General features: G+C 41.1%; 8 protein-coding genes across 26 annotated transcripts; 4 read left to right on the top strand and 4 right to left on the bottom strand.

Moving 5' to 3' along the window:
* Positions 1–28,557: 28,557 nt before the first annotated feature.
* Positions 28,558–32,058, bottom strand: hbegfa (heparin-binding EGF-like growth factor a). 2 transcript variants are annotated; one of them, XM_046406789.1, is made up of 6 exons: positions 31,788–32,057; positions 30,847–31,092; positions 30,562–30,760; positions 30,302–30,457; positions 30,072–30,150; positions 28,558–29,941 (listed from the first exon to the last, which is right to left on the bottom strand). In XM_046406789.1, exons 1-5 carry the CDS (start codon positions 31,828–31,830, stop codon positions 30,078–30,080), a joined length of 717 nt encoding a protein of 238 aa, XP_046262745.1. In that variant the 5' UTR covers positions 31,831–32,057; the 3' UTR covers positions 28,558–29,941; positions 30,072–30,077. The 2 variants fall into 2 exon arrangements, with proteins under 2 accessions (XP_046262745.1, XP_046262746.1); XM_046406790.1 differs by lacking the exon at positions 30,072–30,150 and having other exon boundaries at positions 31,788–32,058.
* A 1,150-nt stretch (positions 32,059–33,208) lies between these two features.
* rufy1 (RUN and FYVE domain containing 1) lies at positions 33,209–38,252 on the top strand. The gene is made up of 17 exons (XM_046406281.1): positions 33,209–33,570; positions 33,904–34,083; positions 34,164–34,281; positions 34,377–34,478; positions 34,636–34,759; positions 34,873–34,934; positions 35,060–35,195; positions 35,299–35,400; positions 35,482–35,598; positions 35,863–36,030; positions 36,126–36,223; positions 36,305–36,424; positions 36,760–36,889; positions 37,101–37,195; positions 37,282–37,330; positions 37,429–37,506; positions 37,594–38,252. Exons 1-17 carry the CDS (start codon positions 33,258–33,260, stop codon positions 37,735–37,737), a joined length of 2,136 nt encoding a protein of 711 aa, XP_046262237.1. The 5' UTR covers positions 33,209–33,257; the 3' UTR covers positions 37,738–38,252.
* An 82-nt stretch (positions 38,253–38,334) lies between these two features.
* Positions 38,335–44,180, bottom strand: hnrnph1 (heterogeneous nuclear ribonucleoprotein H1). 2 transcript variants are annotated; one of them, XM_046406282.1, is made up of 11 exons: positions 43,938–44,180; positions 42,690–42,786; positions 42,446–42,601; positions 42,212–42,355; positions 41,174–41,312; positions 40,246–40,424; positions 39,964–40,076; positions 39,729–39,864; positions 39,559–39,642; positions 39,270–39,362; positions 38,335–39,065 (listed from the first exon to the last, which is right to left on the bottom strand). In XM_046406282.1, exons 2-11 carry the CDS (start codon positions 42,769–42,771, stop codon positions 38,968–38,970), a joined length of 1,224 nt encoding a protein of 407 aa, XP_046262238.1. In that variant the 5' UTR covers positions 42,772–42,786; positions 43,938–44,180; the 3' UTR covers positions 38,335–38,967. The 2 variants fall into 2 exon arrangements, with proteins under 2 accessions (XP_046262238.1, XP_046262239.1); XM_046406283.1 differs by having other exon boundaries at positions 38,935–39,069; positions 43,938–44,179.
* A 2,075-nt stretch (positions 44,181–46,255) lies between these two features.
* ankhd1 (ankyrin repeat and KH domain containing 1) lies at positions 46,256–74,530 on the top strand. 5 transcript variants are annotated; one of them, XM_046405609.1, is made up of 40 exons: positions 46,256–46,719; positions 50,494–50,647; positions 57,567–57,723; positions 57,958–58,120; positions 58,502–58,649; positions 58,738–58,971; positions 59,103–59,197; positions 59,426–59,587; positions 60,186–60,267; positions 60,464–60,655; positions 60,771–60,880; positions 61,147–61,234; positions 61,682–61,809; positions 61,924–62,067; positions 62,196–62,298; positions 62,438–62,700; positions 62,863–63,150; positions 63,242–63,668; positions 63,790–63,929; positions 64,039–64,150; positions 64,238–64,383; positions 64,486–64,628; positions 65,270–65,483; positions 65,575–65,750; positions 66,047–66,209; positions 66,316–66,411; positions 66,523–66,639; positions 66,751–66,919; positions 67,047–67,246; positions 67,345–67,387; positions 67,577–67,706; positions 67,869–68,021; positions 68,221–68,370; positions 69,220–70,786; positions 71,008–71,197; positions 72,123–72,248; positions 72,371–72,622; positions 73,341–73,525; positions 73,611–73,778; positions 73,912–74,530. In XM_046405609.1, the coding sequence occupies exons 1-40, from the start codon at positions 46,441–46,443 to the stop codon at positions 73,969–73,971; spliced, it is 7,917 nt and encodes a 2,638-aa protein (XP_046261565.1). In that variant the 5' UTR covers positions 46,256–46,440; the 3' UTR covers positions 73,972–74,530. The 5 variants fall into 5 exon arrangements, with proteins under 5 accessions (XP_046261565.1, XP_046261564.1, XP_046261563.1 ...); XM_046405608.1 differs by having other exon boundaries at positions 57,973–58,120; positions 59,432–59,587; positions 67,345–67,706; XM_046405607.1 differs by having other exon boundaries at positions 57,973–58,120; positions 67,345–67,706.
* Positions 74,531–76,327: 1,797 nt separating this feature from the next.
* higd2a (HIG1 hypoxia inducible domain family, member 2A) lies at positions 76,328–78,575 on the top strand. The gene is made up of 2 exons (XM_046406315.1): positions 76,328–76,581; positions 78,054–78,575. Exons 1-2 carry the CDS (start codon positions 76,395–76,397, stop codon positions 78,218–78,220), a joined length of 354 nt encoding a protein of 117 aa, XP_046262271.1. The 5' UTR covers positions 76,328–76,394; the 3' UTR covers positions 78,221–78,575.
* A 573-nt stretch (positions 78,576–79,148) lies between these two features.
* cltb (clathrin, light chain B) lies at positions 79,149–83,588 on the bottom strand. Of its 5 annotated transcripts, none has more exons than XM_046406310.1 (7): positions 83,129–83,588; positions 82,398–82,444; positions 82,053–82,170; positions 81,695–81,806; positions 81,247–81,267; positions 80,694–80,747; positions 79,149–80,353 (listed from the first exon to the last, which is right to left on the bottom strand). In XM_046406310.1, exons 1-7 carry the CDS (start codon positions 83,289–83,291, stop codon positions 80,182–80,184), a joined length of 687 nt encoding a protein of 228 aa, XP_046262266.1. In that variant the 5' UTR covers positions 83,292–83,588; the 3' UTR covers positions 79,149–80,181. The 5 variants fall into 5 exon arrangements, with proteins under 5 accessions (XP_046262266.1, XP_046262270.1, XP_046262269.1 ...); XM_046406314.1 differs by lacking the exon at positions 83,129–83,588 and adding an exon at positions 82,896–83,092; XM_046406313.1 differs by lacking the exon at positions 83,129–83,588 and adding an exon at positions 82,622–82,878.
* Positions 83,589–85,678: 2,090 nt separating this feature from the next.
* pdlim7 (PDZ and LIM domain 7) lies at positions 85,679–116,274 on the top strand. 6 transcript variants are annotated; one of them, XM_046406814.1, is made up of 14 exons: positions 85,684–85,869; positions 88,203–88,301; positions 95,505–95,656; positions 100,598–100,625; positions 104,064–104,080; positions 104,581–104,622; positions 105,222–105,376; positions 105,797–105,833; positions 110,367–110,419; positions 110,690–110,933; positions 112,686–112,866; positions 113,016–113,136; positions 114,677–114,792; positions 115,151–116,274. In XM_046406814.1, exons 1-14 carry the CDS (start codon positions 85,843–85,845, stop codon positions 115,235–115,237), a joined length of 1,359 nt encoding a protein of 452 aa, XP_046262770.1. In that variant the 5' UTR covers positions 85,684–85,842; the 3' UTR covers positions 115,238–116,274. The 6 variants fall into 6 exon arrangements, with proteins under 6 accessions (XP_046262767.1, XP_046262773.1, XP_046262770.1 ...); XM_046406811.1 differs by lacking the exons at positions 104,064–104,080; positions 104,581–104,622 and adding an exon at positions 101,503–101,696 and having other exon boundaries at positions 85,679–85,869; XM_046406812.1 differs by lacking the exons at positions 85,684–85,869; positions 104,064–104,080; positions 104,581–104,622 and adding exons at positions 87,223–87,383; positions 101,503–101,696.
* A 1,130-nt stretch (positions 116,275–117,404) lies between these two features.
* Positions 117,405–240,063, bottom strand: unc5a (unc-5 netrin receptor A). 4 transcript variants are annotated; one of them, XM_046406807.1, is made up of 16 exons: positions 239,413–240,063; positions 179,354–179,569; positions 158,831–158,974; positions 157,118–157,221; positions 155,735–155,915; positions 152,424–152,591; positions 145,666–145,830; positions 139,701–139,931; positions 138,669–138,968; positions 135,915–136,002; positions 135,290–135,458; positions 132,908–133,141; positions 125,597–125,746; positions 123,724–123,888; positions 123,394–123,572; positions 117,405–121,338 (listed from the first exon to the last, which is right to left on the bottom strand). In XM_046406807.1, the coding sequence occupies exons 1-16, from the start codon at positions 239,501–239,503 to the stop codon at positions 121,173–121,175; spliced, it is 2,751 nt and encodes a 916-aa protein (XP_046262763.1). In that variant the 5' UTR covers positions 239,504–240,063; the 3' UTR covers positions 117,405–121,172. The 4 variants fall into 4 exon arrangements, with proteins under 4 accessions (XP_046262763.1, XP_046262764.1, XP_046262765.1 ...); XM_046406808.1 differs by having other exon boundaries at positions 139,743–139,931; positions 239,413–240,062; XM_046406809.1 differs by lacking the exon at positions 152,424–152,591 and having other exon boundaries at positions 239,413–240,062.
* Between the last annotated feature and the right edge of the window lie 10,678 nt (positions 240,064–250,741).

The raw sequence follows: 250,741 nt of genomic DNA, 5'->3' as shown, positions 1-250,741 counted from the left end.
TTTTCAAATATTTTTACTCCTCTACACTTATTTGTCAACTTAAGTGGCTAGTTTCTTTGTTGATCTATTTTAATAATAATAATAATAATAATGGTAAAAGATTAGAGATTAGAGGTATTAGAGATTGTTAAACTTTAAGATGATGAACATATTAATACTTCAGTGATCATAACCCCATAATATAACATACATTATTCTGAAATATCCCATCTGACGTAATGACTTCTTTTATTTTTGGTATTTTAATTATACTTTCATGCTAATACTTTTGTACTTTCACTTAATTCGGAATTAAATGCATGGCTTTTACTTGTAACAGAGTTTTTTTACAATATGGTAATGCTGCTTTTACTAAAGTATAGGTTTTGAGTACTTCAAGAGAGACTACAGTCAAGGAGTGAAAGTCACAAATGAGGGATGCTCATGACATCGTAACAGCATTGTTTTAACTTACTTGTGCTTTAAGTGTTTTTGTTTGAAATCAGCACAATACGAAATTACCATAATAATATAGGTTCTTCTTTACAATTATTTAATGTTAATAAACATTTTCCAGACATATCCTCCCCATCATGTGAGAATTCCAGTTTTATATACACATAAAACAAACACCATGACATCATTAGGAGGGTTTTAAGGTCTTTCCAATGAGTCTGTTATTGTTATGGCTCTGTGGCCGCTTTTCTACCCCACACTGTGAGGAACACACACATACACATTGTAGGAGTTCCATCATCCATGCCACACCCGGGAACAAGTGGGTGAGTTTGACTCCAAAGTCACATTTGATATGGACCCACTTGGGGGTTGATTGGTCATTGGAAAAGTCACCCCCTACATTGTCTTTATGTTATCAGGAATGTAGAAAAAGAGTAGGTGGCATGGGCCGGGCACCTAGATAAGAGGCAGAGTTTTAAGTGATGATAAGTAAGTTTTTTGGAATAAAATGTTCAGTGGTCTTCCTCACTTTTTCCTGACTAATTGTGGTGCCACATATTAGATGTCAATATTTTTTGAGTGAAATTCTAAATAACGATGACTGGACTGCAGACTCAGAGAGAAGTAAATCAGTACTTTTTGTGTCAGTCAGACCGTTTGTGACTATCTCTGTGTGTGTGATGTTTCAATCAAAGTGAGGAAACCAGATAATGAGGTGGATGCCTGGTCCATGTCAGATATAAGTAACCTCTGCTTGGCAGTCCAAAGTGCATTACACAATAAAAAGCAATAAAAAAAAAACCAGACACACACACACACACACCCTACCACCAAACACACACACATCCACACACACTATGGCTGTAGTTATGTTATAAACAACAAAGGGCTCAATTAAACAGCATCTGAGGAAAGAGAAACTGAGGAAACACAATCCTAACACAGAGTAGGGAAACAGCTGAGGTAATTTAATTTTAAAAATTTAGAATGCTGAATAAAGCATGAATAATTAAAAAATAAAATAAAAGAGACTAACAAGCAAAAACAAATATATACGTTACAAATAAATAAATTACATTGTATTGTATTGTTTGTTGCTTGTTTACCGCATCACTTTGGAATAAATAAAATACAAATATGGTCAAATAAATACAAGTCATTAAAATTTAAGGGTCCAGTACAGGGTCCAAAGTATGCTCAAGATTATGTGTAGGCCAAGCAACAAGTTGATTTAGACCAAATAAATTTGTTATATTTAGAAACTCCGTGGCAAAATATCATATTAAATGATAATATTATATATTAAAATCACCTGAAAATAATTGTATCACACACAAGAACAATGGATGACGAGAACTCCAGTAAAAACTCTCATATAGATCTTGGAGGATGATGGATGAGGGTTGCACACTTGATTTTAAAAATGAGTACCTCAAAGCTACTTTGGACAGCTGCCAGATGTGTAAGTCATATGTTAGGTTAGCAGACAGTTGTGCCAGTTTTATTTTAAATGGAGCTCGTTTGCCCAGAAAAGATGCCTCCTCTCCCAGAACACATCAAAACTGTCTAAACTCAAACTCTGGGATTTTCAGGCTGAGGTCAACCAGGTGTACTGTCTGAGCAGAGGATGCAACGCCCCATTCCTCTTGCCACAGGTGGGGGTTGGGCTGGAGATAACTATCTACACCAGGATTGCTTTACAGAGTTAAAAAGAGACAGAAAACTCATGTTTAAGAACCTCAGACTTTTTATTGCCTGCTATTGGCATATGTCATCCAAGACACACTTTGTTGATTGTGACAGGCCATAAAGTATGAAATCAAGAAATTAAGAAATTCCTTTTGACAATGAAGAGCAAACACGCTTCAAAATTTTATCACAAGGGGTGCCTCACCTGCAAGTCCAGGTTAATGACCATAAAAGGCTTTCCTCCAGGCGGAAGTTGGCTATGGTAATGAATGTACATGCCGAGGTGTGTGCTCATTGAGACTGCTGAACACCTGAAGACCTGCCTTCTTACGTTCACTTTATTGCCTAGCGACCACACACCATAACAATGACTCCATGTTGCAAACCCTTGGCTTGTGTGTGTCATACAGACCTCCCTCCCTCCACTAGGTGGTGTCCCTACCTGTCCGACTGTGCAGATTGCATGTCATCTCCTGTGATTGCTTCATCACAAACTCCTGTAATATTATTCATGGTTATCAAGCTTTGCCCAACTCACTGTAAAATAACTACAATGTTTGCTTTTTCAGAACTTTTTAGGACTTAAATCTAGCGCTGTAATATGAGCTACAACAACTATATTATTGTAGACTGAAAGAGGCTTTAAGAGGAAATGTTTTCATTTATATTGGAAATCATTAGTTTAGTCTAATTCCTTTAGCGTCCCAGGACCCCTCATGTCTAGGGAGGAAATTGTTACTAATACTATGAGTCTATCCATGTCTCTAAGACTGGGAGACACACACACACACACATACACAAATGTACCATATGCAAAAAAACACTTGAATTATCCATTGTTGAGGATGAGGTCGCCAAAAAAATGATGTCATAGCCTAATCACTTTACCCGTTCTCCTCCTCCTCCTCCTCCTAGGACCTGGATGACAGATCAATGAGAAATGGAGGGAATGAGCAAGTAGCAATTTTCATAGAGTTCTCCCTGATCTGGATTCGTTTGTATGTAAGTCTACATTTCTGTTTTATTTTAATTTACTTTTTGCTTATCTGAATACTTATATTTCTATTCTATGTTTCTTGCTGTTTTTACACACTTTCACACTTTCTTTGGCAACATGAGCTTCATATTTTCGGGCCAATAAAGCCCCTGGAACTGAGATGAGTTATTGACAGGAAGAAGCTCTTTGCAGCTTCCTTCCTGAATCACTCAGAGCTGATGATATGTCTGAACTATTATTGATACCATGCCATGTCAGCTATTGGCTAGACTGTTTCTTAAAACTGTACCTATTGAGTTGGACAGTGATGTTAACCCACTGTAGAATGTCTGGTACATATTAGCATGAGGGAATCTTCTGGGAATCAGCCTTTGGTCTCATTCAGTAATAAGATCAGGTTATGAAGTGGTGTGTATGGGTCACAAGATTCCTCAGGCATGAGGTAAAAGTAATGAGTCATACAAGGGTGGCCCCCTGCCTCTCAGACCAAAGCCATCAGACATTTAATAATAGAATTATCAGACATTAGAGCAGAGACCTATAACAGTAATGGATCAGTCTTCTAATTTTCTGAGGAAACAGTAATGTTTATGTGTCCCTCCTCTTACTTAAAAATCTCCATCACTGGCTATAGCACCAAGCTGAGTGTGTGGAATCTCAGACATGGTCAGGACAATGTATGCTTCAGAGGACTTAAGACCCTGCCACACTTCAATAAACAGTGAACTATTTGGGGTCACCAGGTCAACACCAGGGAGGTGCCAAACAGCTGACAGAGAGACTGGTGCAAGGAGCACAGATAGAAAGTGACAAATCACCAGACAAGGAAAGACAGAGTGGTGAACGTCATGCTTGTACTTTGTATCATTCACTTGAATATTCATTGATTAAGTGGGTCAAAGTTAACACCAGTACGTCATGAATCTCATTTTGTAGTATAAACAGACACACACTAGTAGCATATATATGATCTCCAGATCCAAAAGAATCAGTATACCACAGTAATGGATTGATGGAGCTTCTATGGAGACATTTTGGGAAGAATGAAACCCTGTTCTGAAACAACTACGAATTTTAGACATATATGGGGTACTCAGTTAAGGGTACATGCAATAGTAGAGCTTGCTTTCTTTATGATCTTATTGAGAATGTCTTCTTTTTCCTTACTATTTGGTTTGCATTACAGCAAATTATGATTTTTGGCCACATTTTAAGTAGCTTGCTTCCGCTGAAAACACATCAAGCAAATTCAGAGCAACATTAGCATTCATTTTCAGTGTCTGTGTCTACCTGAACAGCAGTAACTTTTGTTATGTATTCAGTAAGAGTAGGTATGAGAACAGTGAGACTGAACCAAAACAGAAAAGTTGCAGGTGCCGAAAATCAAAACAATGAGCTGAACGACGCACCACACAGCTGAGGGGAACTGCAGAGTTGGATGATGATTCTCAGCGGATTCTTCTCTTCAGGCAAACCCTCTCGTAGTAATTTGATCCATTGTTAATACAAAGATGTTGATTATATCAGCTTTTAAGGGTAAAAAAAAAAAAATCCTAAATCTGAATTCTCCCAATAAATCAGTTAACTTCATGGAATATCCCTGACGCAATGTATGATGCCATTATCTTACACCCCTTTCATCGTAAAACGTATAAATTGCTGGAGTCATCCCTGTAGATTGGGCCTAATAATCAGTCTGAATCCTGTGATCTGAGTTACCATGGAATTAACAAACAAACATTAAGAGTAAAAACACCAAACCTAATAGTTTTGTTGACTTCGTAATTTGTCATGCGGGTCTTCGCCTCCGGTTGTTTGTGGTATGTTACAGACAGCTGTTATGTTTGAAGTTTTTCCATTGAAGAGACATGGTGATGTTTTTTCAGACAGTATAAAGAAAATACAAAACATAGTTTGTTAATGTGCTTTACAACTGTTTTTATTTTATTTTATTTTCAAGCAATTACATTTGAGATTAAGACGAATTACCTCAAAAATCATACCAAAGAGAATGTGAAACTTTGCATATCAGTGTTCGAAGTCAGACTCATTTCAAGTCTGTTATTGTGTTGATAGGTGGAGGCACAGCGTGATAACAGATTCATGAGCTCTCTGTCATACCTTCCCTTCAGCGCTATGTTTTTTTTGTTTTGTTTGTTTTTTTTGTTTTTTTTTGATGTAAGAGAGACAGGACATCCAGTACCACCTAAGGAAAGATAAACAACATCAGCAGTCAAAAGGTATGTTTTGGAAGAGAATACGTAGGTTGGTATGTACTCAGTATGGGACAAAACACATGATAATGATGATGATTGTCTGCATGACATCCAAGAGGCCCTGCTTGCAAAACAAATTTCACATATCAAAGGAGGAGAAACATAGGTGTACATAATGAAAAGAAGGACGACTGAATTTTACTTAGAATATCAGAGTTTTTCGGTAGAGCTCAAGGATACATACAATGCTTTTTTGTTATTAATACAAACATAAACAAACTTTTGGTATAGTTTCAAGAAAACCACACACGGCCCATGTAAGATGCCAGTTTTCGTGTGTGTAACGCTCAAAGCACAGCTACTGCAAGCATCAGTACAAACTAATAAGTGTAATGACACAGGGAATAATAGTGGCCAGGTGAGATCAGGTGTATATGAATACGAATAATGTTTAGAAAACAGGTGTCTTTTTAGTTTTAGAAAACACTGACCTGTCTGTATGTTCTCATGCATTTGTCCTCGTAGGTGATGATTTAGGATTTAAGGTCAAAAACAGCAGTGGAGGGGGAAAACCGGAGGCATGTTTGGGTGATTCTAAGGCTGCAAGTCAGCAGGCCGAGAGCAGGCGGAGAAGGCCTTCTATTGTTATGAAAAGAATGGAAACTCTCACACAGCCAGATTCCATCCTACCAGTGCGGTCATGGTGGCACTCTGATAAGCTTCTTATGAACCATTCTCAGAGAAAGAGTCTGTTGTCCTGTTCTGTCAGATCAAAATTATTTCCCCCTTTTGAATACCTCTGTGGCCTATTTTCAGACAACAGCTCACAGATTTGGTGTGTTCTGCACAGTGTTCTGAGCCTGTGAAGGCGTACATTGATGTCTGTTTGATCTGATAGAGCGTGCATATTGACAGGTCGCCATTGTTTCTCTGTCCGTATCCACTTTATGAATCAGGTGTGGTGGTTCGTTATTGTTCAGCACAGTCTCACCTGAATGACCTCTTGAGTGGCGCATTAACATTATATCCTCTCTGCTTGCGTCATTTGCTGCGGTCACAACTGGCTGGCTGTCTCCATTTCTCCACCCACAGTATCAGTGCATTTGAACACTAACTCAGAGTTTGGATGGAAACCATAGCAATGACTTGCCACCGCAGCCACCACAGCGCTGGGCAAAGCTTCTGTAGACATTTGCAGAGCCACAATGTTTTCCTCCACTTGTCTCTAACAAATGTATCACTATGTGGTTTCTGAGGCTTTTGATTCTGCAGTGTTTCATCCATGGTTTTTGCATCACTACAGATGAGTTTCTAACTCTTTTTCTGTGTACGATTTATGCTGTAGCCTGTCTAAACAACAGTTGAGAATTGAATCTGGAAGTATTTATTTTGGATATATATTTAGCTTATGACCGCCAGCCTGGATCATGCCAACCATGCTAACTAGCTGGGGCAGAGCTATATTTACAGAGGGCTGGGCATCCATCATCACAGCGCAAAAGCACAGACCAGCAGAGAGCGAGGAAGGGAAAGTGTGGCCCATCAGTCACCACTGTCCAATCCTAGGGCTCGACTATTTAAAACACCTCACAATTTCACCACAACAGTGCCACAGGTCACGCTGTACTACAGCGCAGCATGAAATATCTGCACACATTGCAAGTTTTTTTTGCATGCACATGTGCATGCATCCCCAGAAAATCCAGACTGGAAGGTGCCTGATGGCAGAAGAAAGGGTTGGAGTGCAAAAAAAAAAAAAAAAAACCTGATGGTGACACCTGGGTTCTCTGCCCTGGCACACTGCACCTGAATGACATCACTCAGACATACAGACAAAATAACACGTCAACTGCCAAATACAAATGGGATACACTGTCTGATACTGCAAATAGATGGCCAGACAGATAAGTAAGCACCCACCCTGCAATGACAGATAGTGTTAAGCAGACAGACAGACGGACAGGCACAAGGTCAGAGAATGACAGATAGACATCCAGACATGCTGTATCACTGCATGACAGAGGGGTACTGAGACTGGGTTTCCTGCATTATGTGTTTGACCCAAAGGATATGGGGTGGAATTCCAAGGATGCGTAATGAATGATATGAATGTATGTTGTACATACTTTGCCTTAGTACTTTTACATTTTTATTTGAATACATTTTGCACAAAGTACGGAGCAAAATGGTTGAATGAGAATGTGAAGTAATGACAAGTAACAAAGATCAATAACAACAAAATAACAGGTCAAATTAGTAAAAAAATGTAAAAACATTAAACACTATTCAACAACGCTCAACTGTATTTACTGTGCATACATTTTTTGCTTGTGTGATCGATTTTTCCTGTATTTAGCCAGGGAAATCTCACTGTCCATACATGCTCTGTGTTTAAGGTCAGTCCTGGGAGCTGCCCAGTAAAACCACAGCCTTCTGCAGTTGACCACTGAACAGTCCCAGCGGGGCAGTTGGGGCTTAAGTGCCTTGTTTACCACACTGACCATTGTAGATGGAGGTAGATGACAGTGGTTATCATCCATCCAACACAGATTTTTCCAGGCTGTTGGGGGATTTTTAATCACATTCAAACCTGTGACCCTCCAGTCACAAGTTTGCTTTATATACAGCACCAGTTTGCATCAAATTTCTGCATGTGCGCCAGCTCAGGCAGCAGATCGTATAGGTTGCACCAATTCCCTGCAGCATGGGGTCTGATGGGTTGGCATTTTCAGCATGGGGCCAAGTCGTTAGCACATTGGAGTGGAGAATAAACTTGCCATGTAGGGACATTTGTTTGTGAGCTCAGAAACACGCTGAAACCCAAGAAGCCTCTCAAATCCCAACTGACTGCCTCTGGGGTATTAATAACACACACAAATATACACACTCCTGTCCATCTACTGATTAATAATGAGCCAAATCCAAGTTTTATTCTGATGCTGAGAAAAGGTGTCATTGCATGCTAAATCTTTTTTGTAAAAATTAGAAGAGCACCTTTTCGTGCACACTGTACTTGTAGGGGAAAACAAACAGTGCATGGGGTTTATGGTAATGTTGGGGTCAAGTTGGGGCTGTGATAAGGGTGTGAATGTGTCCACTTTAATGACATCATGTAAATTAACACCCCTGCTACCCGCCGTCCCCTGACCATGTGAATGCACGAACCTCCTGGATGGTGAGGTCATGATGGTCTGACGATCTTTGTCGTGCTGCTAAATCCAGAGTGAGGGTGGGGGGAATGCTGGTTATGCACATCAAGATACTATATACTATGTTTGGTTCCCCCACCATCACCTTTTTACTCTGTGTGTCTGCTAACAGCGCATTCTGTCTGTGCACTACTGTCAAGCCTTTGGTTGCTAAACGGCACTGCATGTTGTGTATTCCTTTTAGATGCATTAGGGTAAAAAATATGAGTGTAATATAAAAAGCCAAGATTGTCTTGGCAATAAACCTGAGCCACAGCTGCTCTCTAGATGGTGAACACTGTGTTTTATGACCTTTAAACAACAAACAAGAAACAAAACTGGAGAGAAAAACACAAGAGGCAAGCAGTAATAGTGCAAGTAGTTTTTACCGAGTACAGCGTTGGGTAAAAAAATTTTTTAAAAAATGTCATTTTTATTTAAGCTGTTATGTTGCCTCTTGTATTGCTTTGGAAAAGTACCAGTGACAGAGACTCTTGGAAGACGGGGAAAGCCTGCGCCGCATTCCTGAGTAGTGAGACAGGTAATCACTCAGCGTGATGTCATGACAGGTTGATAGGTTGTGAGTACATGTGCATGTCCAGGCAGAGTACCGATGTCAACAGCCCACCGCACACCTTCAGGAGACAGAATTTTTATTTCCTCTACACTCCATACGTGGTCAAAGGAACATTGTTTCTCAAGCTACTTTACAGCAACAGGCGTGATTAATGAAGACACACTGACAGAGAGGTGGAACTATACATCAGTGACACTTTCTGACTTCTGATCTTACATAATTCCATTTGATTTGATTTATTTTGAAGCCACATTAGTGTTGTGGCTTTGGACCAAACTGAACTATCTAAAAACTATTGGGTGGATTGCCTTGAAATGCTGAACAGACACCCAGGTGATGGATACTAATGGCTTCAGCTGATATCTCCTGTAGCAACACAATGAGGTTTGTAGTTTTGAGTGAGATATTTCAAAAACTATTAGATGATATGGCATGAGGTTTGGTACATATACTCCTCTAGCACCTTCAGAGCAAACTAAATATCTGAAATATAATGGATTATTACCAAATACGGTACATGAAAAACTAAAGAGATTCCCAATCACTAAACACCACATATGTGAGAAATATACCAGTGTCATAAGCTGTTAGTAGGGCTAGAGACTGTTATGGGCTGTCCACACCCATAATTATAACAATAACTATATATATATATATATATATATATATATATATATATATATATATATATATATATAACTCAAATGGAGTTGACATTACAAGTGTAATGACAGTGACAGGGGTGAAATATTGTTGGGATCACTTTCAGAGTGATTTGATGAACAACAGAAACAGTCAATCAAAATCCATCTGTGTAGAGCTTATACTATTGGCTTCTAGCTGCAGCCAATCTTATTTATGTACCTAAAATTTCATTTCTCATTGTCTCTCTGGTTGTAATTCTTAGTGGGGACGCCCCTTTAATTTTGCTAAGACTATAGGTGCATGTCCATCTACCTGGTTTCATGTGCATTTTCAGTATGCAGTGAAAAATTGACATTGGAATACTCCAAAAGAGTTTTTACACCTTCCCTGAAACCAAGTTGGTGATTGGTTGATAAACATTATACAAAACACTTTGTAACCGGTGCTAATGAGCAAAGAGGTAATCATGCTAGCATTGTCATTGTCAGACTGTTAACATGCTGACATGAGCATTTAGATCAGGACTCAGTTCACAACTTCAAAATGGCCTCACAAAGCTGCTAACATGATTGTCATGGTGGGAGTGACAAATACAAGCGCTCATATCTTCTGACCCGGGTGAACTCGCTTTCCTTTCTTCATCACAGTGGTCACCTCCTGTGTGTCAGCTAAGTCATCAGACCGTCTGTCTGCTCAGATTTGTTTTATTTCCAGTATCGTTCACGTCAAACAGAATATGTCTGTCTCCCACACATCCTCTGCATGTTTTACATAATCCATGAGGCGCAGCTGAGACCGCCAGTATATTCCCTCCCTGCAGGATGTGAGTGTGGTCCATGATAGAAAAATAAACCAGTCTTTTCATAATGGGAGGCATCACTCAGTCAGTGAATCCTGGGCAGACAAACTTGTCTTGCTTGTGACAAATGGTTTTTCTGTCCCTTTTATTCCCCTCCAAATCAACACACTTCTGTTCCATATATCTATTTTATGCTGGCTTGTGAAAGGGTAACAGAAACCACATTGTCCAAAAAAAGTGTCTCCAGAGCCGAGAGAGCTCGCTTATGTTGGCAAAATCCACTATTTAATTGCTGGGCTTGTAAGAAAACAAAAAAAACCCAAAAAAACACCATTTGTCTCAGGGATTCCCCCTCTCATACCACACACACAGAGACACATACACATAACTGCCTGACTTGTGTGCAGAGACATTTAGTCTTTGAAAAGCAGCATTGTGTGAAGGTCAGGAGAGTCTGTGGAATGGAGATCTATCGTTGTGACATTCTCCATTCTGTGAGAAAGGCTGGACTGCTGGCTCCTGTTACATAGGCACCAGAGATGAGCCGGATAAAAGGCAAGGAGTGTATTAGCGTCGTAGCATGTGTATGTGCGCTTGGTGTGCGTGTGTACGTGCCAAAGCCCAAGAGCATTAGAGAGGCAGTGACTACTGAGATTCTGATCTTATTATGACTGTCGGCCTTTCAGACAGATCAGTGATGAGTAAGACACAGAGGTATCAGATATTCACATTCTCCATAACAAACTTTTTCATTCAGATACTGGTTTTATTAAAGATTAACTCAAGGTGGAGTAGGTCCCTCAATGTTTCCCAGGTCACTGTTTAAGATCTGTTTGGTGCTAATTCACTTATTTCTCAATAAGCGGACTTATTAACGGCAGAAAGTTCAACAAACGACATTTCATCATCATTTCCAGTGAAATTACACCACAGGGAGGGCAGAGACCTACAAATATGTCACAACAAAAGACAAAAACAACCACAACGTCCCATTTTCACTTCTATTCCCTCTCCTTTTTTTGTTTATTTGCCCCTGCGGTCCTTTCCAGTGTTTCAGGTCCATCATTACGCTGTCGCAAATGAAACGTTCAGGTTGGCAGCAGGTCAGCTGTAAATATTTGCAGAGAACTGTGTCAGGCACAAGTTACAGGAATGGCATGAGAAACAGAAAGCTGACAAGCCAGCAGTATCGATCTTTGTCGCTTAGCTGCTCTCAGCTACAGCTACACTTTCTTTCTTTTTGTTGTGCGAGATCTGATTTTCCCATTGCCACACCGCTGCATATCTCCACTTCTTCACTTGGCCAGGAAAAAAAGGCTGTTTTTTGTCGTACCACAGCTCTTTCTGGTTGATTGACCTGATTTTCAATATCCAATTTGAAACACGTGTAACAGCAGATGTCCCGGTGACAAAGAAATGGCCAGTGGTGCTTCCTGTAGGTGTGTCTGATTCAATTCAAACTACCTGAATCACTGGGTCATCCTGCTCCGCTGAACCCAACCCTTAACTGTAGACTTTGACGGAGCGTGGTGTGAAATATGGGTTTGTCTACTTTGTTACCAACCGTTAGAGCCCAGATTAGTGTAGCCGTCATCAGAAAGAATATTTACCAGCATTCACAGCTTTGACCAGAGGCATGATTTAGTTAGAAGTTGTACATTTTCATTTGATCTCCACTCCTGATAAAATATGCAAGGATTTTACAATGTTTTTATATTCCCTATGGTTTTATGGTTAAAGTTTGTCTATTTTTCTGCCTAGGCAATATTAAGTGACTGGTAGTTGGACTGCATGAAACTCCCAGCAGATGAGGAAATGAATTACACAATATCTACTTGTTTTGGTAAAAACCACCATTGCAAAATGTAAGATGAGAATTCAGAGTGTTGCACAGATTTCTTCTTTTGCAGAACCATCCAACCATGAAGCTTGAAATCACTGAGGGGGAGCAATAGAGTGGGTCTTAAAAAATGACTTAAAAACTTATTTATAAGTCTAAATCAGTTACTACGGGCCAATTATAGATTAATACTGCACCACGTGTCGCCTGGAATTTAGAGATATTTTTCATAATAACCTGATGAAACAAAGTGGAAATATTTGAGACATAAGGTCACAGCATAAGGACATTGTATTATTAAATTATTCAGGAGACTTTTAGGTTTCTATGTTGACGAAGATTCAAAGTACAGTAAAAACATTTTTACAGTTAAACAGGTTGATTGGTAGCATCATTACTGAGTATGAAAGGGGCATCCTCAAAATGCTCAGTCGATCTAATGCAAGAATGGTTCACCACAACTGTATAACTTATTATTAACATATCGTTAACATTTTAGCTACTCCGTGACACAACTTTTTGGAATCAGGGTTGTACAGGGGAGTGAAAATATGCATACAATAAAATGCATTTCTTTTTTAAATTTTCTCTGCCATACTACATACCCATATTGCATCAGATCGTTCTCCTGATATGATGCAATGACGCTGAGTCACTGGCTGAACCAGGAACCCTGGTACAAGTTCATCAGGTAGTTTCAATGATCTGCTTTTTGAAACTGTCGAACATACCTGGCGTGCATTTACTAGGACTCAGACACATGTTATGGAAACAATTCAGATAATTCACGGATTGCTCTGCTAAATATTTAGAGGAATGCTATAATCTTCAAAAATATTCTATCCTCAGTCATCAGTGCATTGCCCTTTGTCACAGTAACTGAACGTGCTCGTCTTGTTCATGCCACACTACTGTTCTTTTGCATTCACCAGGTGCTCTGGTGTGAGATCAAACTTCAATAAAGGCCTACATGACCACAACAAATTTTTCACCTGGTCTTTGCCACCCTGGAGAAGTAGAACACACAAAGATGTGTCAACGCTTATCAAAGGATTCACTGCTGGTTCTCTTACAGATCAAACAAAAGCGATTATACATGACCACTGACTGAAAGCTGGGGCAGTGGAACATTCCAAGAGAGAAACATAATATATTTGCTACAAAGGGAGCTTTGAAGCTACCTGAGTGCTGCTGCCTTGTCATACGTGCACTCGTGGTTACTACAGCTGGCTCTGTTACAGCCCAGAGACAACAAGACAATAAGCAAGCAGCTATGTAAAACAGCATTACCTCTGTGAGTCAGTCTGTCTTGTGTAAATTATGTTTCCTTCAGGTCTTGCCTGTACAGAAGTAAAAGCAGGTGTCTCCAGGCTACACTTAACACACTTCCAATGCTGTCCCTCCTTCCATTGTCACTCACGCCTCCTGCCTCACTTATCACATTCCGGTATTTTCCTGTCACAACCTGCGTTTGAACTGAAACACTGTGTGTCAGAGTGCATGTCTGTGCGGAGGCCAAACTTCAAGGAAAACTGCTGCTTATTTCAACTTATTATTGGTGCTTGAGCTATCACTTCGGTCAATGAAGATAATTCTGTAATTAATAACTTAACTGCTGAGATGTCAGTAAGTCAGACAGGGCGAGAAACACAAGCATTCAGATGACCAGGTAGGTAAACGTAAAACAAAGGCAAACTGTGAAAATTATTACCTTTAAATCTAATCTTTACTCTAAAATGAATAGACTACACGACAGCCTACTCATTTTAATTGTAGCAAGTGAACTGAAATGTATTTTTCTTAAAGTCAAAGACATGAATTACAGAAAGTCTGGTCAGCAAAATACAGGTATGCTGAAAGTCATATCTGCACTTACACCAAGTTTAAAAGCTGTAAGCTGTCAAAATAAAGCGATAAACTAAAGTCCCAGAACACATAGCAAAATCAGTTCCATACTGGCACTGCTTAATAGCCTCCATTAAACTTTTTCTGATGCTCAGACTTTGAAATGATGTTGTCTTAGAGTCTGAATGCCCACAACACTCTCACCATTACTGCATAATATATCCAGGTTTAAAAGCCTTGGTGCCCAGCCGTCTCCTAACAATGTTTCATAGTAATGCTGCTTAGTAATGCTTGGCATGCCAGCAGTGGCTGAGTTAGGAGCATACTTTAGAATATAGCAAAGCCTTCGTGGGAGTTTACACACATTCCATAGAAACAAAGCAAAAGCCCATAAAAAAGCGAACTCTCCTTAACGGGAAGTTCAGCTCTTAAACCTTCACAAACAAGACGACTTTTTTTTGGGAGACTAAGAATGCTAAAAACAACCGGGAAGTGGACTCCTACTGTATGTGTAAAAATACTGACGTAAAACTGAAATAGCAGTTTCCCACTGGCTGTGCCCATACCCAAGTGGATTATGGAAAAGTGCTAGCACCATGCCAATGGCTCCCCATTGTGGCATTGTGTGTATGTCTGTGTGTATTGTGACTGCCTCCAAATGCTCAGGCTGTTCTTATTTTTTTCCATTTATTCACTTCAAGGTCAAGAGTTCTGCAGTAAAACACACAAAGATATGGTGGATAAGGCCAGCAGACAAAAAGCTGGTTGAGGCCTTCCCCCTCCTTTTCCCCTTTTATCCTCCTCACAACAATCACATTTCCTCACTTCAAACGCTTTGTTATTTCAGCTTCTTTGTGTTTATGAAGGGTAGACTGAAGATCCACTGCTGTATGGTGAGCTAGTGAAACCATACCTTTAAAACTGAACACTCTACTTTTAGTTCAGGCGATCTATAAACATCAGTCATGTTATGTTTTTATATTTTCAGCTCAAAATTATCATGCAGCGCCTGCGTTGAGGCCACCAGCCTTTCCATGGCATCACAGCAGCTGTGATCTCTCATGGGCCACCCTCACTTGACGTCTCTGTGTTTGTTTCAGACCTCCTCTCTGTTCTCTGTTCTCAGCACCCATTTGAGTCAGGAACTGGTCAGGGAGGAATGTGGTGGCAGAGCAGCTTGATGACACAGGCAATGCACCCACACGTACACAACAGAATTCAAAGGAGGAGGGGTGACAGGACATATGTGTCAATGTGGTGTTGGTACTTTCTGACTAACGCATTCAGATGTATTAAAGAGAAAACCACATTTGCTGTGGGTGTCGTCATTGTATGAAGGAAGTAAAGACACTAGAGTAACCACAATGCCTAATATACAGCAAAGAAGTGGTTGGTATGCGGCCTCCTTCATTTCCAGCTGACATTTTACTGAAGAATAAAGAGTCAGTGACACATTGAATCAGTGAACTATGAAGGCCTTTCGGGTGTTTTTGCAATCTGCATGCAGGTGTGTTTGCACTGTTGTTTTTTTGGCTGTACAGTGACTCAAGTTCCCACTTATGGTTTGAAAATGGACAATTTTTTATTTTAGTTCATGAAATTAATCTCCTGGTTGTTTCCATTATGTTCAAACTAGTATATGCAGGAGTCACGATGCCACCTGAATGTGAGATACAGAAACTGTCAACAACTGGACCAACAACCACTTTCACTTTGTCTCATCACACTAGAATGTAAAATCACTGCATGTCTGATTATTTACAAAATGGACTTTGGTCACATTGTGATCTCATGATCCTGAGGGGAAACAGAACGACAAAGGTTTTGCACTTTCTGTTACTCATTATTACGACCATTTGTAGCGCCTGATTAACCAGCAACTAGCACAATGAGGTTGTCCCTATGTCCTCTGACTACACTACGGCCAAGCCTATCTTATGTAATGCCTTTTTGTGGCAGCTGCTCCATGTTTCAAAAAGGTAAGGAATGCTTTTCATTCAGGGGCAGCATCAAACATTCTGCACGTTAAGAGTCAGAATACTCCCTGTGAAAACCCGCCACCTCCTCTGCAGCTGTGTGCACGCAATCTGGAACAAATATTGTGTACAAATCATGCTCTCATCTGTGTGGGAGTTGCCACCGATCTCTGTCACTGTAGCGGTTGCTGTGGGCACGTCTAAAGTAAGCACTCAAGGTAAGGCTGTGGAGAAAAATAAAATTTTTATAGTAGCTGCCCACTTGCCTCAATAAAAATGGGTTAACTTATAGCTGATGTGTTCAGAGAGGAGGTGGAAATGGAAGGGGTTTCATTGGACAACATCCAGTCATAATTGTCGAGGTTTCACATGCATGCAACATGTCTTATTCAGTTTGTTTGAAGTATGTCTATTACTGCAGATCAATCATGTGTGTGTTCAACTAAGGATGGGTCAAATGCAGAAGACGAATTCAGTGTGTGTATGTAAAAATATATATACTGTCAATAAAGCTGATTCTTCTTCTTCTTCTTCAAGTGGCCCAGCAACACCATTAGCTGGAGTCCTGCACTGGAAAAGAGAACTGGAGATGCTGGATGGAGGCTATCAGCAAGAACAGATGTTGTTTTCACCAACCAGTTAGCCTTTTCATAAACTAGCAAACAACCACTAGGTTGTGTAAAGGATTTAGTCAGGATTTACTATACTGTGTGTCTGATTGTGTGTGTGTGTGTTTTTGTTCATATAAAGGCAGATGACAGCTGTGTCACCGAGCATAAACACAAACTAAATGTTCAGACATTAGTTTCTCTTCCTCAAAATCCTCTTCTTCCCCCCCACTTCCTTCTTTTGTTTATTTTTAGGTCTTTTATTCTTTTGTATTTTTAGCATACTCACAGTTAACTTAGCATCCAAACACCCATTGCTAAAGAAAGCCTCTTGAAAAGCAGTACCAACAGACAGACGGAATAAAGTGCAGCCATGCTGGTAAGGAACAGAGCACTGGAAAAAAAGGAAACAAAGAACAATCTTTGTGTTTATGCAAGACAGGCTTTTTCTTGGGTGTGTAAGGTCAGCAGTGTGGCGTCAGTGTGTGTGTGTGTGTGTGTGTGTGTGTGTGTGTGTGTGTGCATGTTGTTGGATGCTTGTCTGTCTGTGTTTCCGTTTTTGGTGCTTATGACAGTGCAGTAATCAGCCAAGAGGAAGAGCCTGTCCAAATGCAGACAGCATATCTCCCCTGGCCTGAGGATCCACCCGTTATCTCACACAACAAATACACACACGCATGTGTAGCCCCATTCAACGGACCATAAAAAGTGATGTGTAGGGTTTAGATTTCAAAGACATTAAAAAAAAATAAAAATACAAGGAAGAAGCAAATGAAAACTTTCACCAAATGGAAAGGAATGGCCAAGTGAGACAAGAGTGCTTTGTTTACTATAGTATAAATAGACACAATGGTCTTGACAGGCAGGTTATTTTTACTAGCTGTAAAGCCAACTTGGTATCAAGATAAGAGAGTGGAAAACTGTGTCAGAGAGAACAAAATGGAGAAATGCACAGGGCAGAGGAGGGGTGGGAGGGGTGAGATAAATGTCAGTAAAACAAAACACAAAAGTAATATTCTGGTTAGGCTTTAATGTCAAGTTCTACCAGGGTTTGTTTGTTGAAAACATTTCTTAGGGTGTTTAAAGTAAACTTGAATTTAACCTGTTTTTCGATAGCAGTTTTGCTTTTGATTGATTTATAAACATGACTGATTTTAACAAATCCGGCATCAAACAATCAGAGAAAAGAGAAATAAAAGAGAAAGAAGGTTCCAACTTTATATTTTGATTTTTTGGGAGCTATCCTTTTTGGATTCTTTAGCTTGTAAATATTGCCTTTAGAACTTCATGTTTTTAGTTTTTGGACCTCTTCTATCAGAACTTCAAAATAAGTGAAAAATCACGTGCACATTAACACTTTTTGGCCTCGAAAAGTTATGTGTTAGCATTAAACTGCTTACACATCCAAAAGACATGGAGCAACCTCAGCATTCATTTTGATTTGTGCTTTTCCAGCTCTTGGGTGAAATATCTCTATGTCTCTTTTTCCACTAAATACTCCACTGTGTTTGCCAGCTAGCTGCTAACTGTGTCTGTCTTCTGTTTGCTATTTGGTGCTGAACCACAAAATCTTTCATTCACTCATACATAATGCAAAAAATTATAAGAGACCAACACTATTAGAAATAGTGTGATGACTTACTTATAAACCTTCACCAAGAAATATCTAATTTAATCCTAACTGTCTGCTTTAAGTCTACTGTGTCCCATGAGCACACAAAACATTTCTTTCAGTCTCACAAAGAGAGAAACATCTGCAATCAATTACTCCCATCCACCCAGCTATAGAATCCAATGATGACTGTGAAACGTTACAGCAATTTTCTTTTATGATGTTGTTTTCCCTGCTTGGCATTGCTTTTAGTTACTATAGAGATGGATGGCACAGGCTGGATGACACAAATACTCTGGAGAATGGCGTTTGAATGGTCAGATAAAGCAGAAATAAAACTTCCTCCATTGCTAAGCTCACCAAACACCTACCACTCTTTTACCCCGGCTCTTTTTCTATATAAGGTGCTATAATGAGATCCTACACATACATTCACACAGGAGTGACAGGAATGTCAGTACTGGACAGTAGCCACATACCTACTCACTCTGCAACCACCACTCCTCAGACCTGCTACAACCCAGCAGGGAATGAAGTGAGTCCACAGTGAACAGTGCTGTCACTTCCTGGCAGGCTGTAACTCTGTTTGATGTGGGCTCTCTGTTGGTGGATGAGGGGGCGAGGCGATGTACCCCACTGGGGTGGACGTGAGTCGGAAGAGCAGAATAACAACTGCAATGAGCACAGAAGCAATGGGATGTTTGAGGTCAGTCACTGTGTGGCTGCTTGGTTTACCAAACCCATTTCCTTGTCAGGCCTCTGCAGTGCTGACATATAATCGCTCAGCAGCTTCTGGCCTGAATGTTAGGCCAAAAAAAAAAAAAAAAAAGAAAAAGAAAAAGAAAGAAGAACCAGTGATATAGAAGGAGTGTATGAGGAGGGACAGGAATTCAACGACAATAAAGATGTCAGTGCGGAGTCTATAATTAGTGTGAAGGAACTCCCAGTGACAAACACACCTGCAAACCCGAACAATCACACCACTGTCTCAGAAGAGAAGTAAGGTCTTGTTGGAGGGAGGCTTGTGTGAGTGTGTGTGTGCATGAAAGAGGGTTAAAACATTCCTTTAAGTTTGATACAAAACTAGCATCAAATAACAATCTGTGTGATTTCATGAGAAACTTGAAAGTCCTGATCTCAAGCAGTCCTGTAGGCATCAATTGTTTTCACTGCCTTTGTAAAAAAAAAAAAGTATTCAGTGCAAATCAAAGATCCAAAACTGTGCTTCACCGACATGTTAACCTCATCTTAGTCTACAATGAGATTTCAAGGGTAAAATTTCACTTGGAGCCCTGACACACAAGCCAAGATCAAAGAACCAATGCAACAGAGACTAAACTTAAACTTACAGAGGAAATAGTAAGTCAATAGTCTGTATTTTGGAAATTAAAAGACAACTGAAAAATAAATAAAATGGGAATATGCCTAAAAAAAGCTTGACAGAGCCAAAAACACAAGACTACCTCTGGCACATTTTGCTTGCCGCTGTGAGTGCATCTCACTTAATGAGTGCATTTAAGTAAGTGCTGCATAAATACGCATCCAACCTGTAATTTGTGTTTAGTGTTAATAACAAAATGTTAACACATGATAAACATTGTACATGCTAAACAGTAGTATATTAAAGTAGTCATGAGCCTGTTAGCATGCTTATGTTAGCATGTTAGCATTTATCTGCAGCTTCTGTTGTTGTCCATCTGACATGCTCAATCAGTCTGTAATAAATGTGGCAACTGTGTCAGCCATGGACATTTAACTCCATCCAAACATCACTTCATAGTCCATTGTTGCTTGATGCACATCAAGGTCTCTTAGATTTGTGAAGCCAGTGTCAAAGGTACTGCTCAGTGATGCTATAGTCAACTTTCCAAAACCTCTTTTACACAGCCTGTTCAAGGTGGAAATTTGTGCCGTCATTCCACCTCACCAAAGACGGAAGTGGGGATCGTCGTTGTTCCGTGACATTGACATCTGAGTAAAAAGAGTGATACAGTGAGCTGGCAGGATAGAGGTGTGTTGCGCTGATAAGGGCTTATGTGTGAGGTCCATCACCAGGGGATTTAAAAAGCAGCTAACAACAGTAGGTAGCTAAGTCAAAGTAAAACAACCTAAAAGGTCTGCAAACTAGGGACACAACAAATGAGCTCGTTACCCTCCGAGCAAACGAAGAGATCAACCACCATCTAAAAGGGATGGCAAATGATTGTTATTGTTATGTTATGCCATTGTTATTGTTTATAAGGCGATGCCTAATACCTATGTGAAACGTCACACTAGATGCTGGTGGTGTTCTGTCTCGTCACACCGCATTTGCTTTATCTGCTGGTATGCTATCTAAAATCACACACTGGGTTGGCGTTATGCCACCATCAGTTGGTTCACAGTAAACAAGAAAAAAACAAAGCCAGCGTAATAAAGGCTTTTGGTTTTTTTTGTGTGGCAGTATTGCTCAATCTCTGTGTAAAAATGGCTTAAGTTATCATTCTCTGAGGCTGACAATTTGGGATGGGTTGTAAGAGTGACTCCAACTAATCCAGCTCAATGGGAGAGGATCAGAGGACATATAAAAACAACTGCTCCCACAGGGATGTGTCACATTCAGATGGGGGCCCTATTGTCCCCCGACAAAGCTTTGGTGCTATGTCACATTCCCGAAATCCACGCTGGGGAAGGGGGTTCAATGAAGGCGTGATATTTTTCACACGAAGGCACAAAGCCACAGAGCGTCGGTCTCCATGAGTCACACGTGGGGAGGAAAAGGGGCTGAGTAATCACAATAATCAACCACCATTATCCTGTCGACTCGACAGCTGCTACTAACTGGGACTCCTCGCCCAATCAGAGTAGTAATGCAGAAACAGATCACTGCTCAAGAAGAGGCAATACTGCTGTTGAATCAGCTGTGTCAGTGAGTATGTGTCTGTTGATCATGCTAATTGTAATGATCACTTCCATCTCTCAGCTAGTGATGAGGTAGATTTTAGAAGGGCTTTTCACTTGGATGAGGCCACTAAAGTGGCCCTCTGGGGCTGTCTTGTGCAAAGCTGGCGAACATATGTGGTGTTTTGATAAAGACAGAGCAATCTGGACCGGGAGATTAACTATAGTGTAATGGGCAGAGATGAAAACTAGATGTCATCGCTGCTAGCCAAGTGCTTCCACAGGCTCAGCCTTTTCTCTCCCTCTGCGTGTGTGTGTGTGTGTGCGCACTGGCAGAGGGAGGTCAGGGGCGCGTCTGCCACGAGCTCAGATCTCGCTCTGAGAGAAGCCATCATCCATGACCTCATCCAAGGAAAAAATCCCCTTCTCTTGCCCTCCTCCTCTCCTCCCTTTTCTCTCCTCCAGCAGCTGAGCTCAGAGCGCTCCCTCTGCATTCTTGCTCTCTGAACAGCTCCCACACTGTCTCGAGGCTGCAGCAGGAGAGAAGGAACACACAGAGAAACAGTGGGCGGATGGGGAGACGGAGAGCAGCAGAGGGGAAAGTCTTGCTGAGGTCACAGACCCCACTAATAGTCTGTGGGCTACTTGGGAGGCCTCACGGGGTGGGAAGCAAATTTGTTGAGGAGTCAGAGAGATGAAAGCAGATGAATGAAGAAATTCAAAAGAGGGAAAATAATTCCTTGCTTTAAATTTTCCTGTCTTGGTTGGGTATTCCATCATACTTTGACCAGAAGGCAGGGAACCGCCCTGGACACGATGTCAGTCTATCAAAGGGCTATACATATAGACAGTCCAACACATTCAAATGCTAGCAGCTTGGCTAGGTCAGTCATTCGGTCAGTTCACCACTTTGGTCTTGACTTAAATATCTTGACAACCGAATGGATTTGCATACATTTTGGTAGACAGTCTTGTTCCAAAACCATGTGCCCTAATGAATGATTCTCCCTGAACTTTCACATACACAACAAGCAGGTTGATATTTTTTTTGTGTGAAATGTCCCATGAACTTGAGGATGATTGATTAATCACCCAATTTTTTTCCTGCCAGTCCAGGGGGGAATCTGCAACCCTCCAATCAGAAGCCGCTTCTCCAACCTCTAGGCAACGACTGCCTCCAAATCAAGTACATTAATGATATCTTTGGTCACATATCTGACGTTTGCCTCAGATTAACTCAGCACACTGACTGAGTCATGCTGACTGTCAAGTGTCCATGTAAGTGTATGTGTGCAATTTTGCCTGTGCATATTCTTTCACCATAGGAGGGCTCAGTGACCACAAAGTGTCCGCCACTACAGCAGCAAATCAGGAGGAAGGGATAGAGGGCACTGAAAGGCTCCTGCTCAGCAGCCCATGCTGTGTGGAAACAGTATTTTATTTATTAAAAAAATAAAAACACTCGAAAGTGGCCCTTTCTCTCTAAGAGGCCACTTGGCAGATGCCCCCCCTGAAGTCTATGTGCATTCATAAACTGAAATGTGCATCCGTACGAGTCAAATAAACATAACTTAGGCACAAAGAGGTATTTCTTCACAAGGAAAATCCCTCCACTCTTTCCTAAGAATCCATACAGGATCAAACTGAAACAATTAAGATTGCTAAATGTGTTTGTCTTGGAGGTGAGGGGTGGTGGTGGGGAGAGTGAGGTGTTCTTTAAGTTTTCAACAGCAGCCAACCACAAATGGAAAACAGTGAAGAAGAATGCCTGGAACCCACTCCTTGTGGTAACCAGAGCCTGCTGCCGTCTGCTCTGACATCCGTCTGCCTCGTCTTTGTCATAAGCTGTGGTGTCCGCCAGCTCAGTTGGCCAGCACGCGTTGCACTGATCCTCTAAAACTACCATTAGGTGGCTGTTTAAACACACACACACACACATACAGGCGGATATGGGAGGAGTCTTTTTTCAGAGGACTGCAGGGTATACTGTAAGGGGTAGAGAAAACAGATGAGTCAAGCATGCAGTCATCCAGTCTTCCTGTCTGTGTTTTGTTTGTTTGAGTTTTCTTTTTTTTTTTTGCTTGTATGTGTGTGTGTGGTAGTGGTGATGGTGATTAGGAGAATGGTCAATTACATCCAGTTTCTTTCCTTGCTTCCTTGCTAACCTAACCCCAGTCACTCTCTCTCTCCCTCTGTCTCTCCCTCTGTCTTCTCCTCTTACCCAGTAAGTAATGCGATACCATCATCAGCCTCCTTGGGGCCTAAATAGACCTCAGTGAGAATTTAATAGTGTGACCATGATATATAACAAGTGTCTGTCCAGCAGGGTGACATCAGCAGTGGAGAATCTGCTGGTCTCCCTGCCCAACTGCTGCTGGCATCATGAGCAAGTGGACTAAGCTGAGCTGCTTTTTCAACACTATAAGCACTTAAAAGAAGCAGTGTGGAGCAGAGGCAGATTTTACTTCATTTGGGGGTGAACATCATTTTGAATTAAATCTTGCCATGGATTTATAATCCTTATTGACTGTATGAAACAACATTTGTGATATGGCTTTTTCAGCTACAGGCATCCTGCTGCTTGGTTTGTTTACTGCACAGGGTTCAGATTGCTCATCCACACAGAAGCAAATTACAATGAATAATACATGCACATGCAGGACAGGATGTGATAGACAACATTAAATCTGACTGCTGGCTGTCCTTAAATTATTCTCGGAAGGAAAATGTATTATTAAAACTCTACGAAACCGCTAGCCTGTTCAACAGTTATCCAAATAAAATGTAGTACGTAAATTGGTGTGCTTTAGAGGGGCTTAAGTTTATTTTTAAACTAGGCTAGCTAACCAACTTATCTAAAGATCTGAGATTCATTCATCATTCAGCAAAATGCCCATTGTAGCTAGACTCTTTATGCTACACAAGAAAAAGTGTTTTAGAGTGGAGTTCCGCCAGCCTGAGGGAAGAAGCTGGTGATAACGTATCCATGGCAGAGGGTACACCTGTATCTCTTGCCAGACAGCAACAGGGTGAACAGGCTGTTGTTAAGGTGGGTCTTTCAATATCCTTTGGACTCTCATCTCACCTCACTAATATCACTGACGCTTGATAGATGAATACCAATGACAGCTTTAAGGGCTGGAGACTGCGCCCTGTTGTTGGTGCACAAACATAGTGAGTAGTTTCGATCTTCCTATCTATTTGTCGGGAACAAGCTCATCAGCTCATTTCCCAAAATGTCAAGCTGTTACTCTAATAGTGTACCTAAGCACTTGTGGTATAAAACTGACTGACAGGAACACCACAGTTGATCTTCTCTGACTGAGAGAAATATGCTGCAATGAAGTGTACTACTTGTGCAGTGTGGTGTTGATGCCATCCCTCTGAGGCAGTGGTGATTTTCTTGGCAGTAACATTTTATTATATTGCTATAGTAACTGTTGGTGCACTGGTATTAAAAAAAACCCAAAATGTTTGAGGTTAAGAAAAGTAACTGAGCTTGATGAAGTAGTGGAGGGAATGGGCATGACTCAAGAATGACCAGTCTTTTAATCTAACAAATGAGGGGTGTTGGTCAGTAAGTAAATATCCTTAATGAAACATAAGCTTTCATTACTTAACATTTTGCCCTTTATAAGCTGCAAGGACATGGCTACCTTAGCCTTAATGGTAGGACTGCCTCTGTTTTATGGGTAAAAAGAAGAGGAAGAAAACGGAGACAGGAAAAGGATGAGGAAATGGAGGAGGGGATATGGATGTAAAGAGGACAGGAATAAAGAATAAAGAGGTTAGTTCACAGGAACTGAGGGGTAAATCAAAGTTAAGGACTAGAAAAGAAAGAATGAGAGCTATAATAAGCAATAATGGGCAGTAATCTCTTTTATCCACATGCCCGCAAAGACAAGTCAGCACCCTCCAAGAAGAAGTTCTCACCTTGACCCATTCTCCATCGTCCTCTCTCTCCCTGTCTCATGTTACCGTGTCAACTTTATCTTCATCCTGTCATCCTCCCTGTCCTCCTCTTCTGTGGCTGTCCTCACCATATTATTGGACGATACAACTGTGTACATACAACAATCCATCACGGCCTCTTTTTGTCATGTGACAATGGCTGTGTTGCTGTTAACACCTCATCTATCAGGCCAGCGTGTGACACTGAGGTTGTTCAGCTGCTTCATTTTGACTTGGCAGGAATCAAACATTTGATTCTAGTATTTTACATGTTTTACCAGCTAAAGCAGATTGTGACAGACACACACGCTCAATAACATCAGGTAATAACATGTTCCTGTTGATGATATTCGATCAGAGAATGATTATATTTCCAACTGCTGGTGTGCGCACTTCCATATCAGAGTGGAAACTACCTATTGTTGCTTCTCAACAGGGCAGGAAGCACCTTTCACAACAAAGTCACCCTCCGCATTCTGCTTTAATCTACTTAACCACTATAGCTTCTGATTACTCAAGTTGATTTGGCAATGTATCAAGACAAGACACAGTGGTTTACTTTGCTAATGGATGTAGATCTTTTCATAAAAGCTTTACAAAGAAATGTTGCTTGTAGGCAGCTACAAATAAGCAATATGATGAGGAAATCCACATGCCGCTCTGATACAGGATCTGTAATCATAAAAGTAGATGAGTCTACCACATAGTCTTTAAGTTGGTGGTCTGTATAAGGCACGCAACCTCCAACATACTTAGTGCACATTTTATTTCTTTAAATTAGATCCTTAAAACTTAATCACCATAAATTAACATTGCTCATTGCTACAACCTATAACACGTATCATAAGTTGGCATCTAAAATGGATGTAGGTGAGCACACCCTGATGTAAACTATGCTAAAAATGTAGTAGAAACAATGGCGCTCTTGGTACACGGACAATTCCCATATGTCATGGGACACATAATGAGTTCTGCCACTTCCAGTGAATTTTGGTCAGTATCAAAGGAAATGCCTTCTGAGATGTGGCAACATCCTCTTTCAGTTTCACTCAGAAGGGAAGTACAAGCAACATGCAGAGATTCAGTGGAGCTGTTGCTGGGACCCTACAAGGAAAGTTCGGGAGTGGTGCAGCGTTGATGCCTGATGGTGGGCCACCATACTGAGATTATTTTCTGGCTGGAGTCCACCAGGCCAGTGAAGAGCAAAACACAGTGAACACCCTTCTCTCTCAGCATTTTGGCTCTTTGGTGGCCATCAGCCCCGGGAATAGCAGTTATGTGAGCATGACTGCAGGGCACTATTTCTGTGTGCTCTGCTACTTGACATTGAGAGGCCGGGATTAGGTGGCTCCACTACTGTAAATGACTAGCCTGTGTCACACATACAAATACATGTACACATGTTTGTGCTTTTGCAAACACACATTCATACGTAATGCCTGCAAAGTTCTGTGACACAGAACGGGAAATAAGTTACGTTTATTTGGAATTGTGAAACCATGGTTGTCGGCATATTGCTACTGTCCCCTGAAGACCAGATATCTTCAAATGATCAGTTTCTTCTAATAAAAACAGGTCTGGTCTCAGAGTTCAGAGTAAGAACCAAAAGATTTGAACACTTAATGTGCTGTTTCTCAGTCTTATAAAAAGTTTCTCATCATCCATGCTGAATTCAGGGAGGATGGAAACGTCAAGGAAGCCAAAGCAGAGTTTGACCCCTTAAAACAGGCTGGAGGTGAAGCAAATTGTCATTACTGAGGGACAGCATTTTTTTAACCTTTAACCTATTTTAACCTTCAGTCCTTCACTACTGTTTTTTTGTATTGTTTTTTGTTTTGTTTTTTTTTTTTTTTGCATGTGGACTCATTATGTGTGTTTTGTGTTTGTACGTTGCCTCAGATTGCCCCCTTGATGGGTAAATAAAGGACTTTGACTTTAATTGAACATGAGGTAAGTTCATCTGCTAAAATCGCAAACAAGGCAGATACAAATATGCACAATGTGCACATATTGCTTTTTCCAGTCAAAGTTAATTTCTGAACTTCTGTTTTTCAGTTGCTAAACAATTGGTGTGAGGAGTTCTTGAATCAGGTACCACACCCTTATGGTTCAGCTGAACATCTGTCTTTAACTACCATCCCCCAGCATGAATGAACATGTGAGTCCGACAGGATCTTTCTTATTCAGTATCAAACCCACAAACAGTGTTAAACATGATTCCATAGCAAACATGTAAACACTCATGTTTTGCTGTGGATTTTTGCTTGTAATGGCTCGGTTAACCTGTGTAACCCACACAGAGGCAGCATTAACGCATTACTCCACCAAACCCCCCCTCACTCACACACACACAGTGTTGGTGTAACAACATCCGTGTAGGAGGTGACTTCAAGGGATGACTAACATTTGGCTTGGTCTCAGCCTGCCTTTGAGTCCAGCTGGGTCTTTTGACTTGCCTTAACTCATTAAACCTGCTTGTGGTGCACATACATGACAGCATTGTTGCATCCTGCGAGTATTTGCTCCATGTGGTCTCTCTGAACTCTGTGGCATTCAGGGCTGGTTGAGGTCTCAGATGTTATACTTGTGCAGTGTGTCTTTGAACATAACATCTGTTGGCTGTGTGAGTAATGATGTGTGGTGCTGTGGCATGGTGAGCTGCGGCTGAACATCAGGTGTGCTCTGGCCTACACGTCGCACATCTGTTCCCCGTGGCTCCATACACATACACACAGCAGTGACTCAAGACTACATCCATTATCATTGAGTTGTCAGTGAGACTGATGATACTGTTGTCATCCTTGTTTTTTTTTTTTTTGTTTGTTTTTACACATTTGGGCCAAAGAGAGTAGCCTTAAGAAAAATGTTGCATGACCTACCCAGACAATCTGACATAAACATAACAAACTAAAAAGTCTTTCTTACTCCATATCTACACAAGAATGACTAAAAATATTTACCTTCTGAGCATAATAGCACTAATGGCCAGGATACAGGTGCTGTGGTTAAAAGTGGTTGCTCACACGTCAAAGACAGGGGAAATACAAATATTGTGTTTACCATAATTACATCTCTTGAATGGGCCAAAAGAACACACTGGTGTTATCATTATCGACAGCAGCCGTTCTAAAATATCACATTAATATGTTTCCAGACTCGGGATGTGGCCCGGCGAGTGAAAATAAACTTGACCTTACTTAACTGATCTGTGAGGACAACACTGAGGCTCCTATTAATGCTGAGAACACGATGCTTTGATTTGTTCAGTTACATATAGTGAAGTGAGAAGAGTCAAATTTCTCCTAATCTTTTTTTTTTTATTATTATTATTTTTGCTCTGAAAAAACAAAGCACAAACAAACACACAAATAACAGTCACTTCAAAAATCTGCAGGACATTATTTGAAATGGCGAAACACTTTCATTCACATTCTTTTTTTCTTTTTTTTTTTTCCTTTTTTGCTTGACAGCTGAACATGGATCTCAGGGAGTTTCTCCTAACATGATGCTAAGACAACATGACAATGACAACATATTCATAACAAAGTTTTGCTACAGTGCATTGGATATTTGACTCCCTCAGAAAGCTGAACAATACAGATGCTGAGTGCGCAGTTTTTGTCGCCTTCTGTGAGGCAGGACACTAAGTCTAATGTGGCCTTTAAGACCTCTAAATTTGCAGGATGCATTTGAGTGGGGAAAGTGAAAGAGCAGCGCTTTCCCCTACCTCAATACCACCACTGATGTGCCTTTAAGCAAGGCCCTGAACCAATCCACCCTCTCCTCGAGACTTTCACAGTGGAGCTGCTCAGTGGCTGACAGATCCAACTGGTTGTACTGGGCAGCTTCCAGGTGTGCATGTATGGAACTGTTTTGAGTGTGAGCTGGGTGTGTTCGTAAAAAGCTTTGCTCTCAGTGAAACTAGACGGAAGAATTAAGAAAGCGATCGCGTCCAACCAACGATCCATTTATTAATCACAGTGCTATTGAGCGCCAAAAAATGAAAGCCATAAATCAGATATTTATGGGTCAACTTGTTTCATGAAACACATAATATCTCAAAAAGCTTCTGCATTGTTTGCTTTCTGTTTCATAAATAAATACTATATTGTCCAAAAAGGAATATAAAAACAACTGCAACATAATTATTTTAAAAAACTGTTGAAGATGGTTAAAATCTCTATAAATAGAGTTAGCTTAAATAAATAAATTAAAATTATAAATATTCTGATGGAAAAGATGAAGAAGTGCAGAAAAATACAAAATGCTGACTGATGAGAGAAAAAAAATTCCAGGTTGAGCTCTCGTTAGAAATCTTATCTTGCTCAGTTCTGTCTGAAACAACCTCTTTTCACACAGTCAAGAAGCAGCGCTGAGTCTACTCTAGACATGTTTCTTCTTTGTCTCATTCCATCGTGGTCATCGACTTTTGCTCATCACATCTGCAGTCCACCCTCTCTGGGCTGATAGTACTCCAGGTCCAGGTGGTCTGTCTTCTTCTGATGCCTTCAGGAATATGTTCGACTGCCAGTTCATGTTTCATCTGAACATCTAGCAGAATCCGTGCCGACAGCAACCCCTGTTCCCTTCTTCATGTACGAGCCTTTCTTCCTCCAGGACCCCCTCTTTTGCGGTTCACTTCTCTTTTTCTATTTTGAGGTAGAATTACCGCATCTGTGTCTGACATGGACAAAAAAAAAAAGCAAGAAGCAATGAGCCAAACCTTATTTCATCCAGTCAACAAAGAAGAAAGAAAGAAAGAAATGCAATGTCAGTGTATGTGTTTGTAGCCCTGACCCTCACTACTCACCTCTTTTCAGTGGTTGGACGCTAACCCTAGTTTGACCTTCTCTTCATTCTCTACATCATACGCTCCCCGTTTGTGAAACCTGCAATAAAGACAAAAAAGGAGCTCATTTAGACTACTTTCTGTGTCTAATTTATGACAAGTATCAGCTAAGCCTCTGGTAAAGCCCTCTATCTCTGTGTGTATGGTTGTTGGCATGTGCTTGTCAGTGAATCTATGAGTCTTTTCCTTACCTGAGCAATAATAAAAGGCCTATGATGATGAGGCATATGGACGACAGCACCACGGCCACCACGGCCAGAGCTGTGGTCCGGTTGTAGCCCTCCTGCGGCTTCTCCACTGGCAGTGTGAAAAACTGACACCTTTCTCCAGAGTAACTCTGATGGCACCTGCAGACAGCAAAGAGAGGGAGTCGGTTACTAACAGGTCAGTTATTCTGTGGCTCCGGAGTGGTGGACAACAGCATGCAAACAGATGCCCAGCTCGTACTTACACACAGGATGGGGCACGGACGTCCCTCAGGTACTGGCAGGTGCCGTGAATGCAGAAATCCTTATACTTCTTCAGGCAAGGATTCCTCTTCTTTCCTTTGCCTTTCCCCCTCTTTTTCCCCTTTCCTCTCCTCCTCTTTCCTTCATTGTTTTCAGCCTCCAGGATGGCAGACGGATCTTTGGGTTTGCTCGACATGGCGACTAAAACCAAAAAATATATATACATTTAATTGTCTATGTTAAGGAAGTAACTGAAACTGAATCACGCTGGGAGAAAAATGCCTTACCTTGTGGCACTTCCACTTCGTAGTCTCCAGACATGCCATCTTCATATTCATCTTCATAATAGTCATCGTCGTACTCCTCCTCCTCCTCGGCTTCCTGAGCATACTCCACTGTGGTCGCGCCCACGCTTCCGCTCTCCTCCTCTGCTCTTTCTTTGGTTGTGTCCAAAAATTTGAAAACAGCTCTGTGCCGCTGCCTGTCGCTCTCATACCTGTCAACTGCAGCACTGCTGGCCATTCGGGACACCACTGGAGGGGAGAATAAGAGTGTTTAAAATGACAAATTCCATCTAAGTTTGGCTTCACACAGACTGGACTGTCAGAAGACCTTTGAGAGTCTCCCTCTAGGGGAAAAGCCTACACACAATCCCAAGGTGGGCAGGACTTTTGAAGGCAAGTTGAAACATGTTGAGCATATGGAGGCTCTGCGTTTTGGGCTTTAAGTGGAATAATACGGAACTGCTAGGAAATGCACAAGCTCTGGTCCTAAAGGGTTGGCTGGCATTCACTGCCTTGCTCCGGGGCACTTACACACAGTAGGGTGGCTGGTGGTGGTTTGGTTGGAGGGGCAAATACAAGTTGGCATATACTTTCTCTGTCTCACACACACACACACAAAATGCATGGACAGACAGTTAGCTAATGTCAGGCAAGAATATGAGTTAAAAATAAATGTATCCAGTTACATAAAGCATGCTCTAAAATAGAGAGATGACCCCATTAGCTCCTGAATAGCCTGGCATCATGAAAACGGTTGCCTTAAAGGTTATGAAGTTTACAAGACACGTTATTAGCTCGGCCATGCTCGAGTGGTTTCCACTAACGGCCGCGAGGAAGACAAGAGTCGCACAGGTAGACTCAGAAATGGCCAACACACCAAACAGACTTCAACACGGAGAGAGAAGCGCGTTTAGTTATCCAAGAAGAGCGCACATGAAACTCACCCAAGGCGTGAAACAGGAGGAGCACAACACCGAAAATCCTCATGATGTCAAAAAAAATTCCACTGACTTAAAAGAAAAACGAATAATAAAAATAATATATATGGTTACAAACAAGCTGTATTCCTTCCACTTGTTCCGGTTTTAAGTATTCCTTCGTTTCTTTTCTTTTTTTTTCTCGATGTGTTTCTGTGAATTAATTCCGCTTGTTTGTCACTTCGGAGGGCTGCAGCGTGTCGGATGTTACGGCGTGAGAGGAGCGCAGTGAGCCGGGCGCTGCGCCTTTTATAGGGCAGTCAGTACACGCCCCTCTCGGGTATATCCAGCTCGGGACAGAGTCGCTCACTGTGTTGTAACGATAACCTCTGATTAACGAATTATCAAACACTTTGACATGACTGAGGTAGTGATATTTTAGCCTGCTGCTGTTATACATCCTGTGGACGTTTCAGTGGGAGTTGTTGAAAACTTATTCTAGGGTTGTTTTCTAGCACTGATTTAATATATGAATCTGTTTGTTCCACCTTCTTTTTTAAAGGTTTGACCCACCGGAACCACCCCAGTCTTTCAAAACAATCTAACGTATATTATTCTATTATTTTGTTGAGAATAAAATAGTTTTAAATAATTCCATAGTTGGTAATACATGACTTTACTGTCGCTCTGCTGTCTTTGGTATCTTCGAGCAGTTTGTTTGTTAGATAGATAGATAGATAGATAGATAGATAGATAGATAGATAGATAGATAGATAGATATCTTTTTAACAAATTCACTCTGCTATCCAAACTCAGGCTCAAGGGTTTCAGTGCTTGACAATCCAGATCTAGTGCTATCTATACACGAGGATACACACACACACACACACACATATATATATATATATATGAGTGCAAATACCAATGTAAAGTGCAGAAAAGTAAAAGCCAAGAAGCTACCAAACGCACCTTGATGGATGCTTCAGGGGGAAATACTGCACAGCTTGTTTGCGCCACCATGTGGTACTCGGGGAGGACTGGGCTCCCGACGGTATGAAAGGTTCATGGTAGCTGACGCTCCTCGCACACCAATCAGTGTCAGCCTGACCGTGACCGCGTAGTTTGTAGTTAATAATCAGGCTATTGAAACAAATCAAACATGAAGCATTAATGAAATACCGTCATCATCAAGGCATTAGCACTGATTGATTACATTTATTAGGTAAACACATTAGCACGAATATGGTGGAAGGAAGCAAATAAAACATACATTAGTGTATATATAATCATTTAATTAACTTTAAAACAAAGTGATTTAGCACAGATGTTTTGTGGTCTACGGCGCCTGACGCCCTATGTCAACTGGGTGGCGGTAATGTCCCTACAAGCTTACTTCCTGGCCATCAATAAAGCCAAAGAAGAATATCTCGCGGCGCGTGTGATTGCTGTGGTCTGGTCACGTGAAGACTCGGGAGCATAGGGTTGGGGGGGGCAAACATGGCGGACGAGACAGGGAAAGTAAACATAGCTGCTGAGGATAGCGGAACAGAACAGCAGCTAGATGAGCCCGAAATTTTGGTAGCCGCGACCGACGGCGGACCAGACCGGACCGAGAAGTCGGCTGCCGCGGCGGCAGAGAGCAGTTGGTCGGCTCCTCTCCTGTCTTTGGCTCGGAAGGCCACGGAGACGATTAGCAGTGGAGTGAGCTACGCTGCTATCCCAAGAAATTCCTCACAAGAAGCCGCTGCGAGCTCCCCGACGCAGAGAGAGCCCGAAAATGATCTCAACAATACTTCAAAAGAGCTTCCAGGTAGGTCGCAATATTATTAACCGTTGACACTGAAACGAACACCTTCGGTATGACAAAAGTTTTAAAACAGTGCAGCCATCTCCATCTCACTACTTCCTCTTGGACGGAGCTTAGCTAATTGTCAGCTGTCAGGGCACATGACTTCAAGAGCAAAACATTGATTTCAAGAGTTGCGGTAGCCGTGCAGAAGATCACGCTGTTCCCTCTGGGTGTCCACATGTAGTTTATCCTGCTCTCCTATGGACAGGAATCTGCACGGTGCTTCCTACAACCCTGCATCTGTTTGACTAACTTCATTTCAATGCTTTTTGTTTTGCCCTGCGTTCTCTACAGCACTGTCCCCCAAAAACCCCATGTCAGTAGAAAGATCCAACCTCCTAAGCATGATGAAGCTGAGCATCAAACTATTGATTCAGTCCTCCTTGAGTCTGGGCAGGACGCTGGACGCGGAGCACCCTCCCCTGCAGCAGTTCTTTGTCGTCCTGGAGCATTGCCTGAAACATGGGCTGAAAGGTGAGACAGACAGTCCACCACGCTGGCCGTTTGAGCAGAATGAGTTTTTAGTGATCCAATCTCTGTTTTCTGTTTTTCAGGCAAGAAATCTTTCATTGGTCAGAACAAGTCCATATGGGGACCCCTGGAACTGGTGGAGAAGTTGTGTCCAGAGTCTGTTAACATTGCCACAAGTGCCAGAGATCTGCCCGGCATTAAGTATGCTATGCTAAACAATTGTCCAGTAAAACTACAACTTAAAGTATGCTTAAAACACATTTGAATATTTTCTTTTTCTTTCATTTTCTTTTCAGGACTGGTTTGGGTAGAGCAAGAGCTTGGCTGCATTTAGCACTCATGCAGAAGAAAGTAGCTGATTATATGAAAGCTTTGCTGGACCACAAAGATCTCCTGAGGTTAGTATTCGTGATGAGGTACACGGACTTGACATAGACGGTATTTTAAACTTGTATGTTCACATGACTCTTTACAGTTCATTTTCCACGCTTCCAATGTATTCCCTTTTCTTTCTACACTCCTCCTTCAATCCCCTCCATGTCCTTTTCCTCCTAGTGAGTTTTATGACTCTGGAGCATTGATGTTGGAGGAGGAGGGGGCCGTGATGGGGGGGCTGTTGGTGGGCCTCAACGTAATTGATGCTAACCTTTGTATTAAGGGGGAGGATCTTGATTCTCAGGTCAGTGCTGATGGGTTTAGTGAGTCTGTGCATCCCAGCGGTCACACCTCATGCTCTCCACGACAAGCAAATTGATCAGGATGCACAGTGATCACTCTTTCTTCCCCATTTAGGTGGGAGTTATTGACTTCTCCCTTTATCTGAAAGACCCTGCCAACACTGAGACTCCAAAAGAGTGAGTATCGCTATCAGATGGACTAAGCATCTTAACTACCCTCTGTTTTTCATTATGTATAAAACTGTTCTGTGTCTTTCTTTTAGTTTGACCCCAGTCGACTGGTTTGTTCTTTCTCTTTTTAGTGATTCCAAGATGACAGCCATATTAGATCAGAAGCACTACATCGAGGAATTAAATCGTCACCTGAGCGGCACCGTCACCGACCTTCAAGCTAAGATGGACTCTCTAGAGAAGACCAACAGCAAACTTGTAGAGGAGGTAAGATGTACTGTGTGTGATTCTGCTTGCACTCGAGGGTGTGGCACTTTTTTCATAGGTGTGTTTCCGACTGATGAGTGTGTTTTTTTTCCTTTTTCCTAAGCTGACTGCAGCAACAGACAGAATCAACTCCCTGCGGGAGGAACAGGAACAGCTCAGGCAGGAGAATAAGTCAATCTTGCAGTCCAGTCAGAAAAAGGAAGAGGTCAGAAAGCATCTACAAGTAACTGCAACTAAACCACACCTAATGAAAAAACAGAAAACTGTATGGTGTTTGTGTTTCCAGGCAGCCCTTCAGGACAGTCAGGTGGAGCTGGAGACCTACAAACAGACTCGACAGGGCCTGGATGAAATGTACAATGTGGTTTGGAAGCAGTATAAAGAAGAAAAGCGCATTCGCCAGGTCAGGTATCAACAGACTGTAGCATGAGAATATATCGTGCATGTGGCAATGAAAGGTGACTCATGATCCCTTTTGGGTGGGAGCAGTTGTCTGACGCACAAATTAATCTTCAAGCTTCACTGTTAGTACTTAGGTAGATTCAAGCTAGCAGTGTGAGTGTCGCAAGTCCAATCTCATAATTTTTTTTTTGTACATATTAAACTCTAGAAATGAATTTGAATGAACTGAATATGCCTTTTGTATGTTTGCAATACATGATGTCAGGAGCTGGAGCGTGAGTTGGAGCTCCAGGTGGGCCTGAAGCAGGAGATGGAGGTGGCCATGAAGCTGTTAGAGAAAGACACACATGAGAAACAGGACACACTGGCAGCCCTTCGGCTCCAGCTTGACCAAGTCAAGACTCTTAACCTACAAATGTTCCACAAAGCTCAGGTAAACACACTGAACTTGGATTTTCCTCCTCTTGAACGCCTGCTGAGACAGCACACACATTAACACAGCCTATGTGGCTCTCCCTGATTCTTTAGGACTCGGAACAAGAAGCTAAAAAAAAGGAGGCGAAGGCTGTCCAGCTGGAGCAGCAGATGGAGGAAATGGAGAAAGCCATGAAAGAACTAGAGCAGAGGTATGTGTTGTGCATGTTTCTCTGTGTTAAAATGGCATTCCTTTAAATTAATATGCTTCCTCTTGGTCGTTTGTGCCACAGACTACAGAACTCAGAGCAAGAGCGCAAACAAAGTGACCAGTCAGACAGAGATATGATGGTGGAGCTGGAAGGCAAGGTGGATGCTTTGCAGACACAGCTGACAGACCTGGATACACTAAGGTTAAGACACACACATACACAGTCAAAAAAATAAATAAATAAAATTAAGCATTGTATAATCTTAAATTGCACACGAGGATAAGGATAAAATAAGAATAAATACACTGTTCAGTTCACTTCGTAGGGGAAAGGAACTTCCTGTAAAGGTGCACTTCCAACAGCAACCACAAAGTATAACAAAGATTAAATGTATACACTTTATAAAAATAAGTCTGAATTAAGTACTCGTTTTATTTGAAGTCAGTATTTGTAAAAAACAATACACACACTTTCAAGCACACACATACACAGGCTTAAAGTGGCTGTAAGAATCACCACGTCTCCTCTGTTTTCAGGCTGGGTTTGGAGAATGAGCTGCGTGCTGAGAGGGAACAGAGACAAAGCCTGCAGAAATCTCTCCAGAGGGAACAGGACAACAGCATCGAGCTCCGCACACAGCTGCAGCAGCTCCAGGGCCTGCACACGGTGAGTGTCACAGTCAGTCAACACTGGAAGTAAATTCTTCTTTTGAACTGATTTGAAATCATTATCTACTGTGCACCCTGATTTGCAGAACACAATGGAGAACATGCCGTAGTTTTTACTGCCCCAGTAAAACGTTGTTTTTCTCATACTTAATAATACTTTACAAGACTATTATGTCATGGCGCTTGTTTCCTGTGAACTGACGGTGCAGGAGCTGCAGGACTTGAAGCAGGAGAAGCAGCATTTACAGCAGAAATGTGAGCAGCAGGAACAGGCTCTACAGGAAATGGGACTTCATCTCAGCCAGTCAGTACTACTAATTTTAGGATCTTTTTTTGAAATCCACAATTTCATGCTCTGAGGTTCTTGTGTTGCCTTCATCTTTATCAAAGGTCTAAACTTAAGATGGAGGACTTCAAGGAGGTCAACAAAGCTCTGAAGGTAAAATGTTAAGAACAGTGGTGTACTTACGATTGTGGTGTAAAATAAAAACAAAAAAGAAATCCTAAGAAGCCTAATTGCGTATGTTCATTGCTCAGGGTCACGCTTGGCTCAAAGATGATGAGGCCACTCAGTGCAAGCAGTGCCAGAAAGAGTTCTCCATTGCACGCAGAAAGGTAGGCTTTTTCATCGCATTTTACTTACACTTGTGTAGTATCTGTCCACGTAGCAGCGTTAACGAGCTGTCCGTTTGTGTGTTCCAGCACCATTGTAGAAACTGTGGAGACATCTACTGCAACAGTTGTTCCAGTAATGAGCTGGCTTTACCCTCGTACCCCCGACCTGTGCGGGTGTGCGATATGTGCCACTCCCTCCTGCTGCAGAGAAGCTCCTCCACAGTTTCCTGACAAAACACCCTTCAAGCTTCAAAGTTTCTGCAAGAGCTTTGTAACACGACACATACTAATCCACAGTTATTTTAAACTACGTCACTGCTCAAGACAAATGTCATCACAACTTACGGAAATGGTGTTTGGTGTTCCATTTCCGCTATTACCTGAGATTCAGTACCATTAGTTCATCTGTGTTAAATTAGGGGCCACATTTTAACACTGAAGGATTGAGCTGATATAGAGGAGGCAGACTCCATGTTAAGAAGACTTCACTTTGCGTAGAGGTTGAAATATTTTTAGTATATTTATGTGATCAATTTTTTTTTGGGTCTAAAATGATCAGTTTGACAATTTGGTACTCAAGGTCATGCATCTACTCTAACATTTGCAGCTATGGCCCCACTGCTGGATACATGCAAACTTGTTGTGTAAATGACTTTAGAATGTTAACAAATCTATTTTATAATGTATTATAACAGGGTTTTGTGGATTGCATCAACTGCTATAAAGCCATTTTCTTAATTTGGGGATGGTGACTAAGTTTTTTTTGTTTTTTTTTAAAATCTAGATATTTGATAAATGAATAAAGCATCCTCTTTTGCAATGGTTGTATCAATTAGATATTCCAGACAAGTTTATTCACTTTATGCACAGGAAATACAAATAGCATTTAAAGCAGTAGAAACCTTCATGTCAGCACATTTCAAATTAATTTGCCGTTGAACTAGCACTCATCAAAAGAAACCACCCTATCAACAGTCACATCTTTAAAAAAGAAAACATGCTCTGACCATTTGAATTCTCAAAGTTTAACTGAAAATAAAAAGTCTAAACACAGTGCAGAAGATGAAACAAGGTCTAAATATCAGAAGTTAGACATTTTCCGTTCATGCACTGAGACATTGAAATGAATGTTACAGCCACGGGATGAGTTAAGTTTGAGGAATAGCCAGGTGCTTGGAAAACACAAAAAAATGACACTTCCTGGTAATGAAAATTTAAAGTAAAGTTTCTGTGATGTCATATTGGTGAGGAATAGGGTGGACGACAAACAGCACTTCTCTCTGAAGATAATCCACTTTGAAGAAAAAAAAAAAATAAGAAAAGAAACCTAACCCTCAGTATTTTCAAAATAACCTCACCCGACCCTACCCTATGTTTACTAGGTGAGACTCATATCTCCAGTCCTTTAGCAAAATGCGGAGTTTAAAAAAAAGACATCAAATTAGGGAGGAAAAAAAAAATCTACATTCCCCATCCTCCACCCAGTCCGTTCATAGAGCCTCTACTTCCTCCTCCTCCGCCACCGCCGTAGTAACTGCTTCCCATTCCGCCCTGGTTACCTAACAAGAGATAGAAAATACACACTATAGGACCGTGGAGTTCATCAAGGAGTCATACACAGAAATTCACTAAATATTGCCAGAGTTTTGTCCCAAGGGTTCACGATGGGCCTGGTGTAGACACAGGTGTGGGGCATATTCATACTCCGGTGCATTTACTGTGTTGAGAACAGGAAAGGTTATTATAACAGAGCTGACACTCACTATAGTCACTGTAGCCGCCCATATTGCCCTGGCTGCTGTATCCACCGGAGTACCCTGAGCTCAGCTGCCCGCCGCTGTAAGATGACTGGTTTCCTGTGGAGAAGACAGAGTGTCAGAATTAATCTACAGATGTCTTGCATACTGCTTTTTACTCTTTTTTTTTTTTTTCTTGAACCCTCGCTTGTCTGAGCAAAACGGCCAAGCATCATAGCCACAAGGATTCTGCGCTGGCATTATCATCCAAACAGCAGACACCACCGGTCTCACAACCTCCATTACTGATACTCACCCATGCCACCCATCATCTGGCTACCGTATGCTCCGTTACTGCCACCTGCTGTTGAGTTCAAAAACAGCTCCACATAGCGGTGCTCTGGGGAGCAGAGAGAAATATAAGTCATGGACATCTGAAGATGGTTATGAAGGAGGAAGTGGTACAGTTACTTATTTTAAACTCACGCATGTTGGCTTTGTCTTTAGACATGGCTGCTACAGCATCCTCGTGTGTTGCAAACTCTACGTCTGCCTCCCCAGTTACCCTGCCATCTGGACCGATCTCAATGTGGACCCGCACTGGATTCAACGGTGAGAAGAACTAAAATGCAAACAAGGACAAATTCACACATTTGTGTGAGATGCAACTTTTAATGATCCATTTTTTTTTAAAGATATACAGCAGTCTTTCCTGACTTACGTTGTAGATATCCGTCTCCGTCGCTCTGTATGGTAGGCCCCTCATGTGGACACAATGGCCTGTTGTGCTCTGAAAGGAAGAGCCACCATCGCCATACCTTCCATCCGATACACCTGAATATAAATAAATGAGTCTTATGGACACTAATCTTCTTAATCCAATTAAATTTAATGTGCCATGGAAGCATGGAGGCACACACAGTCAATTCTTTGCTTTTTTTAAAAAAAATAAACTCAATCAGTTAACATCACCATATATGATTTCAGTCCACTTGACACCCACCTCCTCCATAGCCTCCACGACGCATTCTGTCATAGGATCCCCCTCGGCCCATCATGTTGTAGCCGCGACCACCTGAGGGCCGGTCGTAGGGCCCAGGTCTCTGCATGCCCATGGGCTTCCGCTGGGGTTCGTAATGGGTCCGCACCTCAGCGCGGCTACTTTTGAAGATCTCAATGTACCTAAGAGCATAGAGAAACCACAGTGAGGGCATGGGGAATGGACCAGGAAAGGCTGAATTTGCTCAATACTGATGAAACGGCTATGCAGATGCTGTCATGGTGTAGTCCATAGGTAGTAATATCTTTGAGTACTTATTGCTAGTTGTTGACAGAACAGACTTAAAACAAACAAACAAAAAAAAAAATCATTGAGTTTCAAAAATGAAGCTGTCCAAATTGAAAAGGGCCTTATTGAGGTTACACTTTTCTTATGGTTACCTGAAGTGAGTTATATCTGATTCAAGAGCACCCTGTGTCCTTGCCATGACAGCCATTGTCCTGGTTTTAGAGGGACAGAGAGGGCTCCAGCCCTTCTGCAACCCACTCTAAGCATTACCTGTAACAGTGGGCTCCAGATCCATGTGTACAGCAGCCCTCTGATTTTATCACCAGGGAGACTCCTTACCATTTATCAGCGTGGACTGATGTTTAGTGCTGAGACACCATTTGTTTGCAAAATTATGCATGCACTCCAATTCAGGATTCATTTCATGTTTGTGAATGGTGCCCAAGCACTAATCCTCCCATAAGATTGTGAATGTGTGACATATTTGGATCCAACATAGCAATTTATGTATGTGTTTTGGGTGAATATTACAAATATGCTTAAATTAACCAAGACTGATATAGTGTCCATTTTGCATTTGGATCAGATGTGTGCACACCATAAGAAAAGCAACTTATCCAGCCAACCAACCAACCATCCCCACCTGTGCCCTATTCTTTCCTTGTGTTTCTTTAGAGCCTTTTCAGCTATATCCTGTGAAGCAAACTGCACGAAGGCCTCCCCCGTACTCCTCCCCTGGATGTCCACCGGCAATGTTATCCCATTTGGCACGATTTCCAACCCTTCAACCCAAGGACAGATAACCCCAGCAGGGGACATATTAAATCACATGCCCAATCACAGAGATATATTTCTCTAAAGAGAGATAGAAAACTTATGGAAAACTCTATACATCATCACACATACCAGTTCAGTTTTTAACCAGTGACTGGCCAAACAACTTACATGTATTGTACTTGGGGATAAAACTGAAATGAGAGGATAGAGAAAGAATATGGAAAAGGGCACTGTTTGGGACATCAGGCTAGTATCGGTGTGTTGATGAAGAGAGAAGATCCTGGTAGGTGACATGAGTTAAATTACGGTGGTTCCAGTAGGAACGAATCTAACACTTGGCATACAGTGTATATAAGAAAAATGTATGTAAAAGACAAGGGTGTGAGGAAATGGGAAAACACAACAATGGTTCTGGGGTAAGACCTGTCCAATCAGTGATGAGTGAGACCCATTATTAGTAAATTACAAGTAGGCACAGACAACTTAAAAATGTGACAAAGCCATTTTATATTAGAACCAATTAGTGGAAAAAGGTGATGAAAATGGACTAAGAATGGATATGATGGGCAAAGATGGCAAGGAGTGTTTGCATTACAGATATCTACCCTAGACCTAAACAAAGTTTTGAAAAATTTGCTCAATTGATAACTAGCCTCCTTTTCTGGCATCATTTCCTCACCAATCCAAAAACATAAATCATGTCAATGTTCTATTACATATTAACATATGATATGTAATGGTCATTCTCCAGTGGCATATTGACTGCTCTGTCAAATCAGATGTAAGCAACTGTTAAGTGTCCATAGGAGAAAGGAAACAGGAAAAAGTTGGGAAAAAAAATGATAATAATAATAACCTTCATCACCAAAATTACAAGCAGTCACTGAGCAAGGCTGATTCTTACCTGAGAAAAACTGCACTATCTCCTCCTTGCTGCAACCAAAAGGAAGGCCTCGAAGCCGGACGAGCCCATCTCCTGCTGTTTCTGGACAGTTTGGACCAGTGTGCTTCATGACCCAGTCCATCTCAACATTGTTGGATTTAAAAACTATATCACAAGACATGTAGAAATCAGTTGCCACATCTTCAAGTTGAGACAATTCAAAAGGAGTCATTATGTGCAAGTAGATGTACCCACCCTCTACATATCTGTGACCCATGGTTTCTCTATCCTTCTTGACTGCAATCTTTAGGTCTTCCTCTGTCTCCAACTCAACAAATGCCTCTCCGCTGGGACGCCCCTCTCGTGTGTAGGTGAAGTGGATGCCGCCTCCATTGTTGATAATTTTGCAATCTGCATTTGAAATGTATTATGAAATTATTTCTGCTTTAAATTGCTGAAGTATTTTCTTAATAATAATAACAAAAATGTGTGTGCCTACCTGAGAAAAACCTCTGTACTTCATCCACTGAGCAGGACCACGGGAGACCCCTGATGCGTACTACATATCCCTCATCACCCATGGCTGGTCAGAGTCCCTGAAAAAATAAAATCAAATCAATAAAATCCACTAAAATTCAATATGTTAAGTGTTAGAGAATAGCACATACAACTATATATAATGCAATCGAATAAGAGAGCACTAGTACCAGTAGAAACGAGCAGTATTATCTTGTGTCGTGGCAGTTTTCTGGATCAAAAACAAAGTCTCTGTACTGTTCTTCTCATTTAGCATTCAAACGTTCATAACTAGAATTGTAGTGCACCTCTATTACACCTCACAAGTATTTCCGTGCCCGCGCTTCTCGTAGGTCTCCCATCCACACTCCAGTGAATCATAACACTGATTTTCATCTTAAAGGGGAAATGCTAACCCACGTCTGTGGGATTTACTGATATATTGGTTACATCCCACACATCACGAAAGCTAAACACGTGAGTCTTCCACACTCTGTTGTAATCAGCTACTTTCTATAACGTCAACGAGTTTATGTTTTCCCCAAGCTTTTGAATGACTGGTCTTTGAAATCGACCAACATTAGGTACATGTGAAACCATTGGCAGCACCATCTTGGAGGCCGTTTGATTGTGCCAGCCTGTATGTAACGTTACCAAATACAAAATCTTGATGTCGTGGCGTTTTCCCCGCCACAAACAATATTGTTGTTTAAAACGCAGATCGCAAGCAATTACCATAGTTACATTATTCCCCATTCCTCACAACTTAAAGTCTAAGTCACGGTGAGTACTTAAATTAAAAAAACGGAGTCGTTCCCAGCTAACTTTGCTAACGTTAGCGCTACAACAACGTGAAGCAAAGCTAACTTAATGTTACTTTAACAATATTTCTGGTGTATAAGCGTGTCGACAAATGTTTAAGAGTTCACAGAAGCCACATTATAAAAGTTATTAAAAACTCTGAGTCTCGGCAGGGTGCATGGTTCTTTGCACGCTCACTACCGCACCCAGACACAAGAACAAAAGCCACCCTCTCAGCCGGCGCCATGTTATTAGCGTTAACACTTAGCTTGGTCCCACGCTAGCACTCGCTAACTAACGGTATTATAATCAAATATAGATACTGATAGCTATATTTGGTTATTAACGCATGCAAACGTGTCACAGTGGTTTGGTAAGGGGGTAAATTAAATGACAGCAACGTTCATTTGATATTAATATTATTATTTACCTGATTCAAGTGTAGATGCAACACGCCGGAGTATATATGACCAGACCTGCGTAATGAAGCTGAAGGTTTGCCCTGGGTTGCCAGAGCCGCCTTACCATCCGCCTTTCAAAAACTACCAACGCACTTAATTAATTGTTGCTTCTATCCTAAACTGAAACACAATCGCATTATTCAACACGACCAAACATTTGTAATCAATACTGGCATACTTCTGTTTTAAATTCTGTCGACATCTAAGGCTCCCGTGTTAGTTAATTGACCGAAAGTGTGGGTTTTTAACACACTTGGCAATCCCGGCTGAATAACCAATCGCTTCCGACTGGCCTTGCGTCCACGCCCAAAAATGATGACGTTGCCGTCCTAGGCCCAGGCGGGCCGGGCGGCAGCTGCTGGCCTACAAATCCATGTAACCCTATTTACAATGGTCAATAACCAACTTCTAATGCTTTTCAGTTTTGTTTTTATTGCTTTTTTTTGTTTGTTTTTTTTGAGGTACCTCGTACACCACATTATTTCACAATAAGACCAAATGAAGCTCATGTTTGTTAAAGCTTATTCAAAATATCATGACAATTAGTGACAACTGACACTAACTCAACTAACAGCAAATCACAATAGATTTTTCAGTTTTTGGCGTGCAGCAATAACCTCTGTGGTATGGGCTTTCCTGTATTGTCGAAATTAGATGAAACCAAAAGCCCCGGTTGCTGGTTTTGGTGACAATCCTGAGTGAATGATCTCTAGCTTAAAACGGGGTCAGGAGAAGCAACATACACATTCTTAACTAGCTAAATCAAGTTGCTGGTACGGTGGTAGCCAAAAGTGATAAAGTTAATCCAAATAGGTCACTTGTTGAAGTTGGTGAACCCTTGTTAGTAGTTTCTCTTCCTTCAGCAACTTCAGAAATGCCCTTCAGAGACGCACTTAATCTTCTCCTGATTTAGAGAAGCTGCTCAATGGCCAGTGGCAAGACACTGTAATAATAGGCAGCTACAAGAATTAATGTTTGTGTCCATCAGAGGTAGAAAACAACAAATTATTAACATTAAATTGGGTATTGTAATTATGATTAAGTATAATTTCATCATACGGGTTACCTGATTTGAATGTTTTAAGTTTTGTTTTTCACATACTCAGAATACAAATAATTTTAGTAGGAAGTGTTGCACTTTTGACTGTACCATATTTCTCTAAAGACTTACTAGTTACTCTGTATTAAAGCATAAAACATGATGCATTCATGTATATAAGTCTAAGAAAGTGTATATAGTTAAACATGGAACCTGTCATCTACATGGTTAAAAAATGCTTGATCATTAATTAATAGTTAATTTCACATTCTTCTTCTTACATTTACTTTTGATTCTTTCATTTTAGACAACACATGTGTACTTTTATATTAGCAAACTTTCAAGTACGGGAGTTCTTAAGGAGTATTTTTACATGCAATATTGCTACTTATTACATACCGGTACATTAATAATCCAAACAAATCTTTCAGTGCTGGTACATGTATGACCATGAAGCACTCAAAAGGAACATTGAAAGTCACATTAACTTTGAGTGAGGCAGCTTCTACTCAATGCCAGTTGGTTGTCTTCTTTCATGATGGACAGGTGTCACTGCAAAATTCAACATTCACTGGGGTCCAGGTAGAAATTTGTGGGTATTTAAACTTGTGCACCAGGGGACTACTTAATGAAGTTGTAAATACCTCAGGGGTCTTGGAAAATAATGCTATTGATTTCTGATGGGGAAATTAATAGTGAACTTGACACAAGTTGTCTCTATTACCTACGTCACCTAAGCACACAGAGTAGGCTGAATTATATTATGAGTTTCTGCTTATATAGGTACAAAACATCTTTGTACCTATATAAGCAGTTTTTTAAAAATATGAATGTGATAAAATGGTGATCTTGGTTTTTTCCTTGCTTTTCTTTTTTGTGCTTAGTAACACAAATTGCAGCTTGTTTAATTTGTGAGGTTCAGTTATATAGTGATAGTCATTTAAAATCATATTAATTTATTAATTAAAATTTACAACAGGTAACAATACACTCTCACTGTAGTTCTTCTGTTTAGGAAATTTCACAATAATAGTTCACATGAACTAGTAAAGCTATAGCTACCACTGAAGTTGGCCTACCATGTCATGTCTTGACGTTCGTTCTACAGCCTCGTGATATTGGTAAACCTAACATGACGTTGCGGTCTGGAGTTTGATAAGCACTAGTTTTAACCAATTGAAAACAGAGTTTTTTCCGGCATACCCAATAGAATTATCAAGATTCCAAAAGAGGCGGTCTTTCTGAGAATCAGTGCGTATTGGGTTAGGTTGTTAGAAAGTTAATGGCTGGGGGAAAGAGATCCTCCTCAACCCTCGCTTCGGGAGAGTTTCTGGATTCCCTGAAGTAAAACACGCAAATAGCCCAAAAGAAAGAGCCTGGACGGACGTTTAAGTCACAACTAGCTCGTTAACACACGTATCGTGAACAGAAGTATGCAGGATGCAGTAGCCGGGACGGCAATGCTGACGGACGGCTTCGAGGACGAGATTGACTCGGTGACTCCTCGCTCCCCAGTGGCAGGGATGGGGGTAGGAGCGACACCAGGAGGAGTCGGACTAGGGGGCATTGGGATTGGTGTCGGTGGAAAGAAAGTACGTTTGTACGGCGAACCAAGTGGGCCTGCTGCAGAAAGACTGGATTTCAAACTAGCGGCCGCGGCCGTTCTCTCCTCTGGTCCAGGATCCGGCAGCGACGAAGACGAGGTTTCAGAGGTAGCTAAGCTAAGCTAGTTAGCTAAGCCGAACTAGAGAGCTAGACAGCATTCCTCTCCTAGCGCGAGCTGACTGCTAGCTAGCGAGTTAGCTCGCAGTTGGCAGCCACCCCCTCCCAGGCCGCTGAAATTACGTAAAATAAGCCTGCACTTTAATCGAATAACACGTCCTGCCGGTTCAGATGCTTGTAGAGTGTTGTGATGTCGATAATGTTTGGTGAGACAAAAGCACTTGTTCACGCTAAACGGCTGAAATGTTTTATTTATGCAGCGCAGGCTGTGACTACGGCCTAGTTCGGGTGGAAGTGAAGACGGCCTCGTTCGGTGCCGTCGTATCGTAACACCCATCACAAGTTTGCAGCTCCTTCAACAGCTTTCCAGCGACGGCAAATAGAAGATTCTCGTAACTCCAGAAACGTATACGGCCATCTAAGTATCTGTCGTTTAGTAGCTGTGGTGCAATTACGTCACTTTTCTAAATCATGTAAATTAACTCCGAACGTCCCTCAGCTAACTTTTCGAAAGGTTTACGTTAGATTATGCTGTTCCTCGCGGAACTACCCGAATTTTCGACAGTTGGTGTTGACAAATAAACCAGTTGGGTTTTTCATCCTTCGTTTCTGTCGCTCAGATAGCCACCACCCTGTGTCAACTTGATTTGCGTTGTCACAATTGAGAGCAGCAAGAGTTCATGTCGAGAGGTGTCCAACTTTCCATGTGCTGGCAGTCGCACACGGGGACAGGTGTGATGGCATCTCCACCTCAGCTTAACATACTTCTGACATGTCTTATATTCATTTAAATGGGTGTATAGATTACACAAAATAACACAGCACAAATTTGTTTTGCCATTCAAAAATCACCTTCTTGGATGACAGCGTGACAGGACCAGCTCTTGGAGGAGGAGGGGGGGTGATGAATTAAAAAAACAAAACGAAACTAATACTCAGACTTGCCAAATACCATATCACTACCTTTCCATTTTACTACATGTCTAATGTGAGCTGTCAGTTTAAAGATATTGAGACTTGTCAGCCATACTATTGTCATGTAATTGAATTTAGCATATCGTATGACTGCAGCAGACACAGAAATTGAACTTGTCAGACTGCTAGATGGCGAATACATGGGTTTCACAGAGCTATCAAAGTTTAATGCCATGTTCATGATACGTTACTATTCATTGCTACCTAAACAGTGATGCAGTATTTACTGTCAAACACTGTCATGAAGAAGTCTTGGCTGTGGAGAGAAGTGGTACTGCTGAGCAATGCACAGTGCCTGAGCCTTGAGTTGTATTTATTGTACACAACTAATATCTTATTAGATGTCTCTAATATCTCAAAGAACTGTTAGTCTGAGACACACTACAGCGTGGCGGTTAGACATGTGAGGATGTAAGCTGATACCAATGTCAATATACCCTGGACATTTCTGTCTGCACATCAGCTGTGTGGTACAAGAAAATACCAGGTTTAACAACTAAATCCTGACTGGTTCAGATGAATCAGTTTAAAGAAGTATAGCCTCCATGTAATGTTTCTGTACTCATATTAGCTTGAAAGGGTGCGTTTGTTGTGGTGTTTTACTCCAGGGGTTAAGTCACTACTCTGGGCAGTAGCTAAAATCTGAGCCTCTGGATTAAGCAGATGCCATTCTAGGCCTTTCCAGCTCTCTGGATACCAACACTCTGGCAACTGTAGTTCATTAATAGTGAAGACTGATGCCCATTGTAGATTATAAAGGCCCTCATAGAACTACATCCCCCATGAGTTGTTATGTTCTCTGTTCCTATCGTACAGCTGAATTCCTCCACATTGCTGAATGCTGACACTCTCCCAACATTTTCTCTCAGCCAGACCCTAAAAGTCTGCTGCTTATGAATAGACATAGAGATAGTTACTTTCTTAGTTTTTGTCAAAGGTTGTTTTGCAAACTGTTGAATGACAGTGATTTGTGATTCACTCTAAATCTTATAATTATTTTAAAATCTCACCTTATTGGCATTCTGTTTGCCCGGGTAGCTGTAATGTCTGCCACATTTGTCACTATACCAAATGTGTGCGGTATAAATGACCTACTATAATAGGATAAATGATGACTGAAAAATGTCTAAGAGTGTGTTGTCTGGTATAGTTAAGTCAGTTATGTAGAATTGTGTGAATCAGTCATTGCTGTACACATGTTGTTTTTCTCTCACTAACACTGTAAATAGGTGTTGATCCACCTGGCCAATTTGGTCCCCTTCTAGATTAAAACCAAAACTTATTCTTCCATAACAAAGCTTAATCTAATGAGAAGGATCTCATGTGAAGTGTTTTTTTTTACAAGTTAAGATCTCTAATCTAATCTAGATTTAATATGGCATCTGCACAGACTACTCAGTGAGGCAGGCTTTGAGATTTGTGTCCTCTGTCTGCTAAAATATATCATGAGTGACCTCTGCAGATTTACAGCTAGGAAATAACCCCAAAGATTCAGTGTGCAGTTCAAATGTTAGCAAATCCTATGACTAAAATTTGAAGCACAAGATCTGGCTAAATATAAATGAGATAGATTAGAGTTTTTTTTTTCTGATGGTGTGATTGTGTATATTACCTATGTTCATATTAATGTCTGTGTAATAGGTTTATATTGATAATGAATAATGATTATATATAGAAGAGTGAAACAGGCCTCATTCTTTTATTTTTCAACTGCCCATTCTAGTTTTCAGCACCATGTCAGTATATCTGTAAATTACAAAGTAAAACATCCTGATGGGGTCTAGATCTGGGTCTTATTCACCTGCACCTTGACTTTGATACTGGTTCCTGAAGGATGTTTTTCTTGATACAATAACCGAGCTGTTTAGCCAGCCAACCCAACATATTTGCTGTCTCTTAACACATTTCACCTTGATTTTACTAACTATTTATGGCGATAAATTAAGGCAACACAAAAACATCGAACATTTCACAGGTTCCAGTTTAAGCCACTGCATCTACTTTTGTACTTGTACCTGTTTGTAACTTTAGTGAACAAACATGTACAGGTTGACTGAATTATTACGTCTGCTGAAGGTTACTTGCTACAATCTGCACCATCCACAGTAATTTTGGATGAGGGGGAATCCAGCGGTGGAGATTTTGAAGGAGATTTCGTTACTTCAGTGAACTTGAGTGCTGAGAGAAAGAGGACTACTGTCCATTTTCTTCTTCGCACCAAAGTCTGATGTCCAGCCCTATTTGGATGTCCTTAGTAACATTCACAGTAACATTGATTGATGCTGCAGCTACACTTAAAAGTTAATAAAACATTGTGGTTTTAGTCAAGTTCCAGTGTATTACATTGAGCCACTTGGAATAATGTTTGCAATATAGACTGTAATACATGATAGCAAACAGGGCCAAAGCTCAGGTATGAGATTGTGGTGCTTTACTTGGGCAGCTGACTCTCAGTTGAGTCTCTCCCTGTGTACAGGGGTTTTAATTCCTGTGCTTTGATTTTCTTTTGCCTTTGCTCTTTTTGTTTTCCCTGTATTTAAAGCCACCGTAAATAAACGGGGGCAGCGTGCCTAGTCTTTTTATATGTGGCATGTTAGTATTTGTGGGACCATGTCCATACAGAATAATGGAAATGTGTTAATTAGTTACAAGTTATTATCTGTGCAGTTTAATAAATGCTGCTCGTGGTCTAGACTTGATGTAAAATACAGTTAATGAGAAACCATCATGAAAGCACCTGACAGAGAGCTAACAGTTCCCTTTTCCCCTACTCTCTGTACCTCTTATAGGTGGAGTCATTCATTTTGGACCAGGAGGACCTTGATAACCCCATCATGAAGACAGCGTCAGAGTTGCTTTTGTCCAGCGCCACAGATGGAGTTGATTTGAGGACTGTTGATCCAGAGACACAGGCCCGACTCGAAGCTCTACTGGAAGCTGCAGGTATGATTGCTTCGCCTGATCTCATTTCAGCTTAAGGCTTGACAGATGTTCATTTTTCATTGTTTTAACTGGTCATTTTAACATACAGTAACATTGTAAGTAAAGCCGCATATTTCTGCCTCAGCATTTCCTCTCCTGTCTTTTTCAAACCCATATGAAGGTTGAGGCTTTGTTAGGTCTAAGACTGAAAAAGTGACCCTACCGGTTCTGCAGGTGTTATATGAGCACCTAGTTTGAAAGTGATTTGGGTAAATTAGTTTGATTAGAACTTGTAATCTTGGTTTAAGAAGGTCTGTGTAGATTAATTCATTAGGGCTGGGTGTCCTGGCCTCATTTGGGCTCATGAACATTATCAGGCAGATTAACACTGCAGCACGCTTGAGCCTCCACAGCATGCAGAGAGCCTATGTTGAACGGCTAATGGCTAATCTCATTCTATTCCCCTTTCTCTCTTACTAGTCAGAACAGAAGAGGTGGCAACTTGCATTATATGTTTGCTCTGTTACAGCTTGCATAATAATACCTTCAGTATTTTATTATATTGACTTGCGAATATTTTTATATTGCATTAGCAGAGAGAAGGGTGTAGGTTGTGATGGTTGTGGCAAGAAAATAATTTTTCACATAGTTACTTTATTTGAGGATATTTTTATGCTTCTAAGACATACCCCTTAAATTCGGGCGTTTTATAAGGAAAGGGCTGCAGTCCCTCCATGTTGCTAATCTGATGTGGACATAAACACCTTAAAATTAAAGCTGAATTATGGCACTTTAACCACATAGTTATTAAGTCAGTGTTTCATGTCCAGTCCATTGCACTGTAAGATATTCCTGCTGCTTACTAACTGACTAACATCAGTGTTTTTTCTTGTGGGATATAAAGAGAGGGTCTTCAAACTTCTAGTACTTCTTCTTCTCGGGGTTTATGAAAACAATTTTATAGTAGGTTATTATACAAAATCTTACAGGAAACAGGGTGGATGTAATGAATTTTTTTTAATGTATTGATAGTACTGGAAAGCTATTCACTATTCAGTTGTATTTTTTTTAATGGAACTGGCAGTTTTAGTTTTAATCGAAGTCGAAATGTGCACTGTGCAGCATTAGGGAAATGCGCAGTAAATATTAGGTCCTTGATAGTGCCAGTTCTTTGCATAATGTCACACAAAAACTTGCCATGGATTTGGTTTGTGCTTTATCAGATCTGAGGTAAAGAGGTAATTAATGCTCATTGGTGCAGATCCGCCAAGCACCAAATGCTCGTAGATTTTTTTGTTTGGCGAGTAAATTTCGGGAGGCTATCCACCCAACTGGCAGACGAATGTTTGTACCAAAATAGTCGTGCAATTTAAAAAAAAAAAAAAGCCTGCTGCTGACATTCTCTAACATTACCACATTTTGGTATCCCTTTCATATGTGCTACTTCTGGATGCAGTATATGTGAAAGTTCATTAAGAACAACCAAAGCCTTCCTCTGAAAACATTTGATTATATACGCTCTGTGGCCACACGAGTATGGTGGCTGACTAGGGCTAACAAATGCAGTTTAAGAAAACACATATAAATAGACAAAACACTGGCAAATTAAGAAAACATCTTCATCAATTTGACAACGCAGCATTTAGCAGTTAAGCATTTAGCTGATACACACAACACAACCAAACACAGCAACGTGCTGCAACGCACACAACACGTTACAGAAAAGTGCTGCAAATGCAGAAAAAGACAACGGCATGTTTACAGAGGACTCTTGTGCTGAAGGTGGCTTTGACCTGCTTGTTGGTGTTACAGATCGTGACTCATGTAGTTATCGAAGTCGGGTGGGTGCTTGTAGCAGTCACTTTCTGTGCATGACCAGAGCAGAGCAGTAGCTTGATGTCAGTACACAACATAAACATTAACGGATGATATACAGACCCAACTTCAGTAACTACACAAAACAAACTATAGGAAGCAAACATGTCCAAGGCATGTTAAACACTAGTGTCCTCTTGAAACACTTGTGTGTATTTTTGCAGTTTTGTGTGCATTTGCAGCATGTTTGTCTATTTGGTTGTATTGTGTGTGTTTACAACTGATCTGTTGTCCAATGGATGATCCTTTTTTAATTTGCTTTGTTCTTCATATGCTATATATGCATATATGTTCCAGCTCATTTGCTTGTGTCAGCTACAGTAACAATGTCCAGTTTTTATTGAAATTTCATCTATAACGTCAAGTAAATGTTTGTTATTCGGGTCATAGTAGTAAGTTCATCCTGTACTGGACCTTTTATGCCTCTGCACCAGGTATAGCTGTGGCCGGAGGCATTTTGTTATCAGGTTGTCCATCTGTTTGTCAAACGTCTGCACCTCCTATTCTTGTAATGTGATGTCTCAGGAAGACCTTACGGGAATTTCTACAAATTTGCTGGAAATGTCTAAATGGACTCAATCATGAACTGATTAGCTTTTGTTGGTCAAAGGGACAGTGTGACTTCACAAAACACATTATTAGCAGTAACTCAAGAATTTATGCACTGATTATGGCAAAAATTTATACAAATGTCAAATAGGATAAAATTATGACATTTTATATCCAAAAGGTCAAGTGTCAACTTCACTGTGAAATCCTAATGTTCTACAAAAGCACTTTCTTTATACTCCATGAAAATGTCGTACTGTATTGCAGAGCTAGAACGGTGTCTTGTCATCCTCGACAGAATCCTGTACCAACCAAGCTACAGAAAACATGTAATTGTTTCCTAGGTGTGTCACTAGTATCTCACAACTATTGATCATAATAAAATAAAGAAACAAGATTTAGATCAGTGATTGGCGTCGCTCATACTGTGTCACTCGACACAAGACATTTAAGTAAGGGATGTGACTGTTCCAGTCCAGTACGCCCTGTGAACCAAACAGTGACTGTCAGAACACTCTATGTATGTCCTCTTACTCACACGCACAGATCAGAAACTTTCTAACTTAAGTTGCGTCCAAGGTATTCTTGAAGCACACCAGTTGTTTAATGGCTGTAGTATGCTAGTTGGCTTATCTCGGTCAGTCAAGCTCATGTGATGTCGTTGTCAGCAAGCATTCCTGTATGCTAATCTTGTTCAGCTGAAGTCAGGTTTGTCTTTTGAAACGTTTTGAGCACATCATTTACAACGGCATCATGCGAATTCCTTGATTAGTGGAACGAGACAAAAACAGACTTGAAGGTGAGACAATCTCCCCACATTGTCAGTATAACGAATACAGGACTTTAGCATATGGTCAAGGTGCTTGAGCTCTGCTACAATGTCCCTTCAAAAGACATATTTTTTCCCCAACTCTTTTTCTCTGCTCCACTGAAAATTTACCTAACCATGACTGTAAACTAAGGTACATTACTGACTGCTGGTGTGTGCCATTACACCCTCAAACACAGTCCTACTCCCTTCGCAGTTGGCGTTCCTTGCTGAATTCCAGCGTTTATGTCTTTATTGTCAGCGACGATAGTTTGTGTGTTTTTGGAAAAGAGATGAGAAAAGTTTGACAGAAATCATCATCAAGTTGTGAACAACAACAAGAGAAATTAAATTCCATTACACAACCTCTCACTATCCTATTACCTTTACTTATCCTAAATTGAAATATGTTTTATACATTTACATTAAAGTGTGCCCTGCAGAGTGTGTGAACTCTAGTGGTACTTTAGAGCAGTGTTATGATGTAGATGTCCATAAACTGTTGGTGTTAAGTCTGTGTAAGCCAGAGAAGGTTGGGAAACAACCTGATCAGACATTAACAGCTGTTAGCATCGGAAACCATACAGGTTTGAAAACACTAAAATAAAAAATCCAGATTGACAGATTGATTTGACAGATTGTAAAACTTGTGATAATTTGGATATGTTTTTAATACTTCAGGGGTTAAAACAATGCACCTACGGGAGTATCACTGAATGTGAAACCAAATTGTTTACAGTAATTATTCAACAGGTTTGCCTTTGGAGTTAAAACTCTTACATTTTCTGTTTAGGGATTCTTTGCAGCTTTATGTTGGGAAAGGATGGGAAAGATGAACAAGATTTAATTCCTGTGCTTTGTTTAATCTTGACAGTCACAGGTGACTCCTCTGTCAAACCATGATTTTGCACACTGATCAAGCTTAATTAAACTTAAATAAATTCTCCAAAAACATAAATCCCAGTATTCTCAGCTTTTAAATGTTGTCATTGAGACATTAACCAGGCACCATACAGTAGAGATGCTTGGGGTGGTTTACTTATAGGACCTTGCACACTCAGACACTTCAAATCAGTTGAATACTAATGAATTTAGTAACATTTAAAATGACAGCTTATGGGAAAAGTAAATACTTTCAAACAAATGAAATATAACCAACAAAAAGAACAGACAGTTAAATTAAAAAAAAATATATATTGTAAACTTTTTTTATTGTATCTAACCCAGCAAGTTCAATAAAGGTCAGAGAGCAGCAGTAAAAATGTTACAGAAAAACAGCACCAGAGCAGACATAAAACAGTCAAACTCAGAAAAATCGTAGCATTTCGTTGCAGTAATGATCCATAATAAATGGCTGCATAAGTAATTACCAACTAAAAGTGGACCAAAATAAATCAGAATGAGAATTCTCATGTTGGCTAGTATTTTTAAGATCTGTGAACGGTAGCTGAACTGCGGAGTGTGGCCTGCATATTATCTAGTACTTAATAGGCTACCTGAGATAATGGCCATCACCTGAAAACCTAAATATGACTCTTCTTCTTCAAATAGATTATTTGTGTGAGAAAGGAAATCACCGTAGTAAAGGACTGCTCTGTCTTGCTCGGGTTTCAGAATTGGTCATGTACATGTATTGAAAGCTATAAATCACTGTTCAGTTATTGTGGTACACCTTTTTGTCTGATTTAATTTACTGTTTTAATTGTACTCATTTGTCAGAAAAGTCACAGAGATATCTAGCTGCTGTGGAGAAAAAAAATGACAAAACAATTCCCTAATTTATTTGTCCTGGTTTGTAGCCAGTACAGTATTTCCTGTAGGCTACTGTATGTCTCTGTGGATATTATCCTCAATGTCAAACATTATTAATTCATTAGATGTCAAGTTAATGTGACCCAGGTGAAAACTACCTTAATGTAGTTCTCAATTGTGCCCCAGTATGTATGTAAGTGTAGTTTTATCGGTGCTGCCAGGTTAGTGAGATCATCAGTTGTATATTAAATGCATTTGGTATATAAACCTGTTCTGACATTTAATTTTAGCACAGCTATGATCGTGTTGTCTGTGTAAACTTGTCAGAGTTTCGGGGCGAACAGTGTAAAAACAGGTGCTTATGGGTAAACACACTTAGCATCCCTTTCATCTGGGAATTGCATTGGATTCCATCAATCAAAACACCTTTGTGCTGTGCTGTAATGGCCCCAGGGAGGTCTCATTCAGGGACTAAGGAAATTTTGATTTGGTATTGTCAAAATAACAGATGTCAACTACTTTTTTAAGAAATTCAGTGAGGTTTAATGTTAGGTTACTCACAATTTTGCGTTGGCTGTTCTCAAACACTGGCTGAAATTTTAATTATGCACTTGGATAAAAATGTTTACTCAGATTACATAGTGAGTTGGTGGTAGGGTGGGTGTTGGCAGCTCAGTGGCTAGTCAGTAACGTGCACTTCAAGCAAAAATGTCTACTAACTGTCCAGGTAGTCCACAGTGAGTGAGAGCTTACTTGTCCAGTAAGTGTGATTCACAGCTGTAGAAATTGTGAATGTTTCAGAAATGTACAAATAGGCCTTCTAAATATGGCTAGAAAAATTGTTTTTCATTCTTGTCATCTGAGTTATTTACAGTGTGTCTAATACAGATGTATGTTCAGCCTGTTTTGGTTCAGTGACCTTCTTGTGTTCTCGGAGAATGTGGACCTCACATACAGTAAAACATTAATGATCAACTTCCTCAACGTCGTGTTTCTTTCTGCCTTATGCACCATTGCGAAATCCTTGTCTGGGAGCCGTACTAAGTTTAACATGAGTCACAGGCCTGCTGACGAAAACATAGGAGGACTACAAGGACCAGAGATCAGTTCTTCCTGTCCAATGGATGGGTTGAGGCCAGGGCCAAAAAGTTCAAAACCAACACTTTTTTTTCCTTTTCCTCTTAGCTCTTTTTGCTTCATATTTACACATGACCTTAAAAAGTAAACCAGCAGATTCAACACTTGAACGATGTCATTGTTCAGGAAACTGCCCTTGTCTTCTGAAAGAGATCAGTGTACGTCATTAGCAAAAGCTGGTTTTTTTTTTTCTCCCGTTTGCACGATTCCCTCTCATCCTCCTCTTTGTTTTTTTTTCTCTTTCATGATAAACACACATAGACAACACATTTTTTCTGGCAGAACATTTTGGTTTTCTCCCAGCTGTACTTTTTCTCTCTTGCTGACCACTCTTTCCAGTTTCCGCTTCTCTCACATTCTCTGTCTCTTACCCATCTATAATTCACCCAGGATGAGACCTCTTTCTCCTCTATCATTAACAGCCTGAATCTGATGTCTGCTAACCTTTGGAGCTAATATTACCTCCCTTAGTGTATTCGTTCTGCATCTGCTCACAGATCTGTTCTTACCCAGACATGAATTCCCGTTGTAGTCCAGTGGATATTGTTTTGTACCATTTAACCCAGTCACTGAAAAAATTATAGCAATTAAGAATCATAGATGGTGTATTGAATGTAGTGAAAAAGGGTATTAAGCCATATTAACAAATGCTTGTGTGTGTCTGTGTCTTTGTGTGATATTTTTTTCTTTTTGTATGCTGCTACTAACCCTGGATTGGATTGGCTCGACTGGATTTGCTTCTTCATCTGGTCTGGTGTGGTTGTGCTCCCCTGTGGTTTGCCTTGCCCTATGCACCTCTGCCCTTTTGGTGTTCGGCAGGCATCGGTAAACTGTCCACTGCCGATGGTAAAGCTTTTGCAGACCCCGAGGTGCTACGGCGACTTACTTCATCTGTGAGTTGCGCCCTGGATGAAGCTGCGGCAGCCCTAACCCGTATGAGAGCTGAAAACACACTCAACGCCGGCCAAGCCGACAAGTATGTATCTCGCCCATGCTAACACTGTTATATGCCAATTTATCTTGTCCACAGTTTATTATAGTTAGAAATGAGTCAATATCTCATATATCTCATATGATAAATTGAATTTCTCTCTAGTGTGAGTTGCACACATTATGTTTGCATGCGTACACGTGTTTGCTCCTCGGAAGTGAATGCGTAATTGTGAGGCGTATGTGTGATCACCTGTCACAGTGGCAGTAATTGTAGCAGTCTGGTTATTTTCAGCCGTAGTTTAGCAGAGGCGTGCTCAGATGGGGATGTCAACGCAGTACGCAAATTGCTGGATGAGGGACGGAGCGTCAACGAACACACAGAGGAAGGGGAGAGCCTGCTGTGCCTCGCCTGCTCAGCCGGCTACTATGAACTTGCACAGGTATATCAAAGGAGAGTTGGGCTGGAATGTGATTTACCATAATTGTGATTTACATGTTTCGAAGTGATATAGTATCTCTTCACTGAAGTAACCTTTCTGCTAAGCAAAGATGAAATCATGATGGTATCACTCGTTCATTGCTGTGGGAACCTTTTAGACTTAGACTTTCTTTATTTGTCATTTGGATTTTCATCACAAACGAAATTTCGGTGCAGTGGCTCAAGCATAGCAGGAATTACCGACATATTCTTTTTAAAAGAAAAAAAGTAAAAAATATAATATATACACACAATAAATATGCAGTAAAAAGTACTTGAAAAATGAGGTGTTTTGTATAAAAAGTCAGTCAGCATATATACATATTTTTCATCTCATCCTCAGGTTTTGTTGGCCATGCATGCCAATGTGGAGGACAGGGGCATCAAGGGGGACATAACGCCACTTATGGCTGCTGCAAGCGGAGGTTATGTGGACATTGTCAAGCTTCTTCTGGTCCATGGAGCAGATGTTAATGCTCAATCCTCCACAGGTATAATACTCTTTCATTTCTCAGTAGTTCTGTATAATTGCTTTTCTCTCTTTCCTTTGTACTCAGTTTATCCCCTGCTGTCTTCCAGGTAACACAGCTTTGACGTACGCATGTGCTGGTGGCTTCGTTGATGTGGTGAAAGTGCTGCTGAAAGAGGGTGCTAACATTGAGGACCACAACGAGAACGGACACACACCTCTAATGGAGGCGGCCAGTGCTGGCCATGTGGAAGTGGCCAGGGTACTTTTGGAGTATGGCGCTGGAATCAACACACACTCCAATGAGTTCAAGGAGAGTGCTCTCACGCTTGCCTGCTATAAAGGTCAGAACTTAAATTTAGTATTTGTCCTGTTGATGTTTATATTTAGGTTATGTGCTATTACTATGATCTTTTGTAATACATTTAACAGTGATAAAATGTTTAGAAAATTAATTTTTGTTTGTGTGCCTCAGGCCACTTGGATATGGTGCGTTTTCTTTTGGAGGCTGGAGCAGACCAGGAACATAAAACAGATGAGATGCACACAGCATTGATGGAGGCGTGCATGGTGAGCATCTGACCCAAACCTAAACACCTGAACATTTTCTTTTCAAGATTCATTTCAGTTCACCCTTCTACTTTTTTATGTTTGTTTATATTTGAAAACATATATTTGAAAAAAAACATTCCGTTTATGTTGAAAGAATTGGATAACTTTCTGATTATTTAAGAGGAAAAGTGATCCCATATATTTATTCAGGTGCTTATCTCTACATTCTCTATGTGTGTCTCGCTGTCCCAGGACGGCCATGTGGAGGTGGCACGGCTGCTGTTGGACAGCGGTGCGCAGGTCAACATGCCAGCCGATTCCTTCGAGTCACCCCTTACCCTTGCAGCCTGTGGAGGACATGTGGAGCTGGCAGCCTTGCTCATAGAGAGAGGAGCCAACTTGGAGGAGGTGTGTGAAGAGCCAGATTCCTGAATGTCAACACAAGTTTTGAGGAAGACCATAAAATAGAGGAGAGGGTGCACTTTCCTTGCACTTTTTCTTCCTATAGCTATGTCTTTATAAATGAATTGTGGAGCTGTAGAGCATTTTTTGAATTTTTGTCCTGCTACTGCTGTCATATATTCTGCTTAATATCATACCAGCGAGGGGTTTAATTTTAATTTGTTATTGACGTTTAACAGACATTTATAAAACTGACTACATGTGTTTTTTTTAATGCAAGGCACAACAAGCAAGAAAAACAAAAAAAATGGCCCTATTTCATTGCTTTTATTTGAAGCTTAATTTAGACAGAAGAAGGACTCAAGATTGCAAAATGCCTGGCCAAATGACATTGCTTCCAATGGTTTTTGTGGTCTCTCTCTCCTTTACCCCCACACATTTTATGTCAAGATGTCGACCATGTCAGTCTCAATTGACATTTTTCATCCTCTGTGCTACAGATAGACACAAAACACTGGCTGAGTTCTACATCAGAGTAATGCTGTAGTGAGTCATACTTAAACCTAAGTATGTTTAAGTTTCTGATGCTTCTGTTGGTGTGCAGGTAAATGATGAGGGCTACACCCCTCTGATGGAGGCAGCTAGAGAAGGTCATGAGGAGATGGTAGCACTGCTGCTGGCTCAAGGTAAGCAAGTTTTGCACCTGCATTTGGTAAATGGAAGCTGACTTTGTTGGCTATGATCAGTGTAATCTAGGAAATTATATAAGAATGTTTGAGGTCTTTTGAGGTATGAAATTGTGTATTTTGCACTTTTGAAAACTAACAGTCACTAATCTCTATCTGTTCTTGTTTTTTTTTTTGTTTTTTTTTTTTTGTCCAGGTGCTAACATTAATGCCCAGACAGAGGAGACCCAGGAGACAGCTTTGACTCTAGCATGCTGTGGAGGCTTCTTGGAAGTGGCTGATTTCCTCATCAAGGCGGGTGCTGACATTGAGCTGGGATGCTCCACACCTTTAATGGAGGCTGCACAGGAAGGCCATCTGGAGTTGGTCAAATACCTACTGGCTGCAGGTGGGCAAGAAAAACGAGGGCAGATCTAGGAAACAGACAAGCCTGAATGTGTTTAAAAATGTCTTTGCTTTTCTTGTGCACTTACAGTCCTAATCTCTCGGGTTTTGTTACTCAGGGGCAAATGTTCATGCCACCACAGCAACGGGTGACACAGCATTGACGTATGCGTGTGAGAACGGACACACTGACGTGGCGGATGTGCTGCTGCAGGCTGGAGCTAACTTGGTAGGCCATGAACTTAAAATTCACTTTGTCAGTAATGATTGACCCGTGTTTTACATCGATTTAGAAAACACCGGAACAGATGCATAATAAAATGCATGTCTTTGTGTGTAAGTGTTATTCCATCAAACTGAATGCTCTTTAGTGGGAATCAAGGTTTGAAGCTGGTAGAACCACAAGAGCTTGTTTTCAGAATGTATATAACTCTTCTTTTTAACTTCTATACTAAACTATGTTCGAACGAACGCATCTTCACCTTTGTCCAATAGGAACACGAGTCTGAAGGGGGGCGGACACCCTTGATGAAGGCAGCAAGGGCAGGACATCTCTGTACAGTGCAGTTCCTTATCAGCAAAGGTGTGACATTGGCTAACTGTTTAGATTAGCCAACTTAAATGTACTTTTTTTTTTTTAAGTTGTTATTTATTTTTGCCCAAATCAGTTAAAAGGTTACTTTTCAAATTTCAGATTTTATTTATTTTTTCATCAAATCTGACTGTATTGTTTGTCTATGAACACACTGGGGGGGGGTAAATATGTCAGGTGACTCTCTGATACAGGCGGAGAGAGAAATTGGAATATTAATTTGGTGAAGGTTAATAAGTTAATACGTACTCATATAATGAGATAGAACTCTTAAAACTTATTTGAACACTGGCATTTATTAATTTCAACAGTTTGACTAGAAAATGGTTTATCATGGAAGGATTTACACTCATAGGGTGATTAGTACAAAAGCGTATATGTAATGAGAGCCATATATAATAAATGTCGAGTTCATGTTTTGTTTCTTCTTTTGTCCAGGTGCTAATGTGAACAGAGCTACTGCCAACAATGATCACACAGTGGTGTCTCTGGCCTGCGCTGGAGGACATCTGGCTGTGGTGGAGCTGCTGCTGGCACATGGGGCAGATCCTACACACAGACTCAAAGTAACACAAACGCACACGCATTCTGGACATAGAGTTAGACCAGTTAGAATATTTATGCTTGTCCATATGTGTAGAGTGGCCATCATTGAAACCATGTATGTTTTCTCCTTGTAGGATGGTTCAACCATGTTGATAGAAGCTGCTAAGGGTGGCCACACTAATGTGGTTTCCTACTTGTTGGACTACCCCAACAATATCCTGTCTGTCCCAGCTCCTGACCTTTCCCAACTCACTCCCCCTTCACAAGATGCCTCTCAGGTAAATACAGTAATGAGTTGAACTTTTTATAAATGTTCTCCTTGGGAATATATGTCTGTTTCTTGTAAGAAGTAGATCTAATAGTTGTTTTGCATCACTTAAAACAAGCATGTCCTCTACCGTAACAGGTTCCTCGTGTCCCATTCCAAGCTCTCCCCACGGTAGTTCCCCCTCCGGAGCCCGACCGAGCCCCTTCAAACATTGCCACACCCCCACCCGTTTCCAGCAAAGGTATTCATTTCTACAAGTCCTGTCACCCAGTGACTGTATGAATGTGGACTTTACTAAGCAAGTCAGCCCCAGTTTTGTAGTATTTTTTTGTTCAATCATCTAAATTCTCAACTTCTTTGATCCTTTTGCTCAAATCCAGGCGTGTCCAAGCAGAGACAGGCGGCCCTTCAGCCCGGTATTCCCAGCTCTGTTGGCCGAGGGCCTGAAGCGGAGCCCTTGCCACCCTTCCACTTATGCCAGCCTCTAGAGTGCATCGTGGAGGAGACCGAGGGAAAGCTGAATGAGCTGGGCCAGAGAATCAGTGCTATTGAGAAGGCCCAGCTTCAGTCACTAGAGCTCATTCAGGGGGAGCCGCTCACCAAAGACAAAATTGAGGAGCTGAAGAAAAGCAGAGAGGAGCAGGTATAATCCATCATTCATTTAAGATCTCATTTTGAAACATTGTTTCAGCATTTTAAGTAAGATGGAAACTACCTTGCAAGCATATCCACATTTGATGTTATTTTACATACATAGCATGTATCAGAAGTTAGTCAAATAGGGATGTAACTGTCACCCACTAAGGTGCAGAAAAAGAAGAAAATCTTGAAGGAGCTGCAGAAGGTGGAACGCCAGCTGCAGCTGAAAACACAGCAACAGTTCACCAAAGAGTACATGGAGGCGAAGGGTTTAAAGGAGGACCAGGAGGCCGGACAGAGCCAGGGCCCAGGTCCGGGGCCTGGAAGTACAACGTCTGCTCCAGGGCCCCTGCCCATTACGCCTGGTGCCCTAGTACACACCAGCTCTGACACAGATGAAGAGGCCAACAAGGATGGGGAGCAAGAGGACCAGCCAGGAGACGATGGGGAAGAGGTGAAACTGTTATTTATTTATTTTTTTATGTTAGGGGTGTCTTCTGACAATGTTTTTTTTGACTCTGAAGACTTTTTCTCTTAAATTTCAGGAAGAGGAAGATGATAATGAAGAGGAAGCTTCAGAGGAAGAGGGAGATGGAGAAGAGGACGATTACCCCAAGCTTCCTCAGGTGGGCACAATCCTGTACAGGGATGGGCCACAGCCTCCACAGCCGCCACAGCAGCCTCCTCTGCCCCCTTCACCACAGGCGCAGCCCCAACCTCCTCCGCCATCTCTTCAGGCTGCCTTTGTCCCTATCCAACCCCTGCCAGACTACAACCCTGCAGACTACCCGCGAAGCACCAGCCCAGAGCTGCAGAGGGTACTGGTAGGGCAGCAGATGCTCGGCCAACAGCAGCAGGGTCAACAATTGACTGGGTTAGGCCCAGGAATGATACCTCAGCAGGCTCCAGATGGGCTCATGGTAGCTACACCTGCACAAACGCTCACAGACACGCTGGATGACATCATGGCAGGCAAGTGTATTTCTTGTTGAAGCTTACCTGATATTGTAGTTGACACTCATTAGGTGCAAGTGTGTGTGAAATCCCTGATCTGTATGCTCATAGAACTCTTTTCTGTTTTTCTCTGTTGCAGCTGTGAGCAGCCGTGTGCCCATGCTGAACACTACAACCTCACCCACACCCCTGTCCCAGCCACCCACACAGATGCCCGCAAACATCGCCTCACCCCCATCGGTCCTGCCCCTCTACCCCTCTGTTGACATAGATGCACATGTAAGACACAGTGCCAATTTGACATGGCAGAAATCTTGAAATTGTAAATCCAAGTGAGTACATGTATGCAGTCCTCTACCCTGGTAAGAGGTGTTGTTTGCTTTCACAGACGGAGAGTAACCATGACACAGCGCTGACGCTGGCGTGTGCAGGAGGACATGAGGAGCTTGTGTCTGTCCTCATTGCACGGGGAGCCAACATTGAACACCGGGACAAAAAAGGTTTGAAAGCATGATGGTAAAATGAGCATAGGAAATGTATTTCCATAGTATTATGAATGATAAAAAGCCTTCCCCTTCCATCCACAGGTTTTACTCCTCTGATCCTGGCTGCTACTGCTGGCCACGTGGGAGTGGTAGAAGTGCTCCTGGACAAAGGGGGTGACATTGAGGCTCAGTCAGAGAGAACCAAAGACACGCCCCTCTCGCTGGCCTGCTCTGGTGGACGCCAGGAGGTAAGAGCATGCTCTTTCAGTTTACCTTCACAGTATTGACATTCCTGTCGATAATTTTCTTGGCTTTAACGTTGCTGTGTGACTGTCACTTGTGTTGATCAGGTGGTTGAGCTGCTGCTGCTTCGGGGAGCCAATAAGGAACACCGCAATGTTTCTGACTACACGCCTCTTAGCCTGGCAGCTTCTGGGGGTTATGTCAACATCATCAAGATTCTGCTCAATGCTGGAGCTGAAATTAACTCCAGGTGAGCAACAAGAACACAGTATTCATTTTGCCCCCTTCATAAAAGTGAAATATGTCCAGCCACATTAAGTTCATTGTCGTGTTATTATGAATCTCGCTATTTCTCTGATAAGACCTGCTTTACTCTGCCTCTGATTGGTTATTTTTGTTGGGTAGGCTTAGGCATGAGGAGTGAGTGTGGTTAGGGTAAGAATATCAATGTAAGCCAGTCATGGGCAGGGTGCAGCGATTCTTGCTATTAAAAGCATCTCAACCGTCAAACATCTTCTTAATCTGAATGTGGCGTTGTTAGTTTCTGAAAGTGCATGAACTAGTAGTCCAGAGACATTTAAGTTTAACCACCTGACGCCAAACAAGTACAACATCTCCATTATATGTGTATTTGGTTTCTAGCCACACCCAAAAGTAAGTAGTGATTATCTCGGTTGAAATTAGGAAGCTGTAAGGAATTAGCTCTGAAACTTAATAAGCTGCTAATTTGATAAATGTTCATCTGCAGAAAGTGAAAATACACGTTAAATTGCTGAATTGTAGTAAAATGTTGTTAACTGAAATCAAGACAAATACTCAGTGATTCATGTTGTGCTTCTTAATGCACATTACACAGGTTTTTAATTTCTAAACTGTTTATTTTCTCACCAGGACTGGCAGTAAGCTGGGAATCTCTCCTCTGATGCTGGCAGCTATGAATGGTCATGTACCAGCAGTGAAGCTGTTGCTAGACATGGGCTCTGACATCAACGCCCAGATTGAGACCAACAGAAACACAGCTCTGACACTAGCCTGCTTTCAGGGGCGGGCGGAGGTCGTCAGTCTGCTGCTTGATCGCAAGGCCAACGTAGAGCATCGTGCTAAGGTGAGAAGTTTGGATCATGTTCACCAAGGCGCATGCACCTCCAGTGTCCAGACCTAATAAATTAATTTCTAAATATTCTCACTTCATGTAGACTGGCCTTACTCCTCTAATGGAGGCAGCCTCCGGAGGTTATGCGGAGGTGGGCCGAGTGCTGCTGGACAAAGGCGCCGATGTCAATGCTCCACCTGTTCCCTCATCCAGAGACACTGCCCTCACCATTGCTGCAGATAAAGGCCACTACAAGTTTTGTGAGCTGCTTATCAACAGGTGAGTGCTCTTGGGTGTGTCTCTACAGAACTTCTAATTTTCTTGTAATGAGATAATCTTCAATCGTTTCTGTTATTGAGTGAATTTTGAAGCTGTAAGTTTGAATTTCCTGCAGGTTGAGGTGATTTGTTGATGTGACATTGTGCTTGTCAATAAAGAGATGTATAGCTGCTTTCATTGAAACTGCCAATGTGTTTTTAAAAAAAGGTGCTTTGTTTTCCAAGTCAGGCTTTTCACCTTTAATGCTGGGGAGGTACAAGTATGAAGGCATTCTTTTGGTGGTTCTGTCTTTGCAGGGGTGCCCATATCGATGTACGAAACAAGAAAGGGAACACTCCTCTCTGGCTGGCAGCAAATGGTGGTCATTTTGACGTTGTCCAGCTCTTGGTGCATGCCAGTGCTGATGTGGATGCTGCAGACAACCGCAAGATTACCCCACTCATGGCTGCTTTTCGCAAGGTGCATAGTTTACCAGAAGCCTGATTATTAGTGGATCATGCTGTGCTTTGGCAAACCTCTGGTCATCAAACAATTTACTTACATTTAATGACATTTTACATTATAGGGTCATGTGAAGGTGGTGCAGTATCTTGTGAAGGAAGTCAACCAGTTCCCATCAGATATTGAGTGCATGAGATATATCGCCACAATTGCTGACAAGGTAGGCATCGATTTCCTTTTCAGTTAGTGTGCTACACTTATTGGAAGTGACATAACTGATAGAGATGTTAGCAAAGCTTTAACTCTAGCTGTTGCTTTCCTGTTGTTGCAGGAGCTGTTGAAGAAGTGCCACCAGTGCATGGAGACCATTGTCAAAGCCAAAGACCAGCAGGCAGCTGAGGCCAACAAGAATGCTAGCATTCTCCTCAAGGAGCTAGACTTGGAGAAGGTAATGTCACACCCTGTGGCTGTGCTTTGGGAGCTTATCACATTCTGAACACAGTGAATACACTAGATGAGGACAAGCCTGATTTTTATGACTTGGTGTTGTCTGTGACAGTCCCGGGAGGAGAGCAAGAAGCAAGCTCTGGCTGCTAAACGAGAGAAGCGTAAGGAGAAACGCAAGAAGAAGAAGGAGGAGCAAAAGAGGAAGCAGGAGGAAGAGGAGGGGCAGAAAACAAAGGAAGATTCCTCTGAGATGCAGGAGCAGAAGGAGGATTCAGCTGATGGTAACAATTTATGACTTTTGCCATAAGTTAAGAAACTGCAGAACTGGTGTTTTCTAGCATTTGCACTTTTTTTGTACTAGAATTAAGTGTTTGGTAACGTCCCTGCTTGAATTTAATCCCCTTTCAGAAACAGAGGTTCCCATTGAGCCTCCGAGTGCAACCACCACCACCACCATCGGTATATCTGCCACCTCCGCCACTTTCACTACAGCTTTTGGTAAGAAGCGAGCGAGTGTTGCCACCACTCCGAGCACCAATCGCAAGAACAAAAAGAACAAGACCAAGGACTCTTCGCCCAACGAACCCATCATATTACAGGATCCGCAGGTGAATACTACAGCTTTTAAAAATGGGATTGTTTGTCTTTTTAGTCATAATGTGCTGGTTATGAAGACTAAAAGCACCTATGTATGTGTTCCTTCTAGGTTGCACTAGCACAGCACAAGGCTGACAAGAACAAGATCCACGGTGAGCCACGGGGTGGGGGTGGGGGAGTGACAGGTGGCAACAGCGATTCTGACCCCTTGGATAGTACCGACTGTGCCAGTGAGAGCAGCAGCAGCGGGGGCAAGAGTCAGGAGCTCAACTGCCTCCCTGACCTCACCTCCTCCGCCTCCTCCTCCTCCTCCTCCTCTTCCTCCTCCTCTTCCTCCTCAGCCCCCTCCTCAGGAGTGGCGCAGTCCCAGATCGTCCTGCGCGGCCCAGAGAAGAGACACTGTCCTCAGCCACAGACTGATGGCAAGTTGGACAGCAAAGTCACAGTCGCCATCTCAAAACCAACGCAAAAGTAAGTCCCTGTTGGAGAAGAGCAAATGTATCTTTTGACATGAAGTGTGTGTAGCTGCTTATTTAAAATGATCATTTCCACTTTGTTAAACAACACAACTAGTGCATTAACTCTTCAACGTCTGTATCCATTTCATGATGAACTTTGCCTGTTTTGTCACAGAACTCCAGACATGATTGACTCCACCTCCAATTCCTTGCCCTCTCCATTCAAGACCATGGCTCTTCCCGTCACCTCACCGAGCAGTAAACTCAGCCTCACAAGCCCCAAGAGAGGCCAGAAGAGAGAAGAAGGCTGGAAAGAGGTGGTCAGAAGGTCAGTGGGTATTTTATGTTATCTGTTTACATTGCAGCTTTTCACAGGGTTTTGATGACTGAAAGTGAAAGATTGTTCTTAAAATTCTGCATGGAACTTATTCAGTATGTGGATGTCAGTTGATGTAAATTACAATCTGTAGTGTTTCCATCTGCCATTATGCATAACAAATAATGAAATGTCACTGCTTCTTTTGAAGATCGAAGAAGCTGTCTGTGCCAGCCTCTGTTGTGTCTCGGATCATGGGCCGAGGAGGATGCAACATCACAGCCATCCAGGATGTGACAGGAGCTCACATTGACGTAGACAAACAGAAGGATAAGAACGGGGAGAGGATGATCACCATAAGGTAAAAATAATGCCCTCTGGTGGACTGTAAACACCACTGCAGCTGTAGTGTAACAGTTCAATACATTAAGCTTGTAAGCTCTTTCTGTATGAAGTTGTTTCTTCTTTGTGGACCAGTCCTGCAGTGCAACTGTGCAAGACTTAATTTAAAGTAGAATCTAGGCAAGTTTATTTTTCTTTTTTCTTTACATCTCATCATCTTCACTGTTTTCATATGTCAAAATCATCACCTTAGCAGTGTTGTACTGCACTACATACATAAAGGATCAGCACTCTTAAGCCTGTAAGTGCAAATTTTTGCAAAGAAGGTTTTGCCTCCATTAGTGAGACTGTTAGAGAACAGACTCAGTTTTATGTGCTCAGCAAACACTTAATTCAAATGTTCAGGTCGGCTAACTGGCTCTGGTGTGTGGACATGTTTACTCTGTAGCCCTGAAAACAGCAAACCTATACATTTGCTCTTGTTAGTATATTGCTCAAATCATTTTTAATACCGCAAGAAACTAGTCCAGTTGGTCAACAGGTTAAGATATGAAGACTGAGTACATGAGAACAATGAAGCAGCAGCAGCAATATTAGACCTAGGCCTTCATGCACCAGGATTGGGTTTAAACTATATGTGCTGCAGACCATTGGAGTTTTTTTTTTTTTTTTTGGCCAGTTGAAAGCAATTAACTTTGTAGTGCAGCTTACCCAAAACTGGAAAATGATCATACTTGCACTTCATTTCTGCAATTTTTTTTGTTTCTGCTCCGGTCTGTCATAAAGCTGAATTACATCAACTTTTTGGATTTGTTATAATATTTAACACAAGAACCTAGTTCAAATAAAGTGCGCTTTGTTGTTTCAGAGGAGGCACAGAATCTACAAGGTATGCAGTCCAGCTAATCAACGCGCTGATTCAAGACCCAGCCAAAGAGCTTGAAGATCTGATCCCCAGGAATCACATCAGAGCCCCAGGCTCTAAAACGACCTCAGCTTCATTCCCCAGTACCACAGGAGCCACCAGTGGCTCAACCGCTGGGCCAAAGGCCTTGAGCTCATTGGTCACCCCCACGGGTGTCTCATTCCAGCCCTCTTCATCCTCATCTTCATCATCCTCTCAGGCCGGGGGGAAGATCGGGAAGGGACTGTCGTCAAACGTTAGACAACCTTTCCCTGTGTCTCTGCCCTTGGCGTACGCCCATCCTCAGCTGGCTCTACTGGCTGCTCAGACCATGCACCAGATCAGACATCCTCGTCTACCTATGGCCCAGTTTGGTGGTACCTTCTCTCCTGCTGCCAGCACCTGGGGACCCTTCCCTGTGCGTCCTGTGAGTCCCGGCAGTGCAAACAGCTCCCCCAAACACAATGGAGGAACCAGCAGCACTGGAGGCCAGGTCAGACCCAACTCGACCCACAGTGAGCATAACAACGCAGCCAGCTCAGGATCCTCGGTCACAACCACCAACACCACCACCATTGCTCCTAACACGTCTACAGCTGCAGGCTCGCCTCATACCCCTAATCCTACTCCATACAATCCCCAGCCTAGCGTCCCTACTCCTTCCTCTGTCAGAAAACAGCTCTTTGCCCCTGACCCCAAGCCTGCTATTGTCACCCCTGTGTCTGCTGCTGCCACTTCAACTAGTGGCAGCAATGCAGTACAAGGCACAGGTTCTCCTGCACACCATAGTTCCACTACAGCTACCGCTAATGTCCCTCAGCCACCAGTTGGACCTATCTCACAGCCTCCCATCCAGCCAATTAAATCAGAGCCCAGTGCTGTTGCCGCTCCTGGGAAAGACAAGCCCTCCGTACCTGTAGAGAACCAGCCTGTCAGTGAGAGCGTCAACTCTGTGGGTTTCAGTGCCCCCACCATGGCTTCACCTCCAAAGCCAGAGCCTCGACAGCAGTTACCTCCTCCTCCTTCCTCTGTCCAATCCTCAGAGGCTCCACCAGCTCTCCTTAACCCACAGCACAGCTCCCACCTCCCTTCGGCACCTCCTCCTGTCCTTTCACACAATGTTGCACACCCCAACAACACTGTACCCCACTTCTCAGCCCCTGCACCCAGAGTCTCCCATCGTATGCAGCCACCAGGGCCTTACTATTCCCTTCCTGAGCAGCAGCAGCAGCAGCAACAGCTGCAGACGCAACAGCAACAACAGTCTGTGTTTGTGCCCTTCAACCCTCAGCAAGAACCCCCAAAACAGACCCAAATCCAGACGTCTCAGTCCACAAGTTTGCCTCCACAAGCCCAGACCCAAGCTCAAGCCCAGACTCCAGGTTCCCTTCAGGTCTCTGCTAACCTGGGGATGATGAACGGTTCACAGATGCAGCATGTGGCCAGTGCAGGCAAGCCTCAGCAGATACCCCCCAACTTTGGTCCTGCAGGTCTCTTCAACTTCAGCAGTATCTTTGATAATAATAGCCAGGTCAGTTGCATTAACATTTATAATTTAGACATTTTCAAGATGTCTTGTTTTAGTTTAGTTTTGTTTGTTTTTCTGTAGTGACTTTAAATGACACAGAAGCGGGTTAAATAGTACATGTAGAACAGAATTATAAATGACTAAACAGTACAATGTCATAGTCCCAAAGATCAGTCATGCACCCAGTTCAATTCTGTTGTTAAGCACTGTGCTCACTTTTGCAGGTTGGAAACAATCAGGTGTGGGGTGCATGCCATCTGCCAGCACGATCACCTCCTGAGCAGTCGTACTCGGCCCCACCAGCCTACATGAGCATGGGTCAGATGGAGAATATGATGCCCCCACCTCCTCCAGACAGCTCCAAAGCCCCTGGCTTCCGCTCTGCCTCACAGAGGATGGTCAACAGCCCCATCGGTACGACAGTTTTTTATTTAAGTTAAGACATGATCAGTTTGTAAATGTGTATCCAACAAAATAACACCTTTGAGGTTAAGAATCAGATTTTAAGAGGAACTCATTTAGAAAAAACAGTAGGAGCAGTAATGGCATATATATGCAGCCAGATATATAGGCCTTGTATTTGTCAAGACTAGTGCAGTGCCCATTGTCCCTGTTTGACCTCTTCTGCTACTTGCAACTTTCTTGAGAAGCAGTCATCCAAAGTACTTGACATTTGACAGTGACTGCGTAGGGTTATCAAAACGTTGACATTAAAACTCAAATTAGCTGAGACCTCATAAGGTATAACCAGCAAATTTGGGTGAGGGTTAACCTTCCCTCTAACAATGTTTTTTTTTTGTCATTATTAATCAAATGATTCTTTTAAGTGCTTGACTTAAAACTGAGAAAGGTTAAGAGATGGAATTGTTGAATCACTGGAGTAATATGTAGTTAAAATAATCTCTGGGAAATGTATTGGCATCAGTGTGGAGCAAGTAAAATAAATAAAACAATTTGACACTGTCAAGTTTTCTCATTAACACATGGCCATTGCAGTAACCAGAAATGTCTGACTAACAACATTAGATGACACACGCTCTCATGTTACGTTAACTATGACAGCAGTGTTGTAGAAATTACTTTTTTAATGGGTCTGGTGGCTTTTGAGCGCTGTGTATAACACTGACAAAAGTTTATTAATATTGAACGTGTTGCGTGCCCTAATTGCTTCAAATTTCACGGAGCATGTCTTTGAACCCCCAACAATACACCCACCATATGTGAAGGAGATTAGATGAATGGTTCTCGAGATGTGCAAAAATGGATGGAGGTTCCTTTCTTTGTTGTTGGATGTTCTGAGGTTCTGATCTGCCATTTCTTTGCTTTTCTGCACCCACAGCGCTGACCAGCTTTGCCACCAGTATCTCTGGCAGCCCTGTGTATCTCCACGGCCATACACCGGTTGGCACACCCTCATTCAGCAGACAGCACTTTTCCCCTCATCCATGGAGTGCGTCCACATCAGGTATTAGGTTCACACTCCTGTTTTTTCAGTGTGATTTTTCTCATACTTTTTCAGCCTTGATTTATCGATGTAGATTAACCTAACCCTTGCTATTTCCTCCTATACTGTCTCTTCTGCACTAGGTGAATCTCCTGTCCCGCCTCCCTCTACGGTGTCATCCTCAGCCCTTTCCACCTCAGCTGTGGCTCCTCCTCCTGTGCCTAAGCCAGGCAGCTCCTCGCAGCAGGACCGGAAGGTTCCCCCACCCATCGGCACCGAGCGTCTGGCCAGGATCAGGCAGACGGGTTCTGTCAACCCACCTCTCCTCACCACCAGCTACACGGCGTCTGTTGGACAGGGAGGCATTTGGTCATTTGGGGTCGGCAGTGCCTCAGGTAAGAGCAGAATTTTGTTTTACATTTTTTGTTTGTTTGAATCAAGGTAAACACATATTGTTTTCACACTGGACAAAAATCCTGCTGACTGTCATGTACACCCGGCTTCTGGCTTCAACGGGAAAGCGTACAATTGGCATTCATTCACGCATAAAATTACTGCAGTAGGCACAGGTGTTTATCGGCTCCAGCTGACAGTCAGCTGTAGTGTAACAATGACAGCTGGGTTGGGCACGTTTTCTGGGTGATGCTGTAATGCTCAGTGAAGTCAGGGATGTTGGCGCGTAAAACCTTTCCCATCCATCTTCATTGAGCAGTGCTTGAACACAGCCCAGCTCTCAACAGATTAGTTGGAAACGAGATGACTCATTCTTGAGCCGTTTCCACCATCGACTCAGTGTCTAATTCAATTTTTTAAGCAAATGTTAACGACTTCTGGATGCATTCTGATGAGGTATATGATCTAGTGTTTTCTACTGTTCGCTCTTTTCCGTTGCATGTGTGACGTTGAACATGACGCACTAGGCACAAAACAGAAAGCCAAACTTGTCTGCTGGCAATGAAAAAGGAGTCCGTTGCTCATTTCCAGTGGGTTTACTGGTTGGAGTTTACGCATTGCACATATCTGTGCTGTTTTTGGTGTAAAATGGTGTCAATTACTGCACTGTACTAACTGATATCTACTAATAACGCTGGGCCTCTTTGTGTCTTGGTGCAGAGGCCATGTCTGGTTGGTCCCAGCCCTTGATGAGCAGCCACATCTTGCACCCTCAGCTGCAAGCCGAGCAATCGGCCTTCTCTCAGCACCAGCCCATGGAGCAGGATGACACAGGCATTGCAAACCCTGCTAACAATTACCACCAGCCTCAGCATTTGCCCAACAGTTACATGGACTTCCCAAAGGTAATATCAGCCATAGCTCTATAGAAGATTTAACCCCTTGTCCATTTACATGTCTTTTACCAACGGGCCTTTAATGTCTGTTTAGGGGATGCCTATGTCAATGTATGGAGGAACCATGCTGCCACCTCATCCTCCCATGGCAGACGGGCCAGGGGGACCTATGTACAATGGTTTGCACACTGGTGACCCTGCATGGAGCCCCATTATCAAAGTGGTCCCAAACAATGCAGATAACTCTGACCCACAACAACAGGTAATGTCCCCATTTATACTGTTAGATCATATGCATAGAGTTTAACTGTCATGCTCGTTTTTCTGCCTTTACTCTGATAAAATTAACTACATTCGTTTTAACATTAAACCTTCTGTTGGTCCTCTCTCTTCAGGTCTGGCCTGGTACCTGGGCACCTCATGTGGGCAATGTGCACCTGAACCACGTCAACTAGACAGCGTCCACAGCAATCAAACGCACACAGCATGAAATACCAATTGAGGAATATGACCGAATAAGACAGATGAAAAAAAGAAAAACGTACAACATGTTAACTTTATTAGAGACCTGAGAGTGCAGAGCAGAGGTTCAAGAATTGGAAGTTCTCTTGACGCCAGTCTTTGATGTGCCTATCTCAAACAAGGAAAGAGGAAATTGGGCGAGAGCTGTTATCAGTGTCTCGATGATGCAAACAAACATGCGCGATCTCCTGTTCAACAGGATCCATTCTCTGCGTAGTTTAGCGATTTTGACTTAAACCCACATACACCGTTCTTGGGCTGCAGGGGGCTCAACATGAAGTAGCTATTTAAACTTGGCCCAGAACTAGATGATGATTACCTAAAGAGAGAGAAATCAGAACCTTTTAGAGTGGTAAATACATGTATAATTGTTTACATACTAAAAAGGGTTAAAATGAGAGTAAATTTCATGTCGTATAGTGGCTCTACTTTATGTAGCCTGTATTAATGTGAAATATTTACCTTAATATTCAATAAAAAGATTGAAAAGTATTTGTGTACTGTTTTAGGAAAGATCATGCTTTATTTATTTGCATGTTTTGACTTCTACAGACATCAAGACTGGGTACGTATCTCAACTGATGAAACTGTCATTTTTGGCTTCTTTTTGGACATTACCTGTTTCTTTACTGTCCTCAGCTGAAGTCTTTGCATGGTCTTGAAACCTATTTTTATGGCTGCAAATTGCCCTTACAGATCAGATTTTTATTTGATTGATTTGATAGAAGGGGTGTTAAATCTGTGTCTATACAGGACAGGAAATGTACTCATCATGTCATCTTTCATTGTCATTAGAGTCAGACATTGTACAACATGAAACTGATGGTGGTTGGTTCACTAAACTTTACCCAATACTGCCTCTTAGGGGAAAGAGTGGGAGCTCATTAAAAAATAGGGGTTTGCAAACATACTCAATAACAACACAATGTTATGACAATATAAGTAAACTACCTCTCAGTAGCAACATGCCACAATCAAATTATGTTGCCCTAGGATATCATATATTGATTATTTTATTAGACCGTACATCTAATTTGTATAATTGCGCAAGGAGCATCTAAGCCCATAGGCCCAATTCATCACTCAAAATTTTACCATGGCAAGTTACCATGAATGAAATGCCAACCAGCCAGTGTATAGTAGGGCTGTGCTATATTCAGAATAAGATAAGATAATCCTTTATTAGTCCCATTCCTGGGAAATTACAATGTCACAGCAGCAAACAGGATATAGAGAGTGCAAAGCATGCAAGAATAAGGGAAGGATGAGCATTCAAAAAGAATAAAAAGAAAAAGAATTTTATTCAGGGGTAGTTCTAAAGATGAAGAATTTGGCTTATTCTAAATTTAAGTTAAAGTTTTTGCAGTACTGACATTCCGATCATAATATTTCTTTCCAACTTTTGAGAAAAGCTTGTTGTGTACCGATGGACACGCACAGTACAAGGCCACAAACGCCTCGATGAGGCACACTCACCATTGATTTCGGATGTTTTAAAAAGATGGGACTTTTATTGTGATTTTCAGGGGCAAAGTGAAACCACAGCGCTTCTACGAACAACCTGTCCGCTACCTATTAATCGCTTTGTACCGAAAGTTGGCTGCAATTTACCTAGGGGGCACTCGCGAGGTATTCCTCAATAAAACGGGAATAAATGGAGCTAAGTGGCTAAAACAATCATTTACTCCTACTTCCGCACCAAAACGCCCAAATGTTATCTGAGTTTTTGCAAATTTAGTATCGATTATGGATCAGAAATGAAAAGAAAAAACACGCATGCCCTTTCGTTTTCCCTATAAAGCTCCATACATTCTGCCAATGTACGCTGATTGCTCGGGTTAAAGATTTACGACTAGCATCGTTACGTTACGGTAGGCTAACGCCAGCTATGATTACGTGGACACAATCACAGTGATACGTTTTCGGTTTTGGGTATTATAGTCCTTATGTGTTTTCCTAACGATGTGCTGTAGCAGGTGCAGCAAACGTTAGAAGCGTGGTTAAAACAGAACGGAAACTTACTGCGTGATTGATGTGTGAAACCAATAATGGCGAATGCCGTAAACAGGCGCGTATGTCGCAAATAATAATACAGAAAGGTATTTCTTTACAAAAAACCACGAAAATCTAATCGAGCAATATCTATTGTATCTACCATTTATAGCGAAAACATAAAGACAAGTGGGAGACAAAGTTTGCACCATTAAAGTTTTGGGGCTACAACTCCATAAGCCTCCATTCACTTTGGAGATAGCGAGCGCCCCCTATGTAACCGGAAATTGTAGAGAGAATTCTTCCTATTCGAGTTTCTCTGGCTTTGCGCACAGCTCTTGGTTTTGCAATCTGAGGGGTAAGCATGGCGGCCACCACAACACCAGCGGTCACCGAGCAAACTTCTAAAACATTGTCGTCGCATTCTGCGCCTCTTGAACTTTCTCAGCCCCCGATTATTGAAGGCTTCATCCCTCTGCCGAAGGTGAGAGAAGAGACCTTCAAAGAAAAATTTCTTAGAAAAACCAAGGAAAACCCATTCGTTCCGATAGGTGAGTACTACAAGCAGTGGTAACACTACAGAAGGATTTTGCAGACATCAGTACAGATTGTTTGTGATTGTACCAAGTGGTAAAAACCAATGACATCTGATTCTTGGTGGGCATTTAAAATTCTTAGCTGTTTGTAACATCAGAGTTAAAATTGCTAACGTGCTGTGTGTATACGTCAGCTGGCGTTTGACATTGTCGAAAACAGTTTGCTATCATTTGAGTTTGTTTAAGGCATGACCTGCCTTTATTTTAGTTTTTATTTTTATCTTTCATTTTGATTTTTTTCCCTTTGACATTCACAAATCCCCATTTTGTTGTGTGATTGGTGGCACGATCAGATATCTTGAAAATCACAACAGAAACTAATAAAACTAGTTGCATGGCAAGGACTTGACCGTCTCTTTTGTGTGAACTTACCCTTTAAATTTGGGACTCCCCGTCACGCCACACTGTCTCAGTGGCATGTTGTGTTTTAGTACATGTGACCTTGATAGCCAGTAGATATACTTAATGTCGACAATGCAGTAAATCCACGGGAGGCTGCAAGGCCAGAGAACATCCTTGGCAGAGTGATCAGGATGTGCAGATCAGTTAGCAGATGTTGTCATAGGCATCCTCAACATCTCCCTGAGCAGTGCCATCGTCCCAAAGTGCTTCAAAGAAACCAGCATCATCCCCGTGCCCTGAAAGTCACCAGTGTCCTGTCCCCACGAGTACCAACCCGTTACACTCATGCCTTCCATCATGGTTGGTCATGAGGCACATCAAGGACCTGCTGCCCCCCCCCCCATCCTGGACTCCCTGCAGTTTGTGTGTGGTCCCAACCACTCAGTGGACGATGCTGTCACCACTGCACTCCACCTGACTCTCACACATCTAGACATCTGGACAATAAGGACACTTGTTTGAATGCTGTTTATAAACGTCAGCTCAAGAATTGAACACCATCATCCCTCAGCATCTGGATGTTAAGCTGAGCCCTTTGGGCCTGAACACCGCCCTCTTTCACTGGATCATGGACTTCGTAATCCAGAGACCACAGAAACTGAGGCTGAGCACTGGAGCTGCACAAGGCTGTGTGCTCGGCTCTCTGCACTTTATAGCTGTCTCACACATTCCACACAGAAGCACGTTCTGGTCGGTGCTGCTCCTTTTGCGTTTACCGTTTTCTCTTGCATTGTGCACAGTCTTTGTGCATTATGTTTCGTCTTGGGTTGTTTGCACTCAGTTACAGTACAGTTATGTACAGGTTGTTTTTATCGTGTAGTGTAGCACCTGGTCCCTGGTAGAACGTTGCTTCATTTCACTGTTCACTGAACTACTGTAAACAGCTGACAATGACAACAAATAAAACAACTTGACTTTACTTGAAACTGCTCCCACGTTTACCTTGTTGTTGATCATTCGACCTGTCCATGTTTTGTTAGAAGCTGCTATTTATAAATTGATTGACTATTTTTTTTGTCCTCCAGGTTGTTTGGCAACTGCAGGAGCGCTGACTTTTGGTCTCCGTGCCTTCCATCAAGGGAAAACCAGACAGTCCCAGATGTGGATGAGGGCACGCATCTTTGCTCAGGGCTTCACTGTAGTTACCATTGTGGTTGGAGTCGTCGTCACAGCTCTGAAAACCAACAAATGAAAACAGACGAATCCCACAGCCTAACTCCATATTCAAATGGACCCACCTTGGAAATGATCTTACTGTCTGAATGAACTGAAAAATGTATTATGTTTCCAGCCTTATTCAGATACTTGTTCTATGGCGAGCACTATTTATTGTTGCTTGAAAACTGTGACTCACTCATGGTGACATAATATTTTGCAACAGCAATGTATAATCAGCTCCTTATCAGGCCAAGCAAACAAAATGTGTTTTATTTTTATTGGCTATAATATTACTGAAGCAAAATGCTGACGAATTATATGCTTTTTGTTCTTCTGGAGGGTTAGATTTCAAATGTTCCCATACTCCTCAATGAAATGATACACATTAACATCCGACTGTGTCTTCTGATCAAAAAAATGTTAAACCTGGTGTTCTGTGTGCATCTGACATAAGGCATCACACTCACAACTATATTCAGGGGATACCTACTCCTACAACCTTTCAGATATTGTGTAAAAAGTAGTAGAGCTAACTTGGAGGAGGTTTTTAGAAGACAGACATAGTGTTTAACTTAACACTGAACACACTCATAATTTAACTTCAAAAAAATCCTTGAGTACCAGGAGCTCCAGGTGTTGTGACAGCACTTTGTCAAATCACTCTACTTATGCTGAGACGTTTAGGTGGTCGGTTAAGTATGACACTTGTGATGACAAATTAGTGTCATGCCTTCATAGTATACAGAACCCAACTTGTTGATGTGCACCTGAAAACTAACACTTCAGTGCTAAAAAAAAAAATTCTGGCTAAATCCCACACGTAGCAGTCTGACTGTCACAGAGTCTCGCAATATGCATCTTAGTGTATGCATGGGCTGATGTTGGCATTAGGTTAGACATTATAACATAACAGCATTCTGATGGCAACATTCCCAGCTGAGAAGCACATAAGAACAAATTAATTAAGGTGATCAAACTCCACGTTTTTTTTTATTTTCCATTTCCCTTTAACATTCACTTGTTTTCGTTATTCATTATATCCAAACAGGCAACGTGTGAAACAATGTGCAGATATTACTGTTGAAACTGACCTCTTGACTGCTGTTTAGAAAAAAGGAATCCAAAATGTACTGGTGTAACAGAAATGGTACATAAACCGTCTGCTGAGAAGAATCAGTGAAATGAGACATTGCACGAGCTGTTAATCCTGTGAAAATTTAGATGACAGGAGAATTCTCCGTTTTTGGTGGGTTTTTTTTGGCTGACATCTTACCAAATTGGAGATGAAATCCTTATGGTTAAATGCAGTTCTCAAACAGGAATAAGAGCTACATCATAAAGGCCACAATCTTATGGCGGGTTCATGGAGGAGAAGAAACCAGATTAGCTTATGGTCGAGACTATCGCTGCAGATTGTGGCCTCTGGTCTGAACCGATTGTTAAGTATTTGAAAGAGAAAAATAGGCTAGCTATGTTAAATATGGTAATTAGGGATGTAATGCGACAAATGTGAACAAAGAGTGTGTGTTTATAACTCTACATTGCTGAGAGGCATAAGTGGTTACAATCTAATATTCAACGGTGCTTCATAATTAAGTGTTTGACACTGACCAAAATGCAAATTTATAAAATAACTAAAAAAATTATACATCCAAAATATTGGCAGAGGCATGCAGTAAAGTTGACCTAATAACAATTTATAAGTTAAAGGGGAAGGAAATTTTTAACTTACAGTAACAACACTTTCCTAAATTGTAGCAGTGATAAAACTGACCATCTAAAGCATGTTGTAACAATAGAGGAGTCCTTCATCTTCTCTCTGGGATTAAGTATATTATTTCAATACAATAAGCATAAAGAGAGGTGGGAAGTTTTTAAAGGTTATAAACATACCGGAAATTTTAAGGACAAGGGTATACAAACTCTTGTGGTGCAATCTGAGGATAAAATTCAAAAGGCAATGTTTCTAGAGCAAAATCATCTGTTCAACTTCCCCTAGCGAACGAGAGGTGTCTGTTTGAGGGAGATGAGGATAGAGCGCATTCGAGAAACATCCTTTGCCTGTTTGTTGGTTTTTGGATTGAAGTCACAGAGACGGGCTACTCTCTCCCATTCAGATCCTGGACTGTCACCATCGCTCTCTGCTAGGAAAGCCTCCTCTGATGCTCTACAGGTGGGAAAGAGACCAGAGGAAGAATTGTTGCAATACTGGAGCAGTTTCAGAATACGTTCCATAACAGCAAACGCATCTGAGCCACAAAGTTCACATGAATAGCACCTGTTCATGAGATACACAATAGCTTCATGCATTTTTTAAAATGGAAATGCATATAATATTTATTATACCCTCTGGTATAAGGTACAATCCTATAAAAATGCAAGAAACACCAAATCAGGCCTTCAAAAACAAAACGGTAATTTTAGTGTTGGGGCATGCATCAGTGTGAGAGTGGTAACTCATGGGGTAGCTCATACAAAATTAAAAAGTGTAAGAATTCTAAACCTACACAAAGCCTATAACATCAGAGTTGGGCTGTTTGTAGAAAGCCTTGTCAGCAATCCTAGCACCCAGGCAAGGCCCAGTAAGCAGGAAAAAGAAGGAGAAAGGAGAACAGTTTCAGTGTCAAACAACAAGCAGAGGAAAGTTAGGGTCTGCATTAACAGGATTATGTAAGCAACTGAGAAACAGTCCTGATGAGCTGGAAATCAAAGGTTTCAACTGTTGACAATAAATAGGCTTGGAATGGTGAGGTATTTATGTTAACTACAGAATGCTTAGGTCCTACGCTGTAGTGTTGATGAAAACTGTGAGATTGGCTCTCTGCTGTTTGCATTCTTTAAGCTAGTTATCTGTTTATTTATTGTAAGTCTGAGGATACCGCTGGAATATGTGAATTTCCCTTGGGGATGAATAAATTATCTATCTATCTATCTTCCTGTTTGGTTTTCCAGGCACTGTAGCTGTAGACTAATATGTCATCGGAGGATTGTCTCTCAGTGCTTTCACAGACACAGAGGAAGAAACTGGGCAAAGCTAAAGCCACAGATGCAGAGCGATACCGTGCCAGACTTGGACAGAGTCTGTTGGAAAGTGTGAGAAAAGATCAGGTTAGCTTGGTCAAGAAAAAGGGAAAGGCTGCACAATTTTTGTGAGCGTAACGTACAACGACTGCACACAGGCTAAACTGACAACCATTAAGTAGCAAACATACTGTCTTTAATTCTAACACAAATGCTCCAATCTCCTACTCCCTTGCAAGTCCACCTAATGTTATAGAGTCTTATTAACACTGTGTTTCTGCTGCCACAGTGCATCTGACTTGAAATGCACAGTAAACATGAAAGTTTGAATGATTTCTCCTGAGACAAATTAGTCAACCAACACAACACTTGAGCTGATGATCTGAATAGAACGAGTTCAGTGTAGTGATTACAGCATCATCACATTGTAATGATAAACCAACTGTCACTTCACTGCATGTTAACAGGGGATGTGTCAGACCCTAACCTGTTGTTGGCCTTGTTCTTCTCCATCTGCTCACTCTGGTGTACATGCCAGTCCTCCAGCTCTTTCTTGGCTTTCTCTCTCCACTCCGCCTCCGCTGCCTTGGATGCCGAGTCTTGTCAGGGTGCAACAGCAGAGAATAACAAAGTCATAGTGTCCCCATTAGATTAAAACAGATAAAAATAAGTGATTATATTACCAGGTGTACGTGTCACACAATTAGATATGCATCATTCATCTTCAAAAGGTAAACTAAGCATACATCACAAAACGTCAAAATCACAGTGCCTCATTACAGCTGCAAAGGGGGGAGGTGGTTGCACAGTGTGATTCATGTCCCTGTGAGGACATCTTTGTTTACCTAATGCTTCAAGGCGAGTCTTCTGTTCCTCTCTCCACTTTCTTAAACTCTCTGGCTCTTGCCTCTGAATATCCACCTGAGCGATGGCTGCATAGTTGTCTGTAGGCCCATTGGACTCCTTTTGAAGGACATAAGAAGTTCACTCCATTAACACAGCTGCTGTTTGATCCACATACTGGACAGACAGGCTAAATACATTACATGAGAGCGTACAGACGGTATTTAAAAAAAATGAAATTACTGGATGATGTTCAGAATAACCCCACACACAACAGCGACAGACTTCTCACAGGTATTAAATAATAATAATTTAAGAAACATCCTGAAGAAATCTGTTCAGCTCACCTGAAACATATCCCCGTTCATCGTGGCAGGCTCCTCTCCGAAGATGTCTGACATTGTTTTTAAAAAAGAAATTGAAGTTTAAGGACAATATGGACTTCTTGAAGTTTACATGCTAACGCTAGCTATCCTTTCTTGTCATCTGGATAAACTACGGCAGTGTCACGTTGTTCTTAAAGTAAGTAATCGTTAGGCTACGATCAACATCCCAGAAAATGCAGCAGCACCTGTTTGGGCACCGGTGTTATCTATGCATCTTCGTCGGTTAACAGGACCGGTTTTTCCGGAGAAGTGACAACTGTTAGCTAACATAGCACAGTTACTACTGTATAATGTTACTCTACTATCTTGTTCGTAATCAGTATCGCTAAAATGCTACACAGTTTGACATCTCTGACTTTACAACGTCAGGAGGATGTGCTGTAGAATTACTAACATGAGTTGTCAGTGTGCAAACAAACGCACTACAGTCAGTCAGATACGCTATGAGGCTAACGTTACCTTGGATTAACTGTAGCTAAATGTGCCAGTTTGCTAAAGTGAACTGATTAACTTATAACGTTACTGGCTTTATCACCTAAGTTAGTGACGCTATTGTTAACATATGGGGATGTAGCTATTCTTGGCTAATTACTACCAGAAGAGTCCCAAGTACCGGTGTGCGCTTCAGCTAGCTAGCACGTTAGCTCGTTTGCTTGCTAACTGAAGGTGACGTTAGTCAGTCACAAACTTGCCATAGTTGACCGGCTGAGGCTGAGACGACTCTTGACCATCCACTCCTTCCAACGCCCCAAATCCGTCGCCGTCATTCTCTATCCCTGCTATCTCACTCTCCTGTTGGGCGAGAAAAGCTGCAGCTGGGTCCTCTTCAGCTGGGTGTGATCCGTTGTCAGCCATCTTTCACAAAAGTGTTAACAAGTTTAGCTAACTGAGCTTGATAGGTTTGGCTAGCTAACCTCACAGCCCCCAAATTAGGCCACCGGTTCTGCTACGTTGTTACAAACAACTTGAATATTTTACTCGAATGTCAGCAAGTCAAACCTGACCACTGTGGGAAACAAGGTAGACCAATTTACTTGTCTGTAATAAACAATCTAAGCTTCGACTGAGGGCCCTTACTGATGATTCATGATTCACTATTAGCCTCTGTGATGATGGAGCAGGGCAGCACCCTGAGGGTACCATCTCCCTTTTGCTGGAGTTTGTCTCCATCTGCTGCATCTCTTTTGTCAGTAGATATTGAGGTGCGTCTGCTACAAAAGCTTATCCTCTTGTTAAATGGTGCGGGTAGTTTATCTTATATCAGTCTTATGGCACTTTCTTGTCTGCCTGTAGTGAATTAAAAAAGAAAAAAACACAACAAGACTGGAAGGGTAGCATGCACCAAAATGTTTAATCTCAATATAGAGAGGAGGCAACACGCAGAACCACACGGCAGGAAGCAGCTCAGAGGTGTGCCCCACTGACTGAAGACTTCATCCTATTTTTATACTTTCCAATGTGTCTCTGGTCCTTTGTTTGGAGCTTCACAAACATTCCTTTATAGATTGATGGAAAACAGTCGGGTCCAATAAAAAGGCAGCGACCCATTTCAGGATCTTAGGACTGGGCGTAATCTCCTGTGGGATCAAGATGTCATCCTACCCTCTGCTTTACCCAGGAAGATATTTATGATGGGGCTATAACAGTAGGTTCACCAGGTCATTGTTTGGTCACTATAGCAGTGCACAACTAAGGCTACAGAGTAATTACATCAAGTATAAAGTAAAGGTATAACATTATCTCATTGTTACTGCAAAGCATACAAAATTTCCATCGCATCAGTAATAATTTTTATAATGCACATTTCATACACTAAATGCAGCCAACTGGACAATTTCAACAAGTGTCGGTTTTATGCTTTTAATTCTAAAATGCCACACGTGTATCGACATCTAATCATCATCTAAAGTTTTTCTTTGAAGTATTAATTTACTCATGACTGGTGGATGGGACATGTTACTATCTCATTTGAGAAAAACGATGTGCCAATTTTGTCAGTAAAAGTACAGTACAGAGCACAGAGAAGCAGGGCATTATATATCTGTAGTTTATATATCTGTGTTTTTAAAGAAGATTTCAGATCCTTTAACTAAACAAAAGTAGTAATAACTCTAAAAATACTCCATTAAAAATGAAAGTTCAAAAATTGCATTCAAAGTTTGACCTTTATAATATAAGTAGGCCTACTTCTTAGCAAAAGCTAGTATCATAAGAATACTCAATTGCTTTTGATTACTCCAAATCATTATTGTTTACTGCAAATGGAAGATATTACATCTTAAACAATTTGTAAAGTGTGCTTTTTGAGAAACTGGTATCCAGTATTTCTGCAATAGCTGGCCAAGGTGAAGCTGATTTATATTATTTATAATGCACTCCCTGGTTGATTCCACAACAGTGCATTGCACTTTTCAAGGTCATTATTTGTTCAGTTTGAACATATTGATCTTCAAAGTAACAGTTAGTATAGCTTTCAGATAAATGTGTTGTCAAAAAATGAGGTGCTTGTCCTTAAGTTGAGTCTTTTTGTTTTATACTACTTTCGTCTCCTTTACACCACTATATTTCAGAGGGAAACATTGTACTTTTTTTTACCCCTTTACTAATATCTGACAGCCTTAGCCTTCTCATGGCACTTTCCAAATAGAGCAGCTCTGGACATGCACTCTGTAATAGTCTTTAATATGTCACTTAATTAATTAAGCCCGTTTTTTTTGGGTTTTTTGTTTGTTTGTTTGTTTTTTTTTGTTTTCATTAATAAAACTACTTGCCAATGATGCAGTCAGCGATTAGCCAATTGATAGAAAGTAAGTTATCAAAACTATTTTGAAACCTTTTAAAGTTATTTTCGATGCAAAAAAAAAATCATTACAAACCACCAATAACCCAAAGGAGTAATCGATTAATGGATCGATTAGATTATCAAATTATTATAATTATATATTACAATTGCAACGCTTCAAGTAGCCTACATTATATCTACTTACTTAATTAACGCTTTCAATGCGGGACTTTTACTGGCAACAGAATATTTTTACAGTGTGGTTGCAGTGTTGTTGAGGAGCAGCACGTAGTTAGACGGGCTGTTTGTTGCTTTGTGTTGTTCGGCATATGTGGCTTTTAAAGTGACATGAGAGTGCTGGTGATTGGCGTGGAGCGGCGCTGGGTGGTTTCACAGCTGACATGTCTGCAAAGCACGGCCTCTCCTGGCTCATAGTTGGAGTATGAAACGAAGGAGCGGCCCATGTGACTTCTGACGTTTCAGCCGAGTCCTACTAAAAGAATTTGAGGGGATGATCCTGCTGCTCACCAAGGGGATCCACGGTGGCTTCCTGACGTCTGCTTTAAGGAAGTCCGAAAGTTGCTTACCGATAGACCTTTTTTCTAACCAGGAGACTGACTCGTGATGTCTGACGAACGGGTTGGACAAGAGGTAAAGTTTATTCATTTGAATGCGCACATTTCCTGTGCCGTGCAACTTTTATAAAAGCCAACTTTTCACAGTGTAACTTTTTGTATGGGCTGTGTTGTGCTTCTCATTGTGCGTGTTTTATGGTTTTGGCCTGCTGCTCTGAACCTCCATCGGTGTGCCGCCGTGCAAACTACTTTGTCAGAGCCGAGAGTTTGTCCGCTTTTCGTGTCCCTTCCTGGTACTTCTGTTGTGAATGTTGAAGTCTGTTTCGGGGTCTGCGCTGCAGTGTTTATTCCCCCAATCTTAAACGTTTAATTACCTGTTGCAAATTATTCTCTTGGACACACTGGAATCAATTAAAAGTAAGCTACTTAAGCACGTAATTACGTAGCCTGCTAACAAAAAAAGAAACAAGCGTGTAATTCAGTGGATTTGAGGATAGTATACAGTACCTGAATTAAAAGTACACGGTCCTAAAGACATTTTACAGTGACACCATAGGAGAGTATAAATAGCAATACCATAAACAGGGACAACGTCACTTAAATGGGTACCACAGGCAATGCTAGCGTATTTATTGGCTTAGACTGATGATTTCCTCCCAGGTTTTGAAATTCAGAGCGGTATTTAATTAACTGAAATGCATCCAGATTCACGCTGTTACCTCCCCCCGTCGTATTATAGTATGTGTAAAACAACAAAATAATCAAACTGCAGTGTGCTGTTAACACGCATAAAATCTAACCTCTATTACTTGTTGCTGCTAGGGGTCTTTCCATTTATCGGCTCAAGCAGTCTGTCTCATAATTGATTTTCTTTGCTCACGGACTTCTCTATGGGAGGTGATAATTTGAGGAAAAAGACAGTAAACTAATCCAAGTTTTGGTAATTATGAAGACTGCTGATATGAACTAGAGGGCAAGAGCACATAAACAAACAAACTTTTACCAGAACGGGGTTATTTGGAGCTATGCCTGCTTGCTTTATGGTATTTTACACCAAGGACCATGTTCATTTTTGAAAGTGATCGATGAGCACGTCCCACATCACACATTTGAGTTTTTCTCTCTATGTGAGCTCCTCTGTGACTTTAAGAACTTGATGTTAAAATATAATTGCTGGTTTGGTTGTACAGTGCTTCCTGTCCTCCTAAAGGAATGTGTAATTCCATAAGCTTTGCTTCAGTTGTGGCCGTCTGCTGCCTCGCAAGTACACTTAAAATAAGAAATGTATGTATACTTTTATGTAGTAGGCTTTTGCCAAAATATCGGGGTGGTTGACGTTCCCTCTCTCTGTCCTCCTTCACCCCCCCACTCCCTCTCTTTCTGCGTGACTCATGTGGGTGTTGGGCTGAAATAGTCTGGTGTAGTTTTACATTCCTTATATAGCCTCTGAGGAGAGGCTAGGGCTCGCCTGTGTCACAGACAGTGTCGGGGAGCAGGGTTTGCCAACACAGAGAGAATCTGCTTGCTCTAGCTTACTGACTGTCCAGCTTTCTCCCGGGTTGGGGCTATCGGAAGGCCCTTGAGGACGAGGTAAGTTTGTATGGTGGCATCTTGGGTATCTAGCTGTGTGTCACGAGGTGCGATGTCACCTGGAGGGCTCAAGGAGGAGGTGTTAGAGGTGCAGGTACAGAGGTCAGTGGTACAGCCCTAACTCCCAAATGAGAGCAACATAGCTATGACATAGCCTTCATCTCAAGTTACTTTTGGTTCTTAAAATGACTTGGTTATTTTGCCACTTGCCACTCAATGTCAATAATGTGGGGAAGTTGTTTTATTCTGTTTTCATGGTTTCATTGCTGTACACATTATATAAATGTTTAAAATTGTCAAGGCAAGTCTGTATGATATGGGTCAGTGTTTTGTTATTGTTTACATTAATGGGTGAATTACTGAGTACAGTGAGTAGGCTATACTCACTATGGCAGACAGAAGACTAAATGTCGTACATTGCTTGAATGTGAATTCATGATGCCGATGTTTCCTGTATTATCCTTCTACTCTGTAAATGAACACTCACCGCGGATTACAATATGACACAAGGGATAGCACCCTGTTAGTTTGTGTGTTGATGAATGTTGCGCTGTCGTGTCCCAGGCGCATCTCTGGTATTTTATATAACATGATTTCTACCAAAAGACACATTAGATGAATTATTTTTTAACAAGATTTACATAATACACTCTGCAAGAAAGTAATGTCTGTGTCAGTTTATATCTGATGTGTTTGTGTAGGAAACAAATGCAGACAACCAGGCTGATTTGATGAGGCAGAAAATGACGTTTGGCCTTGAAAACATTCTCTGGAATTCCTGACTAATTAAGACATCAATTCCTCCTTTTCTTCCCCAAGGCTATGAATGTGTACTCGATAACCCTGAGCGGCCCAGCGCCTTGGGGCTTCAGGCTGCAGGGTGGCAAGGACTTCAGCATGCCCCTCACCGTGTCAAGGGTAAGAAACTGTTTTTTTTGTTTGTTATTGTTTTTCTTACTTCGGTCAGTTACTTTTGTAATTCTCTGCATCTGATGTTTCTGCATGATCCTTTAAAGTCATTTATGTTCATCCAAGCTTCTACATAAAACCCTTGGTGTTTCTACAAGACTCTCTTGTTCAGTAGTCTAGGTCTCCACATGCGGCCTGCATTTTCTTTTCATTTTTTTATGGTATATACCAGCACTCATCCATTCAGTCTTGACATCCGGTGTCTTTGCATTAATACCACGAATTGTTCACCAGTACATGCTGATGTTTGTTTTACAGTGCTTTTAACTCTCTGTGTTATGTCACTACCTCTTCCCTGAATACATTTTCAAATAGTCTATAAACTGCTTTTGCCATTGAAGAGAGCAGCAACCACTTTCCAGGCCTTATAAGTGCAGTGCAGTGGCTGCTTTGCCTGACAAACACACAGACTCTCACATGCAGCCGTACACGCATGCGCACACATAAAATCATTCCAACATTGCTGCCAGCTATTACACACACAGATCAGGCATTCTACCATGCACTCGTTCCCCATTGACTTTGTTATATTGCTACCTTAGAGGCTGGGGTGATCTAAAAATGTTAGACCAGATTTACATTTATTAAATCATCAATTCTGTTCAAAGTTTGCAGTTTCACATTTTAGAGATAATTAGGAGTTAATCTGTTCAGGCCTGAGCACTCCAAGGTCACCTCACACAGTTTTTTGGACACGTTCAATTTTTTGGTTTCTTTGAAGTCCCCAAAAAGTCAACATAAAGGTGAAAAGCTGCCGACATGCGACGCGCTATTTCCCGTTGATTTGATTAGTGTGGCCTGTAGGGCCTACAGTGTGCTGTAAGAAGCATTGACGTGTGTGTGTGTGTGGAGCTGACGTAATCCTGTGGCGAGAGCAGCAGCTATCACCGGCCTTGTCAGTACATGTCTTGTTTCTGCTCTGTTCTCTAACAGGCATCACAGTCAGAAACACAATGTTCCACTTGGATTCATGACAAGAGACGTTTTCTTCTACCCATAAAAGACCCAACAGATGTATAAAACTTGATCGGACAAAGGGTGCTAAAACAAACAGGGATTTTTGGTGGGACATTGGAGTGTTCTTGTGAGGGATTTCAGTCTAGACTCGCATGGTGTGATGCAGGTTGAATGTAAATGGGAGTGTCAGTAGTTGCACTTGAATGATCTTGACTAATCAGTCAGTGCAAGAGGCCAGTTTTTCTATAATCCAGCAGAAACATTACACATGCTGATTATTCTCTTGGCTGTCAAAAGCCTTGTATTTTCTGTTCAGCCACTCCATACAATTTGTTATAGCCAGGTTCGTCTAAGCAGCTCGGTCTAAAATTTATAGTACCTCCCATTCTGAAAACAAAGAACAACCCCAGCACTGCTTAGATTGGAGCCTTAACGACTGGTCAGTGGCTAATATCTTTTAGGCTTGTAGCAGGGTGCCAGGCCTCTGGGTATACAAGTTATAAAGATGTGAAGTGTTTTCTCTCTTTACTTCTCCTGGACTGTTGCCTCCGTGTTTGTCATAAAAGACTGGACAATGAATCATGCAGTCGCAGAGGATGAAAACAACCCAACAAGGGGGTATAAACCTTGAAGATATACAATATCCCTTAGTAACAGCAAGAAAAAGTGAGGCCTTCATTCAGTGGACTTACATTGGATGAATTCAGTGGGTGGTCTTTCTTTCCTGGCTTATAGCTGATGAGACAAGTATCTCAGCCCAGACTGTCAGTGAGAAGTGATTACACAATGAAGAGCATGTGGAGTGACAGGACAAAAGGCTCAGTGAAATGCTGTAAGGTGATGGTGACAACTCCTGAATGATGAATGCATTTAAGTGTTATGTTTTTTGTATAGATTAGATGGCTGTTAGTGTCTTTTGGAGATTGGATTTATTTAGGGCTCATGGTTATTTAGTTCATTTGTTTGAGTCTTCCTGTGGCAGATTGTGACATTCTCAGCAACTTCACATTTATCACTTACTGTATTTGTTGCAGTCTAAATGGGGTTTGTGATAATCTGTCTGTCTATCTATTTACAAAGCTGTGGTTCTGTGGCTTGTTGCCTCCCGAATGAGTAAGTTGGTATAGGTTTCCATGCTCCATGAGTGCGCTTGTTTCCTTCCTGCTCTGTCTGCGAGCCTGGAAAGCTATGCTTTCTCAGCATTCCTGGGATTTTTCTCATATCCACCCAGTTGCTGCCAACAGACAATCCTCTTGTCTCCTTTCTGTGTCTAATATGTCTTCCACACTCACTTCTCTCATGCATATGATGGGCTCCCCCAATCTTGCTGGAATGTTTCAACAGTGAGATGAGAGGAAAGCAGACTGAGCCAAGACAAACTGTTCAGTCACTGTGAAAGAAAAAAGAACTTTTGGACCTTAGCATATGTGCACACCCATTCATCATCTGAGAAAAAAAAAACCTACTTAACTTTCAGTTGACTCTTTTAATTTAGCCTTGTGTTGGTAGATGCATAAAAATCTCTAACAAGTAAAAATCAGACGAGAGTTCTCTTGGCCTTTTGCCATCCTGAAAGGGGAAAAAAAGGAAAGGAAAAGGGGAATGAGAAAGCAATGCCTTTCTCTGTTTAACTGAAATGTCATTATACCTATGCAGCCTGACACAGTGATACTGGGCACAGTCATATATGTGAGTAGATCTTGCTTCATGACCCTCTGTCCAGCCTGGGATGATCATAGGTTGGATGCTGCTTGACACTGGTGGACTGACATTTCTGTTGGTATTTAAATGGTATTCAAAGAGGTATGGTTTAGTGCTGCGCTTTCAGAAAGTCTGGGGACTTGAAAGCCCCAAAAATCTCCCAAAACTCTGGATTCTACATGACACAAATGTTTTCACAGAATGAATAGGACTAACAATGACCAGTAAACAGGGCTGTGTCCCTTTTAACCGGATTAGCTCAGTCATTTAATGTAATTCTTTGGTGGTCTTGCAGTAGTGTTTCTGGAACTACAGTTGTTCACTAGAGTCTCTCTGAACGCTAAAGGATTATTGGGATCTCATATGAATGGGTCAAACATGGGTTAAACATCCAGTAGGCCGTCATCACACCAGCATCTCTTTCAATGAAAGCTGACCTCTAAGTTGAGTTAGATCCTGCCTCCAGAAACAATCTATAGCCAACTTTTTTTTCTTGAATTTTTGCAAACCTCTGTGACCTTGTAAAGACAGAGATCTGTAAAATTATATGTCTCTGCATGTCTGTCCCAACCTCCTGTTTGAACAGGAAAGGCATAAAATATAGGAAGCAAGATATCTTGGTAGCACAGTTCTGTTCCTGCTTCCGTTGAGCCAGTGCCAGTCTGGGCCAGCACTACAACTCATCTGAGGAGTTTCTCAATATATCTGCTCTAGATCTCATGCCATTGCCATTCCATAAACATTATGATACCATAACTGAGCCTCCTGAGCACCATCTGGTTTCCATTGACAAACACATGCCACACCGCTGAAATCAAACGTTCAGAGGAAATTGCAGATGATGTCAAGTCAATAAGTGAGAGAGGAGATTTGTGAATGTCTCCTCACCACCACAGCTGGATGTGTCATCAAGTCTTATATTCCCATTTCTCTGTGTGTCTCTGTCTGACTTGTAGACCATCTGTTGCTTTATCACTTGTATACTCTTAAACATTCTCTCTCTCTTTCTCTCTCTCTGACTCACACAAACACATGCAGTAAAGGAAAAGAGGGCTTGTTAGAGGGGTGAATTAATAATTCAGTGCTTACTGATGGACTGCCCGCAGGGGGCATTTCTTGTATGGCTAGTGAGATGTGAATGTGTTATGTTGTGATCAGTGTAGCAGAGCTTTAAGGTGAGTTAGTGCTAGGTGTTCCACTGCAGTTGTTATGAGGGGACCACATACTGGCAGTTTTGGTTTTCCATTTCTCAGAGGGATATTTATGGCTTTGCATCAGCTGTGCTTACTGTGTGAGTGATATAAGGACAGACTGTCTCTCGGCCCCCAAATAGCTGTGGAAAGAATAAAAGTGAGCTGGTGCACAGTTTCATGGGCAGTATATCTGTAGCTGCAGATAAACTTTAGTGAATTATTAGTTTAACAGAAAAATAAGATCAGGCAGCCTAAAACGAGTATGAGGCCCAGGCTCACCTGTAGGGTAAGTCAAGGAAAGTGCTTCAAAGGTGAATTCAAGACATTATGTTTCGAAAGGTTGGCTAATGCTTTGAAATCTGATAGCATACCTAAGCAGCTCTACTGCTGTGCTCTGCCAGCAAGCCTTGAAACGGACTAATAACTGTTGGGTGAAGACTGCAGTTCTGAATATGTACGGACACACAAACGTCATGCTGTTAATGTGACGCGAAACATGTTTGCACAAAGTCCATAACAGAATGACTCTGCCTCTTGTTTGTTTCATGTGTCGGAGTAATTGGCCATGTTAAAAAGCCACCTTTGAGGTATTACTGCTGCATGACTTCATCATTCATAACATGCATATGATTTTTGTGAGTAGCATTAGGGACTACAACTGTAATTATACAATCTTGTGCTGTATAATGATGGCTGTGCCATCAGGTTAGCTCCCTGGTTGTTGTGAGGTGTCTCGCATTCAGGAACATATTTTCCACTGTCCTTCGCTGTATTGACAAACTGCTGGAGGGTATTGGGTTTCTGTTCACCCCCCCCTACCCACCAAAGGTCTGAGCGCAGCAACTTTAACTGCTGCCTTCTCAAGTGAGGGAGCAGCTGCACTCTGAACCTGAGCCAGGAGCACAGGTGTTTGTGTCCATCAGTGGCACGGCTTGCTCGGACACACACGTACAATCTACAGTCTTTACACTTTCAAACATTCTTTTTTTTTTTTTTCCTCTTTATCTCATCTTACGTTTAGATGTCAAATCTTCGATCATGGTTTGGTTTAGGACACACAGAGGAGTAATAAATTGAAGCAAAGCCATTACAGGCCTCCTGAACAGCCTCAGATCTCCTTCTGTATACCTTCTCAAAGTCTCTGAACCCCGACAGAGGTCCTCTTCTCTTCAAAAGACATTCATTCATTGTTTTTGATGATTGTGTTCATGGTAGTCGTATGAGAGTGCTGTCTGACAAATTGTTCCATAATCTCCTTAGTGTTCAGTTGGGTTGAAATTTGGTGACTGCAAGCCAGATCATATTAATTATTTTCATTTTCATCAAACCTTCCAGTGACACAATGTGTTCTGTATGGAAACATTTGCATTCATTTTTTCTTACATTCCTTCTTTATTCAGTTATTCTGCTAGTTCTTAACTTGTCTGTATTTGTGAAAACAAAACTAGAATAACTTTAAGTCTACCCAACATCAAGGCTACATTTCATTATTCAGTGTACTCTTTAACACTTCTTCATTTATAGTTAAATTAAACAGACAACTACGGTTTACCTGAGGCTTTGATAGTGGCTGACGCTCATGGGAAATGTTGTTGTTAGATACTAATGAGGTCATTTTTTAAATTTCGGTTAAATGCGAAGGTGCTAAAGTGTTGTTTTCCAGTGTAGCAGTAAAAGATGGGCTGCAGCTTTCTGTCATGAAAATCAGTGGCATTATGCTGCTCCTTTCCACAGTGTGTCAGTTTTGTCCATGTCATAGTTGTTTTCACACAACTTTAAAACTTTTAAGGTCTTTCCAAACTGGAGAAATTACTTCTCCTCTAACCCCTCTAATTGCTTCCAGTGAGTGAAAATCAAAGGCAATTAAAGTGATGTTTGAACTTGGCTGTAAAATAACTGTAGCTTGGATTGCCTCTAAGGAATGGATTTCTTCCTATTCTTCGCTTTGCAGTGTTTTGAGTCAATGCAGACTTTAACTTTGTTGTCTTTGTGGAGGTGTGGGGTACTTTTTCACGCCAAGCTGTCATCAGTTTGCTGAACATACTGCCTCCCTGCTCACACAAATGTTTATGTTTAATGTGCAGAATCAAAGCGACAAGTGTGATAGCTTAGCTGAACATAGCAGAAAGCTATTGATTGAACTGCTGAGTTCTGTGAGCTTTTGTTGAGCTCACATTTGCAGGGATCCATGACATCAGTGAATAATCCTAATAGGTTTTTTTTTTTTTTTTTTTTTTTTTGCCAGAAATCCTGGCATCCGCTCACTTATCTGATGCTGAACACTTTGTACTCCAGTTATCTGAGAATTTGACACAAGTCTTGAGTTTCAGTAAGCTGCATGGGCAAGCTGACTAAGCCTTTACTAAACGCGATTTGGCATCACTGCCATGTCCTCTAGAACCACCAATATACACAGCAGACAGTTTTATCTGTGTACATGTGGAGAACCATTACTACCTATATAGACTTTAAGTTGACCGTGTTTGTAACAAGACTCCAGCCTTTCGCTCTGACTCAATACGTCTGCCGTTTGCATGACAGCCCCGAGAGGGTGAGGTCATTCTTTTGTCAGGTGAAACTGGCCAATGACTTACCTGAGTGTATGAAAAAAAAAACAAAACATAGATGGGTTGTTCCAGTAAAGGATATGTTGTAACATATGGTCCCTGTCTGCAGCATTCAAAAGTTCAGTCTGAAGGGACATCTGCAGTAAATCATACGCTGAAGACTGATGACATCATGATGACCTGTAAGGCCTGTTTCTGATAGTGCTGAGTGAAATGTCTCGGGCGGCTTTTCAGACCCAGACACACAGACTCCTGGAGCCAATCATTAAGTGTTGCTAACAGACATGGCAGCAAAGTCAACTGAACATGACATTTTGTGTAATTGGATTTCCTGCATTTTGCTTTGAACTGCTGATATGTAAGAGATAATGGAAGTTAATGTCATCACACAATAAAACTATAAATTTTACTTATTTATTTTTTTTGCAATGTTTTCTTTTTGAGACCTGTGGTCTAGGATAACAAAACAAAAGAGGAACGGAGCAGTGTTTTCAAAATGTACATTACTTTGAGTTTACTTCATAACATCCTTATGAGAGTAAGATGAATACAAATATGAAAATATTTATGTTTCTGGCTAATTAAAAGGATCATTAGCTTTGAGATTTTATAGTTTCTGTTGGTGGCCTTGGACCCGTCCTTCATGTTTTCACAGGTTACATAACTGTCATCTCCTGTCCTCCAGTAGCTCCAGCTTATGTCTGCTTTCTGTCCGTGTGTTTTCTTTTCTCCAGCTGACCCCCGGCGGGAAGGCAGCTCAGGCTGGTGTCGGGGTGGGAGACTGGGTGGTGTCCATCAATGAGACTAATGCAGAGGACATGACCCATGTGGAGGCACAAAACAAGATCAGAGCAGCAACAGACTCTCTCACCCTCACCCTCAGCAAGTAAGTCATCTGGTAATGTGTGATGCAACAAAACACTCCAGAGTCAGTCACAGCAGCATAAATCACCACTACATGCTTATGCGCCTTTATTCTTTGGAGAGGTAAAAACACCTGAATGACACCTGAACCTGAACCTGAAATCTTCCTCTGTATGCCTGGTAGTTGGTTGTAAAGTTATCATCACAGACATGCCATTATTTTTGGATCAGTTCATTTCAGGGTAATTCTTAGACTTGAATTTCATTCTGTTCTTTGAAAGGGTGTACTTTCGTTATTGTGTTTCGATATCATCATTGTATCATTGGTATAAAAAATTGCATCAATATTCCTTATCACAATTATTTCAGACACAGTTTATCTTTCAACAAAAATAGTTATTGTGACAAAACTACTGATCATTTTTTGTGAAAAGAACTAAAAAGGATTTTGTACAGACAGTATTACTATGTGGTCATTTGTAAAAGACTTTATGCTTTTGCATCAGTACTGTAATGCATTTTTATTGCACACAACATATGTAGGTGCTCTGTTTTTAGACTTTTCTTTCAACATCGTATTGTTATCTTCCAGATGTTTCCCAAAATGTTGCTAGCATGGCCTAGTGGAAAGAATTCGCAACCACATTCATAAGAGAGGATTCACATATCAACGCAGAGTGATCATAATATGATGGTGTTTTGTTAATAGTTCATATTACATCAACATAATGGATTTAAATGTCTATAACCGTCTTTTTGAGACTAACCCACTGAAAAGTTTTGCACAGTTAAACCTCAAAGCAAATATTTCCGGGATGTACCGGTACATGTTTCAGATCTAAAAAGGGTTAAAACACATTTGAACATTGAATTTTTAAAGTAACAAGAGGATTGTATAGTATTGGAGGTACATGCTCTCAGAATGCTGTCTGGCTTAGTAAGTAAGTGTTCTGTTGTTATCATCCAGAAGAAGAGCAGGAGTGAGTAGGGGTGAGTAGTCTGCACTTAGCAACAGAAATGCATGCCAAGTGCTGTCAGGCAGATTCACTGGCCTTTGTTTGGTTGAAATAAATGATTTTCAGAGGAGCCACAGCTGTCTTACACCAAAGCCCTGAAACTCTTTCTTTAGATTAAAACACTTTGTTGTTGAGTGTGAGCCAGAAAAATCAATGTCTTTAATTTTGCTTGATTTATTTTAATTAGCACTGGATAACCTTCACGCAGGCAGCACACATACCTGCTCACATAACTCATGCCAGAAATTCCTGACTAAGTACCTCTGTGGAGTACAAGCCAGAATGTTTCATCAGGAGCTTAATTATAAGAAAAAGGTTTCCTACCCAAAAAAAGATTGATGTAACCAGTTAAGAGCTTAAAGCCCACAGAAGATTAGAAGGTGCAGGCTTATTAAGTAATAGAGATGAGCCTCTGCGGTCACAGGACTCATTTTGATTTTGTGATACTCTGTGATGCTGTGATCACATCTGTTTCGCGGCTGTTTTCACATCGAGCTCATTGTCGCCTGTCAAGTCTCGGCTGTTAAATTCATACGAACCTTCTTTGTTCATTTAGTTTATTGAGTTTTCTTTCTCAAACACGATTGTAAAGCGATTATCTTTGTGTTAGTTTAACAAGACATCGCCTGGTATAGTAATCAATAATGAAAATAATTGTTAGCTGCAGCCCCAATACCAAACAAGTGTTGAACACAAAAGATAATGGTGGCCCTGAGAAATAAGGTGAGAAAACATTACACCAAGGAGATAATCTAGAAGATCAGGCTCTTTACTAACAAAGCACTACAATCCCTGTTTTCCATACAAGCAACAAGACACATTGCTGCAACTGATGTTTTTTGTGTATCTTTTTTTTCACACTGCACGTCAACCTACTAAATACTTTAGGAGGAATGTGAGGGAGAGAGAGCAGTAGGCTTGTGGGCTGGTGTTTCAGACGGACAAGGAAAGAGGAATTTCGAAAAGCTGGAGTTTTTTTTTCTTGACCTTCGTGGTAGAAGGATGAGAATCAAGAAAAGTGATACCTTGCTTTCTGCAGAGATGGACGAGGTCAATCAGTTGTCATATAAAAGTCAGATATGTGCCCCCTCCCTTTATAGTTTCTGTATTGTATTATGTAGTTTTATTTCCTTTGAGGTTTCTGTTGTATACCATTCAGAGTCTAGAGAATTAATGGCAGGAAATATTGTTACTGTGTTACCGTACATTTAAAAACACATGCCATAAGTCTGTCCACTGAAAAAATGGTTTTCTTCTTTTACTTTTATCTCATAGGGAGTGGTGTAATGTTTTCATAGACCTGTAATAAGCTGGCATGTTTACTTAACGTCAAGGGTACTTTTCCTCCACTCTGTGGTTTGCCTCCTTTGTTTATTGTCTCTTTGCAGAGTCCAGCTATTGTAAATATTTCACACTCTTCCGTTCTTTTTCTTATACCCATGAATCCCAAGTGTCCTCTGTTCATCTCGGCCTCTCCTATTGTTATTATATTGTAAGACAAGCAAATATTGTTTTCCTGAATCGCTTCTCAGAGAGGAGCTATTGTCAGTTTTATTTATTTGTATCTTGGCTGCCATCCACAGTTTTTTCTTTCTTTCTTTCTTTTTTTTTTTAATGTCAAGAGAAGAAGACAACCGCGCTGCGATGAGATATGGTCTGTTGTTTGGTTTAGTGCCTGACTTTGTTCCAACACCAGCAATTGTCTCCTTTCTTTTTTTAAAAATGTATTTATATATATATATATATATATATATATATATATATATAGGAAGGTTCAGATTTTATCCAGAAGGTTTTGTTTTTTTTATTGAATCAAAATAATAATGGAAAGAGATTTTTGTCCTCAAAGACACAAGATCGTGCTGTGGTTGGAGTGTCGGTGATGTGTGCTGATTGAGGTTATCATGAGAATTTCTGAGCCGAACATGCATCGGCTAAGATAAGTGACCCGTGGAATGAGTCAGGAAATGATCTCAGAGGGTGGATATTCAGTTTCAGCACAGTTCCAAGGAAAATAACTTATTCCATGAGACCGTGACTTAATCACCCCCAGTCACGTTCGTTTAAGCTTTCCAAAATAAATACAGTGCGCAGCAGCCGTCATACATTCCTTATATGTATATGTATATATTGCAGTTTTTAAGTGTGACTCATCAAACTGTGGGTTAAGGCGAGCTACAGCACTGCATACGTCACACTGATTTGCCTCCCCAGAAGTGCGACACGCACAGACATGTCAGCATGCCTCCCCGTATCTGTACGGCCCTGTTGTCATGCCGTCTTTAACACTGCTCTATCAGAGCTTGATCAGTCAATAACATGAGCAGTTACGCATTTGTCATTGTCACAGGAAGTGCCGTTCATTGTTTTGTGTGGGGGTGTGTGTGTTTGTTGCCTGAAACAATGAGGGTGACTGCAGAGCTGGTTCATTCTTGTTTGTAGCTTTGTGTAGCATGCAAACATTGACCAGCGAATGGTCGGGGGTTACGTTGAGCCAGTAGCAAGGTACATGTTTAATGTGTACAGAAATTTTAATAAACCTTCTGCTACTTTGCTCCAGTCTGCGAGGACCGCCTCAGTAATGTCAATCTGGGGATTTGAGATAAGAAGTGTACAACACTGCGGCTCTTTGAATATTCTTAGCTTGGTGGGCGAATCTACAGACAGTCCAAGACTTTGTGAAAAGCAGCGTGGTTGTTGGTGTTCATAAAGCCACCACAGAGAAAGCGTCAGCCTTTTTATTGCCTGGTTCTTTTTCCCCATCATCTCTGATACGCTTAATTGTTCAGATATGGGCATAAAAGGGTTCTGCTTCAGACAGCATTACTGTGTCCACTGGGCATTACAAGCAGAGGCAATATGAGAAGACAAGCCCAGTTTAACCCAGTTATGTAGACCGTATGTTTAGGTATAAAAACAAAGGTAATAACTAAACTGTCAGTTGATCAGGCAGTGGAATTTCAAGGACTTTTGTGCTCATAAAGTTTTACAGGGATTTGCCACACCTGGTATTCAGCCAAAGCTGATAATCAGTCCAATATTCAGCATTTTTCCTGAATGAAATTAATAATTTTCTTTTTTAAATGAAAGGAATTATTTTTAGAATGTGCTACCTTGGCTCTGATGCAGCATCCTCTCTCTGTCAGTAGTCGTTACTCTGTGATCTCACTCAATATCCCACCCACAGCACTAACAGGTTTACACATCCCGAGTCATAATGTATCAATGCCAAATAATCTGAATATGCAAGGCAGCTAAAATTTTAGTGGAGTAAAAAAGCCAAAGTATAATGTAGCTATTGAAATGCTTGTGTAATTGTACTTAAACACAATACTAAAGTAAAATTTCCCTAGTAATGTTCTGTCACTTCTAAATTTTGATACTAACATTTTAATTTTTACAACAAATGTGTATCAGTTCAGAATATCTGTTTTCGGTCTCCTTGATTTCTTTTTATTTACTTCTTAAAACCTTAATCAGACTTCAACAGTTAGATCCATCTTGTAAAAGATTTTCTCTAATTTATATCTGCAGTCATTGTTTAAACCACTGATAACATTATGTGTGATTCCTGTTAGACTTTCTATCTGAGGTTGATTTCACCTTTTTTGAGTAAAACGGTTATCAGAGTAATCAGACGTATTTGCTAAAGAAAAACATTTTTTAGTTTTGTTTGAGGAATAGTGTTTCAATATCAGTCCAACTAAATTCTAATAAAAAAATGTAATAAACAATTTCTTCAGTTTGAATATTCATAAAGTGCTCAGTTAAAAAAACAAAAATAACAATGTTGTTTTGGAAGGAGATTCAACACAGTGTTGTCTCAGGAATTTCTAAGTATTTCAGACAGTAATTTAGAAATGTCAGTGCTCTGTATTGTAGCTTAAATTAATGAAGGTGAGTTTATTGTACATACTTACAGCTGCTCCTTTCTTTTCCTTTCGCAGAGCTTTCAAAACGGGCGGAGACGAGAAGGTAAGGACTACATTTGTTTAGAACACGGATCTCACCCCTGTGTGAACACTTGGATGCTTTGGCATGGTCTGCTACTGGACTACAGAGACACTGATTGAATTTGAAACTTTCCTAAATAATTGCTCATAATTGTCCTCAACACCTTGTTATGTCGCTTTGCGTTCAAATTCACGTGGTTCACCTGAGTCACCTGTCAAGCTTGCACAGAGTCCACGCACTGTGCATTAGCATAGCACCAGTTAGTCGCTAAATGAGTGAATACTGCTTTTGGAGTCTTTCCTGTGGTTTAATGTGTGATGCCTTGCACAATCCCTGAAACCCTGAGTAACACTGATACATTTATTTCACTGTCAAATTCCTTGAGAGCTACTCGCCTAAATGATTGCAGTTTGAATGGTACAATGGTGTCATGAACTGCTTTGTGCCGCATGCTGTTTTCAGTAAAGCAGCGGGAAACATAATGCTTTGTCACTGTTCCATTTTAGTGGGTCTTTTTTTTTTTTTTTTGCAGTCCATGCTTAATGCTCAGCGAGAAATCTCATTAGTGAAACATGTCAGTCAAATGTGACAATTTGTTACTCTGAGCATTTTCATTTTACCAGCGGTAGTAGATTATTTTGGTCAGTCCGTGGCAGACTGCCAGCACAAATAAAATGGCTGTGTTCACTTCTTCAGTGTGCAGAGAAAAGCTGGCAAGCTTTGACAGAGTTGCTGCTGCAGTAATCATTTTCTATAAGAAAATACTGGGCTTTCTTTACGTAAAGCTTGGGATTGTGCAACAGCAGACAGCAGAGGGAAATTTCTCTGTGTGTGAAAAATGTCTTAACTGCATGTTGTACACTGTGCTGCGTTGTCTCCCTCTCCCACACCCTCGCAGGACTCGCTTGCTCCGGCTTCTGTTCAGCCAAAGTACTCCTTTGCCCCCAGCACAACAATTAACAAGATGGCGAGGCCTTTTACAGCAGGTGGTAGCGCCAACTCAGGACCTGTTATTAAACCTGTGGCCTACTCGCCTAAACTTAACACTCCACGCTCACAGGGCCATGCCAGCATGCAGCAGCCACAGAATGGGTAGGTGGATAAAGAAACACCATTATCTTTGGACCCACGATGTGACTAATGTGGTTTTAATAGTAATTTTTACGTCTCACTTTCTGTTTTTTTTTTTTTTTTTTTTTTGTGTTTTTTTAAATCCTAAATCGGTATTTCCAAACTGAATTATGCTAAGAATTTACCACATTGCCAAAATAATGTAAGACCTACTTCAGGGGAGATGAACCATAACAAATGTGTGCCGATTCACTGCGGAGATCCACTTTATTACTGTCTGTCAATAGTTTAACAGAAGTGATGGCACACACATGCCTTCCTCTGTACAAACGTGTGTTACTGCTAAACACACCAGCAGGAAACGGGTGCCATCAAAGACTGTGTCATGTTCCACTCGTGCCACAGAATAATTTAGGGGGAAAAGGAGGATGCTGTCAGCCTTTATCGTACTGATAAAAACAAACCCTTTGTTAGCATAGCAGGGTATATTTAGCTGACAGTTCCAGCTGGAAGAGGCCAGCTGAAAGACTTCCACAGTTGAATTTATCAGAAGACAAAAACAGCTTTACAGAAATTAGTCGAGGATGTGTCAATAATCAGTCACAGTTTAATGGCCCTGTGGAATTTCTTCTTTGGTTGCGTTTTTGGCCACTGCAGATTTTATGATTTATATGTGTATATATGGATTTTTTTTTCCCCATCTGTCTTTTTGTTCCCCTCATCCCTACCGTGTGTGTGTGTGGAGAGACAAATAGTCAGTCATTAACAAGTAAAACTTTCAAGTTCAGTAAAAATGCGTCACACAAAATCCAGTATAACATACAAGCATTAAGGAATGTGCCATTTGTTGCAAAACAGTCCACTTTTTAGGACAGTTTTCTTATTTGAACAGATAAGTTGATTGTTTTAATTACTTTTATTTTCCATCTCCAGTCAAAAGTATGCTGAAAAGAAATGTCAGATTGAAAATCCTTTGGAACTTGTGCACCCATCTTTGGACTAAACTAAACTAAACCTCCACACATTTAGTTACATCTGACTTTATTATTTTTAGTTTCCTGTGTAGTCACACTGCAGAAATTATAATGATGATAATGATGGAAAGTTTTGACGAACAAAATCTGTGTGGAAGTAGATTTTATGGGCCTAAAGTCAACATGATTTTGCCAGCTCTAAGATGCAGCATTTCTCATATGTTTACCCTCAAGTAAAATTTTTATCTGTTGTGTTGAAAAATTGAATCTTCGACTTCTCCCTGAAAACTGGATTTACTACTGATCTTTTGGTTGTAAATTATTGAAGGAAAAGAACAAACAAACTGGTTTCAAAGCTGTTATAATCTTGGCTGTGTATTAAAATGAAGTTATTGTTCCTATGGCCAAACCCTTGCTGCTGTAATTATATCAAATGAATGTCAGTATACTCTAGTTTTAATTTTACCATTCAGTTTTTCAGATTTTACAAGGATTCCAGGAATGGATCAAAAAACACATTTTAAATGATCCTTGAAGTGGCAGTATAGCATGAAATGATCTTCAAGCATAGGCCAGTCCAGCTCCTGTAATTTGGGTCATGGTAGTGGCCTGATTGCAGCCATTGGTGAGATGTGGTCTGTTGCCATATTTAGCCTCGCTCGTAAATTGTGCCGCGTTCCCCCACAGCTTTTACTACCCTGGTGCTGGATTATTTAAGGAATCTTTCTGACTTACTTCAGAGAGCGCACGTGTGGTTGTGAAGTTTCTCTGCAGATGGCCAAAACCCATTTGCCCCGGACGTCTTTGAGCAAACTAGAGCCTAATTGTAACTGTCAGCGCACTTTTGATGAAGACATTGCTGGATTTCTCCTGACAGCAAACAGCATATGTCTAATGTGTGTCGGCCTGTGGTGTTCAAACAGGTTTTGTGTGATGTCGTTTGCACAGAGTTCACTCTGACATCAAGATGTGTCGCTGCTGTGGCATTTACTGTTGTTTACGGCCTATCAGAGCACAAGATAAATAAGACTGCGATGGCAAATTAAGCAGTGTTTTTTTTTTTTCGTTTATTGGCAAATGTGCCAGCCATTTACATAAATCTGAAAGCATTTGTGCACATGGATGAGAGGAAGGTTGGGTAAAGGGTCTGTGCCAAATTGACTGAGTCATTTTGGGTCAGAGTAACAATGGATGATTTGCAGACAAACAATGAATGTCTTTCTTTCACACAGCCTGTTGACAATAACAGCATGTTTTGTTTCACTGCTTGCATGTTTTCTGCATCCTGCTGTACTTTTGGTTTTCACTTGCATACAACTTCTGTGGTATATTGACATGTTCTGGATTTCCTTTTGTTGAAGTCTGACCTTTCTCTCATTTTCTGTTTTCCCTCTTTTCTTTTTTATCGCTGCAGATGGAAACTGTTGACAAGTTAGTATATATTTTTTTTTTATTTACAACGCAGAACAAAATAATGTTTGCTTGTATTAAATTGTCATTCACACTCAGTAATTCTCATCTTTAATACTGTAGTTCCCCAACTTATTTGTTTACTTATTGTGATGAGTTTACTTAACTGTTGTTGATATTAGAATAATTGAACCTAAAAGTTTCCAATAATTTACAAAGAGATCAGTTTAAATTAGAACAAAGTAAAAACAAATAAAACCCTAAAGTTTATCTTTCCACTCCTTGTGTCCCTGGTTTGGGAACCACTGCTATATTACAATCCATGCAGCTATTTCTTAGTAACTCCATGTCTTACTTAATTCTTACTCTTTATATTTGACAATTTTGAGTTGAGCCTGGTCAAATCTAGTAACATAATAACGTTACTCATCTTATTCTTTCTTGGGTTTTCCTCTATTTCTGTCTTTCCTCTGTTATCCTCAAACTATTAGTCTTCATTTGATGTTTGGTCTGTTGTACAGGGGTGAAGCAGCTTACTATGAAGATCTGTACCAACAGTCCAAGTAAGCAGAAAAAGAAGCAGCTGCATGCAGACTCGTTTGTCAGCTTAGTAGGTTAACACGACCAGTGATGAGAGAGGAGCTGATGCTCTTCGATGCTCTTTAATGGTTGGGCTTGCAGAACAGAGATGCAACAGACACAGATGTCAGTTCGTTAGTAATCTTTCCGTCTTTCTTTCTCTAATTTGTTTTTGATAAATGCATGCTGCCATTGAACCGCAACTGTTTGTAGAGTAAAGCATTTAGTCCTCCCTCTTGAGTTGTTTGTGAAATTAAAAATGTTCATATGTAGTAAAATGTTTCCAGGTGCTATCATCTCACAGCTTTTCTCCCACTAACTCTAATGGCACTTACAAATATGATCTCTAATGTGGTAATGCCCATTTAGGAGCGTCTACAGTACACCCATGAGAAATCTTAGTAATGGGTATCCATTAGCTCGCTTATTGCGTGACCGTAATGCTGAGCATTAAGTATTGCATGATCTGTTCGGGATGTCCTCTGTTTTCAAGGTCACCTGATTAGCTGGGTTATGGGAGTGGGTAGTCCCTGGGTGGGGTTGTGTTAACCTGCGCCTGCCGTGCTGCTGGCTGTGTGTGCAGGCACGGCCTCAGGGTGGAGAACCTGCCCTGTTTTATCCCCAACGACTGCAGCAAGAAGAGGTTGATCCAAGACACTGAGGACTGGCAGCCCCGCACCGGCACCACCCAGTCGCGCTCCTTCCGCATCCTGGCCCAGCTCACAGGCACCGACTTCAGTAAGTCAGGGACCAGGCCTGGGCTAGCTCAGTGGATTGAGACAGCAGAGAGAGAGTGAGGGGGGGTGGGCTGTGACTGTACAGTAGATCTGATGTGATCTGATCGTAGTGAGAATGACAGCAGAGTTAGTGACACAGGAAAGCTGGATAATGGGGTTGTCCATTTTTTATCCGTAGAGAGGGGCTTCGGCTGTCAGGTGGATGCTGTTTTCAGTGACACCTACTTTGTCATGACTGTAACCGGTCTGACAAATTAACTGTACGTCTGCATGTTGTTTCCAGAGGCTGTGTAGGAGGGAAGAACAGCATTTCATACATGTATACTATTACTTATCGTGTTTGGATCGCGATGTGATCAGCTGTGTCACCGTCTTCATCAGTAAGGCATGCTGATGTGTGTGTCTCTCCTGGATCTCTCAGTGCAGGACCCAGATGATGAAAACATGAAGAGGTCCAGGTAAAAACTTGAGTTTCACCAGTTTGAACGTGCGCACCTCCTTGGTCACGAGTGATTTTGTTTGATTTCAGTTTGGCAGTTACTTAAAAGATGATCTCAACTTTTAGATCCACCCTTACTTATATGCTGTTGTTGGAATTTTTCTGCTTTTAACACTAACGTGTGGTGTGATTTGAACATCTTTTGCAAAATATGCTTTCATGCCACGAGATCGATGGGGAGATCGATACAACTGTCATGTCTGTAATCCAGCTAAAAACAAATTAATTTTTGTTTGTTGGATAAAGATTCCCTCAGCAGATGTATTAAGGCAGACATGAAAATTCTCTAATAGCCTTGTAGTGTCAGAGTTGACACAGTGAAGAACAAACAATCAACATGTTAAAAAGTGAGCTTTAGAGGTGCTCATGGATGGATGTTGTTATCTTTGGACCGAGCCAGGCTGGATGTTTGCCCCTGTTTCCAGTCTTGGTGCTAATCTAAGCTAAGATTCATGTGTAACAGACAGATGTGAAAGTCTGTCTTCTCATCTAACTCTTGGCAAGAAAGTTAATAATCTCACCAAATGCCAAACTATTCCTTCAAGTGCAGTTTAATATTTGCCTTCGATCATCATCTTCTATCTCACTGTCTGTACTGACTAATCTTTTTACTTCTGTTACTCTTTCACCTTTTGTGCACTTTCTTTTACACACTCTTTGTTAAATTTATTCTCACCCCTCCAATCTATTTCCTTCCTGTCTATCTCTGTTTCATATCTGTTGCTTGCCATCAGGGAAAAGTTCCTCACTGAGATTCAGAGTCCCCGCTATGCCCGTCTGAGGGATTGGCATCACGACAGGTCTGCTCGCGCCCTCAATATCAAATCCTGAGCGACATCCTAGACGCCATGGGATGCAGAGCCCAGCCAGAGCCTGATAGCGATAGCCACACTGCAACGACTACGTGACAAACACGACGAAGATAGCCGACCATCCAATGGCAGTTAACAAATTCACCTTTCAGATTACAGATGAGGTGAAAAAGATTTTTGGGGAAAAAAAATAGATAGCCTAAGCCAAAGCCCAAAGTGGAACCTTGCGTACTGAGCCTAAGTGTAAGATCTCCCTCTGAATTTCTGACTTAATGATTGTTGACAATATTGTGGACCACTGTGTCTGTAGCCCTATTTTTCATTTCACACTGCGTTACTTGGAGTAAACTGGTGGGAAGGTGGGCCTCTGCAGTGGGAATCGTCTTTCTGTTCCTAACTCTTCTTTGAATATGAAGTTCAGAACCTCCTTTGATCTCAGTCTCTCTCTCTCTCTCTCTCTCGCTCTCTCTCTCTCTCTCTCTCTCTCTCTCTCTGCCTGTTTCCTTCATCCTCTTAGAGCTTTCATTTCTGATCCCCTCATCTTGTAGGCTTCTCCAACCATTAAGAAAGAAAAGAAAGATAAATTCTGTACTTTTGTTTTTTTTTTTTTCTGCTGTCATCCAAAATATAAAAACATCTGAAAAAAAGCCACTCTTGCTTCTGTCCTTCCTCCTGTGTTTCTTGTTTATTCAGTCCATCACCACATGATATCCAGCTCTTATTTGTCTTCCCTTCTCTTTCTTTAGCTGAGTCATAACAGATTCTTCACTTACCTGGTGTGCTCGACAAAAATTATTTTGTAGAAGCAGGTGTTTCTTCTGTATTTTTATTCATGTCTGAATTGATGGTGGACTTCTCAGAGATCAGGGTTCAAGTTTATTTTTATTGCCTGAGAGAGAAAATTGTTGTGCAGTCAAGCATTAAAAACAGCAAATGGGCAACACTCACGTGAGGCCAATTAAAAGTGCAGAGGTGCACTGTGAGGAAATGCCTTTAGTCTGTTGCACTTGCCTGAAATAAAAATATCTAAGAGTGTTTAAAACCTAATAAAAAAATACCAACGATATCATATTTAGCTGAGCAATTGCACAGTGGTCTTTATCAGACTGAAAAAGATCTGAGGGCAAGTTGCACATAAAACTTAATAGAAAATTCAGATGTTTTGCTGGTTAGGTACCATATCTTACCCTGATTCAAATGTACGAAAGGAATTAACTGTCTATGTTTGAGACACGTCAACTAAAAGGGCCACAGGAAACTACCTAATTGTTGATAATCAAATAAATTATAACATTAACATTATAAAATTAAATGTTTTTTTTTCCTCATAGAAAACTTAAAATGGAAAATAAGCTTCAAGTATACTTTTCTCATTGGTAATACTACCAGTAATCTTTAGTTACAGTTGGTGGATCCACACAGCCTCATGACAGACTTAAAGTGAACAACCAAAACCATTTGGAGAGATTACAGAAATGAGAAACAAAACTGTTTCTTTTGACATATGATGAAAATAGCATACAGTGTTCATTACATTGATTACAACATTGTTGTTTTCCTGACATTTATATCTTGTAAATAATAAGATCATACACTAAAAGAGCAGCAGCATCTCTCTCTTCCCTCTCAGATGTTGTTTGGCATTTCTCGGTTGTGACGTTCAGATTCTTGCAGAGCTGCAACACTTTTACCTCTTCACTGTGGAGGATGACACATGTCAGTGGCTTCTTGCTCCTTGTAAAATCAAAACTTGCTCCTTTGCTTTCCCCTTTGCTCAGGTCGATGCATCCCACAGGAGAGGAAGCCCAAAAAAAAATACAGCAAATCTGAACTCAGAAGTGTAAAGAGTGTAGAGAAATGTCAAGGAAACGTTCCATGGGGTGCTGCTCTGCAGCATGTCCAAAACTCTTCATCGAAGGCAAAAAAAAAGCCCCCTTCTGTGTGCACAGTGTGTGATGCAGGAATTGTGCACCTGCATCACACTGAGCCTCTCGCTGAGCAGCTGGGGCACGCAGGTTGTTGGAAGCAGTGAAAATGTCAAGAAAACATGATCCAGGCTACTCCAGGTGGGAATAAGCTGCTGTAGGGGATGCACACCAATTTGCACCTGCAACCTTCGCCAGAGCGAGGTGCAGCCAAACAAACCTCAGAAGGTGTGTGAGAAGTCGGCGCCACTGGCCTGTCGTCATGTAGGGCAACACGGCAAGGGAGTGTAGCTGGGGCTGCCTTTGTTTACCAGGATGCTTTTTGTGAGTTGTTAGGGGGTCCCAGGAGGCAGGCTTGTGCATGTGTGGGGTGGAGGGCAGCTCACCCAGGGTCTGTGTGTGAAACTGGGCTAAAACAGATGTTCTGTCCTTTGTTTGACCCGACCGCTAGAGATCCTTCTCATTCAGCCTCCTGTCTTCCTCTCACTCGGTTTTATTTATTTTCAATAATCTCCTGGTATGGGTGGGGATGTCTTACCTTCCTTTTATTTAGGAAAATTTAAACTCCTCTCTGTCACGAGCCCTGCAAGCCATTTTCTAGCTGTTGCAAGGGGATTTAATGTTCTTTATTATACAGAGTATGCTAAAAAGACTTCAGACTATTTTTATTCTTATTGTTGCTTGATAGCTCCCAGCTGGAAGTCTGCAACTTCTGCCTCTGTAACTTCTTGTTTTTAGTTGTTTGGCTACATGAGGAATATAATTGATAGGCAGACTTCACCTGATGCAGGCGATGCTATGGAAGAAGGCTGTTCATTTCACATTTTCCTCATTTTCTGTGTAAATGAGAAATGATTTCATCATCTTTCATTAGTGTATTGTAGATGCCACAGTTGATGATGTAAACACACTAGATGCCTAAGGCGGTGTTATATTTTTTCTCCCAAGATAAGACTTCTCCAGAGCTCTCTGCCTTGGCTCAGAAGTTGTTTTTCTGTCTCAGTCAGGGTTTGAAGATTTTCTGAATATGGTGTCACTTGCTGCGGGTAACAAAAGTTTGGAAATGTGGAAACAGCTCTTTATTTCAACAATTCTGCACATGCGGGCTCGAAGCCAAACATTCAAAACTGACAGCATAATGTGTCTGGAGGTTCTTGTTCTCTAAATCCTTCCGTGAGTGGCATCCATCAATCTTGTTGCCCTCATTAGAGTAGTTGCTCTTGAACTATTTTGATGCAGAGCTAAAACATCTTTACCAAATTCACACTGTAGTATCTGTTGTTCAGCATTGATCATTTGAATTACACCATTGATTTTTGTCTCTCAAAGGCTTGTGTAATCGTGTACAATGGCCCGCTAATCCATTTAAATTCTATGACAGTGTATTTTCTTTCACGTTCACCTGAATCTCCAACAGTAAACCATCTTGCCACAACAGATGAGAAACCCATGTTGCCTGTTGATACTGATTAATATTAATGATCATCCACACAGAGGGTAATCTGTGGCATGAGGTAATGGAGACAGCTATGGCCGCTGATATCCAGACATGACGTTCACTGAGTTGTAACCATGGTTACTGCGTGTGTGTGCGCGCGCGTGTGTGTGTGTGTGTGTGTGTGTGTGTGTGTGTGTGTGTGTGTGTGTGTGTGTGTGTGTGTGTGTGTGTGTGTGTGTGTGTGTGTGTGTGTGTGTGTGTGTGTGTGTGTGTGTGTGTGTGTGTACCTTCTCTAATTAGTCATTTTCTCCTCACAGCCTTGAGCCAACTCCCTCACCTGCCAAGGCCCAGGCAGCAGATAAACCAGATGGTGAGTTTCTGCTCCTGCTGATGCGTAAAAAGACCCCAGCAGCATCCAGTAGGGGCTGTGCTAATAGATTCTTATTAAGTGTCAATATATGAACATCAGTAAGAACAACGTGACAAGCAAAGCAGTCACAATATACATCTGGTGAGAGCGTGTATGTTCCATAAAAGTGTCCACCTCCTGTAGTGAAATAATTCAAAGTCACAGCCAAGTTTTTCTATGTGTTATAATTCCAAAACAGATCACCGTCATGTTTTTTTTTTTCTGGCTCAGGCTCCAAGACTGCAGCTGCAGCAGCAGGCAGCTCAGGTCCTTCCTCTCGACCGCCGTGGGTCACAGATCCTAATTTTGCCGACCGCTTTCGCCCAGACAAGACCAGCACCGTTGTGACCCAGCACCAGCAGCCGGCTCAACCGACGCCTATGCAGAACCGCAGCTCAATTCTGCAGGCAGCGCAGCAGGCACCCGAGGACAGCGGGAGGACCCCGGTATGTGGCGCCTGCAACAAAATCATAAGGTGAGACTGCACTGCCGCATCTATGGTGACAGGTATGATTCATTTTGCATGAATAAAATACTTAAAATGTTTGCGCCTTTCAAATTGCTGAGTACAGTGAGTGTCCTTTGAAAACTGATCCATTTGAAACTGACTAATAGCTTGGCCTCAGGTTTTGCTCCTTGCAGCTTTTTTGATGCCCACTCATCCAAAGTACTTCACACTTGACACTGACGGTGTAGGATTATTAAAACGCATGAGGTATAACCATCACCACTGAGACAAAGGGTCAACCCAACCACCTGTCTGCATGAATCTGGGCATAATTTAGTGTAGTGTGGGGCTGCACTTCGTTCTTTAGATAATGTCATGATTTATTTATTTATTTATTTATTTATGATTAGTCGATTAATCCAGTGGATCTCACACTTTTCTATGTCAAGGACCCGAAATGACACAAATCAGACCATGGACTCCCATCTGATAAAGATTTTTCTTTTTAGATAATATTTTACAGAAATATGAGACTCAGTCATTGTGTTATTTGTGGATAGAATGACATGAAAATGATTTGTGAAAATAATTTATGCCCCTTTTTGCTGGGGACCCCCCATGCAATGATGGACGATCTCCAGACCCCACTATGATAACTACAGGATTTTTCCAATGACTAATTTATCATTTATTATTTTTTTTTTATTAAGCTATTAATATAGAAATTACTTAAATGTTATATTAAGAACACCACAGTGATGTGGAAATGCCTGATGAAAAATACTGGAACTCAAATTCAAAAGGACTGATGATTGCCAGATGAGGGATGCTGTGATGCAGCAACACTGCAGAATTAGCTTTTAATGTGATGAGGAAAATTAGAGTGTGTTGGATTTTGAGAGAGCAGTGTCATACACATAAATGGAGAGTGATTTCACTGATTTATTTATATTTGAGGTGGTCCTTGTTCTGCTGCTGCCCTGATCTACAGCAGCCACTTATTGCTTAGCTCCCTACACCGATACTCGTGCCATGTGACATTACTTTTCTCTGTCTCTGTTATGTCTCCGACTGTCTCCCATCTGTCTGTGTGTGTGTATCCCACTCCCTGAACTGATTCGAGCACTGAAGCTCTGCCTCCACGGCTTGCACAGAGCTCTGTTCACTCGGTTCTGCTTGTTTATTTTAAGCTGATTAATGCTGAACATGTCGCAGGTCCAAATTGCACCAAATTCAACACTGCACCTCCTTGGGTCACCAGCAATACACCTGCCAAGTGGGAAGTAGGTTGAATGAATGGTTCTCAAGAGATTGGGGGGGAAATGCAGACAGGCAGACAAAAAGACAGACAGAGATTCTTGTTTTATAGTTGGATGACAGATCATTTAATATACACAATGACAGACTGTATGTCTGCAGTCAGTATAATTAACACAGTTTGCAGACAGCTTGTTTTAAGTCAAGACAAGCGTTATGCTGACATTGAAGTAATTAAAATCTCATTTCTCATATTTCACTGATGTCAGAAACTTTTGCTTTTATTCTGATCATTATTGCAAGCAACCAGAAGGACTGTTTTTTTCTTCACCAAGTGAAGGTATAAAGTTCCTAGCAGAACTTAAAACATGTCTACAGTTTTTGTTCACATTTCAGAAAGGGAGCTGACACCTTCGCTGGAGCTGTACTTTGCCTGTTAATGAAGGAAATTATGTTGCAGATTTTTACAACGTCTCTTATGTGCTGTTAAAGTCTGAGTGTGTGTGTGTGTGTGTTTTCCAGGGGTCGGTACCTGGTGGCTCTGGGACGTTCTTGGCACCCCGAGGAGTTTATGTGTTCGCAGTGTAAGGTGGTCCTGGATGAAGGGGGCTTCTTCGAGGAGAGAGGGTCTGTCTACTGTACCAAGTGCCACGATAACCGCTATGCTCCAAACTGTGCTAAGTGCAAGAAGAAGATCACTGGGGTGAGAGCAGCTGTTTTACACTCGAATGGGGCTGCTGTTTGAAAGTAGTGCGATTTCCCCGTACGGGCATATGTGGATGTGGTCTCTGGTGTGCCAGCAACACCAGCTAAGCTGAAATGAAAAATTTACAACCTTTCTCGCCTTATCAGGAAATCATGCATGCCCTGAAGATGACCTACCATGTTCAGTGTTTCAAGTGTGCGGCCTGCAAGACTCCCATCAGGAACCAAGCCTTTTACATGGAGGAAGGCGAACCCTACTGTGAGAAAGGTGAAAAACTCAACTTCTGCACTCAACACTTACTTTACTCTCTTACTTGATAGTTCTTACTTGACTTTCTCCTATATAACAATTTAAAATAATGACAAGAATTATATTAAACGATCTTAAACGGAAATTTTAGGACAGTCGGTGGCTTTTGAGAAAGAAATCTAAGATTGACTCTCTTGCTGGCTTGATTAAGAAGATGTGTTTCATCTGCAAACCAGGATGAGGACTTCCTTGATTGTCTAATTTTGGATGAGACAGGTGCAGCGAAATCAAGGATGGTATCAGGCGTTTGATTAGTCCCACTGCCGAGTGAGAACATCTCAGCCCACGCAAGACTCTCTGTAACACTTTACACATTCATCTCAAATCTACATTGGGCCCCATGAAAAGAGAAGGAACAGATATGAATGAGCTTATGTGATAAAGGATGTCAAATATCCTTACTTTAAATGGATGCCACAGATAACTACAGTTCAGTTCAGGGTACATAACAAAAGCTGTGGTGCAAAAACAGAAAAATGCAACCACTGGATGATTCAGAGGTCTTGCAGAGTGAATTTTATGATAAAGTTCACTGCAGTGCATCCCCTCTCCAGTTTTGAATCATTTTCAGATTTTTTTTCTGTTTTAATCAGACTATTTGTAAAACATTGCTTTGTTGTATTATTGCTGTGGGTTTGGCACGGGCCTGCATCGTAAATCTCCTGCGGCGTAAAACAGTCAATCATGAAGTGTGATGTTTTCATCTGCTGTAATCTGTTTAGCTCCAGTTTAGCTCATACATTTCTCTATTGGATTTTATGAATGGTGTGTGCTCTTCTATTGTACTGTAAATGATTTAGCGGGGCAGCGTGTTTCTCTCTCACTGCCGAGGCTGAGGTGGATCGCTGCTTTATCAGAGGCGAAGCCAGAACCTCAGCACTCATACTCTGAATAATGCCTGTAGCTCTGATAAACATTGTGCTGCCTCAGCATCTTTCAGGGATTGTGCAGCAATCACCCACTCACTCTTGAGAAGCAGCATTATAACCTGACACTCTCCCCAGAGTCCCTGTGATGAAAGAGACTGGCAAATCCAGTTAAGTATCTGGAGCAATTTCCCCTCATCCTAAAACCTCTTCTCGCTCAGGAAGGGCACTAATGCACAGTGGGTGGACAAAATAACGCAAACAGCAAAGTTTAAAATGCCCAACAGCTTCATCCATTTTCACTGCCATCATTCGTCCTTACTTGTGTGTGTGTGTGTGTGTGTGTGTGTGTGTGTTTGTAGTCTAATATTATTCCGCTTTTAAGAGGAAAAGCCTCTAGTTCTTAAACAGATGAAGGAGGAGGAAAACTGTTTCACACTCTGTGCTTCAGGACATCCTGTAAAGGTTAAGTGATGTTAACATCTGGCGATTGTGGTAGCCATGAAGGATGCTCGACCTGATCTCGTGATGATGAAGACTCATTTGCATTCATTTTACTAACTTATTCTGATGATAATTTCACATATCTTTGCTGCAAACCAGCTCTTCTAGCATCTCCTTTGTCTCTGCAGACTATGAGAAGATGTTTGGCACTAAATGCCATGGCTGTGACTTTAAGATTGACGCCGGGGACCGGTTTCTGGAGGCCTTGGGCTACAGCTGGCACGATACGTGCTTCGTCTGTGCTGTAAGTCATTTTGATTGATATGACTCCCTATGGGACTCTCTTCTCTCACTCTCTCCTGGCTGTCCCAGCACAATGCCACCTGAAAGAAATCTGCCTCCATCCTCGGACCTCGAGCTTCCCCATCCGTTTCTCTCTTTTACCCTTTCACCTGCAGTCAGTCACTCTCTCCATCTCCCTTTGCACACTGTGAAGAAAACCAAAAGTAAACGCGGTCCAGTAAATATTATGTGCCTTCTCTGGCCAGTAGAACAACCGTGTAAATTCACATTGGCCAAGTTAAAGTCTGATATCTACTCTGCCCTGGTTTCCTCAATCTGTCTGTCTCTCTCTGTCTGTCTGTCTCCTTTCATCTTTAAAGCTCTGCCAAATCAACCTGGAGGGGAAGACGTTCTACTCGAAGAAGGATAAACCCCTGTGCAAAGGCCATGCCTTCGCTCCAGTGTGAGTGAGCGTGAGCTTCATCTGCAGCGGAAGGAACACTTCTCTCGCTTCTCTTTACCCTGCTCCGCCCTCCGGCACACGGGTGCACTCTCCGCGTCTCATTCTTGCAAACCACACACCTAGTTAAAACTCTGTCTTTTTCTACGCTGCAGACTTTGTTTCTATATTTGAGGCTGAATGTTAGCTTCATGTGCTGTTACTTCACTGTGCAGTTAGGAAAATTCAAATGTTACTGCCTGTAATATCAAATGCTGTGTTATATAACTGGAAGTAGTCAAGGAATTATTTCATGCCATCTCTAACTTGTTGACTTAAAAGCCATTTTTTTTTTTTAGATTGGACAGTAAAAATGCAGCTGCAATTCATCTAGCCTTCTAGTCTTTAGAGAATAATTCTGATGACTCTACTGATCCCTTCCTTGTTCAGTCTGAAGTAACATCAAGCAGTATCTTCCAAGTTGGAGGAGTCACTTAGCCCCTAATATTCTCACATTGTGTAGTAATGATCTGCCACTGCTAAGTGCAGAGAAATGGTGGCCCCATTCAGGACCCCAGCCCACTCACTGACTTTTACTGCACTGCCGATTAATATAATGGGGGTCCAGTCAAGCAGAAAAGGGGGTGTCCCATTTCTGCCTGACTGGACCCTTGCACCTCTCCATAGAAGCACTAACGGCTTTGCTTATCACTTTGGCTTCTGCAAATCAGGCATGAACTGCAGTTAATGGCTGTAGTTAGGAATCATGTAATAATCCTTAATTGAGTCCGTTTTAGTAATCACACATGACAAAATGCTGTTATTGTTTTTAAATGGTAGGTAAGGAGGTTTGTTAAAGCTTTATCTTTTATTGGACAATTTTAATGTATGAAAAATCAAACTAAAAAGGTGATTTTGTCCCTCATGTTACTAAGATGATGTGATTGTTCCTTAGAGTACTTTCAAGCCATTGTTTAATACGTATTTATATTGCTTCGGTATGGGCCTGTAAGTGTTGTTTTTATAGCTGCTGGACATTGCAAATAAAATCAGTCAGTAATTCCACATGTTTGGGCTGATCACTGTGCTGACGTGTTTCACAGCTGAGCCCATCTGTAAGATTTTCTCTTGACTGATGTTTTAGTTGCCTGTGCACTCAGCAACACCTGCTCCCCAACAACAGGTTAATGGACCTTTTAAGGGTTTGTTGTGAGAACAATAAGCTTTACACAAAGAGCCTTGCTGCTGAAATAGGTACCCCAGTGATTACCTACAATGCTCCTGATGTAGTAAACAATTTACAATGTCCATTTAATCATTAAAGCCATGTGAATGGAGTATTATTTTACTCCAAATAGTTCTAGCTAGGGTACATTTTGCCATTTTGTATCCTAGTTTGTTTTCTTGTGGAGTTAGATGGATGAGAGCACTGAACATTCTGAGGCTAAAAGTAGCTCCTAACTGGATGAGTCACGAGCGTCAGTCTTCACTTCAGGGCTGCCACGTTTTTGGTCCAACTGTCATGCACAAAGTTTTACAGCACAAAGCGGCTCCCCAAGTCAGGAGGTCCTGCTTACAGTAATGTGCTGCAGTACCATACAAGACCAAACATGAACTTCTGGTTTGATGGCAGTCAATTAATAAGGATCCGGTCAGCTAACTTGTTGAAACAACACAGCTGGAATACTGGGGGAAAAAAAAATATATATAAAAATATATCAGGAGTCTCATTCATCAAAACAAACACACATTAAATAATCACCAGCTACAACAAATAAAAGCTTGTAGTTTCACAAGGAGCTCACTGATTGAAATTTGATTGAGTAGAGATGCTGCATGGACGAGCTGGGCTGCTAATCAATGAGTATAAGTTTGTGTGTAGTTGTGTACACACATTTACAACCACGGATTGTTGTAAATGTGTGCTTCAGAAGTGCTGGTAGGCAGAATTTGTTAACTAGGTTTTTTTTTTGTTTGTTTGTTGTTTGACACACCGGATTCTGTTCTTTTTATGATAATCACTCTGGCCTTTTTAATCAAACTCACCAAAAAAAGTGATGAAAAGTGTTTTACAAAATGTCAAACTATTACGGTACTTTCAAGTAAATATGTTAGAGTGACAGAGTCTCTGAACTATAACATTTAGATCGTACATGTCTGATCCTTTTTAAAATGAACTGAACTCAGTCCTTGATTTAACAATATATAATTTATTTACAACAATTCAGGTTGAATTACTATACATACCTTTCTGAAATGTCATAGATATATATATACATAAGGCCAAGTAAATACTTGAAAGCACTTAGAAACGAATTTCCAAAATTCTACCCACAAATTCATATCATTGTCCAAAAAAGTACAGAAAATCTCCCTTAGCAGAAGTTTTTCCATTGCCACAAAAGTTTTGACAACAATTTACACTAACGATAAGGAACACAAAAGGTTAAAAAACAAACAAACAAACAAAAACAAAGGAAAAAAAAAAGATTATACAATTGCATAAGCGCTGTGGCATGTAATAAATACAGCATTTTTGACTTGCAGAAAGGCAAGGAACATTGAATCAAGGAACTAAATAGAAAAACCATTCACAAGTACAGAAGTCTATTGTTCTTAGTTCAACAAAAGAAAAAAAAACAAAAAACAGTTCAGTCAGAGTGACAGGGAGGTATGCACACACCCAGTCTCACACACACACACACACACACACGTACTTGACACTGAACAGTAATGAGTGACACAGAAAGTACAGCTGTGAGATATAACGATCCCCCCCAAATAACAAAGCATTTATGTTACCAACACGAGTCAAACACACAACCGTCAGGCCAAGATTTCATCATGGAGGGAACAATATTCATCTCACACACACAGTAATTGCAGATTTGTTGGACAAGTTAGATGTGAAGACAGATGCTGAACATCCTGGCGGCTGGTGAATTCCATTACTGAAATGTGCTTAGACAACACATCCAAGACAATGACAGGGGTGATCGAGTTTCACACACAGTCTGACTGTACAACTGCCATGGCTCATCGAAAACATGCTGCGTCAACACTGGCTCGTCAGTGTCCAAGAACTGATGTCCTCATTTTTTCTTTTTTTCTCAGTTAGCCTCCACGCAGTCCCAGAGTACTGACCCACTAAGCATTAGTGACTGTTTCCACCTTGTATTTAAATGCTTACAGTTAGAGAAATAATCAAGCAGACATATGCAGAGTAAGGATGAACAAAATATGTATAGAAACTTCCTGTGAAACGGTCTCTAAACCCTTAACACTGCAAAAAGTCTTCACTGCTAGATCGCCAAAGAACAGTATATAGGCAAACACGTCACGGTTTAGACTTGACAAATGCGCCAGTTAAGTGTCTTTTTTTTTTTTGGCTTCATATTAAAATATATTTTACATTTCTTTACAAAGTGATAAAATAATCCGACATGTATCACTGCTTGAACAAACAGCATTAACTTGCCTCAAAGACAAAAGCAAGGAAATGAGATAAAGAAATGACTTGGACTTCGGTCTAGAAGAGACAGCAACTCCGACTTACTCTATACTAGCTGCAAGTAAAACAACACTGAAACAATATTTAATGGATACAATATGAGGATGTAGTGGCCTCAAATGATATTCATAAAACTTTGGTTACCAATTCTGCTGATATACAGTATGCAAAGTGACAGCACACGGCTGGTATAGAAAAAGTATTTACACGACACGTGACGAAGATCCATTTCAACATGAAAAGATTCATTTAAGGTGATATTTTCATTTTGTCAGAAAGGGGTATGATCCAAGGGTTTCTTAAAGCGAATAAAAAAGGTCAATTTTGATTTCATGGCATCTCTACATCAAATAGAACAAGGGTTTATAAAAAAGGTGTTGGTGAAGAGGAGACGCGTTGTGTAGGATCAAAAAGAGGCTCAGGAGCAAACGAGCGCCGAGATGCCACACAAATAACAAATTAACTGCTAAAACAAGGGAATGGCAGAAAGACACAGTTTTCACCCACTGCAAGGAAACATAAAATGTACATTCCAAATATCTGACAATCGTAAAAGAGGCTCCGGTCAGTGTTAAAGGTTGAAGCCACGGGAGCTGGTCGGGTGGACTGTACTAGCTGTCTGGATAAGAAGGAACTGGACGAAAAGGGGCTCTGTTTTAGAACTTTAACAGATAACTTCACATGCAACCCTGAGGCAGACAGAGAAAGAACTATGGCTAGTTTGGGATTGCTCACAACTTTTCAAAGAATGATTGCTGAACCACTGGACTTAAAGATACTCTGTGTGTACTCTTTGTTGCCTGACCTGACAGATCTATTAATAATAACAATAATAATAACAATAAAAAAAAAACACCAGTGTAAATTCATGATTAATTAATGATAAGCAAGTGTGTAGTTAATGATTTGTTGCATGGCTAGAAATAAAACAAAGGAAAATCCTTTCAAAGTGTCTTTTGTGAGCACAGGCGTGACGTTATGTATAAGCCACTCTAAACTTTCTCTGAGAGATAGGCGTTTCTCTGATGTGGAAATACTTTTCTTTTGCAACACAGCAAATAAAGAATTCCCATCAACATTGCTTTATGAATTATAAAAACAAAGCTGCACAGCTACTCTTTCAATGCAAGTGAAAGAATTTGTTGTCAGATCTTCTGTGGGAAAGTGCTCTGCATTATTCATACAGGATAATAACCCTTTTGGCCATGCTTTTATGTTTAACATCCTCTCTGCTACAGAATTAATGTAATCTGGAGGAAAATGTAATTTCAGAAATGAGATTTGACGACATTCAGTGTTCACATATATGCAGCTGGAACGCCTTTCGGCCCTATGGCTCCTTCATTAGCTATGGAACTTGAAACAGAAAAACGCCACAACGATGAACGATTGGGTTAATGCAAGATGTAATATAGACTTGATGGATCAAAATCACAGGCTTTCCAAAGAAATGGCTTCTGAAATATGACTTTAGTGAAGATATTACTCACTCCTCCCTCAAAAAAGTTCAAAGAACCCAAACCCCACATATATTGATTTTGAAGCAGGAAAGCTGCGAAGAGTTTCACCGAATCAAGATGTCAAGACGTTACATTCACAGTAGTGATACCAGCTGGACTAAGAAAAAAAAAACAAAAAACAACAACACACAAACAAGATAAGACAGGTTTTTGGGCCTCTGACATACAATCTATTTTAAACCTGCAAGTCCAGGATGTGCTACAAGCCTTCTGTGTGTGTGTGTGTGTGTGCATGCGTGCGTTTTAGGAAACAGATAATGACACACATATTAGGCATACGTCTGTGAGTGTCGCTGGGTTTGGGAACGGATGGGAGGGGACGCTCACGGACTCCGATGACCTTGCTGAAAATGTGCTCAGTGTCAGAGATAACGTTGAAACAAACCTGCCGATTGCATATGTCGCCTGCTCTCTTGAACCTGAAATGACTGGCACCTTTTGTCACATCCATTTTTATTTAAAAAGTAAATGATTTTCAAAAATGATTCCTTGAATTTGATAAATTGGCCATTTGTTATAGCATCACATTTGCATATTGCTCCTTATTAGCCAGTAATGGGCTAATTATATAAAAGGCATGGAGTTAATTTAATGTCATCCTTTAAGTAAAACCATGGCGTTAACTAATTTAGCTTCAATCTTTGATGGAAAATAAAGGGTATTTTCCTTACTGAGCTCATGGACACATTTCCTCACACAACCAAAGTATTCCCTAACCCTAATTTGGTCTGTCTAAATATTTGTACTCTGTTTGGAATTAGGGACTCAACCTAGATAAACTTTTTACTTTTGTCTGAAGTGAACGAAGAGGGACACACGGTCAGCTCTGCTCTTTGATTCCTGCTGCAGTTATTGTTTTTTTTTTTTGTGTGTGTGTGTTGTTGTTGTGTTTCGTACTTTTCCGCTGCACCAGTCTCTCCCCCTTTTCTGGGTTAGCACTCGCCATCAGAGACCAGGAATATCATGGCTTCTTGTTTACCGATGTCAGCCATGACCGTGGCCAGCTGGTTGATGTTGCCGCTGTGGAAATGTTGTGCCTCCCACAGGTCCAGAATCACAGAGGTTGGGCTCGCTTTGGATGCAAAGAAACTCATGTGTCTGCGGAGCAGGGAGCACAAAAATAACAGTGAGGGAACGATGTGGCATTTTTATTGAATCAAACCATGGGCACAAACACTCTCTCATTTGCTCTGCACAAACAGAGTCCACGGTAAGCTTTTCAGCTGATATTTTATTGAGCTACTATCTCCTGTAACTCTGTCTAGGTTTATTGTGTTTCATTGTTACATTCAGATATGCTATGCTGGAGCACTAAGTTAAAAAAAAAATGATATAAAGTATAAAAGCACAGTGTAGCTCTTCAAACTTCCATCAAATACAGAATCTCTGTCCATTTTCATGTGAAGCTTAACAGCATAAGCCTCATTCCTCTGTATTTGATGTTGAAATTGGCCTTAAATCCTTATATAGTAAATCCTATATGGGCTTTCACATTTAAGTCGGATGTGACCTTTCCCATTTCAGGAGCGAAACCTTTATGATCAAACCCAATCAATGACAACAAAGCAGTGGCCCCAGCCAGCTGTATATTTGATGTTGAGTGGGACCTCATCCCCGTGGTACCTGAAGATGCTTGTTTGATTTAATGGCTTTTTTCTGTTCTCCAAATGTCTGGGACCTTAACTGTTATGTAGAGCACACATGACATTAAAAACAGAGAGCAGCATTAACTCTTTGCACAAAGGGGGATCTGTGTTTTTTTGACAGGTGAGAGGGGATAAAACAGGACGCTCCAAATGCCATCAAGTCCTTTTCACCTTGAGAAAGGTTAGATAAGGCCAGTACTTCTCCATCGCTTCCGTTTGCCTAGTGAAGCATTCTGTGATGTTATAAACATGGCTGCTCTGGCTTTGCACAAGCGCTGAGAACACAGTCACTGTGCTATTTTGGGTCAATTGGATTTTAAAGCACACACAGCCCAGCCCACAGCACCGCAAAGTGTTGGTCAAAAAATTGTGTGGAAACAAACCTCTGTGTCATTATTCAGATAAAAAAGACAGAGCTTAGCGTCCGACGTGTCAGCCCTGCTTATTCACCTCGTCGTGTGAAACACGAGCTTATCTTGTACGGCTCAGACACAGCCGTTTGCACAGTCTTAGGAGAGAAAGATCAAATAAAAAGGTTCTTGGCATTTTAAGTTTTATTGATTGGTCCCGTTCCGCTCGGTCTGAACACTTTACACACACAGAAACAAACAGAAATAACAGCATGACAGAATGCCAAGGAGTCGCTGCCTTCTCAGGAAAACACGTTGTTAAGGACAGATCAAACAACAGAGCAGTTGTTCCTTCCCTACCTAAATGAGAATTGATTATGTTGAGCAAAACATTGCTAGTTAAACCTGTAGTGCATCAATTCGATTTGAGATTAATTGTGGTAAGTTAAGTTAATTGGACAAATGAAGTGTACCCATTAGATTTCATTATGAGGTCGAAATTAAATTGGAGGATAAAGGATCAATGCCAGGCTCCTTTGTGTTACAGGTGCTCCCGTGATAAAGTATGGTAACTCTCTGAGCTCGGCACACATCCAAACCTACTCCGTCTTTTTTTTTTTTTGCCACTGATGGGCAGCTAACGTGCTGCCTTTCCAATTACAGCTGGTAAGCAGAATGTAGCTGGCGCAAGTTTAGCTGCAGACTTTAAGCTGCTTACCTGTTCCTGAGGATAAAAAAGGAATAAGTGGGTTGTGTTTTCTTACAGAAGTGATAGCTGTATCCATCAAGTCCACATTAATCCTATAATGTGAACTGTATCAAATAAGGGATTAGTTTGCCAAGGCAGAACCTTGTTCACCTGAACTTTAGGGGAAAACACTCGACTGTGGTGACTCACTTTACACCGATTGTACTGCTACGATTTCATCGGTACATGCGAACCTCCACATTAGTGTGACACTTCAGTGAGCGTCTGCAGCATGTTCATTATTTTAAACAAGCTGTGCTGTGCATATACTGCTACGCATCCTCTGTTCTCAGGGGGTTTGGATAAATGAGGCTCTGCTGCATTTCTTGAGAGCCTTAGTGTAAGAGCTGCTTGTTCCAGTGATCAGTGATCAGATATAGTATTATAGAATTTCACAGTTGGTCTTTACCTCTCAAGTTTAAGTCTTTGTGCTAGCATTCTCCAGTCGGCTCCGTTGGGACAGGGAGCATCCAGGCTGCTGCAGATCTTCTGCCTGATGAGGTATGGGATCTGAAAGGCGCTGGGCCCTGCCAAAGCTGTGGCATTACTGTCCATTAGCATAAACTCAGTGTCCACGGCTCGGGTGTCCTGGTAGGAACGATGACCACAATGAACAACCTTCAGAAAACAAACCCCTTTTCTCAGCACAGCATAAAAACTGTTCCTTCACAACTAATGAAAATGCTGAAACACTAGAACTACTTGCTGCTTCTAAGAGAGTAGCTATGCTGAATGTTACCTTGGCAATGTTAAAGTCGAGGCTGAAGCTCTGCCCCTCCCCCTCCACCTGCCACACACACAGCTGGCAGGTGAGCTCACAGGTGCTGAGGCTAAGCCGCTCCAGAGTGAACGTGCAGTGCAGGTACCGCTGGGAACCATTCCAGATGTGGTAGAATGGGATCTCCTGCAGAAACAAACAAAAAAACAAAAATGTAGAGCAGAGTCAGGACTGCATGTCTGAAACATGCCATAACAAGACCGCCTGCCTAGAATACACCAAGATCATCATTAATTACACTAACATAAGCTGTCATGGTTAGGTAATAATGGCTAAATATATATCTGTGGCAGCAGCACTCGGGTAAGTTCAAGGGACATTGTGACAAAGAGCATCTTTAAAGGCAGTTAATAGCTTGTCTGGCTGTCTGAGTTGCTTACAGAACACAGACTTAGTATTTTAGGAGATAACAAAACACGTCTTTATCTTCAGCATGAGAAATATTTTCTGTTCACCAGTTTTTTTTCAGCCTCTCGTTCAACTATGTACTGTATGTGTATATCTACACACAGCTACAAATGCTGCTGAATCGTCACAGCTCTGCCTTGAATCTCAAACACATCATACGACATAGACATATGTGTGTGTGCGTACGCATAATAGCTTTGAGTAGAACCGCTGTGCAGCACTAGCTTCTGTCTGGCAACCAGGGAGTGTTTGGTAGAATTTATTCAAAGCTGACAATTTCTACATCTTTCTCTCTGTTGCTCCATATTCATGCCCTATTTGCATATCCCAAGAGAAGCAAAGAGGTAACTGAAAAAAAAAAGAAAAACAGGGCACACCAACTCCTCATTTCACCCTGGGTTCAACAGCTGACAAGAATTTGATTGAAGTGGGGCTGCAGTACACACTATTAACCAAGCGGGGGCACTGTTGTCCAGGCAGACAGATGACATAGCAAGACCGGTGAAACGCGCACAAGTCTTCAAGGGGCCCCAGGGAGACTAAAGGCCTTTTTTGACCGCACTGCTGAGAGGGGAATAACACTTCCAAATGAACAGGCACAGTCCAGAGGAATAAGCCTCTGTTCTGGGTGCATTGTTGCTGCCGCTGCTTGCTTGGCACAGCCTGTGTGTTCTCTTTGGGGACCTGGTGCTCAGTGCTTACACAGTTGCAGCCAGAACATTTTCTAGTCCTCTTTGAACAGCCCTCGGGTCTCTGTTGCCGAGCTGCAGTGCGGTGGGCCACGCAGGTGTGGGGAGTGCAGTGGCAGTGGAGAGATTCCAAGAAGTTCCAGATATTTACATACTGCTCTATATTTCATCTGAGCTCCCTTTGAGAGAGCGGCAGCTCAGATAATCAATCAGCTTGCGGCTCTGGGATGTGCACACACGCACGCACACACACAAATTTTGTTTGAATCTAAGAAATGACTTGGTTGCAAACAGTGAAAAGGAGAGGTTACTGGACACAGACAGACTATAAACCACTCCTTTGTGTGAATCTTTAAAGTCATCAACAGAAGCCAAACCAAAACACACTTAATTAAAACCAACTAAAATTAACACAACTTTCCAGAGAGACGATTAGACCACGAACCCTCATTAACAATAAAAAGTTGCTTCTGAGGAACTTTTGATTACTTCGTAACGTCACTTTTGCTGACACGTACACCATTCTTCTTTCATTTCTCTGGATGGCTAAATTCAAAATAACCACAGACAACATGGATCTCAAATTCAATGCACAAACAAGCGCACTGAAGAACCCTATAACTGCTGCTACACAAATTTGACAGATTAATCCAGGCACTTGTATTACATCTCTGTGCTCCTTCTCTGATCTGGAGCGACTCCCTGCCCCTGCAGCCTTGCAGGGCTGCACAACGCACCTGGTAGCCGGCTAGCAGCTTGCTCCTCCAGTGGGCCTGGGGCATGTCATGGATGGACAGACGCAGGTTGTGGTAGCTGTCTTTGAAAAGCAGGACGTGGGGCTCATCAATCAGCCGACCCCCGAGTTGCCGCTCCATCTGCATCACCTCCTGATGAAATAAAGAGAGGGGTGTCAGCACTCAGACGAAACACATTTACCATCACAGTCACAGAGGTAAGTAAAGTTGTGCAAAACGATTCATAACCTTATAGGTTTCCTGTTTCCACTTTTTATGATGTGTCACTAAAACGATAAACTTAACAGAAACAAGAACGTTTCAATACACACACACACCCAGGTACAGGACAACTTCGGACAGGAAGATACTGTCCCTGCATGTGGCCGCAGCGGGCTGGACAGACTTGTCTCCACAGCATTTTAATGTCACCACAAGGTTGATCCCTTGCCTCAGTGTGTGTGCGCCCAGCCGCCAGCAACTGCATTAGCATGCAAATACTGCAGTCAACCCAGCCTACTAGCTACCTGGGCTGTGATGAAGTAAGTGAACAAGCCATTTGTCAACGGCTCATTGTTCTCGCTTGGCGAATCGCCTTAATTTCATTTTTGTTTTTGTGCCAGGAGAGATTTGTAAATGCATGCTTAATATTTTAATCTCTGTGGGACTTGCTCAGTGGACCATTTGTTGCCATCCAAATGACCATCTGGAATGGTACGACAATATCTGCCTCACTTTCTTCTGATCTATCAGTTCATTTTGAGCCTGATCCTTTTTGCTGAACCAGTCTTTAAGAATCTAATATTTTGGCTGGTGTCCCCATGTGGTACCTCACAATCCAAGAGTGGCATATTACAGCAGAGAAAAACAAGCACCTCAACTTAATAGTGAGAAAAGACCTCAGAAATAGGATATGTTCTTTTAATCTGTCTGAGAAGTGGCTGGCAGCCTGAGGAGTCAAGAACACATCTCAAAGACAACAGCTCCAAGAGACAGATATATGTATAGCCAGTGGCCATATATTGCCAGAATGGTTGTCCATGGTATGATTTCAGCAAAGACATCTAATTAAGGTGGAGAATGGCAGTAATTTCTATCTGATTCAATTTTCTGCCCTCTTTCCCAGGAATGGGCTCGACTGATTCCAATTATAATGGAAAGGAAGCTGTTAATTATCCATTTGGAATCTACCTGCTTTTGTTATTTGATGTGCTCTCTTACTCACTGAATGAGCACTTTTCAGTTCAGCTCGAGAACTGAATTTTCATGTTTGCTCAGCGCATTGCTAATTTCCATGTTTGCTTGGTGCTTATCTTCTTGTTAACACGAATATTATGCCCCCCCTCATCCCCTGTGATTACCCATTTCAATTCCTACATGTACGTTGGTTTATTCCTTCCACCCAAATGCCACAGAGCATTAAAGATGTATAACGGTCCGACTGTATGATGATGGCTCGGATATTTTCCTCATTGTAGTGCCATGCCAGAGCCTTGCTATGTTACCCAACCCACTTACTAGGAGTGGGAAGGTCAGACAATAGCTCTGAATCAAAGCGTTGAGGTCTAATGAGTTAATAACAGGGGGCAGCGCATTCTCTACAGAATTAAAAGCCTTCTTCTATTATGTCTCTTACACAGACAAAAAGTCACATTATGAGGGCTTCCAGAGAGGTTTATTTAACACAGTGCTTAAGCACAATTATTTGATGGGGGTGATTAGCATTGCAAATTGGGGCTGGTGGACTTTGATCGAGTCTTTGACCCTCACCAGCAAATCTATAGGCCTGCTAGAAAGAAGAGAGCGCAGAATGCCAATTATCTTATTATCAACATATAGTTACTACAATGAATACTAACTGGCCTGTCTAGCACTTTGTCAGCTTCAAGGCTGACAAGGCAGGATTACGATCAAACAGGGTCTAGGACATGGCACCTCTGCTACCCGACAGGGACACTGAGCTTATTGAGGAAAAAACATACAACTTGGGATGAAACTCTTGAACAAAGTGTGCATGTGTCCTCGCAGTTAAATGATACTGTCTTGCTTGTTGTATTTTTTGTGTGTCCCGGAGTGCTTGTGAGAGAGTGAGAGTGTGTGTGTGTGTGTGTGTGTGTGTGTATAAGAGTGTATTTTTGTGCAGGGTTTCAGCATATGTTCTGGACTGTGAGAATAATGGCCCTCTTTACGCCCCATTATCCTGTTAACAAATGACAGTGTGAGCGAGCTAATGGATGAGAAGCTAAATTTGACCATATTATTTACTCTTTCTGGGGGAAAACAATGCAAGGTTTTGAATTAGTTTATCAAATCACATATTAATCATAAACTCAGAGCTGAATTGTGTTTCCACTCAGTGGAGTTAAGAAGAGCAGTTTCTCTTAGACACCCTGACCCTGTAATACTACTGTGGAAACATTAAGATGCATGAGATGGGCAAGAAGTTCAAGTGCTGCAGAAGAAAAACCCCTTTTGTTCTAACGGAATTCAAGATAGCCTGTGGTGTGTGTGAAGACTGTGAATTTAGAGTCAGGCTGAGCCAAGACCACCCCCTGACATTCAATGAGGCTGGCTAAAGAGAGCGAGATAGAGCAAGAAAGAGTGAAAGAGCAGAAGCAAGAGAGAAAAGAGACAGAAGCAGCTTAACATTTGTGTCTCCAGGTCACTAGAGTGGCCAGCTTTAGCAGGAGAGATAACAGGATTACTGCAATCATGGCCACAGTTTTCTATGACTTCAACCCCCTTCCCACACTCTCTCATCTCCCACCTCCTCTCCTCAACCATCCTCTCATCCTCTCGGTTTGGACCAGAGCTGGGACTGTGATGGACTGGGGCTGGGATCCACCGGGAAACAAGAGACACTCATACAGCTAATCTCTTCAGGCTGGTGCTGACAGAAAGAGGTTAGTAGATGCACCAAACTCTCTCTTGCAACAAAAACAGCCATCCATCGGATGCAGGGAAAAACACACAGTGTCACAGTCTAAACAAATATAAAATATTCTACTTTCCTTGCAGCAAGGTCAAGCTACAACATGCGGTCTTTGGCTTGGTATGCGAAAAAACCGATTAACTTAACTAGCTCCGATAGGGATTACAACATTATAGCGTTTGATCAGTTAATTAGTCAAGCTACATGTCATCTGAAGCGTGGAGAGACGCACAGGCTTTAATATCCTCATAAACTTGTCCTCACCCCTTACACTCTTAGCAATGTTGTATTCTCATGTGCTTAAAAATGTGCATTCATCGAGGCAATCCATTTTCAGAGCTGCTCTTTTCAGGCAAATGCATTTGTTTATAGAGAGTAGCCTGGCTATGTGGGCTCCATAAATCTGTGCATTTGTCAGCAGGATGTGACAGGCTTTTCCTCTCTGACTGAGAGTCTATCAGTCTGAGCTCCAGTGGCCGTGCCCGCTACAGTCAACTCTGATTAATAACTACAAATAGAAGGGACTTGTCTGCTCAGTTATAAATTGGGACCGTGTTTGCTAGGGAAAAGATGCACATTCTGCCTGATAAATCACAGAGCAGGAACAGCACACAGGAACACAGAAATATAATATGGAAACAATTTCTCAGCCGGGCTCAGTGATAAAGCTGACTGTCTTCTTTAACTTAATACCAGCAATTACTGGGCTGTGCTCTTCTTTTTTTCCACCAAGAATTCCTCACCAGTAACTATTTTGATGGAGGAATCAGAAAAACTATTTGAATTAGCCTCTGCACATGTTGGTTCTCTCCCCTTTGATGTATCAAAGCAAAAAGGTTTCTGCTCAAATGTAGCTTGCTGCTCGGGAGTTAGCAAGAACACGTTACAGTGGAGGAAGCACATAAACAGTTTATGAGCCCCTTTAAAACGGAAATAAGAATAATAGCTTGAGGTCAATCCCTGTAGGCTACAAAGAAATCCAGGAGCCACTATTTAATCAGTTCGACATCAATTAAACACCCGTTTAACACCGGAATATACATTTTTACAATTAAGGGACAGAAAGCTGAATGCAGTGGCCTCATTACATAAATATTGATGAAAGCATAAATTCTGTAGTCTGAAATACAATACTTCGGAGTACAAAGGTAGTTAACTCAAACATTTACCCACCATTTGGGCCCAGATGTAGGGTTTTGTAGGTTTTATGGCTGTTAAATGTCACTTAAACACACTACAATGATGACTAAAGGCTCCACAGCAACATTATCAGCTCTGTTTAGGAAGAGCAGTGCTTTGAGCTGATAATGACAATGCTAACATGCTGATTTTAAGCAGGTGTAACATTCACTTTGTCCATCATCTTGGTTTAACATGCTAAAATGCTAATATCTGCCATAGGCTCATGAAAAATGTAATTTCTTTTGCAATTATTTGGTCAGGAATCAAATGATTACACACTATTAACTGAGATTCTGATCCGATGATGGAATTAGAGGAAAAGTCAGGGGATCACCAAAGTCGGTGGGATTCACTCCCTGGAGATCCTCAATGTCTGCACGAAACGTCATACCAGTCCATCAAATATTTGTTAACATGGCAAACAATCAATCAATCAATCAATATACATAACAAAATCTATTGTATTAGTATTTATGGAGGTCCCTCAAAAAGTCTACCACGCAATACAGAAAAACTGACTTGAGCTTCAAACTCTGTAAAAAATAAATGTGACAGAAAGTGGGTGTTTTTTGTTTGTTTGTCTTTTTTTTTGTTACTGTACAACAACACCAGCCTTACAAAACACAGACACGTGGGTGTAACAGAGGAACATTTAGTAACTAATAAAACACCAGGATATTGCCATTGTTCCACTATTCAAATATGCTCAGAGGAAAATATTCTGAGCATTTCTGTCCCTCATAGCAAATGCTGACAGATTCTGCCTATCACAGCTAAATACACAAGCTGCAAGCGTACTCCAGTCCTAAAAAGAGACCTTTGTTGGCACTCTTCCAGTTTAATTAGATGTTAGTGTTAGGTCTATCTCTGTACTGAGTTGGAGGCTTGGTTCACTGCAGGTGTTTCAATCAGTTGTGGGATGGCAGAACATTAGTGATGCTCTCCCACAGGTCTAGCTCGGAACAACCGAGTGCACAGCGAGGGCGCTACCAAACGCCGATCACGTCTCCTCTGCTGCTGTGCCAGCCTTGGCTGGGCCCATCAAGAGTGGGACACACATTAAATATTAACTTAATTGGTCCCGACAGAGCCCTGCTAACATACGGCAAGCATCAGACAGAAATGTCACTGTTTCCCCTGAGCCCCCGCACACTTAGGATCAAAGACAATAACACTGGTTCTAATCTGCTGTAATTGGGAGATAAGAGATAAGAGATTGCATGGGACAGCGTGCATAAGCGTAGCGTGCACGTGTTTGTGGGCGTGTTGATGTCATTCTTGCTGATGAAGGCCTGTCAGAGCAGAGTGACAGCCAGTGAGGGGACCGGAGAGAAAACCTCAGCAACCCTTTAAGTATATAAAATTCTTCCTGGCAGTGAACAGTCAACAGAGAAGGCAGAGAAATGACTTTTTGTTTTTTCATCTCCCATCAGAGGCACAGCTTGTGTAATGCATGAAAAGTTGACTTCCTGTCTCAAACAGAAGTTGCAGTGCCTTTGCAGGCTGCAAATTCTGTCAAAAAAAATTCACATGAGCTGAAGGGGTACTGTACATCAACACCAACATAAAAAATATGTCTGTACCAGTTCACATTACCGCCTGCTGTTACTCCACCACTGTTACACACCACAGCTAAATCTAATGGTAGCCATAGTGAAAGTCTAATCATAAATGGTGCATTTTAAAGATAGTGATTAGTGATTAGGCTGAACCTCTCCAGGGAAGTTTAATCTCCTCTCAAAGTGGTTAATGTACTTGCTAAATGAACTGCTCCTTCCATAATGGCACCAAGAGCAGTGTGAAGTCGAGATTACTAAACAGTGTGGGCCACATTCTAAATCACTCACTAAAAACTACAAAACCCTGGAGACGCCGTGGCTTACCACAGGACCAGGCTGTGTGAGAGACGTGGAGCTAATGCACTCAAGGGCGTCAGGGGAGCTGCAGAGTATGGCAGCACAAGTGCTGGAGTCAACAAGCTCAGATGTCCTTTTCCTGGCGAAGAGAGCTGGAGAATAGCAGAACAAGAGCTAGCCAGAGGGAGAGACAGAGCTTTTTTGTGCACCAGCAGCCTTCCTGCATCCAACATAGGACATCCAAGGTCATTTCAACAGTCACACTGCAGCAAAACACCACTGGGTCATCCAAAGACCTGAATATATAAAGAGAAATCTACCATCAACTGATCTGCTAGCAAGCATATATATCAATGTATGCAACATTTTACATTTGTTTCTAACACAATTTATTGTCATTGCCAGTCACCAATTTCCTTGAGCAGCAGGAGCAGAACTGACCCACACAAAGACAGATGAAAGCCAGGAGAGTTTTCAGTGATTCCCGGCCCACAGATAAAGCATTTGCACAGTTTTTATCAGCTCCCTGAATGTGAAAATGCCAATTTCAGTCCGAGCCCTCACTGCCCTCCATTGTTCACATCCCACAGCCATCCTTAGATTGTACCAGTGGCGAGCCTCTGCACAAGGAGGCCAGCCAAGACAGCCGGCAAAAGTGGACTCGAGTGGGAAGTGGCACTTGTGGCTGTGGGTGGTGTCAGACAAAGAGGAACAGCTTGGAGAGAGAAAGAGAGGTGCGAAGAGAAAGAGAGAGAGAGCAGGGGGGATGGTGGGAAAAGACTGGGGCAGGCTCTCCTTTTAATTTACTAATTAACCATGCAAATGAAATCTTAACAGGCTACTCAGAGGCAGTCCTCGAGGGAGGGAGCAAGGCATTAGTGCTTGATTATACTCTGTCCATGTGGAGAGCAAAAAAGAGAAACGAAATATGCTGTTGAACAAAGTGATGGGAAACTTCTTGGCCCGCGGCAGTCAAGCAGAACAACTGGCGGCATGAAGGGAATGAATATCTGCAGGCATTCACCAAAAAAAAACACACTCAGAAATTGTACTGTATACCATGATTAACTTGGACATATGCATTGTTTCAATAGAACAAGGCTCCCGCTCCACAAATCACACACACACTTAAACTGCACATGGTGTAATCAAGCCTGCAGTATTGTTCAATTTGCCATGGCCACGCCTAACTCCTGCGTGCGCTGATTTCTACAAACCTTCCAATGTGACAGACAATGCACACACAAAGTAGTCTACCCATCACTCAGCTGATGCAAAAATCTTGGGCCAAGAAACTCCCTGCCAAACAAAATAACAGGCAGCGCTACATCTGTCACAACTTACCTTGAAGACGTCCTGTGTGTCGTCCATACAATACACTCTGATGTTGTACTCCAGTGTTGAACAGTAAGCATCGGAGAAGAGCACCAGCCTCAGGCGCTTGGCAGCACCCATGTGGAGGGACTCTCCCACCACGGCGAAGGTGCCCAGCTGCTCTGAGAAGAGCCGGCACGTCTCGGCCTCGAGTTGGCAGTAGTAGGGCTCAGACACCAGCTCCTCCCCCATCAGTACGACATCCTGAAGGTGGGGGCAGAGGGGGACAAGGTGTGAATGGAAGGTCAAGCACCCAATTTATGTAGGAGGGAAGGGTAATGTGTTTGTCTGGGTGCCTGATGTCTGTATATGTAGGTGTGTGTGTTTGTAAAAGGGTTGTTAGCAAAGTAGTCTGGTGCAGTAGCAAAGCCCCAAACTCTGCCCCTCCTGCCATGTGACAAAGTAACTCTTAAGCTTGCGGTCTTTAATGTAATATTGCATACAAGTGTCTGGGTAACAGTTTAAATCAGGAAAAAATGGGATATTTTGTTCTTGTTAAAAGTTCCCTTCTCATTGCTGTACACTTGCTTCATACTAAAAAAAAAAAAAATAACAAAACAAAACACACATTCCCTCCTACAAACACACACATCCTATACAACACCATCAATTTACTTAATAATGCATGAACGAGGTACTCAATTGACATGAAAGGAGACTCGAATAGATTCCTGGCAAGAATAGATGGTTCTGGAGAAAGGAAGGACTGTGGAGGAACAGTAAATATTGTGGAATTTCTGGAATTTCCTTCAGCCTTTCAGACTTGTTAAGAAAGGTGAAAACAACTTGCCAGTTTCTCTGCAAAACAACATTGTTGCCTGATGGTGATGGTGAGGGGTGTAAAAAACACAAACAGTTAGTGCACAAATTAATTGCTACTTTAATTTGCAGAGGAGAAAAAAAGGCAAGATTTAAACATTGAATGATTTTTCTTGCTTTATTGCAGAGCTTAAGTGCTGTATACATACATACGTAGATATACTATCCCTTCACACTATGGGGGAGTTTTATGAGATAATTTCACCATTCTCCAGGCTAATTTAATGGGAACAAATTGGTCCCAAGGGGACAACATTTTCTCAAAAATCCCATCATGCCAGTTGACTGACTCCCCTCATTAGCCAATCAGGCTGAAGAGAGCATTCTGCCTGCCAAATGCCCAGCAAGCTTCTCTAGGATCGATTTAACCAGACACCATCTACATCAATAGAATTAGTATCGACACAATTCATTTGCTATGCAACCACAATGGAGTCTCACTTTTTCATCATCTCAGTATTTCTTCAAAGTGGAGCACAGAGTAAGGTGGCTCAATTACGCCACTGAACGCTCACTCACTCGCTTCACACTATTTATTTCTCTTACTCTTCCTTCATGTCCATTTTCACCATCTCTTTAAGTCTTTGTCTTCTTTCCTGACATGTAAATCAAATCTCCCACTCTTTCTAATCATTCATCCACATTATCTGCTTGTCCATTTTGCCTTTCCCACTTTTTCTCTCTTCTTTCATTTTCCTTCTCTTCACACTTTCTCTGCAGTTGTTTCCACTGTCATCCTCTCATTCACTCAGCTTTTTTCCTTTGGTGGCCAACGCAGTCAGGCCGCTGGGCTATATTTGGTCCGGCCGATGATTAAAAGTGCTGGTCTAACCTCTGCCTCAGACAGGCCAATCCATCCCACAGACACCCCACCGCTACCACACACGGGAAGGCTGAATAATTTATGCACAATATCGAACATGAAAGAAGACCTACTAACACTCCAAAGCCCACCAGCACCCTTTCCAATCTCTCTGGATTGTTGAGATGGGTATACTGCCTCAAACTGCGTTTGTTTGCAAGGGTGTGTGTGTGTGTGTGTGTGTGTGCATGTGTGTAGACACCAAACCTTCTTCCTAACTCTATCCTGTTGGAGCCTGGCAGTTCTGGTTACTTTCAAATTTCATGGATACAAAAATGGGGAGGGAGCTCTGTAATTGGAAGCAGCGGTCAAAATTGGTCAAGGAGCACTCAGAAGAGTACTTTGAGGATCAGTAATTTGCTTAGAGAATTTCTGTTTTGAGACACATGTTGCCTAGCAACTCTTGAGCTGGAGAGAGCAGGTGCTTCCAGGCTTTTGTTCCAGTCCAATGAGAAAACACCTGATGGTCAATATAATATATACCCTATGGAGTGGATGAGTGCTGGGCCAGAACTACCTCCACTATACAACACTGAGTGCTTTCTGGCGTCTCTGCTGAGCGAGTTAGTACTTATTCCAGAAAAGCTGTCAGAGAAATTAGTGAAAAATTCACCGGGTGGCAACTTGGTCTTTCTATGAAGGATTTGTGCTGTGTTACAGTGTTGTCTCACCTCCCAAGCGCCCTCATAGTTCTGCTTCTTGAGGCGGATGGCCCAGTTATCGAGGCATGCATCAGAGCAGTGGTCCATGCTGAGGATAACTGGCCGACTCAGGACCACCCCTGGAGGGCCACAACTCACAACCGGGCTGAGCAGAGTCTGGCAGCCCGCCAGGGGTAACCTGCACCAGAGAGAGAGGGGAGACGGGGAAGAATCGAGATGAAGTGCTTATACTCACCGAGTTATTAGTGAGAATTTACTGGTCTCTTGTGAGCAGGTTATGATATTGTCACCTCTGCAAATTATGTAGGTGCTGTAACACCGAATAATAAATGCCTGTTGGACTCACTGACTAGCTGGACCAAGTTGTAATGCCTAACACTATCACAACAAGCGACAATGTCTGCGTCTTCTGAGAGTGAATGCAGAAAGCCAGATAAACAGTGTTCTTCAAACAATTCATTTAACTTAGATAGAGCACATCCTGGTAAAAGGCTATGTTATTTATTTACATCCCTCCTCCACAGTACTGGCACAGACTCTTAAGCCTCTCCTAATGGAACAGTAGAGCATCAAAACAAACAGCCTAGTGGCATCCAGGGACGACTGCCAGTTAGGCAGTGTTAAAGAGACCCACCTTAAATCTTCCTTCCTATGAACAGTGAGATAAATCTCATAGATCTTCCCTCTGGGGATGGCCTCGGGAGGAATGAGCAGACTGATTCCTAATGCAAATAACAACAAAGGGAGAGAAAGAGAGGGGGGACAGGCTCATTTGTTCTGTCTGAACAACGCTTTTGTCATCTCACAAAAGGAAGCCAGCCCACTCAACAAAACTGTATGGCTGCAAAAACAAAAAACAAATCTATTCTGAAGGTCAGAGGCAACCTCCGTCAGGTACAGTAGATGCAAATCTCTGCACTGGCAGCTGAGGCGGCATGTGTCCCCACGGTCAACAATTAGCTGAAACAAAAGCGCACACTGCGTGGCGGTTTAAATGTCCTCCGTCTGCCACCAAGTAGATAATTGAGACTATGGAACAGACTATTCCAGGAAAATTGCACTTCCCCAGGAGAATGTGGGAATGCACCTTGGAGAATTGAGAAAGAGAGAGCTATTGAGGTAGTTTGAGTGTTGTGGCATTTGTGTTGCGATTCCCATGCCAAAAATCATCCACTTAGAATCCTATTTAATATGTAGTACAAACAGAGACTCCGAGACACAATCTTAACAGTCTTGGAATTGTAAACTGGGTCTGTTGACCATAAAAAAACATCTGTCTGAATAAGGCTAAGGTCCCTGAATGTTCACAGCTTTGTCTGAATCTATAAACCTCCTTCTGTCATCTTTATCTGTGCTCCCTTTGAAACTGTGGTAAATGACAGTATATTTACTCTGAGCGGATGCATGCAAGTGCTAACGATTGTCCCAGTGAGAAGAAGGGTGCCAAAGCGTGGTATAGTTTACATGGAATTGAGTTAATCCATGCATAAAATATCTGAGAGAGAGAGTGGAGGAAAGACAGAGAAAATAGAGGGAGAAGAAAAAAAAAAGGCCCTTTCTCCTGGCACACTGGTACTGTCATCGGCTAATCTGGACAGCCTACCATGAGCCAAGAGAAAACACTGTCTTCCGGTATACTAATATAAGCTCTACGCTCAGCTAATGTGAGGAGGGGAAGCAAAATAAGGGTCTAATTACATTGGGCTTTTATCAGACTAATCTTTAATGGACTATCTCTATTCCTCTGTCCTTGTTCACAGCACAGAACTGACACTTGTGGACATCAGCTACAAATTCAACCAGCTGCGTCATAAGCGATGGGGCCTAATTGGAAGGATTTGTTCTAGGCTTTATTTCAGAATACAATATATTTGATACAAGCTCTTGATTTTCATACTTTGTCATCATGTCACTGCACTAAACACTCACACTTTTTTACTCCATCACGCATTTTAGATACTGCTTTTATTTTGTATGATTTAATTTTTAAATAAAGGTGTGAACACTGCACACACAATCCATTTTAATGGCCCAATTTAAAACAAGCCGCTCATGCGTTTTCCGGTCTCATCCCCTTCCTGATAACTCATTTATATTACAGAGAGAAATACAGCCTGCGCTAAGTTGATTTGTATGATGTGCTGAAACACTTATGTGTTTATTCTTGTACAAACCTATTAGGAAACCCACATGCACGATATTAAAGCGCTGAATGGTCTGGGTTGGTTTCAACAAGACAGTGGGACGTTTATGGGACTCAGCTGTTTCTGATAAATTCTCCCTGTTAACGTCCAGGCGGAGGCATTGTGTAAACAGGAGTAATTAAGTTTCTGTAAATGTACTTTTTTTATGCAAAAGCAACGACAATGCATGAAATGTGCACTACAAATACAAACTGATTTGTTCCTGCTGTATTTCAACATTTAGTAGCAGATGTTAGCTTGTTAAGATGGAAGTTGTTTATATTTCAAGTATGGCGTTAAACAGAACTTCCCAGAAGGATTAGCCCTTTAATTCTCACAAATGAACCAAAAGACAGATGCATACGACTCACGGACTGGTGTGCAATTCATCCAATGGACAGTTCAGGGGCGGCTTCATCCAGCTTCATCATGGCTACACAAACTGATACCAATTCAAGCTGCACATGGCTTCGCTTTAAGCGTTTGTTTTTTGGTGTTCTCAAATGTCACAAAGAAAAAAAAAGATTCTGAGCATTACTGACTGAACTGCAACTACACCATGTCTTGACAGTAGATACATGAATTTAGCATAATTTTAAAAGCTATACTATTACTACATTTACTAAAAAAAGTGATTTATATAAAATCGATCAATTGCCCATTTTATAGTATAACATGGAGTCAACAAGTGTGTGTTTTTTTTCTTTCCCTTTCCCTTTTCAAAGCAAAAGGGAGTTAAAACTTGAAACAGAGATGTGTTGAACTACAATGCAGGATTATTATATTAAAAGTAAGTGAAATGTAGTAAACAGACAGGAATGAGTCCCACAGTATTCAGAGGAAAATGCCTCTATTTGTCCTGTTTGCCACTGTTTGTCTGTTTATGATATAGGCGCACAAGTTGCAGTCTGAACTAATAGTGCTCATAATGTGTTATTTCTTTGTGAGCTCATAAGGTGCAGTAATGTGCTGAATGACTTGCCGTCATTTGATTTCCCCACAAGGGTCCATTATGACACAGGGTGATGTCACCAGACTGTCAAATGAGTTTTCTGCCAGTTTGACTTTATGGTTAGAGAGGTTAGTTTGTTTAGAAGATGTCAGGGACAACATGACCTGATTCATAACTAAAGGGCAAACCAACTGAACTACAGGCGTGAAAGTACCTTTTATTAAACCAATATAAACCTAAATAAAGGACCCACCTGTGTTGGGGATCGTCAGCCTCCCTCCCAGGAAGTTGAAGGTCCCATAGGAGGTGTTAGCTACATCACGGGGCAGAGTTTTAAAGTAGCTCTGAGTGGACAACCTGCTCACAAACTCACTGGGGTCTGAGTTAAGCTTGCCATTGTGCAGCGTATGTGAGCCATTGGGAAGAGGGTCCAACAGGGGCCCATTGGTCATCGAAAACTTCCCAGCGGCATCGTGGCGAGAGCGGAGGGTGCCTTGGTAACTGGTGGTGGTAGTAGTTAGATCAGGCTGGATGGTGAGCAAATGAGAATTCTCTGTTTAAGTAATAAAAAAGAGGAAAAACAGACAAAAACACACGTGTGAATCTCCATGAGTGACAGGCGGGATGGTTCATACATCAGAGACAGACCTCACACTCTCTCTAAAGCTGTTGCAACACGTACACAAGACTGAAACAAACAGGAAAAGACACATGCTGCAGAAAACAGAAGACTCACGCGCACACACTCTTGACAACACACAAACACAAATTTCACCCAAAGCCAGACTATTCCCCTCCCCTCTCTTCTATCTTCATCTGTCTGTCTCTTTAGCAACCACACAATCAATTCCAAACAGAACTCAGATGCAGCTTAGCACCCAGAATATATAAAAGCTTTTTTCACGGTGAATCACAGGCACTGCTACCCAGTTCCCCATCTCCATCCAACTCAGACAGTTGTATTTCTATTACTCGCTGGTAAAGCTCAGAGGCTCCACACAGGCAGTAAACAGAGTGGGTACATTTCCTGACAATGAGGTGGTGGCGAAACATAATGTGTCAGGCAGGCAAATAAACAGCTCGTGTACCACAGACACACACACACACACACACAAACATAATACATCTTGCTTAGACTACAAACCACTGTAAACACATTCACACCACCTCCACATCCACAAACAAACACGGGATCAGTGGTACATGTAGATGAGTGCTGCACAGTGGGCAGACGGACAGACTGACTGATGCACAGAGGAGGGTAGAACAAAGAACAGTGTCCTACTGCTGCGGGGGGGAGGCCTGCGTGGCCGTGGTGCCCACACACCTGGCTTACTGGGCTTTATGCCCATGGGCTGGAAGCCAGTGGTGAGGATGGAGGAGTCCGCCACGTCGGCATCCAGGCCCTCCTTCTTGCGCCGGTAGACCAAGACCACCACAATGAGCAGCAGAGTCAGACACAGAGCCACCGCCACCATGCCCACGTAGAGAGCCACGTCCTCGGCCCCGCTCACAGCTGCAAAGGAAACACAGCAGAACAACAGAAAAATGATTACTCATGATTCAACAAGCTTCCGCAGATGTGGAATGACAACACCAACGTGTGTTGCTTCGACATATTTTATTATCTTCCCTGAAAAGGTCTCACTCGAGGATCTGTTCACTGGCACAAAATCAGTCGTACATGTACCGTACCTTGATTGCCACCTAATTTTTCTTTACTTTGCTTGAGGAAATATTATAAATGTAAAGGTAAATATTAGATATTAGATCTTCAAAGCTCCCTTTCATACATATATTGACACAAATAAAAAAATATCTGCTTGGATGTGTGTCTGTTATGCTTTTTTTCAGCAAAAGTATAATTTTCATATTATAATCTTTTAAAAAAAAGAAAGAAAAGAATCTATGATCAAGAATCCGTGGGGGGCATGTATTTGTGATGCTTGTAGTCGCTGCGGTTTGTAGTCTCTTAAAATCAGTTTTTCAGTGAGCACAGAGAAACTTTAGACTTTCGATAAATGAATGGGAAAACATCCTGATAGTGTCAGACTGCAAGACAGCATTCTGCACAGAGAAGTTCAAACATTCAACTGTAGGAAAAAGAAGAAAAACAGATATTTGAATGAAGGATTAATAGTATTTTTTAAAAGCCTAAAGATTCAATGTCACTCTGTACACAGTCAGAAAGCAGAAAAAACGTCCTTCTGGAGTAGCTTTTCAGAGCTACCTTACTTCATCTCTGCACTGGATAAATATATCATCTGCTAGCATGTTCTTTCACTCCCGTCTTCTTCTCTCTGCCTCTCAGTACACAACACCCCCAAGAGAGACAGAGGAAAAATGAAGGATTTGCTTATGAAATTCTAGCACATCTTATTGAATGTATCTCTCTTTCTGCATCTTTCTCTCTCTCCCCCTCTCGCAAAAGCATAAGAGTGCCTTTCTCCTAAAAGTACGGTATGACGATGGCAGCTAAGCCCAAACAAACACCAATGCGTGCATGCATATGTGTGTACATACTGTGTGAGTGTGTGTGTTTTGTCTGGGAATGGGATTTGCTACGGCTGTCTCCCCAGGCTGGGGGAATGTAGTGGCGGAGGTGGAGGATGCTCCTGGGGCCTTTGTGGAGGGGCATTGTCCCGGGGAGCCATGGGGGCGTAGCGCTGTCAACTGAACACAGTCAAGGAGGGGACGCATTGAGTAGCGAAGCTTTGAGGGATGGAGAACAGCAGCAAAGGTTAAAGTGCTGCAGGCAGGCGTTCATTGAGTTGACAACAAAAGGAGGAGGACAGAAGCAGGGAGAGAAGAAGCAAACATACAAGAATGAAAATTAAAATTCAAGGGGGACAAAAAAAAAAAAGGACAAAGACTAGCGAGACAGCATGTGCCTGTGACTGACAGCATGTGTGATTTGCATTTAATCTACGAGCAGCAATAACACGTCCAGAAGGTTTGTGACAAAACCGACCTGATTAACATTAGATATGGCATATTTTGATGAGTATGTCCAGACTGTTGTGATATTTTTCTACCAGTGTGTAATCCTGCTACAGGAGCCGTGCTCAGCCTTGGAAACACAGATTTGACAAATTTTAACTTGTGTTAGTAAATCTGTGAGAAGAGCACAATTAAATTAGCTGTGGGCTAAAAAGAAAAAAATAAAAAAGAAAGAAATTGGTCAAAAAATGATTCTTTCTCTTTGTGTCAAACTCTCATCTCCATTCATTTTCTTTTTCATCCATTTGTCCTTGCCTTCTCCTTTTTCCTCGTAAAATCCATTTCCTTGGACAAAGCTGCCTGACATGCCAAGACTTTAAGAGAAATGCCAGAATCTATTTCATGGGTGATTATCTCAGTACAATCTGATACCTTAAGTAGTGGGATTATACGCAGCCAGCCTCTATGGCAGCCTGTTGTAATGCCAGAGATCTCTTGACATGTAATCAATCAGCAATGACTGGCTGAAGATAAACAGGAGACAGCGTGTTTTGTTCTTGCCATTGCATTGCACGTGTGCACAGAGCATACTTATGGCATGAAGAGATGTAGAGGATACACAGACTCGTCCTCTGAATCTCCTTCTGTCCATTTACCTTTGCCTGAGTGTCTCTGTCCTCAAAGAAGCATAGAGGTGCTTAACTGCAAGCAGCCTGGCTAAACCTTCCACCTTTCACAATGAGCTCAAAAAAGGGGAAAGAGACCATGGTTGAACCTCTCATTAAAGTTCCCAAATCCAATTGTCTTCGTGAGTCAAAGGCCAGATGAGGCTGCGATATTTGGACTTCTAGCGCTGCAGTCTACAGAGAGATGTGCGGTCTGACTAAAGACAAAACAACACCCGTCAGCAAGGAGACAAGCCTACTGGGCTCTGCTGATTGGATAAACATAGCCTTAGATTGGCTGGCTGCTGTTTACTTTCTAAGGGCAAACCAAAGGCACCCGAGCCATCTTCAGATGCAAAGATCCAGTATCTCTACTCTTCCTTTCCCCTGCACACAATACTCTTGAACCCGGACAATAATGTCAGTCAATCAGACAACTCTCTCTCTCTCTCTCTCTCTTCTTTCCTCCCTCTATCTTTCTCTCCCTCTACTCTGTCTGTAATCTCTGGTGGCTTATCGGAGCATCGCTGAGTGAAGTTTTATCTGACCCACCAGGTGTCACAGCGAAACGATCCCGATGCTTGCTGCAACCCTGACCAGGAACTGCTCTCAGCTCTTCCTGGCCTCCGCTCATTGATTTTCATGATGCCAGCCAATAATTGAAAGGACATCCATCACACTTTAATTGACATAGCTAATCAGGTTTTATAATTGGATGGGCTTTACTTTAGTCCCCCTCTAGCACACCCTCTCTCTCACTCCTCTTTTTCCACACAAACTCTACCAATTCACCTCTCCTTTCCTCTCTGCAGCCCATCACTCCATTGCTCATTTCCACTTGACATAATTGCTGGCGAGGAACTTTTGATTCTCTTTGTGCGTGACCTCTCTCCATGATTGACACACGCCTGCGGATAATCTGTGGATGTGATGAGCTGTTTGCAGAGTTGACCCCAGGCCAATCTCTGTTTGTTCCCCTCTCCTGAAGCTTTCAGTTCAACTCCTCAGACTCGCTCCAGGGCTGCCTGGTTAGGGATCAGCTTCTGACTTGAGATGAGCCAGTATGGACTTATAATTCATCTATCTCTGAGGCGACGCACCAAGCTCCTGTTGAAGTTTGGACTCTGGCTACATTGGCAGTCAGCACAGTGTCTGCACCTGATAGTCCTCAACTCGCTCTACCTGCTCCTTTCTCTCTCCCGCATTGATAAATAAAAGCTTTGCAGCCTCCTGCGCCTCCTCCCTGGGCATTTATCAAGAAACCTGAGAATATATTTCATCCCATGGCCAATCCCAGTCACCCGCCCAAAGATGAATAACACTGGAGTTCTTAAGGTCAGGGAAATATGGCTACTAAAACTCTCAAAGTGAACGTGACCATTACTATCTCCACAATACAGTCGTCCCATCCCTCAGTGGGTCCCAGTGAAATATGGCCCAAAATAAATGTTTAGCCATTTTTCACACAGCCTGTGACCCCCACGCTGACAAACAAACCCATGACAAAAAAAAAAAAAAACATCAGCTCCTTTGCTACCAAATTAGTCTCCTGCAATTCAAAAGCAGACGGATTAACAGTTTGATGGTCTTCACACAATCATTTGGACATCCCCAAAATGGGATGCTGTGGCAAATTAAGTTCATTACCTTCATTACACACATTAAGCCAAATAATTGTTTTTATGTTGTCCCAATTTCCTGTGCCTGAGAATATGAGCAGTGTTATGTTTCCCCCACTGTCACTTTTGTGCCCTCTAACACCTGCCTGCCATTTTGGCTCTGGCACGCTGCCAGCGCATTTATTATTTCTCTGCACATTTTTGCCTAGCTCCATCTTGGTCCTCACTTGTTTGCTTTATGAAAATGATCCTGCCTGGGTCAGATCTGTTTGTTTTGGAGCTGTAACACAAAGCACTGATTCTCATATAAGCAACACCCAGAACTAACCTCAACTAACATACGCCATGTCTGGGATAATGAGGGAGATTAGACGCGTTTGTGAGGTTGGTGATGTGGACACCCTCTGTGGCTGAGTAGCTACAGCTCACTCTGCACTGTAGTTGCATTGTTTGATTACACCAGAGGAGAGAAGGGTGTCTTTTGTTTCAGGGGGAAGTTTTCCATCTCAGCTAATAGCCTGCAGACATGGATGAAGTATGGGAGTTGCTGACAAGCCAAAACCATCTTGCTATTTTGCTTATTATAATACTTCACACAGCCGTTGTCTATGGAAACACATCTGCTGGGAACAGATTGGGACAAGCATTCTTCAGAGGCCAGCACTCCACTCTGCACCGTCAGTGTAGCAAATACTGAGAGTCTGTGTGTGTGTGTGTGTGTGTGTGTGTGTGTGTGTGTGTGGAACAATGACTGGCATCTTTGTGTATATATCTTGCCTCTCTGGGGAGGAGCTGCTGACCTTTGATGATGGGCTGACTGAGCTTTCTGGTTCACTGCACCAGTCAAGCCATACTCAGCTAACAGCACACACACGCACATGCATGCACACACAGATTAACGTGTACTCACATGTAGAGTTAACACATATGCACGATGCAGCCCTAGTCGGCCCAGCCCTCCCCCACGCATCGGTCTATTCAATCATGTCAATAAGTGCAAGATACATAATTCTGTTTGTTAATTCGCTGGCCCATGTCAACTGAATCTGTGTTTAAACTCAGTGTTTGCCATGCAGAGCATCCAGAGAATGTGTTATTTACAACATTTTCTCTATAAGACGCCACCCTGAGACTCATCAGTTTTGGATAGGAAGCTGCACTATCTTTGTGTCTTTGATATCTGTAGGGAGACAGAGCTCTCCCTTCATGTCCATCTGGTCAACAGTGGACCCTGCTGCAGCTCTGTGCCACTTTCCACAGAGCTGCTGGCTCAGGCTCTATGAGCTTTGCTGTTTCTAATCCTGACAGTATGCACATGCCCTATTAATGACACCCGAGGAGTGGCGACAATACTGGTTGCTTTGCACAAAAAAAATTTAATACACATTGGTTTGTAGCTATGTCACAGCACACTGAACAATCACAGCAGACAGGCAGCACCTGCCATGTGCGTTTACACAGCCGAGTTGACCCCTGGCACTTTATATGGCAGGTTGTGTTTTAATCAGAAGAGAGATGGTTTAATTCTCAGCTCTGTCAATAGGTCAGAGACAATCACAGCACCAACACAGACTGTATATCACATTTAAGCGACACACATCAGTGTTTATTGAAACTGATCGTTGAAAAGGGTCACGCACATGGCGAAGAGCCAGTAACAGTCTGCAGAGACACTGTTGTCTTATGGGATGGACAGCTTTCCTCGATGAACGTTTTCTAATATATACCCAACACTTAACATGGGAAACTGATACCATAACAAGGCATAAATGACAAGGTTTGTGACCATCTTGTTGTATAAGCAATTACTAAGTTATTAAGCAGGTGCAGTTATTAAGCAATGATTTATTTTAAATTGTCAATCTGGAACTTCTCATATAAGTTATAACAAACATTACTAAACTGTATCTGATCCTGAGCCAGAAAAGTGGTTAAACTTCCTGGTGCTACTACATCTTTTCTATTGTTCCACTGAGTTGAACGGCTGAGACTATGGTTTGCAGGATGTGGGTGGTGGTGAACTCACTCTGTGGGCACTGCTCGCTCGTGCAGTTGAGAGACTGGAGGTCGAGCCCCTGGCAATCTTTGCCCCCAGTACCAGGTGAGGGCTGGGTGCACTCCCTGGTCCTCCACATCGAACAGTCCGTGCCACAAGCTGACCACTTGCTCCACTCGCTCCAGCCTCCGTCCACTGCAGACACACACACAAAAAAAAAAACGGATGAAAAAATGGATGAATATGAACACATACAAACTGCAGCAGCAAAAACCCAAACTGATTCACTTCAAACACTTGCACTGCAGTTCACAGGAAAAACTATTGATCGGAAAACATGCTGAATAGGTTCAATAAAACAAGCAACAACTTTATTTATTTATTTATTTCAAACACTGTGATATGTTAAAACTCTACATGGTGAAGTTCAGATGCAACAGCAGTGTAAACGCAGTGGTGTACCAGTATTTGCGTGCGAGATGAGAACAACTGGTAGAATACTCTGTTGCCATCCTGTGCAAATCCATTTGCACTAAAATGGAAACCTGGTAGGGAAAGCATTATAAAGACATGCAAATCCACTTGCACACACTCAAATCCAGCAGATGCACAGGGAAACTGAAGCGTGTAAAACTGCTGAGGAGAGCCATATTTTCTCTATTCAGCTTTCTTTGTTTATTACCAGCATGGAAATCAGATGCAACTAAGCTAAACCTCAATGGTACAAGGGTGCCGTGGAAGGTGCTGAGGTCTGGTAGACCCAGGCATCAACACACTAAATCTGCACTGGGAGAAGGATTTCACTGGCCTTCTGGCCTTTTGTCAAACATATATGCACACACAAATAACACGAAAAACTGAACATTTGCGGAAACAAATCAGCCTTAGTTTGATTTCTTTGTCAAAACAGACTGTTACCATAGCAACATGAGCATTAACTTCAGTGTATTATAATGCAAGACACAGTGCAGGTGGCATTACCCGGAACATTACTGTATATTACACCTGCAGCCTATTTCTGTCGACCATAACTTCAAACGCACACCACCATCAGTGTGAGCAAAATGAAACAAATGGAAATGGGCTGGTAATAGTTCTGACAGGGCCCTGCTGCAAGAAATATCAACAGCTTTACCACACACAGAGAAAAGAAGGCCATTTTGCAATGGAGGGGGTAATCTGGCACTGTGGCCCGGGTGGGGTGGTGGCTCGGACTGATATTGTCGGTGACACAGATCCAGGCCTGGGGAAGGTTACCATAGGGCTAATGGGAAAAAGAGCAGTAATGAGCTCTCATGGGAGAAAAGCACCACCGTCTCGCTCTCTCTCCAAATGTAAGGGTGAAGGGGACTAGACAAGAATTACCAGAGTCTCGCACACACACACCTCTATGACAGCAGTAACCCTCCTCCTAAGTGACCTCAGGGCAAGGAAACCTTAGTGCTCATTAATCCTAGCAATGACCTCAAGAGAGCAGGTCTGACCTGCTGCAGGTCAGTGGCTTTGGTTAATAAAACATAAGTGAGAGGTTTCTGAGGGTGGGATACCCATTATTGCATGACTACCAAATAACTTCATTATTTGGTTTTAGAGCAAGTCCCCATTTGGAAAATGAACTAAAAGGTGCTGTGAGCACATTGGGACAGAGACACAGGTGTGTAAAATCACACCCTTCTCACACCTTGTTTGTCTGTGTGTGGCCTCAAATGCTTGGAGGAGAATGTGAGACTATTTTGTGTGTGTGTGTCTGTTTGTCTGGTGGGATGCTGACACAGCTCGGGCCTCTTTGCGGTCAGATCCATTTGGCAGAGAGAGCAGAACCAATCAGATAATTGTCCTTGTTTGGCATTGAGTGGACCCATCCGTGGGCCAGTGGGCTGATTATCCAGGCTGGGAATGAGAATGATTGAATAGCGAATTACATCCTAATGAATATATTATGTCGCCCCTCAGTTTAGTTTATCCACACTACTGTGAAGTAAAGAGATGAGATCAACATCTGCCCTGATGAGGTGATGAAATTCTACTTCACTTTTCCACCACAAAGCAAGACTAATGGCCATGCAAATAACATTTTCAAACAAGGAGATTGGAGTGGAAAACAGGGTGCTGCTCATGAGAATGTGGATGAGACGTGAGCGATGCGACCCTGAGGCTGAGGCAAATCAAAGAAAGATGGAGATGCATAAACAGTTCTTGGCCTATCTGACTCTGAAGACATCTTGCAAATATTTCTCAATTGGAAGAGGCTTCCCACAGAAGCAGATACAAGAAAAAATATTTGGACAGCGTAAGAGGAAGCGGAAAGATAGTAAGTGGTTACAATAAATGCAGTGAAGCAAGAAAATTGTCACTTTCCTTGATTCTTTCTTTTTTTCCACGTTCAAGGCTAAAATCAGAATCAGACCTCATCCTTTTACCTTTTCAGAATCCACATAAGAAAATTGTTATCCACAGCCACAGTTTTCTTTATCAAATCCCCAGGAAGAGATTGTTAGTGCTACTGCAAAAAGGCACCAAACCTGATTTTCAATCATGCAGCACCACAGGTTTTAGGTCAGGCAGGTCTCTGAGGAGGGACAGCAATACAATAGCCCAGTGGCAAGCCCCCATTAGGACATGTTGTCAGGGGGAGAAGCAAAAGGAACCTGACCATTCTTTACAGGTCGGCAGGAGGGCCGGTTTGAGGCTTTGCTGTCCAAAATGACAATGGCTGCTGACGAACACAGGCCGAGATCATCGAACACCTATGGTTTCTGTGTCCTTGAGAGGAACATGAGGAGGTAGACAAGTACCACTGAGACCAGCAGGCCACCCCCTCTGCTCTCACTGTCCTGTCAACACACGTGTGTGCACAGTAACCCCCACCAATCCCAGTGTTCAAAGGCTGATGGAAAAAAAAAGCCTTAGGAAACCACAGACCACAGCAGGGGGTTGATAACTCAGCCACAGCCATGGGTGATGCAACAGAGATTAATATTCTGTATTCTGTTAAAGAGGTTAAAAAGTTGATTTTGTTAGCAGTTGTGACATAGTATATAATCAGTAACTAAGCAAAGCCAAGTGAGCACTCTTATGCTAACTAAGCCACTAGAACAAACCAAAAAGGAGACGGAACGACATATGAAGAGGGTGAGCCAGAACAAATGGCACAGAATGAGTAAAAACAGCGCTGACGCAAGGCTGTCACCAGATGGCCACCGTCTTTTTGCAGTTGAACTAACGTGTTTCTCTGTCACATTTATTAGCCATAGCTTTTATTTATTCCTTGGATAAAATATTAAGTCTCCCTGATAACGTCTAAAGACACACACAAATGCTTACTTCCGAGGCAGAATTAGACACTTGCCTGCAGTGCAGACAGCAGACATATGGGTGCCAACTTGCATGTGTGCAGCACGTGCACGTGCAAACACCCGCTTACAAGAACGCGTGCACAAATACACCAGCCCAGAGTCTGTTTATTTTCCATCTACTAGAATTCTCATGACTCCTCTGGCAAGCCTGAGGGATCAGTGCAATATTTAAATAATTCGCACAAGTTGGAAATCCTTTCACGTTGTTTGCCGTTCTTTAACACATCAGCAACATCATGCATCGTGTGTGTGGGGCAGGTGTCACCTCTGAAACGGGAGATTAACTATTTGTTGTTGGCTCAGGTCATGTGCCTAAGCCAGAAATGTTGGTGCAAGCTGACATTTTGCCATAACTGTTGACTCACACCAAAAATCAGCTCAGGGAGAGTCGACGAAAGGATGAGGGACGGTCTGCAGATTTATGTGGAAACTTCAGCAGGATATGATGACATGGAGACAAAAGAAAAAGGAGAAAGCAGAGAGAGGAAAGAGAAATGGAGATAAGCTCTTGCCTGGTTTGGCTACTGGCTGTCTCAACTGTTGATCTGCTCTGCTCTGAGCCTCAGGCTTTAGCCTCAGTGTCCTCCTCCTCCACAGCTCCCTGTGTCTCTCCCAGCATGGAACCCATCTGATCTGCCACACAGGCCTCCGCCAACTCTCATTAAACACTTTGGAGACTTAGACAAAAATACAGATGAGCCTCTCTATGTTCACGCTTTCCAGACGAGATGTGGGAGCTCACATTTGTATAGAGGAGTCATTGTGAACAGACATGTGGATGGTTCCGTTACCAAACAGGTTGTTGTTAGTCCCTGGAAGCCCATATGAAAAATGTGCATAAAAATATGTCTCTGTGGCCATGCTCTGAAGGAATATTGGTACTTTTTAAATGTGGAATGACATATGGCCATCGGCATTTCATAAAGAAATATATATAGACTTCGCTGAGCAATGAAGAGACAAATTACAGGCTTTGCATGTTGTTGGCTGCTAATTTAAACTGATTTTCTCCCAGTGAATATCCATTCAGTTGACATCTCTTTGTCCTGAAAGGACGAGCATGGCAAATGTGTTTGGACACTTGTGTGTTTTTAGACAAAACATAAACAGGGGGTAACAAGAAATAACAAAGAATAAGACAAAGAACAAGAAACTAAAAAAAATACAATTATTTTTTGTGACCGATTTAAAAGATGCTAGTGCTGTGAATTAAATGCACGAGAGAGCTCATAATCAAAGAATCTTATTCTAGATAATTAATGAACTCTTGAAACAAGACCAGTATTAAAATCATGCAATTTTTAAAATGCACCTCAACAACAAAAGGCACTATAGAGCAGAAATGCCTCTCAAGGCTGACTTAAAAAAAATAAAGAAGACTATTTCTGAATTCAAATGTCAGCCATGTCTAAATAAATAACATGATGACTATCGGCAGCATTACAGCTCCCCATGTAATTCATTCTTCTCCAATCTGTCCTGAAATCACCATCTACTGTGTATCTAGATGATTGGACCTGCAAAGAGTGTAAGCATAGTGATAATTAAAGTTATCCAGTATGCAAGAATGGTCTCTGCTAGGCTGGCCTCATCTGCTCCTTTTTTCACAATGTGACGCTTACATGAGAGTGTTTTTTTTTTTTCTGGGTAGATGACTCATACATGTTGTTAATCATGTACTTGATGAATCAGAGTTAAGATTCAAATGTGTTTGGGGGGTTGTCTTTGCTGGGCTGTGTGTGCGCTGTGTGACAAATGATGGGAACAGACACTTCATATGGGGGAACTTGAACTTCAGAGGCATGTCTGTGAGTACACAACAGAGCCGTTGTGCCATTTGTGATTGGAAACAACAGTCCATCATCCCCAGGCTCTGGCGCGGTGAACTTTGGCCTAAGCAGGACCCTCTCCAGGGTCCGACAGCTGGGGCTGCCTGTGCCACTGGCGTTCTGTCTGAGACAGGTAACGAGTGACAAAAGAAGGCAGAGACTACTCTCTATTGCCAAACAACAGGACTGATAGAGGTGTGAGTGGGGTCAAGTTGCCGTTCGTCTGTCATCAAGAGAATAAAAAGGGAGTTATTTCTCTCCCAAAGTCTCTGCAAACTGTCTTCACAGGGCACAATGCAATTTCTGTCAAAGCACCCCAAGAGTTGAAATTACACACTTTCTCCTTGTGGGGCAAGAGAAAGAGAGAGGAGGGCGGGGTTTGGGCTAACAATAGCAGCTTGGGCTGACATTAATCTCTTTAAGCTTATGGAGGTCAGTATCCTGCTTTGCTATGGGGGAATGTCAAGCATCCCTGGACACCTCCTCTAATTCCATTACTCGTTTCTCCAGCGCTCACAATTCCAAATCCGTCCAGATAGTGTCCTGATGGAGCATCACGCATTTGTTTCTGTGCTTCCTTTGTCTTCTTCCTCCTGCTGAATTCCAGTGGGCCATGTTACTTACACTCAAGCTTGACATGTAGTGATGTCTTTACATGGGAGATGTGTAACACAACACCCTGATTCACTGAGGGAGATAACCTCTGTTTTAGGCAGGGAGAAGCTGCCACTGCCAGAGGTGTTGGATTTCCCTCTCTGCTATTTACCTAGCGTGGGAGATTACTCCTGCGGTCAGCATGGCTGCAGAGCCCCGGCTATATGTCCGCCGGCAACCAATCTCTCATCCACACTCTGGTTTCTTCTCTCTCTCTCTCTCTCTGGGCTTTGTTTCCTTCCTCTCTTACACTGTATCTGATTCCATCCGTCTATCCATACTTTCACCTTACACCTCCTTTATCCCCATCCTGCTCTTTCTCCCTCGCTATCTCTCCCCCTGGCCTAATGTGGGACTGCAAATGAAGCAGCTTGACTTCCATCACAGGCTAAAAGGGATCGATATGTGTTGCTCAGTATCAGGCAGGACACTCTCTCCCTCTCCAATGCTCTCTCTCTCACAAGGGAGAACGTGGCAGGCAAATCAAATGCCCTCAACTCCTCACACGTAAACATGGCACACAGGCTGCCATAATTCAGCTTTTATTGCCCATATTTACTACGCAGCTTGAGCAGCAAACAATAACAAATGTAGTAACTGCTCTGACACTATGGCATGGTTGGGACCATGTCTGTTAAAGCAGACAGGTCTCTGAATCAGAAGCAGGGTCTGCGTACAGCGCAGGACATAAAGAGACATGTGAACAAAGAGTGATAATAATAAATCACTTATAGGATGAGGCCTTACTGTGAAGACTTACAGGCTCTGACATTGCTGTGTAAGCACTCTAATTGCAGAACAGAAGCACATCTAAAAAAAGACTTGGGTGCTGGTACAAAAGGCAGCCAAAATAAAGATGAATTGATGACTTCTAGATGCAAAAAAATGCAAAAAAGGAAGCCACAGGAAGCCAAGCGCCACAGGACAAACAGGGTTGCCTGGGATTTACCTGGACAGGTGGCCACGCAGGCACTTTTCTGGACGTTCTGCCCCTCACAGGATGTGCCTCCATTCAGTGGCGTGGGGTTGGTGCAGCTCCGACTCCTCTTCTGCCAGCCACGCCCACACACGGCACTGCAGGACGACCAGGTGGTCCACGTGGACCAGCCGCCATTGACTGTCAGGCCAGCGCCAGTGGGGATGGAGGGGTGAGGTAGGAGGGAGGTTGGAGGGATGTAGGAAGGAGGGAAGGAAGGATGGATGGATGGATGGATGAAGGGACAGAGCAGCCAGGATTACCCGACATGCACCATGGAAAAGAGGTGTGTTGTGCTAGAATAATTGCGACTGCTGTTACACTCTTTGATTCAGCACCGGAAGGTGAACTAGTGGAAGAGCAAAGGGGGCTGCTTCCTGAGCCCGAGTTGGAATTACAGCCAGCTGCAGTGAAAACACAACAGCTTTAACAGGAAGCAGAAAATTACATGACGCCTTGTCATCTTTGATCTTAACTCTGTGGAAAACACGGTTGCTGCAATGTTACTTGTGGACATTTTAAATATGCTTCCAAGACTTTATAAAAAATACACTCGGAACATAATGGTTATAAAGAAGTGCCACTTAAAGCTAAATGCTCGTAGTTATAAATGCATAACCCTGCCCCCCCCCCCCAAAAAAAAAATTCCTCCTCCTTGGAAATGCCAACACAGTATTGAAAAAAATACTCCATGGCTCTTGCAGCAGTTCATATTATGTCCTTCACACATGAGTCATTTATTTCACATGTCGTCTTAAACTCAAACTCAAGTGTTCATTGACAACAACCCAGTATAATTTATTCCTCTTTTATATTTTAAATTGAAAGCTCAAGCAGTTCAAAAACTCTGCATTTTGAATTCCTACTATTGCAACCACTTGCCAAACCAGAGCCCATGTTCTCAACCTTAACCACCTATCGGCACATAATTGCTGCTATGTTGCTCGATCACGGGAAATGTTTACATCAAATCATGCTGGTTTAATTATAATCAGTACCTTCCTGTATCTGCTTGCCTGTTTGCCCCAGCTTACAAGATACTGAGATTTCTGATTTATTGACTTGAACAGCACTGTCGTTCCTTCTCTGTACATACTCCCTTCCTAATTTCCCCTAACTCTCTCCTGTGCTTGTCGTGGCTGAATCATTTCCTTGCCCTCTCTATGCGATTGATTGCCCGCCACGGCGAGGTAAATTGCCAGGCAACTCGGCCCCTGATTACCTCTTAGCACAGAGTGCAGTCACACCAGCCAGGCCTTGTTAAAATGCATCTCTGCCCCCATGTTGAACCTGCTTTGAAAAGTAGCGGTTATTATCACTTTCCACGGCTGGGCTAGATCGGCTAGCGGGGAGGACTGCGATGCTCTAACGTAGCTGAATTTTTCTTGTCTGCTACAGAGCAACATAAGCGAACAGCAGTAACAGGTATCTTTTTGGACAAAATTCAGATTTAACCTCAATTAATAAAGCAATGGTGATGCATTTGTCATCTTGTCAAGCACATAGAGTGATGGGAAGACACAAAATTGCACATGCAAGCACCCAGCAATTTCACAATTCACAATTTGTCGGGTCTTAGAGTGGAAACCACCGTTTGACAATGCACTCAAGCAAAACAACAAGAGTGTGAACGCTCTTGCTAATCAGTTCTAACTTATTTATTAGGCTTGAAGGAGTGTGTGTTTTTGACTGCATGCTCCAAATGAACACATGTCAAACTGCACATGCCTCAATTAACAGACACATTTACAGGCAGAGCTTTATTCAAAAGTTTGAACCTCCTACACACTCTGCACATTTGACTTACACAATCAGCCTAAAACAAAATTAGTTTTGTGAAGGGTCTAAAATACAGTGATCTCCTTTACTATCTACTTCATCTTTAATGTTTATTAATAATTAACTAATTACATTTATAAAGACACTGTACAAGTCAAATCAAAAGTAACACGTGCAGGCGTTTGCTCACTCTGGTGCATCAGTCTAACCTAAAGACGTGACGTCTGGGGGTGAGTTCATACTGAAATCTATCGAGATTCCATTAAGAGCTTTTGTGTGCTGAAAACAAAAAGTCTGCTGAAACGTCTTACATAGCAATCTGTCATCTTAAGTGGAAATTAATATTCAAGTTGCAACAAGCTGAAAATGAAAACTGAGGAGATTAGATTTTGATCAAATAAGTGACAGTCTGATTTCACAAAGGACACGCAAACTTGAGTGTTTTCCATGTATTATAAATCTATTAACTTCACAAAGAACCAGACTATTCTTTTAAATCTACCATGATGAAAATATTGTGTAGACCTTACTCCAACAAAATATGTTCATCATTAAATCATTTTAAAACAGAACAAATGATACAAAAACTGTAGAGATGTGCATACATCTGCAGAGTGCTCTATGCGTGGTGTGTTTTCTGTTGTTCTGTTCTGTTGTCATGGTAGATAATACACCATAATATACTCCTCTGACTTTAAAGTACACATACTATCATCAGGCAGCCCCCACAAAAACAGAACCTGTGTTATACTTTAAGCCAGATTATACATTTCTTATGCATAAAGTTGCTTTCATGATGCCTTACCAAACGATTTCCATTTCCTGTTTGCACATGCACGTATCCTGTCTGTAGCTGTGAATGAAGTCAGGCTCTCATGTATGCAAAACCTTAGTAGTGCCAGTACCAAAGAAAGCCTCTGTGACTGAAAATATGCTGTTTCTCTGCATTTTAATAAAGATCAGTCTGCTTATCAAGCCAAGTCATTATTTACAGTTTGTGGTTAATTCAATTTCTCTTCTCATACTGGATCCACTACAGAGAAGGAGGAGGATGGCAGCCCCGAGATCGGAGACTGCCAGCTTTGGCCGAGCGGCTGCCAGTAACATTTTAAGTCGCACTAATTAATGTGCAGATGCACTACGATCTCTTTATGTAGTTATTTATGAAAGTGTGGTTCTGTGTTTGCTGAAAATCAAGCTGACTTACGCAAGTTATCACCATATGTTACATATGTGTAACACTGAATATTGTTACTACTAACACAGCGTCCCTCAGTGTAGAGTCTGAATGTTATATTAAAACCAGCTGACAGAAGAAGTGCACCCAGGTACCTTTCATGCATGAGAACGTGCAGAGGATAATGTGGACATTTGGGATGACAGAAACAACATGCGAACACAAACAGCTGTTTTTTGTAAAGTGTGTATATTTAGAAGTTAGAGCCCATTATCATTAGCCCCCATGTAAGAGGCTCCGACACCTGCTGGAAGAAGTCATCACCTACCATAGACTAGGACTGTGGCCGAGGTGCTTTTGCGGCGAGCAACGATGTTTTTGGCCACACACGTGTAGTTGCCTGTGTCTGCCAGTCGGGCTTTTTTGATGATGAGACTATGGTCAGCCATGATGAAAAAATTGGGGTCACTCGCTGGGTTGACAACATCCTCGTTTCTCTGCCACTCCACCTGTAAATATTTTTCAGTGTTCAAAATTCAGTGCAGCTGAACAGAAACCATTCCCACCGACTGACTGTGGAACAGAGATCTTTACATGGACAGGAAAAGCAGCGATGTACTCATATTTGATGCAAAGAAGCAGACAAAAAAGAATGTAAAATGTAGTTTGGTATGATATTATTACAGAAATAATATTTAATAATTTAATAAAATAATTGATCTATTTTCCCTACTGAGTTGCAGTTTATTCTCTTCTTGTGTAGAAAGCAGCTTTTCAGTATTTGCCTGCTGCAGATCTCTGAAGCTGTCGGTGGTCAGAAAGTGAATCTGACCATGATGTGTGCAGCTTCTGTGTGTCTTTTTGGTGCTTGCTTGTTTTCTTGCTCTCACTTGACCTTGTGCCGTCTCCAGAGTGGCTACGGTATGGCAGCATTCTTGTCGGTATTACTGCCAGTTGCGATGCTGCATATAATTGGGCTTTCTTCCTCTTATATGCTATCCCTGTTTTTTTTTTCCCATGGTGACTTCGGCTCTGATGTTTTTTTTCTGTTGAACTGCAGTTGGCACCTTCCTTCCCATTTCTCTACAAACGTTGCCTACACTGTTGGGCTGTGATTGGATAGTCTGCTGCTCCTGCTCTCTGGGCTGTCTGAGGGGCTGGCCTTGCTGCCTCTTGTGTTGTTATTAGAGCAGTTAGTGCCTATCTGGGACTGGGAGGATGCAGCAGATGAGGTGAAACAGCTGGCCCCAGTCTGGTCCTCTAAACACAGACTCACACCACTGAAAGACATCAAGGAAAAGCGACAGAGGGTTGTGTGGAACAAGAGCGTATGAGAGACACAGGACATGGAAAGATGGCAAAGAGATAGAGAATGAGATAGGGAACGAGTGAGGCAAATAGACCCATTAATTATGGATGAGCCTTTAGAGATGCCAAACGGGGAGTGAAGCCTCCAAGCCTATCCTGAGTGATGTGACAAGACGATGTGATATACGGCTTCTCAGAGATGTAAGAGAGATAATAAATCAATAATGGGGAATAATTAGAGGTGTAATTTATCGGTACAGGGTTGTCTGTTCTCTGGTGGAGCAGGGAGAGATGCCAGGGTGCTCATCCTGAGTCACTTTTTTGCTCTTTGTCCTCCTGGTGAGGAAAGGGTAAATGTATGCTAGATGTGCACCTATAAATATCTTCTGTATTCGTGTCTCACCTCAGCTTGTGGCACTCCCTCGGGGGGATGGCAGCGCAGTAACACCTCCTGGTCCAACGCCACCTCTTTACCCTGCGGCTCTTCCTCAAAGTTCTTTCTCAGGTCTTTGGGGGGTGGGGGTGAGGGGGTGAAGCACAACCAATTAGAACATTTGTGAGAAGAATCTGTCAGGTTTTTTTTTTACTGAAATGCATCAAGCCACAAAACTTGGCCTGCTGATGTTTTTTGAATTTTCCACTCTTGAAATGTCCACCCATGGTCCCGCCGTGCACGTCGCACTCCATTTGGCCCTTAAGCCACATGGGGATCGGTGGCACCAACCATGTGCTTATTACAGGCTGCCTGGCTGGTTCAGAGATGCTTGTCTGCTGCCAGAGGGGCCCAGCATCAAGCAAAAGCAATTGCATTACCCACTCTCTCCTCCCCTCCCACCCATTCTCCTCTCTCCAGCTTCCGCCAGCCTCCAGCTTCCATCTGTAAGAGGGGTTGGAGCAGCCACACGAAAACATAGCCCTGAGGCGTCTGGACAAGAGCTCTAGCAAGCCTGGCTGACTGCATGGGGCTTCACATTACGTCTCATTGAATACTCTTACTGTTGCAACAAGTCCTGCTATATATTTGACCATAAACCCAGGCTGTGAATTACACAGGTAAAGGACTATTCGTATCTGATGAGCTAGATGGGCTGCTGTTAGCCGAAATCTGATGTGTTCACCTCGGGCTTTGATTCAGAACGAAGCAATGTTTTGTGTTGCGAGGGGCCGAGGGTGCGGCTGTGAGCTGCCGCCGAATTCCTTTAAACAGATGTTGAGCCTGTCCTGACGAATCATACCGAGAGAAACGTTAAGACAAGCAGAAAGTTTCACGACATTCAATTTAATTAAAGTCGATACAATGGGACTGGAGGTGACTTAAGATATAACAATCCTGGAAGGCTTAAATGTATGCAAGTGCGCGTGCATGTGTGTGTGTGTGTGTGTGTGTGTGTGCACGCACATAAATATGGTGAGGGCGCACATTCTTATTGAAGCATGTGTGTGTCCTTATCTCACATCTAACTGACTTTGTTGCGCTCTCAAACAAGGCTGGATAATGAATGTGTGTTTTCAAAACGTCTGGTGGTTTGGAGACAGAGCTACGTTCAGCTCTTTCTGACTTAATGCATATTTATGTGGGAATGAATAGGCAGAATGTTTTAAAATACTCAAATGTAAAATGGCTTCTTCTAATAAAGCTTTTGAGGCTGCGGCAAGGGATGTGTCTGTGTTCCCCAGACAGATTTATGATTGCTGCACAGCAATAAATTTCAAATCTGTTTTTATTCCAGCTACTTTCATAGGGACCATTGGTGATATACTGTATCCAGCAAAAAGTATGTTCATGAATACTCAAATTTAGTGCTCCACTTTTTTTTTTTAAGACAGCCTTCAAGCAGATCCATCACTTTTCTCCGTGCCAGGGTCAGATATTTTTCTCTCTTAAGTAAAATCACAGAAAGATTATCTGGCTAAATTCTAATCACAGCAACACACTGTGATGCACCAGATCATATTGGCCTACAGGCTAATTGTTAAATGAAAGTTAGTTGGTCCCCAACCACCTTAAGTGGAAAAAAAAAATCATCCTGCCATGTCCTCATATTACAAACTGACATACAATATGGAAGCACCTTGTTAGAGTTTGTAAAGACACAGTGATGACTTATGCACTCACAAGCAATTCTGATGTAGGCTTTTTGGCTCTTCTGGGTTCCGGTGGTGCTCCAGGCAACACACTGACACCAGTACTCATCGAGACCGAAGACCTTCTCCACCTGCTGTCTGGTGATGTCAATCGTCACCTGCATGACCGGCAGCGCTGCAAAGCAAAACACAGGAGTAACCGTCAAAATGGTGAGCGAGGCAGCAGATTTATCCCCATCAGCTCACTGGACGGCAGGCGAGGAATGAATGACCAACAACATTTCTCCAAAGAAGGAAAACAAATAAGCTGAACTGAATCCTTTAGTGCATTTTGAACTAAACCGGCAACGTAATTTTGAAAGGCAGCGCAGAATAAACAAGCAGAGAACCATAATCATATATAAACAGGGAGCTTGTTAACTGAGGAAAATGAGAAGAGAGCCTCACAGCTATCCTTGGTGTAATTTGGAGGGTGTTAAAACGGCAACAGTTGGGAAGGAACAAGAAAGCGCTAAACAAACACTTTACAAACAAAAATACTCAGTGCGACCTGCTTTCTATATTATTAACCACAAGGGGCGGGGGGGTGTTTGTGCACAATCTGGGAATCGGGATAAAACACATTCTGCTAAACTGTCCAAACAATACAGTGTTGTCAGAGTCATGTCTTCTTTTGATATTTGAGAAGCACTTTTTCATTTCATTTTCATTTGACCTTTTATTTGGGGAGCTGTAATCCAGGGGTATTTGTTTTTATATATTGAGCGACGACCTTGATCCCCACCATGTGTCCTACTTTCTCTTCACACTGATGAAGAGCATCAGCCTCTGGCTCTCTCACCATGTTATCTTTTTTTTCCTTTTTGTCTGAGGTCTTCAGAAGAGAGAGAGAGGTGCTGAACCTTTCGGATGAACACAGAACATTTTCCAGTCACAGAGGACACATCACAGAGACTTGATGGAGTTACACATTCAGAGTTGTATATTTAAGTCTCAACGGAGAGCCGCTCTTCAACTCCCATTTACATAAAGGCACTCTGTGAAACTCTCACACTCCCCTTGCGTACTTGATCCGTCTGCAATGATCATTTCCAGCCCAGACTGGTGCTTGACTAAGTAGCACCTATCAGACCATCAGACCTATACAGCAATTAGGTGAAGCACTTGTGCTGATACAGAGTATTCATGAAAGCAGAAATGGGAAAATTTGTTTCACACAGTTTAAGGCAAACTGTGCATGGATTTAAAGAGGCCTGTGTGACCGCATGGTGGCTCAATGGTGACACAAGCTGTCAGGGGAGAAAGCCGAGTGGCTCTATTGCCGGTAGCCACACAGCAGTAAGTAGCTGCCATACCTAATACCATAGATATCGCTACATGCAATCGCAGCAAATGTGGGTACCTGTGCATCCCTAAGGCACCACTCTGAGCGTCAACAAGACCCTGTGCTATGTGCTATATGCTGCACTCACAGTAAATTCAAAAAGGTGAAAAAGTGATATCTGAATGTTCATGTTGACTTCAACAATTCAGCCAAAAAATAAAACTGTCAAAAAGTTGGATTCATTTAGAAATGAAAGCCTGCATTGAGGAATACAACCTCATTTACCTCCTCTCTCTCTCTCTCAATTCCAGCTCTTCTGTCAGATATGTTTGTGTATCAGTGTGTGTCTTCAGTGTGAGTGTATGGCACAGGCTGAGAGAGCACCTAAATGCTAAAAGAAATGGCTAAAGTAACAAAATGGGCACTACAGAGAATGAACAAATGGAGCAGAAGTAATCCTCCTTCCCTCCAATCCGCAGCACGGGGATGTATGGTTTCTCCCTCAAAGAAACTGAAACACGTATCTTACGCAACAGAAACAACACTCGAATTGTTTACATATGCAATAAAAGGACACTGTACTGCACACAATTAAATTATATTTTGGGTAGATATATTCATTCACAGTACATGCAGCAAAGTACAGTTTATCGGGAGGGATTAGGAGGGGGAATATTTTTCTTTCGTTTATCTATTGTTTTATACATGTTAGGGTTGCTATTAGGTTCATGAACGAAATTAAAAAAAAACAAAAAAGAAAGAAAGGCAATGCATGTTATATGGACACGGACATTTCTCTTTTTCTGCATTCATTTGAAATTTGGCTACTTAGAGTAGAAATTTGTTTGATTAATGCCAACGTCCTTATTCTTCAAACTGGAGGGTGAAAGGAATCAAGATCGTTATGGAGATGCAAAGTATGAACAATGGCAACCTGGGGTGAGAAATCCAAAGAGGAGCAATTTGAAGCTCTGCTTGCCAGGGTAATTGCATTCTGTTTCCTTATCTCTTCCTGTCTCCATAATTACCTGCTTTCTGTGTGTGACACCTTCCAGTAACACTGCTGTGAGTCAGTCTGTCCAATTTCACTCCAATTAATAAGGACAAAATAATCTCATCACTTTGTGAACAGAATAGGACAAATTTTATAGCAGTTAATAGTGACTGGACAGGCTGCTATTTGCTGCTGTTTTCCAAAGTCTGTTCTACTGGAACCCCTGTGAGTAAAACAAAACGTTATGAGCATCACTCAAAGATGACTGATACAGCAACTGCACTATTGATTCATGTAAAGTTGTGCCTTTCTGGACATAAGGAACTGACACACTTATGACTCATTTATATCAATATTGATTTATAATACTATGCTCAGCTGCCTCCAAGGTGTGAAGAATAAAAAAGAGAAAGAGGAAATTTACACTTCCTTTCCAACAAGATACTGAGCATGCACTTAACATTCCTGTTAAAACGATAATTAAAATATGACACGATTCCCCCAGCCTTCGGTTTGATCTGCAGCCATTTATAAATGAGCTCATATCCCAAACTTCAGTGAAATTACTGTGAATTTTAAGCGGTGATTATGTGATTGACACTGTGTGAATCCTGGGCTTACAACTGGAACCTTGCTGAGTTTATTTTTATTGCGGTGCTATGGGGCAACTTATTCGACTGTACTTACCCATGATAGCTGGAAAATGTACATCTGTAAACTTTGTAACGCTGCAGTGAAATAAAGCGAAACTGGAAAATAGACAAAAGTACGCAGGAATACACAGAATGTACCATTCATATAGAGTCATACATATGGCAACATCATTAAAGTCAGATCCTGTCTTTTGGTAGTTAAATACCATAGTCAAATTACAAGTTTGCAATTACGGGTTAAGTCCTGACTTTGCAAGTGTAGCGCCACACACACACACACATATGCACACACACACACACACACACACAGAGACACCATTGTGCAATAATCCCCCATCTCCTAGTGCAATGGTGACATTTTACTGCTAATCATTTAAAAATTGTGAACTACTGTCAATATTGTGTCAGTTTTTCTATAGTCTCTTTTTTAAATAAGTGGAAATATCCCTGTATTTTTTACTTTGTATATTTTTACTGATTCTATCTGCACTGTTGTTTTGCTATCCTTGTGCTGCTGTGACAATGAGAATTTCCCCACTGCAGGACTAATAAAGGTCTATCTTATCTTATCAATACAAACGCTAAGAATTACATCATTGCATAAAATATTAAGTAAGCAAAAGTTTGCAGATTTTCAGTCTTTTTAAAGTGGTCACTGCAATGTTTGCACTGGATGGTCCAGGAGAAAGTATGTGATTCTACAGGAGTCATTTACTTATCAATTTCTTATCTTTATGTGAACTTCACAGAAAGTTAGTCAAAAACGAGTTGTACAGTCACGCTCAAGTATCTCTCAAACTAAAACAAGCAGAATTTACAGTTTATTATCGCTGCAAATACCAGCTATAGTTTATGCATACTACTAATTTTGTGCAATCCTCTTCCCTGTAGAACAAGGTCACAAAAGGCTTCCTGCATTTTCCTCATCCTTGGCAATGTTTCTCTCCCCCCCAAGTTAAGTTCACTTTGGCCAGCTCATCTGTCATAATTCTGCACAAACATGAAAGCAAACACGCTGCTCTGCCTTGAGACTTCTTGAGTTTCAACAAATGAAAGGAATAAAAAAAAAGACTGGAAGAAATGCAGAGTTACCGAGTTCATAAATTCACTGACCTTCCTATGGTATAATGGAGCTTGCTGCTGCTGTCTTCAGGCAGTAAAGTACAATACAAACTATTACTTTGGTTATTACGATTTACTGTACTGTGCTTTATTCTAATTTGTGGAAAAGACAAGTTTACCCCATTCAGAAAAATAACACTTCACAAAAAGGGAAGAAGTCACACAAGGGAGCTAAGAGCACTGTGTGTGTGTGTGTGTGTGTGAGTGGATAGATTTTCCCCTCAGCCAACAGGGGCTCAACACACACAGGGTAAACATCATTGGACTCAATCCCGAGTGAGTCGATATTGGGCTTGTCTGAGTGCGGGACTTTATTTTTCTCTCGCTCACTCTTGTTTTCGCAGGCTGTGACCTCAATTCCATAGGGGTCATTTGCTTATCAAAGGCATGGACTGGAACTTGCAGCTCCTGAGTGTGTGTTCATTGAAACCAAGGAAATTCAATTAGGTGGCATCCCTACTGTGTGTGAGCCTGGGATTCATCAGTGGATCGGAGGATTAGGGTTGGGTGACTCTACATCAGGGGATTGCACCATTTCAAAGGAGAGAGTTCACAATGGTTGAGGGGAGACATCACAGATGAACACTTTTAAGAGTGCACTGTCTGCACATACCAGCAACCAGTCAAAAGTGTGCTCTAAGTGTTTCATTTCCTCCCGCGGATCTTCTTTATACAGGATGGCATCAGTGTCATCATCAGCACCAGGAGTGACCAGGGCCTCCCTTCAAGAAACCAGTAATGGGCTTCTTAGACCAATTAAGTACGTTTCAACATGAAAGAAATCCTGTCACCAAGTCAGGCTGTCAGAACACACTGTCTACACATCTTGTGGAAATCAGTCTGAAAACAAAACAAAACAGGCAGAACTTATACAGTATTTCCATGTGTAAATAATCTAAAGTTAACCCCAGGTCACAGAGCCAAGGGCATAACTGCTTTATCATCAAGTCACCAGATATTCATTACCATGTAAAGCAGTGCAGTGATGGGTGGCCCATGCTACCTGTCTGTCGCCAAACAAGGATAACGTGGCCTTCTGAGTGAAGCATGGCTCTATTAAAGAGCAAGAGAGAAGGGAGCAGGAGAGGGGGGGGAGGCAAACAGAAGCCAGAGTTCATAGGGAATACAGTAGTCAGGCCTTCCGTTCAGGAATGATTGTGAGGTTGCGACTCAAGTCAGTGGGACGGCGTTCTGGGTCAAGGCTCTGCCTCCGGTTATGACCAGCTTTTCAAGAGCTTCTTTTGATTGAGCTGTCCATTTTCCCTCTATGAATGCACGCTGCAAGGCCCCTGCTGATGCTCTGAATGTCGTTACAGATTATTCATGGCTGACAAACAGGCGAGCAGGTAGCTCTCCAATCAATCGGGCTAGGTTCAGTCCAATGCCACTCCAAGGAGACTAAAGGAGTGAGAAGAGTAAATGGTGCAGGACAGGAGAAACACTCATGAAAAGTCATGGACTAACATGGCTGTTTTAGCTTCAACTACTAAGTGACTGGAAATTTTGGTCTCTTTAACCTTTTTGATGGTCCCAGGCAGAAAAAAGGATTTTTTTAAAAAAAAAAAAAACAAAAAACATGAGCCTCTACTATCAAAAGGCACATGAACTGAATCTCTTTATCGCCAGAGTTCTGTGTAGATCCATATAATTTCCTTAAAACATAACCATGAAGCGTTCTTAAAAAATGAGTAAATAAAGAAAAATGAAGAAATATATGTTATCAGTCAAATAAAAACAACATCTAATCTATAGTACATTTTTTCAGAGTTATATCAGACTTGTTCATCTCCGTGTTGGTGCAACTTTGTGCAGTTTTCTACAGATCATTGCTAACCTGCATTCAAACACAAGAAAACAGAATATTTCCTGTACATTTCAATGCTGACACACACTTGGTACAGAAGTTTCGAGTGATCAGGGTGGGTAAAGTAAATTTCGCTCCATTTGTGATAATGGAATGCAAGCTAGTTAGCGAATCACTTAACACACCCTCCCAGTTTGGTGATCTATTTAAGCTGCAAAAATTCCCAACTCGTCCTCTGCCTGCCACCCTGCATCAGTACTGCTGCCTGTTCTCTCGGGCCCCCCACCACCTCAGCATCCACCTGAAGGCTCCGGCGGGGGGGGGGGGTTCAGTGTTTCCTCACCATTCCCCAATATCTCATGTAAGTATATCTGTGGGGAGTAATAAGGATGGAGCCTAGATACCAAACACATTCTGCTACTTTAATAAACGTTTGAAACATGAGTAGTCTGACTGAACTGTTGGAACTGTTGTTGTTGTAACTAAATTAGTTACTGTTGACTTACCTAATTATCACTGGTATTTAATTAAGAATTTCTAAAATGTGGGACAAAAAACATACTGATATAATTTCAGCAAACATGCAAATGTTAGAGTTATCACATTGACGACTGTTTACAGTAATAATAAACTTTAATTGCAATGGTATGTTCTGTTAAGTAATGGACCTATCTACTTGGTAGACTGGTCAGAGGGCTGACATACCTGGAGAAAACCCACACAGGCACAGGGAAAACTTGCAAATGCCACACAGAAGGGCCTGGAACACTCTTGCTGTAAGGCGACAGCGCTAAGCAGCACACCACCGTGCCGCCAGAGCATGTTGTCAAAAAAGCATTTGAAAACACTGTATTACTGAGGGTCCAAAATGAATTAAAACAGAACAATAAAAGAAAAACAAGAACCACACCTTTCAAGTGGCTCCTCTCCAGGAAGTTTTTAAGGAATATAACACATGTCAAGGCTAGAAATGGCTTAATCATCTTAAGGTGAGAACAACTGCTTTTTAAAGTGTGCACAGCAAACTGGAACAGGAGTCGATTTCGAGTGGAAATCGTTTGAGATCAGTAGTGATAACGAGTAACGACGTACACATTCTGCAAGCCCAACAAGAGTGAGATCGTCACTCTGCAAAAAATTTCACTGCCATATTTATCACTTACACAACACCATGTCAAGCGTGCACAGGATTTCACAACAATGCATTACACAGTACACATAAATGATGCTCAGACTGTGTTTTTTGTTGCACAGGTGTTCACAAGTCTGGAATGTGATAATTGATGCACAAAACTTCAGAATAGCTTTCCCGCGTTACCGAATGCAGGCATCATACGTCAGACATTAAAATTAGGTTTCTATTCATATGTTTCACATTTACATCTGGTCGCCGGCCGCCATTGAAAAGCCATAACTGATTGCGTCAAATGGACATTAATTCAAAGCAATGGATTTTTCTATTTACACTGTCCCTCGATAATTAGTTTGCTTAACCTTTCCTTAATAACACACATACACACACTGAAAGGCAATGCTGTGATTTATCACAGTGCCCTTACCAAAGTGCCCTCGTTGTAATTACTCTCCATCCAATATCCTGACCCTGATGATTGGCAAGAGCAGAATGTTCTATATGCCACAGTCTTCATGCTGGGAGTGATTGGGACCTGCTCCTTTATCTCACACACACACCTTGTCCTACGCTGGATGAGAACATGTCGGAGGTGAAGGTGCTGAGCACTTCGCTCTGCTTCCATTACATTCTGCAGAGGGCGACGATCTGATAGAATGTTACTCACATGAAAGCCCTGATAATTTGCTCGGGCTAACATGTTTCTCCCGCTTTTGTCTGACATGGCCTTGGGCACTGAAGTAAATAAGGAAAACTGCTGCAGGTAAGTCTGCCTGGCTCCCATCTGACTGAGAGTGCTCCATGCCATACAAATTGCATTAGGTGGTTTTCCCCTCCCTCCACATGATTGGTTGGTGCCTCTTGGGCCTCTGTCCAGCAGTGTTGTCTGAGGCAGAAGGTGGGGCTTTTCGGTAATGCAATGAAAGTGTGTGGGCGAATGTAAATATTCAGCACAACAAACAGCGTTCAGTAAACAGCCTGGGGCAAAAAAAAGGGCTACAAAAATCTTTCGACAAAACTCTTTTTTTTTTTTTTTGAAGTATTGAAATAGATATTTGTTTTTATAATGACATACACTATTTGTACATAATGGCTCAAATAAATGAACATAATGTTTAAGATTTAATTACCACTAATTAGCTCTCCAATTAGCACGTGACATAGAGCACTAAAACTGACATCTATCTTAAACATGATGGTATAACAATTTACAACTCTCTATTTCTCTTTCAATTTGTGACCAATTTGTCTGATAAGCCTGTTAAAATTCTAAAATAAAATTCAGAACTTTGCACCAGCAATAGATTAGTGATTAAAATCCCCCTCTATTCAAAATGATGTTTTTCTTCTTGTTGATACAAGTGAATATTTGAGCATCCCTCCATAGCATGATGATGTGCACAGTCTGACATTATGAGGCACACTCATTGGCTTAAAGTGTAAATTTTCTCTGTGCTTGTCGAATACACGATTTTAAGAGGCTGCCGGCATTATTTGTGACATCACAAATAGTTTGGAAGCCAATCTTGGTCCGATAATCAGCAGATATGAGTTTAACATGAAAACTAGAAGACCCCACTGCACAATACACTGAGAACTGATTTTTCATTCAAGTGGTAATTATACTTTTTTTCTGCAAAAACCTTGTTAGACACACATTAGAAGATTTTGCACACATGTGTGGAGGAGAACTTTAATCAGAATAATGATTAATTCATACAAAATTTGCAGTGAACAATTGAAGACAATCTTGCAGAATTTGAGAATATTTTAGCAAGTACCTTTCAGTAACAGTTCAAACTCAAGTTCTTGCCTTTGCTAAAAATTTAAATAGTTCAGCGCTTACAGCACTGCTGTGCAGCCTTGCAGGTTCACAAGTAATGGGGGTAAAAAGGCCACTAAAGGTTGATAAAGTCACAGCATTATCTTGCTCACAGACTTCCTCATGCATGCATCACAAGAAACCTCTTGATATAGATATGCTATGATATAGATACAGAACCATCATGCATCTCAAAATCAATCTTTCGTGTAGATGTGTAGGACAAAGTAATACCCTCAGGTCCTCTACAACCCTTGTACCATAACACACAAGTGGTTCTTCAGTGGCTGAAAAAGGACATAATAGCTCGCCTCACATAAAAAAAAGCAGTATATTATGATGGAAAAGGGAGAATGGCTAGATCTTAAAAGAATAATACTAGGAAAATGTTCACATCCTCAGTCTGAAACCTGTTAAAATCTCCCACTTGCCACTGTGGTCACATGGCATTGAGTCTATGTGTTTCTGATTCCATTGTGGGCCTTGTTGTTGAGTCTAGAATCAACTACAATGTGATGCATGAGGGGATGAAGTGCTGCAGACCGAACACGGATTGAGCCTTTAAATATTCATTTCTTTGTTCAAATGTGACTGTATTCATTATTAATACAGTAGATGCAAGACAGAATTGTGGACTTTATAAATAACCTGATGCAGAAAATGGAGTGAAAGTACAGAGTGGACCTCTCGGCTTGGTTTGACATCAGAGGTACCAGATGTCAGGAGCTGCTGTTGGAATAACATGGCACAGGTGGGGCAGAGATTAAAAACCGAGAAAACCAAACATTAGTGATGATTTTCAAGTATGGCTATAAAATATAAAGGTCCAAACTTTTCCAAAGGTCACAAAAAGGACTGCAGTTATTGGATTTTCCATTACCAATTAATATTATTTTCTTGACTGTCTATAAAATGTCAGTTTAAAGTGTCAATTACAGTTTCACACAGATCAAGGTGAAAAGTTTAGATTGCTTCTTATAGCCAACCAACCATGCAAAACCTCAAGATATTCTACATCATAAGACAAAAGATGCAACAAATCATCATACTGGAGAAGCCATAATCAATGAACATTTTTGCTTTAAGTAACTCAGTTCAGTTTCTAACACAAACTAGCTTAGAGGGAATGTGACTGTAACAGAGGGAACAACGACATACTAAAATATGTTTTCTAAACATTCATGTTTTCAAACCTGTACACCGAATTACCCAGCGACTGAACAGTGCAAAAGCAAGTCTCTGGCCTTTGACGGCACTTTAGGTATAGATTATCTTGAGATCTCTTCAAAGACGGAGGAGGAAAAAACAACAAACATCTACAGAAAACAAACTCTAGTCTAAAACAACGCAAATAAATGAATTATTAATTTGAATCGCATAAAATTCTCAAGATTGCGTTGTGATGGCTCCCAGACCAGGACTGCTGCTTTTGTTGTTGTCAGCATGCCTCATTGGACACCCATCCCGATGAAAAGTCTTCCTCAAACATGTGCGCTCTGCATTTCCTTTCTTGTGTGTTCACTGTCGACACACTCAACCATACGACACTGAATCCAGTGTGTTAACCTTGGGCCGCAGCATGCTGCTAATTCTCTTGGGTTACACATTTTCCTGCTTGCTTTTTACTCTATCATCCATGTGACCTGAAGTCTAACGGGTTGTATATACACAATCCATCCACTGTACTAAAGAATATGTCAAAAAATCCAGAATAAACAACTTAGATACAATAGCTTTATGTGCCTTTGGATATAAAAGCAGCATCCAAGCTGCAGTTCACCTCTTATTTGTGACACTTCCAGGGACTACGGTCTGTGCGCCTTTTCATAGTTTATACCGCACTTCATGGGGAGATTGAAACTATCCTTCTTCCCTCACTACATAAAACAGTCTTTGCACTAAGCCACCACTATGATGCACCCAGGACACCCTACAGATTCTGGTTTAAAAGGAGGACAGCGGTGAGTTGATGTTTGTTCGAGAAGTGTGTAAAATACCAATACTGAAAGTCTCCTTGGGGCCAAACACACAAAGCATTAACTGTCAGCCACTGAGCTCCTCCGCCTATCAAAAATCTCCATGGACTATTTAGCTGTCAGCTCCCTCACTACACCTCCCTGCTCTACTATTTTTAAACGAATTTGAGCAGAGCAGGTGTTGATTGACACCGCAAACTCCCACTCTGTCTCCTTCTGTCAGCTGAAAACTCGAATCTTTCATTTCCAAGGGAGGTAGAGGTAAGCTGAAAGATAAAATTTTATTACTGGGGAAAATGTAAAATGAGAAAAATATCAAAGTTCATTGGCCATAATCAAAAATAGCAAGGCATGGAGGAAGTTTACAGCTTCTTCTGCGCTCCATTCTGAACACGATCGCAATGAAGCACACATTTTGAGGCACACTGTGGAATCCAAGCACATTTGCAACTTTGGCCTCTATTTGCTCAGCACAGGAGCAGCACATGTGGCCTGGATAAAGCATGTGTTGCATTTCATTGCGGCATACAGACCACATTTTATTCAGATGTCTCGGTTAGGGCACAGAAAGCTTAGAACTACGGTTAGAAGGATCCAAGGAAATATTTTTCTATGTGGCGCTGAGGACCAAGTCGCTTTCTACAAAAGGTACACAGACCACTGTGCGCCTGTAGAAATGTACTTGAAAATCCATTTTACTGCAAAGCTTCTGCTGCAAAGCTGAAATACTGAACATTATGTATCAGGAAAGAACCAACAATCTATTATTTAAAAATGATGAATTCAGGATGATCACACAGACTTTCAAAGGGTTTTGTTACACACACCAGGGAACGCACTGCACATACCAACTACAAATACAGGCTAAAAGAACTGTATTGATAACATGTCTGTCTTCAACAGACTGGGTAAATAAATAACTTCAACCATTGTGACAGAAAGAACCACTAAGGCTGCTGAATCTGTTCCAACTTCTAGCAAGGGCACAGCTTTTGTGAGACTGACAAATACAAAATTACTTTGGAGAATGGAACGCACGGGGCTGACGTGAGCTATGGTGGGAGGACAAAGGCTGTGCGCGTGGGAGACTGTAACGCCAGCGTTGTTGTTTGACAAATGGTAATTATCATTCACTTTTGTTCCACTAATTGCGGTTAATTTTGAAATTCATAATTCCTGCATGTCAAGACCAAATACAGAGCAACAGATCCTACGGACTTTAAATTTCCAAATAAAAAAACAACACACACAAAGTGGGAGAAATTAAGAAGTGTGGCCTTTGTGCGAGTCTATCGGCAAGATCAATCATCACAGCTGGTTCATTTTTAATTCTGCCTGCCGCACTTTACTCCCACTGTTCCAAAACACACTTGCAGCTGTCTCAAGGCCAGACAAACACAGGCTTCAATTAAATCCTCTTTGACTCCATTCTCAGTACAAGGTGTGTTGCTTTGCTTTGAGAAACGTCTTTTGTCCACACGCACGCACGCACTCACACACACTCGGACGCAGACACTGTCCTGACCTGCCCGAGAAGCCTAACAGAACACACAGGCAGATGTGCCACGGGAACAATTCACCTTGCCATCTGTTTTTTGGTGCTTCATCGCCAAATATTTCCCTCTCCGTCCTGCAGTCAAGGACAGAATGAAATACAAGTCCCATTATGGGGAGGCAGCTAATAATGCATTATCAATTAGTCCCTTTGGCTTCTGATCGATGCTTAGCAGGTGGTACAAGGCCATTTCCTACATTTAGGACTCTATTGTCCTCTTCCCCAATGATTTCTCTTATTTCCTCCTGCTCATTAGACCCTGGCTTGCAGGCCTATCAGGTTTTGCTCAAATTGCAGCGGGACTGTTCTTCAATATTCCATTAAAGATCATGTTTAATCACTGCTGTGCAGCCCTCGCGCCATTAGGATGATCCTGTTCTGAATTCACCTGAATTTTGACAACAACATAATGACAGAGTGCTGCCTGCCGCTTTCATATTTTTTAATAAATGTCACTCATGTTAAGGGACCTCCTGTAAGTCTCCTGTAAACGTAAAAGGTATTTATCTGCATCCATGCTGCTGACCTATACAGGACTGAGAGAGGAAAAAAAAACCCTGTAATACAGCGACAAAGAGAGGGGAGAGGGGGTGGAAGTTGGTGTGAGAGAGGTGATTGGCTGCTATAATACCTCGGATAAGAACTGAGGTATTAAAATAAAGGTTGCAGATCATTTCAGCTAAGCCTAGCTTATCTCCCCCTTAGATCAGAAATTAAATATGTCATCACATTACAATCCAGGATCGAGTCAATCAGAAAATACATATTTTATACAAATGAAACCTCACTGGTTTGCAGGCGCAGGGGTTAGCCCTGTGGTGCCATAACACATTATTAGTTATATTCAGAAAGTGATAGATGGTTTTAAAAGATTTACTGACTACGTCATATGCAGTATTTAGACTTCAAAGGACTGACAGAGGACAGGAGCTGATGCTGATAAACCTGAGGGATACACTGCCTTATAGAGCTTTGAAATTATATGTGAAGTTATAAAAAAGGAATATTAAAGAGTTTAATATGCGCATGTATGACTCCGCTGTAAACTCAAAAAAAAAAAAAAAAAATCACTTTCATCAAGTAGAAGGCAAACGTGTCACATTTCATTATTTCCTCCATCCTCAACTGTTTTCATTGCCTTGTCGACATCCGGTTCAATCAACGGAGAAAATATAATCTCCACATCTTTATAAGGCAGTTGCTGAGGTTTATTGAAATAGGAATGTGAAATGCATGTATTTTCCACCTGAGAGGTTTTGCTTCAGGGATGACAATGCGACACGTGGATCAAAATCGTTTCCATCAATACTGGCAGATGAAATGCAAACACAATCAAATCAGTCTGGCCTATAAAACAATCCTTCCCTCAAATGCCAATCTCCTTTCTCCTCATCATGCGTCTGATGAGAAATCATAGTGTGGGAGAATCTCCTAATCTATGCAAACACACTGTCAGCATTGATTTGTTCAGAGGGGATATGTCTTTACTAGGACTCGCCAGACGTCTCAGTTTCTTCAGTCCTATAAAGGATGACCTAGGAAAGACACTGAGTCGGCTGATGCTTTTGTAAGCAGTCACAGACATAACAATTGAGATAAGTTACTGAGGACAGGTAATGAGAACTGATAGACTCGAGCATGGATCGATATCAGACATTGATACTGGGAGAGGAAGGACAAATTGTGACATCTCTTTCTTTTTCCATGTTCAAAGGAGATTTTGAGACAAGCGTGTGTCTGTGTGTAGGGATACTGATCTATATGTGTGTGTTTGTGGGTGCACCTGTGAGGAATCTAAAGCGAAACAGAATACAAAGAGCTGTCAGTAACTCAAGCTGTAACTATGCAGTACACAGTCAGCTGGAGCAGCTCTTTTGTCATTCCTGCAATGAATCAGTTTCAATAAACAGACCTGTCCGATGAGGGCAGAGGTCATGTCTGCTGTAGACAGTTATCCACGTGTCATGTTTTCTGCCTCCGGAGCTCCTACCAGTGAGCTGTCTGACTGAAACATGTCTGCACTTCACACCCGGCTCAGTTATTAATTTAAAACATTTCAGTTACTTTGAGGTTTGAGGAGTCTGCTGGGAGTGAACATGGATGGAGTTTGCTGAATATTGCCTCTGCTGTACTGGGCCAGACTATTTAATCTCTGAATTTCAGCCACACTTTTGTGGTATCACTTCAACTCGTGACACCGAAAGGGGTTATCGATCAATGCTTCTGCTCTCTTTGATTGGTTTGTTTTCCTCATATCCTTTTGTAGTGAAAACATGCACAGAAGTCGTGAGGACAGTGGAAATCCCTGGCCATTCGCAGCGCAGATATCACAACAGCAGATGAAAGGTTGCTTCAAGAACACTGGTGATTAGGTGTGCATTCGGACACCAGCAGTTTGGTTTGACTTTCAACTCATGATGCAATTTTAAGTCCAAGATCTGTTTCTTGTGCACAGGAATTTAGCTACATAAAAATCGAAAAGTAGAAAAGTTAAAAGTCATAATAAATAAATAAACAAAATAAACGTCAAGAGTCAATGCGAGTAGAGAACTTTACTTCAGAACAGGTGTGCCTTCAGGGAAAGCGTAAAGTGAAGAAGGAAGAGGTCATTAGCTGCTGTTCAGAGACAAACTGATGAGTCACAATCGCGCGTGTGCGTCGGTGAGGCCTCCAAGTCGTATCAGTTGCACTATCACTTCATTTAATGCTGTTGTCGTCAAGGGTAATTTTGCAGCCTTAACATAATTAAACTGATCACCTCGCCAAACTCCACACCCGTCAGCCAGAATGCAGATAGCTGTTGATTAGATTGTAGTAGTTATGTGAATTACTTTTTCTCCGTGTTATTTGGGTCAGTGAGTCCACTGTTTACATGCTAAAGTAGTTTCACTGCATTCAGATTATGCAATAATAGTGAGTTCAAGATTTGTTGTTTTATATAAAGTGACCTATATGCATTGTATTGTATATTGCTGGGCCTCTTTAAAGGGAAATTAAACACCAAAGGAGAGTTGTGTTTAACAGACACAACTCGGGCAAAGTTCAAACTCACACCCAGGCAGACAGCACGATTTTAGACAATCCTTTGTTATATCCCTCATTAGCAGAAAACACAAGACACAACAACAACTGCGCCTTATGAGTCAAAAAAACGGAACAATGATGTTAGCTTGCTCGAGTTAGCAGCTGTGCAATTAACAAGACAACAATAACGTTGGCTAAGGCCCACTGTGACTTTTGGAGTCTACTTTTGGAGGCCTTCTTCTACTTGCAGTGGATTCACTGAAAGTCCCAAAGCTCCTGAAAACATACAGCAGAGAGAAAGGGAAATGCTTTGGGAGATGGGTTTGTTGGCTGTAGCTGCCGCAGACTTTATGTTGTTTATACATCTCTGGGTTGTGATGATTCATTCCGTCGCTAAATTGGTTTAATTTCTTTACCACAATAATGCTTACTGCACCTGCTGCGGCACCCACAGCTTCTCAATTTATTGTTGCTTACCTGTGTGTAATTATCTGGGTTTCGTCCTGTTTTCAGGTGAATTGTTGTAAGGCTTTACTGAGAATGTCGCTTGTATATTTACAACTGATAATCAGTTGTTTGCACTGGCTGCACGTGTTTGTCTTCAGAAAAAGAATTTATCGCTGCTATTGTTATTGGTTTTGTACATCATGGCTCTGAGGCGTGATGCTGTTTCACTCGGAGTACCTTTTAGCTAACCTACTTCTATATCTGAGTGCAATTTCATGTTGTTTTAATGAGTATGAAAACGATTTGCTGAGGTGAAACGTTGCATATATTTAGTTTAATAAAATTAATATATTTTATTTTTTTTTTTTGCTGACAGTGTTTGGATGCTTGATGCATTCGCCCGGGCAATGTGACCTTTGTGCCTGGACAAATGAAAGGTAAATTTATTCATCTGAAGGACAAGTGCCTCAAGAAGTTAATGCTGGGCCCTGTCATTGCTACTGTTACTTAAGATTACTGTTACTACTAGATTAAGATTACTTAAGATAGTGAGCAGGAAAAAACCATTGAACCATTTGTACTTTAACTGCAATTAATCTTGTTAATATTACTTTACATTGTGGTACCAATAAATGTGGTGAATTAGTCATATTTTCTAGAAAACACTGTTTATATCTATTTATGTCTACTTAAGTCCAACGCTATCATTAAGCATTTGTGCACACTGATTACCCACACAAAGCTAATACACCCAGAGGAGTTTAAACAAACTCTGTGTAAAACAATGTGGTAGACATATTTACATTGTCTCACGGTTATTCTGAATATTGTCATATTGCTCTGCTCTATTTGTAGAAATGAGAACTGTTATTCTGTTCAACAGATTTGGATAAATTTATCCTTATTCTTCTCCATGCTATGCCTGCGATTCATCTTTATCTTTGATACTGAAAGCACCCTGAAGTGGGTAAAAAAGCTTCTCTGTATGCTGCTCCCTCTGCCTGAAGCCTTCTGCAGTGACTGTAGATCTAAAATTGCTAAATTTGACCCCTTTGTGTATTCAAATCATTGCTGCAGAAACTGGGTGCTCTCTCTCCTGGCTGCTCATGTTTTTCACATATTTCAGAATCTTAACTTTTGCGTTGGTCTTTTTATTTTTTGTGATATTATTTAATTTAGATTTTGAGGGTGTATTACAAGTTTACACAAATGAACACCTATTTCTCACCCCATATTTTGCTCTGACATGAATACAATAACTGACGATTAACTAAGAGCTTTACAGGTTGAGAAACTCCTGCAGCTTCAGGGTTTGTCAAACCTTTTCCAAAGCAATTAAGCAAACTAAAAAACACTTACGGAACAAACAGAGAGACAGGTTTTCATCATTAGAGAAGAAAAAAAAAAACCTCTCACACATGCAGAAGCAAAACAATAGCCCAGCTCTACACGATGGTTACATTTATGTGAAACAATATGGCTGTCATGCGGCAATAATACATTAACGACATTTTGCTTCTTTGTGCCAAACCAAACTGTATGTGTGCTTCAGTGTCGAGGGGCCACTCATCTATCAAACGTTGACAGAAAAATTAACATGTTGAACAGAGAACGGCTGAATAAATGTGAGCACCATCTCCAGCAGTGACTCTCAACTCTGATGTGCCTACATGCCATTTCCTTTATTTTACTGTTGTGATTAAGAGCATTAAATTCTATAAGCAGCTCAACTTTAATTTACACAACAAAGGAACAGGGATCCTTGATGAGAATCCCAATCAGTTCAAATACGGCAGCCAACTGAACCGAGGCGGGCATGTTAGGGGCTTTTGGATGGCTGCTGGCAGGGCACACGGGTGCACAGTATTTACATCACTGTGTTAATGTTGGGTGAAACGAGCATGAAATCTACTCAGTGCAAAGTAAAGGAAGAACAAATACAACCATGCTAAGTCAGGCAGGAAATTTCTCAAGTTTTAGAGAATTGGCCTATTTTGAGAAGGTGATTTTTCAATGTTACACTGGGCATGAATTGTCATTGCCTCCCTCCTTGAGGCATGATGTTGATATCGGCAGCTTCTGGTGTGACAGAAGTCCTGGTTGCTTGGCAACAGGTACGAGTTTAGAACCCAGTGTGACTGTGACGACCAGGGTGAGAGGACGACCTAACAACTCAGGACTGACTGCGTGCGTGCACACACACACACACACACACAGTTTCACCACCACTGGATCTCTGCACCTCACATGTTTCTTGCAGGAAAGGGGGGATTAGAGGGAGCGATCAGTAAACTCCTGTGGGCAGTGCTGACATTAAACAGCACAAGTGTTTGAAAGATCGATGTGTGTACCTTGGAGAAGTCATACCTCTGGACAGCCACGTGTCCTTCATAACTGCACAGCAGATGACACGTTCATCATCAAAGGCAATGGAAACACAGAGTGATGTGGGCTCAGAGGAGACCTTGGAACTTCACAGGGTTTCTAAAGACAGAGCCCCTCTGCTACTGCAAGGATACCGCAGCACTACAGACTACTTGTTTTCATAGACAAAATAAATGCTGACTATAACGGCTAATAACCAAATGGCAAATGCTCCATCATCGTTAAATGTTGGCAGAGCACTGCTGCATGCGTAATGTGATGTTCCCATAAACCCAGTCACAGTTTATGGGGCACGTCGTGTTCTTGACAAAACTTGCTGTTGACAAAATGTAAGTCATCCCACTGTGAGCTGCATAAAATCAAGAAACCACATATGTATTATAGAATCTGTCTCTTTAAATGCACTTAAATAACCAGGTTTAACACTTTACATGTGCTGTAATTAACTGTATTAATTACTTCTTTGAGAGGACAGGCTGACGGAGCAGAGCTGTGCGCCTGAATATTAAAAGGGTCAGACATTCAGGAGTGAAAACAGACTTGCAGACTACACTGTGTTCATCCTGTCGCTCTCACACCTGTCATCAGTCATGCACAAGCATACTTGAGCTAAAATTACGCTGGAGACGCTGCTAGAGCAACATACATTGAAGCAAAGGGTCCACTGACCAGGATGCCGTGTTAGTTGATGTTAGGAGTGAGAACAGATTGAACCGGCAGAAAAACGCGTGTTCTTCAAAAGGATCCCATCTGGAGAAACCAGGTGCCTCTAGTCTTCTACCAAAACTCCACAAAGTAGGTTTCTTTTTTTTTTTCATTTGCATGACATTTAAGATATCAGCTCATTGGAAAAAACCCAGCTGTAACCAGATTATTTAAGTAATAAAATAATTATGTACTTTTACTGTATATCATGGCTCATGAGGGATTTAATTTTGCTTGAGGCTTGTAGATTTTAGCCAAACAAGTCCTTAAAGAATTGATATTGGCAGCATTTTAAATTTGTATCCCTCCCCTCAACAACTGTAAAGAAACAGAGTGCAACTGTTAATAAAACAACACAAGAAAGAAGACAGTGCTGGGAATTGATCAAATTTTATCAGCGTTGACTCACCGAAAATCTTTTCTTAATAATCCAAATTCACAAGTGCTCTCTGGTGCGTGTACTTTCTTGTCTCAAAACAGGAATTACAATTAATGTTTCATACTGTTTTATTGACACTGTTCACAGGAGTGTGATTCCAAAATGACTCAAGAATCCAAAACTGTGCCAAATGGATGGGGTACAACATGGAAAACCAACAAGACTGTGTGAGTGACAGCACAGTTGTGACATGACGTGATGAGTTGCATATTCTTCCTCCACTTTCAACACAAACTTGACTCCATGGAAATAAAGCCATGTCAGTCAAAGCCGCAGTATGGGAGAATATGTGCATTCATTTGTCAGCTAGATCAGAAAACCTTGAAAAATAAAGAGTCAGGTTGAAGTTAGTTACCCCCGTGTCATTTTTTTAGACAATTTATGCCTGCATCTGGTGAGTATCTGCATGTCAATTCCAAACCCTGAACACCAGATGGATAAAATATTAGCACGGTGAGCTCTTTATCTAAAACAAAGAGGCAGAGTGTGCACATGAATTTATAAATTCCTACTTAAATTTCCCTTTCCTGCTTTAAACACCTTCCCTTTGTATTTCTGTGTGAGTTTGTGTGTGTGCGTGTGTATGTGTGTGTTTTGTGTATATCTCAGTTGTCACGCCTACAATGGCTACAAACCTGAGCATACATTTGAATGAGTGTGTTTTCCTGGTGCCCAGAAAAACCTTTCATTTCCACAGGTCTTGTTCCCAAAGAGTTGTCAGGCTGTGAATGGGCGGTTTGAATTTGCCGATCACTGATGAATCACCCATCAGTGTCATACGTGTTTATGACACTGATGGCGGAGGCGGGGGATTGCAGCACAACAGACAGAAAAACAAACAGGTCTCCAAGGTGATCGAGAAGATTTCTAAGACTGAAACCAATGTGCTTATTATGAGAGTGGCAGCCTAAATAGGCTGGATGATGAGCCAAGAGCCTGATGGAACACAGTAATCACTGCAAATTGCAAACCTTAGTTTCAGCATACAAACACTTTACATAATGTATCTATGGAGTCGTACATGACACACATCCGCAACAAGCAACAAACTGGTAAAGACACGGCTCATCTCATCTGAAAATGTACCAAAAAAGGAGCTGAATTTGAGGAGGAATTAAAAAAGGAATGAATGACTTAGAAAGAAGATGGACAGTTTTGCATCACGCATGTACCTGTGGCTGGGTCAACAGTCCGCTCAATCAAGTGGTCATCCTGGTGAACCCACTCGCCATTGCACTTGAAGTAGATCTGCGTGGCCGGGGTGGAGCGGCAGGTCAGCGTCACCGGCTTGTTCTTCACAATGTACTCGTCCTCTGGCTCCACCAGGAAGTGTGGTAACAGGTCCGAGAAGGCAGCAGGAAGTGTTGCTGTAGCGGTGTGCTCTGAGCCTTTGGAGAATAAAAGAAGCAGGGGTTTTAGCGGGATGCCAGTTAAAAAGGAGAAACGCTTTTAAGATTTCAGCTTGTCATACAGGCAGGAGCTGAACATTTGCTGCCTTGTTGTTGTGACTAGCTTCACTGATTTGTGAAAATGGAGCAGGGACCAAATATCTAATGCAGAGATTTGGTGTCCTTGGTGGATTGTGATTTATGCATATGCATACTGAAGCAGGCAGAAGAAAACGGAGACAGATGGACAGACGGAGTGAAAAAGAGACAGGGCTGTATGGAGGAGAGTTGGCAGTGACAGTGCTTGGCCTTGTAAGCTCTTAGCTGGGTTGGAAGGCTAGTAGAGTCCATGTCTTTACTCCAGCTCTTAATCACAGCCCTTTAACATCACTGCTGATGGACCGGCAGCCATAAATCCAATTTCAACGACTAGGCCCCTTAAAACTGTGTTATATGGCTTTTCACCCAGGACTCTAACTCTACAGACATTAAGCAAGACAGGGGGAGAGGCAGAGAAGTTAGAGATGACTGACAGCCACACAGCCAGTTAACCTGAAATCACTTCCTCTATATGGTAGATGTTGTTTTATTCCTCCAGAATCTTATGATAAACTGTATATGAAATGTGGAGAACAGGGTAGATGTATCTCCACTGTGTGGAGATAGAAGAGCTGTCCTTCAGGGGACAATGCTACCATTTACAGAAAAGTTCTCGCTCGCTGAAAAATACTCAACACAAACACTGAATGACACAACGGAGCCTACAGCGCACACATCCCTCCGCCGTGAACACAGTTTCTTTCTCTCTCTAAACATATTAGCTTTGTATGAGAGATAGCGAGCGGACACAGAACAGTGTAGGAAGAGGGGAAATAACCTCTTTACACCACCGGCACTCAGGGGAGAGCAGTAAATCCCAAAATAAAACCTCTTTAAAAAGAGTGTAATATTAATTTACTGCCCTGAATCCAATATGGCTGATGGACGGGGCATTAACAACCTTCTCCATGACTCCCTGTGCAGCAGGAGAGGATGGGAGTCCACATCGGTCATAATGAAACGGCAACACCATGCTGACCTTTCTCTCCTCTCCTCCCCTCCCTCATCCAGCCTTCGTTTCATCCTTGCAGCTTGCTGATGCCCAGGTCAGGGATAATATTACATTACATCATAAACACCAGTCGTTGGATAAAGACATTATCTGTCAGTTCCTCCTCCACTACACATTATATTAATGTCTCTCTTTGTTCTATTTTTCTTTTACCCCTGTGTGCTGAGTTGCTAATTCATCAGGATGAGATACAGTGAAGCATGCCACTGCTGCTGCCGCTGAACCCCATTAATGTTTGGTGTACATGTTTAACTCTTAATGAAAACTAAATGTTCTGTGTCCAATGAACGACATAGATCACTTGCTGACACTTTGCCTTTTCCCTTATTTTCAAAGCACATTTTCTTGTTGCAATGCATTTGCAGAGAGGAGAATGTCATTAATATGGCAGCTCCCTATTCAGGACAGCAAAACTGCCTGACATTATTTACTATGTATGCAAGTCTGTGTTTCTTGTCTCAGTGCTGAGGAAAAGGCCACAGTTCATCATGAACTAGTGAGTATAATTGCTCTAACGGAGAGCCAAAACTTTGCTAATAAACAGAGTGGGACCAGTAGGTCAGGTTGTTTCAAAGTGCGCTGGTCCTAATGATGGCAGCTTCTTCTAATGGACCAGCTTCCAGCTTTGTGACCACGTCCATTAGCTGGCTGGGCTGACCCTCTGTACTCCCTGCACACTGAAGACGACAGCTCACTAAAACAGTGGGCGAGACTCACCTCACACCTGCCAGGTTAATCATCTCATAGAGGACAGATGACGTTTAAACTGAGAATGAAACCAAAGCCATCTGAGACACGAACAAGTCGCAAACTTGATGAGCTTCTGATGCTGTTATCTCGCTGCTGGGTTCTCATTTGCAGGGGTCACATTCAACATGAACTCTCAACTTTTGATGATGTTGCCAATTTGTGTTTGTGTGTGTGTGTGTGCCCATGATTGTGTGTGTTAGAAGTTGTGGGGGTTAGTCTTCCATTTTAGTACATGCACTTTCGGTTAATGAGGTTAAATGCGTAATTTCTTTAGAGAAGTAAATTGTCATATTATGGGAGGGCATTCTAGTCACGCACCGCTTTATATCAAACCCATAATGGAGGGCTGATGCGTAGTAAATTGGCTGAGATTATTGTCACGACACAATGTACTTCAAAGTCAACGTGCACACTCACTCTCTCTCTCTCACACACACACACACACAGACAGGGAGTATCAGCCACTTAACAGACTTCTTGCAGGTCAGTGCACAAATCAAATAGACATACAGCAGCGCTATAAGCACTGCATTAGATTCTACTGAATGTAATTGGCTAAAGCCACCATTAATTGCCAAATGCATTTGAGTCCACTGCCAGATCATTTAGCACACATGCACAAACAACAAACACAGCACGGTAAATGTCTCCCTGGTTGATCATTCAGCCAATGAAGATTATTTAATAGATGTAACTGCTGGATGTGTTGCTAGGGGCCACTAATCATTATGCAACTCTGTGCATTCCTGCAGGTTCAAACCTTTTCATGAAAAGAAGCCAGAACAATCATTTTGATTCTTGTACTTTTTGAAAAGAAACACATCAGAAGTTGTGACACGATATATATCTATGGCTGCTGTTCTCTCGAGAGACGATTCAAGAGGCCTAAAATACACATGCACACACAAACACACACGCATCCGCATACGCACTAACACAGCAAGGAGGCACCAGGTGTCAGTGTGCTGAGCCATGATGTCCAGGGCAGATGTCCTGCTGTGCTCTGACCCCATGTCTCATCTGCACAGCTGACCACGACAACTTCCAAATCAGGGAATGAGTGCACAAGGGGAAGGAGATGATGAGGTGCTTATGATGCAGTCAGAAATTCTCCAAAATTTAAAAATAAATCAGAAAAGGTTACATTCCTGTAAGTGCTGTAACTATATATGCACACACCACTGCATTTAAAAAGCATGCAGGATTAGATTTTCACATGTGTTGCAGCTCTGGAAACGTCTTTTGTTACCATCCATCTTCAATACTTCATAATGATTTTTACTTTAATGTCCCTTTCTGTACCACTTTGCAAGGCTACGTGTCTGTTTTGTATACATACAAATCCCAAGCCGTATTTTGAAATACTCACACTCATCCCCACTCATCTGGTGTCAGTGTGCCACTGACTAGTGTTACCGCCATTTGTAAAATAAGCATTTATTTTTTAATTTCACTCCTTATTATCTACTTGGAGAACAGAATTGCTGAATGCATCACAGTGTGAGGATGTCAGCAGGGAGAAAAGCCATAGCTGGAGAGAAAATAACCCTCTTTTGTGTTCCTCCCTCATGGCAGCAACACATCGTGTGCCCTTTGGAGCCAATTACATTTTTTTTTTTTTTTAACAACGTCATGTCCCCAAGGAAAGCATCATTGAGCAATCACTGGGCATAATTTACATCACAGTGATGAACAGCAGCTATAACAAGTGTTTTATGACACCATCAGTGCCTTACAATGTCCTCTGAAATTAATTCAATTAAAATTACTATCCAGAATATTAAACCATTTCATGTTTAGCTGCCATTAACAACAAGGCCAAGATCAAATATGTCGCAATCACTTTGTTGATTGATGTTTTTCTTCAGAGTGTTTGGGTTTGCTTAAGTGGCTTTCTGGATCCTTTTATACCGCTGAGTATCTTCATTTGGCAATCACTCTAAAAATAATATATGTGTGTGTTTAAATTAGGGTTCCGGAAACAGAAACATTGTTTGTGTAGAGTTAGAAAGACTTCTGCAGACAATGTTAACGTTTGAAGTAAATAAAGAAGCAGAAATGGAATGAGTTTAAAAAAAACAAACAAAAACACACCCTTCCATACACCATCATATATAATCTGGAACATGGCTGACTGATGTACGTTTGTCCCCAGATGACAAATATTTACTCCTCCACATGTCTGGGATTCAGAATACATTTTTCAATGAGACAACCATGCTTCAGCAAGCACTCTTTCAACCACACACACACTCATTCTCTGTCAAACACATACACACACTCCTGTATACACACATACACTTTCATGGAGCTGAAACACACACTCAAGAAGGAAAAAAAGAAGAAAAAAAAACACACGAACAAGTGCACATACGCAAAATATAGACTGTAAGCGAGGAAATAAATAAATAAATAAAAGGAAAAAACTGCCTACAAACAGCTTTCTCTCGATCAATGAGAGACGCAAAATTATGCATGCAATCAGAAATGCAGGTTTACACAGAAATGCTCCAGTACCAACAAATTCAAACACCACACAATACGCTTGGTCATTAAGGTTGGTCAATCAATCCCACTTAGAAACTGCTCAGATGCATAAAATAAACACGGAGGACACACGGAGATCCCCCCCATAGAAACCAAAACTTAATCACATCACGTTTGCATCAGTGGTAACGGCTGCAGGGAGGCTTAAAAAACTAGGGAATGAAGGACAGAAGGAGAGGAGGGGACTGGGAAGACGAGGGTGAATAAGTAAATCAGTCTCACACATGCCACATGCGAGGTTATTACAATATTCTCCTACTTAAAATGAATAGAAAATTGGCTGCTAAGTATGTATATTCATGCATGGCTGTACATCTGTCTGCATGTATCAGTTCAGGATACTAATACCATGCACTGCTCCCTGATGAGAATATTTCCATGCTCCTCAGGTCACACCGTCGAAATCAAAAACAGCCAACATCAACCGCCTCTAATCAAACAAATAGCACTTTGAATGATTAAATTTGATTAAATGCTGTTTTTTGAATGCTATTACAGTTTGCCAATAAAATAAAAAAACAAGTTGAAGCTGTTGTGTAAATATGACGCACAGCAACACTATTAATGAGGCTCGCACCACTGAGCATGAGCTTACACCTCTGCTTATTCCAGTTTGTTGATTTTTATTTCCTGTCATCTATTTGAAGCAACACCTCAGCAGGGGGGTCCAAGCAGGGAAGCAACTTTGTACCATCTACCTTTGCCATCAGCGTCGGCACTCTCCAACACCTTCACTTTGCTCCCCTTTCAAGGCGACGCTATCTTGAAAGGCGCAATTGCCTTGAAACTCACGAGACCGTTTTAAGTTCCTGTCGACATGGAAGAGCACATATTTTGAGAACTGTGTGTTAAGTGACAGAAGCTGCATGTGCGCGACTATATTTGCCTGTGCAAATGTGCATGTTTGTGCAAATGTGTGTGAATAAATGGCTCAAAGTGATGTTAAACAAGATTAACAGCTGGGAGCCTGAGTTTGTGAACGTAACAGCAAGAGTGCCAAAACGAGACAAATTTATCTTTTCGATTTAAACTGTTACATGGTCAGACCTGCGGTTCAGAAACCACTTTTCTATTCTTGGAAGCATCATTAACACTGTGTGGACTAAGAGTCTCCAGATCGGATGGAATATTCATATTCATCACTCGAGTGCCACAGCTGATGATTTGTCCCCATTCACTTCCAGATGTTTCTACAGGCAATCCAGTTTCACGGCTGCATCATCCTCTCAAACGCCAATCAGTTTTCTATAGCACTGGTTTAATCACTGCCTGAGACTCTAATAAACTCTGGATCCTGCACTGCATAATTCAGTGACTGCACATATTTGTGCATTTTATTGAAGTTGAACATACGATGTTCCCTTTCATCACAAATCTTAGGATATACCAAATTAAGTACGAGAGCGTTTAGCTGCTTTATGACAAAATAAAGTTTTGATCATGGCCTCCTATTGTAGCATCTCCTCAAGAGATAAAGGGCTTAGTTTAAACTTAAAATACATAATTCAAATGCTGAGCATAGCAAAGATCACACTGCATTATTAGTTAGGAATGTGCTTCTCTTTGAGTGTTTGTGTCTAAAAATAATTTTTGGTCTTCAAAACAGCATATTAAGGAGGGGAAATCATTCAAAGTTGCATAACATCTGCTTTGTAAAGCTTACTTTAGCTGTTTAGTGTTCGGCTCCCTCAGTGTATTAGGTCACTTCAACAAAGCAAAAATATTAGTGGAAAAAAAAGATCCTTTTGCAGAAGTGTTTAAAGGAAACTTTGTCTCAAGAAGATACAGAATATTCACAGATATTCACAGAGCGCATTAAAACCTGTGCAGACATAAGAAACACTTGATAGATTTGTCTCATTTTAGAGCAAGACTCAAAATGCCTCACTGGAGCAAAACTCAGGATTTAAATGTCTCAGATTCTTCAAAGTGTCACCTGTTTAGCTGTACAGCACACGATGTTTTTGAAAAGAGTCACAGAGATTTAAACACATTTTGACTTAATAACTACATGCAATCCTCAAAGGAACTGAAGACATCAAAAGCTGTTAGGAGGGGCGGACGCAGTCTCGCTCTTTGCCATACAAGGCACGCACATGCTCATGGATTTGTCGTCCCCTTATGCTTAGCCAGAAATGAGGTTATCCAGAAACAAGTTGATTACCGAACTCAGCGCAGGCATGGGAAGTAACAGAAACACAGACAGAGGAGGAAAGGAGGCCTTTTGAAATGGATGTTCGGAAATAATATGGGGAAGAAGGAAGGAAAAGACAAGAGACAATTTAGATTACCAAGTTAATCCTTTAATTACCGGATATGCCTACAGCTAAAATCAGAGGTTTCACACACTACATTCTGTAGCTATGGAACAATTCGAACTGCAGAAAGTGAGGCAGACTGCCATAATGATCAAGAGCCATAAACCTTAAAACAATAACAAGTCAGCGTCGCTGGTAATCTATAGTGTTTATGGTTCTGGAAACAACAAACTGTAATTCAGAGCTGAAGTGAAATATAGCCCATTTCTCATGTTACGAACATTGTTGCTTTGAGAACTGTACAATTAGATAAAGCATGTTCTCTTTCTAGCCACGCAGCGCACCATATGCCAAATGTACACACGCAAATACACAACCTGTCTGTCCAAACAAACAGGTTCAATTTGGCAAAATGTCAAACCAGCAAAGGGAGGGTATGCTGATATCGCCAGACGCTCCTTCAGGTTCTTCAGTCTGTTCCAAAGGCTTTTGACACAAACTGCTGTAAACGTGAGCACCCCCACCCCTCTCAACACTTGTCAACCACATCAACCTGCCAATTCCTGTCTCTTCCTTCTCCTCCTCCTCTCATCATTTACCCTCCTCGCATTGAAGATCCAGGTAGAAAGAAATAGGGGATGACTCGCTCTATCTAATTAGTGTGACGGAGCATGGAGGCTCCTCAGCATCAGACAGAGAATTAGAACACAACATGAAGATATGATCCATAACAAGACTGAGATAAAGCATCACCTGTTCAACTCTAATTACTGTTACAAAATGCCAGCACCAACTTTCCAATTTAACAAGCCACCAGCACTTACTGTGGAGGTGACACACTGTGCCACTGGGCTCACTAACAGTATAGTGGAAAGATAAGGAAAATGCATGCTTTGAAGGTGCAGAAGGGAAAACTCAGCGGCTGAGAATTTGAAGCTGCTATTTTCTTAACAAGACAAAGACCCACTTTACATCTGGCATTAACGAGTGCTCTGTTAACCTACCCAGATAAGGCAAACCATATGTTAATATGAAATGTAAATGCATGCAGAACATATTGTAAACACACTGGTCTGGCTTGTACTGCGATTGCATCTCAGGCAGGTCTAAGGTGCAGATGGGTAAGATTGTAAGAAATAAAAAGGAAGGGTCACTTAACTCTGCCTCTTTCTTCTAGCTCAAAGAAACATGCCAGCTTCAAGGAGTAGCAATCATAAAGTGGTCAGGACTGGACTGACAAAAATGCTTGTGGATTGGACGTCATCATTCAAACAGAGATCACGTTAATGCCAGTTGGAAATGATGTTTTTACTTCAGCATATTAAACATCTTAAATTTAGCAAAATAGTATTTGCTAGTTAGCACTAAAGGCGAAGCAGAAATCAAGTTGGATGGGAAAGTTTTGGAGGCTTAAACCACACAAATAATGGCACTACAGGAAAAGTCAGGTCATTCCGCAAAGTCATTAGGATTCAACCTCTGCTCACCATGAATGTCTGTTAAAAATTTTTTCTTGGCAAGCCATTCAATATGTGATATTTCAGACCAAAGTGGAGGAAAAAAGAATATTGTTTTGAGCATGGCTATAAATAGTCTTTGCTCACTTAATTAGCTATAAAAACACAAAAACACATGTGAAGTTGTCTGTAACATCTTTCTATTTCTACATATTCCAGAGACTAACAACAACGACCAAATCCAGCCTCTGTAATACATGAATGTGACAATACTAATGAACGCTGCAGATATACAGTATGGCAGCAGCATTATCAAAAGACAAACATGTTTACCACAGTGTGTCATGTTCACAAAGACTCGGATCCAAAGGTCCTGGACCTGAAAGAGTAATATAACCGGGAATTATGTAGATAAGTGTAAACCTAGAAATAAAAGACAAAGCTGGCTATCTGATATGATTTTCCCTCCGAAGCAAACCAAAGCACATCTGAACTCCACGTGTGTTTAGGGTATCAGTCGACGACTGGAGAAGCAACAAGCGAGAGAGGGAAACTCATTTCAACCTGAACAGCCTTCTTATTATTCTCCTTTATTTATTTATTTATTTATTCATATTTCAGCTCCTTCCAGTCCTCCTGACATCACAACCAAAAGCAAAGACACACTGATATCTGTGCATGAATACAAATTGGTTTTGGAAGAAGCATCATCATTCATTACTCAAAACATTCCTCCATTTTAGGTTAGGTGAAAAAATTTATTTCAGTTTTCTTAAACAATTTAAGGAAAAAAAAACAAAACATGTGAAACACAGACTTTGGTCCATAAAATGAAGCCCTGAGGGTGTGACAGCAGCTACCCGTAAGAACATCTAAACCCAACAGTACTGACTGAAATAATATCCTGTCAAAATGGCAGCTTGTTCACAGCTTATCACCCGAGAACAATTCACCTGCATCGGTAATCACTCCTGTAATATGTACATGACTCCTCATCTAGTCATGTACATTAATGATGATAAAAACCTTAACCTTAAAACATACAATCCCTAAGCTGATTAGTGAATAATCACAGCAGTGATGCAGGCCAAGGTGAAGTCACTTCAGACATCAGTGAGGTGGAAATGAAACAAACTCAGAAGGTTAAAAAAAAATAACACTAAGATAAGAAGACCAGCTGCTCACCCTGAGTTTCAAATAAAATAACCTGTTCCTTGAACGGAGCTGATGGTGCTGCTTGTTTTTCTCTCAGGCAGTCTAATTTCTTTAGCTTTAACAACGCTGAAGCTGGTGTGAAAAGGGAAGAGGAAGAGATGATACCGCACTTGAGCACAGCGCTTGTTCGGCCTTAACCCTGCAGATCAAGTGCAATGTTATAGGCTTTAAGCTACTTTAGGTTTCCGACTGCTGATGCCTACACAATGTGAATCCCCACACTGGTGACAGAACAGCTCTGAACATTTTGTCTTGTGAAAATAAATGTATTAGTTTACCTCGTCAATGTGCTTTTAAGAGATACTTGTTGGTAACAGTTTAAAGAAGAAAACCTGGAGGGAAATTACAGACGATGATGAATTGTGATTACCACGAGAGGCAATTGAATTCAGTCGCATATATATTGTTTATTTCCCAGTGGTAAAAGTATTGTTTAAAGAATAAGGCTGGCAATATTCTATCATTTGGTTATTGTCAACAATTTCCCCTGAAAGAACACAACCAACAACGTGTTAGTCTCTCACTATTTGAATTCACTTTCCGCTCTGAGGGAGGCAAGGTCATTTGTTCCCACAGGTCACAAACATATACAGTATACAGAGATATGTTCATTTTCTAAAAATGTTAAATAATTTCCTTCGACAGTTGGGCACTGTGGATTCAGGCTAACATTACTCAAACAGGAATAAACAGTGCATTTCTTGGAGACTATTTTCAGCTGTGGATTAATACACATTTGATGAGCTAGTGAGTGCCCACCGTTCATGGTAAAGAAGGAACGTGGCACTGTGTGGCTCATTGTGTTAAAATGTGTTAAAATATGTTTATGTCAAAAGTAGAGCTCTTTAGCAAAGAGGAATGAGATACAGTATGGATAAAAAGGCAATGCTTCTTAGCGGTATTCACTTTTGGTTTTAATCTCTTCATGGTATTTCTTAACAAGAAGAAAATTATAAAATATCACCAGTTAAATAAAAAAAAAAATATATATATATATATATATATATATATAAAAATACAAAAATACCAATCAAAGGATCAAAATACATTAAAATCTTTATGTCAAAAGTAAAAATGCTCATTCTGAAAAAAGGCTGTTTATGATGTTAACTTGTTGCTGTGCATGTGTTAATGTGAAGTGTAACTATTTCCTCTACTTCTGGGATATGTGTTTGTGTTTTTTATTCATGTATCTACTCACACATGTAAGGGAGTAAAAAATGCAATCATCCTCTTGTATAAAGTCTCAGACAACAGAAATACTCAAATACTCAGTAAAGTCTATCTTAACCACCTGTAATAATGTGTGTGTGTCTGAGGAAGATAAAGCAGCACGCGGGGATCCTCCTCCTGTGCTGTTATGGCATCTGATGATCTTCTGACAGGAGATGTGATGATTTGGGACAACACCGCCACGCTGCTAATAATACCTCACCGCAAATAAGGGCTGACGACATGCACGGTATGATAACAAGTGAGCTGCTCTCGTTGTACACTACACTTCAGTCTGTCTGTTTCCACTTTGCCCTCTTATCTAAGTGAGAGGGCATGTAAAACATTCTACATGTTTGTCTTTTGTGACCCTAAAGAAGGGGGTTTAAAACTTAATTTCTCAGTTCTGTAGTAAACTTAAACAACATTTTAAATTCATCATGCTTAACTGTCTTTCAACACAGTAAAAATGAAAATCATTCGCTGTATAGCACACTTCAAAAATGACATGATTTAATAACATTCAAAGTTTGGTAGAAATGGACTTAAATATACTGGAGTAGAAAAGGTGACACTGATGCTGCCCACAGTTATGTTCTGCCTTTATGCCTTTATGCTACAGTCGATAAAACCCACATGAAAAATCCCCATAGATGAGAAAAAGTCTTTTTCTGGAATTCTTCTTGCATTAATTCTAAATGTGTTGTTTTCATGTCAGTACAAGAATGTCTTCAGTGCAGCTGTACCACAGGTCAAGCTGTGATGGGCTCATCCAATGCAGACAGAAACTGAGTTTATTCGCACAATGGTCAGCTTCAGCTTTACTCATCTCGCTCACAACCGCAGAGGGGTTACGACCTCATGTACAATACACAAATTCTTCAAGCTGTCCTTGAGATCTTCCCATTGAGACTTATGCCTCTCAATCTGTTGTCTGTGAATTGTAAGCACGAAATAACAAGGATAAATGTTTGCTTTGTTATTGTAACGCACATATTGAGCACTGTATAGGTTTTTGTCCCCCTGAATTCCCTCAACAATGGCCACAATAGCTAGTTTGAGTTTTTCCTCCTCCCTGCCTTCCCAAATCCATAAAGAGCCTTGATGGCCACGCTCTACATTACAGAGACAGAAATGACTTCCACATCCAACCCAATAATGTGCACGAACAATAGCAAAGCATTAGGTGACTGGCAATAAATACATGAAAAGAGCCACTTTGCTTGAGAAAAATATACCAACAGAACTCAAGCTGGTGAAAATGTCTTATCAGGGCTGTCGACCACTGTGCATAAGGTGGGAAAAATGGCGGGAAGTGCATTCACCGCAAGACGGATCATTACCTACATTAAAAAGAACACTTTTTTTATAAATAGAGTCAGCCTGTCAATTTGTTATTTCACTGTATAGAAAAGTATCCTAGTGACTAACTGCAATTAGGGCTTTCTTTTTGTTTGACTGTAAAACTACCAGGAAAAATGGACAGAACTATAAGCTTAATCATAGCATTTGAATGTAATTTGGATAATGGTGTGGCATTCAAGCTTATTTGGGAACTCCTTTGAAATGCAAGGTAGGTGATTACTGACGAGCTGTGCACAAATGTGAAAAGGGGAAATGTTAGCCATCCTAAATTCAGCATGACAGGCCTAATTTCCCTTTAAGATACTCTCTGTCCAGACAATGGGCCACTTCCTCCTATAGAGCAGCACTTGGATTGCCTTCCAGGTAACCACCTACACGCACATTAGACAAAATGTGGGCAGACCACCACCAGTCTTTGTCAGTGGAGGAGGAGTGAAGGCAGGATTTAAGACAGTGAAGAAACAAAAGCAGAAAAATTATGCACCAACATGCATGACCAACATGCATTTTTAATGTACCACTGCACTGTGGCAAATACTGTGACTAAACCTGCTGTAACTAACTCCACTATTAGATCTACCCACTTAATTGTGATAATGAAAATTACCAGTCACTGAGACTTCTGGCAAATTGTTGATCTCTTAGTTAAATTAAAGCAATATTAATGTTATCTCTTTGAGTCCAGTTGCTCCATGCTACAGGTTTATCTTAGCTTAGCTGAAAGACTGGACGTAGGGGTGAACTACTAGCCCATCTGCTAATAAATATGCCTTCATCAACTCCAGAACTTACATACTTACATGTATTTTATCAGCTACAAACCTTAAATATTAAATTGCTATTTTTCCAGTTCAATTCATCACTGTCTCATGTGGGAATTTGATTTGCAGCAGATATAAACATCCACACAGTAAACTTAACAACTTAGAAATCAAGAAAAAGTAACAATAAACTAAAAAGAGTAAAAGTAAAAGACTACATAAAGACTAAAAGGTGAAAAATAGCAACTGAAACAACAAGTGAGGTACATTCAAGAAATGTTTGTCTAATCTATTCCACCTCTTCAAAAAGTCTATATAATGTCATATTGTGATGAAACTGTCAATTTATAGCCCTAAAAGGTACTTGTAGAGATGTGGAGAGACAAGTGCAGTGAAGTTAACGAATATGATCAAGACAAATTCCTGTATTTGTTGTACATAACAAATAAAATGATCTGGATTCTTATACAGTTTATATTACACTTGACAGACTTAAATAAATGACCTCTTCTCTTGCTGAATATGAGCACAACAATGATGTAACTCAAAGGAAAGGAGAAGCAGGAGACAACCAAGGGCAAAATGAAGATATTTCAGACAGAATTATGTTTAACAGACAACACTGCCACTTTACTTTCACTACTTAAAACACCTGTCACCATGTCTCAGTGGATGAAAGCTGGGTTTATCCACAGATTTTAGTACAAGAGACTTTTTACCCATAAAATTTAATGACGAAAACTCACTGAAAAAACAGACAAACCCAATACTGTTGAATTATCTGTTCAGTATTTTGCTGCTTAAGTCCTGTACTTAAATTCACATTTATAATAAATTTACTGTTGATGTCGTCTTCTCTGAGTTACACAAATTTAGTTTCCATTGTTAATGACAACAAACTTAGATCTAGCAAGCCATTTAAACAGAGCAAGTATGTATGCAGTTATTATTAAGAACAGTAATGAGAATAAATTTGTAATTTTGAATATACTAGTATCCTGGAGTTGAATAATAAGCACATGAGAAGGTGTAATGTCTCCTGGTTTAAGTCACCAAAAGTCAGTAATGCTTTCATCATTAATGCTTCCTACAGTGTTTACTGTTCTGTGTTCCATTGTGATAAAATTATTATTTTGTCATTGTACACAACAATGTGTACAACGTGTAAAGTACAAGGTACTCTGAAAAAAAGAAGATACCTCAAAACTAAATAGTGACATGAGCTATAACAGCAAGGCTTCACTGATCTACAATCCAACATACAGCAGAAATCAGCAGATACATACAGCAGATTTATCAGAGATCAGAGAAATCAGTGATGTAGCATGAGGACTGGTGACACATCAAATCTAACACTGAGGTTTAGCTACCACCTGGATGATCCCTGCAGTCATCTGAGGGAAGTGCTGCTGGTCGAAGTAATGAATGTCTGTCATTGAACAGCCACTTTATTTATTTATTTACTTTTTGTGAAGGATCAGAGTTGTGATGTCTGGTGGCAACCCAACAGACCCTCCCTCCACATACACACCTCAAGTGAAAGACAGATTGCCAATTTTTCTATCACCTGTGCTGGTGCCAGGCCCATGACACCTGCTATACGAGCCCAGTTTAGTGCTCTCCCTGTCAGCTAACGTATGGGTCTATTGATGTGCTGTGACTGGACCGGCTGATCCTACCCAACACGCATTAGGGCCAGCTGTTGTGCTTCATCTGTCTCTGTGTGTGCCCTGATAGCCACAAACAGAAAGTACACAGAGGCTGCTCCGAGCATAATGTCCCATCTACCTTCAACTGGCGACCCCCTGTTCACAATGCCATCATTTCCCAGGCTCTGACTAAATGACTGTAGAAGTGCCGCCTTTCCAAGAATGTGGCTGATTTAGAAAAAGTTGATTTACTGCAAGTACGGTAATTGCAGTCTTGATTACATCCGTCTGAGAAGCTAATTCAAGGATTTAAGATTCAGTGAGGCTTAATAGAATGGTCTGCAGGATCGCAGTCCGAAAACTCAACAATGCAATGTAAACACTACAAACTGCATGCGGCGGTGTTTGACACTGATGATTAAGGTTAAAGAATTCAATGATGATTACATTAAGTACACAAAAACAAACAAAGGATCCTGATAAATACACGTGAAAAGCAATCCAGACTCATCAAATAATCAGCTGAGAAAAAAAATAAATAAATAATAATGATATAAAAAAAACCTTGAACATTTTCCCATTGTCTAAGTCTGATTTTGAGGATATCCCTGCATTCATTATGAGATAAGATGAGCCAACAGCATAAGAGACGCAGCCAAACGTTACCCACCCTGTTAAGAAAGATGAGGGAGACGCCCTTTTCAAAGTTTGAGCCCATGAACCCCTGAAAGGTCTGTTCATGCCCCTGCCGGCATGAATAATCACCCCCAGCTTCCCAGATATGTGCTGCAGATGATATATTGGGCCACATTTATTACTGCTTCGCTTCCACCTGGCTAGAAGCAGCAAGTACCCCCATTAATAAGAAAACCCAGGCCTGCAACAAGATTCCTGCACAGGGAAAGACTGCTGGCGTAGATCCACTGCTAAGGAAAGCATGAACCATTTGGTAAAAATTGGCTCCCAATCTGCCTATAACACAGCATGCTATGGAGTTTCCCTTTGGTTCTTATAGTATGGCTATTCAACAGTTCAGAGCAACTTGCAATTGCTAATCCTTGTCCATATTCACACGTCTTTAACTGTCATATTATAAGATTTCTGTCCTCTCAGGAGAGAACAAGCAACAGTCCAATCAAGAAACATCCAGGATTTAGATATTAAGACACATGTGCAGGACATGTGGTTGGTTATGATTTAAGATTAGTCATGTAGGATAACAAATTCTTTTTTTGAATAGGATTAAATTTGTGAGCACTTTGCAGTGCTTTTACAGGATTAAAACACCATTTACATGTCATCTTTTTGCTGTCAAATTAATTTTAAACATTTACCCCTTGGACAAACATGTCGGGTAATCAACTTAACAACAATACAAATGGTTTCTGACACGTTGCAAGACGGTGTTGTGAGCAGACTGGCAAATATTTTAAATATTGTGTACCCTCATGGCAGCATTCAGATCAGAAAAACAGAATTCAAATGATAATGAACAGGTTCGAACACCAGAACAAGTTCATTATAATGAGGTTGTGTAGTAAGACATCAAAATTCAGAACATTTGAATAATAAGTAATGAGATTACTTATTTACTGGGATGAATTATTTTAAGCGAAACAGAGGACCATCGCAGAAAACTGTTGCAACACTTTTGGCACATGTACAGCAGCTTTTACACGGCCCACCTTCTCCCGCGGTCTCTGCAGGCTGCCGGGTTTCTTGTTGCTGCCTTCTGTACTTTCATTCCTCTCCCTCTGACGCTATAAGATGCAAGAATTGCAAATGCAGGCCTGAAGTTGATAAAGGTCAACATTGTTAAGTGCCTCCATGTATGTGAGAACAGCCTTTATTATACCATGTTATCCTGGTGCAGAGAGCCACAGCATCTCGGTGTTCTGAACTGATGCTTGCTGCAAGCAGAAGGGGATTTGTTGCAGGTGATTGTTCCTGCAGAGAAAGAGACTAAATATACGTACCTGTATGGTGTATGTACCTTTGCATGCCTGCAGCATGTGTCTGGAAATGCATGTGTGCTGAGAGGTCACAACATGAATCAATTTAAATCCATCTTCTGCACAGAAATTACTTATTTGTTCAATTTATTACAGAGTGTTCCATTCTATTGTGAGAGGCCCGAGAATTCACACGCCTCTTGATTGAAATCATTGCCACTGGGAGAACCTAGCCAAAACCCTCAGAGGAGCCGCTATTCTGAAAGTGAGTGAATCATTGATTTTCAGCAGGAAATCATCAAGGCGAATCTATGGTAAATGAGAGAGTGGAGATGGCAAATGGACTAGTTCAGCAGGATATTCAGTTATCACTGTATTCCTTTATATAGAGTCCATGGTGTCCAGCTATTTTCAAGCTTGTGGTTAAGTGAAGACCAGTGACTCTCAGGGGGAGCTTGTCCTGAGCTTTAGTAAAGTGCAAATGGAAAGCACCCTTGAGTGAGCAACACTGTGTACGAAAGAATTTCAAAGAAATTGTAATCTTGCCAAAGATACAAACGAGACAAGAAAGCAATAACATCCTGAACCAACACATAAATCCTATTGTGGGTTTGACGCCAAAGGGTTGTTCTATGAAAAAGGAGCTGCTTTGATGTTTGATTAAAAAAATATCCTACTTCTTTGAATCCCAGTAAGAATTGTTTGAAAATTAATAATGCTTGAATTAGGAGATTTAATAAAAGGGCTAACGGCGCAAAGCCAGTTCAGTAAAATTGCACAACATTGTACATTCTCTGCATTTGTATTTTCACAGCAAGATGCAACATCTTCATCGTGAAATAAAATGCTCACACTGTGCTCAGAAATGACAGTTTGACAAGGAGCAACATGTTTTTTTTCAGGACAACATACATCTAATATGAAGTTACATGTTGCTTCAAAACAACAAAATCATTTGGTGCCAGGGAGCCCAATTAATCAAAACATTTTCATTTTTTTGGCAGATGTCAAATTATAAATATTAGTGAGGAAAACACATTAAGCCATGACAGAAGCTGCAGACTTCAGAATAAGGTGTCTGGCCGAGGTGCTGCTGACAGCCAGAGATAAAGATTAAGGCAGAAAAACATCCTTGTTCTATATGGACACCCTTGATATGGAAATATTATATTCTTATTCAGAAATAATATTCTGGCTAAAACACCTGAGATGATAATGCGCGTTAGGCTACATTCTTGTGTAAAATGTCTGCCTGCGAGGTCTGTTTTGATCTGTCTATGTATGCAAAAGAGATAAACATGGAGCTATAACACATATGATTTGTTTGCTCAGACAACACATGAAAACTGAATGCAGCAAGATTGTCCAGCTTTTGATGATAATGGCTGATATTCGGCCGATATCTTAAAGGTTACCCTGACAAAAGCTCGGTTGGTGCAAAATGTGCAGCCATTAGTAATGGCTCCATCTATCGAAGAAAAATTTGGGCTTGCCTGTGCATTTCAGGCTGCTTTACAACTTGATATAAAAACTTATTAAGCCTGACGTTTTAGATGAGTTGTGACTCATCTGAAATATTCATCTGGCTGTGTCAGCCTTTAACATTTAGAGATTATACAACTGATTGACTTGGCTGGCCTAAGGCTACTTGTTAGGGAGCTGTGATGGACCTGTGCCAGAGCGTGGCAGGAGGAAGGCAAAGAAAGCATTTTTTTAAACGTCCAAATGTAGGAGTACATAAGCAAGCAAAGCACTGTGCTGTCTTGAGGTATATTTTCATGCGAAAGAAGCCGTCAACAGGACAAAGAGCCAGGTGCTGCACTGCACTGTGGTTTATTTCCTACCTGGTATGAACAATAAAAAGGCTGGCATCATGTTATGGGGTGTGTGTGGGTGTGTGAGCACATCTGAGGGCCTTTGTGACTGAATCTCCAGAGCAGCTTAAGTGAAAGTGATAAGCAGTAGAAACGGTGTTTGGCTTCTCACAGGCTGCTTCCAACGATCACTGGGAATTCATTGCTCTTTCTAACTGTCAAGCAGCAGAAGAGATGGGGGGTGGGGTGTATTTAAAGGATTTTCACAGTCCTTAATGCTATTTATTACATCTCACCAGCTGCAGCGAGGAGTGTCTACATGTAATTGCGGCCATAGATCTTTTGGCCTGAAGACAACCAATCAAGATGGATTCCTTTTTCTGTTGCTGGGATTGACCGTGAGTGAATCCTGGTGACTTAGAGATGGGACATTATTTAACATGGACCCAAAGTGACGTTAAGGAGCATTAGGTTCCGGGGTTGTTAAAGCACTTGTCACACTCCAAAGGCATCCATCTGCACAACGCTGGCTTCAATCAATAGATAAGTAATCGGCTGCAATGAGAGCCAGCATGTGGTATTACTCACTGACTCCTGTCCTGAAACAGCCCCACCGCCCAGCGAGGCAGAGGAACACAGAGCACAGGCTGCTCCATCATAAAGGGACTTATCTTTCAGCTTGAGCATGACGGCATCGACAGCCCAGAAATGAGAGCACCTTTATATTGGCGCGAACACTCAGGGATTGCAATTTCATGTTGCAATCTTTATCCGCTACAAAGTCAGCGCGCCAAAATAAAATGTGCAACGACTTGACTTTGTTATACTTCACATGAATCCCTCCTGTGATACGATCTCTGGCATGTACTGTCATTTAAATGTCAAACTGTTTTGTGGAAAAGGAAAACAAGTGAGGCGACATAAAGGTAACACAGCAGTCCAAGTACAGTGTGTGAAGCTGCCTCCTGTCGTTTTGTTTTGTGACCTGCTGACGAAAGCTTGGTACAGTAACTGCTAATATTTGAGAGTCTCATCCTTGGAATTCCCTTTAGTTTAGTTCCACAAGTGTGTTCTCAAGGATGAAGCCTCCTGAATCCGCGTGTTCTAACTGCCCAGCTGATAATAACTAAATGGTCTAAAAAAAACCACAGCAAATTATGGGCAAAACAAATATAGTGTTCATAATTAAATGTTATTCTGTTTAAACTTTTAATTTAAAGCTTAATTTACCCTTATTTTTAGGCACATTCTAACAAGACTTATGAGGTTATTCTTGTGCAGAAACTAAAAGTAGGACAAAAGTAATAACTTTCCTCTTTTGGGTAACCCATAAAAAAGGTCAATATGTGTGAGCGATGAGTTCAGTTGTGCCTACTTTATGATTGTACTTGTACATCACAAAATATTTCATACTCATTCTTCCTATAGAAGCTACAAATGATCTAATGTTTGTTTTCGCAGTATGAAGGCCAACAAGCTCCTCGGTACAATATAGTTTATTAAGAACAATGACTGTGTAGAGTCAGAGAAAAAGAGAATGAGTTCCTGTTAGCTGGCCCCTCTGCTCTGTTAGGACTTTATACATTAAAACCCCACATCATTAGAAACACCAAACACCGAACTTTGATCTTGACTTTAACGGAGAGCACCGCTGAAAAATAATAATTTAATGCAAAAATCTCTGCAAGAATGCTCTTCAACTGACACATTATTGATTACTGCAGGAATAAATCTTTGTTCAAATGCAGCTTGTGCACCAACCCTCAAAACTTTTATGGAAGATTTGGTCAACCTGTATGTTGTGAAGGGTAATATCTCTGAAGATAAGCTACAGCAACAAAATATAAGTGCATAAGCATTAGATAACAGCAGCAATATGGATAGATGATACACCCACAAGCGTCTGATGTAGTGGTGCCTTGATGTGCTACAGCTTTCTGCACGGCTACAGCTGTATAAAGAACTGAATATTATTGACAGTAAATGTCCTTAGCTTTGTGGGGAAAAAAAGCAAACCCTGACATGAATATAACAATCAAAACAGGGATATGATTAGCTTCTGAGGGGAAGGCAAAGGTTGGCTAAAGTGCTTCAATGCATAAGAATGCAATCAGTCTTCACATATGCTACATACTGACCTTCTGCGCTACGCACGGCATTACCGCAGGCTACAACGGTCATAGCTACTGTCTGCAGCATTAGGAAAACAAACCGTTCTCAGGCTGTCTGACCATGTTAAAGTGAGTACAGTGCTTATGTTGAGCATTTCTAATAGCACTAAAAACACTTAATCATGCTAAGTTGTTATCAAAATACAAAATGAATGTCTTCTTTTAGTTTTTGTCTTTTTTGCTGAGAAATACACTCCCCTTTGAACAATATATTAGCATACGCCCATGCCATAAATCAAATTAACACCATGATGTTGATGGGGTCTCCTGCTGTGATTTCTCTCAACAGACATGGACAACAACACAGCTGGGAGCTGATATGCACACCAATTTACTTTATGCACAACAAATATATGCAGGGGATTCTCTGAATGGAATGGAATATTTTATTTCTCATTTTAGTAGATTACCAAACCCCATGTAAAAATTCTCCTGATTATTCATGATGAGGGCAGTGTCAGCGTACAAGTACAGCTGCAAGACAAGGTTGAATCACTTTTGCCTCAAGTGTTTGTGTCAACAAGGCACCAGTTAAAATTTTATTTTATCTCTCACTAATTGCTTTCAATTTGGGATGAAAAAAGCATAACCAGCTTTAAACTAAATGTAGCTAACAGCCCAGAATGTAACTTCAAGGCTACAGTTCAGGATTTTGACACCAGAGATCACTTTGAGAAGGAACCCTGCATTGAATTTCTCAATCTCCGACTAGAAACTTTATTTGATAATATATGCAAAGCCCCAATTTTTTGTTATATTTTTAATGAGATCTATGTTGAGAGATCTCGCCTATAATCTTTTTTCAGCCTTTTAATGTTCACTCAAATATATAAAAAAATGCAGTTGTATTCAACCGAAGCAATGTCTCTTTTTGAGAAGTCCAATCCAAAAACCTTACACTAATCACATGAATAAATCCTGTTAATGGACAAATTGGGCTCAAATTGTTATCTGGCCTTGCTCTATTTGGCATATTCAGTAAAGAAATGTCATTCTTCTGGTGACACTGGATATTGATTTTTAGGCTGGCCTGCTCTAAATATCAGCCTCATACAATATACCAGACATAAAGGCCATACTCTGAAGAAGAGTATTGCATTAAAAAAACGCCTGGAGCTATGTCGGAGAAATGTAAAGAAATTTGTGACTCTGAAAACTATCAAACAGGCCCATTGCTTGCAGTATGCACATCTAATGCAAGAGCTAGTCTTGGTGTCTCTTCTTTCTAGCTTCTCAGGAGACACCGTGAAAGTCAATTCCGAAGTGCTAATGCGAGGTCATGATTAACACAAGACTGCTGAAACTTGAAGGTCTTAAACCAGAGGTCTCCTGTAGCAGAACAACCCTTCTCCCCGCCACCATCTCCCTCCTCTGATCCTGTACTCAGCCAATCAGTCCTACCTTAGCAGCTCCATACCTTGCAGAGATTTGATTGCTTGCCATTTCCAGCTCATTAATGAAAACTTATGCTGCCTTTGTAATGAATGGTTCCTAGCTGAAACATGATCAAGTTTCTGGCCTCGCTGAGTGCTTTTCAGATGATTGCTTTCCCCCTCTGTGGTTGGTTTCACTGGTGTGGCAGGAGGAAGCCACTGCAGAGATGGAGAACAAAAGGGGAACTCTAGCTCAGGAACCTAATTACAAAAGGATTTTTTTGAAATGTTATACAGAATACAGGCAGGAGATGTAAAATTGAACTGAGCACGTTTTAGGAATTAGTTGCGCTGAACAGTTTGAAATGTGCGATATTTCATGGATTGTTGCATCTGATAGCAAAGACAGACATAAGAAAACGCATGAAACACTCCCTACAGAAATGACTATGCCTGTTTAACAAGTTTTCATGTTTTGTAACCACACCCACATGCACCAAAACTCCACTAAATAAACAAGCAAGACACCATAAAATGGATCCTGATTCTTCATCATCCTGCAACAAGCACCATAAACAGCTGAAAAGCCAAACATTCAGCAGCTTTCAGCCAAAATCTAGCTGTATTCAGCCTCTGCAGATGTGACTGTTGATGCACATCAGTAGTATTCACTGGAGGCAGGATATCAGTGCTGACATATTTGCAGCCATACTGTCAGTGCCCATCATTATCAGATCATTGTCACCAGCATGAACAGTAATTACAGCCTATACCTCTTATAATTTACCATGAATTGGTGAATGGAGGCTTTTCTTCTTTCTTTTTTTGCAAGTTTTCCTTTTGATGAGTTTGGTTTTTAAAACCATGTGTTACATGCAGTTGAAATTGGACCAAAATCTTCTGTAATTTTAAATTCAATTTACATAGAGAAGATTTTGTACAAAAACAACCACATGTGCATTTATGAAGAGTTCTCATTTACATACATTTCATAACACAGGCCATTTATCTGTGAAGAATAATGTAGCATTTCTCATCATTTGGACTTTAACTATATATTACGGAGGGTGCTTTAAACTCCGAGCAAGACATCAAGATCACTTAATATCTCTGACAAGAGGCATTAGTGTACGGTGAAATGACTATCTTGTTTCTGACACCCCTCTCTTGGTCTGTTCTAGGAACGCTCATTTGCAACTTTAATTCCACAAATGGACTCCAAAGCTGTGTTTACAAGGAGTGAGACAGCCTGAGCTGTGACAGCTCAAAAGCGGTTTCCTGGTAATAAATAAACTAATGCTGCATAATCAAGTCACATGTACACTAATGTCTACTTGAAAGCTCTTTAGAAGTCCATGCTATTGCAAAGTTGAATTAAAAATGTATCTTATGTGGGTTGTTTTTTTTTTCTCATGCCTACATATGGTATGTGTCATACCCAAGGAAGCACAGAGGTACATGGATCGAAATGAAAGCTTCATGGCCACGAGTGATAATAAGCTGCAATAGAAAGTGGGTCGAGACCTAGTGCAGGAGAATGCTTTATCCTCAAGCTTATAGAAAGATTGATCAGTAGAAGAATTCCAAAGTGAACATCACTGTTAGTAAAATGTCTGTCACATTGACTGACACGTACGCCACCCCTGTTCTCTCATCTGTAAAAGCCCAGCAAGTGTGGGGTCGAGCCAGGGTGGAGGATTGTGCCTCTCTGTTGGTAGGAGGCATGGTGGTGCCAGAGTGAGGCACTCAAGAGGTGTTGGCATCCCACGCCGGAAAAGTGTGGAAATTTGCAGAGCGGAGAGAATCAGTGGCTCCCTGCTGTGCCAATCGGATGGGTGCGGAGAAGAAGGGAGCTGGGGGGAGGAGAAAACTCCAAGACAGTAGAAAAAAATGACCTCTGAGAGGTGAGGAGTGAACGAGAGGCGCGGGCGGGAGAGGATGGGTGGTTGTGGTGGTGGAGGTGGGGGTGGTCCTCTGGGAGAAGCACAGGGAGAGATCCAAAGCCAGGTCACCTTCTCCAGAGAGAGCAGCTGTGAACATTCTGCCCCTGGGAGGAGGGTCACAGTCGAAAGCTCTGTATCTTATATACCAAAGCCCAGATTCTCTCGCACTGCCTTCACCCTGCACAGGTCTGCAATAACAAAGCCAATTAAGAAGCCCAAGAGAGAAGCTAGCGCAGTCTCGCAGTCGCCTCTCGCTGACTTGGCAGCCAGAATTACAGCTCAAGAGAGTACCTTTCAACATCGAATAAAGAGAATACCAGCAATTACCGGTGAATACCTCCATTTTCTAGCTCCATTTTGCCGAACTTATGTGTTGGCTCATAAAGCCATTTTTAATTTATCCCAGATGTATGCTAACCCAGCACAATGATAAAACAGATGCAACAGCATAAGACCTCGCATTTTAAGCACAAATAGTGGCAAACTTTGGCAGTGCTTTTTTGTAGTGATTTGGCCACTGTGGGGTTGTCCTTATTTACTGAACGTGGCATTTCAGGTGGCATTTGTTTCATCTGGGTGTGACACCGCATGACATTAATTCAGATTCAGCTGCAAGAATCGATATTGTGGTATTGTTCCAGGAGAACTTGTGGTGAACTGACAAGTTGATCTCCGTTGCACGTCCTCTATTGTCCAGGAACACAGAGTGAAATAATGTTACTGTTACCTTCTGATATGTGCAGCCACATCTGTGTGATGTACTGTAAAGAATCTTTGGCGTTTGAGCAGTGATTGCTGTGCAGAGGTTCAGGTCACAAGGCTGGTTATCATTCTTCGCCATATTCCTTCTGTTCCGGCAATTGCTTTCAGATTGTCTTTCTGTATTGCAGCAGCCCTGTATGAGAAAAGTGATTGCGAACCAGTGGATGCAGGCTTAGATCCCTTTCATGGGTGGCCAGGCTCTAGCTATGTGCTCCTCTGTAACTGTCATCTTGTAGATTTGAAATCCTTCCCCGATCGATTGTACTAAAAGCTCTAATCTGATTGTTAAAAGAGCTGATTTGACAAAGCTGTTATCAAACTGATTTAAGCACCAATCAATACTACATTATGTGTGGGTGTCTTTATTCTCTGAGTGTTGCGGCAACTTTTTCAAGGACACGTTCAAGAAAGTCTTTCACCTCTAAAACGATACTGGAAAACACCTTTATGGGGTTAAAACACACAGACAATAATTTCATGTAACCAGAAACTGGCACAATCTCTCACAGGCTATATGATATCTGGCTTATCAGAGCAAAGTAAAAAGCCAATAACAATGCATAATTGCTCAAGTGTGGAAATGGAAAAAAAAAAAAAAAAGTCATTTCTCTGTTGATGTTTTAACATTAACTGTGTGTTTATTGAAATAGGCTCTGAAGCCTCTTCTTGTGTGATTGTATTTTTCAGGATAGAGTAATGGTCCATGAAGAGTTGTGCAGTCCCTCTGAAAGGATCATTTCTCAGAGAGAACAGGAATGCACATGGATGGCAATTTCAACTCCCTTTCCCTCCTTCATCTTTCCACGTCTTTCAGCATTCATTCCACACACGTATTCAACATTAGAGGGCAAATAAATTGATTGCCAGCAGCTGAAGACACTTATCTCCCAGCGAGTCAGCTTTGCACTGGAGACCCCAATACCAAAAGCGGGAAGCACTTCATTATGTTGATGCTTAACAGTATGAAAAAAGTAAGACCAAACACTGGATCAACACCAGCAAACTGCAGTTACAAACACACCAAACACAGTAAGACCAAGATGGAGTGAGACACAATGATCAAGACCTCCGGGCTAAATTGCGTTCATTAGTGACAGCAATGCAGAATGAATGGGGCTGCTTACTTATTCTGCGAGCATCTTGGTAAAAGCGAGCAGCCAGGAACAGGGCTAGCCTTAGCCTCATGCTTGCCTGGGTAGTGATGGCCAATTAAGCCCCTCTCTGATGAGCCATGCAGAGGCCCAGCAAGCAATTAGGCAGGAAGGAGTGTTCATAGCTGCTGCAGACTATTGAGCATTGTCCTGTGTAACACACATCTGCGGCCATGAGACTTTATGAGAGTTTATATCGAAACTGAATCAAAAGAGATTGTATGGCAATTACTGCTTTAATGACACAACGTTACTGCAGTAAGATCAGTGCCTGAAGAGGAGCCCTCTCCATGTGTACACCAGGAAGATATTTGTGAATAGAAAGCTTCTCTGATTTGACATTCAGTATTATTTTTTTAGATGCGATTTGTCAATATGATGCTGATAACCAATGAAGGAGCTGACACACACTAATGCATCAGAAGTGATATTGTCTTTTGAATGACAGCCTGCTGCTTCCAGTATTGATTTTGCTCTTATTTCGGCATGCAACCCTGTTGCAGGGGGTCAAAAATCCAGCTCTAATAACGTCAGGAAACCAAGAGAGAATTTTTATTGTGAAGATAACGCAGTCTGATAATGGAAGTGCACAGAATAGGAGTTAGAGGATTTTTAAATGTAAAGCAAACACAGCAGTAAATATTTCTATTCTGCAGCTAAATTCACACACAGACAGCAAGATTTATCATGTGTTAAACAAACAAAACCACAAAAAAAAAAATCCAATGGGATCATTTAAAGATATGAAAACCTATGCCTCCATACTGTAGCTTATCTGATTACATAATGAAAGCAGGGGAGAAACATTTTCAAAACATCTACTGCTGACTGATGTTGTTTTGAGATAAAGATCCTGTTGTGACTTTTGTTTTACACAAGAAATAAAACTACACCTGTGCTAAATGAAGATTTAATATGCCAAGACATGAGATGACTTTTATACCAGATTGCACTTTAGTAGGAATAATTGTATGCTAAGAAGCTGGGGTGCAAATAAGTATGAATCATTTTTAAGTGCTCTGTGTTTATACAGTACTTTAAGAGTATTATAATTGTTTGCTTTCCATGGGCCTAGGGGTAAAGATGGGATAAATGAGAGCCAAAGGTACACTAAATAATAGCAGGGAGCAGCAAAATTTCTCAGGGGCACAGAGAATAATATAACCCTGCTAATGTGGCTGCAGACTTGAGTTCTATTGCTGAAAGGTTTCTGTTCAGCTGAGGCTCTCGTGAGCCACGGCATCCGTCCTTTCACAGCCAACCAGAGGAAGTCCATTAAGTCAGTTTGGAGACTTTGTGATTTCCTGCTCTCATGGCAGCTGAACCTGCCAATCCCTACTTCCCTCCGGCATCATATTCCCCCTCTCCCCTGGTTAGCACCAGAGGCAGGTGGCACTAAGTGCTAACCATATGGCTGCTGCTGTAAGAATAACAGTGAGGGATCAGCTCCAATGGGCATAGAGTTACACTGCGATGGAGATCAAAGACAGGCATTTATCACCTGAGGACGGCCACCACGTGGGTGTGTTGATTTTTGTGGACACCAGTTCAGAACCAAGTGAAGGATAGAGGGACTAACATTGAACTGAAGGAAAAACATGGCAGGTAATTGTGTGATTCTGTGATCAAGCCCCACCCCACCCCCCAAAAAAAATTTTTTTTGAAGATGAGAAGATAACTGACTGAATGTGCAGTCCTTTCATTAGGCTACTGGGAGTAATACATAAAGAGTAGCCATTTGTGAGCGGACCCTTCATCAATATTCAACCTGTGGCAGGCATCACACACAGAAGGAATTAAAGAAAAAGAAAAAACAGATCACATCGCATGAGTGGCTTTTAAGATGAAATACTTACAAAACATGCTTTTCTGCATTTAAAGGAATATCCAGGTTTGTTGGCTCTCCAAAAGTCCTTGTGCCAGGAACTGGCAAATCATGAACTACATCTGCACCCATGTCGTACACACAAGAGGCAGCATTCACTTAAATACCTTGGAACACGCAACACTCATATTTATCAAATCATAACAGCTCAGCAATTAGCAAAAGAGCAACCCACTCAGCTACAAGAAAACTATTAGCAAGAGACATAAAAAATATATGTAACAAAAACAATCTCAGCATTTTTCATTTTTAGCAGAATCCTACTTTTGGAACATTCGCCTTAACGCCACAGATATGCAAAAGAACCATCATGCTTTAGTTATTAATGCTTTTTCATGGCACAGTGAATAAACTGCCAACTGCACACTGAGTTTTATTGGACCCCATTATCTTTTTCTGAGTCTTCAGAATTCATTTAACAGAGACTACTACTACACACATACAATTAACTTTTCTAAAATTAGCCTCTGGAGTGAAGACTGAGGGGTTGATGGGGCTGGGACAGTGAAGGAGGAACCATGAGGTTTAGTGAGTAAAAGAAAAAAATATTAAGGAAGTGACTGACTGTACAGTAAATGTACTCTCACATATTTAAATTAATTGGCTCAAGATCTACTGAGTTTCAAGACTGAACGTGAGTCTGAATACCTTAAGGACTGGCCTGCATGTCCTGCACAAGGGTTGCCTCAGTCCCAACAGGCCCTGTTAAGTTTTGATGGCTACTGAACGACATGTGACTGACTAGCAGCTCTGTGTCTTGAGGAGACCGGAGTTGAGTGCAACTGTGAACATATGGACATTAGCATAGGTTGTCGGTTCCATGCTGGCTCTCAGACTGTGCATTGGGACTGGCCTACCTGATGCTGTGTCTGGTCCTGGTTGGACAAGAGGCACAGCAGGCTGGCCTGGTTCCAGCTCACACTGGACCACTAAAGAGGCTGGATGTTAGCCAAGGTCGTTTGTGGACACTCTAGTTAATTGACACATAGTAGAGAGTGACAGCACACTTAACTCAAAATAAACGAATAAGAAGGACAGTGTTCGGTCTAAAATATTACGGCTGCCATCAAAAAGCTTGAACGATGACAAAGTCTTTCTGCTCCTAACATTTCTCATGGTCTTCAGTGACCTCAAAAAGGAAGCTTTTAACCAAAGTACTGTGGACAAATATTTTGATGAGCTTGTGGATTATTAGTTTCTCACACTGACTTCAGTTTTTCATGAACATCCTTGGTGTACTTTACAATACATAGATGGAGATCAGGCTGGAGAAAGTTCAAATTCTCATTTTAAAAAGACTCTGGCCCGGAAAAACTAAGAGACTTGCACTGCGGTTTTCACTGAGCTTGTAGCTCCAATGTGTGCATTCAGCATTTGATTTACTAAGACAGCATCTCATTACGCAGGCGGTTGCTGGACTGAACCTGCCCTCCAGATGCACTCTGCCAGTGAAGGAGAGCTCGTAAGTGCAGTTCAGAGGTGGGATTTCCATGAGCTTCATAAGCTCAGAAAAGAAGAGATAATGTAGTGATCTTTCATTACAGAATATTTACTCCACTTGAGACTAACAGTTACACATAACATGTCGCCCACAATGACATTATAATCTTTAGCATTTGTCTATTTCCCACTACAATCTTTGGTAAATTTGATCTGTCTTATAGGTTTACACCTCCTTATCAGAGAATTTTCCACTCAAAACAGACAAGGCACAAGCAACACCACCTCATTAAATACAGTGAATACATAATCAGCCTCTCCTCCTGCATGATTCTTCCTTAAATATGACTGTGATGCCAGCCTGGTGCGTCTGCTTGATAAGTACAACATGTACGTGTTTGGGGCAGAATGCGTCACATCTGCACATGAAAAAGGCACATATAAACTGATAGAGCAAAGAAGAGAAAAAGTAACACCAACATCCTTTTAAACCTATTAGTATCAATTAATAACCAATCATAACTTGAAATGTGTGAAATCTTACGTACAGGAGAATACTACATTTAATGGAAATGTTATTTTTTGAAAAAAATGTCATTTCAGTAATTTTGGCAGAGAGAGGAAACACTGCATGTGATGATAACAGGTGTCCGCTCTGAGCAACCGGTGTCTTCTATTTATAGACTGTTCTTAAAACAGAACTCGAGGAAAGATTGTGTGGTTGTGTGTGTGTCTAGAGCTCTTCAAACTGTTTGTTGATTAAATACTGTTTCAGAAGCATAGTAGGGACATACGTGAACCAATTAAGCATAACACAAAGCTTTTTCTTTTTCTTTTTATAAATTAGTCCTCAGTGAAATGGCTAACTGGAGAAATGAGAGCAGGCTATACCCATTCTTTGTATTTCCTTAAGATTTAACTTCACACCTGTGATATTACTTATTAAAATTACACATACTGTAACACTGCCATAACTTTACCACTATGTTCAATTTTGAAATGATGGAAAAACACAAAGATAAGTGGTTCATATTTACAGCTAATCTATAAATGTATGATTTTATGAATAAGTTGGTTACAGAGCCAAATACAATACTATATAGAAATAACGTTAAAAACTGCTGAGCTTCATAGCATAGCCTGCAGCAAAGTGAGACTGGGTGGAAAAAAAAAATCCATAGACACATGTTAGATAACAATGTCTCTCCATCACTTCACTGTGGATGTGAGATAGAGTCAGAACTAAAGATCTAGAGTACAGTGAATCCTTCTCTTCCAGAAACTGGACAAATCATGTCAGCGTGTCTGTGGAGATGCATAACAATCCCAGCATTCTGACAGAAATGCCACTACGAAAACACTGCGTGCCGCCTACGTCTTAGGAATGCAGAGTTCTTGTCGAGAATGTAATATTTATCTTGTAAATGTCTTGCAGGCTCAGCTTCCGCCTCTTACCCCACTTGATATGTGTGCTTAGCTATGCAGCTAAGCTCTCCATCCATGCCACATTAGGTGCTCCGTGCCGCAGATACACCACCTTAAATGTAGACATTTCAACATCACAGAGGGGCCCATTCTGTCTTGCACTCCCTCCCTCCAATGCTGGGCTATCAGTGTTGCAGGATAAATAGATCCAACCCTGGGGTATTGAAGTGGGCAGGAATATTCAGTAGCACATAAAGGCTGTCGGCAAAGGCCTCCTTGGGGCTGGTGTGCCTGATCCACATCGAGCTGGCTTACTTCCACCACTGTATTGCTTGAAGCCTCCATGCCAAAGAGAGGATAATTACATTTCACCTCAAAAGAACAATTACGAAGAACCCACAGTTTGGAGAGAGGCAGCAGACTTTAGCAGTAAATGTTGATTTTTTTTTTTTCATGCACCAGCTCACATAAGCTTCGAACGACCCAAGCTATGATCTCACCTCCCTCTAGTTTCTCTGGTTTGGTTGTTCAGTTCTGCATGCAGATGACTGCGCCCTCCTGTTGTGTCACTGGGGTGTCATCGGTGTGCACCTGCACTTAGCCGCCATGCGGAGGGCATGACTAAATGCAGGATGTGATCCCTGGGTCCTGGTGCCTTTTAGATTTACATTCCATTAGACGGCTTGATTGAATCCACCTGCCCTGTGCACCCATTCACCCGGGCAAACCTCTGCTCAAGCCATCTGTATGGGACAGATTGGGCCCATTGAGTGAAACTAGATGTGATGAACAAAGCAAATACGCTCCTGCTCAGTGATTCTTGCACCACCCCTGACTTAATATTATGTGATGCATTTATTTTTACCCTTCGCCTCCATAGTGAATCAATGTCTTTAATCTGCCTGTGACAGAACTCTGCGGGATATTCATGTGGGAGGAACACAGTTCATAAATAGCATTTCAAAAGTTTGCTTTCTTTGAAACTTTGGAATCTGACCTCAGTATGAAGAGATTTTATTTTTTTTGTGCAGCCTAAACTTAAAGACAGGATATGGAAGAAAAGACGTTCGCATCTGGAAAACCAAAACTGAATCATCGGTGACACGGATTTGTTTGATTGTTGATTGTATAAAGTCGATGATCTGATAATAAAGCAAATCTGACAAGCCATCTTCTTTGTTTGTAACATAAAATGTCACCATTCACCCAAGTTACCTAGTCAGCCATCCACCACCCTGACCAGTGTACCTGTATTGCCACGTTTTTCTCTGTCATCACCTTAACAAAATACACATATTAGGAGAGTCAATTTTTAGGGACTTATTTTTCTTACATACTTTTCTAGCTTTGGGTAGATTTCTTAAGATAAGGCAGTGTGAAAAAATAAATCCCCATTGAGTGAGTTTTATTTATCAAACTTTACAGTTTTTAAACCAAACTTGCAGACAGTTCTAACGCTCTTCATGAACTCTAAGCACTCGACTCTACAGTAAATATTTGCAATGAATAATAGTCTCGTTGAATATCTACTTCACTGAAGGAACATTGTGACAAAATCACCTCAAAGCAGATTAAACTAGAAACAATTTTCTCCTTGAATCCTTAAACAGGTGCATGCTGAGCAGTGTCATAACTGAAATAATTGTAGGAGGGATTCTCCCTGCTATGTATTGTTTTAGCATAGCCTGCACTCAAGCTGTACAGCTCCTGAACAGATGGTTATTTGGTGAGCTGACAATGGTTTTGTCTTTTCTGACTGCTCTTCCTTGAAATTTGTAGAAAAAAAAAATGAATTCAGTCTTTAACCTTCCAGAAACTTCACGTCGTGAATTATAAAAATAATTTTTTAAATAACACATAAAAGTCCCATTTGCCTTTTCCTCCTGGGTCAGGCCCAATTTATTATGTTCATGCACATTTGATATGATACTTGGAAGGTTTGAGCTGTGCACCCAAATTTGACCTTTCGAAGAACTGCATTGATCTTTCTCTCGGGAATTCAGGAGGTTCCATGGAAAAACCAAGGCAGCATGAATATTCAGCTGCCAGCATTGAAGGGAGTCAAGTCAGCTATGTCATCTGCTTCGATAAGATCTAAGGACATCATTCTGCTTTCAGGCTTGTCTATGTCACTTGTCTTTCAGTCACTCAGTGACAACCTGTACATCCGTAGATAGGTACTGAAATAACAGAATCAGCCACACCAGCATTTAAACATTGATTGTAACCAGTTTATTTAAATAAAATGAGTTCAATGCAAGTCTGTATTACTGCTCCAGTGTAGAGGTCATGTCAAATTCAACCGCCTACAAGCTAGACAAATTGGATAACCTAAAACTATTTGATAATCAATTATTCATTTTTAAAAATGCCAATCATTCTCCACTTTCTGTCCAATATGACGATTTGCTGCATGTATTTGCTTTATGTTAAACCGAAAATATTTTGATTTTCAACTAGCGCTTAGAAATTTTTTTTTCATTTTTTTCATTATTTTTTCAAAATAAAAAAGAAATGATCATATTGATGATAATGATAAAAGCCGTTGTATTCTGTGTCTTGACAATAAAGGAATTCTGTACTACCAGCAATGTCCTCAAGGCAGAAGTGCAGCTATGAGAAGACTGCGATGCACAGCATTTATCCGAGGGCCTGAATACAAGATATACGGTCACAATTTTGATTTATGGTATTTCATGCTGTTTGACCTATGTGCATTAAGAAGCACAGGGAACTATTCCTCAGTGGTTGGTGTTTGTTGGTTCTTTCCATCTCCAACAGATGTAAATTAATCATGGCTGTATCTGTCAGGTGCTCACTCCATGCTCAAAATGTATAGCAGCATTAGGCAAAAAGTAGCTGAATGCTTTTATTATTCAGAAGCTTGTCAAGTAATATCAGACAGGTTTTTTTCACTTTTGTGCTTAACGTGATTTGCTCTTGACATGCATCTCCTTGACCGCCTTCAGTTAGAGGTTGACTGACATGATTTTCTTCTGTAAATTATGTTTTATGCTGTTTGCTTTCTCTGACTGACTGAGTATAATTTTCTCATTATATCAAAAGCATTTTAGAACATGCTGAACCTTTTGAGATGGCGTTAGTAATACATGCGTATTGCTTATATGCGTAATGCCCCAACCCCCATTAGCCGGCTGATGTGCCCTTGAGCAAGGCACTTAACCCCCAATTTGCTCCCCGGGTGCTTGATGCAGCCCACTGCTCCTGTGTGTGTTTCACTGCATGTAACTTGCTGGGTGTTGCATGTGTGTGTTCAACTAAGGATGGGTCAAATGCAGAAGACAAATTCAGTGTGCGTATGTAAAAATATATATACTGCCAATAAAGCTGATTCTTCTTCGTATTGATTAGGTTAAATAACAGTAGGCATGTTCAAAAGCTGAATTACCGTTGAGCCAGCTGAGAGGTGGCAGCCTTTACACCCTGAGGCTGAATACAGGCTCAATAAAGCCAGATTTTGCGGCTGCCATCTTGGCTGGGTATCTCTTGACAGAGATTTTTGATTTCAGTGGAACTTCTGGTAAACGTAAAATAAATGAATAAATCAAACAGTTGTGTGTCTTTTTCAATTTATGGTACAGTGAAAGTTTTTTTTTGTTCATCTCCATGGTAAACAGGGACCCTCTGTGCTTTTCTGTGTTCTGAGTTCTCGGTCACCTTCAGTGAAGCATAAGCCACATAGATGTTTAAATCACACAAATGTTATGCCTATATCTTTTTCAACTTATTAACTGTATCTACATCTATCTATCTATCTGATCAGTCCATCTTTTAGCGGCTGATTCCACTCTCGCTACAGCAGGCTGGGAAATAAAATCACTGATTAAATAAATACAAACACTGTACATTTCTTCACATCGAGCTGGCACTAAAATATTTTTGGTTCAGTAAACGCTGTGAGTAAGGCTGGTGAAATCGGTTTAGGCGGCCGATGTTTTCTCAGCTCCCAAGGAGCTGCTACTGACAGGCGGCTGCTTCACTGGAGGCAGGATGGAGTCTGCGCGAATGGAGTGGACTGATCCATCGCCATGGCTACGTTAGTACACTACTGAGTCACACTGCAATCAAATTCTACAGGCGCACAACATGGAAAAAAACTGCCGAGTGACTTTTTTTCTGTCGAAAATACATAATTGCTGTGGAGCAACACTGACCAAAAGTAATGAGTGCTCCAAAATTAATCAGGCGTGGGGCTTCATTTCAACACTTCACATGACTGCTGGAATAACTGTATTTCCTCATATTAATATCAGCCGGAACATTTTATCTTAACACTGGTATTTGTCCATGTCAACGTACCTGGTGCTAACAATAACTTTAAGCTCAAAGCCTTGAACCAGTTCCAGCAAGCTGAGAGCAACCTCACAGAGGGTCATGACCCCAGGTTTGTCTCTGTGGACCAGAAGCATCATGGTCGATAAGACCTGGGTAAATGCTTGTGCACAGAGGCCAACCTAGATCACATTCATAACGGTAGTCTTTGATTTACAATGCTGGATTTACTACCTTTTGAGTGCAATTACATACAGCACAGGGAGTGTGCAAACAAAGCCTCAGCCAGCAGCCATTTTGCACTGTAGATAATATAAACTAGTGATGATAAAAGGAGTCATATGAGCTATTTATGACTATTATGAATTAAAAGTGCTGTCTACTGTATATACACTAAGTTCAGAACACATAATAAAAAGGCACAATGAACTCATTACTTTTGCTAGACTGTATTTTATCTCACTTTTAACCGCGTGCGTTGGCGATGATTAGCTGGTTAAAATCTCAGCATGTGTTTTGATGTGTAGAATGTGAATCTGAGTGAATGAAATGAGTGCATTTATTTATTTTATAGCATTTTATAGCATCTTTTGAGCATTTCACATATATTGAACGAGGTTGTTCAGTGCACCTGAATTTTATTGTAAGTTTTGTACAATGACAACAAAGAATCATATCTTACCTGTATTCTATTGCATACTGTACGGCAACCAGGGAGTCACTGTTATCTACTCTAGCCGCACTACAGCTTCTAAACCAAAAACTTCCCCACCACACGTTTGAGCAGAAATCTGATTTGTATTAGCATCGGCCTCACGGCCCAGTGGGCCATTGACTGCAACATACTACACATACACTAAAAGTGCTTGATTTTGCCAGTGGCAGGCCCAGACTGTAATTCAAAGTGTTGGACAACAGTATGGAAAGGATCCCACAGAGATAAATCAGGAGAAGAGCAGGAAAGAGGTCATGCATCAGCGACACAGCATAGGCTACAGGACAAGGAATACAGTGTGGAGAGCCAAAATATTTTTATGCTTAACTCAGTGAATTAGGCTTTACATCAACCAAACAAATAAGAAGACTATTAATCTGTGAGTGTCACGAGTGTCTTTTGATGCCTGTCATTTGATGCCTGCCACTACGAATGCACCTGATACGGTGTAGCAGTCTGTGCTGCTATTATATAAAAACCAGCAGCACACGTGAAGGCCTTCCTCCACCTCCACTTACTGGCAAACGTGCTGAAAAAGAAAAAAAAACAACAAAAAAACTCTTCTTTGCCAGTTGAAAAAGTGGTTTTGAGAACTTCAAAAAAGAAAAATGTACCACGTCATTTGCTTGATAATTTCCATTACCATCAAAAGCAGCAGCAGGAGGAGGAGGAGAGGGCCCTGTTCCTGATGCTTAAGCTGATTGAAATATGCTGCTCATTAGAGTCCATTCACAAAATTCATGAATCACAGTAAGACAGACGACAGTTGCCTCACCTGTAAAAAGGTCCCCCATTAGCCAAAGGATAGCTGAACTACCGTACAAGAGAAAATGACTCAATTTATTACTGTCTTCATAAGAATGAAAATTAGGCACAATCAGTAAGTCCAGTTTTGACATGTCATTAATGAGTAAGCCAAAGAAAAAAAAGTAACATAAGCTTTCAAAGCAGCACTTGCTAAGGATGTGAATTAATCCATCTCTATAAAATGGTCAGTTTTGTAAACTGGTAATCATATATCATGTACAGAAAAGCAGGATTGTAGCATGGTTTTTTAAACATCTGAAAAGGTGTCAAACAATGTGACAGCATAAAGGCAAATAATATCATAGATTGCAATTTTGTAAGAAAATCTAAAGTCAAACTCGCTGGTTGAAAATTCTTATGACTATCACCTCCTTTCTCTTGAGTGGTCACTTGGCCATCTAGATATCCACGAAAATGTGATTTTTTAATAGGTGAAAAAGTCAGATATGTCCTTTTACTGAATTCCAAAAACCTTTGACCTAATACTTCCAAAACCTCAACAGGTAAGAAAAAGGAGACAATCCAACCTTAGTACAACGGCACAAAAAAGTGAATGCTGGGAGATTTAAGTTGGCTGCATAAAAAAGGAGAAGTGAGAGATTTATGCTAAACGTGCGCTGACTGACAAAACAACGTCTTCTCAAGGCTCTGCAGGAGATCGGCCTAAAGCTTCCTCATAAATTTTTCTATTAATGCCAGATGTAACCAAAGTTGTTTTTCCCAGTATTTCTGCAGGTCCATTAAACACACCTGATATATTTCCACATTTTCCCAGTTCCTCATCTAAGTAGCTCAGCTGAATGTTTATTCCTTGCAGTCTGATGTGACTTCGGTGGCTGTGCTTTTCTGTTAAGCCTGACTGGTTTAAAGATAAAAAGCCAACACACTCACCTTCCTCTGCACCTGTAGGTACTGTAACCTTGCCATTTCAGAAGATAATAAGACGAGCTGTCTAAATGGGGAGGGGGAGAAGCAATCTTTCTCAGATCTCGCTTACCACGCTGTTGTAGTTTATTCCTCAGGAATAACAATTCAGCTTGATAACAAGTCACAAAATCTTTTTATTCCTAGAAAAATATGAGAGTTGTCTATCAACATTTTTTCTTTAAGAGTAAGAAAAGGGGTGGGGGCAATTCTTGCAATTTATAATTTATTAGTTTCTGAGCACCAGTCGATGCAGGTGACGCTTAGTTTCTGCTTTCACACCTCTTTTATTCCTTGACTGGCCTATTTTAAGATGTGCAGAGCTTTCTCCTCCTAATACCCAATACAACATAGTAAATCCCAACCCAGCAGACTGCAGCTACTGCCATCAAATATAGTGGCTACCATGGAAACTACCTTAAATTTCAGTATCAATATACCACATTACAAGATGATGGTAAAAACACTAAAATAGTTCACATCTTTGGCACAGTAAGTCATTAATATAATAGGGCTACATGCAAGTAATGAGTTCCTCATCCCTCATATTGTATTCCATGGCTGTTCACTGACAAACTGTATTAGCTGATCACTTAGTCACACTACAGGAGAAACATTTTAACATTTTACTCTAACCAAGGAGGCACACAAGCTCGCGATAGTGAATAAAAAATATGCTGCGAACTGCGAGAAAAGTACCTCATGGGTTTTGACATACAACAGCCTTCTCAGTCAAAATGGTGGCTCACTCCTTTCACACTCACGAGAAAGGAGAAAACATGTCTCCGAGCTAGACAGGAGCAACAGCGGTGGTTTGATCTCTGCTTGAGCTCCACTTTCCAATTGCTCGTCACAAAGATGTAAGAGCACGCGTCTGGCATTTAACAGCCATGAAAACTAGTGGTGGAAGAAGCTGGGGAGAGAAAGAGAGTGTGACTTTATTCTGAAAAGTCACTGTCTCAGTTGTCAAAAACATGCTGATAGACAAAACATGCTAATAGGCACTCACGCCTGCGCACACATGCATGCACATACACACACACACACACACACACACACACACAGACAATTAAAAAAGCTCTGGAGACAGCGGACTGATTGTTTATCTGCATCGTAGCATAGAGAATTGAAATCCTCAGCCACAGATAAGACATCAATCTTCCTCAGTGGGATGCGTAAATAAATCTGATTACCGACAGAATCATTTCCCCTTTAGAATTATTTTATCTGCTCATTCCAAGCCTCAGCACAAGATAATTCAGAAAGTTCTCGGCACAAGGTGGCAGCTTGCCTCTCACTCGTCTCCCATCAGTCGCAGGCCTGTTTGCCAGTGAATTGAGCTCATTTGACTGAAATTCTAATTATCTGTAAAAGAAAAGTACCTCTGCTAATTACATTAAAACCACTATGCAACACCTTATAAAATCCTACAACAAATATAAAAACAAAAGATATCAAAAAATGACCGAATTAACTGAAAAATGACTCCAATCATATTCTATTATAATTATGAAATATATGCATTATACTATTTTAATTATTAAAACTGTTATTGTTTGCTGTGATTTTTTTCTTGATCTGCCCACAAATGGATCAATCAACTATTGCTTCAGCTCAATGTATAATCTGAATATTAAGGGTAACTTGATTTTGAAACAACTTGTCTTTCAAATCCATTTAAAATGGACAAAAACAAAACAAATTCTCCCCACTAGTGTTTCCAAGTGGTGTTACTGTTGGCACCATGGTTACTGGATCATATCCATTCTCCTCATAATAGCAGCTTCCACCAACACACGACAAAAGCGTGATTTTATTAATTCATTTAAGCTACAATATATGGACAGAAATATTGGGACACCTGGCCATTACATCAGCAGAGACTTTAATGACACTTTATTCTAAATACACAGACAACAGACAGCTTTGCAGCTATAACAGTTTCCACTCTTCTGGGAAGCCTTTCCACAAGATTTTGGAGATTCTGCATTTATGCAGTAGAGCAACAGTCAGGTCAGGCACTGAATGAAAAGGTCTGGTTCACAGTCTCCATTCCAGTTGATCCCAAAGGTGTTTGATGGGGTTGAGGTCAGGGCTCTGTGTGGGTCAGTCAAGTTCTTCCACACCAAACTCACCCAACCATGTCTTTATGGAGCTTTCCTTTATGCACTGGGGCACAATCATGTTGGAATAGAAAAGGTGTCAACAGGGGCTGAGTCCAACCCCTGAAACATAGACCTATAAAGAGTCTGTCTGGATACTTTTATCTATACCTTGTATAATGGAGACATGACGGCTGATAGAAATGGTGCTGGCTGTTAGTCTGACTAGATAATCAGTCAGCCTTCATTTTCCCAGGAGATTTTGTGCCCAGTGGTTGACAAAACTGCATAGTGAGAGTGAGGTTCATAGCGAGTTAATCTAAACGCAGATTGTGTCATTGTTAGGGCTGCAAATCACCAGTTTCAGCACGATGAAATATTTTACCATTTCAGTACTTGATGTCATGTCTGAAACAACACAATTTCAATTTCATTCAGTTGTGTTGACTATTTTGATTAATTTTACGAAAGACTAGATAGAAATTTTGTCTTAAATAAGGAAAATGCACTTCATGTAATCTAATCTGAAGGAAACTGATCACAACTCTGATAATGAGATATGGTAATGTCAAAAATATATTCCGATTATGTGCATAATTGCTTTGAAATTCCCCATTATGCGCTTTAAGTCAGTTGCACTGAGCATCAGCTCGGTAATAATTTCAATACATTGCAAGTATCTGGGTATTTTATGCAGCCAAGGACAAAAAAAGTCCTTACAGATTTGGGTAAATGAGATAATGTAATGCTGGAGTGTACAAAGCTTTATACATACTTCAACAAATGTGCCTTTTGTGTTCACGTTGTTGTGTTTTGGAATCCCTTTCAATCAAGCAGATTTGTTGGTGTTTGTTATAGTGAATAAGCATTAAATGGCACTTAGACCAAGGTTAGTTCACTTGTGTGACCTGAATAAGCATTGACAGCCACTAAACCAAACTTGGGCAAATCGCACAAGTCAGCCACTGAACACATCTACATTGTAGGAGCGTACATTCAGCAGACAGGCATGGTGACAAAGCATTCCCTTAAAACACACCAGATAAAAGACTAATTTAGTCCAATTTTGCTGGAGGGATGCTTATCTCTGAATTCAAATAAGGTCAAAAGAGAAAGCAGACACAGAGTTGGTGATAAGATAGGGCTGGAAAAGCAAAAATAAACCCTGTAACCCCTGTGAAAATGAGTTATGCTCCGGATCCTTGCGGATGTGGTTATGAGTCTTGCCGTTTACCTCCAGCGAGGACGACGTGAGTCACCACGGTAAAGGTAAATAAATAACTGATGAGGGCAAATAAAAGAATATGCAGAAGTTACGCATATCAGAAAAAAAACAGACAAAATATTACTCTAAAACAACCGTGATAAGAAAACTGGACTTCAGTGGAAATAATAAACATGAGTCATAAATCACTGGAGATTAAATGCTAGCATACAGTACTTGGCCATAATCTTTTCCACAGCAGGAAACCATTGCTTTTAGAATTTATCAGGAACATTGGGAGGGTGTATTTGCAGAGGCAAGAAGAGGTAAACTTGCTTGTAACACATTCAGTTGCAGTACTTTATGAGGTAAGAAGTAAGAAACAAAAAAAGTATTATAAAAGTTGAGGGAAGTCATCAAACTATTTGACAGATGATGTCAAGGAAAGGACAAAAACCATGAGAGCTTATAAACTAAATGACTCAAGTCTCATAGAAGTTGGGTTCATGTCCTACCAGCAATGAGCCGAGGCAGACAAACTGCACCATGAGACAGTGATGGAAAAAAAATTGTTTCCATCAGCTTACTGATTCACCTGTTCTTAGATGAAGGGAGAAATGAAAGTTTGCTGCAACTGAACTGTCTATCACTACAGCCCCTCAGAGCAGCATATCGTTCAGAAGACAATAGTGGATCACAGCGCTTTCTAAACTCGGTTGCTCCTTCTCGATCAATCATTGAAGATGAGAGCCGGTTGGGTTACTGACACGAGAAAACATGAGATTTAGCCGAAACATCTTGCTATATCTTGCTGGCAGATGTTTGACGGGCCACCTAAAATACTGCCAGAATTTGAGGGCAGCCCCAAAAATACAAAGGGGCAAGATACCACCAGAGTAACCACAGAGTGCTGCTCACATTCACAGTCTCACTGAATCCAAGGTTCAAGAAAACTAAAAAAAAAAAAAAAAAAACCTTACTTGGCTCCATTATGGAAGTGCAGTGTTCATAAACTATATGTCCCAGAATGCATCCTCATTTTGTTATCCGTGTGCTTGTAGCTTGTAACATTAATTGCAGCAGCCTACTACAATGTCCAAGGAAAGAGCAGTTCAGTGGTCAATCAGGTCTGCGGAATCTTTTGTGTAAAATATAATCCATATTATCCCAGTTCAGTTTTTAAGTGCACAAGTCAGTAAAGTACAAACAGTTCAAAGTTTGACTGTTACTGGATAGACAACCTAAAACCAAAAACACAAGGAAGGAAGCCTACAAACTCTAAGCTGGACAGTATTTCACAACTGCTGCGTGCTAGTATTGACAGCAACAACGCCTGCGTGGTGGTCCATTAACTGAGATGTGAGGGTGCAATTACCCCTTGCTTTGAGATGTGCATACAAAACACACAAACCAGACACTAACCAATATATTTGGCTGCCACATCACACATGATAAATGACGATATTGTAAAAGACGGTATGCCAGGACACTGAATCAGCTGCACCTGTAGGCCCTGCGGTCATTTGTTTTGTGATCACCAAGAGCATAATGAGCAATAGGCACCCTCTGTGAGTAAGCGCAATTTGTTTTGCCCTCTGTTACATTACATGGCTGACCTGTCAAAGCTGTATCACGCAAAGGTTTATTGGACTCTGAGACTTTCCTGTCGCGGTTTACACCTACACCTTCTGCTGTCATGGGTGCTGATCAACATTTCCTGTGTGGTGTATGAGTTACCACAGGGCCCTCTCCAGTGTCTCATTTTAAAACCTGCCTGCTGTGACAGAAACCGCACATGCTAATGTGAATGTGATGATGCAGTAGTTAGCAAATAAATGCAGGTGATGAGTGAGAGAGACCGACAAGTATAAACCGATGCATGCCAGGACCTGTCACCCTTCTTGCATTTAAAAAAAAATAAATTATACATTACAGCCAGGTGTTTGTAGAACATATTATTCCAGAATCATGTCAATATTTTTGAATCCAGCTGCAAAAATTCAGCCACAAGGCAATTTAGTGAAGACGGCCTCTCATGTAAAGCTGGAAATTTACTGTAACACTGTGCTACTCTAAAATCAAGCAAGTGTCCCACCACCTTTTATATTGCGATAGTTATATGTTTCTTAACTGGAAATAAGATACAAATGAATTGCTATCTTCTTACCAGAAACTTCCAGCTACCTGGCAATCTGCCACTGCATTTAGGTTAAATTTAGGTAGTTAAATGAGCAGGTATTATATGGATAGCTGCTCCAGGATCCTAAATTGACTAAAAGAAAATACACAAACATGTGGTAAGGACTGTCCACATATAGTCTATAATAAATATATGAATAGTTTTATTCAGACAGTCAGGTTCGTTGCTGGACTATGAACACTGCAGTCATGTTTTTCTCAGGGCCACAGGTAAGCTGCTTAAGTCCACCTCTTGAAGTGGGACTACAGAGTGAGGGATAATTCAATAAAGTGCAGCTCTTGGAAAGAACACCCCCCCCCCCCCTGCAAAGCCTTGACACCGCCTGAAATCTACAATGACAAAACTGACAGCTGTTGACTGGGGACGTGGCATTGAGGAGAATCAGGTCCCAGTGCACAAACTCATCCCGGAGCTCCCGCATCATCACAGTGACAGGACTCAGGAGCCGAGGACTGACACAGGAGGGAGAGGGGATGGGAACATTAATGTATCATTCATCAGAGCTCCACACCCTGCCTCTGCGGCAGTATGAAAACATAACTGTAATGAAAATCCTATCGATCGAAGTCACTTCCTTTTAGACAAATTGCACTGTTTTCTCTGTCTTTCAATTGTGTGGACGGCAACTGTAAAAGAGCAAAGATGAAACCCCTAAAGACATGATTGTCAATGCTCCATCATGACAGGAGGACCTTGTATCAACTTTGGCTACAGACAGAGCCCTTCGAAGAGAAAAAACAAAAGAACAAAAGAGATTTTAGACATTAATCAGCATTGAAAAAAGTGAATGAATGAATTATCATATTCAATAATGAGTGATTTGGCCAAGATTGTGATATGATGTAGCACCGATTCAAGTTATAATTAAAAAAATTTAAAAAAGGACAGTCATTTTAAAGGCCTGATGGATGAGAAGTATCTTCTCCCCTCGATCCACCTACATAATTCTGGAGGTATGAGAGGCCTTGTGGCTGGAGACCATCTTTGCTTTGATCTTTCAGCACCCCTGGTGAGGTGTCTCCTTGATCAAGATGCAGCTACAGGGGAGCTGCTCCTGGCTGCCCCCGTATGTTCACCGCTTTGCTGCAATACAAACATGCAGCTCTCTGAGGAAAATACAAGTTTCATTTCAAAACAATACTTAATTATTGTTACAGTCTGTCTTGTAACTATTCTCTTGGTTAGTTAGACCTCCGATGTCTGGTCTCAGGGGCTTCAGATGCATCAAGATGGAAATCTTAAGAAATTATCTCTGACATCATCATTGTTATCAGTAGTCATTAGGGAATGGACAGACAAAGGAAACTATTTTGAAAGATAACACAGCCAGTTATGTAGTCCCAGAGGAGGCTTTTGCGCAGCTAACATGCATGAAGTGACAAAACAGACAGTGAGAGTGGATAACCATCTTACCCATGTGCAGTCCTCCTGCATTTCTAAATTAAAGATGGAGAGATAGCACAGACACTATCTCTGCATGGAATCTCATTCTCTGGTGAAATAAAGGGACTTGGAGGAAATAGATCGACCCAGCATCCCAGGGGTCAAGGGTTTATTTAATGAAGTCATAAGCGATGCCCGCTCCTGTTATCATCGGGTGGCGTTTATATAAAGGGGCGGTTCGTGCAAATAGCCACTGCACTGTTATAAATAGAACGTTAATTATTCTTGCTCCAGTTGCCACTAATAAAGGGGTCGTTCCATACCAAATCACGTAGGACCTGCCGGTTCATGTCCTGGATTTTCTTGTAAGAAATTTGTACTGAACATCCAAGAAACCTCTGGGATCGTCTGTTTATGAAAATATGTGCTGCAGAACGTTTTACAGCAATCAAATTAATAATAGTAAATCATTCACGTCATAAAACTTTGTATCTCTGCCACTTTTCATTTTCACGCATGTAGCATTCATATATCTCTATCAGATCTAAATGTTATTTGGTCCAACATAAAAATATTGGGTGTTATAGATCAGCTGAAAAACTCACTTTTTAAGACATTTTTACTTTTTATGGGAAAAAATGTGAATATTCATTGGAGATACATTAAAAAAAATTAAAGATTTTATATCACTGGATAACTTCAATTTTTGACAATGCATGATTTTTAGTATTTTTAACTGCTGTAATATTACATTGAGTGGTTTTATTTAATGGGCAGATATTTGTACTATGTTGAATTTAAGGTTTTCCACTTTTGTGTAGTGCCAGTTGAGTCTGTTTTTAAATTGGACCGAGGAAATTTGAAAAATTTGCACTGAACATAGAAACAGAGAAAAGTAAAAAAAAGAAACAACCAAAAACCCGATATTTCATAAATGAAGGAGTAACATCTTTAATTTTTTTCATATCTGCAATGAATATTAATACGTTCTCATGCAAAACTTTCAAGAAAATTAAGACAATACTTCTTTGGAAGATATGCAGTCAAATTATCTTTTGAAGAAAAAAGACCCCCCAACTTTCAAAGCTATAAATACCAAGACCTTTGGCACTCAAGTTTTGATGCAGGACCAAATAACTTACAGATCTGATTGCACTATATTTATACAATACAGAATCAACATTTGGTTGCAAGAAAGTTACAACTGCAGGAGACTTAATGAAAGCTAAAAAGTAAAAAATAAACAACTGACAAATGAAACTGAGAATACACATAACGAGGATGAAATTATTTTGAGACGAGCCATGGGATTTTGCAAGGTCAAGCTTTTACGTGAAAGAATAAAAAAAAAATTACATGCCCATCCTCTGTCTCTTCAGTATAAACCACTCTGGTCAAAAATGAAATTTTGGTCCTCACATGAATAAATGAGACAGTTAAAATTAAATAAGCATCAGTTGCTATTTAAACTCACAAACTATGACAAACTCTGCCAACTGGGGTTAAAATTTTAACTCAGAAACTTCAATTTCTACCGCTGTGCTACCAACTGTTCATGGTGAATAACAAAATGCGTGGGCGGGAACTGTGTGAACAATCTTGTCTCTATAAACATATCATGAACACAACTTTGAACTGACAAATACAGAGAGAAATTAAACCTTTTTTTGTCTTCGTGGAGGCATTTGCATCTTTACTGAAACACTACAAGAACACAAAGCCGTGATGAAACAATAAATGGACAGCCATGAGACGCAATTAGAACTGAGTGCTAAAAATGATCAAGAGGACATGATAAACATACCGTATGGCGTCAGTTAAAAATGATGAAAAACATAAAACAGACACTCTCATATGTGCGTGTGTGTTGATGGGTGTGGCATAATACAGAGCAATAAGACAGTAAAAATGAAAGAACAAGCCAGAATTGGGGATAAACTGACATGGGAGCTTTGACGGCAATAACCCAACATGCAGGGGAATTAACCAGGGTATTAGAGCTAAAACTGTGGGACTCTGCAGCGTCTGTAGGGAAACTTAGACACATGGACCGGCATACATGCTGTGACCTAAGAAATAGGGAGGAGAAGGGTAAAGGGATAATACCACTCTGTCTTTGAAGCAAATGAATTAATGATAAAAATAAAAATAAATTAAAAAAAGAAAACCAAAACAATGGCTTGATATATGAGCAGTTCGTTTTGGATGAGATATAAATAAATAATTTAAATCTGTCAGAATCAGTGGCAGCTCCAGCCTGGAAAAGAGAACCATTTCTTGACACTGGGAGGGCTTGCTTTTCCAGGCTTGTGTTTTGACTCCAAGTGTCATGGAGACAGAGATTTAGTGTGACAACGCTGATGCCAAGTGTTGTACTCCTGCAATGCTTTGCAGAAACATGGCACATTCAACATTCTGACTCGGCACACAATATTCCCCACAATTTGAATTAACGATGTGAAAAAATAGCTTTAGCACTCAAGATGCAAAAGAACCGAGAAAGGGCGTTTATGAAAAAGGAACTACAGCAGGCCGTGCTTTTTATTTTATGGGTCAATCTTGGACAACAACTGTGATACTTTACCAAAAGCAGTAGAACACAGAGTTTGAGTTCATCCTGCAGAGACTGACAGCTGAAACAGTGCTTTCCTGTCAGTCACTTTTCTCCTGTTAGTTTGGGGATATATATGCTGTTTGGCATAATGAGACTAAACATTAATGGAACAATCTGGGCAAATGATCTTGTCTTGTAATCCAACTGGCTCTGCATCCATCAACCAAGGCCAATTCTTAGTATGCTTGCTAGCAAAAAGACAGGGAACCACCGAGATAACAAAAGCCATCTTTGATTAGCCTACATTTTAGTTTATGGATTCAAATTTAGCAACTGTACTTTAAAAATGTACTTAATGCTGCCATGCCTCAAGCATTGCCTCCCAGGGACTCTGTGATGGTAACTGAAATTGAATGAAGATCAAGTCAAGACACTCCTGCTGTTTAACTCATATTTCACAGTCGCCAACCACATAAAAAATTGCCATTTTAAATTGTTTACTCGCATAATAATGCAAATTTACACATAATAAAAATTAATTCAAAAGCAAACTAATATCAGAAAAAATATTCAGCTCTGTTATTTGAATTTATTTATTTCCACAGTCGCACAAAAAGTACAAATTACTCTTGATAATACATTTGTTGTCATACTGCATATGTTTTTTCTGGTTAACACACTCACCTTTTCTAATTTAACCTTGTCAATAAAACACAGTAATATTCAATTTCTCATAGCTGCTTTATTTTAGTAGTTTTAAAAGCACACACACACAAAAAAACAGTTACATGCATGCGAATATACAGTGTGCATGTGGGCGCCTTTGTGTGTGTCTGTGTGAGCGTGTTTGCTGTGCTATTCATTTGACACGTTTTTTTTCTCCACATTGTGGAACTGCCAGCTTAGCTTCAAGCACATCACCCTATAATTGTTCCTTAGTTCATATCAGTCATGACACTTCTATAGGTCTGCAGCCACTGTCATAAACCACCGCCAGCAGCCCAAATGGGGTCGCTCTATTTTTTCCCCTTCAGTATCTCACACAACCAGCCTTTGTTCCTCATAGCACAATCTGGAGATGCCATTAGTGGGGAGGGAGACAGTGATGTTTAGTGACAGCCAACGACTCCTCTGGTCAAGAAAGAGCCCTAGAGTCACAGAGTGTCACACACACCCCTCCTGCTCTGACTGAACACAGCTCCAGCTCCCCAAGTTCACCTTTGTTCTAGCTATCTGAAAAGCAGAAAGCTAATTGTGTGACAGGGGTCGGGGGTGGGCACCACCCACGACAGCCTGAGTTGTGCCACAGTGTAAAGCTGCCAGGCCTTCTCGTCAAACATACTGCAGGAGAATCTGGCACGAGAAATTAGTCGAGAGGGGGAGGCTCTGGGTTTGCTGCAAGTGGCAGTTTTTGTCTTTGTGTTCTGTTCATGACTATTGTCATCACATTTAGGGCTGAGCTCAAAAACATGCAGAAATTCTGCAAGCTGCTGGGCGGGATGATAAGAGAGAAGCTACATGGCCTGTTTGGAGCTGATAACTTAGACTCAGCATAAATCAAACACCTTCTGGCGATTCAAATAATTTCTACAGTCGGGCATCATCAGTTGGGGAAAAAAGAATTCAGAGCAAAAAAAAAAAAAAAGTATCATGTCTCAGTGCCCTAAAATGAAACGCTGCAGACTTGTCAAATTATATCTTCCATGTAAAATGCTTATGCTGTGGTTTAGCAGCATTACTAGATAATATACAACACATTTTTACACTACAAATTAAGTACAAATGCAGTTTCCAACTTTTTCCCCACAAATATTGTAATCATGTGAACAGATTTTATTTTCTCTACCAGTGACTGCAGAATGAGTGAAGGATCGCCACGACTTTCCAATGCTTACTTAACATAGCCAAAACAAACAGTGAATCAGCTTGTGGTTCATTTGTAGACGACATCGTGTGGAGACAAACACCACAAACCACTGTATAGGCAGTTAATGGGTTTACTTGGCTCCTTCACACTTGTGGGACCTCGAGCCCTGCTGTTTGCTTTAGGCGCTGGCAGTTTCTAGGCTCTATGCATCAGTGCTGGCTTAACACAAAATGGCAGCCTGTTACAGAGGATGGGCACAGATAATGCTTCAGTTTATGTTGGGGGGGGGCAGGAGTCGACGCATGGAACTCAACCAAACTGTGTTATTTAGCTCATTGCTAGAAATGTCGTTTACTGACTACCTGAAGTCTGAGTTGGGGTCTTACAAGGACAAAACCGACATGGAGGAGCAGACAAGAAAAATCGTATTTCCAAATGATGTACTGTCAACTTGTAAGCCTCCTCTAATGAGTGAGGAGCGGTAAGGTATGCTGTTGATTAATATAATGGAATCTGAGAGTCTGAGAGGTAAGACAAGCTTGGTAAAAGGAAAGCTGCAGAGGCAAGGAGAGAAAAGCATCTTTGTGAGATCTTAGAAATGTTATCCATGTAAGGAGATCTTTAAAAAAAAAAAAAATACATGGGATTGGTTTGTTTCACAATTTTATCTTGATCCTTCAAACACAAGTGGGACAAATCCTCTCTTTAAAATCTGGACAGCAACTTGAAGACTTTTGTAGCGAGTGCACAAAGATAAAAGATTTTTTTTTTGTGTGTAGCAAATGATCTTCTTAAAACGATAACTCTGCTCTGGTGTGTCAAAGCTCAGGATTTCACAGTGCAACATTTCTGCATGAAAAGAATAACAAAAAAAAAAAAAAGGAAAAATGTTTAACAATGACATTTTCAACAACAATGTGACTCAGCCAGAAAAGTTATAACTTAATCATGACGTCAGTGAAAATGGCAGCGTAAAGCCATATGCCGTGTATGTTGCAGAGCAAGAAATTAGAAAATAAGCCAAATTGCATTTGGCTTTGTGATGATTCAGGCTGAAACCAATCTGTCCAAGTTCTGAGTGGGGTAATTTAAAAAACCAGAAATATGATTTTACATAGTCAATTATGGGATGTCCAATGTTGGACTTCTCACAGTGGCACTTCCATCAAACATTACGGCAGTGACTCAGGGACTTGGTCTGAAGTCTGGCTATGAGAACTTGTGAAAGATAGAAATTAAAGATGATTCATAACACTTGAGATTTCAACTGAAGAACAGCTGCAACAATGGAAAAGATACATATAGTAGCATATAGTAGCATCTTTTTTCTTTTGTGACAAGCATGAATTAATTTAGTGCACACAAGACAAACACACTGTGTACATCTACTGTATCAGTGAAATATAACAAGTTCAGATGTAGGTTAAACATCACAAAAGCACAAAACTATTGCTGGGGTTTAAATAAGCAAACGTGTAAACAGTAAGAGACGCAGACTACACTTTGTGTAAGAATCATGCTGACATACAGTGATGTCAAATGAAGCTGAGGCTCTGGAGGTAAATTTACTTACACCAACCAACAGTTGGGGGAGGAAGAGAAAAAAACATTTTTTCTCCCCTTTCATTTCCTCTTCCTTTGTTATTCCTCAGTAGACACTAATATAGAAAGAAGAGGGATCACCTTCTTCAGACCTTCATGAGGACGCAGCCCTGATGTAAGTCGGACATTGCTTCCCACTTAACAAAAAAAACAACCAAAAAGAACTCAAACCCTCCATTGTGGATTAATGGGCCTTTGTAAAGTTGTCATGTCTGGTAGTCTGGAAGAGATTAAGGCGGCCAGGATCTCATGCCCTCCCTCCCCACGCCGTACCGAATCAGTCTAGTGGAGCCCCCTGGTGCCATGAAGACTGGACCAGAGGAGCATGCCAGCTGAAGAGAGCCAAGCAGCGACTCCAATAAAATAAATATGTTTATGATAATCATCCATAGAAGAAGATTAAAATCACCAGAAGTGGACGCAGTTACATTCTAAAGGTGGATAATCGGCCCTGTAAATGTCAACATCTGGTGTTTCTTGAGGTATGACAAATTGTGTAAGAGTGAGTCTGTCTGATAGGCACATTCCAGCAAAGAGAAGAATTTTGGTGTGAGCAGCTTGTAGTTTCTGATTACGCATAACACGGCTCATATTTTTCTGTGATTACAGTAGAGTTGAGGACACAATAGAAGACCTTTGAAACTGAAACCCTGAAATCCAAACTCTGAATTGTCTGTCAGTAAAAATGCTTTCATATTCACATTTTTATGAGTAAGGGTGGAGCTTGGTGTTGTAGTTACCTATGAAAAATGGAAAACTACTGTATCCGGCTGACTACTGACATCAAGGAGCACTTCATTTCATCACCCTCACCCCATAAAGACTTGATATAAAGGAATGTACAGATGCCTGGACATGCTGCAGAAATCAGAAAAGTTGAATATTAAGCTAAAACTGGTCCACAGGTTTTTCAGATCCACACCCACAAACCCTTGAATTAACAATTTTAATACCTGCCACTACCAACTGACTTTTCAGCTCCAATTAAATTGTCAAAGCTGGGATAGCTAAGATGAATTATCCTCTATAATGTCTTTGGCTTATGAGTGGTGGGATGTTCTAAATTGGAGCAAAGATTTGCCACACTGACTCAGAAATAAAGGATGGATGAAGTCATTAGGAGAGCTGTTAACAATATCGTATGAGTCGAGCTTGTTCAGAGGCCAGCGTCCATTCAATCACTTCTTGAAATTGGACACCAACTCACATTCATTAAATCACAGTAGCATTGAACAAATAACTCCTTACATCCTTGTTTAGCGGTCACCAGATGTCTGCCTGCATGTTATACTAATTAATTAAAACAATCAAACCGTACAGAACTTTGTTGTTTTAACTGAATGAGTTGAGATTGGTGCCAACCCCCCAAAGACGAAACAGTAAAATTACAATCAATAATCTGTAAAAGCACTTTCATGTCTATGAACAGTAAACCAGCAAGCACAAATAAATCAGTGACCAGTTAAGCTAGGGCAGCATGTAAGGCAAGAGTACAAACACTGCAGTATGGTAACATTATACCGTCCTTTGGACAGAGAAACAGTAACTATACAATACATACACTACAATATATCTTCTCACCACCAACACCAAATTTCATGCTGATGTTAGTTTATAATCAATTGACTGCACCCAGCAGACCTAACTCAAGACCTGTTGTGCACTAATGAAAGGTATATCAATGTACTGCGTACATAACTGAAGACGTTTAATTAAAAATAAATGAGACACAAAGTTTGCCTTAACATGCGAATGTCTTTCCCTAATGAGCAATGCTTTGTATCTGCCATCAACAAAGGATCCGCCGGTACGCTGACAGCTGCAACCTTGCCTGTCGGCATCTACACACAGAAAAATATGAAATATTCACATCCAAAACCCACCTTTGAGAGACACAGAGACAAGGTTCCAATCACCCACCCAAGTAAGACTAACTGCTATAATGTGACAGAACGAAACAAACTATCGGCTGAGATGAAGTGGAAAGTCAAAAATAAATAAATAAATGAATAAATAAAAATCAAACAAATGTTTTTATACTTCAACTCTCACTGGGGGAAAAATGTACCCAACCCCACTTCATTTTTGTAGCACCTTTCATGCAAACATGCTGCAAATATTCTTTTAAAAATGTCCACAGAGAGCCACAGTGGTCATTTTTTGTTGAAATTCCTGGGACGACTGGGACACCAGCTGCAGAGGATCTGGGGGATCTGTGAGGTACATTTCTAAAAAGCATGTCCAAAAGAGGGGCCATTCAGTACCAATTCTGAAACCGATAAACACCAAATGCAGCAACACAAACTAGTGCACTTGAACAAACACACTGTAAAGATTTCATTAAAGTGTTTGATCGGGCAATCCAGTGTTGCTTTATCAAATGTTGCTTCTCTGTTGTTACACCACATAATCACAGGTCGCCACTGGAAAACTGGGCACACAAGAAATACGCAAAACAATTTCCTAATAAAGGAAAAACTAATTTTAATTTCAGCAGTTGCCTCACAAGTTATTACCGTAGGCTTGATTAAACATTCACCACTGTCACTTTCTAAAGTGGATTATGGCAGGATGTTCCCTCCAAGAGAATGGTACATAATGTATCAAGTTTCCTGCCAACATTTAACTCAACAAAACAAATACGGCGGGTATCTAGATACAGTAATAGTGCTTGGAGTAGCTGACACTTGAACAGGCTTTGCCCACTGAAAACCACAAGGAGAAAGAGAACTTAACATGTTTATGAGGGCTGTATGGTGTTAAAGCTACTTTCAATGGCTCTGGAGTGGCCAGGCAATTACTGTTGTGTCCTCTTCCACCAACCTGCTTGTTTTGTGACAGCATGGCAGGTGACCTAAACAATTACAGCTTATCGAGGTTGTATTGCAATTATTCATGCGTGCTTCTAATATGTAGTTGGACTTTTGCAAATATATAAAAAATAAATATATAGACCAAAATGCTCTATGACATTTTAAGACTGAAATCGTGGTAATTCCTCCGATATCTACTTCAAATTCAGTCCAGTTCTGCAATATCACTCAACATTCAATATTAATTCTAAAAACACAGGACTGTAGAGCAGTGGGTAACTAACAAAAACAATGCCAAAATAGAGCTGCTCTGTGCTCATCTTCTGAAATTTAAGCACTGGTGACAAGAAACCACAGGTATGAAAATGCACTTTGATGCAACATAAATGTATTGTCAGTGGATGTTTGAAGCCATAGAAGCCGTCATCAAGTGCAAGGTGTGCTGTTAGAAAAAGGGAGTGTCTGGCCTCAGTGGCAGCTGTGTTGTCATGATCAATTCTATCGGAGTAAGGACTTGAATGTGTTTACTGTGAGCCGAGTGCTCCTGATGGCTGCGCCAAGAAAATCTGCTGCTTAGCTTTAAGCTTTGAATCAGTAATGTTCAGACCTCATTTCATCGGGAAATGGTTTGTTTGGGAAAAACAATAACACAAGGACCTACATAGATCAGAGAGGCTGTTGTCTCGCTGCTACACATTTAGGGTGGATGATAAATGGTTCATGTTTTGTGGGAATCAACTTGCATAGCATTACATCAGAATGATTTTGGTGATGATTTCAGGTACAAATGGAAGACGGCGGCAACAAAAAAAGGGTGCCTGACCCGATCTGATCTTTCAGTTTGTTTCTTTACATTATCTAGAAACCAAAAATGGTGACACAGATGACATTAGCAATATTGTATCAATACTTAATTATTAACCAGCTTGCTCCTAAACCCAGCATATTCTAACCTTACATCACACATCATGCTGTCTGGGCCTGAATGTGTTCAGAGTGTCACTGCTCTGTTGACTCAGTTGAATTGCTTGCCTAAGGCTTCAGTGCCTGGACACATACACATAATTAGGAAAGGTCACTGTGCCTCCTGTCTTGTCAACAAAATCACTTCAACATGACAAATTCTGGCTCAAGCTGAGCCAAGCTTCTCTAAGATACCCTTGCCAATCAAGTGCCAGCAGGGCTGCCTGAGTAGCCTTAGGTGATTTCTAATTATGTCTTTTATATGCCATGCTAAATACTACTAAGCATAACAATAAGCCATGCATTTGGATGGAGGTGTGTTTTCCCTTCAAGGTTGAGGTAACAGACAAAAGCGCCATTATCTGGTAACTTGTGACTACAAGCTGCTGAGAAATAGCCTTGTGAAAATTCAAATGAGATCGGCTCTCTTTAATATTACAACAGAGTGCTGAAATGTATACTTACATGACACAAACGCACAAGATTTTGAATGAACAAAAACTAGAATATGCCACCTTGCGGCTGTATGCCTCCACCCACAAGTCAACTTGTAGTTTATATCCATGGCTGTCTAGACTCATATGTAGTGACTGATAGAAAGCTTAATCACCTCAGTGATATCAGCCAAATCAGTGAGTTTATGGTGGACTACTCTTCAAATATGGATGCAAACAAGCTACAATTTCTAAAGCATAGATGCTTCATACATATCTTCTACCCAGCAGTACAGAAGATCTGTAAAATCAACAGTTTTGAGGTGGACACATGTGTCACAAATTCAATATACAAGCAAAGATGAAATATGATCACAATCTTCACAGGCACAAGTTATGGCTGAAAATGTGTTTCATGATTTTACAGTGACCTTTGGCCAGCAATTTCTAAACAGCTCATCCTTCAGTCTAAGTGAACATTTGTGTCAAATTTGAAGAGATATTCCATTCACAAGCATGGACAGACAACCTAAAAACATAATGCCTCCTGCCAAGGCTATTACAAATGAGAAGGTATTTAAAAAAAAAAAAAAAATTACACAGTGACATCAAATTGATAAAATCAGCCAAATGTCATTTCATGTCAAATGACCTTCATACTGTTTCCAGCTCCCTTTCCTGCAACATGCTCTGTAGACTTTCCATCCAGTCCACTGTATGATGAAGTGGAAGTGGCTTTCACATCGCTCCCTGGTGGCCTTACTAAGGAACTATTAATCTATGGCGCTCCATATTGCATTCAGATCCGCTTTCCCCCAGCCACCACCTGGCCTGAAGTAAAGGCCAGAAGAGGACCCAGAGGACTGGACACTCTCTTATTATGAGCTGCAGCAAGACACCTCTGGGCTTCTAAGCGCTTCCTCTGACAGTGACTGATAGCCAATTAACCATTTGGAGAAAAGTATTGATCACTTGGAGAACAGGAAGGACCTGGAAATGTCTAACACACCACTATTCTCATTGAACATTGAACAAAGTGAGCAGCCAGACAGCACATCTTGTATACAAAAACATTCCAAAAAAGAAAGCAAATTAAAAAAATACTTAAAATACATCTTAGGCTAGCACACACTAGAGGTACAGCAAAGTACCTTTTGGTAAAATTAGCGTCTTTGATCGTGACTGATTTCGAGACTGATGAAAATCAACCTCAGCCTTCATGTACCATGTTCTTTTCTGAGGAGAAATTTCCAAGCAACAGAACACAGTAACATTCAAGGTTCAAGGTCAGCATTGCATGTTCTTTCACTCTGTGAGCATGTAGGGGAGAGGAAGAGAGAGAAAACGCAAGAGAGATGACCCAGGAAAAAGAACATTCGACGAGACCCTCTAGGAAAAGACTCAGCTCAACAAGCTCATCCCGACTTCTCATTGGTGACCCTTGGATATATGAAGCCGAGTGCTGGCACAGGATGGCTGGCAGCGACAGAAACACAACAGTGGAGATTTAGGGCAGTCTCCCAATTGCTGATACGACATCAGATTCTGCGCCTTCTGTGAATTAGGGCCCAGGTTCCCATTGCAACACAGGGTAATCTCATCCCACACCAGAGGTGAAAGGTCAACTTTAAGCTACCATTTTAGAAAAGCAGAGATAGCAGCTACATTCCACCGCATTTCAGGAAGGAAACAGCCCAACTTCAACCCCCCTAAGTGCTCTCACGTAGTCCTGAATCATAGAAATGGGGTAATTGAAATAAAAGGGCAGAGTCTGACAGAGATGTAGTACCTTTGCAGGGCCTTTGCACAGACTGCAGGAAATAACACCCAACTCCTCCCTTCTGCAAGGTTCATCCGCCATGTGTCCTCAGCAACGCCCGTGTCCTTCCTTTACTGCTCAAGACTGCCATTTGCAAATGATAAGCGCAGGGACATAGCCTTCTGAAAGATAAGTTGCCTAGGCATTTGTCACCAAATGGAGCGTGCTCCTCCATTGTTTAAAGCTGACCTATGTTGACATGCACTGTTTACCTTTTATTCATTTATGCTGAACTATTATCTCTGGTGCCATTAATCACAGTAACTCGAACTGAAGAAATTACATTTTGCAAGACTTGGACAGGAGGATTCATTCAGTTTGTCTGTATTTTTTTTTCCCCCCAGACAAATGAACATGATGGAAAGTGAATTTAAAAAATGCAATACATTTATCAGCTCTGTCCTGCAAATAAGCAATTCCAACTATCTCTTTCATTGTAATGTTGTCCAATTCAAATTATGTAAGCAACATAAAATTCATAATAAGCATTTGTATGTCCAAGGACTGAAATCATTAATTTTTTTTTTTCCAAAAATGTAATTGCCTCCTTGCATGCTATCTTTTGCATTTGTACATCATGTTAATTCACTGCATGAGTAACAGGAGTTGAAAAATAAATGATTTCATATAATATTTCCCTATCCCAGAGCACAATTCTTTGTCATTCATTGTCTGTGTCATTTAAATTCATCTCCCATGACTAAAAGGAACAAAAATTCTTTCTGGTGGTAAATTATCACCTCCCTGTAAAAGACCATATCCCTGCAAATACATGGCGATCATTTACCATGCATTAGCTATGGGACAGAAACGAAGTGGTTTTAAATTCCTTTGACCAGAAGGCAATTTCCCCCAATAAATTATGTTAATTTCAGCTTTCGCTCTCCTTATCGCATTCTTTAGTGAGTCAATGAGGAGAGACAAAACTGGCTGCGAGAAAGACAACTCTGGGATGATTCACATTAAAATGATGAGAGACGGCTGGCAAATAATTGCCTTATATTTTGGTACTAAGAAATGAGGCCTCGCAAATTACTGTATTATGCAATAGATTTCTGCTTGTTGTCAGTTAATGGCCATCTCCTTGCATCATCACAAGGTCTACACCTCCTGGAAACTGCACTGAAGTGACTGGTAGGAAGGTACCTGATACCAAATCCCATGCTCCCTCGCTGAGCCAGACAACAATTGCTTGGCAACGCTCTCACTGGGCAGAGGGAAAAACAAAGAAAAATCCAAGATTTTTATTCTCTCAGCATGGATAGCTGGGTTTTGATGGTCTTTTCATGAAAAAACAAGGGACTAATAATGGTCAAAAGACTAGCAGGAAAGTTTAAACAGGGAACAACAGAAGCAACAGGAGTTGGAATAATCTGCAGGCAAAACCCCTTACACATACAGCAGATATGCATGTATGCAAATCCTTGTGGAAAACACCCTCTCTTGCTCTCTCTCTCTCTCACACATATACACACATTCTTCCCATACTGAAAACATCAAGTGGTGTGTGCGCGCACACACACACACAGGCAAAGCGGTACCGCTCTTTGTTCCTAAGGCTGAAAGTATACCTACCCTCTATGTCCAGCTCATCACATAACTCACAACACAGTGAAAGCGAAAGTGCTCACCTAGCTCAAATCTAGATTGACAGGCCTACCTTTATTACTGACTGAGTTATGTTTCCCTGCAAAAAAGACAAGTCGGCTTTTGATACAGATGAATGCCAAGTCAGCGCTTTGCCTCTCCACATAGGATAGTTCGACTGATCTCAGCTGAGACTGTACCAGCCCTGATGTAGAAAGAATTGGCTACCAAATTACCTTTCCGATCCATTTATGGAACGTCAGTGTGCCCTATAAAAGTAGCCTGTAAGCTGTGATGGGAACTTACAAGGATGCTTGTACTGACCTAATATATAATAGAGAGTGACAAACTGAAACAGGAAGAAGGGCCTACCTATAAATATAGCTCAGAAGACAGAATAAATTTTTATCCATATTCTTATACTCATCTATATTATCAACTGACTCATTGCTATTCAGGGTCACAGAAAGGCTGTGGTGCCTTTCCCAGCATGCACTGAATGAAAGGCAGGGAAAATCTCTGGGCAGAGCTTCCGTCCATCACAGAGCGAACAAAGAAGCAAACAATTTCACACTTATGGGAGCAGAGTCTTAAAATTAACAATAACGGGAAAGAATGCTCAACCTTCACACATAACTGAGGCAATGAGTAACTTCTTGCTGTGAGGCACCAGCACCTAACCACTGAACCACCACAACACCCATCCATACCAGCAATCTTATCAAAATGCTTCCAACATGCATCATAAAATGACTTGTAAATACCACCACACTGCTGCTTAGTTAGCTTGATATATGACGTCCCTGGAGCATGACTGTTTACTTAATCTTAATATATTCATAATTATACAGTCATTAATGCAGGAGGAAAAACCCTCTTAATTCATCATCTCAGTGTCCTGAAGCAAGAGGTGCAATTACACTAACTTTAAACATGTTTGCCTTCTGTCCAAAGCAAGGTTAACAGTTCGGAAACAAGCAGAGGGCAAATGATATGAGAAAATCCCATGTTTTGGATTACTCGCCAGCATCTTCCAGCTGTGTGGTATTGCGAGTGTGATATTTAGCATCAGGGAAAATTAGTAAGGTGTTTTTAAAAGCAGTCAAAAGGCTGAAATGGTGTGAAATGGTGCATTATGGTGGACCACCGGACAACTGATGGTGTTAAGCAAATCCAATTTGCCTGCCTTGACTGTGCACAATACAAACCTTTAATATTAAAGCGTCAATGGCCACCACTCTGCTATGTTGGAAGTGTGATTTTCATATGTATAGTCATTAAATACTATTATTAGGAGGATATTTCATTTCTGAAATGAAAAAATCCAATTTAGTGAAGAATAAAAACAAAAATGCATTTTAAGCCATCCTACAAATGCCTTATTTGTAGCAAGGAGCTTAAACTTCTTTCCCAGTCTTGAGTATTTCAGCTCACCCCATTGTTGGGGATTGTTTTCTACATCAAAGCACATTTGCATGCAATTCAGAGTGTCTGGCCAAGAGGCTGCATCATAAAATGTAACTCATCAGTGCGAGTAGGTCGTCTACCAACTCCGTAAAGCTGTCAGCATACTGCAAATGCAGCAGGAATAAGTCCTGGCCGGAGAGAAACGTGGAGTTGAATGCTCCTGTGCGCAGCCAGCACAGCACCCGGCGGTCAGATGGATGAGTACAGGCTCTGGATATACGGTTTGTCCAGTCCGCTCTATAGCAACATATCTCATTTAATAACAAAATGATAAGCGGGGTGACATCCTTCTTACACCGGGAGCCGGGGGGTTGCGCTGAAGGTTGTTTATGATAGTATAAAAGGAGCGCAGCATCATTGAGCACTGCAGTTTATTGTTCGCGGGCCCGTGTGTTAAAACATCTCTTAAAGTGCAGGTTTGCTCTCACTGCTTCCAAGCAGGTGTAGCCCACCCCCACCACCCACCCCCAGTCACGATAGTGGAGATACGACACATGCTGCAGACTGCCCAGCGCCGTCCAAACCAAACATATTGGCAACACGAAGAAAGCTGGACAGCGATAGTTGACATTTGCCTCAAGTTTTAACCTTGGTAGACGCGTTTGAGGCGACAGGCTCTCATGTGTAACCTTGAAAGTGCAGGGTAATTGATTGAATGTTAGTGCTAGCAGATTAAAGAACAATAACGACTGTCGACAACGTGCTCCGTCACGCGCGGCTAAATTTCTGCAAAGAAGGAAAAAAAAGGCCAGCAAACAACTTGTCACGTGCAGCCCTTTGTTGTAAGCCATGTACTTACTGCGCTTTCCAGACAGCAACATTTAACAGCTCAATTAACCGAGAGCATGAATTATATTGTGAAACTCACCAGTGCAGGTGAAGCCAGCGAAGACGAGCCAGAGCACAAGGAGCGTGGCGCTGAACCCACAGCGGACAAAGGGGCCCAGAAGTAAGGACATCTTCGTGTATTTTAACTTTTACAAAAACAAAAACAAACAAAAAACAGAGCCAGAGAAGAAACAGCGGCACACTGAGCTTTTTAAAGCTCTCTGGAGAGTGACCTCTGTAGCACTTAACGCCTTTATTTCACAACGCCCAAGTCCTTTCTCTCCTCAGCACATATCCTCTCGCTGTGCCGTGCCCATCAGTATCCCGGCCGTGCGTCTTCGTTGCTCAGAACAACGCATCACAGGTGTGGTAAATAAACTGCTTCCGTGCTCGCCGCCGCTGGTTGACTGTAGTGTATTTGTCCAAAGCCGCTATCCGCTCACAACTCTCCTTCTCCTTCTCTCTCCCTCACAGGACCGAGGAGGGCAGTTTCTGTTGTGTCCCGTCACTTTGCAGCCTTCCCGCGAAAGAATACCTTCTCCAAATGCGAAAATTGTAAGAATTGGTACCAGAGAAGGAACATCTGCTTGCACAGCAATGCTGGAGTGTTGAGAGAGTCAGGGAAGCGATAAGACTGCTATGAGCGGAGCAGCAAAACCAGGAGCGGATCCTGCGTGCTCGCTGGGAATGGAGCGTCCTTAGCGCGCCCTGCTGTTATATGCCTTTTCTTGGGCAAACATTTACATATCCTGAATAAGCATAACTAACCACACATTGGCCATGCACGATAGAATGGAAATGATTCCATCCGTACCCTTGCAAGTGTGCTTTTCATATCTTCTGCCTTACATGAAAATGAAGGATATGACATTCAGTCTCCTATGATAGGAATCAGACCGGTGGTTTGCATACAAATTCGCACAGATCACATCTGCATGCCACTGAGTTTCAGTTAAATATGCCTCTGCTTTGTCTTGGGCTTTTGTGAGTCTGCTGCAGTACATCAGTGACGGACATGAAGAAGCATGAGGATTAGCTCTCCCATGAGACTGTACACCTGTCAGCAAACTCAGACCAGGATTTGACTTATGTTGCAGATAGCGTTTCCTCATTTTCTGGGGGGGGTGTCAGAGGAGTGATTCTCAGACTGTTCAACCATGGCTTTTACAACGCTGCCAGAATCGACAGCAGATTATGAATACACTTCAGGGTTGGGGTGGGGAGGGGGGTTGTGTCTTTGTTTATCCATTTCTCCACTCCCACATAGTATCTAGTCAGCAGAATAATAAGTGGAAGCACAGAACTCGACCACTGTCTTACCAGCTAATTATGGGGCTCATGTAGATGGATGATTCCTCAAATAGAGCTCAGCTATTATACAAACTCATTAAGCCTTCTCTCCATCCAGCATCCCTCGCTAAAGGTCAAAGTCACCGTCACAATGACAGCACAAAACACATGCATGCACACACACACACACATACACACGCAGAAAAGCACAACCCCATGTAGTTTACGATCAAATCCTAATGGGCTCTGTGGATGTAGAGGTGGTAAGCAAGACAGACGCATGGCAGCTGAATACAAGAGAATGACTCAGCCTTGGTCAGTTGTGTGGTTGCTCGTAATGATCTCTCTCATTCTGCTAATCTGCTCTGTGTCCGATCAGGCCCTTCAAGCTGGTCTCTTTCAGTCACAGCATGTGCCTTTTTTCCCCTGACAAACTATCCAAGCTATGTGCAAATGAGGATCTGAGAATATGTATATATACAAGAAAGTGCATGGTCAGTTATATTATCCTCTTAGAAGGAGGGAGTGTAGCTTCAGCTGTTTTTAAATGAATTATTAGTGTGTTTTCTTGCTGTGATGTGTTTGCTGAGTCAAAGCAGAGTACAACCCCTTCCACAACCTTGTCTTTCACTGATTCTGCTGGGTCCACCATCTTGCCCTCTTTTGCTCTCTCAATCAGACTACAATGAACAATCACAGCTCTTTGGGGAGTTGACACATTCAGTTGTTCATCGATTTGTAGTGTTGTAATTAATTTTCTTTCTGTCACTGTCTTGAGTTACAATATCCTGAGACTCGAAGCAGCTTGTTCTCCTGCAATTAATCACAAAACCAAGACAGTACCACGCCGTTTCTCTTGTATCATCTTGAATTATTCACATCAGCCACAATCCATAGAGACTGGACTCAATGCCTGATAAGTATTATGAAAACATGAGGCTCATTTGTATGTTGTAGTGTTTATGTGCTGGATCCTTCCATAAACTGCGCAATTACACACACGACATATGCAATCTATGAAGACATCTGATTCACTTAGTCGATAAGCATCGATCCAATGAAGGTGTCCAGCATGAAATTAATATTATTTATTGTTTACAAACAGCACAGACGGTCCCTTGAGGAGGATGCAGTGCAGCCTCTGACTGTCTGCATTCCAGGACAGACTTGTGGAGAGACACAGAGAGAGAGAGAGAGAGAGGGGGAGCGGGTGTATCAACTTCCATCATGGCCACAGCTTCACAGCCTATTGTTTTGTTTATCAAATTAAACTGCAATACTACTCCAGAGAGATATAATTGACCACAGTCTCAGATTAAATGACTGTAAAGATCTTAATAAGCCATCAGTGGATTGCATATTACATTGCAAACCACTTATGAGGATGCAGTCCAATGAGAATGAAATTGAAGTTCAGATTTGCATGCCACAGCATTTTAGCCATTAATTACCACACAAAATGAGTGTATGACGATCAATAGTGCATCAATTTAATTAAATATTATTGATATGGGGTTGGGAAAATTAATTAGGACCCTAACAAACCACAGGAAGAGAAGGAATTACTTCAAAATCAGAACATCTCCAGTGGGTGCTCTCTATTCCAACAGATACGAGCCCCACATCCTGCACTCTCTCACACTATGTATACAGGCTACACCTCACTCAGGAGTCATGATACACATGTTATCTGTAAAAACCACCATCATCACGACATTAGTAATACACACAAGCTATTACTCCGAGTTATTGTAACCGTACCTCTCAATACAGTGGTGAAAAAAAAAAGTTATGATCTGGATACGCTGTGCATAGATGTGACTTTGTTTAATTAAATTATGTCACACAAGTGGAGATAAAAAGCCTAAGTGTGATCTCACCACATCTTGCATAGCTGAGTGAAGAGCAAAACCAAATGAGGGTGCGAGATGGAGGGTTTAAAATACAGAAAAGAAGAAAGTTAAGGGGAGGATGGGGGCGGGGGTGTTGAAGAAGCACACTGAAGGTCTCTCATTTTGGCAGCACAGACTGCTGATGAAGCTGAACTTCCAATATCCCACTACTTCAGCTCTGATGATTTCTCAATTTTACAGATATGGCCTGAGAATGTGATTTGATGAAAATGTAAAATGGGATAACCACAAAATCATATGAAATGGGCTGCATTTTATTCCGTGACTATAAATCAAAAGCAGAGACTTTGAAAATTAAAGTTGATTTGGTGTGTTTGATTCAAAGTACAACTCTCCTGACTTGGAGAAAGAAAGAGTGTCCTGTCATACCCCTAAATTAAGATGTTCTTTCGCACAAGCTCTTCGCAGGCGACGTTTGAGTGCGTTGCTCCAAGAGTTGTTTGGAAAGGGAATTCAAACAATTTATTCATGGAATGTGTTTCCATCCCAAACAGATTCCCCTAATCTAAAACACTGTGTGAGTGTTTGGAAATATATGATGATTTCATTTTCTCCCAGTCTCAGGGTCATAAATAAATTTACATTCCGTCGGCAAAATTGACTAACTGACTTGTAATTCATCAGCCCCGCTGTTTTGCACTTAAAAAGTTCAACACATGGTAACCCTATATATATATATATATATATATATATATATATATATTCACAGCTGTGTCCTCTAATGGGTGAGGAGGAAAAAAAGGAGCACTTACATTTTAAAGACCTCACAAAGCAATAAAATGAGAAATGAGCTCGATGAATGACACATTGATGCATGCAGATTTTAATTCTGAAGGGAGGCACGGCGAGTTTGTGTACTGGTTTTAATGCAAATGGTAAGAAAGCTCAGAGAGCTCAGGAAAGATTCCTTATGAAAACAGAACCTGCATTCTTGTCCTTATTTAAATTCTATTAGTTCAAAGTCTTATACGCCTGACAAAGAGTAACATTATGACTTTAATGGAACCACCTTGGGAATCTGAATATGCCCGTTTGATATACCGCTTCACTAGACAATAGGTGACATAAGTGTGGAGCTGAACCTTTTTTTTCCCACACATTTATTTCCTTGTCCATGTTTCATTATTCTTCTCCAGTTAAAAAAAATACTTCCTGGACCGACGGGAAGTATCTTGTTGTTTTGAATGTCACATTGTCTAAGCGTGCACGGGAGAGGAGACTATGAATGATGTTGAATGTTTTATGACTCCCTGCTTTTGTGTCAGTTGTTCCCAGTGCTGCTCGGAGACTCTGATAGGAGAACCCCTCATCTACCACTGCTGGATCTGACAGCTGAGGAGTATAACATAGGCAAGCCACACTTAACATTTGGGAAGTTTCATTTCAAAATGTCATGTATCAGCCTGGGGAAAATGTTACTTTATGAATTTATTACTGAAGATCAATTAAAAAGAAATACGTGACAAGAGTTTTACTTCAAGCTCCTGCATATCAATTCTGTGCTGTGTTTCTTGGATAATCCCATAATACTTTTTTATTGTTTAATATTTGTAATATCTTTTACATCTCCAGTCAGCTACCATTATACAGTATATTGTTTACAAGGAGAGGTCTGCCATTGTCAATGATGAAAGTAACAAAGTGCATTTACTTAACCACTGTACAATCTGAATACAGTACAGTACAGAATACAATACAGTTTTGAGGTAGTTGTACTGTACTGTAATTTTGTACTATAGCACTACATTTCTACCCCACTACATTTCAGTCACAGTTGCTTAATATATTGAGATTTTGCATATAAAATATTAGTCAAAGCGTCAACTATTTTTCCCCCCATTGTCCATTAATGTGATGTGATGATATTCCATTGAAGAGCGGAAAGTAGTGAAAAATATTAATCATAATTTTCCTGGACTCCAAAGTGACATCTTCAAATGTCTTCTGGTGTCTGATCAACAGGTAGGCAGTTTACAGTGACAGAAAACAGAGAGGAGCAGCAGATCATCACAGCAAAGAAGCTACCATTATAGAATGGGTGGCTTTTCAATTGGAAAATAATGAATCACTTATCAATATAGTTGTTAAATAAATTTGTGGTTATCAACTAATCACTTAAGTCTCACTATAAATATGATAGATTAGCGTTAATGCAGGTTAAATGCAGAGCATCAATAACATTAAAACTTAATGCCTCAGTGAATAAACTTATGATATACAAAAATATAATGACATTGACAAAGACCCCTTTGTTTATTTAATGAGCATTTTAAGAACATGAATCCCTATCTTAATGATTTCAAAGATATTTGGTTTCAAAGATATATTGTGCTCCGTTCATGGCGGTAATCATTTTGTAACATTTTACACATTTCTGCAAATCAAAGGTGTCACTAAAAATTAAATTCATTTTCACATCCAGTGAACCCTTTAATTAACACCAGAGGCGTAAAACACACCTGCCTTCACATTCAGCTCTTCAAGAGAATGGTCATTTAAAAAAGACATGATAGATTGCACTTCTAAAAATACCACATGCCAAGAATGGTGCAAACAAATGAAAACAGATGCACTGAAAAAAAAAATACTGAATTCAGATTCACAACCTGCAGTTACTGACTCAAACTATTCACCTTACATGGATGAAAGTGTAATGTAGCAATAAATGAGACATGTATTTGTCACATCACACCTCGATAATGTCCTTGACATTTGACACACAAATAGATACAGTTACTATGTTAATGGTATGAATGGATTTTTCTGTCGCACAACACACCTAGTTCAATGGCACTTTAATTAACTAATATTTTCTGAACTATCCTGCCATTATAGTGTATTCCAGCAGAAATGCATTTCTTGCACTCCATCCTACTGGTTCAGCATATGTTGACATTGTCTTAATGTGATCTATTTCTGCCTGTGATTGCATTCATCCAGGGGGGAGTTTCAGAATAAACAGGGGCCAGCAGACAACGCATGTATGTGTTTAAATCTTTATTCTGCCTCTCAGCGTCTGTTTGTGAGACGTCCAATCTATTTGTCTGAACACATTTTCGGAGAGATGTCAGAAGGGTATTGACAGAGACCGGGAGAATTGGGAGGCGAGTGCACATATTGTTCACTCTGCACACATCCTGCTCATTCAATTCTGGGAAATTGTTCTGCCTCAAAAAAAAAGTTGTCATTATTTTGTCACTCAGCGTCCCAGGTGACATTTACAGCAAATAACCTCACTGGCTCCAAAATAATAAATAAATAAATTAAAAAAAACAGCCACAGTGAAAACATGAAGTCATACTTTCAAGTAAAGCACCAAAATATTACCTATAATATGATGAATATAATATAATTAAAATATTTTTGTGAAAATAGAAAAAAAGCCTCTTTAGTCAAGAAAATCACTTGCACTGTACTTAAACTTTAAAGGAGGCATCTGTAAATGATAAACATTAAATTTTTTACAGTGGAGAATTATCTTTTTAGTATTTTTGGTATGATAAATATGAGTGAATGTGAATATGTATTGTTGCTACAGAGTCTGTCTCTTAACATAAATAACGATCTTTAACCTTGGAACCTCTCCGGATAATTCTTTTTCTTTTTTGTTTTGCTACCACACAGGGTTTTAAGTCATCTGATCTTTGACTAAATTTTAAGTATCCATTCCAATTATTCCTTTTCTTTTTACTTTTCTTTTTTTTTTTTTTTTTGGTCTTTTTTACACAAACCACAGGTTTTCATGTCATTGTTATAGCAGAGACAGGCAGTGTGGGTGATTTAAGGATGTTCTCAAGGCCAAGTGATTATTTTTATTCTATGTGTCAAGTTTTACAGGTGCTATTAACTCTGCATGGAAGCTGTCTTTCACAAAACAACCACAGATTGCTTTTGAGCGCAGCACTCATGAGTCCTGTACAGTACCTGCCAAAATGACAGATGGCTACATTACTGATCAAGCCAGTTCAAAAACATGCAGCCTTGAATTTGATGCAGGATAGTGGGAAGGGGTAGAAGACAGCTTACTTGACTTGTTCTTCTGCTGTTATCCACACACACACACACACACACACATGCTTCTTTTATAAGGTTATTTTTTGAAGAAGATATTTATGCAGTTATAATATCATTCCCAGTATTGTCACAGAAGGTAAGCTCTCCCAGATCACACGATTTGAAGATGCCTCACGTCGCACTTACTATTGAGGCTGCTGGATTTCTAGCTGAGATAATGACTTTCTCATTACAAACTGAATGTAGCACTCACAACTCCAAAACTGGATACATTATATTATAATAATAAGATATTTATATTGAACTTTTCTAAACAATGTTGCCAAGTGCTTGAGAAAAGAGAAAATACAACCAGAATATTAGTAGACATTGGAAACACTGACCTCTTATGAAAAGCTTTACCATGTGGTCCTGATCAAAAGATATCGATGATGGAAGTCTCATTCAGTAAAGGAAATCCTCGAGCCCACTTTTGGAGTGAGTTTCTACTGGTGTTACACCTTTGTCTTGTGTGTGTGTCACGGAGTGTAGATGGCAGTTCTACTGATAAAGCTATTTCAAAAGCACAGTCTTCAGTTGGATGAGGGATGAGATTTCTGCTCTTTTGCATGCCATTAAGAAAAAGTGATCTAAAAGATTTAATTTGGACTGCAAGTGGAATAAATCATTATGTTTTTTTTTATTTGCTGCTGTTTTATAGAATACATAAAATATATTACAGTGCAATGACTAAATAGAACACTTTTTAATGTATCTGGAACAATGCAGCAATGTTCTGCTTGTGGCCCTCTTTAACAGCATACAAACGCATTTAGCATAATTATATCAGTTCATTGATGACTTTTCCTAGTTTAATGAGAATTGTTTGAAAACACAGTTTTGAACTGGTAACAGAAAATAATACATTTCTTCTATTATGGAAATCATAGATCCCAAAATATGGCTAAATACAAAGGATTTTCATATGCTCTGTGTTTGCTGTTGACAGTTATTTTTGTGCAGCCCTGACAAATATCAAATGATTGTTAAAATTCTATAATTGGGGTTTCAGAACAGTTTGTTTATTAGAGGTCTAACAGTGAGTAACAGCAAACAAAAGTAATATCATTATGTTGAATAACTTTCAGCAATAACCATTTGTTTATTTCCACAATATACAAAACATGAAATATTTCCTTATTTGATGTAAAATTTGATGCTTTATGGTCATTTATGTATTTTGCCATCATTGCGACAAAGTGAAGGATTAAAACTTTAATACTAATTTACAGTGGGATGTAATACTTGGTTTACATAATAAAGCCAGACAAATAAACAATAATAAAAAAAAAACATCCTAACATTTTGAACAAAAATGGTTGATTTTGCTTTCATTATTGTTAATTTCAAACAACCATCACATCTTTGGAACCCCAAACAATGACCGCAATACTTGGTCATAAATGAACACTGAAAAGCTGACTTTCTTTTTTTTTTTGTTTTCTAATATCTTTCTAATATCCAGCACGATTAGGACAGTGTTACCCAACACGTGCAAATGTATTATGCTGTGTGAGTAACATGCACATCGTGAAAATATAAACATTTTATAAAAGGAAGTGCGTGTACATTTGCTCCAGGCTCTCAAAAATCCATTTAATTTAGGTTGCACTTGTGTAGTTATTTTTTTATCATTGATCTTTTAATCTTTCTGTAGTTCTCAAAGAATTTAAAAATAAAATAATTACCACAAACTTTTGTTCCATTTGTCAGAACATTCTCAGACTTCATCTGCCATCAGTGTGTATTTGCATCATGTGTTATTATTGGATAAAAAAAAAAAAAGTTCTCACTCAACACATAATACATTTACTTTGTGCTTATTGCATACGGTAGATAAACAACAGGTTACCCTATCAAATAACTGTTTCACATGTTGCCCATTTGTCAAATTAATTTAATATGTGTTTGGGAGTAGGGTCTCGGAATAAATACAGTTTACAGCACAGAATGATAAAACTGTGGGACAACTAATTCAGCCCTTCAATTACAACACCATACTACACCGACGTCCAAAAGTAAACAAGACTCAATTTTCATAAGCCTGTGCAGAAAGGTTGTCTTAGAAGAGTTGGATCTCCCAGCAATCATGGAAAATAAGGCAGTAAAAATAGTTCAAAGAGCCATAACAGCAGTTCTCAGAAAATCCCTTTCATCATTTATCTGCTGAACCTCTCCATCAGCAAAAAGTGCTTCAGCGGTACTGTACCATCATCACAAACAAAGACAGATTTAGTCTAAAAAAAAAAAAAAAAAAGAAAGAAAGAAAAAATGTTTGCCTTCACTTGCGGACTCACTCGCCAGAAACAGTAATGACAATCCTGCAAAGCTCACCCACGATACATGTTGATTAAGTGCTGTCATGGTAACAATAGTATGTGATCAGCTTTGCTCGATGCCTTAAGCGTTTCATGTTGGCAACACCTGAAGCGTTGGATTAGCAAAAGCAAAAGCCTGAAGTGTGGGTTGTCTGAGAATGCCTGTGTCACATATTGTTAAATGTCTGGCAGCCATTGAGCTGGTGGGGTATCATCTGTAACCCACAAACAGGGCTGAAGTTGATGAATGATGCAGCTTGAAAGGACTTGTTTAGAGTTCAGTGAGACAAGCTGTCCTGAATAGATTCAGAAGATCACATGTCAGCAGGATACAGAGATATTCTTACGGGACCAAGGTTGTATGTGTCAGAGAAATTTTATCCAGCTTCCTGATGGAGTTCATTTTTCTCCCTCGTGTCTCAGCTGTGCTCCTCTTTGCAGGACTGGGAATTTATGAGAGAGGATGACATATCAGGACAACAGTTACAATGGTATTTTATATGGCCTATGAGAAAACACAGAGTAGACTTTTTTTTTTTTTGCATGTGTGGGTGAGTGTGTTTAAGGTCTACTTGTCACTGTTATGAGGAAATCCAGCCAAAATGTGAAGCTAATTAACAAAATGGAAAGAACAAGACATATTGAGACTGTGTATTATGTAATTTATAAGTTATGTTTCATTAACGAATTAATGAATTATTTATCAATGCTTAATAAATTAGTTATATTCTAGTTAGTGTTAATTTATATCACCTGGGTTCCCTGCTGAGTCAGTAAGATTGGAAAAAGTCTGGAACGTTGATAACTTCAGCTTTCTTACCAAAGTTGCTATAACTGAGAGGCTGAATCTGAATCTGAATCTTATTAGCTTACGCATGACATGAATGGCACTCAAACAAAGTTTATTTTGTTTCATCATCGTCATGTTGCAGTGAATAATCTTCAAAAACTAATTCATGACTAAGATTTTTACAACACGTTGTGGTGGAAACACTGCTGTTTTTGTCCACAAGGGCATGGAATCCAAATGGGCCATGTTCTTCACCGTCATTGCTGAAGCAGCTGTTCGGAGCTGTAGTCAGAAGGACACTGGTGCTAGTCATGGTGGCAATCCTCAAACATGCTGGACATCAGGGGTAAAGGATGGCGTCAAGCTGAAAAAGGGGTCTTACAGTGCATGGTTGGCTTGAGGGACTCCTGAGGCAGCTGACAGCTACTGGCAAACCAAATGATGCGTGGCTAGGACAGCCACAGAAGCAAAACCCAAATGTGGGAGGTGTTTGGTGAGACCAAGGAGAAAGACTTTTGGTCAGCCCTGGAAGAAATTTGAGAATTTCTAGGTGCGGCCAAGTGGTGGAGAGTGTCAGGTTTGGTGACCTTAGGATTTCGTCTTTGCTTTTTGCAGATGACGTCGTCCCAATGGCTTCATCGAAGAGTGACCTCCAGCTCACACTGGGCTGGTTTGCAGCCGAGTGTGAAGTGGCTGGGATGAAGATCAACGCTTCTAAGTCTGAGGCCATTGTTATCAGCTGGAAAAGGCCACTCTGGGTCAAAGTAGATGAGCTGTGGGTAGTGACCAAAAGAACAGATCGCCAATACAAGTGACTGAAATGAGTTTCCTTCGCAGGGTGGCTGGGCTCAGCCTTAAAGAGAGGAGAGAGGGTGAGCAGCTCGGAGGGCCTAAAAATAGATCCGCTGCGCCTCCACATTGAGAGGAGCCAGTTGAGATGGTTTGGACATCTGGTAAGGATGGGATTTGTTTTGGGCATGTCCATCTGGTAGGAGGCCCTGGGGC

This window comes from Scatophagus argus, chromosome 12 (genome assembly GCF_020382885.2).
Source record: "Scatophagus argus isolate fScaArg1 chromosome 12, fScaArg1.pri, whole genome shotgun sequence".
Classification (NCBI taxonomy): Eukaryota; Metazoa; Chordata; class Actinopteri; family Scatophagidae; genus Scatophagus; species Scatophagus argus.
Note: the sequence above shows the minus strand (reverse complement) of the source record. Positions and strands in the feature narration are given on the sequence as shown.

Bases quoted from the DNA above. Each gene is read 5' to 3' on its own strand.
- hbegfa (XM_046406789.1), bottom strand. From the start codon at position 31,830: ATGAGGATTTTCGGTGTTGTGCTCCTCCTGTTTCACGCCTTGG. The intron at 30,761-30,846 runs GTAAGGCATTTT...TTTTGGTTTTAG, and splicing joins CGAAGTGGAAGTGCCACAAG to TCGCCATGTCGAGCAAACCC. The intron at 30,151-30,301 runs GTAAGGAAAAGA...TCTTTATTGCAG, and splicing joins GGCCTTTTATTATTGCTCAG to GTTTCACAAACGGGGAGCGT.
- rufy1 (XM_046406281.1), top strand. From the start codon at position 33,258: ATGGCGGACGAGACAGGGAAAGTAAACATAGCTGCTGAGGATAGCGGA. The intron at 36,224-36,304 runs GTATGTGTTGTG...TTTGTGCCACAG, and splicing joins ATGAAAGAACTAGAGCAGAG to ACTACAGAACTCAGAGCAAG. The intron at 37,196-37,281 runs GTCAGTACTACT...TCTTTATCAAAG, and splicing joins ATGGGACTTCATCTCAGCCA to GTCTAAACTTAAGATGGAGG.
- hnrnph1 (XM_046406282.1), bottom strand. From the start codon at position 42,771: ATGGGTGATGAGGGATATGTAGTACGCATCAGGGGTCTCCCGTGGTCC. The intron at 40,425-41,173 runs GTGGGGATGGTT...CTATGCTCTTAG, and splicing joins AAGGAAAGAATAGGGCACAG to GTACATTGAGATCTTCAAAA. The intron at 39,643-39,728 runs GTGAGTTTAAAA...TCTGCTCCCCAG, and splicing joins TAAAGACAAAGCCAACATGC to AGCACCGCTATGTGGAGCTG.
- ankhd1 (XM_046405605.1), top strand. From the start codon at position 46,441: ATGCAGGATGCAGTAGCCGGGACGGCAATGCTGACGGACGGCTTCGAG. The intron at 58,650-58,737 runs GTATAATACTCT...GCTGTCTTCCAG, and splicing joins TAATGCTCAATCCTCCACAG to GTAACACAGCTTTGACGTAC. The intron at 65,484-65,574 runs GTGAGAAGTTTG...CACTTCATGTAG, and splicing joins ACGTAGAGCATCGTGCTAAG to ACTGGCCTTACTCCTCTAAT.
- higd2a (XM_046406315.1), top strand. From the start codon at position 76,395: ATGGCGGCCACCACAACACCAGCGGTCACCGAGCAAACTTCTAAAACA. The intron at 76,582-78,053 runs GTGAGTACTACA...TTTGTCCTCCAG, and splicing joins AAACCCATTCGTTCCGATAG to GTTGTTTGGCAACTGCAGGA.
- cltb (XM_046406310.1), bottom strand. From the start codon at position 83,291: ATGGCTGACAACGGATCACACCCAGCTGAAGAGGACCCAGCTGCAGCT. The intron at 82,171-82,397 runs GTGAGCTGAACA...GTCCTTCAAAAG, and splicing joins TGAACGGGGATATGTTTCAG to GAGTCCAATGGGCCTACAGA. The intron at 81,268-81,694 runs GTTAGGGTCTGA...ACTTTCCAACAG, and splicing joins AAGAACAAGGCCAACAACAG to ACTCTGTCCAAGTCTGGCAC.
- pdlim7 (XM_046406811.1), top strand. From the start codon at position 85,843: ATGTCTGACGAACGGGTTGGACAAGAG. The intron at 88,302-95,504 runs GTAAGAAACTGT...TCTTTTCTCCAG, and splicing joins TGCCCCTCACCGTGTCAAGG to CTGACCCCCGGCGGGAAGGC. The intron at 105,377-105,796 runs GTAAGTCAGGGA...TGGATCTCTCAG, and splicing joins GCTCACAGGCACCGACTTCA to TGCAGGACCCAGATGATGAA.
- unc5a (XM_046406807.1), bottom strand. From the start codon at position 239,503: ATGTCCTTACTTCTGGGCCCCTTTGTCCGCTGTGGGTTCAGCGCCACG. The intron at 123,889-125,596 runs GTGCGTTGTGCA...TTGTTTCTGCAG, and splicing joins AGCTGCTAGCCGGCTACCAG to GAGATCCCATTCTACCACAT. The intron at 123,573-123,723 runs GTAACATTCAGC...CGTTCCTACCAG, and splicing joins TCGACTTTAACATTGCCAAG to GACACCCGAGCCGTGGACAC.